Below are 264,998 nucleotides of genomic sequence, written 5' to 3'. Positions count from 1 at the left end.
TGGCCATGGTTGACTGGAAATGAGCTGTCTCCGCTTCTGGTGCAAGACTAACTGGGCTGGGGGAGTGAATCAAATATCATGTCCCTGCCCTAGAAACTCTGTTACTACTCTGAATTTGATCGCCTTGGGCTGAATGATTGTCTGCTTCTGAACATGACTTCTAAACTGCTGAGGTGACAGCCTGTGGACTGCCCAGCCTTCACCCTCTTGGAGAAGACTTATTAATCCTTTTCTGTCATTCTGAAGGACACTGTGGGCCATGCGAACAGTGTTGGCAAATACAGATGGAGAAGAAATGGGATTGCACTCAAACATCTATATTTGAGGTTGGACATGGCCACTTTTCCCTCTGGCACTCATGGTCATACCTGGAGAGATGAAGCTTGCTGTGATTTCTGAGGGGACTCTTTCTCCTTGTGGCTTTTGAAGAGCTCTCTGGAAGATGTGGGATGCTGCTTTTAGTTGTTGTAAAACTGAAGATTTGACTTGGAGTGACAAAAAGAGATTAAAGGTTTTGCAAGCAGCAGACCCTAGATTTACAGTGAACACAGAGGATTTTGCTTTCTCAGTACAAAAGCCCAGATGCAGCTCACATTAAAATCAATAATTGATTGATGTCCATTTACAGATACATCTACATTCATGTAGGCTGGGAAACCTTATCCCTGGGTGCATATTTTCCTTTTAAGCAGCTTGTACTAAGGCTGCCTGCAAATATATTTGTTCATCAAGTGGGCAACACACAGTCTCTTCTAGGAATGAGCTGGGGAATTTTTTTTTCTCCTGGCAGTCAAGAGTAGGACTGACAAGACAGAGGGAAGCTGCTTGTTACACAGCTTGTTAAAGAAGCGCAGAGCCCTTTAAAGCTGAGGCTGCAGCCAGGATTTACCTCTTGAGAAATGGCAGCAATCTCCAAAGTAAGTAGTTTGCACGGGCTACAAATTTGCCTCAAAATAATCAGCATGGTTGGAGGCTGAACTCAAAATAAAATCCTTTTTTTTTTTAGCTGAGATGCTATAATATGGGACAAGGCTGAGCAAACATATTGTGACTCTCCCATTTGGTGCTCTGTGTCCCAGATCACTGACTGTGCAGCCACACCAAGCTGTGGGTCACATGCTTTATTCCTTATGTAGATAAACATTCCTGCTATGTTAACGACAGATCTGGAGAAATTTCGTTTTTGCTTCAGCTGGTTAATGAACCAGCGTCTTTGGCTGGGTGCTTGCAGGGCACACATTGCAGAGGCTCTTCTGCTCCAGCACCTGGGCAGCCCAGGCACAGAGGATTTGGGGGATTTTTAGCTGCTAAATACTAGGCTTGTTAGGTGCACATGCTGCTGGGCCATTGTGGACTGATTTTTTTATTTTTTTCAAAGGAATCTTGGACAAGTTTCATGGCTGTGGCAGCAAAAGGCCCATTGGTAACAAGAGGCTGAGCTCACTGCTTTCTGCTAAAAAGGTTTTTTCTTCCAAAGCAAACGATCACAGCAGCAAAATTACTGTGCATCTTTTCAAGATACAACATAGCATGTTGTCTGGTGTGTTCTTAGAACCAGATGATCTTTTTAGCTGAAACTTTCTTAAAAATACCTGTCTGAGCCAGACATGTAAGGTAGAAAACATTATCCTGACAGTTGGAGTTTGGGGGGGTTGCAAGCAAGTAGAAACTAGATCTTACAACAGGAAGTACCAGGCAAGCTAATGATGGAGATTATCAGCTCTTCCCATCGCTCCTGATGACAGAAGGACAAAAGGTGCCCTTCTGCTTCCTAGGGAGGTTTCCAAACATAAAGAAAGAGTCTTTGTTTTTGGTCGAGGGGGTTTTGGCTGAGGAAGATTAGCAGGGAAGCAGACAAAGATAGGAAACCTGCAGCAGCTTGGCATTGTGTGTGAGGGTTGAAGCTGCCTGTTTGGTGCTAACAGTGTATCTCCAGGAGCTAGAAAGGGCAAGATGCTTTTGGTTTTGGCTTTACTTATAGCTGTTGTGTCCTCTCAACTTCCCCTGTTTTCAGCTTGCAGCCCTGAGATTAGTTAAAAATACAGTGTAAAGCTTCCCACCTTCCAGAAAATAAATGTTATGATCTCATGGTGGTCCTGTAAGAGAGGGAGAGTGAAGAAGTGGGAGACAAAAGAATCAAGGAAATACTGCATCGTACAGACATATGTCCATTAGGCTTAACATCTGTATCCTGGGATCAGATTTCTGCTGAGATTTTGCTTGAGGGCAGTTTGTCCTTCCTGTTGGGAAGAGACAGACGGTGAACCACAAGATGAGCGTGCCTGTGTTGGGAAAGTTGGAGGAAAAGTGATATATAGGAAAGGGGGCCCTGGATGGGCTCTGTTTCTTTGAGGTAACCCATGTCCCAGCAGCATTTCCACCTGGGGACAACCCCATCTGTAGTGCTCCTAAACCTGAAAGCACTGATGTATCTGTGCTTGTATCTGTGCCGAAACCAAACGAGCCCATAACATGAGTAGGATTTCAGGCAGACAAGAAGTCAAACCTCTGCCACAAGCTGAGAGAGCCCGGCGCCATGCACAACAAAGCAGTATGGATGGGTAGGCTGCAAAATTACAAGCTGCTTCTTGCCAACTATGTGGCTGGAATGAGCATGCCAAAGCAGACTAGGTTTCCCTCTCACCCTCGTCTGGCCTCCTGTCAGCCTGTGCCTCTGCGGGGTGTCTGGACAAAGTGCTAAAAAACTGGAAATAGAAATACAGATTTAAAAACTTGAATAAAATGTCCAGGCCCAAGGTCTGTGTTTGTGTGGTGGCTGAAAAAATAACGGGCATTTCACAATTAAAGCTGAGCAGTATCCATAGTGGATGATGGTACTTCCATGCCAGGATTTCCACCAATGAGCAAGACCAGATGTATATTGCACAACTGGTGTCAGCTGGAATAAGCCTATTTCTGGCCTAAAGGACTAATAAGTCCTTTTCTGGCCCATACATTTTCAAGTGTTTCCGGTCATCTTTACATAATCAAATTAATATCAATACTTTCTTGAAACACAGAACAGTCTTAACTGAGGACATTGGTAGCTGGCAAAACCTCTTCTCTCATAAAATGACCAAGGGTAGGATAGGATAGAATAGTTCAGTTGGAAGGGACCTACAGTGATCGTCTAGTCCCACTGCTGGGCTGGTAAAAGTTCCTTGCAGTTGTTAATTTGCTAAAGGTTTGCACTCCAGCCCACTTTGCTTTCCATTTACTCCTTCTGTTGGCCTGCAAAGCTTCTGAGGTGCTCACATGAACTTCCCAGTTCACTGCAGTATGGCTGTTTGCCAAGTGTTTACTTGACCTAAATTCTTTTGAAAACCATCATTTGTGACAACTTAGCACAGGCTTTACAGAACTGGGTAGCTGGTTAATAAATGCTGTGACCTGGACACACAGGCTCTGACATTTTGTTATCAACAATATAGGCATGCTTTTTCTATTTTATTTATTTTTTAATGTTACCACATTCTTAAACTATAATTTTTGCTAACTAGAAGATTGAGCTGTTGCATATATGTCCAAAATTGCTAGTTTACCTTTTGGTCCTCAGCATTACATCTCTTCAAAAAGGTATTTAATTCTGAAGGCAACTGTGATTCTCACTGAGTGGTTACATCAGACCTGGTAACTCACTGGATGCCAATTCTTTAAGTGCCAATTCTTACTGTGACATGATTAAAAGCAGCAAAAATATTTTACCTGGTGCAGCTGCTTACTACAATTTTTCTGTCTGGCATTTCAAATAAATTCCAGTTATATTTCATTTGTCCTTGGTCTGATTCCTTAAATAAGCAACTTTCACAGTCTTTCAGTTCCTCTTGCTGTAAGGAGAAATGTAGAAATTTTCTCATTCTTTTTCTGAAGATCATTAACACCTTTCTAATGTGGTATTTTATAATTTGAATAAAAAATCTTCTGTAGTAAAAGCCACTGAAATCCAACTGTCTAATTAACATGCATAGCTAATATAGGAAATTAGTGAACAGTAGACTCAGCACTAAACTTGCATTTATGAATACTAAATGTGAAATTGTGTGTGTAATTGTTGATAATACATCATTTGACTATTCTAAGGGCTTTAAATTCCCTTCCAGCTAAGATGAGAGGAAGAAGAAAATTAGGAACCACATGCCAAAAAAAAGTTTTGAAAAAATTATGAGTCAGTCAAAATATTTTTCATTGCTGTAAAATTTACATTAACTGTGGTGCTACCTGCTCGTACCTCCCATCAGTAAAATATTCTCCAGGTCCATCAATCAGTCCATGAAATGACGGGCTGTAAGGATGCTCCTGGTATGAATTCTTGACACACATGAATTCTTGAATTAGTGCCACCCTTGTGCTGGTGCATCCAGCCCATCTTCTCCAACAGGGATGGTGTCTCCTCCTGACCCTTGCAACTCTGAGAGCCCACTGGAAGCTGGGGGTCTCATCATTCAGAGGATACAGATCACAAAATGAAGGTGCAGCTTAATGCCTACCAAAATCCCCAGGTGGGCCTCCCACGCAGCGTGACCTGCCTCATGCTCATATCTGCCTTTTTACTTCATGCCAAATCCAGCAGCGTGGTTGTCTTCATTGGCCATGGGAAATGGAACACCAAACTGCGTGCAGTTAAGGGGTATTTAGTTACATCATGATGCTGATTTGAAAAAATAAACACAGACCTAAATTCATGTCTCTACTTGTTTTCTTCAGAGTGGTTGGAGAAGCAAAATTTTCTGTGAGAAGTTATATCTGGTTGTATTGGATCAGCTGAAAATAGCAAAACCCTGAAAAAATGGTTGGGACCCAGAATCTATCCATCAGCTGCGACAACCAGCCCAGCAATTGAGAGAGAAAAAAAGAAAGAAAAGTAAAAACCCATCCCAGCCACCAGAATATCTCTTTTCCTTACGTGCCAGAACCCATCTCTTTGTTCTTCTGGCCAAAGATGAGGGGTGTCAGCCCTTGAAAATTGGTGTGAAATAAGAAACTATCAGACATAATGCAACCACATATGACCGGCCACTCCTTACAAACCAAACTGAAGCAAGTAGGATTAAATCAAAGTAATACCTCGTGTGATTACAGCTCATTGTGTTCAAATAAAAGCTGACATTAACATGAGTGATTTGTTTGGTGGTGGGAGTGGAGAGGATAGGAGATGCTACAGCTTCTGCTCACAGTGATTGCTATTTATAATGCTGTAAAACCACAGTGAATGTGTTAAACGCACTGCCACGAGCGTGTGCCGCTTCAGCGTGATATTATGGCTATAATAATTCATTGCAACTCTTAGATGTCTTTGATACAGAACCATATAATGTATTACTAGTACAGTTATTTCAGGCATACAAAAGCTTTGTAGATGTGGAACCTGTGCTGATTAAACCATAATTTGTAACTCTGTAATCAATATGGGAACACTATAGTCACATCTACCTGCTGCTTTTACAGCCCCCTTCTAAACAATTTAAATAGAAACTGAAGAGTAAATGAGACCAGAATCCTTATCCTGCAAAACTGAGCAAAGAGAAGTATGTAATTGCTAATTACCTCCAGTGCCCTACTGGGCTGGCTCGCAGCAGCTCTGTGGGCTGTAGTACAGTTACTGCAGGTTCAGTAGTATTCCTGTTTAATTTGTTCAGAGTGCTGGGTAACTAACCTTCCAGCTGCAATCCAGTGCTAGTTAAATTATTTTCTCCAAAACTAGTCCCATTACCTGTAACACTTGGGTCTTTCTGTCTTCTTGTTTTGCCCTGGCTTCTCTGTGCTTTGCAACTGCATCTCTTTCTAACAAGGCTTAGGAAATCTGACTGGGGGAGTGAAGAGATCCTTAATGCAAAGAAGGCATCAGGAACTTGGCCTGCTTTACTTATTTATTTATTTTTTTTATTTTAATTATTATTTATTGTATTTTTTCCTAGTGTTAAGTGGATTTTGAACTATAAGCCTTATGAACTACTTAAACTATGCTGACACAAAATCTATTTCCATTCATTCTCTTTGTTTCCTCTCTACCCTACAATGTACTTTACTATTAACTTCTGATTATTCTGAATATTACTGCTTTCCTTGTAGCAGCACTCACTTACTCTGCACTAACACAAACCTATAGGTATCCTTGCTTTGGGTCTTTTTATAAGACTTTCAATTTGAAACTTGGTGTTGTTTGCCTGAATTGCTTTTTGACAAGCTGTGCCGAAGAGGGAGAGCTGCAGGGTGACCTTGCTCTTGCTTCTTTCAAGCCATAACTTCCAGGAACACTCCTGAGATCAGTCCAGCCTTATCTGTATTTCACATTTCATTGTCTGAATTTCTTAAAAGTCACACAGACCTAATTTTTTTGTTCAGGAGCACACAGGATGATGGTATATAGTAAGAGAAATTGAGATTTTTCTACACTGAAGTTCTTGGCTATGTTCCCAGACTAGGATGGTAGTGACAGAAGGATGGCTCTTTGTTTGATAGACATTAATTTTTTGGTCATGAGCTCTCTCCCAAGTTTCAACTCTGAAGTAACTGTGTGTGTAACTGGTACCCCTGCTCTCATTCCCTACAGAGAGTCCTGGAAGCACTGACCTGTTAAGCAGGGTGATCTCTTGCACACAACACAACCCCGCTGGCAATCCCGTGCAGGACAGCTTGCTCATCTCCTGCTGGGTATGTTCTGCAAATAACTGGGCTGCAACCTTTGTTTATAAACACCTGAATGCTGTTTAATGGGGGCACCACTGATTGTCACAAAAGCTAATGGGGGTTGCCTTGTCACAGTGCGAATGGCAGGAAGATATGTGAACTGTGGTATCACAGCAAGAGCAGACTTCATCTGTTCCCCTCCGAAACAAAGAAATCTGACCTTGCCTGCCCAAGGCTGAAGAAAACAGTCTGCTGGGAAAGAAGCACAAATCTGCTCCCCACGCTTATTCACTACTCTTGCAAAAGAAGTAGTGGCTTTACCTCTCTTATCAAGAGGCAGCTGGAGCCAGGTAATCCCCTGCAGAACTGGGAGAGCAGCAGTCCTTAATTCCTTCTGCACGTGAGCCACACCTTGGCTTGCCATGGAAACGTGTAACGCAGCAGAACTGCTGCTATCAGAGAGGGCAATACTTCTCCTACCCCTGGGGGACACGGTTGCCCAAGTGAGAAGGTTGTGTGTCCTGGCAACTTGATGTCCTCCTCCTCTGCTTGCTCACAACTTCTCATACATGCCTCATCGTAGCTTCTAGTTACTCCACTGAATCACAATTCTCTTTTCCTACCCCTTTTCAAAGACCTCTCCCACAAAAACTTGCTCCAGTATGAGGTCAGTCTTCTGGCCACAAAGGATACAGATCTGGTCCCTTCTTTGCTTAGGAAAGGGTTTTTTATTGCTGATATTTCTTAGCACAGAAGAACAACAGAGACTAGGAACTCATTACACTGACCAAAACTCAACAGATTTACTTGCTTGGGATGTTGTTTTTTGCTGTGGGAATACTGTTTGCTCAAGAACAGCACTGCTTTGCCTTTTGGCTTCCTCAATACTTATTTCCATGCCATAGCCTCAGGCTGTATCTTCGGCTGTGCAGTGGGCCAGGGCCACTAACACTGACTTGATGTCCTAAGCTCCCAAAGATTTTGTAAAGACCCTGATGGTAGTAGCTGTCCACCTCAGAGAAGGGGAAGAGGATCTTTATTCTTATATTGCATGTCAGCTGGTGAAGGCAGATCTCATAAATAAGTATTAGGCTCTCTTGCAATCACTCAGTCCCCTGGACTCGCCGGCACATACAAGAAGCATGCAAATAGTTTGACTCATTCTTCATTGAAGTACACAGACTTACCCAATAGTCAATCACCCTCCTGTTACTGTCTAGACTTGTCAAAGTGAGGCCTAGTTATGAGACACATGACAGCATCTGCAGAAGTGACACCTCATGTCAAACTTTGTGTCCGTGTCATGCAAGAAAGGCTCAAGCTGTTTACAAGCCTCCAAGATAGATCAGTGTGCGGGATCTGAAGCCCTCTCTGTCTCAAGGGCATGCTGGGCATTTCTCTCAAACAGCACAGAAGACGGTGGGACAGAGAGCATCATAAGGCATGAGATCCCTCCCACCAAGGCCACTGCTAGCGCTCTTGCCTGATGTCAGACTCAGCTGTGGGAAAATGCGAATGCTTCCGCTGAGCAGAAGATGTACAGGAGGTCCTGAGGCCCCACTCACATGTCTGTTTTTTAGAGCTGGACATCAGGAGTCAATATGTTCATCCTTCTGTTTGCCAATTAAGCAAGTCTCATTGTTCTCCAGCTTTGAATGCTTTGATGTCAACCCATCCCCATGATGTAGTCCTATATAGGGCTGCATGTCCTATTCATACCAGGGGCAGTCAGCTGCAGCTCTCCCTTGTTCATGTGCCCCACTGCACAGCTCCCCCATAGTCTCACTTCTTCAGAGGGTTCCCTAGGAATAAAGGCACAAAGGTCACTGAATTTAGGCAAAGCGATCTTGGTAGCAAATCTCGGTTGGTCTCAGAGGCTTTTGAACAGTTTGAGCCTCAAATTTGCCTCAATACTTGCTCAGTTGGTCTCTGCTTAGCCTCCATTTTCCCTGCATCTGGTTCAATACCTCCATTGACAGATCTTGGGGTGGAGCTGCCTCAGGAAGCTTGATTTTCTGAACCTGGCCCTTCTGCCTGCTGTCAGGGAGGACCAACCTCACCAACAGCTGGAAGAAGTGCATCTGCAGTGCCTGGCTGGTGCCTGGCTGGGACCCACTAAGTGTGATGGAGATGGTCTTCTTCATCTCCACCTCTAAGATCTACTGGGCAGCTTCCTGGATCCCTGACTTTGCCAAGCTCTGTGCCAATGCACAATATGTTAGTTTGATTTTCTCCTGTCTTGTAGTTATCTAACCTCCTGCATGGGGCTGGGAAGGCCTGAGGGTGCTGGTGCATGCCCACCCTGTTTCTGAGCACACATGAACACATTTATGAATGATTTTTTGTAATTACTGGATATATTGATGGAAGGAAGAAACTATTGGTTCTGATGGATTTTTAAAAGGTATTTATAAGAAAACAGTAATATTTTTAAAGTTTCCCATTTTGTGAGTCAGCAAAGAATAACAGTACACAAGCACCTAAAATGTCCTCTTTAAAACCAAAAAAAGGTAGATCACTCCAATTCCCACAGAAATTTAACAAGTGTAGCTTGCAAGATTTACCTGCTGATTTAAGAAGAACCCAACAATAAATACATTGCAACTTTGTAAGATTAAGTATTGTCAGTACCATGCAGGGATTGAAGAACAGAGATGATTACAATAAACTCCCTCTCTTTCCTATTCCTATATCTGCACCCAATAATAATTATGCAAGAAATTAGTAGTATTTCTAGAGCAACTCTGATGTTAACTGCCTGTTTTCAAAAGTATTTTGTGTCACTGTGTAGATTACAAAATTGCTATTATGCAACCAGAAAGACAAGATCCTTTGAGACTGTGTTTTGCCATAGGAGCTCAGGAGGACATCACCCCCCTCGCAGGGGTTTGGAGTAGGACTGCCGGAGTCCAGAGGCGACAGACACGGGCAGAGGGCTGCTGGAGTATTTGTCTTTACTAACCCTTCTGACCTTACAATCAGGCCTTTTGAAAGTGGATTTTAAAACAACTTATTTCAGAAAGCCTTGAGGATAGCAAATTGAGAAGAAAAACGTTATCCACGGCCAAAGTACCTAGAGAGCGTTCCATACATTTTGTTGTGTTACTTTCCAGACAGTGTTATGTTTTAACAATTGAGAAGGAACTGTGAGCGCGGTGCGCAAGCTCCCGCTCAGTGTTCGTGGGCACCTCAGGAAAAGTATCGGCATGTCCCAAAGTCGGTAAAATGAGCGTCCCAAACCGCTCCCCGGCACTCCCAGTCGTTGCGGACCGTGTGACACGGCCGGTCCCGCAGCAGACGCCGCGGCGATGGCAGAGCCCGGCCGCTGCAGGGAGCGCCCCGGGACCCCCGAGCCCCCGGGGCGTAGCGGCACCGTGCGGAGCCCCCCGCTGCCGGGCAGTGCTGTACGCTTCTAGCCGGGGAAGCTCCGTGCCGGAGCGTCTTTTTCCTTGGCAGAAAGTTGTGTGGGCGCTCGCCCCCGGGTGCCTGGGGCGAGGCGGCGCCGGGGCGGGAGCGGGGCGGTGTGCGAGCGGCGGGCCGGGTCCGGGCCCGGGGCGGGGCAGGGCGGCAGGGCCCGGCCCCGCTGATGTCAGCCGGGACGGGGGAGGAGGGGAGGGGGAGCGGGAGCGGCCGCCTGTGTTCCGGGTCAGGCGCGGGAATGCGCGGCGGCCGCCGGCAGCGCTACGCTCGGCGCCCCGCGATGCCCCTGCAGGGAGGGCAGCGGCCCGCCGACAGGTACTAGGGGGGTTCCCCCAGTCCCGCCCCGCTCCGGCTCCCGCCCATTGTTCTCCCGGGGTCGCCGCTCTCGCCCGGAGCCGCTTCCCGCCGCCGGCGGCGGCGCGCTGGATGCGGGTTGCGGCCGCGGGCTCGGCGGGACCCGCGCTGCGCGGCGGCGGAGCGGACGGCACCTCCCGCGGCCGGCGGCGAGGAGGGGGCGGCGGAGAGCGTCGGCGCCCGCCCCGCGGTCCCCGGCGGCGGGGCGATGTTCCACTGCATCCCCCTGTGGCGGTGCAACCGCCATGTGGAGTCCATCGACAAGCGCCACTGCTCGCTGGCCGCCGTGCCCGAGGAGATCTACCGCTACAGCCGCAGTCTGGAGGAGCTCCTGCTGGACGCCAACCAGCTCCGCGAGCTGCCCAAGGTGAGCGGGAACGGGAGCGGGGGGGCGGCCCTGGCCCCGCCGCCGCCCCGGGCGGGGTCCAGGTGAGCCGCCCCGGCAGGTGCCCGCCGGGCTCCCGGTGCAGCGCCCGCGAGAGGAGGCGGCGCCGCGCCCGCACCGGGGCTGCGGTGCGGGGTTCCCGGGGCCGTCGGTCTCTGGTGGCAGCCCTAGGAGTTAAAGGAAGAGCCGGAGTTTCGCACTAGCATTTTGTGTTTCCCTGCTTCCGTGGTAAACGAGCTTTCACGAGCAAAGCGTGAAGACCCGCGTCTTGCAGGAGGAAAGGTCCTGTTTGAGGGCAGGGGGTTAATGCCGGAGTCACAGGACATGAGTATATGTTGTGATTAACGTTCACGTCATCGGAATTACGAGACCTTGGAGGGTATTCAACCCTCCCCTTTTTCCCTTTTCGATAGATACTGTCTGCTCTGTACATGGGAAAACCAAAACCCTCCAACAAGTAACAGCGTTCCCGTTTCTGCCTTCTTCTGCCGGAAACGTCGTCATGCAAAACACGGGAGACATATAAACCTTTTCTGTGTCTCGGTGTAAGTCCCACACAGTTGTCAGTGTTTTGCTTCTCACTTGAAAGATGTAGCCTGATTTTTGTGCATACTGTTTTATTGGTAGTATTGTCAAAGGTGAATTCACTTTAAATTCAACACGGTTTTGAGACATCGAGGTGGTACCTTTTGCTGTGACTCTCCAGGTGGCATTTGCTGGTTTTGCTAGAGTGATTCCAGTGAGGCACTGTTCCACTGCACAGATGCAGTGGAGTGGAAGGCATGTTCTACTTCTGACTTGATGAACCATGGGCTTTTTTCCGTGTTTCCTCTTTAAACTTTGGACACCTCAGAACCCTTTGTGAGCTGTGGTTGGTAGAGTTTGACACTAGAGGGGAAGTGTTACCTGGCAGCTGCACGCTAAAAATGCGTGGACTCTTAATAACTTGGAATACAAGAAACTGAACTCACTAGTCAGAAAAATTTTCAAAAGCACCTTTGTTTCCACCTGAATCAAAGTTCCTCTGTTCATACGCAGACTTAAACAGTCTTACTTTTTCCTTTTTGAAATTCAGTGCACTAACTAAACTTTTTTTCACTCTATGTAGTAAGAGTAATCAGGGTAGCTAGGTTTTCCTGTAGGCAGTAGTAAAGATGTTCAGTTGAACTGACATATTAAATTTGGCTTTTTCTTTTGAAAAACCTAGGCACAAGTTTTCATCGTGTTGTGACTGAGCTCTTTATCCTTCTGAAGTAGAGCAAAACTGGTTTACATAGCCTGTGTGTGGGTGCTATTTTTACTTCCAGCAGTTTTTACTGGCTTTGTGCACAGACTAGACTCAGGAGTCTCTTTGTACTAGACTTTTCTTCTTAGTGTTGGCTTTCAGGCTTGTTGTCTTATTGCAGGGGTGTTGAATGTGCTTGTGACTGAAATCCAATTGAAACCTGTGGCTCTCTGAATTATTTTTTTTTAAGTAATAAATCCACCACCAACTGGTTACTGTGTACAAATGTAAATGATGATGTCTGTTCATTGTGTTATATGGTCTTAATTTCTGTAAATAGAGTGCAACGATCTGTTGTTTCTTCTCTCTTCCTTGAACTGTAATACATGCAATAGCCTTTTTTTTGTCCTGTGGTGGTTAAAAAGACCACTTCTTCCCATTAGTTACCTGTGACTGCATATTAAGTCCTGTACATGTAAGAAATAGCTGAGGGGGTTAAAAAAACCCAAACCCAACACAGGCTCCTTGGCACTGAGGTGGAATCAAGTAAAAAGTGAAGTTAGAAGTTTGGTTTATCTTTTTTTTTTTTTTTTTTGAATGTCCATAGATCATGTTACAGGAGTGCCTAAATATACTCTAGGAATATGTTTGTGGGTTTCTAGCTGGACTAGGAAGAACCCGATGAAATACAACTACAGAAACATACTTGTAGTATCTGCCTTAAGTACTTTGTGCCTTGTCAGCAATGCAGGGAGGCATTTTTATTATGCACGAACCTATGAACTTTCCTTGTCAGTTCCTTATTAATGATTTCTGATAAATGGAATATAGCACCATCATCTCAGGTAAGTGTTGATGCTGCAGAATGTTCAGATACAAAAATATGGCTACAAACCTGGATGTGAAACTAATCTGTTGAAAGTGGAAACTGATGGGAAAAGCCCTGTTCAACTTTTCTACCAGCAAATAGTTCTAAAAGTTCTGCTACAGGAATCTGGTTCAGGAGAATAGTGGAAGATCTCTCAGTGGAAGATAGCTACAAGGGTACACTGTTCATTCCCCTTATATTAAAAGGGTAGTGCCAATACAAAGTACAGATACAGAACTGGAAATAAGTGCAAAAAGCTGGGATAGACCATACCTGTGGTAGACAAAATACGAGAGAAATCAGTAGGGTGTGTAATTAACAAACTGTTAGATCAGCGTAGATCTTAGTGGTTGTTACACCCTTAATTTAGTGTAATTCATTATATTAGTCTGACCTTACCTCCATTAAGTTTCTTCCCTATGTGCATAAAGGCATTAACACAAAATCAAGCAGTGTTTGGGCTCAGTTGAGGCCTAAGCAAGTCAGGCCCTAAGCAAGTGTAACTCACTGGCTGGTTAGTTAGGTGTTTTCCTGTGCTTGAGGAAGTTCTGAAGTTCACAGTGATCTGTGCCGATTCCTGGTGAGTCATCTGCGGGCTGTGCTGATGCCATAATATAATCCCTTAAAACCGATAAGGTGTTCGTGTCACTGAGGTGGTTGTGATCCTCCTAAGGGAAATTGCTGCTGTAAAGCCTCACCTTGGAATAGTGAAGAGCCCTGTAGACTCTGTGACTTGCAGCAGAAGTTGCCACAGTTGGATGGAGGAGGAAACCCCCAACTCTGCTGCTCAGCTCTTCGTTCTGCACATGGGTAGTTCAGACCTCATTTTCCCAGTGTGGACAGTTGTGGTCTGAAAGGTCTATTACAGCAGGCAGGAGGTCTTGTAATGCTTCTCTGAAATCAAGCAGATATTGCTGAGTTCTTTTACCAGCTTTGCCATGGCTACAAGTTAGAGACAGTAATGATGGCTTTATCTCTAGACATCCGCTTTCCTTCCACTTACACTTTTTTTTTTCATCCCTTCAAATGTAAAGCTTTCTGAGGGAGATAAATATCAGCAAGTGGCATGGTGAAAGACATGGACTTGCTGCATTTCACTCAAGCTGATGAGGCATCTTGTGTTAGATGCACATGGTTCCCCTCTTTTCCCTGTTTCTCCCTGCTCCTGTTTCTATCAAGTAGCAATAAAAGGTGTTCTTTGGTTGGTTTAATCCAATACACCAGTAAAAGAATACACTTTAATACACCCTTAAATCTCCATTTTGAGGTACAGAAGTAGTCTTTGTTAGCATACTTTAAACCTCTCTTATTCAGAGGCCTTAAACAGAGCATGGCATATGTTAGGGTGTTACTGAAAAAAACCCAACAGAACAAACACACATAAAAATCCCCTCAAAAGACAAAACTTAGAGAATTGCTGTAGCATCTTTATGAGAAATGACCAGCAGAAAGACCCAGCACTGTTGTTGCACTGCACGTTATGAGAGTCGTTGGAAGTATCCTAAAGAGAAACAAGAAATACACTTGAATTATTTTGAAGGAATTACTTTGTTGGTTTTATTTTTGTTCTGTTGGCTGACCCAAATGTATAGTAGAATTCTTTACCTTTTTCTAAGGGGAGAGGGGTAGGAAGGGTCCATGTGGAAGACACCTGAAATGTTTGAGAAGCAGAGGGAGATCGATCTCTTTGCCCCCGTTGTTTCCACTCCTTCCCATGTTTGCTTCTTTGTACATTAATGCATATGTGGACCAGGAAAAGAATTCAGTTTCTGTGACCTCCTTTTTCTTACAAATACCTTTTTTATCTAAGCTATACCTGTCAGCTTTTTAGGAATACAAGGTAATAATTTATATTTGTACAGTAACTTACAAATTTTTTGTATCATTTTGCTACTGCAAAGGGATTCTTTTGGTTTCCCATGTCAATAAACTGATTCTTTTTTAAGGTCTCTTTAATGACTCTGTTGGATCCCTGGGTCCCTTGTTTGCTCCCGTTCCCAGTTATGTGATGGAAAACTTGTGCTTATGACAGCACAAGTTGCTGACAGCGACCTTTTACTGTTGTTACCACTGGTGTCTCAGACTCCTTGCCCTGCGTGTTCATACTTTCCCATCCTCTCCTGTCCTTGATGTTCCAGCATCTTCCTTACTTCCTCCAGCCTAAACAGCTCTGTCTGCCTTCTGTTTCTGACATTTTGCTTCCTCTCCTGTCCCTTCTGTGCTGGATTCTTGACTGCCCTTGCAAACATTTCTTTTTTAGTACCCTGGTCTTTCCCTTTCCCTTCTGCTGCCTCCCAGGTTCCCTTCTCTGCTCTTGCCCTTCCTGCAGGATAAGCCAGCCTGGTGGGATGTGCTGGAGGAGCAGGCTGTGTACTATTAAGCTGCTGGTGGTTTTCCACAATACTGAGGTCTCTCTCTAGCCTTTCTTGGCAGATGTGGCTGCTTTCCCACAGAACAGCAGTTTCTAGCTGTCAGCATGCTTCTCACCACTTCTGCTTTACAAGACAAATTAAAGAGCTGCACCCTTTGGTCTCAAAAGGATGGGCTATGTATGGAGTTGGTGGTAGAGTGTGGCTATTAACTTGCTTAAATAATTCCTTTTCCTGTATTGGATCCTAAGTGTCTTCTGTTGAATATTTAGTGTATCCGATTTCATTGGAAAAAAGCATAGTAAGTGGTCTCCAGAGTGCATAGAGCAACTTAAAAATGTAGTTTGTGGGGTTTTTTTTCTAAACTTGTAGCATTTTTATTTTCCTTAGGAGTGAAAACTTGAAGACTTTTTCAACTCAAGCTCTAATGTGTAGTATATAATTTGCTACATGTCAAAAACTATTCTTCACTGGAGAGTAGGCTTTCTGGCAAATTGCTTTGATAGAAGAAAATAACACATTCTGCATGATGCGTTTCAATAGCTTCTCTAATGAAAAGCATCAGATAAAAATAAGATGATTTCAGTTCTATAGATCAGTCTGTAGTTGATGAAAGTCTGTAGTTGTTTTCTGCTTGCGTACTTTGGAATTTAAGGGCAAATACATCCTGTCAACTTAATTTCTCTGTGCCTGGAATTTGCAGTACAATACTGAATCTCTGCGTATTTTTTTCCACTGATGAAAAGAAAAAAATATCTTATGAACCTTTGAATGCAGTATTATGTTTTGGCCTTTGTATTAAATCACTAGTATTCTTTGCATTGGTGGGTGGTAGAAATAGCTTATAGCTCTTGTTTTGCTCCTGTTATGTCTTGCTGCTGCTCAGTTGTTTAACTCAAAGGATAATGACCACTTTCCCATGAGACTTTTTGCAGATGCTGTTTCTGGAAAACTCCAGTGGCAAAAAAAAAAAAAAAAGTTTTGTATGCATGTAGTTTAGCTTAAGAGTCTACTGAACTCTTTTTTTAATTTGAGGAATGATTTTTATGTAGTGTTTGTAAACCTAATCTAATGCAGCTCTGAATCATTTAGTTTCTCTGTTTGAGCTTACAGAGTGTATCTTCCATCTGTAATTTCTCTTGTTGGTGCTACATTCTAAAGCTTCTCTGTAGAGTTATTTGATGTGATTGATGCGAGACCCCTTCCCTGACAAACCTGGTCAAATCCTGGCCTCTTCCTGTGCCCCACTTTCTTTCTGAGAGATGCCATGGTCTCCTGCTGCTTGGCATTCAGCACTGTCTGTATCTATTATGTGTGGTTTTGAAATCCAGGGTGCTGTTAACCTTACCAAAATAATGTGAAAGCTCCTTAAGAAGTCCCTTTATTCTTCCCATACCACCCCTCTTTCTCAGGAAAAAAATTTCCAAATTTTGGCATGAATTTCACTGTTCTACCATAGTTTCTCCCATTATGCAACCATAAGCCTGAAAGACACTTGTTTGGTCAGTGGCCAGGAATCTGCTATGGAAAGAGATGATGATTTACTATATCTCTCTTTAAATTTGTGCTTATGACTTCTCAAGTTGTAAATGTCTTTTTTCAAGTGTATATATCTCCTTGGGTTCGGAGAGACATGGTGGGATATCTCACGTGGCTGGAGTGCTGCAACAGATGAACTCAGGCTCTTTAAGAAGGACAGGCCAGGAAGGCAAGGATGGGGAGTTGCACTTCATATGAGAGAGCAGCAGGGATGTGTGAAGTTTTGCTTTGGGATGGGCCAACTGAGAGCAGGCTGGGATTAGTTGGTGACATTGTTTTGGATATCTGCTGTAGACTGGTTGATCAGGATGAAGTAGTAGATGATGCCTTCTTCACGTAACTGGAAGAAGCCTTATATTTGCAGGCCCAGGTCATCACATGTGTTTTGAACCACTGTGACAGCTGGAAGGGCAACACAACAGGACATAAGCAATTCAGGAGGTTTTTGGAGTGCATTGATGGCTTCCTAAACCAGGTACTCAAGGAATCAATGGACAGAGATGCTCTGTTAGGCTGTATACTTACAAACAAGAAAGGGCAGGTTGAAACGTGAAGGTCAGGGTTGCAGTAGCTGTGGTGACCTTGGTCACCTTGGCTGTAGTGACTGTGAGATGGTGGAGTTTAGAGTCCTGAGAGGAGGGAACAGGGCAATAAGCAGCATCACAACACTGGACTTCAGAAAACAAACTTTGTTATGTTTAGGATTCTGCTTGGAAGAGGTTGGTAAGAAAGATGTTTATGCTGCCACTCAGGGACATTTTTGTAAGGGAGGTACTGTTGTAGTAAACCAGTAGCATCCCCTTCTCTGTGTGGTGTACACAGATGAGACAAGGTTTGTGGGCAGAGATTATGTATCAGTAGCTCTAAAATAAATTTGATTTTCTAATTATATCAGTTGGTCTAAAAAAAGACACTACCTCCTGCCAACAATGTTGTATACTGGAAAAATGCATGCTAGAAATTCATTAGTGAGATTAAATGTGGGCTTTGGTTGTGTTCTTTTTTTTTTTTTTTCTCCAAATGGCAAATGCATTTGACTGAAATGAATCCATATTTTGTTGTAGCAGATGTTTTCTGACCTCTCTTAAAGGCAGAGGTAGTCCTTCCCACCACTGTACTGGAACAGCTATGACATTGAGTGCGCTTTAACCTTTGTTGCTTCTGCTTAATTGGCATAAAAGAGAAAGTAAGTCCTTGCCTGCCAGGAAACAGTATGAGGCAACCTGCTCGATGCATCGCTCAGTAGTGCAGCATTTTGAGTCAGTGCTGCAGTGTATTGGTTTTTGATGGCTAGTGGCTAGTCCCCTATTTGTTTTTTAAAATGGATGGTAACAACTGAGACTAGGACCTGCAATTGGCCTATCCTTTTCAGTAGTTCAGAAAATGGCAGGTGCTTTGAAAATAGGGTGCCAGAAACATAGCAAGTAGGTGTAGAATGCCAGCTTCAGTGAGGCATTGGTTATACTTCTTGCTCTATCTCTTCTAGATCTTTCCCCCATAGCCCTTCTTGCTTGACTGATGCTTTTTTGGGCTTTAAAGCATCCATTGGTGGGGAAGACAGCAGTCGCAGCATCTGGTTCTGTTTAGGATATGTGCCCATGGTCTTTCATTAATGCTTCCTCTTATTTTGAAATCTGGTAATTTTATTGATGTTTTGTATGGACTCCTGCTGGAATGTCCGCCTCCATTATGTTTTTCATTAATATTCATAATGACAAAGTTGGTATTAGGATGCTGCAAGACCAAAGTACAGCTTGAATATATTCTACAGACATGGCTGGGCAAATGAAACAGAATTTCACCATGCTATGTGTCTGTAGCAGTTCTGGGTTTGCCCATGATGTGTGTGAAGACAGAATTAGAGACCTCAGCTGTGTGGAGCAGTTGTCTATTTGCTAGCTTGCCACTGAGCAGGCGGGCAGAGGTCAGTGTGCTGTTGTCCATTACCAGCTGCTGCTGCATCTCCACATGGCTGGAGAGGAGATGCAGAGTCATCAGTTTGATGCAGAGTCATCAGTTTGATGCAGAGTCATCAGTTGGATGGTGACTCTGCTGTGCTGCACTGTGAGTTAGCCCCTGCCCTCAGAAATCATTTCAGTATCTCGTGTAGTACTTTATTTGAAAATTAAAGTATGTTTGGCCCAAAGGGTCATGTGGGATCTGTATTTGTGAAACCCTGTTGCCCTTGCCAGCTGTCCTTGCTCAGAGGTGAAGGCGGGTGGAGTGACTTGAGGGATCCTGGTGTTGCTAGCAGGCTTTGTGGGAGATGCCAAGCTGATAATGGCCATGCTAGGCTTCACTTGAGTCTGGTGAGAGCTCCTTTCACACTTCATGAATCCAAAGTAGGATTCGGCTTCTGCAGCATTGCACTGTGCAGCTGGTTTGAATGCGCTTCTAGAGGAAGGTGTCTGTTTTCTGTGCTCTTGCTGGGTTTCCTCAGTGCTCCCACCTGTGCTACTGGCAGGAGTCTCAGGGATGGTTTTTAAGACAATGATGTACAGGATTGCATCCTAAAAAGAGTTCTTTTGCTTACAAGTTAGTTGTGGATTTCAGCTGGGGGTGCCTTGAGGCTTGAGTGGAGTGCAGGGTGCATTGCAGCTTGCTGAGTGTGTAAGCGTGGCTGTGGCTCTTGTCAGCTCCAGACTGGTGTGTCCACTGGGTGACCAGAGTAGAAGTGATGTTTGAAATCCCACCAGTTGGTTAGTGTAGGGCATTGAGTGTCCTATCCTCTTGGAATCCTTAGCACTGAGTGACCCGTATTGATGGTCTTCCAAAGACCATTCTATCAATGACTTCTACAGAAATGGGGTGGGGAGGAATGAGGAAAAGCTCTCCCTTCCCTCTCTGCCTTTGCCCTTCAGACAAACAGGGAGAATGTGCATGTATGCTTGTGCCAGAGCCTGGTTATTAAACCCATCCCAAGGAAGCAGAATGCTTGAATTCAGTGCTGCTGCTTCATTACGTGATTTAGTCCTCATTCTCCTCATAGTGTCCTGACCACCAAGCAGCATGTTCGCCTAAAGAGAGGTTGGGCTTCCCCTGTTCTCACTGAAGCTGTGCAATGGTGCAGGCAAAACACTAACTTCTAGGGGCCCTTTGCAGAAGCAGCAATTTGATTATGTTAAGCAAAGCAGTGAAAAAGAGATAAAACATCAAATCCGTGAAATAACCTTGCAGCATGGTTGACAGTGCTCTCTACCTCCTCAGCCAAGTCTCCAGTCCCTTGCAAGGTTATTTCATGGATTTGATGCTTTTCGCGGATTTGATGCTTTATCTCTTGTTCACTGCTTTGCTTACCATAATCAAATTGCTGCTTCTGCTTGTGTTTGCCTGAAGAGGCAGTATAAAAAGAGTGGGGGAAGGATTGACTGTAATTTCCCTTATCCGATGATTGAAGGAGGACACCTGATGATTGGAAGTGAATAAAGTGAAGGGTGTCCGCATTAATTTTTGTTTACAATGTAGGAGAAGAAAATGGAGCCTGAAGTAAGATTTGAAACAGAAATGCAATTGGGAGTTAAACTATATTTAAATTACTGTGTCACTTCTTAATTCTAAAGCACAGATAACCTTTAGTTGGTCAGTTGTAAGTTTGGAAAATGGGTGAAATAAATATAGATATATTTAAGAATGAGAACCTAGTAATATACTGTGTCTTGATAGCTTACTTAATTCCTTTCTGAATATAATACTGTAATTGCCTGACGAAACCTCAAAAGCCGAGGCAACATGCATATGTGGAAAATCCATATTGGTTTCTAAGGCAAACTTGACATAAGAGCAACTGCTTACAAATTTTTAATCTAGTCAGCAACAGCTCAAGTACCTGCAAAAAAACCCCCTCATTCTATCCTGTGTGAATGTAACCATGAAACAAGTTCATTTGCAGTTTTCTTCCTCCTTTCCATCTTGTTCTGATTTCTGCTCTCATGCTGGCCCATCATGAAAATTAGGCAGTAGATTTCATAAGGGTTCTAATTTTAATTCTCTTTGCTGATAGTAGTAGCCTTTTTATGGAAATGTTTTGCTTAACACAGTAAACATTTAGTTATGCTACCTGTGCCTAATGAACTTGGAGTGTGACATGTTTGTAGCACTGGAAGGGCTCTAGCAGGGAGATACTGCTCCTCCCCTTAAACAGCGTTAGCTGCAAATAGGTCTTCGTGCCCTGTGTTTTACTTCAACTGCCTTTTGCCATCATCTATTTCCATTTATGATTTTTATTATTCCCATCTGGTAAGGTGCTGAAGCACTCAGGGAAGATTCTCAGGCATGAATGTTTTTTGTTGCAGGAGTGAATCATTGAAAGAAACAGAGAGATACATTGTTTTGGCCACTTTTACAGGAGAGAGTATTTATCAATCCTAGTTTGGCTTAATTCTCTTCACTTTTTTTTCTAGAATTGAGTGTCAGTTGTAGTATTCTTAAAAAAAAAGGTATAAAAAATGAGGACTGTGGGATCACACTGTCTGTTTATACTTCTCAGTGAGTCATGCACTTATCTCTTACTCTTTTTAATTCCGTTGGCTGACATCGACCCAATTTTGTCAGAATGAAGTTTTTTTAAAACTATGTGTCCGGGTGAGAGAGACTTGGTTAATTTTCCAGTGCAAGAAGGGATCTGTTCAAGATGTATGTTCTTAGAAAATCTATATAATGGAAAGCTCTATAAATTCTTTGATAGCAGGAAAAGCTTCAATTGAGGGTTGGAAATTGTCACTAAATAGCAAGTTGTAGGCTTCTTCAGTGCTTATGCTCATGGAATTATTTGTCTCATTGAAGCACTATTAATTAGGCTGTTTGATTGCAGACCCAACATCTCAACAAGTATCTCGGCATTAAAAGCGTTGCCGAGATACTTGTTGAGATGTTGGGTCTGCAATCAAAACCTGCTATTAGAGCATGCTGGGTGGATGTGCTGCTCTGGCCAATAACCCCATTGGACCTTGGATCGTGTTAGAGCTTTTCAGATAGAGGCAGAACTGTATCGGATACATTAAATTAGGAACGTGTTTCTGGGGAGCATATATTTAAGAAAGTGCAGATATTTATGCACACACACGTATCTATGTTTACCTCTGTTGAACTCTATTCAATAAACTTTTAATTCTCTTTGTTCTCTGTGGTCTTTTTGAAAGGTAGAACATATATGGCTGAAAGGAGGTGCTTGCTTCACCAGCAGTGCTTCAGAGCACTAATGATGTGCTTTAGATAAAGGAAGAGTAGTTACTGAAATGCAAGTAGGATGCACTAAACATGCAAGAGTGATTGAGTCCTGTAGTTTACAGGGAAAAAACAAAGGAGGAATTCAAAGAAATGCCATTCACGTAACTGCAGTTTCTGATTTTATCTAGGAAATGGTGTAATTCATTAGAAATTGTTATGCAAACTGGAAATTAAACTCCCAGTTAATTTTTCTTTTAAATAGTTAAACAGGAATGCCTTTTAAAATATTGTGTAATATTGCTTGTTGCAAATGTACTCTGCACATTTAATGAATATATACAGCATTGACACATGCTGTCAGGGCCCTCAAACCTTCCTGAGGATGTCTAGCTCTTAATAGGCTTTTGATGATGGTTCTGTCTTTTAACCATGTTCCTTCTGTTTTTACTCACTTGCCATTGAATATCTCTGGCAGGGACAACTGTTGCTTAGGAGAAGATTTGTAGTAGAACATCAATATTTATAACTGTCATATAGTTTAGCAACTACACACTGGATTGAGGAACACATTTTGGCAAGTATTTATTTTGGAGTGTTAGAACAGATTTGGATCTCTTCTGTGGGGTGTACTCCTGCTATGTTTTCACAAAAGTGTCTTTAAGTGCTTTTTTAAGCTTCTGATGGATTCTTGGTTTAGTCATATTGATAAATATTTATCAAAAGGGCTACATTTGTTTAAAGATAAGAATGGTAATGATATGAAAGTGCAGCTAGGGATCTTTTGAGGGCAATGAAGGATTAAAAAGCATTTGTGGCTATTTTAATTGGAATATATGTTGTTTTGGGAACTAAAAACATAGAATTGTAGACATTTTTTATATCTTCCTCTTACAGTTTCAACTGCGTTATCAAACACTTTTAATGGGGGGGGGTGGAGTGCCATTCTGACTCAAAAATGCCTTTGAAAGGTCATATTCAGGTCTGGTGCATCTTTCTTTGCTGAGTGTTTATAAACTTTCTAAAGCTCTGTCCTTTTTATCCCCTAAAAGGAAGCCATGTTTTTGAGGGGAAACACATTAGTTTCAGTTGTGTTTTATTTTTCTGTGACAGGGAACCACAGTGTATATTGAAAGATTGGTGCTGAAGTGCACTTAAAAACCTGATTTATGAACTTGATCACAAGACACTCAAACTAAGATTGAAAACCTGCATTATAATACCTTCATGCACTCTGCTTTTACCTTGTGTCCTAGTAAGGTGCCTGTCTTACTGCCCCTTTTTCTGTCAGTCTGAGTTACAACTGAGTGACATTTAGATCACACACTCCAGCACTTATATAAAATAAAAGCTAAAAAAAGGTGCTAATTTCCAAGAAGGGATTGTAGGTGATTAAATGCAAGCAGATAGCCCAAACTTACTAGTATCTTCCAGTTACCCTGCATGGCAAAATCTTTGGTTCACAGGCATGCACACATGCCACGAGTGGGTGAGATGCACGGGTTCTGACTGCTGGGTAAAAATCGCTGTGCACTCCAGGGGGCACAAAACTCACTCAAAATTTGAGGAGTCTGTTCAGTTTTGTTCAAGATGACATGTATGTAAAGCCATTTAATTCTTCACAAATCCTCACCCCTTGCAATCACTCCACTTCAAAGGCCTGTCTGGAAGAGAGGAAAGCTGAGATAAGAGCTCCACAACTTTCGTGGGGATGCCTAGATTCAATCACCAGCTGCTCCCAGTGCTTGGGGTTGACCTGACTTTCAGCTTGGCCAGTTTTCTTAGGGTGTTTTTTTGTCTTGGGAGCTTCCAGACCCTCTGAGCCCATAGCTGGGGGTCTGGGAAAGTTAGCATCCTGTCTGCATTTTGTCCCTGTGTCCTCACTGTAGAGACAGGGCTGAGCTGGGTTTTTCCTCAAGCAAGAAAGACCTGAAATTGTGTGTATCCTGCCCAACTTTCATTAGTCCTTCTGAAACTGGGCCATGGAGCAGGCGGTGTATATGAGGCTGGAAAGTCTTCCTGAGGGAGGCTGGCTCTGTAACCTAGTTGGTTTTGGCGCTCACCAGTGAAGAAGACCTTGTCAGCCACTCTTTGTCGGTTTTCTGGATTGTTCTTTAGAAGTGTCCCTCTGCATTAACTTCCTAATGAGCCACGGTGTATAATTAGGATGCTTTTAATTACTCTACTGGGTAACCTCACCCCATTAATGATTTTGAAGCAGGCACTCTGGATTTTGCTAGTGTCTGTCTGCAATGATCTTTAATGGCAAGCTTTACAGATTTTGTTTTTAACATAGATTTTCATTTTTGGTAAAACACAGGTTATAGTCTGTTTGCATGTAAAAATTAAAACAAAATGTTTATTCTGATACAGGTCTGAAAGGGATGTGCATAACTAGTGTCAAGCAATAACTTTAATTAGCTCACATTTTGAAAGCGGCTTCCAGTTATTCCTCATCATTTATGATGCTTATATCTGAGTTATATGAATATTTTCTGATGTGTAATTTTTCTTTCTTTCAGCCTTTCTTCCAGCTTGTGAAGTTACGGAAACTTGGACTTAGTGATAATGAAATCCAGCGGCTCCCTCCTGAAATAGCAAATTTCATGCAGCTGGTGGAACTTGATTTGTCTCGAAATGGTAAGCTCCAACGTTAATTTGTTTGATTCTATGCTGTCCTGTGGCATGGTCTAGGAAACTGAGTTGATAGGGTTTTTCTGACTCAGAAGTTGCTATCAGTGTCCTGCAGAACACTTTTTCATGTAGTTCGTGGATTTGCCACTGGTTCTAGATGGGGGGAGCGAAAGAGCAGAGGAGAGCTGATAGTGGAAATACAGTAATAAAATAACACTTAAATGTAGTTCTGCCTTTCTGAGAGCCTGCTTGATTCTCCAATTTAAAAAGTGCTTTACATCCTAGTTTTATATGTGTATGTGTCATAATGTTGATTTCTTTTCACAAGCTCTCTGAAATGCCTAGAAAAAAAAAGAAAAAAGAAAAAAAAGAGGTTGAAAAAAATGAAGCTGCTTTCTGTCCTAAAAAAAGGCTGCCTATGGGTTGGAAGTCCAGTTCCTTATCCTTATCTCCTTTTTACCTGGGATTAGCAAGAGGCAGAGTGCTAGTATTTCTAGTTGTACTTCTGGAAGAAGAATCAGTCCGTTTGTCATCTGCAGAGATAAATTCAGAAAAGAATGCTGGGAGAAACTGTCTTTTAAAACATGTTGTTGGAAACCACATGGGTTTATCATTTGCTTGTAATGTTTGCTGCTTATATTGTCCTGCATTGTGGTGGAGCGAAAACATTTTTTTTCCCTGTGGCCTGGTGAACTTACCAGTTCTGCAAGAAGTTCAGGGGCTGGTGGGTCACCTTTAAGCAGCCTTATGACCCACTGATCTAGAAACAGTGAATCTGTGTTACCAAATTAGAGCAACTGTCAGCTATTTTTGCCTCCTTACACGCAGTGGATATGTACAAAATGCTCTCTGAGCTGTGATGGAAGGGGTGGGAGCAATCATGGTTGCATAACCTTGTAAATAAATGAGGGATGTAATTGTATATTCAGGAAAATAAATACCGTAACGGGAGCCTTTTTTCCTTTACAGTTTAACTTCACATTGACCCTTTGTGACTGAAGAATATTCAGTGGCCTATAGCATGTTTCCTTTATTTGTTTGGTGCTTTTAATTCCATCTTTATCTGATAATATAATTGATGAAGCGTAATGAGTCTCCAGGCAATTGCTGAAAAATTTCTGTGAACCATATAATTTTATGCATACTTGCAAAACCTTTTAAGATAAGAAAACTGGGAAAAACCCCCACATCTGAGAGACAGAAGAAACAGATTAGTTATAACATTTTAGAAATACATGAGCATTAATTGATGCAGTATTTTGGCTACTGAGTTTGGCTGAGTTGGGTGCTGTCTGTGACAGACCTTATACAAAAAGAAACCCTCTGTTGGTTTAGTAGTTCTCATCACAAATGAATAACTAGCTGCAAAAGAGCTGGTGGATCAGAGCCATGTGAACTCTTGTCAGCCTGACTTGGAAGTTGGCTTGAGAACTCAACTGTAATGAGAACAGATGGTGTGAACATTTATGGTTGGGTAGATGCATGTGTGTCATTAGAAGTTACTGCACAGGGAAGTATTTTCTCCAGCGATGGGTTGGACTAAGGCAGGTGGCAGAGAGCAGTTGCTTTCCTATATCCAAGGTTCAGTGTTAATTGCCCATTTTATTGCATTGCTTTGTCTTCTCTGTCGTTCATTGCAGAAGGTGACTGATACTGCTTCCCTCTGCTTAATCATATCACAGTTATTGCATGACTTGACTCTTCAAATGGAAAATGCACCGTGTGATGTGGTGCTGGGGGGCTGTGGCAGAAGACAACTAATACTGCTTTTTGCTGTTTGGTCATTTCATGGTTTTCTCACAGTTCTCCAAATTAAAAGGCAAAACACACACCATCTGGGATGCTGTAGGGGAAATGTCACATAAGGTTTTTGGGATTTACAGTATTTTAATTTCTTAGCTTTGTATTTTGAACCCACCTTTCAGTATGTCAGATTCTTAGCCTGCCACAGGTTTGTCCTGTTTTCTAACTACCCAAGAGTACTTAGGAAAAAAAAATAGGAACTCTTTGTATTCCTTTCAGGCAGAGAAAAACAGCCCTACTTTTCAAAATGCAGTATGCTGCATGAATAGGAAAGTGTGATGGTGACATCTGAACTTGGGAAATAAGAGATCATTGTTCTGTGTTTTTTGTTGTTCTAGCTGTCTGGTTCAGTGCACTAATTGCTTTCAGTTCTGGCCATTCTGTTTCCTTAAGATCTTAAAAGCACAAATATAAATTCATTTAATGTTCTATGTACAGGAATAGCTTTTTCTATTTAACTTCTCATCAGGAGGAAGAAAAGGTTTTGAATAAAGAGAATACTTCCATTTCCCTCATAATAAAATGATAATATTTTCTTTTCTCCTACTTTCTAATCCTTTGGCCAGTGTATGATCTTTGAAGCCTCATGACATGGTGAGTGTATCTTATGGCTGGACTTGGATGTGCTTCCAGACTGCAGTGGCCAGCTATGTTTTGTGTGAGTGGTGAGGTGTTGCATCCAGAGGTGGGATAAATCCCTTCAGGCAGGATCCCTCCAACTCTTTGTAGGTAGTTTGGGTGCCTGTACCATGCAGTGTTATTCGCCACCTAAGTAGTCCTAGTTTGTAGGCACTCAGGAAGGGTCAACAAGGAAACTCTTAAATGTGTCTTTCTTAAATTCTCAGGTGTTTTAAAATGCCCAAGGTATGCTAGTGTATGTTAAAATGTGCTATATAATGAATTCCTTTAGCAGTTTTTTGGTTAATAAGTGAATCTAGAACTACAAAAATCCTTCTAAGAAATAAAACTAAAAAATCTTCAGCTGATGTAAACTTGATGCTCCCTGTGATCTTGGGTGACCGTGAGAGTAGTCTCTGGGGAGGGTAAGGATAGCCTCAGTGAAGCAGAAGGAAAAAGATTTTGGGCAGTCTAGGAGCCGTATAGTCTTAAATTTTCCTGGATTATTTGCATGTTGGTGCTGTTTTTTATTCCTCTGCAAGGCCACGTGTTCATGCAGATTTTCCTAGGAAGCATCCCCACCGTGCTTTTCTAGTCTGATCGAGGCTGTCATTTGAGCAAAGGTTGAATGGATGAATCAATGATTGGAATATGAGGACAGGGAAGCTGTGCTAAGGAAACAGCATAGTGATAGTGAACACTCTGAAGGTTATTTGACAATCTGGGTTATCTCTGCCTCTTGGTATTAAGTTGTTCAAAAAGCTGATGTACTAGTTCTAAGGCTAAAACAAACTGACTTGTAGGATTTCAATAGCAGATGCGTGAGCTTCTGAGTTGCTGGCAAAGCATGTCTAAGCCTCGGAGTATTCCCCGAGAAATCTTCTGAAATAGATGCTTTACTGCTGCATGTCAGAAACTCCTGCTGGTTCCCTCAGACTCCTCAAGCTCAGTAAAACTTTTCCTGGATTCTCATGTCACAGTGGAATTTTGTGAAGACACTGGGTCAATGAAGTATCCTTGCTTGATGTTCCTGCAAAGCATTTGTCCCCCTGAAGGGCGCCAGTGCTTTGCATTGAGCTTCAGTGCAAGCCTTTGCTCTCCATGATAGGGGGAAAGATTCTGCTTTAAGCAGAGTCAGAAGTGCCTGTGTGCTATTTTTTTCTCCACAACACTTGCACACTCTCTCGGTCAAGTCCTGAAAGACCCTGGGATTCAGAAGGTCCAATCTCCAAAGGTAGAAAGATGTCCTTGAATTTCTGCAGTTTTTCCTTCTTGCCTCAGCTGGCACTTCATTAAGCTTCCCTCTCTCCCAAAGTGCATGCAGTGTGTTTCAGATCCCTGTGAGTTGTAGCGGGCTGCTTCCCATGCTGCTCATCACCCAGAGGTTTTTTTCAGTGACTCCATCCTCCCTTTTCTTCTTCCACAACCCCTGGAGGCCAAATTCTTAAAGCTTAGGGCCTTGCCATCTGAGATTCATTAAAATGTTAATGGCTTTTCTTGTTCTGTAGCTTCTTCTAGACAGGAGGGGCGATGCATAAAGTTTCTATAGTTAATTTAATGCATGCTGATATTTGGGATTATGTATATGATGTATGTATGCTGTGTTCTTGCAGGGGTGGTGTGTTCCTTTTTAGTATCCCTCTTCTTCAAGAAGGGGGTTTTTGTTTGCCTTTGACAAATATTAAATCCTCCAGACTTCAATGATGTGGTTTTGTCATGGTATTGTATGCTCCTTAAAATGCCCTGAAGGTGTTAATTTAACTGTAGTATTCTTATTTGAAAGAAATTTCCATCTTACCCATGTTTTCCCTTAACAGGTGAGCTGTGGAAGCCTGGATTTTTGTTTTTAATGTCATATACCTTTCACAGGCATTGACAGATAGTCTGCAGCTTGTTTTATTCAGCTCTTTTAACATAGGAAGAAATCACTGTGAGCTTTTACACTGGGCAGTGAATGCACTGGGCAGTATTAGGCACTGTGGTGGCTTTCTTACCCTTCCCAACTGCAGGAGTGCCATTTTAAGTGTCCCGCTATCCAACCCCTTCTTGGATGCAGGCTTCTGTAGGAGATGAGCCTCTTGCACTTCTATGTCTACCTGTGAGTTGCTGTCTCTGTGATCGAAGTCTAGTAGGCTTTTCTGCTGCTACTCTTGCTTCCACTGAATGTGCCTACCAAGGACTTGGTTATGCAAGCCCATAGCATCGCTGTGGTTGCTCTGTGCTGGCAGATTTGCATTACCTATCTGTGGTGACTCTCCAGCTGCCAGCAGGTAAGGGGCAGTCCTCTGTAGCCTTACAGTTTGGTGTTGTGTCCAAGCCTTGAGTCTCAAAACTCTAAAAAAGGTGCAAGTGTGTGTGCAATGGGAGAATGAAATGGATTTTTGTAATCTTGGTAGATAGGTTGTGCTGGTTCTTTTTGCTGACTCAGATCTCAGCTTTACTTTGTGAACTGAGGAGTGATGGCTTTGCTATGGCATCTACTGAGGAAATCTGTGTGTGGGCAGATCTTGTTAAGCCATATTTGGCTCTGCAAGATGCTTGATAACAAAATCTCAACATGGTTCTTTACTGTGATACCCAATAGGACTAATACTGTTTGTTTAATGTGTATGGTTTATATTTCATACCTACTGTAGAGGTGGATTCTTGCTACATGATATGCTAGTTACTACCCGTTTCTGTAGCTTATGGTTAAACTGAGCTTTTGACTGTATTGATAGTGTGGTTGTTCTGGACACAAGTCTTGTGACATCAAGATATCCTCATTCCAAAATAGTCTCTCCACACAGTTGCCAAATTATGGCATATACGCTGTCATTTATATGAAAATAATTACAGAATTAAAAAAAAGATAAATATGCTAATTTAGGATTACCCTAACAGTAAAGATGGTTCCTCAGAAGCCTGTCAATAGTCACAACACTATGTAAGGAGAGAGCTGCTGCTATGCAAGGTCTGAGCAGGGTCCAAGATTTTAAAAGTCAGTCTTTAGAAGACCAGTGTCCCACGTACTCCATGAGCCTTATTTTTATGTTTTCCTTGCTTCCAAAATGGATCACAGTTGCAAATTTAGAAACTTGTGTTTTCTTTTGTCTTCAGTTATCAGGGTACTTTCAGAACTCCACAGCAAGGGTATTTAACTGTTCTACTTTCAGTAGCAGGTGGTTTGATATTACTGCTTTTTATTTGAAGTGTTTATTCTTTTTAGCTGCTTTACAACCTAATTAAAAGACTCTTTAGAGATGTTGGTCATCCTCAGGACGCCACATTAATTGTGTATTGTGTGATAGGTACATTTTATTCAAAAAGTTATTCGGAGCTTCTTTAGAGGCTTGGGTGAGCCGGCAGCAGCTTTCCTCCAGAGCATCCATCAGTCCATCCTGCTGAAGAGCAGTGTAGACTCTTTGCTCTGCCCTCTAAGACTTCAGCTCACTTGTTTGTATCCATGCATGCACACATATGCTTACCCTTTTTAATTCAGCTGTCTGCTCTCAAAGACATACCTGTTATCTGTACTGTAGGATTATCTCCCTTCTGCCATCAAAGTGTTCCCCTTTTCCTCTCCTGCACTGAAAGCGGGATAACCAGTGTTTTTTCAAACTAGAAATTCTGACCAAGAAAAGGCTTGAACACTTGTTTCAGTTCAGCCTGGTCTGGTGACCCAGCTATTTTACAGTGAGGATATGAACTAATTAGGGAGAAGCACTCTTAGGTCTTCTGATCTTGTCCTGCAGTCTCACATGGGATCTGCTCTCTTGCCTGGCAGCTGCTGCTGTTGCTCTGTGCTCTTGCCTGGGATCTGGCTGTCCGCCTGTGCTCCACTTCCACAGCATCTGAGCAGAGACCTCCTCCATGAAATCCTCTTCTTCTCTGCCTGCCACCAGCCGCCCGGGCATGAATGTGCTGGTACAGGTCTGGTGGCAAATGGCAAAACCCAGAGTGCTGAGAAATAAGTGGGAATAGATGCTTTCTTGCTCAGTGGATAAGAAAAAAACCCCAAGTCAGCAAGCTGTGCTGGCAGGTGGAATAGTTGACAAATGCATCTATTTAGTTAACGTATGCAACTGCTGAATGTTGCTTATTTGCCTTCTGGACTGATTTGTGTCCGGTGAGCGCTTACGGACAAACAAGAATTGTTCTCCTACTCCTGCATGGACATGTCTTATCTGGTAGAAGAAAGCATCCTGTGAATACACTCACTGCAACCTTGGGTGTGTACATCTGAAAGTCATTGCATATTCCACCAGAGACTATTGTGTTTTGTATGGTGGTGGAGTATCTTAAGCTTCAGTCTGAGTCTGGCCGGTGACTGGTTTTGGGGATGTTTTTTTTGTGCTAATGAAAGCAAAGCAGACTTGGAGATAACAGAATTTTTCACCCTTTTAGATGGTTGCTTGTTAATAGTTGTTCTGCATGTTTGGATTTTTATGCTTTGGTTTTTTTTGACAAATCTTATTTCTTGTGACATACATTTCCTTTGTATTATCTCCCATTCCTCCCTTGAGGTTACTTTAAAACTTGTACTTAAAAACATTATCGTTTTAACGTCTTACACATGAATTTTAGGGCTCAATGTACAAAGCAACATTCCAGGGAAGAAAGAAACACCTGCTGCAGATTGCTTTTGGATTCTGGGCCTCTGTAGAGTATCACAGATGTTTAGAAAGTCTTGCTCGCTTTGAAAAAGTGATGTAAAAGTTGGGACTTGTGCATTTAGGTTGCTAAAATGAATTTGATGTTGGTAGGTTGGAGGAAGAGGAGAGCTTTATATGCAGCAAGAGAAGTAAGGTGAGAGAGAAATCACTGGACCTCATCCCTGAGCAGGGCTTCTCATCAAGGAGGGGAAGGAAGAAGCAGCAAGTGCTGACTGTGATTGAGAAAGAAAAGTGAAATCTCATGATGGAATAATTTAATTAGAGAAGTTTAGAAGGTGTCATTTTTAAATGGATTACAGAAAACTGGATTTTTCCATCATGGTATATTCTGCCATGTTTAACTTACTTTCTAAGGAGACTTTGCTAACGTACTTCCATGCATAACAGTTGTCTTCATCCAAATTCAAGGGAAGGCTGTAGAAAGGAACAAGACAAGTTGGGGACAGAAATCTTGGGACTGCCTGAAGTATCAGCTAGAGTGTTAAATGTCCGATGATATGTATAGAAGTGACATAAAATAAAGCGTTAATTTTCTGGATAATCTAGAGTAGATATCATAAAATGGCAATCTGCAAACAGGCATTGTTAGTTCTTGTATTCACAGAATTTTTAGTTTTTATGTTTTTACCCACCTTGCTTCTTAGACTAAAAGTATTTAATTCCTCTTATCTTCAAGGTCTAAGATGGAAATCCTTATAAAAATGTCTTCAAGCCTTGTTTAACTCTCCATTGGCATGTATAAGTAAAAAGGTAGAAGACCTAAATTTGTTGCCAAACTTGGGCTCTTTCACTTAGTTCACCTGGAACTATTGTTTCCTCGTGATCTGATCTTTGAGCTCCCCCTCTTCCTCTCCCCCCTATTTTTCTTCCTCTTTCCAGTCTACAGCTTCTTATCCTCTGTTACTGCTGCTTCCTGCAGCTGAGAAGGACAGTCTGTTGAATTACCACATCCTATCTGTTCAAAAACCAGCTTGTCCATGCAGAGTTTTCCTTCAAGTAACGTGCCTAATATCTACGTATCCGCGAAATGCTGAGGATTTTTTTCCCTGCTGCTCTCATTGTTTGGGAAAGGGATATATCCAGAAGCAGTGAGGAGGAGAAATGAGACATGTCTCTTCAGTTTCTTGTTAATTATACAGTAAGGGACTTACTTGAGAAAACCCAACCTGAACCTGCTGGTGAATTTTCCTTAAAGCTTTAAAGACAGGTCTTAAAAGTGGTGTACATCTTGTATTTTTTATATTCTCAGCCTCAGAGCGTGAAGAGGAAAATGTTACAACCTGTTCGAGAGCCACTTAATCTCAATAGACTTCACAAGAACTGTGTGACTCCTGTCACAATGTGCCTAGAAATTGTAGCACTTGATCTAAAGAGGTTGGTTACTTCAGTCTTCAGAGATAGTAGCAAAGCCTTCTGGTTTTAGAAGAAAGGAAACCTGTCTGATCATTGTGTATGACTGGATCTCAACATGAAAATGGAGGGAGAGGATGAGTAACCTTCCACCATCCCTTCCCCCTGGAGTCAGACCCTCTTGGAGCTGCACTTGGCTGCTTTTTGGAGGGTAGAGAAATGTGGTGGTGGTGGTGGTGTCTGTGAGACAACAGCCTGCTCAGCTGGGCTTTCCAGCTGGAGAGCCCTTCACAAAGGCAAACAAATATTTGCAGCACAAATTCCTACTTGAAAGGTATTTGACTAAGTGGGCAGTTTCCTTCCTCTCATGTTTGGAAGGTGGAGCAGGTGGAGAGCAGGACTGGAAAGCAGAACTTTCACAAGGGCAGGCCTCTCAGAGAAGCCTAAGAAGGTGGGTGGCACAGAGGAACTTCCATGGAAGCGATGAGAGAACCTTTAGTCTCCTAAATCACTTGAGCATTGCAGTGCTTAATGCTTCAATGGACCTTCTCTGTGTGTGTGTGTGTGTGTGTAAATACTGTAGTTGATAATGTATATTATATATATGAGGAGGGGGAAAAATCATCTGTGTATTGAATTGGATGGATGAGATCTGTTTTGCTGCTGGATATCTCTCTTGAGGGATAATGCTGCATGGATTCACATTCTTGGAGTCTAGAATGGGCTTCCCTGGGTATAAATTTGGTGTAAACCAATCAACTGCCTAATTACTAGTCACTAAGCAGTTAAAGCTGCTTGGCTTGTGTTGTGTATACCTGTTGGTGGGCCTTGCACTATGACTGTGTAGATCAGGTCTATTCAGTTGACTTTTGCTGGAATGTATGCAGTGTGCCAGCTCCAGCTCTCCTAAAGCACAGTGCTTTGTGTCTCCTTCATAGCTGGAAAATATGACAGCATCCAGTAGTTACTTCCTAGACTCGAGCATTGTGAACTCTCCCTAAGGAATGTGGTGCATCTCTCATGTCTGAGACTTCAGCAAAATTCTCGCAAAAATACTTTTTATTTTGAGCTAGAGTCACTGTGTGAGTAGCTCTGGTCTGGTAGCCCTGTTGTATCATAGGACTTTCCCAGACATTTCTATCATGATATTGATTAGGTATTGGAAATTGTGTTTGCTATTGCAGAATGTGTAAAGCGTGCTGGTGTGTAGGCTTTGGGTAGATGAAATATTATCAGTTCTTGAAATTCAATATAAAATGCTGCAAAATTGTGCCATGCAAAAGGATTTATCAGTTTAAAAATAAGATTATCTTCTCCCCCTACCCCTCCAGCCACTAGAGGAAGAAAAGTAGGGGAAGTACAGAATTCCCTAATGTCAAACTTGCTTCTAAAGTGACTTATACAGAGCTTGCTAAATCATTAGCAAATTCTTGTGCAAACTATAACAATAAACATCCGAAGAGGTTGTATTGAATGGAGAGGAGTACGCATGCCCTCTTGTATACATGACTGCCAGGCTTGATTTTGATCCACTTCTGCTACCACAACTTTTCTGCTACCAGTGTATTTGTACTGTCACATGTCACAGGGCTTATGCTTGGTTTATGGCTTTATTATTAGCAACGCTGCACAGTTTGTATGCTAGAACATCTGGGACATCATGTAGATGCAGAGTGTTCGTCAGAGTGTAGCATTAGAAGAATCCTAGATATTTAAGTAGGATTTGAGCTGGTTATCCAGCAGTGGCAAGAAAAGTATTCGACCTTACTGTTGCTGATATTGGCAGAGACATATATGTTAATGTCTGTAACGAAATAGAGTACTCCGCACTAATGGTGAAAACTTCATAATCCATCAAGAGACAAAAGAACTTCTTTATATATTTTAATATCCTCTGCTGCATTCCAGTTGATTATGTCAATGCTATTGTTATGTGCCATTATCTTCTCTGCTATAATTATCACTCATTTTTTTTGTCATATACTAAAATGCTGCTCGCCTATTCTCTTCTGAATTCTACAATTCAGTGTTACACTAGTCTTCATATATAGTGATAAAGTATCTGCTCCTAACTTGGTTGTGTTTTACCTGAGAAATCTTTTTAAGATGCCTTGCAATTAAAATGAGTTATATTTCAATCTTGTATAAATATATAATGATCCTCACTTCAAACAGTTGCACTGAATTTTTGTCCATCCTTTGTCCATACAGGCAGAGGAGAAAAGTGAATAGTGAAGGTATCAAGGGGGGAAAGAAAATGCACTTTACAGAATCAGAGAATGAGGAAGGTTGAAAAGGACCACAGTGGGTCATCTGAGGCAATCTCCCTGCTCCCATTGCACAGAGTTGTGTCTAGATGGTTCTTGAATATCTCCAGTGAGGGAGACTCCACAACCTCTCTGAGCAGTCTACTCCAGTGCTTGGTTACCTGCACAGTAAAGAAGTTCTTCCTCATCTTTAGGTGGAACTTCCTGTGCATCAGTTTTTGCCCCTCTTGTCCTACTGCTTGGCACCACCGAGAAGAGCCTGGCTCCATCCTCTTGACACCCTCCCTTCAAATACTTCACAGAATATGACAAGTTGGAAGGGACCCACAAGGATTGTCAAATCCAACCCTTAGCCCTGCACGGGGCCATTCCCAAGAATCACACCACGTGCCTGAGAGCATTGTCCAAATGCTTCTTGAACTCTGTCAGCCTTGGGGCTGTGAACACTTCCCCAGGGAGCCTGTTCCAGCGCCCAACCACCCTCTCGGTGAAAAACCTTTTTCTAATATCCAACCTAAACCTCCCCTGACACAACTTCAGGCCATTCCCTTGGGTCCTGTCACCAGTCAGCACTGAGAAGAGATCAGTGCCTGCCCCTCCTCTTCCCCTTAAAAGGAAGTTGTAGACTGCAATGAGGTCTCCCCTCAGTCTCCTCTTCTCCAGGCTGAACAGACCAAGTGACTTCAGCTGCTCCTCATACAGCTTCCCCTCAAGGCCCTTCACCATCTTCATTGCCTTCCTTTGGGCACTCTCTAATGGCTTAATATCTTTCTTATATTGTGGTGCCCAAAACTGCAGACAATATTCAAGGGGAGGCCACCCTAGTGCAGAGCAGAGCGGGACAATCACCTCCCTCGACTGTCTGATGATGCTTTGCCTGATGCCCCCCCCGGACATGGTTGGCCCTCCTGGCTGCCAGGGCACTGCTGACTCACATTCAACTTGCCATCGACCAGGACCCCCAGGTCCCTTTCCATGGCACTGCTTTCCAGCCTCTCATTCCCCAGTCTGTACAAACATCCAGGTTTGCCCCATCCCTGGTGCAGAATCCGGCACTTCCCCTCGTTGAACCTCATGTGGTTGGCGATTGCCCAGTTCTCTTAATTTGTTGAGGTCTCTCTGCAGGGCCTCCCCGCCTTTGAGGGAGTCAGCGGCTCCTCCCAGTTTTGTATCATCTGCAAACTTGCTTAGTATCCTTTCCAGTCCTGACTCCAAGTAATTTATGAAGGTGTTCAAGAGCAGAGGGCCTAAGATGGAGCCCTGTGGAACCTCACTAGTGACAAGTCACCAGTCTGATGTTCCCCCATTTACTATTACCCTCTGTGCTTGACCTGTCAGCCAGTTGCTCACCCACCACAATGTGTTTATCTAGCTGTGTGCTGGACATTTTATTCAGTTTGGCTCTAAGGTTATCATGGATGACAGTGTCAAAAGCCCTGCTGAAGTCAAGGTAGAAAATATGCAGTGCTTTCCCCTCATCCACCCAGGTAGTTGTTTCATTGTAGAAGGCAATCAGTTGGTGAAGCAGGATTTACCTTTAGTGAATCCATGCTGACTACTCCTGATCACCTTGTTAGAGGGTTTGATGTGAGGCTGACTGGCTGGCAGTTCCTTGGGTCTTCCTTATTACCTTTTTTTGAAGACCAGGGTGACATTTGCTTTCTTCCAGTCCTTAGACACCTCTCCTGATCCCCATGACCTTTTGAAGATGATTGTGAGCAGACTAGCCATGGTTTCCACCAGCTCCCTCAGCACTAGTGGAAGCATCTTGACAGGGCCCATGGACTTCTGGATAACAAGTCTGCCTAGGTCTTCTCTAACCCAGTCCTCCTTGACCAAGGGCAAGTCTTCCTTCCAACATGCATTTACCCTGGTCTCCTGGGTCAGAGATTATGTGCAAAAAATCCCATAAAAATGGAATTTCCCTTCTTTTCCTGTGTCTCTTAACATTTCTTACTGAAGAGTTTTGCTCATGTAGTGACGTCATAGTCTGGAAAAGCACATTTTATTTTCAAAACAGATTTAGTAATTTGTGAATGCATTCAGACTGTAAACAGTGCCTATACTGCCTTATTTCAAGTAGTATCCTGTACTGGAGTAATTCTTACTTAGCTCAGATACATATTGGCTTTTACAGATAATACCCAAGACTTTTGTAAAAGAAAAAAACTTATCAAAATAGTTTTGCTGAGAAGGAATATTTTCTGGGTTTTGTAGTACATAATACAGAAGTAGAAGAGAGATTATTTGCAGTATGGCAATGACATTATACTTTGGTGGAGGAAATCAGTAACATGATTAGTTTCAGAAACTTTGCCATTGAGGATTTACCTTCTGCTTTATATGCTGCATTTTTATGTATTTGTATTTTTTTCCTCAAACAAACTAGGATAGTTATTTTTACTTCAGCTTTGCTTTTTTCTGGTTTGCGTGTTTCTTTGTTTTTAATCTGTGAGAATGAGTCACACAGAAAAGTGTGTATCTGTGTGAAAGGGTTGTGTGTGTACATGAATGCAAGGTGAAAGTTAAAACATCTATTTGAATTGGTTTAGATTAGGAAGAAATTATTCACTGTGAGGGTAGTGAGGCACTGGAACAGGTTGCCTGGAGAAGTTGCAGATACCACATCCCTGGAAGGGTTCAAGGATAGATTGGGTGGGGCTCTGAGCAACCTGATGTAGTGAAAGGTATCCCTGCCTATGGTAGGGGGATTGGAACTACATGATCCCTTCCAATCCAAGCCATTCTGTGATTGGGTTCTGAGCTGGGAATCATTCAAAGTGGATGCATTTGCTCAGATTACTTGGTAAGAGATAAACGTGATGAGAAGGTACTTTCTTCCCTCCTACACTTCTTTCTCCATCACACCTCTTTTGGGGAGAAAAATCAACAAAATACATAAGGAGTCAATTCTGAGTTACTTAGGTAGGAAGAGACCTAACTTCCAAATTTTTTCCGACATATTTAGATCACACATGGCTGCTGAGGTCAATGGTACCACTTGCATGAGGAAAATCTATGCAGGCATTTCCCAAACTATTATTTGTGATGGGAATAGCAAGACGAGGAGATGGAGTAGACACAATGCTCTGTAGTAAAAATGGAAATAGCAAAAAAACTTGGAAACAGAATTCTAAGTTTTGCCTCTTCTTTTTTGAATTATTTTCAAAATGGATCATAAATCTTTATTTTGAGATTCGAGGAAACGGAAAGTATTTGTTTCAGTTTTGCTAGATCTCAGTGATGGTAAACAAGGACTTAATTAGAAGACCCACAGTGTATTTGTAGAGATACAGTTTGCTGTAAGAGGGCAAGAAAACAGTTTTATTTTTAAGACTTACCTGACTTCAGTAGGTAAACCTGTTATATCGAAGTTATTTGAAAAAAAAGGTCTGTTTCAAGATATTTCTTTACTTTCTGGCAATCTGAAATAGTGTACTAGTGCTTATTTGCACCTTGTCAGTTTGAATAATATTTTCAAATTGTCTGGCTTTAGTGTGAGGGTAGCTGGTTCATGAGTGTATGTTGCAGGTGGAAAGACTTGCACATTCTCTTCTTCTTTCCCTTGTTTTCCCTCCACACGTACTTTTTTCCACTACAGAGTATGGGCATGTGTTGATCAAATCACAAGAGGTTCGGATTATAATCGGTTGTTTAGGACAGTCCTAGCACATAGGTTGTCTGGTTTTTTTGATGGGCAGATCCTGATAAAGATCAGTCCAAGGACAGGTGATTAGTAGGAAGATGAACATGGAGCAGGAGGGGAAAATGGGATGTGAAAAAGCACAAAATGGCTCTGCTTCAATAGTTATGTACTTGGACATGAAGCATGTTGAAATGTCTTGAAAGATACCAAGGTAGCTCCTTGCCAGTGGCAAGTTACTCAATGTAATGAAGCAATAATTTCAGTGTAAATAAAGTACAGCTGCTGACAATTTTTTTTTCCTTTTTTTTTCTTCTGCAGATATTCCTGAAATACCAGAAAGCATCTCATTCTGCAGAGCACTACAGGTAGCAGATTTCAGTGGGAATCCCCTGACTAGGTAACTTCCACCTTCTTCTTAGTACTTGACATACCAGAATTGCAATTTTACTGTAACAATTACAATTTTAAATAAGTCCTTAAAAATTGTGATCTGTGCTGTCTATGTAATCTTCCCAACACTGCTTGTCTCTGGCAAGGACCGCAGCAAAAGTTTAGATGTAAAAAGTGATATGCATCTTTCCTGGGAGGAGATGAAATTTGTTAGTCAACCAGGAAAAATGTAAATCTGATTGTCTATAAAGTAATTTTCATTCCTTTTCTTATGTGCATAGGAATACCATGCTCATACTTGGGAGAGATAAAGCAATGGTTAGTGCAAATGCATTGGCACAAACCCAGGTGTCTGACGATTTGGAATAGACTGTAGATCAGCTGCTGCAGATAATGGCTTTTACTAATGATTAAAACTTGGACTAGCATTTCATCACTCTCCCATCAATTGGAACACAGCGACATGCAGTAACATGAGGCAGAAATGACTGTGTGTGTCAGTGGCTACTGTGTCTGCTGCCAGGCTGTGTTCTGATGAGCTGAGGTTTGGAGGTTATGTGCACTTTTAGTACAGAAGAGTTTTGTTTCTCTGCTCAATTTGCTGCAGAATTTGGAATTTATCTAGTGAAGTGAGGGTGGAGATGGCAAGGAAGAGAGGATCTGCTAGTTAAAGCTTTTACATACTATTTGGAGAACTATTTCTTAAGCCAACCATTGCCACAGAACTCCTTTGTGATGCTGAGCAAGTCACATAAGCCAGAGCGTTCATAGTGGGTGCTCACTGACCTGCTTTGCTTTGCACTGAGATGGTTAGGAATACTTGCAGGGTTAGCTGGCTGGCTGGTCTGCCAGAGTGCTGAGAAGCAGGAGTGTGTGTGTAATAGCTTAAGCTGCTGCAGTGGTTTCGCAAGATGGCTTCTTCCACGTGTGCAGCTTAGATTCTTCAGAAGTGCGCTTTGAATATCACCCATAGTGCTTCCTAAGTTCTCTGGAAAGTCACATCTCTGGGCATTAAAGGGACACTTGTGATCTTAATCCCTGTGGCTCTGTAGCCTATTTATACAGTGAGGATAATAATACCACAAAAATCCGGCAAAGCAAACTGACGCTGAACTGATGTTTGGATATGCAAGTGGTGAGGGTCATTGAACAGCTTTTTTCCAGGCATCAGTGTGCAGCATATAAAGCTCAGAGCTGCATCTTGGGGTATTGAAATCAAAACTGTCAGTAGTAGCGTTCTAGTTATTTTTCTTCATTTTTTGTGCTCAGTAAGGCCTGAGGCCTAGGTAATGTGTTTCCTCAAATAGTACTTGTAATGCACAGCTATAGCTTCGTGGAATTCACAAAAGAGTTTTTCAATGGTGTTGAAATAGATCTCCTACCTCTTTGTAGACAATTTAAGGGAATTTTAAAAATTCATGATGAAGTGGCTCCAAAGTGTATGTGTGTCCTGGAAAACATCACTCCAAGTTGGAAAGCACAGATACCAGAAGCTGTTCATGTTCGGTTGCCGGGTATTTCTGTCATGAGATCCAGAATTTCAGTTTTACCTGTATAACAACAGCATGTAAGTTTGGCACTGATTTGCCCAGGCAGAGTGAGAAAGTCTAGTAGTTATTTCCTTTTCTGTGTAATATTCTGGAAATTTTTTAGCCATTAATTCTTGTCCTTATTTCCTCTAAGCTTAAAAGCCAGTCGGAGATCTTCCTGATCAATGTCCTACCACTATTGCAGTGTATGTTGCCTCATTGTCAAACTTAAATGATTGATGAAACTGGAGCATTAAAACTGGCTGGTGGACCATTTTCCCAGCTGTTTTCAGATGATTTCAGGTTTATATTGATTAAAAGCAGGTGCATTTATTACAGTTTAGACTGGAAGTCCACTGCATGCTACAGATAGAATATAACAGTTCTAATTGGAAGGGACCTATTGTGATCATTGAGTCCAGCTATCTGTCAACTTCAGGGCTCAGCAAAAGATAATCAAACCATTTAACTCCACTCTTAAACCTGCTAGAGTCTAAGTGATAGTGAATTGTTCCAGTGAAGCTCACATTTTGAAGATATTGAACACGTTCTGTTAATAAGGTTCAGATAATGATCAGCACTGTAGTACAGAGTTGAGCACATGAAAAGCCTTCCCCCCTCCCTCCCCAATTTAATTTGCCTTTTTCCTTCTCCCCATCCCATTGAGCACAGTTATATTTGCCTGTAGGTGTGTGTCTCCCTTTGGCTAGTTGCCTGCAGGTCATATCATGTGCCTTGAGCTGAGTGATGGGGAGAGCAGGAGCCAAACCAAATTCTACAGCTTGAGCTTAGGTGGCATGCTCTGGGAGTCAAGCACAAGTTGGGTGGCTGGGCCAGGGGCTTCTTCTCCTTTACCTCATTGGCCCTATTACCCCATCCTGTCTCCTGTGCAACTGCAAACTGAGCTGCTTGGTGCGACTGGGCTGCCAGCGAGTAGTACAGGAATCCATCAGTGTGAAGGGAAGGGGGAGCCAAGCCTTGCAGGAGACCGACTGAGTGATAGACCTAAAGGCTTTGGTAACTTTGGGAGTGTTTTGCATATGACTGCATTTTATAGTGTAAGAAGGGAGGGATTACATGCTGTTGTGTTGTGAACCAGTAAATGTGGAATGCTGTAACACAGAACATTGTCTTCATAGTGAACAGACTGTTTCTTCAAAAAGCAGCAATTGAAGAGCAGCTTAGTATCTAATATAGAATGACCATGCTATAAGCATGTATGTAACTGAAGCCTGAATAAAAATAAATTTTAATTATTTTACCATTTGGTGATACAAGAAAATAATAGTAAAAAAGTTTTGGTTTTTTAATGTTTGATTTTCTTTTTAATTTTTGTGAAAATGCTTAAAATGTTCACAGTGCGTAACTACAGCTTTTTGAAGTTCCAAATTGGGGACAGGGAAGAGGGGGGCTGGGAGACAAGTATATTACCTATTCTTTGACACAGAATAAACTTTAAAGTCAGTAAATCATAGGTTTTTTTCTTATTATGATCCTTAGAATTCTCTGAGAGTCATGCTGAAGTCTGGGAACGTCTCCCTCTGTGTGTATTTGCTAAATAAACTCTTGTTCACATGAATGAGAATACTTCTGCTGGAAGTCCTTGATTTGAATTAATATCTCCGTAGGTTGCCTGAAAGCTTTCCTGAATTGCAGAATCTAACGTGTCTTTCAGTAAACGACATCTCTCTGCAAGCACTACCTGAAAACATTGGAAAGTAAGTTTTTTATACTATATTACTCCCTTAATTTATTTTCTCATTATTGTTATGCTTATTGTATCAATGACTTGCATAATTGTATGTGACACTCCTATAAAATTATTTACAGGTCTGTTCTTATTTTTTCTATTCTTTCAAGTCTGAGGGATCTGGTTAAAGAAACCCCTCGGCATTTTCACTTGACATTAGCAGGCTAATGCAGAATCTTCAGCATGTATGTGTATGGTTCAACTACTTTCTCTGTGATTTAGAGTAACTTGGAATTTTAGGTGCAAAATTAATTAGGTGTTTTGTGATGTCAATCTGACCTTTTGCTTTCCTACGTTGCAGTAGATCATTGATCCATTATTGTGAGCGTGTCAGATGGTTTGCAGCTTAGCTCAAAACCAGGCAATTGTTGGCACAAGAACAGATGGGTAAAAGCTGGCAGGGATCAGGATGGAAATTAGAAGGTTCATAACTAACTATGGGAGCAGTCTGGTTCTGAAAAAAAACTCCAGTGGGAGCTGTGGAGATGAAAGGAACAACTCTTAAAGGTGAAATTTTATAAGCTTTTAAGATGTGTTTGTTAACTCTGGAAAGTAGAGCAGAGTTGCAACGACAGACTTCCAAAGTGGAGACATGTGGAAAGTGAACAGTGTTTATCTGTCTCCTTTTGTCTGAAATGAACATTCATACTTTCAGAAGGGAAATCTCTGTCCTGTTAGTGGGGAGAAGGGTATCTTTTCCAGTTTGAAGGAGAAGAGGTAATTCCATGTTGCCTCAGTTGAATACATGAGAATGACTCTGCTAGTTCATCTCAAAGGCTCATCTACCCCAACTTCCTTCTACAGTTACAGTAAGTAGATGCCTAGTGAGAATTAAAAAGAAAAGTGTGTATTTGATGATTTCTCTTTGCATCCTCTGACTGTTTCTGGTTCAGAGGACTTCCTGAGCTTAAGAGTTTTGGTTTATCTAATTGATAGCCCATAGTGAATCTCTCTTCAACGTACTTGTCCAGTTTCTCCTTGAGCATGCGTAGACATCTTTAGTATTCTCCCCTGGCAAATAGCTGCACAGGTCTATTACCCTTTGCATTGATTTGTTGTTGGTTCAGTCAATTCCAGCTGTTTCTAAACAGGAGTCTTCTTGAAAGGATTTTAATAATAAGAGCCCCTGCAATGTAGTCAAGTTCAGACGAGGATTACTTTAGCCACTTCTCATGGGTATGAAAGCTGTCAACTGGAACCATTCCAGCAGGAAGGGAAGCAGAAAATGTCCTTTGAAACCTTCTGCAAGCACTAACCCGTAGAGTTAATGTGCACCCAGTGACTAGGGGAAAGTCTTACCTAAAAATTGCATGGGCCAAGGCTTTTGTGACATTCTTCCTGTTCTGTAGAAGTCCACAAAACTTTTCATGCAGCTTTTCCAGCACTAGCAGCTAAAAACAGACCTGTTCAGACTTTGCAGTTACTGAAAACCAAGGTCAAAAATTTGGGATCCTGCCTGATTCTGAAAATAAATATAAGAAACATGACAAGCTGAAATGATTGCCAAAGCATGAGGTGGGCTGCTGCTTTGCAGACAGTAGCTAGAGGAAGGTTGCTGGCTTCCTTGAGAGCTCACTGGCTGTGGTGGCTGTGGCTTCTTGCTTGTCCTACCTGTCATTTGGTAGTGTGAGTGGTGAAAGACTCTGTTCTGGAGCAAATGACTGGAAACGACTTTGGTTAAAATGGGGATACCAGAGGTTTGTAGAGATGTCAGTATATGGAGCTGTGCAAGAAAAAAAAGTAAAAATTTGCCTCATACTGGTCCTAAGCAGTTCATGGAAATGCTGTCATACTATTTCCAGCCCTGTGTGAGCTGTTGCAGAACAGAGCAGTGTAAGCCCTCCTCCCTCAAGGTCAGTATTGATTCCCAGTATTGAAGCTAAAAATCTGGGGTTCTCACTTGCATCAGGAAGACCCATGTGCTCATCCTGGTGGTCTTGGAGATTTCTTCTGAGATATAGACATTTATTCAAGTCTGACAGGCCTGCTTTGATCTGGGAAGTGTTCCCACATTTGCTGTCTAGAATATGAATATTGTATTTTTCCAAAAACACTTTAATCTCATTAGTAGAGGTTTTTATTATCAAGTTTATGCTTAAAGAAGCAGAGACAAATGTGTGGGACTCTTGTTTTTTTTCTCATCAGGTATTCCCAGTAGGTGGGAATCTGGCAGTTGGAAAGTCAACAGTAAGCTTGTACTAAGGTTGGATGCTTTTGAACTCAGAAGAATGTTAATGTAGCATGAGGGAAACTCATGGGGTATCCACCCAAAATGTAACTGTTCCTGAAGTGTGTTGAGGAATGTCTTGGCAACAGATAGAGATCCTGTCTGGTTCCAACTGGAAATTATTGGGAAGTCATCTTTGTAGCGAACTAGCAACCTGAAGTCCTTATAGATTGCTTCTGAGAGGGAATTTTACTGGATTTTTAGCATTAGATACTTAGGTTAGAGATTTGTTTTTTTTCAGTCTGGCTACCAACAAGTGCAACTTTCCTTTTTTAGTTTACAAAATTTTCATCATTTATTGCAAGTATATTTGATGGTGCAGCCAACCAACCTGCGTTTGGTAAAAGTAATGAAATGCTCTGTGGCTTCTCCAAAGGTTGCATACTTGTACTCTTTGTCTCCTCCTTTGTTCTACTGGGACCCAAAAAGTGGTGGGAATTAGAAGGTAATGCTAATTGTGTTTTTCTGACTGAACAGACTAAGTAAAGCTCTTAAAAGTGTTTGGATATGTTTGCAAATGCCTTACTGGAGTTTCAGTGTCCTTTGGATAATAATGCATGGTGTTATTTTTTGGAATAGGCTGGACCTGTGTGCACTCTGTGTGAGATCTGTCAAATAGTGAGCAAACAAAAAAACCATACTGGTGTTTTATTCTACTCTAGTTGGGCATGTTTGGGGAAAAATTTGAAGTCCATGTGCTTTTTGCAGGTCTTCTAATGACTAGAGCATGCGGAAACTTGGGGAAATGCATCCTAATTTCTTAGGTTCTTCTTATGGTGCTTATGGTGCTTTCTAGAAAGCTGCCTAATACAGCCAGTGAAATCTCATTCATCTTCGTGTAGTACCGTGATCAGTGTATACTTAGGGTCTTTTTTTGTTTCTTTTTTTTAGCTACCTACTTAAAATCTTGTGGCAATGCAAATTTGCCTTACTGTCTTAATGGGGAAAGCAGCAAAAGCATTGGCAAATACTTTACAAACAGTAGTAATTTAAATGTTAGTAAGAAAGTTCTTCCTAATGGCAGATAATAGACTTGAATTGTCTTGCGGTGAGCCATTAGTGGAAGTGTGTCTTCCTTGTGAATTCGGATATTCAATCTGTTTTTCCCATGGTCTGATGTATAAGGTGAGTGACTGCCAGACTTCAACTTCACTGTCCCAGGCCAGTGGCTGAGCTTGTTCAAACCATTGATATGTAGAGTTCCATTAATATTTTTACTGTGCCATTAAGAATTCTTCTGCACAGACCTTTTATATTTTTCTTTTCCTTTGTGTTGCTAAAAGGAGTATTTTTAAGGGTCACAACTGGATGTTTGAAGAACATAGGCAGGGCCTTCTTTGAACATTTTGCCTCTCCTTGTGCTTATTCATAGCCATGCTCAGACTATGTCAGCTTTTCTTAGTCTGTGTGACCACTTCAATCGGCTTATCCAGTTCTGGTATATGTGCTGACAGTTTTTCCCTGCTGGATGTAGCCTTCCTCTTTTAAGCTCATGTATTGTTTCAGGGCTTGCTAAAAATATGTGTGATACACTACTCTAGGACTGGATAAAATATCTTAATGTTACCAGTGCTCCTTTTTGTGTTTCTCTGTGATTTGTGTTCTCCTAACTTGTAGTTTGGTTGCTCTCTGGAGTAAAACAGTGAGTGTTAATACATGTGAGATACTTAAGCTAATAATTAGGTGGGTGCAGCTTGGAGCAGTACTTGTCCTGTTGGGTAGTTGAACTATTTGGAGAAACAAGTTACGCCATTTAAGCTGTGAGTAGGAGTGTCTTTTACAGCATTTCTCAGTCTAATGAGAGCAAGTGTAATTTCCTTGCCTATTCTGCAGGACTCTGTGTGTCTGTAGAGCTGCCTAACAAGCAGGCATAACCTGTTCCTCCCAGCATTGGTAACATTTAGGAATTTCCACTTACTTCTAGGGTTTCTCTTCAATACTTACTTATTTGTGTAGCACCCAAAGCACAAGGCATGACTGAAATTCAAAAATCAGAGTATTTGTATGTAAGGGTATTTGAGTAAATCGAGGCTTCCTAGGGCATGCCTTACAGTAGTAGCATAAATAATCTAATGTCTGTCTGTCCCTAGCACCTTCTTTGTCCATATGTGTTCATTCTCTAATGTTGGCTTCAGCTCACTGTGACATTGGCTTTTTACCAGCAAAGATTTGTGATTTTAGAGAGCCATATAGTGCTGCTTTTCAGGTTATCTTACAGAGGGCACATTATTATTTATTTGTAGTTCTTAGGCTTGAATGAGATCCAGTTACCTTCTTTGGAAAGCCTTTTATGTATGTCTCTGATGTTTAATCTAGCTTTGGACTCTCAGGAGGGTGCTTCACGAGGAATTGTCCTTAGCTGAAAAACCAGTCCTTTCAGCATGAAATGCATGTTTGAAAAAGACAGTTATCTGTCAAATTCTGTGGGGACAACAAAATCAACAAGCTTCTTAAATGACTGAAGCAAAGGGCAGAGCTTCACTACTGTGCTTTAAATTACAATTTAAGAGCTGCTGTCCATCAGCACACCAGACATCTAACTGATACCCAGTTTTTAGCTTTCACAATTTTTTCAGCAGTCTTGTCTGTGCACGGAAAAGATAAAGATTGCCAGATTACTTTTAGTTTTTTTGGATGCTAAGCTTTAAATTATGAGATTATTCATGACTGGCAGGAAGGGTATTTTGAAAGTTCCCTACGTGGTAAATAAAAAAAGCTTTCCTCCGCCATACGCAGTCTTTATTCCTCCCCTGAATATGTACAGATGGTCTCTTACTTGAACATGATCTTGAAATCCTGAGAATTCAACAAAAGATCATAGAAATATAATGATTTGTAGTATCCCCATCATTCACAGCCTCCCCTTCCCCTTTTTTGTTTTTCTTCAAGAGGACTGCACAGTCTCTGATAAAAGAAAGTAGGATAGCCTTATTTTGGCTTTAGAAACTTTTAACGTGGGGAGGGTGAATTTCTTTAGATGGGAAGGATATTCTGATGCCTATGACTGATGAGTCTGGTTTACCCCCAAGCTGCAAGCAGGCTGAAAGGATCTGTGGACCTTACTACTGAAAGGGAATTACCAGGTAAGCAGAGAACTTTTCCTCTTAACGTTTGCAGCTAGCAGGTAGAATGCTGGAACAGGCATTTCATTGTGAAAGTGAAAATAATGAAAAGAATAGAACAAATGTTGCTGCAGTTAGCACTGTTTTGCAGAAAGATTTGTTATAGGCGTGCTTTTCAACAGTCATGGAACCATAGATATCCAGAGATTTCGCCTTAGTCACTGAACGTGGTGGTTTTGCATATATATGTTTAATTCTAGAGGTTTTGAAGTTTTCAGCAGTCTCTGAACCAGAGTCTCTAATGTTGATTGGAATATAGGAATAGCTGGAGAGAGTAAAAGGTCTTCAAAGGGCAGGGTGACATGCTCAATGCAGATGATCCAGAAGCAGATCAGAATGGCATGCTAATCCTGATAACGGATTCCTGGGCCAGTCCTTGCCTGTGTTTTTCTTAGTGTATGCTTGGATGTCTCAAGTGTAGATTACACATCTGGTAGCATCACACAGAATGGAAAATGTTCTTAAAATTGTGTGGAATAAGACAATGTAATTCTGTTTTCAGGTTTAGCATAGTAATGTCTGATTAACATATGGTCTTACATGATTCAGCAGAAGTGAGGGGGAGGGTTATCTTGCAAATACATAGGAGAAGAACTGGATGTAAGTGGTCTGGCCAGGCTGATATAAGTAGTATTAAAAAAAGTATTAAAAGCTCTTATTCTGGTTTATCTGAATTTAGCATGGCAAGTAATATTTACAGAGTCTGAGTTGCTAGAGCATTCAGTGATAATCACGGCTGTTTGGTAACTGCCAAAACTGGATGTAAAGGAACTCAGAAGTTTACTTCAGGAACCCTTTAGCAATGCAATAGTGAATGCAGTGCCATCTGACCTTTAAGTAAGAGATATTGCATCCTGTATGTTACACAAGAAAAAAAAATTAGCACATATTTAGCGGTATTTTTTTGAAATTAAATAATTCCATTTTTATTGAAGTTGTTGAAGATTGATGTTGCATGAGTGGAATGGAAGATATTTTGAAAATGAAATCATGTCGTAATAGTGAATTGGCTTAACCTTTGCAGTCTGTGTCAGTAATCTTGATAAGCAAATTAGACAATGTTTGGTTAAAGCATTCAAAAGTGAACAGGCTGAGCTGTAATTATGAATCTCTCTTTTCTTCTTGATTATGCCTTTTGAGGGGTTCCTGTCCATTCTTTTGGTCCATGCGTGTTGCTGTGCGTGAGGGAGAGAGAGCAGAGCTTGAAAGCCAAGCTTATGTAGAAAGCTAGTCTTAACTAGCATCTTAGACTACCTCCGTAACATATTTAGCGAATTCCTTGGCCATAAACTGTGGAACTTTACTCTGTTTTTAAAATTTGTATGTTACTTGTACTACTGGTGATCTGTTTAGGCTTTCCTCCAGAGAGTGGCTGAAAGATACTGGTTTTTTATCCTGTTTTTACTTGTGGAAGATCTGTAGATTTTTACAAGCCAATTAATCATATTGACAATTCAATTCAAGTAACTAACTATGCAATGCTCTTTCTCTGGCTTTCAATGCCTTTGCTGTTTAAGTCTAGGATGAAAAAATTATTAGCTTTACTTTTTTTGTGCCTGTTTAAAATTAGTCTTCCAAGGAAGGAGTATTTCCCTCCTGTAATTTGTGTCCACTTCTCCCAGCTCTGTAGAAAGTGGCAGGTATTAAGACCATAATCCTTAATTTCAGATTTTGTTATGAGAATTGTTCTTACTAAAATGCTGCTCTGCTTGTCAAACTCCAGAAATGAGCTGCTAAAGAAAACCATATGTACCTTTCCCCTGAATATGATACACTTAAATTTGAGAGGGAAGAAGAGTGTGTAATTTCGATACAAGTTACATCAAGTTACTCTGTCTCCAAAAAAGAGGAGGGGGAAAGCTCTTGAAGATGATTTCTGGATGAATGGTTTTTAATAATGCTAGTGAGACATAATAACAGTTTCATCAAACCAAATCTAGTTACCTTGCTTTCTAGTTGTTTTTTCAACTTCCCTTGTATTCTGAGGTAGAACTATAGGACTTCATGTGTGTGAAGATAGTTTGGTAGTGCCCTCATTTTGGAAATTCATACTTCCTGTAATTTCTGGCTCACATAAGATTTTGCGAGATTCATTACCTAAGAATTTGCAAAAATATCTTTCCCATATTGCATGGTGTGGACAGGTCTCTGTCTTTCAACTCTACCAGATTAATTTTATGAAGATTTATCAGTGCTCTTTATCATTCACACTGTAAAACAGGTTTCTGTAACCAAAGCATAACCAAGGCAGGACTATTGTATTATTTGTAGGTTATCGTATAATGGATATGAATTGTTAGGTTCTTTCATGGTAACTTTGTCTAATTGTATGTCAGCATTATGCAGTAGTTGGAAACAAATAAGCATGTAGTGTTGAACCTTGTAAGAAGAAGGGCAAAATCCATACCTTAAGCATATAGACCATGAACTACATGGTTATGTGTTCAGAGACTCTTAGGAAATTCACAAAGCATATATGGCATGTTCAGGAAGCATATATGGCTTCCCTAGATGGCTAATGTTGCTTTTGTTGCATTGAAAATATCATTACACCAAAAATCCACATGGAGCTGGTTGTTCAGACACTGAGGCAAGATATGTTGCTGGCAGGTAGAGTAGTTGTGGGTGAAATACAGCAGACTGAGGGAAGAACTGAAGTGGTAGTTAACTCTGCTACAGGAACTCTTGAAACCATCCAAGTTTAAGCATCTTGGTAGAATTTGGTAGAATGGGTTGGAAGGGAACTTCAGAGATCATCTAGTCCAACCTTCCTGTTATGGACAGAAACTTCTTTTGGTTGCTCAAAGCCCTTTACAACATGACCTTTGAATGCTTTTAGGGGTGGGGCATCTACAACTTCTCTGGGTACCCTGTAACGTGTCTCACAACGCTCACTGTAAAAAAATTTCTTCTCCAGACTGAACAATGCCAACTCTGAGCCTGTCTTCATAGGAGAGGTGCTCTAATCCTCTCACTGCTTTTGTGGCCCTGCTCTGGACCCATTCCAGCAGGTCTGTTCCTTTCCTGTGCTGGGGCCCCCAGGGCTGGATGCAGTGCTCCAGGTGGGATCTCACCAGAGCAGAGTAGAATCACTTCCCTCAACCTGCTGGCCACATTTTTTTTGATGCAGTCCAGGATATGGTTGATCTAGGGGCTGGAGTTTAGAGATTGGTCTTTTCAGGGTCTTTGTGCAGTTGGTGATACAGTCAATGAAGCGAGGAGAAGAGAAAGAGGCTTCTTTTTGGAGTGTCTTGGAACAGGAGCCTATCTTGAAGGTACGTACTGTACCTTTACATACGTGTCGTCTGAATAAGTGGTATTTTACAATGCTATTTTATGTGATAGCTTTCAGATTTTCACATTTTAAGTTGCACCTAGGTTTGCTGGGAGCCGTTTCTCTAACTGGTCAAAATTTAAGAATAATGAGTCACAAATTTCCTTTAATTTTCTGACCTCTCTGTCAGATGGATCCACCTTAAACATAACATTTCAGTCTAATGGTGCAGCTTTGCTGGTTTAAACTTAATAGACTTAGTCTGTATTTTACATTACTTGGTGGCTAGCTTCATGTTTCTTATTGGGGTCGACTTTCATTGGATTTGGACTTAAGACCTTGGAAGAAGTAGAAAGAATAGAGTAAAGAGTGTGGGGCAGTGTCTTTTTTTTGTTCCAGGGTAGAGTTAGGGTTGTGAGCATGCTGTGGGTGAGAATAGCTGTAGAATAAATGAAGCATTTATCCTTCAGAAAGCTGTGTCATTAGAGATGAAAACATAACCTGATAGGTAGTTTAATCCCGTAAGAAGAGAACTCACCTGGGACTGTGGTGGGCCACAGTCTCCAAAATGCATGGAATGTGTTTGAGTGCAGAGGTGGCTGTGTGTGGGTACTTGCAAGGACACAGCTACCCAGGGAGTCCCCACAGCACTGCAGTACAGCTGCCTTCCTTGCACCGTCTTGGCACTCATACTAACCCAGGTGTTTAAGGGGATTTATTCTGTGTTGGATTAGGGATCTGTGTTACTCTCCTTGCTGGGATATTTTTAAACAAGATCAATTTCCTGAGCTGATTCACTGGCCTGGCCCAGTTTAATGATACTATAAGGCTGGTTAAGATGGTGGTTCCCAAGTTCTTGCTGTTGAACATGGTTTTCCTAACAAAGATTTCTGTTTGGCCTCAGCCAAAGTGGTGTCTGAGATAAGAAAAGAAATTAAGAGATTGCACCATTTTACTCATTAACGCTTCAGTGTGACCAGGAGGGAGATAAGTAGATGGTGGGTGATGTGTAAACACAAGATTACAAAGCAGCTTGTCGGTGTGTGCATCCTTTTTGTATTCTCTTGATAAAAATGAGTCATAGGCCTCACCTAATATGAGTTTGAAGAGAAAGTGCAAAATTTAAAGGAAGATTGGACTAGGTTTCTAGAAAACCTGAAACAAAAATATAATGGCAGTCTGTGGGTGTCAATGTGAGTAAGATCAGACTCACATTCCTCTTGGATATAAATGGTTCTCCATCACCCCTTCCCTCTTTCCCTTCACTTGTTTGGTTTCTGTGAGGATGTCAAATACCATGTCCCATCTTGACTTGTGTTTTATAGTGTTAAAATTTTTACATGTGAGTTTTCTCTTGTGTTGTTGGAATGATGGCTACCTTATTACCTTCTTTCTGTCATTGATTTTGAGTGGCGGTAGCTGAGTTATTCTCACTTAACCTTTAATTGGATTTGTAATAGGCTTCTTCACCTATATGGGATATTTAAACTGTACTTTTTCTGAAGGAGTACAGAACCCACTGGATAAAATGTGTTTATTTTAAAAGCTGGAGAGGGCTGCTGAGACTGTAATCAAAACTCCTGAGATTTCATTCACTATTTTCTGAATGCACTACAAAATATGTGTTTGAAATAAGGATTTATTTTTCAGACACTATCCGGAGTCAATCCATGAAAAATTTTCATTTCTTTTTGATAAGTCATTATATCAGTTCTGTTGTTTTTCTCTGCTTAGATAGCTGTATTGGAGTTGCATGTGAAGATTTTTTTTTTTTGTTTTGGTTTTTTTGTTGTTGTTTTGTTTTGTTTGTTTTTTTTTGTTTTGGTTTGGTTTTTGGGTTTTTTTTTTTTTAGTTTTACTGAGCTGATTTTTTACTGGGGCTAACTAATGATCCTGTAGTTCAGTATGTTGGTACTGTGTGAGATGAAAAAAAATTAAATTTTTATGGTGTAAATGTAAGGGCTTCTTTTTTTTCCTAAGGTGTACACATTTAGACTTAATGTGTTTCAAAATTAGTGGAATTCTTGTTTCTAAACTAGATTTTATTTAAGACCTAACCACTGTCCCCCTTCTGTGCACACTGGGATGGAACATATTCTGTTGCAGAAAACTCCTTATTTGCAATCACCATATCTGATTTTTGTTTTTCCCTGTGATGGTGGAGGATTAGAGCAGATTATAGTGTTGGGATAATGTCTGACTCCTTGTGTTCCATTTAGTCATAAATAAACCCCTGAGAAATCTGAATGTTGCTATGGTGATGTTAGTAAAAGCCCGGGATATGGAGTAAGTGAGCCGCTTAGAAGCATAATGTCACTCACAGTAATGAGCAGGCGTCATTAGAACAGTGATGGGTTTACCTGGTGCTCTGTAACTTTGGTAGCCCGTGACAGATTCTGAAAGCAAGTAAGTGAATGCAATTCAAATGAGTATGCTCTGTTCAGTAAATTGCAGCTACAGACCTCTTAACAAATGGAAATTTGTGTTTTGTCTGTTTACTTTCTAGCTTTAATCTATTGCCTATCACAGAGAAACATGCAAGAACTTAGTCTTTGTATTCTGCCTTTCCCATCAGGGACTGGTTGAACTAAAACAACAAAAAACCACTTTACAGCAATTTTGTTTTAAACTGTGTAAACACACACTTCTGAAAAGTAAGATTGTATTAAAATGTGTTTGTTTGTTTTTTTTAGTCTTTATAACCTGGCTTCACTGGAACTGAGAGAAAACTTGCTGACGTATTTACCTGAGTAAGTGACATTTTGTGTGTTTGATTATATTAACAAAATGTTCTTATTCTTAAAATCTGCTAACATGTGAAACTGAATGACAGCTAGAAAAATATTCAGTGCCAATTGACGACATGTATGAGATACAACCTTCTTTTAGCCACATCTAGTTGCATCCATTATTCCTAGTTGTACTTGATTATTTACTGGAGCTTGCAGTTTGTGTGGATTGGCTTTGCTCTATAAAAAATATTCAGTATAGAACGCAGCAGCACCAAACACTTCTTGCACTCATTGAACAAGCGTGTCTGCAGTGGGAGTGGTGGTTTGGGTTGTTCTCATGCTGAAATTTCATAACCGCGAAAGTAGGGTAACAAGATCTTGGAGATTTCCACTCTAGACCTTTTAAATAAGTGTTTGCGTTTGGGGCTGAGTAACCAAAAGCTTCTAAAACCTGGAGGCTTCTAAAGCCTCAGTAGCAAACTAGGCCTACTGATGTCTGAAGTCTGACTCCACCTACTGTGATTTTTGGGGAAAAAAGTTATATAGGTGTCTCTGTGTTATCTGTGGCAGAGGACTTTGTGGTCTTTTTTAAGATTAATTTTGTATCTTATATTTTGGGAATCCTTTTTGTCTGCCTAGAAGAAGCCTTTTCTTTCTCTAATGAAGGAGCTTCCTTCCTTCACTGACTGGCTGCTTCTTGCAGGAGCTTTGGTGACTCCTATTTTGCTTGTTTAGATAATCTAATAGATACTGTAAAAGATTTAACCTATTTTAATCAGAATCTCATCCCTAGTTGCTTTGGGTTCCTTTTTTCCTGTCAGTCTACCCACTGCCTTGGCTGTGGCTGTTTATAGCTGTGAGCCACAAGGCACTTTAAATGTCCGTGATCAGAAGATAGGAATCGCTAGCTAAGTTTTGTCATGCAGTGTCAGAATGAAACTATCGCGAATATTGACAGTTTTATTGCTCCTGGAAATTTCTGACTGCAAGTAACATAGTTGAGAAGTCTTGCTGGCTTTCATGCTACTGTGACTTTGGGGAAGGTAAGCAACAGACTGTTTTTTGAAGGAGAAGGGTGGCTCTCTGTGTCTCTTTATGTTCAGAGAACTTCTTTTACATCCTTTTGGGCTTCCCTCTGTTTACAGTCTTGAATCCAACCTGAAATACTTCAGAAAAGGATGGATCATGCTGAGAAGATAAATAATGGATTTATTGAGTCTTGAGTCACATAGTTACACTATGGGGAATTTTTGTCCAGTTGTATAACTGTAAATTTCCCCTAAAAATAAATCTAACTAACTGTACTAGACTATGTGGCATTTTCCACCCCAAGGGACTTACGGTTAAAATAAAAAAAAAAAAAATGATCTGATTGCCTGTTCTAAGTTTTAAGTTTCAAAGAAATACAGTTAGACTGACAAACCAAATTATTTTTTCAGTAAGGTATTACTGCAAATAGTCTATGCCTGGTAAAATAGCTGTCTGCCTTCAGTACACTGTAATTTGAAATTCAAGTTTCAGTAAAATGAGCTCATTCAAATACATAGGGTTTCTGTTGGTTTAGTCTAATGTGGTTTTGCTTTGACTTATCTCACAGATCACTTGCCCAGCTGCAGCGACTAGAAGAACTTGATTTAGGAAACAATGAACTTTATCACTTGGTAAGAGAACATGCCACTGAAAGTGCACATTGGTCTTGTTTTATGCATCATTTAGATTAAATAGGTTATATGATGTCCAAAATTGAAGAAAGAAAAATGTGTGGAGGGAGAGTCTTTTTGTATGCACAGATGAATTCTGGCAGTGAGCTGGTGATTCCTGTATCTGCTTAGTCTTGTTCAGTACAATATCACTTTACTCAAAAAACTGCTGGTGATCTCTAGAAAATGAGATCACTGCACAGTTTTTCTTATGGAAGTAAAAAGGAGTGGAAGGGCACAAACTCTTGTCTGCGCTTGCAGTTACAATGAATACATGGGCTTCTGTCAGGAGCTGGATGAGCTGAGCACAGATGAAAGCTCACTTATTTTCAGGGTGAGAGTAGGAATCTTTGTAAAAGGGCTGAGGCAAACTGTTGAGGTTTGCAGGGTCCTACATTGTCGCAGATTGATCTACCAAAAAGATATCTTTCATATCCCATGAAGTCTGACTCAATTAAATGCTGGATTTGCAGTTGATCAAGAGTGTGCATGCAATTTGTTAGTTAATGCCAGGTAAAGAATGGTAATTTGTTAAGCTATAGCAATTAACTTGTATGTCCCAAAAGCTTACAGTCACCCTTGCTGCATTTAATCAAGGTACCTCTAACTAGTGCTTGCATAAGAATTGGTTTACTTATATTGTAATTGCAAGGTGGCCATTTGTTTTTTACTTAAAGCTGCTATGCTACTTAACTTTATGATGTTTTATGTTGTAGCCAGAAACAATTGGTGCACTTTTCAATCTTAAAGACCTCTGGTTGGATGGAAACCAGTTAGCCGAAATACCTCAGGTAAAGATGAGCTCTACTAATACTGTTTTGAAGATGCTTTTAAAAGAAAACCTTTTCATTCATACATAAAGGGAAGTGCTTTAAAATGGAATAGATTTCTCAGTTCACTTTGCCTGGGTTTGGCTTTGGGTGTGTAAGGGTCTTCTCTTAATAAATTAATAAGGGATTGGCCATGATACTATATATTGTCAGAAATTTTCTTTTAAGCATTTTGTCAAAGGAATTGTTTCCTAATAGCTGCACTGTTAAATTTTTAGGATGACACACCCACCGTTTACAGTTCTTGCCCAATGATGAGGGAGCCACTAGCCATCTGAGCTAACCCTCACCTGTTTATCTATCTAAATTGCAGTTTTAATAGTTCTGAGTATGATTCCTTGCTTTTTGCAGTCATCTTCATCCACTGAAGCACAGTGTTAGGGAGAAGTAACAGAACTGTTGCTGTAAATAGAAATTTTGATTTATTCAGGCAAATCCCCTATCTGATATCACTCACAGGATGAGGGCCTTAGCATTTAAAGCTTACAGCACTCCAAATTTCCTTTTTTTAAGAACTGTTGATAACATGGGGGATGGGTCCTTTTCCCTTTTTTCCTTTACAGACATGTCAAAACCTGATTTTTCTTCAGTTCCTCCTGCAGTTTGCTGTTATTTCATATATTGATCAAATTGTCAACTGTGTACCTGGGAAATCAGTTACAGTTTAGTGGGCTTAGTTGACTTTGTTTTTGTTGGCTTGGCCTAATAATTTTTTAAGTAGAAATAATCATTTATAAAAGGTCAAGTTTGACTTTAGATGCTGTTTTTATTGAAACTGGCCGTTATTGTGTATTTTGTCTAATGGCCAAAAGATGAACTTGTAGGATAAAGGGTATGTGTATGTGTTTAATGAAAGATCCTCTTGAGAGGCAGATGTTTCAAAAGTAAAGGAACTGATCCTGTGAGTTAGGATCATGGCTGTCACTGTATGAAAATTTCATATATGTAAAAGTAAAGGGCAGTTCTGCCCCAGCTGTTCTCTTCTCTGAAAGGTGAATGACTAAAGTAAGAACTATTCTCAAGCATGTATAGAGGTGTCTGTGTACATGGGAAATGGGAGGGTGCTCTGATAGCTAGTAGGGACAAAGGCATTTCTCTGTCTAATTGTTGGATTACCATTGTAAAAACCTTAAGTAGTCAATAATAATTGCAGATGATGGCAGCATAACTTGGCAGTTCAAATATGCTTGCTAGAGCAACACTCCTAATTCCTGTTTCTACATTTGTTGTAGTTGGGAGATGTGAAGATATGAAATCCCTAGATGTCATGGCACGTTGCTGTAGCAGCCAGGAGAGACTAATCCTAATTTGCCTAGGGTTAATTGGGAGGGGTAGATTTAATTATGTGCAGGTTGATAATCCGCCTTTCTGAAAAAACAACTGTGCAGTCTACTTGAGGGAAAACTCCAGGTTTGGCTGCTGTTTGCCTCAGTGAGCTCAGCATCCCTTGTCTGACTACTGAAGGCAGTCTTAATAGCTAGAATAAGAAACTGTGACTAAATCACTTGGTTGGTTTAGCATATGTAAAGTGTAATTATTTACTTTTTTTTTCTGCATGTAGAGGTCATGTAGAGAACGGCCAATTTAGAGGTCATACAGATAATTGTTTTACTTTGTGGAATTTCATTGCAATGGTACATTTTTCAAATTGCTTTCTTACGTGTTTGAGCATGACTTAAATTTTTTGTCTTGTATTGCAGGAAGTAGGAAACCTGAAAAACCTGCTTTGTTTGGACGTTTCTGAAAATAAATTGGAATGCCTTCCTGAAGAAATTAGTGGTCTGACTTCTTTAACAGACTTGCTTGTTTCTCAGAATTTACTTCAGGTCTTACCTGATGGCATTGGTAAGTACAAGGTGAATGCTTTCACACAGAACCATTTAATCCATCATAAACTGGAAGTCACTTGCTTTCAAGTCTTTTGAAGTCTTTTTGTGCAAAAGATGAGCTTGTCTCAGGTTTGTTTTTTTTTCCTTTTACTTAGTATGAAATGCATAATTCTATTAACTTTGCATTTTTATTCTCTACATGACTACCTCATAATCCTCTTTCAGTCTTCACTTGATTCCTACCAACCAAAATAAAAATTAATATGTCCTTTTGGTTTCCACTGTATCCATGTCACCATCATAAACTCCTTTAACACTGTAGAATTTTAACTTGTAATGTGCTGTGGGTCACTTGATAAGACTGACTGACAGTATCACCATAGAAATACAGAATTTTTAATGGGGGATGTGTATTTCTCTCCAGTTGGACAATGTGATTAATCCTATACTGAACCCAGTGGATGACTGGTTGCACTTCAGCCCATTACTCCTTGCCCTTGAATATTCAAACTACAATCTTTCTGTGTCTGACCCCTTAGAAATAGGTTCAGTAACTGAAGAATATTTTCTGAAGCACTACCAGTGCCTTTTTTAAGGTACATGTTTTTACCCATGCAGTAGTTGTCACAAGTAGTCAGTGAAGCATTTTTTCTCTGCTGCTCATGAGCTGTTTTTCTGGAAAGTGTCACATTACAAGAGTGTACGAGTGTACTTTCTTGAGAAGACTTTTTTTTTCTTTCAAAATAAAGCTGTAGGATAAAGAGGACTTGTGAATGTGGTTTAACTACATCTAACATGTGGAAAAGAATGGACAGACCTTCCCCCTTCCCCTGTATGCTATATGAGAAAAGAAATGTTTCTCTAGAAGTTCAGCTTGGGGAGGTGGGGTGAGTCGTGTGGGTCCTACAGCTGGCTAATGTGTGTTTGATAGAGAGTTATAGCAGCCCGCTGTGATGACCTGAGCTGGCCAGCACAGTTGTTGTACATCAGAAATGGAGCTGTACCTTCTTAAATGTAACAGCCCATGAAGTCTGCTAGATAGAGCTTGTTGGCAGAAGTGAACCTTGCTGGTCTAATGTGAAAGCTCCTGGGAGTTGCTCAGCTGATCACTGAATTGGTGGTTGGATTGGTGGATCTGTAGAGCCCTTGAAGCAGGGCTCTCGTCAGCACCAGTGGGTCATGCCATGTCTCACCAAACCTCTAAAGCCCTAATGGAGCTGGCTCCAGCACCCCGGGCATCACCTCCTATTGAGGAAGCTGCTTCTGATGTCCAGCTGGGATCTTCCATGCTTCAATTTACAGCCATTGCTGTCTTACCTGCCACTACAGGGAGGAGTTTTCCTCTGTCATCTCTGTAACTGCCCTTCAAGTAGCTACGGGATATGTAGTTCCTAGATATCTCCTCGGCTGCCTCTTGGTGGGAGTCAACAAAGCCAGCTCCCTCAGCCTCAGCTCACATGTGCCCTGGCCATCTTGATAGCTTTCTACTGGACCCTCATCATTTGAACACGGGAAAGCCAGGACATGACGTGAATCTGAGAATGATTTTACAGGTGTGGTTTCACTATTTGCAGGTAGATGGGATATAGCAACTTCTATTGATCTGCTGACTTTAATTCTCCTAATGTAGTCCAGCTAGTGTTTATTTCTGGTGAGAGCTCACTGCTAGTTATGTTCAGCCTGGTGCCCTCGATAGTCTCCAGGTCCCTTCCAGTAGAACTCTTGTACAGCCCTCATTTCCCAGGCGGTGCTGGTGCACAGGTTTATTCTGCCTGGTTGCAGAGCTCTGCACTTCTCTGTGCTAAACCTTGAGTTTCTCTTTAGGTTTTTATCTTTCTGCATATCAGATGTCTCTTCACGATTTAGCATCAGCAGTGAATTTGATATGCCAGCCTATTACAGCTGTTTTGGACTATGTAGGGATGGCAGGGAGGTGTCAGCAGCTAGTGATATCTCCTGAATTCTCTGTCTTGGGCTCTCCCCATTCTGTTGCAAAGAAGAACAAGGTGAGCTTTCTGTGCTGAAATGGTATTTTGTTCTTCATGGGAAGACCACGTTCAAAGAAGTTTGATTTCTAGTCTAAAGAATAAAATTGGGTTTCATGTCTGACTAACTGGGTTCTATATGAGGACAAGGAGACCTTAATCCAGTTTGGGTTTGGGCTGTCACTTCACTGCAAGCCATTCTCACTGTAGCTGAGTTAGGTGTAGGTGATCTTCTGCACACTTTTTTATTAATAGATGTTGTATAATGGCGGAAAAACCTGATAATTTTCACGTGTTTATAGGCCTTTGGGTAGACACATCCTTGATATTTACCTGGAATATGTTCAGATTGCAAATTTATTGCAATTTTCTTAGGCTTAAATGTTGGATATGAATATTTATATTGAATATGAACTCAGTGATGTTAAAACTTCCTAATATAGTGCAAGCACCAAGTGAAGCAGTGCTTGAGTTCTTTTTTTTTACCTGAAAAAATTCATTGTTTTAGAGGATTTCTAGAAGTTTTGCAGCAGTAAAATTTTATGTAATTAAAGCAGGTACTGGAGGATACTAAACTAAAAAACCGCATTTTTCTTTCTGTCCAGGAAAATTGCGAAGGCTCTCCATTTTAAAGGTTGATCAGAACAAACTGATTCAACTAACAGATTCAATTGGAGACTGTGAAAGCCTTACTGAACTAGTTCTCACAGAAAACCAGCTGCAGGTAAACATGGTCATGGCTGCTCAAATGGTGGGTGGTAATAAGACCTGCTCTTAGGTGCTGAATCACTTAGCTCATTAGATTACTCACCCTTGCTCCTGCTAACTAGCAAGTTTTCTTTAAATGCATCTTATTTCTTACCTGTTCAATGAATGCTGGAGATCAAGTTGTGTGTAGTAACAATATGCCCTTCAAATGCTTCAGCAATTACATATTCATTCTTGAATCTTTCATGACCAGTAAGGGAATTGGAGCATGTGGAGTGCAGGTATCACTTACTTTGTTGTGTTTTTAATGGGGGGTTTGTGCTGTATTGTGTTATTGCCAATTTTTCCTGTGCATTATCTGGATCAGACTTGCTGGAACTGAATAGGAGCCCCGAGCGCTGCAGAGCTTCTGTTGTATTGCTCCTTGCTCTGCTGCTGTACTCCAGCCAGATATTAAATACGATATGTGGTCAGTTAAAATAAATAAGAATTCCTTCTGTTAGGTGTTTCCTTCCATTATTTTGGAACTGTCTTCACATGACACTGACACTTGGAGAGTAGATGTCTCTATAAAGATCTAGGTTTGAGCATTTAAGTTCAGTTGGTATGATTGAGTTAGGGTCATAAGTCTGATGGAAAGATGCTTCTCCATAAGTCAGTTCATAGCACCTAAGTTAGGAGATTGCTTCTCCATTAATTTGGAAAACCTGAAGTTCGATGATATGGGCATTCTGCATACGTACATTCTGTACACAGCTCTTGTGTGACTATTGTCTTAGTGCAGAGATATTTCATGAGTGAATTTGTATTAGAAACTGACATTCCTAGATATTTGTTCTGCAATATAAACCTTTAGATCTTCTTTGGAAGGTCTGGCAGTAAATGAGGACTAAGACACTTCAATTTTGAAAGTGGATCAGAATATTACTTAATTTTTAAAGTGAGAGAAGTTTTGTTCTGACTGTGTATTTACGAATTCTGTTTGCATTTTATTTTGTTTGTGTTGGCACAGTCCTTGCCGAAGAGCATTGGAAAACTAAAGAAGCTGAACAATTTGAATGCTGATAGAAACAAATTAACATCCTTGCCCAAAGAGGTAAGTTTTGTGCAGATGTGATAGTACAAGCAGAAGACTCTTGGTTTCAAATACCTACAAGAAGTAGCAGGCAGCTTTGGTGCACTGGGGATTCTTTCCAAACTGATCATAACCAGGAACTTGTCCATTAGATCCGAACAGCAGCTCTGGTGATTTGGTGGCTTGGAAGTGCAAAATGTCTTTGCAGTTGAACAGGAAGGCTTGGATCTAATTAGCTTGTAACTGGCAATTCCCAGTGTGGGTGTCAGGTCCAGCACTATTTGAACACTTGGACTTCTGGTAGGTGAAATGCATTTAAACACCAATATGCCTCTTGTGCATGTAGTATAAAAGTACTGTCAGCCTCTTCCTCACCTCACTCTAGGGAGCAATAGCAAAGGGAAAGTTTCATATTCTGAAAAGTGACTCAGAGACTGTCTTGACAGTCTTATTGAAGATCTCTGGACCGCTTTTGCCCTTAACTGTGAGGACCTGATGTGACCAATATACCTCAAATCTTACAGCTATGATCACTGGGACTTCTTGTGTATTGTAACAGTGGGTGGAATGAAATTAGGCTAGAGTTTCTGTTGTGAAACTAAGTGTAACGAAAGCCTTAGAAGTTTAATTCAGTTGTAAATTGTGGAAAGAGGTCAGGGAAAGCAGCATCCTGTGATTGGAGCATGGGGCTGTGAGTTGGTTCGGTTTGCACTACTGTTTCTCCGTAATCTTTGTCCAAGTAATTCTCCCTCTTAATTTTCTTATCTATCTATAACATATAGCTCTGAGTTTGAAGCTTTTCTTCACCACTTTCAGTTACTTCAAGAGCAGGAGGGATGTGTACTCAGGTGGCAGCCAATGGACAGAAATTGAGAGGAGTATCAGCTCTGGCTCTCTTCCTTATGGAGCTTGGACAGCTCAAGGAGGTGGTATGAGAAGGAAACAAAGTGGCAGGCAACTCGCAGATGGGAGAGGGGGGTCAAGCAGGGACAGAGGATGCTGCTGTGGCACTGGCAGTAACAATTCCAGTGTCCTGGGTTTGAGCTGCCACAGGCCAGTCACCTAATGGGGAGGGAAGAGAAGATGTGAGTACTGCAGTTTCTCTAGCAGGACAGTGTCTTCTCTGCAGAGGTGCCGCTGGTTCTGAACAGAAAACTGCAGAGGGTGTACCCAGACAGGTTCCATGAATGCTGGCAAGAGGCAAGACCCTGGGAAAACTGTGTTTCTGGGTTGGTATGTGATGACAATTTTGATCTTATGCTCATTCAGCAGAAAACTTTCCATGTCTGTACAAAGAACTTTAAGTTAATACATTACACAGGTGTCCTAAAATATCTGAACTTGAGATTTGTACAATTTTATGTCTACTCTACCTTTAAGCAGAATTGCCCTGAGTTCGTTATAGCATGTAGATTTTACTGGTAGACTTTATTTCCAGATTATCCATTAATAGCTTATGTAATGTATAAGCACTTTTCTTAGTGAAGTACATGATATTGGAGACAGTGCATGAGGGCAAGCAGTGTGGCTTGGACGGAGCAGGGACAGGAGCAGATGAAAGGAGAAGGCTTGATTTCAGAAGCAGGTAAAGCAGGATGAATATGGAACAGGTCTACAGGGAATAATGGAGCTGAGAGCTCAGTGCAGAACAATAAAGGGATTAATGCTGAGCGAGATACTGGAGACATGGAACCAGCAATGAGTTTCAGAGGTGGAAAATGTTGCTCAGTTGGTGAAGGAGTTGGGGATATCCAAGGGTGAAGAATGAGAGTGTGTGAAGAGGACATTAGTGCACATGAGAGGGACAGAGGGGGACAACTGAACAGCAGTGGGAGGAAGTCAGGAATGAGCCTGTGTTTGGAGAAGGCGGATAATGAGGAAATGGAAGGTAGTATCTGGAATGAGGTGAGCTGGGGAGTTGATGGAGTCCAGGAAATTAAAATGGGAGAGGGTGGTTCCCAGGGAGCTTGGCAGAGAAACAGAGGAAGCAGAGTTCCTTGACTCCCTATCCACTTCTTTGAAATAGAATTTTTATTTTTCCTTTAAAGGTGCCCACACCAATATGTCTGATTCATTAGAGCAAATACTGAAATTAATGTAATGTAAGATTTTATATTTTGCTCTGTGGATTTTTAATTTTTAATTGTTTATTTTTAAAGGAAGTCAGTCCTTCTCTAACTGGAGGGTCATGTCCACCCTCTAGATCAGTGCATTGGAATTCCAAGCTGGTAATGTGACAAATAGAAAGCATAAACCACCGATGCAATAGGTTGTCTCAAAAATACTGTTAATGTGCATGTATTGCAGAACCTGCCGTCTAGCTAACGAGGCTTTTCAGTTTTTCAAGTTTCAGTTTGAATTCCTTGAGCTTAGGCTGTGCAGTAAAATGCTTTTCCCTCTTTAGATTGCCTTCTAACAATGCTGAAATGCTAGTTTCAAAAACAGAGGAATCTACTGCTCTCTGCTCATGTTTTCGTCTGTTCCCGGAACTGCATTTTCTTTGTATAGTGTTCTTCTTAACCAATAGCATTGTGCTTTAAACTAAACATGAACATTTCTGTAATGTAATTTTTCTGGTTAAAATTCAGAGGAATTCAGTGAAGAGATATGTTTCATAGCTCTAAAAGAAAAATGTTCTGTGTAAACTGAGTGCACAGGTATAACAAGTACTGTTTGTTGTTACGCAAAGCATCCACAGGAGCAGCTTCAGGTGTGCTGATAATGGCAGAGATCCCAATTCTCAGTTTCCCTTTGGATGGCAGGGAGGAACAATTTGGTGTCTTGGGTGAAGTGTTCGATTTCCATTTTCCTTCTCATCATTACTGACTTGGAAAAAAAAGTAATAGAAAATGCATTGGTAGAACACTTAAAGAAAACTGAAAAATGCGTCACCCTTTTTCTGTCTGTTGGAAGGCTCTGCTTGACAGTGAGAGAATCATACTATATTTTCCATTTATTTTCATCCTAAACCAACTAATTAATACTTAAAGCCAGGCACAAGCTTCTGACAGTAGTCATTTTCAATACCCATGCCTGCTGTGTGTTGCTTAAGATGTCTCCTGAGACAGTATGGTGAAGACTGAGGTCTTGGACTTTTGCACGTCAGTCAGTGTTAGTACTTGTACACTGGTTCCCCCTTCACAGAAGCAGAGCCAGATGCAGAAGTAGAGTGTGCACCACAGATATTTTTGTTAATTTATCTTCCCCTCTTTTCCTTTAGCTGTTTTCCTTACCTCTTTCATTCTTCCCCTGCCTTACAGAGTGCTAGAACACTGTGCATTTGTGGTCTTCATCCTTATAAGTAATGGGTGTATGACAGGCTATTACTGGTTTCTGTTGGAGAGGGACAAAGACACGGAGTCTGGTAACATGCATGTAAAAAAAAAAATTGGAAAAAATGGGAGAAGAGCACATGTAACCAATACAGTATCTGCTTGCTGGTATCTCTCCTTTCATTCAGAATTATTCCTGTAGCAAAGAGAACTTTTATACATAGGATGGCAGAAAGTATGTGCCTGCTCTAATGTGTCCTGGTGAGATAATCTCTGAGTTCTAGCTTTTCTGAGGCAGTGTAGGGTTTTTTTTTGTAGTTTTGGGGGAAGGGTGTCGGGGGGAATGTTGGTTTGATTTTGTTTTGTTAGCAGTTTAAGGGAATTGGCTTTTGGTTAAATCTGTTAAACCATTACATTGCCAGATTGTTTCAAGGCACGTTTGTAAAACCATTCTCTATCTTTTGGTGTAAGATTTCTGACTTGGGATTATTGAGGAGTTTTTATGCAAATACACCTTCAAAGTTTCCTGGTTCAGAGGTTCTTCTGTATTGTGTGCCAATAAAGGTAAAATGTGGAACAGCTGAATGCATGACCAAGACTTGAGTCACTGACAGATTTCATTTTCATTATCTCATCTTGTAGCTTGATCCCTCTCTTACTGAACCAAGTGGTGAAACAAACTTCAGCAAGAACTGAGAATGTCTAAACCTGTTCATAGTTAGAAATGTTTTTCCCCTTAAACTTGAAAGACCTGCTTGGTGACTCTCAGGCATTGAAATCTCACCCTGGCACAGGAGCGCTGGTGAAACTGGTGTGTTGATTTTGGCACTTGCATAAATAACCTCCTTGGAATGTTTTCCAGCTTTTGTTAATGAGTCTTTACAACCTGCAGAGATCTTGTAACGTGTCCTTCCTGGCTCTGAGGTATATTGTGAGAATTATTATTCCAGTAGGTAAAACTGCAGGTATTTTTGGCAGTAACCGTCTTTTAATTTTGTTTTTCAAATAAGTGGGACTGCTTTGTTGTTTCTGGTTTTAACTTCAGATGTCCTGTCCCTTCCCTCATTTGTGTAAAAGTATGTGTTTGTGCATCTCAGAGGGAAAAAAGGCACTGAGGAAAAATGCAGGAAAACTTGTCTTGAGACAGAGGGCGGAGCAGCTCCCTTGCTATGCTCCTCCTCCTCTACTATTCACCAGTGGTGCAGGGGGTGTTGAAATGAGTTTGCTGAAGATTTTCCTAGCCAATTTAAAGTTATTAATAACTGAATAATAGTTAATAATAGTGAATTGGCCGGTTTCTTCCACCTCTAAATGTATTCTATGCTTGCAGTTAAAGAAGTAGTATACTTTATGTAGAGCCAAGGAAAATTCTGACCTTGTTTACTTTGAAACCAAACAAAATTTTGGATGTGACACTCTGGAAAAGGTTTTATAACACAAGAGGAACTGTGTTTAAATTGCCAATATGTTTATCAGGCTTGTATAAACCTTGTGAGAGTTCTTGACGCTGACAGCTGTTTTGAGAGTTGAATAAAAGAGATGTGTCATTGGACTTTAACTAGTCACATGCTGAAGAATAATGATTATAGTATTTGTCATAATATCGTAATTTTTTTCATTGCTTATACCTGTGTGAAAGATGCTAACTGGTAAAGGACAGGATAATTGATTCATAGCTTTTGAGTAGTTAACAACTGCTGGTATATACTTAAGAGTCAACAGAAACAAAAGCAGAGAAGTGATGTGTTAAGACTTGCAGTTCTAGAGGACTGTCTAAGATGGACTAGTAGCAGGTATATGAATGTCAAAAAAGCAGGGGGCTGAAGTGCTGAATGCTTCCCATGATCAGAACATAGTGGGGAGCTTTAGTAGCCAAGATGACATACTGCCTATGTACGTCCAAACCTTACTGCTTCTCCAGAACAAGGAAGCTGTTAGAAAGATGAGCCTCAGACTGAGATAGAAGGAAAGATCAGAAAGGTCCTCCATAGGTATAGTTTTGTGTGGAACCCAGAGGGGTCCTAGTGATGCTCATCCTCTCAAGCAAGTCCATCTGAATTGCAAATATGCAGTTTTATTCTGACTTCATAGTATCAGTGATCTTGAAATTAGCACTTTGTAGTAATGACCATTTTCTACCTGACTGATGTGTGGGTTTTGGTTTTGGTTTTTATCTAGGCTTACTGTTGGACTTGGTGTGATGTGACAAGGGAATAACCCTTAAATTAAAGTTGCTAAAATGAACTAAATCTCAGGAGTATGACTTAGACATGCACAACTCGTTTGAGATCTTTTCCTGATGTCTTGCTCACTGCAGAAGAATGTGAGGACTTCTTTAAGCCTCCAGTCCTTGGAACAGTTACTCATGTGCCTAGAACTAAGCACATGCTTGTCCCCATTAATTGAAGTCTGTGCTTGAAATGAATTGTGTGCTTAAGTGTTACATGGGCTTGTGGCCTCAACTGTGTACTTGGTGCATATGCTGTGGTTTGGCAAAGTTTGTTGTAAGCATGTGATCAGACCCTTGGAAAGCATGGCTCCTCCCCAGTTAATGACTCTCAGCCAAACCAGCGACGTTCTGATACCGTATTACTTCACGGTGGTCACAGCAGTGTTTTCCTTTCAGCATGCCATGCAGTGTGTGCACTTTGCCTCAGTGGTACGACTTCATGTTCAGGTTTTCAAACGTTGGACCTGACATCTTTCTGTACTGCTGGATGGGTGCCATCTTTGTTTGAAATGACAAAGATTTTAGTTTATTTTGAACTGTCAGCTTGTCTTTTTTTTCTGTGATATCTCACCTGATACTGCTCGTTAGATGCTGTCTTCATTTTCTAAAACAGTTACTTAAAAAAAATTCAGTGTCTCTTTTTTTGTCTACCCCACTACCCTAGGAAAATTCACTACCTCTGAATGAAACAAAACCTTTGAACAACTGCCTGTTGAGTGATAGTGCAAAGTTAAATTAACAGAAGTTAAAATAATTTAGGAGTTGTAACCCTCTTTTTGGCAGTAAAAAAATGTGTGTTCTGTCTCCCATTTGTTGGCATGCTCTTGTCCATGTATCCAGTATGGATAAAGAAAAATAAATTGAACATCTTTTGTATTTTCTTAATTGTTAGCCGCTTGGAAAATTATGGGTCAGGTAAATTGATAACCCTGTAAGTATTATTCAGTCCACGGCTCTACTGTTACCTTTCATTAAACTGCTTTAAATGCATGATGACTCGGGCCGTCCGATTCCACTGCTGCATTTTTCCATTGTCAGAAGTATAGAAGTTTTGGTCTCATCAGGGCTGCATGGCTTTCCCTTGTTTGTTTGGCTAAACTGTTTGGATCTCCATGCTCCAAGACTGAATAACGCAAACTTCATTCATGAAAATCTAACACCTTGTGTACACTTAGGGCATCACTTACCAGCTCATCAACATTCACTAATTGTATTTCTTGCTTTTCACAGCTCCTCGTGTTAGAAACACCAATTAGACACTTAGTGTGTATATATATTTTTTTTTAAATGGCACTGTATTCTGTGAATATGTGAAGGCACATTATTTAAGAATCTATACACGCTTTAATATGAGTAGCAGAATTCTTGCATTAAGAAAGTTTGCTCACGATTTGAGCACTGGTTTCTAAGGGCTTTGATTCACAAGCTAAAATGGCTAACAAGGTTGATGCTTCTGTTGTACACACAGGACCAGGAAAGCTGGTAATCTTGTGAAATAGCTGCATTCTTTAAGAGTGCAGTGATTTAGGGGAAACATCACAGATTTTTTTTTGTCAAGAGAATGTTGCATTGTAACTTTTTGCTGTAAATAGCTTGTGAATCAGAAGCCTTGAGCAGCTGATTGCTGCTTTCTTCCATTAAAAAGCATTTATGATACAAAGGAAGGTGAATGGTGTATTTGTTTTATTTTGTAGTCGGAGTTGCATCCTTTTAAAAATGGCTTTTTCCTTGTAAATAGTGTAGGTTAAATCAACATTATTTTTACTTCACCAATTAAAAATCTTTCATGGTAGTTGTTTGTAATCTCAAACTTGGATTTGGACTGAATTGTGGATTTTGCAAAAACACAACTGACAGTTAACAAGAACGCATGAATAATTTCGGCTCAGATTTGGGGACTCCTGAGCACAGTGTAGCAACATGCTGGCTATATTTTGAGAGGAAACCCTTCTTAGATGTGTGTGACTATAGAAGTCCTCCAGTTTTTGAACTAAGCTCTTCCACTACGTTTGGTGTCTATAGCTAGATTCCAAGTCCACTTTACTTGAAAGGTTCCAAAGGCATTGGGATATTTTGCCTCTAATACTTGGAGTAAGAAAAGAAACGTCTTTTTTTCCTCTTCTTATGGTGGGTTTTGGAACACGCAAACAAACAGCAGTGCTTTTTGAAAACTCCGTATGATAAGCAAACAAAGGTAGGTTTTCTTTGTGAATAGGAACAAAGAGTTACTTGAAGCAGCTTTTGAGTTACTACAGCTAATAATCTTGATGTTTATAGGAGTAGCTCCTTCTGGAACATAAAACTGGAATATGGTTTTTTAAAATCAAATATAGAATGTTTATTTTTCTGAAGACATCTACTTCTGGTGGAAAATATAGGTATTTTAAGGGTAAAACGGAAAACTTACTATCTTTTGCACCCAGAAAACTAGCTTAAGAATGCAAATGCTTACATTTGGATAAATGGGTAGAGACAGAGGATATTAGATTACAATAGATTAAAGAAGACCAATTCATATGGGAATCATCTTGAAATGAGATACTTTTAACGACTCAGGGCATCAAAGATTTTACTCAGTCTTCTGCTTCTTGTGAACTCTTCATTACTCTTTGTGGCCTCAATAAATGTTGGGAGTTGGTTGGTGTGTTTAGCATTTTGCTTTGCCAAAAGCCCCATTGTTTGTACCTAAGTTACTGAGAGGAAAGAATGAATTAATATGTAAAATGCAGAGCTAGAAAAAGTTAAGGGTAGGGGGTTTTGTGAGTGTTGTCTACAGAGTAGCCTGTGTGTGATTACTGGTTTTTTCCTTGTGTAGAAGGCTCTGAAAGGTAGGTAGAATGCAACCTATTTGTAAAGATACAGAGATACAGATGTTCAAGACATGGCTCCAACAGACTTGCTTCAGGTCAGACTTCTTTTAAACTAACACTTGTTTGCAGTCTGTACCTCTGGGTGAAGTGTCTGGCAGGCATTGTAGCTTGAATGTGCTGTGGCATACTCTGTGACCAGTACTGCATGCCTTTGTTATACTGTCGTATGGCAACAAAACCAGACTTTTCCCCCCCCCTCTTCTCTGATATAGGTTGGGGGCTGCTGCAGTCTTAACGTATTTTCTATACGTGACAACAGATTATCTCGAATTCCTTCTGAAATTTCACAAGCCACTGAACTTCATGTCCTGGATGTTGCTGGAAACAGGCAAGAGATTTTTGTTTTTCATGTTCTTTTGCTGTATTTACTCAATTCTTTCTGATAGCAAAAGATACTACCTCTAAGAATGAAGTAATAAAAACCAGTTATGACATTTATGTTAGTGTTATGGTTGAAATTCTGAAAGTAGTCTTTCCCCTTGGCCAAAAGTAGCATAAATTGTGTGTTTTCATGAGTGTGATTTTTTTGATTACTTTGACTCTGAGGAAGAGATAGGATTTTAAAAAAAACCGTCTGGATTTGTATATTTCGGAGTTGAAACTGAGAATCTAGGCAACTGCTAGAGCTTCAGCTGAAACTACCAGCCATAACACTGAGTAACACTAATATCGAGTGTCTTATCTTTGCAATACAGTGAAGGTATCAAGGAAAGCCAGTTTGACCTTGTAGCTTCTCATCAGTCTTAGTGTGCTTCAGACATCAACATGCAAAAATGAGTGGATTAAAGCATAAACCAACAAATTAGTTTAGTTGCTTAGTAGGGAGTTAAATGAAAAAACAAAAAAAGGAGGAAAAGCAAATGTTATTTCTTCTATGCAAAGTAATTGTCTCAGAGGCACTTACATGTTACTGGTCTGACAGTTGTTTATGTGTAACGTTCCTGAGCAGAGGCAGCCGTCTGCCTTCCAGGGCATTTTACTGCAGTAGAGAAAGCTCAGCATAGTTTTACCTGTTACTCACAGCTACAGAGGATTATGGTATAAAGTTAAGCTGCAGATTTATTTTTTTTCTAAAGAACGGAATAGTTGGAATTGATGACTACTGCAATGCCTTTTATTAGAGGCAATAATTTCAATCCTATTTATTCTAACTCAATGATATATACTTAAGTCAACTTCATGAGTCTCTACTAAGTCTCCTAGAGATTGCCCTGACTTTTTTACTTTTTTTTTTTAAACTAGGCTGGCGTATCTTCCCCTCTCACTGACTACCTTAAAGCTGAAGGCTTTGTGGTTGTCTGATAACCAGTCCCAACCTCTACTGACATTTCAGACTGACACAGACCCTGAAACAGGAGAAAAGATTTTGACATGTGTATTACTTCCTCAAATGCCTTCTGAGCCTGTTTGCCAAGGTGAGTGTGTAGAGTCAGCTTTTCATTCTGTATAGAAATATTACTTCTTTGTTTACTTTGTTGTCTGTTCCATAAAGGTTTGTAAACGATTCATAAGCTCTAATGAGCAGAGTACCAAAGTTCTGGTTGAATTTTCACTATTAAACTTTTTTTTTTTCTGTAATCAGTCTTCAGAAGACTTGAAAACTTGGCAGTAAGTGTTACTGAAAATACAGTGACAACAATAAATACAATACATACAATAAATAAAATACAGATCTGAAAGAAAAAGACTTAGATCATTATTCTGAGGCTTGCCAGTGGGCCATGTAGTGGTGTCCATATTTGTGCACATTGATTATACATCTTAAATACATATATATGTTGTGAAAATTAGTGCCTTTCTGCTTTTTTTTAACCAGAAAAATGAATTGCATAGCGAGTAGTAAGCAGTAGACATTTTACTTTTTAGCAAGCTAATTTTCTTTCAAGCAAATATGCTGTACAATAACTTTATTATATTAATTAACAAGTGTAGAATTGCATTATAAGCTGCGTTTACCTTTTGTGTTGAAACTTGCCTCTGGGTCAGGTGGAACCATAAACTCTTTTTCACTGTTGGCTGGGTTGCTGCTCCAGTAACTTTTGAATGCTTTTTGTCCTCAAGTTTTAAAGCTGTGTGTGAACATTGGAGGGGATTCGTCTGAGCTAATATTTAAACTTCTGGTGTAATCACTGGAAAGTAATTTATCCCATGCAAGAATGGACTTTAAAAGAAAATCATGTAGATTCTTCTCCATTGAGTCCAAAAGGGGCCTGAGGAGAAAAGTTCAGCTGTAGATATCTGTATTGTAGGTACCCAGGCTTAATTCCAGTGTTTCAGTCCTGTGTGGCTGGAGCAAATAGAAACCATTGAAGCAGCAGGAGTGTAGAAGTATTTGTTTTATCTCAGCTTCTGGATTTTAAGAATACAAATTCCATGAAGAATTAAAATAAGTAAATGAATCAACCTGTTTAGATTTAGAGAAAATTAAGCTACTTCAAGAAGAGGAACTGAGGTAGACTGACTTTCTCTAAGGACCACACTACTAGAAATTAGATTTCCGCCTCTCCAGGTGAATTTCATAGCTTCAAGCAGAGAAGGCTTGGAATTAGGATTGTTGGATGTGTATGCTTGATAGTATTAAAAGGATGAAGTCAGTAAAAGCAATGATCCTGTGTTAGGAAATCCATTTAGTGAACTGGCTAATGTCAGGTGGCAGCCATGATCCAGAAGAAAAGCCACATATATTAAATTATATAATCAACACTCTAAAATCTGAAACAGTCCAAGTATAGAAATATCTCATTTATGCATAAACTATTTAGTGTGTGTCCTCAATAACAGAAAATAAATGCAAGTTCTTTTTTCTGCCAAAAAAAGTAGAAATAACCACTTGTAAATCTTGAATGAGTGATTAGTTGGTTATTGCAGTTATTGCCAATATAGCATGCTGATTGTGTGGGTTCACATGCATTTTGCTGTGAATCCTGAGCTGCATCTTCCTGTTCTAACAGATAACCTACCACGATGTGGTGCATTGGAGAGTTTGGTAAATGAAATGTCAGATGAAACATGGAATGAGCGGGCAGTGAATCGAGTCAGCGCAATTCGCTTCTTAGAAGATGAAAAAGATGAAGAGGATAATGAAATGGTATGTTTTCCCAGCCTTTGGATACCTGCAGACACTATGACTTTAATGCAAAAGTGTAAAAAGTATCTGAGCATTCTTGCTGTAAATATTTCAGCTGTGACTGCTGTTTTGTGTGTACATTTGTAGCAGAAACTCTTCATGTTGACTGCTGAAACTTTTTATATTGACTTTAAATGCCTTTTTTCTTTTCTGCTTTGAATATAGCTTTTATATTCTGATGCAGGGCAGTCTTTGTTTTGCTTTGTTTTCCTCTGTCTGCTCAGGATGTTTTCTTTGCAGAAAGAAGATAGGATCTTTCTCTGCATCTTTGAAGCTTTACTGCCTTAAAGTATTTAGGGTCTAATTTAACATTCCAGCACTCTGGCATGTGTCTCCATTAAGTTTGCCATCGTTTGTCTCTCTGATTTCTATTTCCTATCTTTCTTGCTCTCTTTCTTTCTTTTTTTTTTTTTTCTGAACTCCACCATTTGCCATGAAACAACCAGTGTGTCCATAAACAGAAAAAATGTTGCTCATTAGTTTCCCACTTAAACAAAGGATGTGGGAACATCTGTCACTGTACTTATAAGACCTCTCCATTAAGTTGGACTCTGCATGTCCTGAAGATCAAAATGCAACGTGATCTGTAGTTTTACTAACTTCTATTAACAATTATAACTCTTTGTAAAGAATAAGACTTCTTCAATCACGTTTCCAGTTTACTTCTCTGATGCTCTAAAAAGTTGCTGGTGATCCTCATTAGATCTCAGCTTGAGATACTTCAGGGCACTGTATGGATTGTTTTACTTTAAAAAGTGACTATAAAAACTTCTAGTTAGTAAGGTAAATGAACAAATAAGGTAGTTGCTTACTCCAAAGCAGCAGAAACTAGATGTCTCTTAACAAGCATCGTTCGTAGACTGACTAATAAGCGAGTTCAGAATAATGCTGCTTAAAAACTGTGCCAACCTGAGAATGTCCATACAGTAGCGAGGGCTCCTGTGTTAAAGTCAACTGCTTTCAGTCATGGTATTACAGCCTGATCTGAGGCAAGGACCTTTTTAGGGGAAAAAAGGGTTTATGATCATACTGGGGAGAAGGAAGGGCAGATTTCCAAAGCAGTCTTGACTAAAGCATCCATTTATGGGTCATCAGTTCATCCATAATGTGCACAGTTTACATGTATGCCACTAAAAAGTAACTGCATGTATACGTTTATTATACGTATTTTATATTTGTGGTGTTCTGTTGGTCTCCAACCTGGATGCTAACTGCAGTTTTTGTAAATTTTGTTTTCCTTGTAAAGGTTTCAGCACAATGATGTTAGACATTCTTGTGTCTTAAGAGGGGAGAGAAATACTCCCTCTTCATCCTCTCAGGACGCTTGTTCTCAATTGACAAGAGAACCAAACTGTGTGGTGGGGCTGGAAGACATACAAAACCTCACACAAACATGTATTTGATGCTCTTGTGGGATTCTTTCAAAATCAGATGAATGTTTTCTATTTGAAATGTGATCTTAAATCACTTACATGCTTTTGGGAGAAAAAAAAATCCCCAACTACATTTATGAAAGAATCTTCACTTCATAACTTGTAATTGTACTTCACTTGAGTGGCTTTCAGATTAGTAGGCCAAAAGAGGAAAAAATTTGCTTCTAGACAGTTCTTAAAACCTCTTTCACTATCTTCATAAACAAGCAGCTATGAAAGGCATATTCAGCACAGAACATCATAGTTTGAAAAGGAAAAGGGGGGATAAAAAAGAAAAAGAAAGATACCTAATATTTGGTATGTGAATGCTGAAGCCTTGAAAGTGTATGTTGTTTTTGCAAAGAGACGAAGGCAAAACCACTTATTGCACTGTTTATTTTTAGAGAACACTTCTAAGGCGAGCCACTCCACACCCTGGAGAATTAAAGAACATGAAAAAGACAGTGGAGAATTTACGGAATGATATGAATGCTGCTAAAGGACTGGACTCAAACAAAAACGAGGTCAATAATGCCATTGACAGAGTGACCACTTCCGTGTAGAGTTTCATCTCCAGGTTTTGCCTCCTGTGTCTTCCCCTGCTGTTGAAATGTTCCTGTCGTCTTCTGGGACCTCACTGAGCCCCTTTTTGTTTTTAACCAGAACCTGATTCATCGTCTCCATACACGTGAAAAATGCGGCCCACTGGAAGAAAGTGCCTTATTTCATCCAGGCAGTGAACCAATAATTTCCAAATCAATATTGTAATTTTAGTAGTCCTAGGCTTTTTAAAGTTTAATACACTACTGTATGCAAAATACAATATTTTTGTCTTAAACACAGGGGAAATAATGCTTTTCTTTTCCAGAGTGCTGGGATATCTTCTTCCCAGTGGCTGGATGTGCTGGTGAGAAATATAGTTTTGTGGGAAATTGATACACTTTTTTATTTTTTTGGCAGCTCAGATGGTGTAAATTTTAAATTTTTGTATAGGACTTTCATAACAAGATGATGTATTTCATTTTTAAGAGAAAATTTATCTTGAGCGGTACATATTTTAGTATTTGTGGAAGAGAACAAGTTTCATGGACAGCTGTATCATTTGTTTGTACCACCCATTGTGCCTTATTGTGTCTTGTATGTCATATTAGTCTTAAATATAACAATTTTTGAGGAAAGTGAGTAGATTTGGTCTCCTGCTTTAGATATGTCTTTCTTTTCAGACTTTGGGAATTTTACAGCAGAGAACTTTATGTTTATATTATGGAATCTTAGGTCATGAAGCACAAATGTTAGTTTTGTTGTAAAGAGAATTAAGATTTAAATGACCAAACTGCTATTGTTTATTACATAATGCACTCACACTTTAACTTAGTTGTAATGAAACATCTTGGTTTGGATCCCGTGTTGCATTGCAGTCACTAGAAGTTCATGCTTCCATTGTTTTTTTCAAATGTGCCATCTGTAAAATAACTTAAAAAACAGCACGATAGACTTTCAGAAGCACAGTATGAAACTAGTTTTATGTATTACACAAGAAAGCATGATTCTTTAAACTGCTTTGGTGGTTTTATAAAAATATATAAAACCATAATAAAAAAAATCTTTGAAAGCTTCAGTAGATTCATTGTATCATTAAAACAGCAATTAAAGTATCAATTAATACTGGAATTTACTATCATTGTTGCTGTGTTGCACTTCCAGTGGTCCAATGCTGATTTCAAGGTCTTATTAAATCTGTGGGTTCTGGTTTGTTTCTAAAGGTAAGTATTAACTGAATTCGGTAAATAACAGTTTTGCAAAAGGCTGATAAAGATTGTTGGGTCTCTGGGTTGTGTATGTGCCATGAGCTGACAAAGACCACTGACTGGTTCAGTGCAGGGACTTGAGTAGTCAGAGTTCACAGCAAAAATTTCACATATTTGGTGTGAGATGATACAATGAACCCATATTGAACAAAATGAAATATCTGGCACTTCATGAGTGGCTAACCACACCCCTTCTGCTGCTGAATGTTTCTTCCAGAAAGTGTGAATTGTATGAGGATTTTTGGGAGAAGATAGGAAAAGAAGAGATCAGGGAAGTCCTAATAACTTGTGTTTTCAAATTAATACCTGCAATATGTGATAACTTTTTGCTTTAACTTTTTAAATTTTGATTTGAAGCTTTTACAAAAGGCACTGCTTTCTTTTTGATATTGAACAGGTAGGTATTGCAAGCCATCTGCAAGTGTTTAAATCTAATCTGGCACAATACGTTAATTTTCATTTCTCATCCCAAAGATTCCTCATTTAAGCTTAAAAACATGGTTTCTTTGCGGGAGATGCTGCAGGTTTTTAGGTATTAGGTCAGTTCAGGGGTAGTGCAGTTTTATTCTTTCCAAGGCAGAGCTCTCCTGGTTGTTCTCGGTAAGCCTCTGTTAAAATAAAACCAAAAAGAAAATGAGCTTTTGGTACAGCTGACTCCAACCCTGGATAGAATTTTCTTTTTAAAGTACTTAATGGAATTGACACAACAAAAGTTTAAAAATGTACCCAGAGTGCAAGTAAACCTCAACAAACCCATTTGAGATGGAAAAGTTTTCCTAAAATAGACAGTTCCTAAAATAGCCAAAGGCAGCAAGACTCTGTGATGCCAATTTTTCATTTGGAAGCTGTGGTTTGTTTTGTTTTTAGTGTCTGCTCCATCAGCAAGATGAATGTGTAAAGCCTGGGTTTGGGCCTTGCCTGACATGCCACCAGATGAAAATAATTAACTGCCCCTGTGCACCTACTCCCTCCTGCTACAGGCAGAACAAGACGTAAATCTTGTTATAACTCTGTGATAGGTGCTTGGTTGCTCGGCAGTTGCTTTTTATACATTCCAGCAGGCTTGTGGAGACTGTGCTGCAGCCCACAAACCTACCAGAAGACAGGTTTGCTGCATCTGCTTTGGCATGAAGTAACTGGTCAGCAGTCAATTTTTTTTTATATGTTTATTTTGTTTGTTTGGGGGTTTTGTTGTGTTTTTCCTTTGGGTTTTTGTTTGTTTTGTTTTTGTTGTTAATAGTGAGAGGAATATTTGTTGTGCTTTCTCTGGCTGTAGAAAAATGGGTGAACCAGGCTTGTTGCCTTCATTTGGGACAGTTTCACACTCCTGCACCCAGGAGTGCTGGTATTGTCATCTCAGCCAAAGGTGGGTGGTATGAATTGCTTATTGAAAGTGTTTGCATCCATTCATTTGTAAAAGAAAATAAAAGGAGCTCAGACTAGAATCCAGTAATTGCCTAATGAGAGGTTATTGGAGCTGTAGTCCATCATCAGACCATCCAGCTGCAATCCCTGAAGGAGTGTTGGTGTTCCTTGCTTTTCACTGCCATCTGTCTTCACTTTGTGAATCTGTGCAATGGAAGTCTGGATTTTCATTGTTTTTTTTCAGTCAGTATCTGGGGAGAGTTAAAAGAGGAGAGGTGTATTTTTCAGTCTTCTACACTAACACTGTGTAGCACTGTATGTCGTTAATGTCTTTTTTTAATGTTTCTTGGGTGAGACAATTAAAGATTTTGCCCTGCTGCAGGTAGTTCAGCAGTGTATAAATGTAGTGCAGTGTTTGAGTCTAGCAATAAGTGTAATTTCCCGCCTAGTGAATCCTTGAGGTATGGCAACAGCTGCTGGTGTTGTGGGATAATAGCAGTTGAAGTGTCATTTGTGCTTCAGGGCTGAAAAGATGTTTGGAGACTTGCTGTGCAAACAGTGGCAAATGTCCACCCTCTCTCCCCCTAATGCTGGTTCAGAGTGACTTGCATGTCATTCTGCTTGATCAAACCTCCAGCAGCTGAGACCCCAGAAGTCCCTCTGATCTCTTGACTGGTCCATGTGTGTGCCATTTTATGAAGTGGTTTAGGTATGCTTCTCTTCCCAACAGTGTTGATAACGCTTCAGGCAGTTTTAATTGTGTTTTATAACCAGAAAAAACTGATGATATTCTGATGAAGCAGCATGTGTCATTGAAAGCATGAGCCCTCCCTAGTCTCTGTTTGGCTTTTTTCTTTTGCTGATGCTGTGAGGAGCTTGAGTAGTGAATATGATTTTGTAAGCATGACTGACTTTTTTCTCTATGAACTTTTTCCACTTCCCTTTGTAAGTCTTTTGGGAGGTGGATTTAATACAAGGAAAGGCAAAATTTGCATCCTGTTTTATTAGCTATAAACAGGTAACCAGGGAAAATCAACTGACCGTAGTGGTGGAGTAGATTTAATATTAACCTGTCATTTACTGCATGCAAGTTCTCTTTATTGAAAGTCACAATTCCATAGTCTTGAAAGAATAGGGGAGAAAAAAAAAGCACTCTTGTGCTACCATTGTTAGTGTAGCAATGGATTTTTCCATCCCCTCTGTGTTGCTCCAGGCTTTTCTCACAGCTTCCATATAATTTATGTGTTAAGATTATTTTTCTGGCTCAAATTCCATATTTTTTATAAATGGCATATTATAGGAAAGTGCATATTGGAAACTTGCATAATGCTCTCCTTTCCAGCAAGTAACTTTTTTGTATCCTGCTTAGCCTGCTTTTTGTCTAGCACTAGAAATTTACTGGTGCTGAGTGAACATTTTTTTTGATGATTAGCTACTGGCTGCTCATGATTTCAGCTTTTAAGAGGAGAGTAGTGACAGCAGGAATTTGATTTTTTTAAAAAGTGTATTTTTAGTATATCAGTTGATCCTACCCAGGTAAATGTAAATGTCTTTTGTTAATGGAGAATTCACTGCCATTCTTTGCCTTGACTCCAAAAATAAAATTACTTTTTCAATTGACTTGATATGAGTGTTTCCCCTCTTCAGTTTCCATCAAATGCATAAATATGTTTCAGCGCTTGGATTGCTATCAGAGAATATGACAAAAACCGACTGGTCTTGACTATAAGTAATAGTTTTGGGTGTTCCCTTCCTTCTGAACCAATTGTGAAATTTTCAAAGGGCCAGTGCCTTGCTCTTTCATGCTAAAGTCAGGAATATAATCAGTATTCCACCAGCTGAATGAAAAATGTGATTTTTTTTTCCACCCCAAAGTGGAAGAGCACATGCCTGGTTTGAGGATGCCTCTGTGGGCTGCTTTGCAGGAACTGTCTTATTTCCTTTTCTGGTGGATGTTGGAGACACTATTTGTTTTATTGCCACGTGCATGGTTCTTGTGGCAAACAATTGGTCAGTCATGGGCTCTGCCAGAGCAGAGGGCTTTGAGGAAGGACCTCAGTGACTGGAGCTGGACTGTGTACTAACTTCAGGAGCATGGGTTCATGGCAGTCTGTTTTTGAATTTATAAGTTGTTCAGGGTATTTTGCCTCTTAACACTGATGTTTTTAGTCTATTAACACCGAGATCTTAAGAAAGTAGTTTATCTTTGTACAGGAGAAGTCGTCTCTGAGAAGTACAGCATCAATATTGTCCGTGGGAAGAACTCTGTGGCTCCTCAGTGATGTTTCAGAGAAGAGTTTTAGCAAATCTCTCTTGGCATTAGTACCAGGAAGTGGACACCTGATGTCCAGTAACCTTTGACACTTTTTCTATAATGTGCTCATCTGTTGCTGGAGAATGTTGTCTTGACTGAAATCTCTGGAGGTGTGGTAACATCCAAACCCAAAATGTTAGCAACGAGTACTGACTGTGGTAACTTTCCCCAAAATCCACAGATGCACACATCTTCCAAATACCACTAAAACATCAGCAGGTTGGATTTCAGATTATATTCAGATTCAGTATAATGCAGGGACAGGACTTTGAAGAGTGAAGTTAGTTTTGTATTGGGCTAAAACTATCTTCTTTTGAAGCAAACTTGGGCAAGTTATGGAGATGTGCTCTTGTTGTAAGCAGTCTGATTCTATGATCATTCCCAATAACTTGCTAGTTTTACCCAAACCTAAAATAAATTGGCTGCTTTAAACCAGTCTGAAGTAGCTCATAGGAGACATGATTGTCCCGTATTTCTGGAAGATTGAACAGGACACTACATGACTACATGATTATAAACATGAATTTATTAATAGTTCATTGATGACATCATGGACTTCCACTAAGCAACTTAAACCAAAACAAAATCTAAACTAACTAACAAAAAGAATGTTTGTTTGAATATTACTGATGAATTTTTTTTTTCTTTCAGAAGGGGAGAAGACTACAAGTCTAAATAGAATTTGCATAGTGGATGTTTTTAGGACAATGTACAGCAATTTTTTTTAATGGTGTTTCCAGGAAATTAAAAAAATCTTATCTGGCTACTCAGTACTTGAACATCTAAGTTTGACATTGTCATGTATTTACGCTAGCAAGGTTTCCCCATATAAGGCTTGCTTCCATTATCTGTTCAGGCAGCTTTGTTGCCCCTCCTACAGCAAACACATATTCAAGGATGCCTTTGTTTCAGCAGCATTTTGTTTAGCTTTCATTCTTGTTTCATGCGAATTACACAAAGCTTTCTTAGAAATGGCCTTTTGTACTATAAAAAAGGAATGAATCTGAAATAATTTTGAATTAATAGAATGTGTTATGTGTAGTGTATTTAAAAGGAAGAGAGTGTTTATGTTCTTTGAAATGCATCTTTAAAGACATTTTCTTTGTCATAATTGAGCTATTTAAGCAGATCATCTTTTAAACAGAAAAATAGGTGAGAATGTGTGTTTGGGGCTTTGAGTTGAGTTGTAGTAGCAGGTGTATGACCATTGAAGTGTTCTGTAACTGAAAGCACTGGATTCTACTTGCCGATGGTGGCCATAAGCAGGGGGTTTCATTGTCATTGTGTGGTTTCAGTGTGGTACTTCAGAGATGTAGGTGGCTTTCATGTTTTGGCTTTTATTGTTAGTGTTGAGGATTCTTTTTCATTCATGAGAATGATTTAGGGTGATACATAGCATTTACATACCTTTGTTGCCTGGAGGAAATTAATTCTGTAGAAGATTTATTAGTGAGATCTTACCAGAATAGACACCTTGTACTTTATGAGAACGGACAGGGGTATGATACAAAGCAGTATTTACGTTTTAAAACATGAAAAACATGTTGAAAGAAGGCAAAAGGGAGCCCACCTGACTTGCTGCTGAAACATTGAAGCAAAATGATCTATTACCAATCAGTTAAGATTGTTAACCATGAAGGGAGAAGACAATGTGTTTCCATGGAACATAACTTCTAGACTGATAAATATTTTCTCTCTCCAAACACTTCTGCATTTACAAAAACATCAGTGTTACACAGCCTACATACCTATGAGAAGCTTAAAGTCATAAATACTGAATTTGCCTTTTTGTTTTGTTCCAGTTATTAAGAGAACGTAAATCTATGTGCATCTCACTCTGTGTTTGATACTAATGACTTAAAACAATGATGTTTTTCATCTTTTTGGGTCTTAGCTTCCCCACATATGAAACACAAGAAAGAACTTCCAAACTTACCTGGGCAGGAAGAAGACCAATAATCTGTAAATTTCTGCAAGGAGAGCTGATTTTTCTTTCTTCATATTAGGGTATTTGCCAGTAACCTCTTGTCTAAAAGCATGGTCCTATAGTATCTAATATAATGAGAATGAGCTAATAAATTACTGGAAGTTTTTTAAGATAGTTTTATTTTTGAAGTACAAATCTACTGTCTGTTAGCTGAACTACCTTGAAGGCTGATGGAAGCTTGTTGCCCATTTAAAGCAATTTTCTTTAATACATCAGAGTAGGGAGTTAGTTTTATTTTTGGGAGGGAAAACAAAATCCAGTAAAAAAAACAAATTGAGGGGTTACTTTGCCTTAAAGAACAGCAAACAGGGCTGTACCTTCCATCTCTTCCTTGAGGCAAACTACACACGACTAGCCTTGCTAAGACGTTGCAGCACTGCGTAGCACCTTGGCTACTCTTGGCTTTGTCCAAAAAGATGAAAAAGCTGGGCACCATAACACCCTGGCAGTGGCATTCCAGCATCTCTGGATTTCTCTGTTCCTTACCTTATATTGCTATTGAACGCTGGATTAAAAGTTCACTATCTTCCTATTTCTACCCCCTCACCCTTTTCTTTCATCAAAAAGTATCAAGTTGTAAAAAAGATTGAGGATTAAGATTTGTTTTCAAAGTAATGGTAGCCAGTGCTCCCAGCACCAGCATTCATTGGCATTGTTTCTCCATTTTATTTCATGAAAGTATAACTCTCATGTGGAAGCACAGGCTAAAAGACTTTCTGGTTGTCTTGTTCCATCTTTTGCCGTTGCTATAACCAAACTGTGAAACTACTCTCATAAAGATAAGGCCATGGTACTGTATAGACCTAGTGAAAAAGTGAAGAGTTCTTTCCTGGAATTGTCCTTTTGTTTCTATTTTACTTTGAAGTAGTAAAAATCTCTCAGGTTACAGAAGGTGTTGAACAGGTACTGAATTTTCCTTACAGCTTTATGTCAGCATGAGGAAAAGCATCCTGTGCCATAGGAGAAGACAGAGAGCAGGAGTGCCCTGTAACTCTATATTCCCAGCTGAGCTGCAAGGGACATAGGGATGTAAAATTTACTGATGCTCATCACCTTGCTCCTCATGCATACAGGAGGCTACCACTGCAGTTGAATGCATGCCTAAAATGATGAAGTGATTGACAGCATTTAGTTTAATTAAAAATCTCTGTCTGTCACTTTGAAAGAATAGCCTGGTCTTACAGAATTTGGCATGCTGGGTTTGAGAAGCTGTTGTTTAGAATTAGGGACCAGGGTCAAACAAAGATGAGATATTTCCTTGGAAGAAGTTAAATGCTTCACTGTACCCATATTTATTTTTAGGGTGAAATTGCTTTATGACTTCCTAATGAGCTTAAAAGTTGACAAGGATTTAAAGTGTCTCTGAAAGTACCCTGAACACTAGGAGGTGTCACATTAGCTATTCTGAAATAAAACAGACCAGACCACTAGCAAACAATTTCACCTAGTGTGCTGTTTACCTGTCTGATTAGAATTGCTATTCACCTAGTTAATATTCACAGAAAGCAAAGTTTCTGTTTCCTTATTCAAGACAAGTGTAAAGAAATACCAGGATCCTGCCTCGCATTTTGAATAGTCAGGAGAAATGCAATCTACTGCTGTGTCGTGATTGATTGTGCTGCTTTTGCATTGATCAACTAAATTGGCAATCAGGTCTAGTGTTCTGAGCAATGTGGTTTAGAATAACCAGAAATATGGGCTATTATTGGCAAATAGCAGTGTCACTGAGTGTCAGTGCAGTTCAAAATATGGTTTAACAGCAAATTTCCTGCAGAGGCCAATCATACCTTCCTTGTACAATCCAAATAATCCTTTGTTGAGGTTAACAAAGTCTTTTCAAGACTCACAGAAAGGTCTACAATGTTTTCCAGTGAGATACTGAGATATTGTCCTTGTGCATTCCTTAGTCTTTTCAGCCATGCTAAAACCAAAAGGAAATTAAGAATCCCAAGGGGAGCTCCTTTGGCACCTGAAGATGAATCAGTATGTCCAGCATAAGATGCCTTGTCCTGCCTCCCTGTCTTTATCAACCTTAGATCTTATACAGATTGTGACATCTGGGTTGCTGGTAGCAGTGAGAAATCTGTGTTTGTGTATGTGTGTGAACATAACCATTCTTCATTTAAAAAGGAAAATGGGAACTTAAAGAATTGTTAAATATGAATCAAATATCTGTTTAAACAATGTGAAGGTCACTGTGTGCTGCTGATAGCCCCACCATAAGCTTGTTGATAATTGTTTTTGTTAGTTTGTGTTCTCCATCTCTCTTTCTTGTTGGAGCACGTGCCTTAATGTGCCGTATATTTATATGACATGAGGCTGCTTTCTGCTACTGGATTTGTATCACTGTAAGAAAATGTAGAGGTGAGATTAAAAGAAAGCTTAAAAGAAAGATAAAGGTTAGTTTGAAAAATGGCTTCTGAAGTTCAATGAAATTAAGGTACATAGACAACCTTGGCACAACTTGTCATGTATGAACTTTTGTGTGTGAGTGAGAGAGGTGAAGTATTTTGGATGTAAATAAGTAATGGATGTTTGGGGATTACTGGACTACAATCACTTTGAAAATCAGCAATCTTGAAAGATCAATTCAGTGCTGTACTTTCTATTGGGACCATTAAAAAAATGAAACATTTTATTTAATGAATAATGAAGAGGGGAGTGACTTACTAGGTTTTTTTAACTTAGGTCATGAGACAAGATGGCCACTAAAGGTCTAAGTGCTCTTGTTTGTTTTCTTAATAGTACACTTTATTGAAGACTGTTGTTGATCATTAATTCTTCTTTACGATTCTGAAAGTAGGCTTGGTTCCATGCTCATGTAAGCCCCTAAAGGCTTCCATTATTTTCAGCAGCCTTTGCTTGCTCTTTGTATCACCAGCATTGCCCATTAACTGGCAAAGTGTCTCTCTGGGACTGAAGGTACCTCTCAAGGTAAAAACGGGAAATCCAATATTTACAAGATACAAAAATGCCTAGCAGAACTTGCCAGACAGTTTCTGCACTTACACACTTCAATCACTTTCTTAAAATCTATTCATTGCCTTTTTGTCTTTTTTTTTTTTTTGTCATCTTCCCCTCAGGACTCTATTAAGTGGCTTCCCAAGTCTCCTAAACTGTACAGTGGCCATAACTGGAGCTCTCAGGGCTCTCGCTGGGCCTCATTGAAAGGAAAGGAAAGTTTTCATGGTGGTAACCTGTACAAATTCAGCTCTGCTAATGGAAAATGGAGGGAAGGAAGGAGCAGTCCTGAGCAAGAAGCAGAGGAACTCGAGGATCCTGATGATGTAGGTAGTCTCCTTGAAATCAGGAGGGAAAATGTGTATCCATCAAGAGTCTTCAACTGCTTGCAGTGCTGTACAGCCGAGCACTTTGGGTTTGTGGGAGGCTGCATTGCTTATACTCTTACATCCTTGCTTGTGCAGGGGGTACAGTGCCGTGTTCAATGTTTTATTCCTTTACTTTGCCTACAATTCATCCATGCAACCCTCAGGAGTACAGTTTAACTTGCAGGTTACAATGAATAACCTGAATAAGGATGAGACAGATATGATTTTACTTTAATCCTACTTATATCCCCAGTTACCACCCTCCCTCCATCTCTTTCAGGTAAGTAGGAGATTAGCAGCACTCGAGTCTCAGTGTCTCCCTTGGACTGGATGGTAGAAAAGTGAGGTTGCAGTACTACTCCACTGCATGTTTAGTTTTGGGTGGTGCTCTTCTAGGATGGTGATATTTGGGAAACCCTGCGTGCTGTGGTTTCTCTAGCCTGTACCTGCCAGATGTCTGTCACCTATGTGGCAGCCTGGCTGTCTTCTTGGTTATAGCCTGGAAAAAGGAGGTTGTCAGTGCACTCTTGCAACCTTCTCCTGTCAGGGCATTGCTCACCAGTCTTTTCTTCTGAAATTTTCTGGGAAATGAGAGAGGAATTTGGGCTCCTGCTCTTCTTTCAGGACGTCTGCTTCCTTCCTAGCACCTGTGAGTGCTGCTGATGTGCCCTCTGCTCCAACCCCCAGTCCTGGCTCTTGCTCCTGACCTTTTTCCCTGGCACCCATGGCATTGTAGCACTGCTGATGGGTCTGGGTTAGTCAGCCTGGCAGCGTAAAGAGGAATCTCTCTCAAGAGAAGAAAGATAATGAATGTTTTATGTGAGTTAAAGCTAAACAAATTCCCTTTTAAGTGAAAATAGGAAGCAATCATGCCTTGTATGTTCTCCCTGGGGTTGGCAATGGTTTTTTCTACCCAACCAAAAAGAGATTGTGGGAAAGCACCAATATAGATTGAAAAATCAAGTGTCTACTGGGGTTTTTGCAAAGATGTTCAAGGTAATGCCACTGCTTTTTATTTCTGCTATTAAACTTCCAAGCTTAGGGAAGTTTATGGGGCTTATTTTCGGAGATGTTGATCTGTTTGCTACATCATTTTACTGCCAACTGAAGTTAGAAGGATTTGGGCAATAGGAAGGTCTGATTCGACCTTAACCCATCAAAGTAGGGAGCAAAAGTCAGCTAAACATAAACAAAGCGTTCATAAAATATGAACAGAATTTGGGCATTATGTCTGAATTTCATTTAACCCTTTGCCAAACATAACTGATGGCTGGGAAATGTCATTGTGTTCTGCTGTTAAACTTATCTGAAGCTTTAATTGTTTGGTGGATGTGTTTTAATTGGATGTGTTTTAGTTATTTCTCTTTTTAAGCCCTTGTGGTTTAGCTAAGCACAGGGTGACGTTTTCAGTTCCTCACTGCATCTCAGAGGTGCAGCCTAGAGCCAGGCTTCAAAGCAGCCTTTGGGATACCTCACCTTTGAGGTTCCATTTCCAGAGGAATTCCTAACTCACTTTAGTTTGCAGGTCTCCACTAACTGCCATTTGCAACTGAATAAAGTCAATCCACTTACTGAAACAAAGTCTAGAGTCATAGATGCAAGATATAGGCTTACCTTCCCTCTCACACCTATGGTCCCAAAAATGGAATGTGCACCTTGAGGTACTATGAGAAATGTTTTATTTTCTGTATGGAAAGGTCTTTGCCTCAAGTGTGTGATTCCTGGCCCTGGGACAGTAGATTCAGTGCTACAGAAATGCCAGAGGCTGGCCAAAACAGTGTTGTTCTCATGCTCTGTCCTTTTCATAGGGCATTGCAGGATTTAGTTGGGTATATGTGTGTTACATGTGCTTGTGCATGTGCTTGGGGATCTAGTGAAAGGCTATATGAATCACAGTGCTCTCCCTGTTCCCACAAGTTCAACCCTGATTTCAAGGGCAAAACATGCCCAGAGAAATAATGGTAAAAGAAATACTTGTACATTTGCTGTAAAGTTACAGTTTTGTCTTCAGTGAAACAAATGCTACCATACAGCAATGGGATAGTGAGGAACAAATCCAGGTTACCATGAGAAGGGTCTGTGTATCAGGTAGGTATTATCCTTGCCGTTGCTGTGTTTACCTTTTTCATCTTTAACCCCCAGGAACCTATTTCCAAGTTTTCCGGCAGTCTTTTTGATAGCAATGGTGGCATGAGAGATCAAAGAAATACCAGAACAACTCTTCAAGAAAAGCACAAGTTGGCAATGAAAGGGAAGAATCCTCCAGGGACTAACACTAAGGTGCAGCCAGCTGTCTCCTCAGCAGGCAGCTTCCCCAGTGAGAGCAGCCGGATCCCAGAGGAATTGAGGGTGATGGATGTGCCACAGACCCCACTGAAGGTATTGAACTGCTGCATGGGCTGGGCTTGCTGGTGGAGGGGCTCTGTGTTTCTGTGGGGAAGTCCATGCGTTGGGGGTGGGGGGTAAGTCCTCTTCTTGTGTGTGGCAGTTTATAAAATATGCATAGAAGGGGGACATTGCATGGTAGATTTCATGAGACTTAGAGAGGGTAAGCTGAAGGTCATCCTTGCTCCCCCTGGTTTATGTATAAAAAGAATTTTCCTTTGAAAAAAAACTGACAAAACTCACTTTCCTTGTAGCCATGCATCTCATTTTATATATCCAGCTTTGGTTTTGTGAGCTCAAGTCAAGAGTTTGTGCAGGTGGGCACTCAGCTAAGTCTTTATTTAGTCCACGGTTTTGGAGCAGTGGCATGGTCTTACCCTCATGGCATGAGAAAGCCTCCATCCTGTGAAAAGGAGTGGGAATGTTCAAGTGAAAATTTATCAGTGAGAACTGCAAGATTTTGGCTGAAAGTTATGAAAAAGCTATGGTCTGAATTCAATGGATATATCCCATCTTGGCATGCTTTGGAGGACATGAGGAGGAAACATACTTTATGGATTGTCTCTTGGGAGGGTACAAGGCACACCTCTGCTGACTGCCTGTGGGACAGGATGCAGCACCAGGAAAGGTAGCTTGCCCAAAAGTGGCACCGGTGCTGGGACCTGTCACCAAAGCACTGCTGGCAGTCACGGACTTGTGAAGTGTTGAGCATTCAGGTAATGCTAAGTGTAAGCCACATGTGGCAGAGTGGTTTTCATTTGGCTGATATGGTCTTTTCATATATTTTAGGAATTAGGAATTTCAGATGAGTATCTTCTATGTGCAAGAGTAACTGCATACATTTGTTAAATTTGCATAAATTTGTTAAAAGCAAAGATTTTTCATAAATTTATCAAATAATATTTACTCTTCACTTCTCCTGTGTACTGACTGGCATTGTTGCCATCGTGAATGCTTAGTGAATCTGTGGGTTTTGTGAAGCAACTGGTTGGTCAGTAGCCTTATAAACAACCTTATATGGTTTTGGCATGACTCTAACACCTGGAGAAATCATGCATTCTTGGTATTATTGAAGAGTAAAGACTAGTCTTGCATGTGCCAGTGTTGAAGCGTAGCACCATTCTTCTCTGGGCTGAGCTCTCTAGGGTCATGTCTGCTGGTGTTCAGAGTGAGAAGTAGATTTTCAATGCTAATGTTGGCAATGTTTTTGATTAATCAGACTACTCACCCATTGTAATTCTTTACAGGTAACCATTACTGTGTGCAGCCAAATGGGGAGCCTTGGTATTAGCATTGCTGGTGGAAAGGGCTCACCCTCGTGTAAAGACAGTGATGAGGTGCATTTCTTATTCAAAATTTATCTACTGATCATTAGAAATAGACCGATGAGTAGTTCTTTGAGCTATTGTGTTTTGTTGTTTTCTTTCTGAGGTTGTCCTTCATGTAACATTATTGTCTTTGTGATAAAGCTAGCAAGGGTAAACATGCGTAACTTATTTCCTAAAGTAGGAGCTGACACTAGCTTTTGATGGGGAAGCTTCTGGAGGGATGATTTTGGAGAGAAAACCCAAGGTAAACCAATGATTTTCCAGAGGCAACCTGATGGCTGAAACACTGTTGTCTAATTTCCATTTTCTGCTTCAATTTGAGGTCACTCCCTTGGCAATCCACATGCTCTCCCTCCCATTTGCTAATTCCCAGGAACTAACTAGACTTGAGAGAAGTATTTCTCACAACTTCTCACTGAATTATCATTTAAATAAATCTTTGTTTCCCAATCTGTCCCCCATGGCACAGTGTAAACAATTACTGACTTTTGTTCATTATTGTATGTGTCAGCCATGGAGACTTTTTTTTTTGGCCTTGCTAATGTGCTAAGGCATTTAGGTTTTAATTTTATAGGGGGCAACAGAACAACAAGTCTTGAAAATTAATTACTTCCCATTTGCTTTTTACATCTAAGAACAATAGAAGAAATTCTGTCAGGTCTAAAACCTGTCTTTTGTCTTACCAGGGGATCTTGATTGCACGGCTGCCGAAAGACAGCCCATCAGACTTGGCTGGAGTACAAGCAGGAGACAGAGTGGCTGAGGTAGATGTGTTCTTTGTCAATGCGGAGTGTATTCTCTTGTTGTTGTCTTTTAAATCAAATCACTCAGAGTTGGGGAATTTGAGATCCAGATTTAGGCTTGCCTTAGCTTTTTTAGATACTTATTATGAAGAAATTATAATAACATTAAATTGTCGTATTCCTTCTTAATATATTCTGGTTGTCAGATCTTTATGTTCAAAGTGCTTAACAAAATATTATTCACTTAAATGACTGATTCACATAGGAAAATAATGGTCTTAATAAGCAGTTATGTAAGAACAAATGCGGTTGTACCTGGTCCAAGAAGCTTTCCTATGTCATGGTTTAGAGTTACTAGATGAGTTCATTGCAGTTGTAACAAAGAAATATAAACTAGGTGAGCTTGTTTCCCCAAGGTAATTTTTGATGGGGAGAGAACAGCTCAAAACAACTCCCCTGATGGAGGCTTGCAGTGCCAAGTGCCCAAGGGATAGATGTGTCTCTCGGGCTGCTCCACCTCAAGCCTCATCTTTCTCAGCAGAAACCACTGTCTTGATCTTCAGTTTCCCAAGAGCACGTATACAGTTTTGTGATATATATTTTAGACGTACTGTTTGGTTTCTACCTACTGAAAATAGTGGAGTAGGAGGGGAACCTCTACAAAATTGCTTTGAGGTGAAACTGGTCCATGGCTTCTTTTCAGCTCCTTCTCTTAAACTGTCATTTATACTTGCTTAAATGAATACTCTTTACTGCAGCATACTCCATGTCGAATTAAGATGAGATAGAGCAAACAGCACTGTATGTCTGTTAAATTGTCAGGAATATGGATACAACCTCTGTCAGCCCAAGACTATTTAATCATAAATTAATCTACTAATTTTGTCAAACTATGCTATAGAATTATTAGCAGAGAATTGTGTTCTATAATCCATATACCGTGTTAGTTTAACAGTTTTTAAAAGGTTAATTATAGATAAAATTCTGTATAATTTTACAATTTTTCTTTTATGAAAGGTATTTTAACAGATGTGAGAGTTTAAATAATTCTTTACATATTTCACATTATCAGATCATCAGGGGAAAAAAAATCAGGATTTTTAGTTGCTGTACCTTTACCTTCTGAGCAGAGTTTCTAATAAACTCAGTATCTTAAAAATGAACCCCTTTTGTCAGGTTCCCCCACAAGGCTGTAATTAATTTCTTATTTTTGGGGCTATTTGGAATATAATAACTGCTAGTATCTGTTCACTTAATCAGTATTGAAACAAGTGAAAAATACAGGAAATTTCTTTTCCATATTGTTGTGCTCTGCTGTTGTTATCATACAAATAGTTAGGATTTCTCCATCTCCCACAAGATGGCAGAATCATTCATCTGTTTAAAGAATACAGAAAATGAATCTGGTTTTTGTGTGTGTGGTTGATGAAAAGGAATTAATGCAATCAGATGTACTATAGGAATCCTAATGTTTTGACCACAGGGATAATCTGGGTACAAATAATGAGCATTTTTCTCTTGAAACTGTGTGTTACAACTTCTTATTCTTGAACGGATAATTTCAACAGTTCAAATATACAATTCATCAAAAATGGGGAACAGCAAGAATTACAATTTTGATTGCTTTCATTGTGCAACCACATATAACAATAGGGCAAAGTATTTGTATACTAACCTAAGAGGGAGGGAATTGCTCTTCTGCATTCAGAATAAAAGTATGTGTTTCTGGTGTGTTTTTTTAAAGGCTACCTTCATTTCAGAACCTGCTGTCCTTGATGCTGGTCCTACTGAAGCTTCACCCAAGGGCAGCCACTTCCCAACAGTAAATCACATCATAACAGTAAGTAAGATGGCCCAGTAAATAACAAATAATTCTTACCTAAGTAATTTGTGTTGTCTGGCATTAATGCTAATTAAGACTGGCACAGATCTTATGAGTAGCAAGACACATACCAATGATCAGAGACCCTACCAGGCGTTTCCTTGGCTGTCACTGCAGCTGGAACATGGCTTCTGGAGGAGCTCAGCTCCTGGGTAGGCATCAGTGTAGCAGACCAGAGCTTTTGAAGCACTCTGGTTTGGGGACTTTGAGGGTGGTGTCCATTCCCTCCTGCTTAAGTGTTTATTATATTGTCTGGACTCTCTCTCTAGCTAATGGAAGGGGCAGCATTTCCAGGGTCCCTCTTTTAGGAGGGAGAGGTTGAACTGCTACCTGGAGGTGACAATTTTCATTTTTTGACTGGAGGGGGAACTTGTGCAACAGGCTAAGACATGCCCATATTTTAGGTGACCAGTGTCAGACGAGAGTAAGCCTATTGCTTACTAAGGGAAATGGCTGAGCCTGCAGGGTAGCTTTTAGAAATCTGAGTCACTTTTGTGAACTTCTCTAGCAAATAAAACTCTCTGAAGACTTACCCTAATCTTTTCATCTACCTGCACACATGAAACTATGGTTCTACTAGGAAGATACAATAAGATTAAGGTATCTGAAAAATTAAGGTCAAAAAGCATTCTACTTTTTTGAAACCTGAAGTACCAAGAAGGAAAAAGTGTTTCTCCTACAGCAAATGCCAGAGGAATGCTTTGTTTGATTCCTCTTCTTCCAGCCTTTTTTTATCCTTTTCCATGAATACCATTCAAAACCCAGCTAGTGGCAAAAAATGGAAATTCATATATTATATAAAAGACTATAATCAAAGACCATATTCACGTTTTAATAGCCACTCAGATTTTTTAAAATAATGTGATTTGTTAGTTGACTGCAAAAGTGAGCAAATTGACCATGCAAATCTGTTTTTCTCTGTTAATCACTGTTTGAGAAAGGTTGAGCTGCAGCATTTGTCCATAATATGGTCTAAGAAAAGTTTTCTATTCAGTTGCTTAAAGAAACTTATTTTGAGGCCTCTGGTCTTCAACATCATCTTGTGAAACATTTAGACCAGTTTTATTTTCCAGATGAAAACACTTCCTTCAATTTGGGGTTTTTTTTGTCCAGCTCTACTTGGTAGCTGTTTCTTATGGTTCTAACCAGCATTGCAGGAAGCGTGAGGCTTCCTGTTAGAGGAACCACTCTTGAAAGGGTTTATTCACACATTGCTAGTGTCCTGGATCTCTTGCAGGGGTATCTGACTTCTAGTGCTTTCATCCTGAAAGAGGAAATGACCATATTTTTATGTTGTATGCCTTTTGGAAAATAATGCCTCCCTTTAAAATTCTTCAGCTATAGAGGGAGGAGGAGGAAGATAAGGCCAAACCACTTAACTTAGGGCACCATACACAGAGGAAGTCAACTGGCTGAATATGTTCCAAGTGTCAAAAGTAGCCCATGTACAAGTTCTTTTGTGAAGAAACATTTGCATTTCTGGTTTTGTTTCTTTTTTGAAATCAAAATCTTTGTGCTGTAGCAAATAGTGTATGTTATCACCTGTAACCTAGAGCAGCATTCATCAATCTTAGGGATTATGGACTTGCTGGGAGTATCCTGCTGACTTTGGAACTCTCAGTATCTCATCTGCTCTTGCTTTGAAGTTTCTCTTATTCCTCAGTAACTGTCTTATCTGAAAGATAAGCCTGCCTTCTTATGGAGGACTTGCTTTGCATGTTCAGATAAGCAGGTGGCAGTAGGACCTTAATACAGAATCTTGTTCTGTGCTAGGAATATAGGAAGGTTTGCTTCCTTTGTATTTCTGATCAGGTTTCACAAGAAGATGAGTGCGTCTATATCTAGGGAGGGAAGGAGAGAAGCACGATGGCAGAAAAACCAAAGACTTCTATTATTCTTCCTGCAAAAACTGAATGTGTGCTGGATGGTGCCTGTCTTCCTTCTCCCTCTCTTCCATGTCATCACTCTGCCCACCAGCAGATACTTTCTTCATTTATTTATTTTTATTGCATTTTAATAAACATTCTCTTTGCATATGCTATCTGTGATAATATTTGTCTTGAACTTGTTAGCCATAGCCTTCTAGCCATCTCTTGCTATTGCCCATCCTGTCTCTGAGCCTGGTGCTCTGATATTACGAAGGGTAATGCTGCTGCCAGGTCCAGGTTTGCCTTGGGCTTGGTTGCTCTGACTGTTTTTAAAAGGCTCATTTGAACTGTTAACTCATCCAACCAAACTCAATTTCAAACCCTTTTTGCCAGCTTTAAGATTTCATGACAGTGTGAATGACCAGTAATTAATTGGACAAATGAAATGTTCTTTCACTCTGAGTCACAGTTTTGCAAAGGAAAAATGAGAATCTCGCTTGGTTTTAATTATGATTGAGTATTATACTGAAATGTAGAGGCACCAGAACTTTAATTACAATTAGATGCTTTTTTAAATACAATATTTTTTAGACTTGCCTCAGTTATGCTAATCACACCTCAAAAAAATGAAAACAGTTTATTTTACTTTGTTTAATATGTATATATCTAAAGAAAAATATTGTAAGTTAACTTAAACCAAGTCTTTGGATTTTAAAATGGTGATCTTAAAATAAGACTATGTAAAGATGTTCATCAAACTATAAGAGATTAAAATCACAGCTGATATGGCTGTCTACATGCAGACTGTGAGTAAAATACTGCATATCTAACTACAGGGGTGGAAAAATCAGGACTGCAAACACAGTGCCCCATGCTGACTATAACAGGAGGAATTTTAACTTGGATTCTGGAGTTTTCATTTCCAGTTTTCTGTTGTTTCCTATCCATGCTCTCAAACATAGAGCCAACTCTTCAAAATCTTTCTGTATCATAAATATTTTTATTCAAGCTCTGACTGAAATTCCTAATGGATTTTTGTCTGACTGAATGGTGAGTGTTGACAGATTTCAGCATCTCATATCACTTCATCATCATGTCGTCTTCTCTGATCCATTTTTGGCCCTATCAATATCTTAAGGATATTAAATACTTCATAATTAATCTCAAGTCTTAGATATTTCACTTCAATTCTTACCATATTATTTTATCTAATTTTATACCTTTGCCCTGGGAATTCCCTCAGTTAGATTTTTTTCATGTAGTTCACTGGGGGTACAAATGTCACTTATACTGAAGATTTTCAAGGAAGGTTAAAGTAAGAATTATCAATTAAAAGTGATTGTGTAAAAAAAAAAGCTTACAGTATTGGAAAAATCTGAAGAACTTCATCAAGCTAAAAAAACCAAATGTTTTGGATGTTTTGTTTAAAAATGCAGAGATTCCAAGTGTTCCTAACTACAGTGAGAAAACACACATCTTCAGTGAATGAGAACATGTATCAAAGTGAAATGCTCCCGTGCCTGCAGAAAGTGAATAAGCATATATACCATGCTTCCACAATACATAGGTTGCTGGTTTTCTGCTTCTGTCTCACATTGTTTGTATACAAGCTGTGAGAAACCTTAAATGGATGGGAATCCGAGCAGGTCTACCTTCTTCATTTCCAGCTGATACAGACTTTTCAGGAAAAAAACTTGATGCACATATACTAGTTAAAAAAATCTTCAAAAATCTAAATATCAAACCCTTTATTCATCAGAGCATGTTAGTTTTAAACATATCAGAAAACTGAAATCATACAACATAAACATAATAGAATTTCTTTCTTATTTCTTTAGTCATCATCTTACTTTGTTCAATTTTAAAAGCAAAGCCAATGGAGTACTCAAATCAGAAAAACAGTGTAAAAGAAGACAACTAAAGAGTGATTCAGTTCCTATCATCAACAAAGCCACGTTTCTTCTGAAGCTTGTTTTAAACAGTAAAGACCTTGCTCACATCACATACAGTGTTTGAGTGACCTGTTCCCATAGCACTATAAGACTTAATACTTCAAGTTTCTTATGAGGAACTGCTTTATCCCTTCTCCAAAACATTTTCACGACTCTGAATCGTGTCAGTTAAGGGCGTTGGTGTTTTTATGTTTGTTTTGTTTTCTATTCTGACAAACTAAGTTAGTTTTAGAAATCAGGAGTCTGACTCTTCACTGCCTTGCATCTTGTGCAGGTTTATGTATGTTTGCAAAGAAGCCTATGCACATGGCCTCATTGGTTTAGCTAACCTTGTAGTCATCGTGTGAGCTTCAGTGGAGTGTAAGCACCCATCTGCCATGTGATTGCCTTCTCCAGTTCATCTGCTAGTTTGGTTCTGCTTTTATCTGAGCAACAGATTATTTCTGAGTCAGGATGAAAGATGAAACATAAAGGTGTGTGGTGTAGACACTGTGTTTACCTCTATAGTGTAGTGGTTGGGGAACTTATTTTGTGAATTTGGAATTAAGTTCCTGCTCCCAACAAATGCTTCTGTTTGCACAGTGTAACTTTTTTCCTCTCTTCCTTTTAAGTAGTTTTCTCACAGGACTTGGTCAGAGCTGACTCACTTCAAACTTTAAATTCTTGGATTTTGCAGAGCTTGTAAGTAAAAAATGCTAAATATGAAAAACCTTTAAAAAAGACAAGTCATTAGCTGATCTTTTCAAGACACCACATTAAAATACCTCAAAGTTAGAGAAAAACAATCTACAAAATAAACCCATTATATGGTAGACAATATAAGCACTGCAGACAATATAAGCAAAAACACGTGCAACAGGCAAGAAGACTCAAGCAAGGCACCTGGAACTATGCTGTAGGACATAGCATACTATTGGAGAATAAAAAAGGATAAATATTCAAACAACCACACAGATTACCAGCAACATCTCCCCTTGTAAAAGATGCCCTCATGGACTCTGCAGGAGCTCAGCAGGAGAAGAGACTGTACTGAATTCCTGCAAGCATTCAGATACAGCCACTGCCTTCTGTAGGGGTGATGACCTTTCTTAAAAATCAAAGGATTGGTAACTTGGGCTGTGGGTAGCACTGCTTATGGGAGCAGTACCTTTTAAGTCTCCCAGTGTGATCAAAGCAATACATTTTCTTCAATATTTTTATAGCATCAGGCCATAAATGATTACACAGAAAGCACTTACATGAAAATCTCTCTATCGGGTTCCAGTGGCAGGGAAGTCACTATTCAGTGGTACATTAGTAGATGAAAGAAATGGAGCAAGGACAATTTTCATATGCAATTGAAATCATATAGAAGCCTTTTGTGTCTAATGGCAATGCAAATATGACATGATGGACATTGATCTTCCGTTGTTGTGGTGAGTTTGACGGAACTCCACCTTTCTTGCCTTGTGCATTGCCTTTGGAAGGCACTGAGCTGCTGGAGAGGAAAAACAAAAGTGGGCTTTACTTTAAATGTGACATGGCCAAATGTTATATATGCTACACACTAGAAGACAAATAAAACATGCCAGATGTTCTCTTGCTGTTCCAAGAAGTAGAGAAAATACCTGATTTTAAACCTGAGCTGTAAAATATATTGATATCTAGAAAATTCCCACAGAGGAAATTTTCATAAAATCATAGAGTGGTTAGGTTTGGAAGGGACCTTTAAAGGTCATCTTGTCCACCCCCTTGCAGTGAGTAGGGACATCTTCAACTAGAACAGGTTTCTCAGAGCCCCATCCAACCTGACCTTGAATATTTCCAGGAATGGGGCATCCACACCTCTCTGAGCAACCTGTTCCAGTGTTTTACCACCTGCCTGGTGCACTGAACTTCCAGGAAATCATGCTGAGCTGCATTAGATTTCGGAGAAAATCACCAGGCACATGTGGGAATAGCAACAAGGTCAGGGAATAAGGGTGGGCTGTTTGGGTAGACCTTGCTCAAGACTCTCACCAAGCTGCCGCACACAAAACCCAGGCAGCACTTTTAAAAGTGTGGTGCCAAAGCTTCTCTGGCTGTGCTTGAGAGTAGTGTGGCTGCTCCAAATGTAAGGATGAACTGAATTATGTGCTTCCCTCTCCCAACCCCAACTGACAAGAGGTGCTATCACGAGCCTATTGCTTCATGAGCGCAGAAGCACAGGTCACCTGCTTTCCTTGTGCAGAGGTCTTCTGCAGCCAAGTGTAATGAGGCACTTCAGCCATGCCTGACCGTAGATTTATCTTCCCCAGTGTGCAGAAGAGGATTATATCTCTCTCTCCACCTGACTTCACCATTTCTGGAGTTTTGCCACAGGCCTCCACAGCAGTAAAATATTTGCACTGTAAAGTGCCAGGGAAAGGGATGCAGCCAGGGGTTTCCAAGAGCAGGAAAGTTGAAAGTGCACCATGAAACACGTGCTGGTTAAAATGTTCCTGATACGCCGTAAGAGGGAAACTGTGTCGAATGCCTAGACGGGGTTTGCAAATTCATATGGTTTCATACAGGCAGCTCTGCATTAGGGGCTTTCTGTCACACCCACCTCGTCCTTGCCCCAGCCACTGTCCCCGCTGTGCCCTGGCTGCTGTGCCCGCTCCCGCCTGGCGGTGGCGGTGCTTGTGAGTAACGAACACACAAGAAATTAATTAGATCTCATTCTCCCTCTTCGACTTGTATTTACTTGTTTTCTTTTGGGGAGAAGGTTGCTTTTATCTGTTGTCTCTGACTCTGGGAGGAAAACATCTCATCGCTTCAGCTTTGAAAGCTGTCAGATGCCGGCTTGGTATGAACCATGCAGCAGTTGATCTGCCTGTTCTCTGCTGTTTTTGTTGGATGCATTTTGGCATCTTCTTTTTAAAACTTTTATTGAAAAATACAGCTGCGTTACATTTTTTAGGCATGATTAAGCCCTTCTTCAGTTTAAATTTGATTTAGACAGTTTCTGCTATGAATACAGTCATCAGCAAATATGACCTTTTCCACCTAGCAAAGGCACATTTTCACTGTTTAGTGAGAAGGCTGAATTTCCTGTTCAAGTTTAAAAATTTACTTCCATCACCAGTGATGACAAAAAAGGTAAGACTAAGTACGAAATCATGAAAACATTATTCATGAAGTATGTAAACCCCTGCAAATGTTCTCAACCAAGTAGATAATTTTGTTTTCCCCTTTCCACCAACTGATGGGTACCAACTTTAGCACTGGTGTCAGTGAAGATCAGCTGTTAAGTCAAATTTCAAAAATATGTACTATTTAGATATACAGAGCTGAGCTAGGCAGACATCCCTATTACAGGTATTTTCTAACTGGGGAATATTTTCTTTAGAAAGTTATCTATTTGAACTAGGGTTAAAAGTATGTCTGGTTTTCTTCCAAAAGGCCAATCTAAATTCTTTTTCCCTGCCCCTATTCCATCAAACTTTGGCTTTTCATGTGTCCTATCACCTTCTGATTTGTAGCCTTTGTCCCCAGTGGCTGACCTTGCTGCCAGCTGTGCTTTGCCCTGTAGCTGCTGTTTATGCCTTTGATGTGAAGCTTGGGTTTTAGCCATGACTGTTGCCTTGAGAGCTTTCTTCTGCTAAGAGTGGAGTATGGACCTGTGGTGGGGGGAGGTGAGAAGAAGGGAAAGGCTTATAGAAGAAAAAAAAATGATGGGTTTTTTTCTGTTCAGTTTTAGTTTTGAAAAAATTATAAGAAGACATAATGAGCTGTCCTGTATGGACTGTTCTGCAATATTTTGGACAAAACATTTTTATTAGAAGTAGACAAGGAAAGCATATGTGCACATCTGGAAGTTAAAAATGATTGGATGTCAACCTCTTGGCAGGATATCTTATCACTCTTTAAGAAGCTGCTTTCAACTGAAGCATCGTAGCTAGTTGTGAGTTTATTTCTATCCTATTTCAATATGAAAGAATTTTTACAGCCAACATTGCAGCTGAGTTGCCCGAGGTTATTTAGATGGCTTCATTTTACTGCTTGCTGCAGAGGACTAGGAGTGCACAGGCAGCCCCTCTCTGTGCTCCAGTTGAAGGACTCTAGCTTTCAGTAGAGGCTGTTAATTCCATTAAATGAGAGTGTCTGAAATAATTTGATTTTTAGTTATTTAGTTATGCTTGATTCAAACAAAAATTTTTTTTTTAGTGAATCTTTTTAGTGTACAAAGTCTTCACTTTTATGTTGAAAAAAGTGTAAGAAAGACACGAACAAGGTAGTGGAAGAAATATCCATAGTGAACCCACTGGTTCTAGTTACTGTACTGTACACTGGTGTAGTACCGGACATGTTGTTAGTGAAGCTTACTTTTTAGGCACTGAAAATAAAATTTCAGGGGAAAATGGAAAATTACTAATTATACATTTTTGTGAAAAAGTATTCTACATATTTTGGCGGATCGGGATTGAATGGTAGTTCAAATATTATTTAAATAATGAGTGCATGATGATGGAAAGTGAGTAGGAGGACTTTGCTATTTCAGTAGAAGTATTTTAAACAAGTTCAAACACTATTCAGTAATGAGTGGAGAAAACAATGGAATACTAGAGAATCTGGATAATTTGTCCTCCTACACCAGCATCAACTTTTTTTGAAGCGTTACATATAGAAGATGGAAATTTCACACCTTCCCACATGCCTTAGGCAAGCAACTTGAGATCAGGTGCCTGTACTGAAAAGGTTTTCCTTATTGCCATCCTAAATGTCTCTTTCTTGCCTTGTCTTTAATGGGCAGTGGATAGAGTTTGCTTCCTCTTTGCTGTGCCATTTTTTCACATAGGAAGTCTGTTCTCCTGTCTTCCCTTGGTCATGCTGCACAAGGAAATGTACATTCAAATATGAAGAGTAAAGAAAAGCTCCAAGAGCAAAGCTAGCCTATTTAATAGAGTAAAGCTGAGGTCAATGAAGATAAGAAGGAAAATCTGAAATCCCTCCTGGTGTTCTAGAAGGAGAAGCACTGAGTTTGAGAAAAGGATGTAACAAAATATAATGCAAGTTTCAAGTTGTTGAGTTTTATTGCTGTTACTTTGTTTTGTTTATGTGGGTTTTTTTTAAACAAAACTGAAAAACAAAAGGAATCTGATAAGGTTTATACTGTGATATTCCTGGAGCTAGGGTGAATGTGAAGGCAGTGATAGAGAGTGCTGGATTCCTAGGGGATGGTTAGGTGAAGATGGAAAGGCCACTGTGGTTAGAAATGTGATGCGTGTTTCTTACATTCATTTTGTGTTGGTTTTGGTTTATAGAGGAAATTAATTGATAACTTTTGATGCTTAGGAGAGGGAGAGTAGAGGCTTGAGATTCTTTTCATTGAATTAGACTTGTACAAATGCATACTCTGTTACTTAATTGGATTTGCAATTGCATAGTTGGCACAATCCACAACCAAGAGTTGTTTTGTCATTGGTACCTATGTTTCAGATTTGAGGATATCAGGGCTCCTCAGCATCCCATCAGGGAGAACGACACAGAGCAGGATAATTGACCACAGGGGAAGGAGCAGCGATGGGTAAAGGGAAAGCAGTGGTATGGGTTCACATGAAGCTTCAGAGGGAGGGTGGGCAGGGAGATGTGCAGAAAGCAGAGGGACAGAGAATACAGCTGCACTTGGACCAGAACATTTGATTTGTTACAAAAACTCAACACTATGTCTCCAAATCAGTGTGAGTCTGTATATATGTGAGCTTTCACCTGCCTGGAGAGGATATAGAGGGACTACTGTGGATCAGAGCTGAGCCTGCTTTTCTCTTGGGAGTCCAGTTTTCCGGCCTTTGCAGCAGTTCTGGGCTGAGACGCTGTTCAGCATCTGCTGTAGAAAACTGGTTGGTCATTTAGTGCTGGTTCCTCTTTATCTGCAGCAACATGAAAGATTCATTGTAAGACTTCCCCAACACCACGTACTTTGTGGAAGCAGTTAATACAATTACCGTAGAAATGTTGAACGAGTGACTTTCATGAATTAAATTCACTTTATGATTGCAAGACCTAGTCTCATCATAATATTTGAAAGATAGTATGAAAGAACTCATGAAATGTTTAAAGAAAAGCTTTTTTAGAAAATTGATTTTGATTCCTTGGAAGTGGAATCCCTGGGAAGTAGAAACCATGCTGATAAAGAGTATTTTAGAAAATGACATTCAAAATGGCTAAGGTTTATTCTTCAAAAGGAAGAATAGGTACTGATGACTCTTCATGGCTAATGGAATACATGTCTGGTTGTGGAGAGATGTGCATATGTCTATTTTTGAATAGCACAGTACACAAAGAAAGGTCTTCTGTGAGCTTTGAACAGACAGCTCAATGAAATGCCAAATCTGGTCCTGGATATGGCTATAGGTAACTTCAGGTAGGGCATAGACCTTCACACTAGTTTTTGAGGTGTCAGAATTTCATTATGTGACCCAGTAAATCACCTGTATGTGTAGGATGTGCATTTGCTGGAGTGCAAAGCAGCTGTCTGCTGGCTGTTGTTAAGCAAGAAGCATCTTTCAGCAATGAACAGAACCAAGAGAAACATCCAGTGCATAGAATGCTTATAAATGCTGTCACATGTGCATGACAGGAGTTGTTACCTTGGCCAGTACTTAGGATCTATATAGGTTATTTAAAGATTCCAGAAACTTCTGAGTTTAAGCAACAGAAAAGGAAGGAAAAAAAAAAGAAAGATATAATTGAGCACTCAGTACATCAAGGAATATAACTAAATTTATGCCTAGTTTTAAAATTAGTTTACAGTTCTCAGGGGTGAGATTCAGCTCCAAACTGACACCTCCATTTTGGTGTCTGTGTGTAGTATGCTGTGAGCCAGGGGGTTGCCAGGCCTCCCAACAGTCAGTGGAGTTGGAGCTAATGTCAGTGGAGCCTGGGGAATAATTCATTTTACTTCAATGCAGAAGCCTCCTGGCTGTCTAGCTCAACAGCCACGAAGCATCTATTTGCTCATGTAATTTCCTAAATCAAATAATGTACAGCAAGGAAATAATATAAAAACAATTGAATTTGTGGTGTCAACATGAAATGTTCTTATAAAATGCAAAGAAATGCAACAAAGCAGCTGATAAATAAGAAGTTCCTGAATAATTTTAGGCTACTTGTAAGGTGGCCATTTTATTTATTACACATTATTATATTAGCTATTTGTTAGATATATTGACGCACTCTTATATCTGTTTTCAATTACATGTTAAACATTTTTTTAAAATTAGTGAAAAGTAGGATGATTTTGTGCATCAGAGTAATTATTTGTAGTAATCCATTAATTGATACAAGCCATTACTGATACATTATTTGACTAAACACCAAGAGCCTGACATTATTTTTTCTCAGTTACAGAATTTAAATTAATTTTAAAACATTGTAATGTAATTCTCAAAAACACAAAGTTCTTGGCCAAAAAATTGACATGAATCAAATCCATGTATGCTTATTTTACTGACAAATTGAAACATTAATATTTTGTCTTAATGTTTCCTTTAAATATACTTTGTCAGGAAAGAAACCAGAACATGCAATTTTTCAAACATCAATAATTGATACGCTTTGTGGTACTTAATTAATCCCTTATTGCTTTCAGGTGCATGAATTAAATGAATAATGAAGTTTAATTAAAATAGATGTATATATTTAATATTTTCTTGTCTTTATTTTTGAAATATTTTTATCTTTTTTTTACCTATGGAAGGTTTTTTAAAAGATTAGCTAAGGAATGGAAAAGGTAGTTTACACCAATTTTGCTTTAATTATCAATGCAATTTTTGACATAGAACATCTAGTCTGTCAGGAAGCTGGAAACAAAAGAAGGGCTAAGAGGAATCTCCGTCCTTTGTTAAATGTGTGAGGAAACATAGGGACAAAGGATGAGGAAAATCCTGAGGTACTTAATGCCTTCTTTGCCTCAGTCTTTAATAGCAAGATCAGTTGTTCTCTGGGTATTAGTGCCCTGAGCTGGAAGACAGGAAGAGGGAGCAGAATGAAACTCCCATAATCAAAGGGGAAATGTTCAGCACCTGCCACAGCACTTAGACACATATGAGTCTATGGGGCCAGATGGAATTCACCCAAGGGTACTGAGGGAGCTGGGGAAGTACTCACTGAGCCACTTTTCATCATCTACTGGTGGTCCTGGCTAACTGGGAGGGTCCCAGGTGGCTGGAAGCTGGCAAATGTGATGCCCATCTAGAAGAGGGGCTGGAAGGAGGAGCCAGGGCACTAGAGATTGACTAACCTGATCTTCTATGATATACACTTTGTGAAAGAGGGAAAGACTGTAGATGCTGTCTACCCAGACTTTAGTAGAGCCTTTGACGCTGTTTCCCACAGCATCTTCCTGGAGAAACTGGCTGCTTATGGCTTGGATGGGGACACTGTTGCTGAGTCAAAAACTGGCTGAGTGGCTGGGCCCAGAGAGTTGTGATGAATGGTGCTACATCCAGAGGGCAAACAGTCACTAGTGCGGTTTGCCAGGGCTCAGTATTGGGATGAATCCTGTTTAATATCTCTATTGATGATCTGGAGGAGGGAACCAAGAGCACCCTCAGCCAGTTTGCAGAGACCCCAATTTGCATGGGAATGTTGATTTGCTTGAGGGCAGGAAGGCTTTGCAGAGGGATCTGGGCAGACTGGATTGATGGGCTGAGACCAATTGTGTGAAGTTCAACAAGACCAAGTGCTGGTTCCTGTGCTTGTGTCACAACAACCCCAGGCAGTGCTATAGGCTGGGGCAGAGTGGCTGGAAAACTGCCCAGTGGAAAAGGACATGGGGGTGCTGGTTGATAGCAGCTGAATATGAGCCAGCAGTGCGTCCTGGTGGCCAAATGGCCAATGGAATCCTGGCTTGTATCAGAAATAATGTGGCCAACAGGACCAGGGCAGAGATCATTCCTCTGGTGAGGCCACACCTCAAATTCTGTGTTTTCAGTTTTTCACTACAAGAAAGACACTGAGGTGCTGGGGCATGTCCAGAGAAGGGCAATGGAGCTGGTGAAGGAGGTGGAACACAAGTCATATAAGGAGTGGCTGAGGGAGCTGGGGTTGTTTAGCTTGGTAAAAAGGAGTCTCAGGGAAGACCTTATTGCTTTCTACAACTACCTGAAAGGAGGCTGTAGCAAGGTAGGGGTTGGTCTCTTCTCCCAGGTAACAAGTGACAGGACAAGAGGAAATGGCCTCAATTTGTGCCGGGGAAGGTTTATATCGAACATTAGGAAAAATATCTTCACAGAAAGGATTGTTAAGCATTGGAACACACTGCCCAGAGAAGTGGCTGAGTCACCATCCCTGATGATCTCTAAAAGACGTGTAGATGTGGTGTTTAGGGTCATGGTTTAGTAGTGGACTTGGCAGTGCTGGGTTAACAGTTGGACTTGATGATCTTAAAGATCTTTCCAACCTAAACAATTCTATGAATCTTTGAAGTTCTGTGGTGTTACACCTCTCACATGTTTTTCTCATCACCTCTTTTCCCTGTACCTCTAAAATACCCCCTTTAAGCATTTCCCTGCTCTTGATCTGACTCTTTTCTCTGAAATCTTTCACATTTTGCTGAAGATACCTCGGATAATCCTCACGCGCCCTTCCACTTCTGATGAAGATACCGACCAGTTGCCCCCAGACCCTGAAGACTTTGAGCCTGAGGAGCCTGGCGGCGCAGGAGGCCATGCCTATTCGGACTGTCTGAGCAGCGCTTTTTATCCTCCCTAATAAAGTACTTCTCTGGAAAGAGTTAATGGGTGATTTTCTCTCCCATTGTTTGATTACATTTAGTGTAGTACTTGAACCACTATGCCTTATTTATAGCGAAAACCATTAAATGGAGGAAGGATTTGAGCTGGGGGAGCAGAACCCTGTTTGTTTTTCTTTGCCTTGAACTTTCCTTTGGCCAGCACTTGAAACAAAATGCACTGGGTAAAGTTATGTGAATGTCACCATGTGTTTCAGTATCCACTTGTGAGTGTCCTACAGCACCTAAATACAATGATGAAAAAAGCAGGTGATTTTTATTCAGAAGGTACTTTACCCATTTGGAAACACAGTGAAAATAATTGTATAGTTGGTTGGTTTTTTTAAAATCTTGTGTCCATCCTTTTATCTGCCCCCATGTTCTTTTGAATTATCCCTTTTAATGTTGTTTTCTATGAGAATTAAAAAAAAAATTCTGTCTTTAATAGTGCTGGGGTTTTTTACCCACAGAGAAATGTTATTTGTGTTGGAATTCTGTATCTCATTCTAGTGTAATAAAGAATAGTTTCTCCAGGTATATCAGTAATGTGAATATATATCAGATTTGAACAAGACCTGTAAGTTGCATTTTATTAGATCGAAATGCAGGAGGCACCTTATGCAACTATGTACCTGAGAGTGAACTGAGAAGCAATTTCTTATGCTTGAGGAACTGTCTGAGACTCTTTTATTTCTCCTCCTGATTTGCATATAAGCAGAGCACCTTTAATTTGCCTTACTGCAGTATGCCAGTATTTCATGTATGTATGTGTGTGTGTATATATGAGGTAAGCATTTAAAAGAAAATGTTCCTGTACAAGTGTTCAATCCTTTAATTCTCTTCACTGCTATTCAGATTTCTAGTGCATTTTGAGATGTTTAATAAACATATGTAGAGTTCCAAAGTACTGCCTTAACTCAGAGGTGAGGTCTGGCCCTGCTAGACTGGAATGTCATTACTTCCTTTTCATGTACATGAAGTGTGCATTGATGGTTTTTATGATGTTTATACAGTTTCTTTTCCTGTAAATATAATATAGCACAACTCTGGCCTGGTAAATCCCATCTTTTATTCCCATTCTGAAAGATTTCTAAAGTGATCATTCATATATAACTTCAATGAATGCTGACATGTGGCTTTTCCAGAATTATGAAGTTCCCAGGAGAGTATGGCTGTCACAGAGTTAGAACAACATCTCCTACTGACAAAACAGATATTTTATTTTGAAAAGATAGGTTTGTAATAACACTATGATATCATGTCAACTGCATCCACTGTGGTTTTTTCATTATCTTGTACATCTGCATTTTAATTGAAGATAGCAGTAGGAATATTAAGCTAGTTTCTTTCATTTGCAAAATGAACATCTTAGAATCTGCTATGACTTTAATATTAAAGACTATATTATGTGCATAAGCATTATCTTAAATGATGTTGATAAATGAAATAATATTAAAATGTTTGCTTCCCATCCCTTTTCTTCCTCCAAAATAAACAGGGTTCTTCCACCATGACTTAATGTTTGATCAATGCATATTGCAAAAATATCAACCTCAGAACCCACAAACACTTTGGCAATCTAGCTAGTACTGTACAGTTTATTACTGTTTTTTTGTCTCTTACTACACTGCAGAAAAAAATAAACTCAGCTGTTATAAACCAACCCTTGGCTGCAGAATAAGTAGTAATTGAGAGTTAGTAAAATAAGAGTTCTGTTGAGAACTCTGTATTGTATTTTTTTTCCTTCTCATAGATAGGTGTGTCAAAACGTTTGCTATCAAAATTCCAATCTTTTAACCAAATGCTGTTGCCATTCAGGAAACTTTTAAACACTTAGATATTTATCTGTTCTTTTCAACTGAACTTTTTTTCAAGGCAAACTTCATATGGCAGTGTAGAGAATTTTGCTGTAGTTATAAACTTACAGTAGTAACCTCTCTATGGAAAAAAATTGAACACACATTGACAAATGAACCCAAATACTTATGTAAATGGACACACAGCTCTGCAAAATATATCAATCAAAGCCTATGCTTATTCAAGTTTTTATTATGAAAAAATCTCCGCAGTAGCAGGTGATTATGTTCCGCTTTTGTTCTGCAAAAGAGGGGCAGAGGTGCGGGTCAGATGCTGGTGTCCTTATCAGCGTTACTGAGTAATGTCTCTTTTGAGGTTTGGCTGTTCGATAAGAGTGGGCAGAGACAGAAGGTGGAGACGGTGGGATGGGAGTTGGTCTGTTAATGACAGCTCATATCCTGTGCTCTTGCTTCCTGGTGACCTGGGAAGTGACTCAAAAAAACCCACTGCCTGGCTATGGAGCAGCCACTCATTTTCTATACGGAACAGCTGCCACATCATTTAAAAGATAGCTACAAAGGTATTTAATACTTTCCTAATTAGTCACTTCTCATCATTTTCACATCCATCGTTGTGGAGGAAGGGATGGCAAACAGTACCAATAAATATGGGAGGGAAGATTTTTTTTGTGTGTGTGTAACTCATCTATTGAAATATATTTTACAGCCCAGGATAATTTGGTTTGCTGGGATATAGCAGTAATATTCAGGGACATCATGTATATATAGCTGAAACAATGGGTATTTGACAGAAAAGAGATCTGTTGTTCCACTCCCGTATGTACTCCTGGAGGACAGCAGATGTAGGATCTTGCCAGCACAAGGATAGTCCACTTCAGAACAATTGACTTAGAAGACCTGCAAAGAGAAGAAAGTGCTTACAGCTTACATGGACTTCCACGTCAGAAAAGGCTCAGAGCTCTTGGAATCAATTTGCTATAATGTTGAAATAACCTTCCTAGTTTTCATGCTCAAATGTATACAAACTTGTCCCTTTGGAGAAACTTTGTCAAGGAGCCTCTTGCTCCCTGTACGTGACACGTAGGATTCTGCTTCCTCACATGTAAAGCAGAGACTGGCAGTGCCTGTGATGTTTTCCTCCTTTTCCACGCCTGCCACCTCCTGCTCCCTGAGTGTTTGCAGAGCGATCGGGGTGGACCCGGGAGTGACAGCAGCAGCTGCCGGGTGCCATGGCAGGAATGTGGACCCACCTCTCTTAAGGATCAGCTTCCCACCCTTGGCTCCTGGCTGCCTGGAAGGTAAGCCTGCTTTGTATTACTGTCCAGTACTCTGCTGTGCTCTTAATTTCTGCAAGGATCATGCCATGAAATGCCAGCTAGAAACGCTGCTGGGGTCCTGTCATTTCCAGGCATGTGCATGTGACCCTGGGTTCATGTGACCTGGAGTAACATAGGGATTGCTTGCTGGTGTTGCACGATGGGACTGAGAGAAGGGTGAGCACCAGAAATAACTCGGAAAGCTCAACTTGTGGCATCTGCCAGACTGGCAGTTACAAGTAGTGAGGCAGCCTACTGAGTTTTGTGGTTGTTTTTTCTTTCAACTTTTTGATTTAAGTGTGGGACGGGAACTCTCTCCACATTAGACTTTTAAAAATCACTGTGGGTGTGATTTCTGTATTACTCTTAGGGTTTTTAGCTGATATATGTGACTTAAGTCACATAGGTTTCAACTGAGTATAATATAATTGACCACATCAGGGTCAGACTTAACACTTCTAACTGTTGAAAGCTTATGGTGTGTCTAATGCAGAGCAAATAAAAGCTATGGGCTTAAGAGCAGGAGTGCAGATGTGTGATGTGTGGTGCAGCCATTGGCTGGCAGCCCTGGGCTACCACTGAGCCAGGCTGGAAATGAAAATAGGCAAAGTAAAAGAATTATGGAAGCCACATGAGTGAAAACAGCTAAGAGTGACAGGCACACATCATGATAGTCACTGGCTTCATTCTCTAACAACAGCAGATCAAATGAGCACAGAAAATACATCTGCTTGAACGGCTTCTTTACACAATACTGCTATTTGGGATATTCAGCACTTGCCTCTTACAAAAGAACTCACAGCCTTCCCCCTCATCAACTTCATCTCTTGGCCTCTTGTTAGGTCCTGCTCTGAGAAGAAAAACAAGTGTCAAGAGAGGAGTGACTGTAATAAAAAGAATTAATCGAAAATAGCACAGTAATTTAGGCAATGTCTAGAACATGCTTTTACTCAGCACCTCTTTGCTATGTTTTCCCTAGCAAAGTAAAACAGGAAATATACAGTTACTGTCTCAGAAAGTCCCTGGAGTAGAATAACCATTATTTCTATGTAAGAAATAATATACTCTCATTATTATATAAAACCAAATTCTCATATGGTTAGGATCATGGTCTTTCCTCAGGTTTAGTGGTGAAATATCATACTGAGCAAGCTGTGGTAGATAATAAGGTGATGTCAACTTTTCTATGATCTCTCCAGCGTCCTTATATAATTCAGGCTACAGAAGAGCCCTGCATCCAGTATTTCCTGGGCTCCCTGATTTAAGCATGATGGCATGAAGTTTGGTGTCATACTCTCTTGCATTCACAGCTTTTTTTTTTCCTGTTCCCATCTCCAATGCAGTTTGCTTCAACTCCCTTGCAGTTGCACAGTGAGCAGCATGATGCATCCAGAATATAAATTTCCATTCATGAGAAGTGGAGCTTCTCAAGTGAATGCTATTAGGTGCTTTTACAAGAATGCTAAGGGAAAACCTACTTGTGAAACTACATACACTCATCACCATCTTACGTTAAAATTATTTAGTACAGTCACTCCAATAGTCGCTTCCTTGGGTCTTTCTGTAGTGATCATCTTTGACATGGGTGAGCTGACACATGGAAACAGTATAAGACCCTGAAAGTAGAGACAATAAACGTGATTGAAGATGAAGTTTTAGCGTAGTTAGGATGAGTGCTTAGTAACACATGGCACAAATGCCAGATAAAAATCTGCCATTGCTTGCTTATATATGTCTCGAGTCCTGTATTGCTGCTTCATTGCTCTACTGACAGCCTGTTCCTTTAGGACATGGATATCTGCTCCCCAGCCTGAGGAGGGAGTGACTCTCTGGGAGCTGACGTTTGGAAGCCTGCTGCCAACCAGGGTATCCCTACCACTAGTGGGACAGGGCTGGGAGCACACTAAGCAGAAGCAGTTGAATGTGACCACCTGAGATGCTCCAGTCCTTGTCTGTGATTGAAAACTATTGCAAATGGACAGGTTAATGGGAGTGGAGGTGCTTCAGGTTTTTTCACCTCCCATAGGAATGGTCAGTAACAGTAAGCAGCAGTGTAATGTAAGCTGCAGTTTGGATCCCACTGAAGACCTCCTTTGAGGTCAGTAAGTGGTGCAAAGACATTATGCAAATTTCTTGCCTCAGGGATAAGTTTCAACCTCACAGAAAAGATTTTGGAGATATGAACTTCTTATTACTGCTTGCCTTCTTGCTGAAGAGTAGAGAACTGCAGCTTTCCTCTGGGTATTATGTTGCTTACTTTAGTTCCTTTTATCCCAGCATTTCCAGGAGACACAGTGGGGTGTATTTTTACTTTCATGACATCAAGCTCACATTTATTCCCTCCGCTATGGCAGCCCTTGCAGATTTGACTGGTTCTTTGCTTTTGCTTTGCCACATTTACTCTTCTGCTGGCTGTCTTATTCTTCTGAAAAGAGAGGTAAAAGAAAAACTAAAGAAAAATAATTGTCACTGAAGTAACTTTTTCTTTGTTCTAAAGAATGTTTCAGAAAAGGTACAATCTAAGGTTTGAAGGGGGTGTTTGTCAACTTCTCATATGTAAACTGTATAGACTGTAGGGGGTCAACTGGTTGCCTTTTCTTCCTATCTAAGGCTCTAAAGATTCCGTGAGTATCACATCTATCAAGAAACATGCAGAAAGCAGTGTGCCTAGTTTGGACTGTTGAAAAATGATAGATAAACAAGAGTTTCATATTATTTATTTGCCCTATGTGTTGATTTATTTATTTTACAGAGTCTTCTTTTACCGATGTATTGAGAGGAAGAGGTGGAAAGGATGTGTGTTTACTAAGATTTAGTGAGGTGCTTAAAATGCCAGCTTTACAGTTTCGTAATGAACCACAGATTGACCAGAGAGCACATTCTCGTTTAACAGAAGCAAACATTTTCTGTGTTATTCTGTGTTGTCATGCTTCCCCTTCCCATGCTGGTGCATGCAGAACCAGCCTTGTGTGTGGATCGGTCCTTAGACAACATGAGCCCAGTTGATGTGGCAACAAAAGGGTGTGTTATATACCTTGGCATTCTTAGCAGGGACACTGAGAGGTTCCTCCAGTACTGCAACTTCTAATATTGGCCTCCTGACCTTTTCACTTTGAACCAGAGCCAATTTATTGTTCTACAGTCCACTAACAGATTCCACAACCAGGTTCTATATGGCTATTAGCTCCATTTTAGATGTTCACTGGTCATTTCTTCATGGTACCTGCTGAAAATTTTGCAATGCTTTCTGCATTTTGAAAGTGCAAGATGTCATGTTCTGATATTAGAAAAGGAGACTACACTCTGCATGAGGGAATATGGGAATAGCTCAGTTCCAAACACTCAACAGGGAAAGACCAACAGTCATGCTAAAGCACCGTTTTAAAGTATTTTCCTGTATGCTTTCATGTCTACATAACAACATGTGGTGCCAGTTAATTATATTCATCATTTTACTTGCTTAGTAATCTCTGTGAACACAAGTTAGTGCTACTCAGACATAGCTTTTAATTTTCATGGACTTTTCTGGTATGAGCTTTTGGGGTCGAGGGGGCAAAGAGGGAGTGAATGGGGCCAGTAACCAAAATCCCTCCTGAACAATTTGCTGTGATACCAAACCAATGTTTATTGTTATCAGAGGCAGCTGTCTGCCCTTTCTTCACGCTTCTATTTGTGGATTTTCGTTGGCTATAATTGGAAACATGCACTGACCAGAAATCACCACAGTGCTGCCTGATACTTTTCTCTCCTAACTCCAAAAGTACAGGCATATAGAACATGTGGTCAGGTTGAATCACTTCTGCTCAGGATATTGAGTGGTTTTTATTCCCCTGGGAAATGGAGTTAGGAAAACATGAAAGCAAAGTCTCAGGAAGAGCAGCTTCAGAGGAAAAGCAAACGGTAAGATAAACTGAGAAATGTTGATATTTTTATTTTTTTAAATTTAACTATTAGAAGAAAAAGGAAATAATCCATTGTACTTTACAGGAATATTTCCTGGCTTCCCTTAACCACTGACCTTAAAGATTGAAACTTCATGTATGCTAAATTAATTATGATGGTACATTTCTGTGGAAATCATGGAAATTTGTGAATGCGTATGGTGTGCATGTGAAATGCAAAAACTGAAATCTATTTAAATACTGATTTGCCATCGTAACCCAAACTGATAGCTAATAGTCTGTGGTTCTCTTGTATTTTTCTTGAAGAACTATTTAATATCTTTGCACATTATTTTCCATAACTTTAGATCAGTAAATGGCAGAAGAAATTGTTTGTGTTTGGAGTCAATCTGGAACTTATTGAAAAGAGATGTGACCAAAACAAATTATTAAGAGAAAGTGAAAACAGTCAAAACACAGTTTATTCCTAATTATTTTAGGCTTGCAATGCAATTTATAATTTGCTTAACATTAACATGGTTATTTTCTTGATATCACAAAAAGAGCAGTTTATTCTTGGCTTTGCAAAGGCTGTGAAGAAAGGTGGCCATCACTCTTGCTAAGAAACAAATTAGCGCTGAATTTTTTAGCACTTATCTTAAATACTAATGGCGTTGTGTAGATTTTGTTTCTTAGTGGGCCAACATTTACTCCTGTTTAATCATAATGTTTGCCTCATTTAGCCATAGTTAAGTGAGTCTTGGCAAGCTTGTGTGTTAGTTAACAATTTTAAGTACAATTTCACCAAGGCAAGGTGCACTGGGCAGGAAATAGGGAAAGTGCTGAAACTGAAAGTAATGACCTGCCCTTAAAGTACCTTTTCTTTTCTACAAAAAGAAGTACTTATCTAAAGAATAATATCTGACAGATCATTGCTAAAGCTGCAGCATGAAGTTCTAGGAATATTATTTATTATTTTACTTGTTCATTTTCTAATTAATGGATTAATTCTTTAGACAGTGACCTCATGTTTAACTTTTGGTTGATATATAAAATATAAAGAAAACTCATCAAAATTAAAACAAGTGTAAAATCCACTTAAACTTCAGAAAAGCTCTCAAAGGAAATCTGTGAAATTTTTTTCTAGCTTATGCATAGAGAAAATATATGGCAGTGTAATCAGCCAGTATGATTATCTAATTGCAGATTCATGCACAAGGAATTGAGCAGGGAACCTTAAGTAAGGCTTTTCCAAAATGCAGAGTGCTTCATTTGGAACCCTAATGATCTGCTGATGACTTTCTCTTTGTGCATCATTTACTAATTTTAAGAATAGCAAAGTGGAGCAGAGACCCCACTATTGGGAGCCACACTAACACCCATGTCAGGTCACACACTGTTCAGTAGTTTCAAAACTAAATCCTCCCAACGTGTTGAGCTGAGAGAGTCCCTGTTAGCAGTGACAGGTCACATTCCTGCGGGTGCTCAGTGAGGGGGATGGAAGAGGCCCTGGCTCAGTGGGTTTCACAGCACTGTTGACTGGGGGAATGCTTTGGCCCTGTGCCAGTCCTCCTGCGCCTTTCCCTCTCCCCTTCCAGCTGAGCCCTAGTCTCTTCTCTGTTCCACCTCTCTCTTTCTTTGCCTGTTTAGTCTTAATGCCTTTCTTTCTGTTTGCTAGATTGATTTCCCTGTGCCTCTACATTTTTTCCCTAGTTTTGTATCTCCTGGGCTTTTATTGATTCTTCCCCTTGTTACATGTGATCAGGTCAACTGACTGCATGAAGCAATGTCAATTGTGATACAGATGCTATTTGTACATGTTATTGTTGATATCTGTTCACATATTTAACTTCAGTAGAGCAAATACATGAAATATTTCATATTCCTGCTTCCACATCCTGTGCTGCCTTTTTGCATTTCAGCTCAGTTACAAACTCACTGTTTAGCCACACTGGTGTCCTGATAAGTCTGCTTGTACTCCTGAATCATGGACTGTCTTGCATGATTAAGAGGTTGCTTTCAAGGATGTGATGGCTTTCCCAAGCTCCTTGTGTTCTCAAGCTGCCTTCCATGGTATCCCACTTACCAGCTCCTGGATAAGCTGAAGTCAGCTTTCCTAAAGCTCAGGCTGTGTGTTTGTCTTCCTCAGTCCCCCATAAGATCTTAGGCCTTGCTATTTTGCAGTCACTACAACCAAGCCTGCCACTGAGTGTTAACATCCCCAGCCACTTCTTACTTGTTTCTGAATAACAGATCCAGCTGTGCATGACATTGGTTGGCCCATCCAGTGCCTGAATCAAGAAGTGTTCCTGACAACCTGCAGAAATTGTCTGGATTGCTTGTTCCCTACCGTTTTGTTCTCTACAAGTGTCACAGAAGCTAAAGTCTCATGTAAAAAAAACCCCAGGTGTGCAATCCAGATACTTCCTTGAGTTGTTTAAAGAAGTTGTTGTGAGGAGCACTGCTCACTTCCTCACCACATCCGTGCTGTTTGTAGCCCAGCTCCACCATGATGTCACCCTTGCTGACCTCTCCGCTGATCCTGACCCACAAGTCCTCCCCCAGCCCTGTTGTTCAACCTGTACAAAAGTTCTCCACATTTAAGCTGCTGCTTCACGCGGAGATTGTGTCTTACTTATTTTCCCCGTCTTTCTGAAGAGCCTGTGTCCCTTGTAGCACTATAGCCATGTGAGCTATCCCACAGCATCTCAGTTATTTCTACAATGTCATAGTTCTGTGACCTATATATATTTGTGTGTGTAAGACAAATCTTGGATTTGTCCGCCTTGTAACAAGTATTTCTAGCTATTTTTGAAAGAACAAAGTCTATGTCATCCTGAAAGTATTCCGACTGTATTGTGTCAATTAAATAGAGTCCAGTTCATGCTCAAAGTTTAACATCCACAGAAGACAACCTCATAGACAATTTAATGAAGTGGTATTGTACCTTTACATTCACTGCTTACTGTGGATGAGATAAATAATATAAAATTCTCTGCCACTTCAGGCTATTTCACCATATTTATGACATTTATTGTTAAAGAATTCTTATCCTTGCTTCCTGGAGGAAAACTCCTCGGTGGCCAGAATCCTGAATAATCTTTGTGTGGAGCTGACTGTGGAAATAGAAGATAATGGAGGTCCCATTTTGTAATGGGAAAATAGAATGACTTACTATAAAATAGATTGGACTAAGCAGATGGACTCACTTTTCCTTTTCATAGTTTTGATAGCTCAGAAGGACAGAGTAATTCTAGAGTTTCCCTTTTGAAATGACGGCTCAGCTCAAAATAATCTGTTTTAATTCTCAAGTCCTCCTCCCTTAGTGCATATTGCCTCTGTTATTTGAATTAATTTTAATTATATTTCACACTTGTCTATTTCCTATTTGATCTACTTTCTCCCCACAAAAAAAGCACATAAATTATTGCGTTTAAAATAACGTTTACATTGACATGTTTAGCAGGGAACTTTCAATCTTTGTACTTTAGTTTGTAATATGAGGGGTTTTTTACTTTCTTCATGCACTGAGTAGCAATAAATAACAGTCCTATACAGAATATAAATTCAATCGAATATATTAATCAAAAAGAATGCCACGTACTCCTTGAAATGGCATTAAGGTTAGGTTTTGGATAAGAGGGCTGCAGGACTTCAAGAAATTAACTTTTGCTTTTCACAAACAAAGTGCGAATGCGGCTCATACAGAGCAAGGCAGTTCGGATCAAGCCCACCCAAGTGAAACAATGATTAATCTTTGTACACTGGTAGCAACATAAAGAGTCCTATCATTATAAGGTCTTCTCCGTGGGAAATGTGGGAGGTAGAGACTCCTCGAAGAAGGCAGCCTGTTTCCTGAAGTTTGCCACCTAAGGGAGCCCAGACAGAATGGAGGATGGTGACTAATGAGGTGACAACTGTTGACTCCCTGGAAGGCAGGAGAGACCTCAACAAATCAGAGGATTGGGCAATCAGCAACCATATGAGGTTCAACAAGGGGAAGTGCCGGATTTTGCATGTGGGAAGGGGCAATCCTGAATGCATGTACAGACTGGGGAATGAGAGGCTGGAAAGCAGTGCCACGGAAAGGGACCTGGTAGTCTTGGTCAATGGCAAGTTGAATATGAGTCAGCAGTGCCCTGGCAGCCAGGAGGGCCAACTGTGTCCTGGGGTGCATCAGGCAAAGCATCACCACCAGTCGAGGGAGGGGATTGTCCTGCTCTGCTGTGCACTGGGGTGGCCTCGCCCTGAATATTGTGTTGCAGTTTTGGGCACCACAATATCAGAAAGATTAAGCTCTTAGTGAGTGTGCAAAGGAGGGCAATGAAGATGGTGAGGGGCCTTGAGGGGAAGCCCTCTGAGGAGCAACTGAGGGCACTTGGTCTGTTCAGCCTGAAGAAGAGGAGACTGAGGGGAGACCTCATTGCAGTCTGTAACTTCCTTTTGAGGGGAAGAGGAGGGGCACGTGCTGATCTGTTCTCTGTGTTGGCTAGTGACAGGACCCAAGAGAATGGCCTGAAGTTGTGTCACGGGAGGTTTAGATTGAATATTGGAAAAAGGTTCTTCACCCAGAGGGTGTTGGGGCACTGGAACAGGCTCCCCAGAGAAGTGGTTATAGCACCAAGGCTGACAGAGTTCAAGAAGCATTTGGACAATGCTCTCAGGCACATGGTGTGACTCTTGGGAATGGTCCTGTGCAGGGCCAGGAGTTGGACTCGATGATCCTTATGGGTCCCTTCCACTCATCATATTCTGTGATTCTGTGACTGGTCCTGCTTGCAGGTTTTGTTGTTGATTTAATGACATGTAAACCAGGTGAGAAGTGAGTATGAGATGGGAAGGGTTGTTTGAAGAGCAGAAGATAAGAGGAGAGCTGGGTGGAGGCTAGTGAGAGTGGACATGGCAGGAAGCGCTGGGTACAGTCATGCCCCTGCAGAGACCCCTTCTATCAGATCATACTCGCTCATGTGCTGGTGAGGACTGGTGTCAGAGAGGTAGAGATGGCAGCACACCCTCTGGACTCAGGCTGTCCCTTCTTTCCCAGAAGCAGAACGCCGTGGCCAGTGCTTTGTGACACTGTCTCTGGGCTTGCACCAGGCTCTCAGAGCAGCTACTTCCTGATGGCACTGTGGTGCTCAGCTTGGGCAGCCGCATGATCAGTGGTGGCTGGAGCACCGGCCAGAGAGACACAGTAAAACCTCTGTGCAACAGAACAGGGAAGGGAGAGGAGCCAAGGGAAAAGCGAGTGTGTGTTTGTGCAGATACAGGGAGTCTACACTTGGACAACAGGATCATCCTTGGCAACAGCAGATATTTCTGTGGTTGAATAACAACAGAATAGCTGCCTCTGCCCATGGCTTTGGAGAGGAACTGTGCTTATGCCTATGTGACACGCCAGTCTGTTAGCCTCTCCTCCTAGTGTCCACAAGTAAGCGCCCTTCCAGATCACTCCAGTGGGTGGGGGGAGTGAGCCTGGAAAAGTTGAGGTGGGAGGGATGGGATTGCTTCTCCAGGGAACAGTTTGGATTGGAGTCTGTGAGAGAGGCAGATCTGTAGTTCCTTGAGCATCAGGTATCTGGCGTCCATGCAGGGCTCAGGGTCTGCGTGCTCGTATGTGTCTGGCCAGGACAGCGGTGAGGTCACCCGGTCGTCTCTTTCTTTGGAGAGAGGAGGGCATAATCGCTGCGTGAGAGGATGGCAGGGATTCAGAGATACAGCCCAGAGTGCGGAACATACAGGTGCTTCTGCGGGTTACGCACTGTGAGAAAACTGGAGGACTGCCCAATACAAACTATTCCTCTCTGCCTGTTCTCTCACCTAGCAAAAGACAGGCTGGTGGCCGCTAAGCTGCCGATTTACATTCAGTTGAGAGGGTAAAGGTGAAAAGTGAAGTGAGATTTGTTGTTATTGTTATTGTTGTTGTTGTTGAAGTCCCCTTTCTACACTGGTTTATTTTGTACTTTGACTTTTCTACTTCTCCCTCCCGTGAGAACACACCTACCCCCAAAAGAAGCTCCTGAAGATAAGTTACCTGCCTGAATCCTTTCTTCACTTTGATAATTCAGTGCTGAAGTGTATCATATTCATCTCATGGCTCGGGAAACTAAATAACTGCAAATACTTTACTATAGAGTCAGAGAAGGTTTTATGTGAGTAGACATTTAAATGATTCTTATTTATCTTAGAGGAAAACTTTAGTTCTTGTTCTGGAAGTTGCATGTGACCTCCTCAGGGAGCTTTTGTCATGCTGCTAAGTTCAACTGAGTTGACACACTTAAGGCATTTTGTGCTACTTTGTACCAAATTACATCAACCTTGGCTAAAAGGGTTGCTCATGAGAGACACTTTCAAATGTCCCCGAGCTTTGAAGATCGGGACTGAGGCTTTGCATTAGCTACAGCAAGAAACTGGTAAGATCCTTGCTGCACATGGCTGAGACAGCCAGGAGATCAGCATTTCCTCTTGCATACCTAGAGTTGCATTCCTGCCTAGCTGTGTGGAGGCATGGATTACTTCAGCATGTGGTCACTGAGGAGGAAGGAATTAACTTGGAGGCTGCATGTAGCAGCATATTTTTGACACTGTTGATGTGAAATTAAACAGGACCAGATCAAGTGGGAAGCACTGAATTCTGGTCTGCCCTTCTTTCTAATCCTGTCATGTAATTAATGCAAGTGCAATAAGGCAAGAGCTACCTTTTCTTTAATCTAAAGGTAATCTTACAGAGGCACTGCTGGAACACTTGAGTTAGGCTTTGGTTGATCAGAGGGAAAAGAGCTATCTTGGAGATGTGATACCAGTGTACTTTTGAATGGAGGTTTTGTGAAATACTACCATGCAATCTCATGCAGGAATTCAGAAGAGGAGGGCAGCAGATCCCTGCAAGGAATGTTATGGTAAAAGAGGCTTTTCATGAACAAGTAGTAATTGCATGTTTCAACATTTTGGTGTGAGGAAGTATAAGAGCTCCTATAACAGCTGGATCAGTTACTACCACAGAGTCATGCAGGGCAATTCAAGTCACTGAATTCTGGGGGAGTCAGCAAGGAAAAGAGTATTAGCATGGAGAGACAGCCCCTGCTGATGAATTAAAACAGTTTTGAGAAATATTTCTAAGCAGTGGAACTCTCTTAAATTCAGTTAAATGGAAAGATCGTTCTGTGGTATGGTATTGGTTTGATACTTGTGTATCTTGAGAGTTAGAATGAGTGAGAGACCATTTCCAGAAATAAGTTTGGCTACAGAGACCATTATTGAGAAAAATCTTATTTCTTTCAAAAGATATTCCTCAGGAGTGTGTGAGTTATCAGTGATACTTGTGAAGATTTTCACTGTCCATTGCTGCTGCTAACACTGAAATTTGGGATTAACACAAGGAAAAAATCCTTCATTAGAAGTGTAGGGCAGCACTGGAACAACCAGGAAGTTTGTGGACTATCCACTCTGGGAAATTTTCAGGACTTAACTGTATGAAGCTATGGCTGATTTGACCTTGCTTTGGCAGTAGTCTTACTTGGATCCATATGCTGGAGTGGATGACCTCTAGAGGTTCCATCCAAACAACATTTCTTTCATTTAATTTTGAAGCTGCAGTGCAGCATTTGTCATGAAACATGGTAATAGCTTTTTCCATCTGCGAATTTCTTTTAACACATTTAATATGTATACACAATAAGACTGCGCTTATCATTGACACCTCATACCAACATTTTAAACCTAATGCTTTCAATTCACTGTTCTTTGAATTCTGAAAACACTCAATAATACAGCGGTGGCATTAAATCTGTTGCTTTTATATGAATTCCTGGAAACAGACCTTGTTGTTGTTTAGCCCCAGACAGCAACTAAATAACACACAGTCACAACCTCACCATCTCCTTCCCTGTCCTCTGCTGGGCAGGGGAATTAGAAAAAAAAAAAGAAAACTTTTGGGTTGATATAGGAACAGTTTAATAATTGAAACAAAATAAAATCATAATAGTAATTATAATTATAAAAATAAGATTAATAATAATGAAAAGGAGAAAGAGAGAGGAATAAAACCTAACAAAGACACAATACAATCGCTCACCACCTGCTGACCAATGCCCAGCCTGTCCCTGAACAGCGATCAGCTCCTCCCAACCAACTCTTCCCAGTTTATATACTGAGCACGATGTTCTGCAATATGGAATATCCTTTTGGCCAGTTCAGGTCAGCTCTCCTGGCCATTCTCCCTCCCAGCTTCTTGTGTACCTGCTCACTGGCAGAGCATGGGACACTGAAAACTCCTTGATTTGGTAAGCACTGCTTAGGAAAAACTAAAACATCAGTGCTACTAGGAAGAACCATGTCCCAGCTGAAACCAGGACAAGCTACTTGACAATGAACAGAATAAAAAGAGAGAGGTGATTAATGAAAGAGATAAAGAAGGTGGATGTTAACTGAGCTGGACTTGGAGGACAACATGCATGTGGTGTCCCACCCTTAAGGGGAGGGGAGCACCCAAGGTTGAGAGATGCCTGTGGTGAAAAAGGAAAGACAAAAGTTAGGGTCCACAATAACTTACAGTTTTATTAGTAAATTATACACACAGCATGGAAACTGGTATGTTAGTCCCTTATAGCATTAACACACTGCAGTGGATTTTGAATAAGGAGTAGGGTGAAAGAAGAGAGAGAAATTAAAGAGAGAGAAATTAAGGAGAGGGACAGAGGAAGAAAAGAGAAAGATCAGCAGTCCTGACTCCAGCATCAATCCAGCTCATGGGATGTCCAGGGTCCTGGGATGCATGCGCACTTGGACTTTGTGGGGGTACCTTTTTATAGATAATTTTTCCCCATCCTGGGTCTAAGCTTCTCCCTTTCTATGCAAATTAGTTATCATATGCAGTTCATTCTTCTCAACTTTCTGAAAATGTGTTGGAGGGCTTTAGGGTTCTTCAGTAGTTGTGGTCCCCCTCTACTGGGTTGGCCTTTGGTCAGCAGTCCATGCCTGCTTTTAGACCTCATTGCTGCACTTGTGCTCTACTATCTTGTGCTTATCTCCAGAAGCCAGAACAAGGATGTTTATCCCAGAAAAGTGCTGCCCTACCTCTGTATGGCCCCCTTCTCCAGTCACATCCTGTTATTTCTCACAGCATGTTCTTACCAACAGTCCTTAGGTGTCTCCATTGCTATCAGTGACTATCTGATGTTGCTGTTTGAGACTTACACATCAGCCCCTTACCCTCTGGGTTTCTACAGTGTTACCACATTAGCTTTGCGTGGACTATGAAACGCATAACATTTCAGTTTGTTTTGCCCTTTCCTAGGTACACAATTAGATTTTTTTTTTTAAAGGCTGGTAATGATTGCTTCTCAAAATAAATTTCCTAAATGCATTTTAGACATTGAGTGTGAACACCTTAAGCACTAACTTACCCAGAAAAAAACAAGTCTTTCAAATAAAATGGTTGAGGTATCAGGGTGTCTGTTTTTCTGCTTGTTGGTTTTTCATTCTCTTTTTATAAAAAATATGGTCATATAATGTACTGTTGATTATAAAAGGAACTCCAAATAATGCAGCAAGTCTCTCTCAAGTGGTGTTTGGTTATTTTCAGCTCTTCTTGAGGAGAAGATTCCGTTGGATGAGAAGTGGGAGTAGGATAGCTTATATTTCACTTTTTAAAATATATAGTCTGCTGCACTGATGTTAGCAAAGACGGGTTTAAAAAACTACCTATGTGTGGAATGGGTTTGTGCTGCAGACAAACAATGAGGCACTGGTGAGTACCTACCACTTCCTAACAGGATGTAAAATGGGGCTGGTGGTCCTTAATTTCTAGGACCATGCAAAACATTTGCTTTCTGTTGCTTCTCCTTTAGAGGTGAACTCTACCTTAACCATCAGTTCTGTGTATCAAGGTGACAGAGCTGCAGCTCTTAATCAAATATGATGGTCATGCAGGAAACCTTTCTGCATTTAGTACTTCATTTTTGAGAATTAACTGGTAGCTTTTTCCAAAGGACTGATGGTGACTTGTAGTACATACTGCAAAATACTTTCTGATAGCATTTTTACTATATTAATACCTTCCTGATAATGAAGATCCCTTCTTGAAGAAAAGGGACAAAACCAGATTTGCTGAACGTAGGTGAAAATTTAATTTTGCTCAACAGCTTTTAGTTTGCTCAGGATTCTGAAAAATGGAGAGTAACAGGTTGAAGCTTTTTATATCTTGAATTGTATGCGAATTAATGTATTCATACACCAGAACTGACATATATACAGAAATCCCCCAAAAAATTTCACGTATCTCTATGAGACTGAAATTGAATCACTGCCATTCTGTCCTTGCTGTTTCATGTTTCCTATCTTGATCTTGAAGAACATTTGGAAATCAAACATGGGAAAATTATAGTATTTTTTAAATGTTATGTTTTTAACTTATGTGAAATGGAATCAATTGAATTCACTTTAACAGTTTAAAATTGAAGTTTCAGGGAAGAGCCATCAAATTTTTTTCCCCTGTTGAATAACTTTAAAATTGTTTTCATCAAAATTCCATGCATCTCTTAAAAAATTACTGACAGCACGTTTATCACCATTTTACTGCTTCTTACAAATACAGCTGTTACTGATGATTTTATATAACAAGCATGTTAAAAAAATCTTTAGATTTTTCAGCCTCAGGCAAGAACTAAGTAGTTTAATATCTTCTTTAGTAAATGCACCTTGAAATATATCCAGATCAAAAACCAAATATCAACTGAGCTGTGATAATCAGAGAGAGTAGTTCTAAGCAAAGCTCCTAAGCCAAAACTCAGCTTTCAGTCTGAGACAACAAAAGTGAAATGCAAAGAATTTGTATTTCAAATTCTGGCAGAGAAAAGGATGTGATTTGTCTTTCTCTGTTTTTCTTTAGCAGCTGTTTCCTCTAATGTGATGGAATGGATCTCAGTTGAAAGTACAGCAGCTTTCCTTATAGCAATGTTATTTACAATCTATTAGGCAAACTGCCACTGTTATTTACATATTAAAAAGAAATCCCAAGAAACTGTCAGTGGTTTATTTGTCAGGAGAGAAGTAGCTCAATCTAACAGGAAAGATTTTTTAAAAATTTTATTTTGTTTTTAATAGTAATGTATCCTAGTTTATAGTGTCTTTTTCTGAGAAAGAAAGTGTACGTGCTGAAGGAATACAGTAATAAATGACTATGCAACAAAGTCAACCTTCAGTTCCTCCACATTTTCTAAGGAGTAGAAGTCAGGTCTGAGGGGTTCCAACCTTCCAATGACTTGTGGTGACACAGTGCTGCACTGTGTGATGGATTGCCTGGGGTTTTCAGGGGCTCCGGTGCACTTTAAAGTTTGGAAAATAGGATTACCAGAGCACATTTAATTTTCACTTTGTTTTATTTGCTTAGTTTTATTTGTAAGGGTTATGATATAACTGTTATTAACAGGATTACAGGCTATTTCTTTCTTCTTAAATGGTGATTTTTCTTAGGAATCACCATGACCAATCAGGACAAGGTGTGATCAGAATAAAAGAGTAGTTACCCTTACTGTATTATAAGTAAAATATGGTAAAATAAAACCTACTTTTTACCCCTCTGTTTCCAATTGAATATATTTGCATTTTTTCAGAATATGTGCTTCCTGACATATGCAGAAAATCTAAGTCAAATGGTTGAGATGTACAAAGAAGAGGAAAGTTGGCATTTTCACCCTTCCACACAATGCCAGTCAAAGAGACGAGTCCAGAAAATGATTCTGCATACTGCAAAGTGCTCTCAGAAATTACTCACTGGCAGAAAGGGGCGTGGGTGGCCCTCTCAAAATTACTAGGGACCAGTTAAAGCAGTTTCTTAAAACCAGCTACATTTGTGGATATTAGTAATTTTAAGAAGTAGAAATGATTAGACCTCTTGACTTCCTAGGAACACTGTATCACTGCCTCTCTGAAGTGCTCGAGTACAGCAGATATGAGCGTCATGTAAAAGTATGGAAAAAATTTTCGTGATGCTCTGTGCAGTGTAGGTTTTGGGAGGGGTGTGAGACTGGGCATTGCAGTATTAGGATGTTCTTTGACACAGGCTAATGTGGATTTTCAGAATATACTATGGTGTAACAATACTACATACTCCTTATAATTCAGAATTTATTTGAAATGTTGCCCCAGTATTCTGGAAGCACCTCTTTTCTGGTTTTATGCTTGACTTTCTCGGTAGGAAATGCTATTAAGAACAGAACTATTTATATGCTCTTATTTTTTTGTGTATTGTGGATATCTTGTAAAACATTATTTGTCCATTAAAATGTGAATTAGAATATTCCAATTAATGTTCCTGAGTTCTGTTTTTGTTATTGTTTCTCATACAAAATCTTACAGATTTAGATTTTTGTTCATTAATGATGAAGGAGAAAGTTAAAACATTGCCTTCTTTCAGACTCCTTAAACAAGAACAGTTTGTGCCAATAAAGGAAATAGTGGCTTCTGCATAAAACATAAACCAGTAGTTATCTCACTGAGCTATCTCAGGGTAGCAATGACCCTGAGTTCAGTTGAATGGAGCATGACCCACACCAAGGTTGTGGGTTCTATCCCTGTACTACAGAGGTAGTCTTATATTGTAGCTACCTTATTTTTATATCTGTGAGAGGGTACAATTTCTAAATAGATATCCAGCAGCTTACGTGGGTAGTCCAAGAATTTATCAAATATTCATTTCATGTAAATGATTTAGAGGGCTAGTCACTGACATAAAATATACTTAAGTCCCTTCAGAAGCAGATAGCCAGTTTCAATCAATGTCTGAGTGAGCAGATGATGATTTTCTAGTAAATCTCTAGTTACTTACATGTGTATGACTTCTTGCATATAGACTATATTGTGTAAAGTAATGATTTGTGTGGTATGTCTGAAACACTACCCTATAGTAGAACAGATGCCAAAGCATGAAGAACAGTATTTTTTATTTGCAGGTGTGGGACATGCAGGTATAGGACAAATTTGCAGCATAAAGTGTGAAGGAAGCTGATAAGCTGTTTTGTGAACCAGCTTACTTTTGAAGCAGAATGCAAAGGTATTTAAAGCATTATTGGATGTTTCTGAGTTTAGTGAACCAGGTTTCGCTCCCAAAAGAAGAGACCAGAACTTTTTCAGAGTGTCACTGTGCTTGCTTCTGAAAGAATTGGGATGTTCTGGGAATTGTCATAGCCACATATTCTTTTTTTTCATCTGAGTGGTGGAAGAAATTGGGAGAGTCATTATAGTGCTCCAGCTTATTGAATGTAAGATGAGGCAGATAATATTCAGATTCAAAATGCTTGTTTTTGAAATGAGTGGAGATTCTAAATCATCACATAAGTATTAATAATATTTGCATCATCTTTAGCATTACTAATATTGTAATTTTGTATGATGTATGTTGCAAATTCACCCACAAATTATCTGCATCAGATCCTCTTAGCTCAAGGTTAGGAGCAAACATGTAACCAATGACTGCTCCTCTGCAGAACACAACACACATGCTATTGTGTTCTAAATTCTCCATATAAATTCTGTGTAAATGTCTTTCAAGTCAAGTTCAATTGTTTATTTCAAACTGCTGTTTAATATACGGAAAAGCATGAATTCATGTGATCTTGAAACAATCTTCAGAAGACTGTAAACAGCTCATCTTTTCGTATCTAATTTATGACTAAACATCACAATGTTTTTTATATTTTTGAATTCAATAAATAGTTCTGTAATTAAATGTGTGTAATTTAAAAAATGTAAATTTCATGAACAAAGTTATTGCCATAAATTACAATTTATGTTTGTTTTTGTGCTGGAAAATTAGGCATGCTTTAAAGCAGTTTTAATGAAGTTTTAAAACTGTAATTATATCGTAAGTTTTTCTTTGTTTTCTTTGCTGTTGCTTTCATTTTAAAGGAATGAACATATGTGACATAAAAAGTGTCAGAAAGTACATTTATATCTGTTAGTTGTGTGTTGAAATCAGTTATTTAGAAAATTATTTAAATGACTTGCTAGGTGTGTGGAATAGCAAGTATTCAGAGTATTTGGAACTGCTAGTCCATGAAGAAATCAAAAAGTACTTTATAACATTTAAATATAGATATGGAACAACAAATTATTTCTCAGTGAAGTTCATTTGCATCAGCCTGTTACAGGTGTTCATTATGTTATCACCTCTTAAGTTCATATTTTTGATCCATTAATGTGATGTTTCATCCCTCTCTGTCCTCCTCCTCCTGCTGAATAGCAACACTCTGCTGTCGGAAACGCCTCTGGCACCTGGTTTTGTAATGCAGCGTCTCTGTTTTTCCTGAGCACCGCGTCTTGCCTGTCAGGAGATGTAGGTCTGTGATACCTGAATGGTATATCTCAGTCTGGCTTTAGGTGTGAGATGAGCACTTTGATGTTGAGCTGAGCCAAGGCAGTAACACCTTTGGATAACAATAGTGGTAGCATAGGTACCTAAGGGCATTTTAGTCCCCAGATTTAGGCATGTGTAGGTTTACAGATGCTGAAAAGGGTTGGACATCTAAAAGAGGAGGAATAGGTGTTGAAAAGCTGAACCTAGGAGCACTTTTGAGGCACAAGTGCTGTTTTGAATTGCTAAATTGGTTTTGGTGGAGAGCTTCAGCACTTCATTGTTTCCTGAAGTAATGGGAGGTAACTAAATCATTTTACTCTTTGCTGCATAGGTCAGTAAAATCAGTGCTGCAGGGAAAAATACTGGTGAAGTAAAAAGTGGGGTGAATCCTGCGGGGTCTTTGCACTCAGCGATGCTGTGGCAAAATGTGAAAATTGCAGTGTTAGTAGCTCAATTAATCTGGTTGAAGTCCCAAGCATGTGGTGTGCACCACAAACATTTTTAGTACTGCTCTGCAGATCACAGACATAATTGTAATGCACACATCAGATAAGACTTGAGAAGAAAGCTGATACTAAGACAGGAGAGGCAGGGAGTCCTAAAAATCATTATAAGAAAGTGGAGAGAAAGTAATAGGAGTCAGAAATGGGACAAATGAAAGAAAAGGAAAAAAAGATAATTACTTTTGAAAAATGAAGTGAAAGACTACAAGATGGTGGGAGTGAGAATTAAGTAAGTGTGAATTAAAAAGTTCAAGAAAGATGGGAATAGAGACAGAGAACAGAAAATAGGGGATGTGTTGGACTGAATATTCAGCGACCTTATCCTTTTAATAATTGATTTGTGAATAGCTGCATTTTATTGATCAATCTAGTATTTCCATCATTTGCACCTTATATTAAGTTTTCTCACACTTCTGGTAAATACTTTTGTAGAATTCACAGATTACTTGTGAGAACACCTGGAGGTAGCTTGTAAACATGTAGCAGAAACTCCTTCTGCTAATGTCTTTATAACAAACTTTCACATTGATGAAGTGATTCTCCCAAAATCTGTTAATTCCCTATTAGATATTTATAAGCCTCTTCCACAAGAAAGTTTAGTTGTGCTTTTTCACAAATTGCAGGATAAGGGATTTTGGTAAGGAGACCAAAACCTTCCTGCTGTTGCATTTTGCTTGCTTTGTCAGCACAGCTTTCCACGTGGTTTGATACTATGGAAAACTCTTTTCCTTCTGTACAAACAAGTTTTGCCATTGGTTTCCATACCTGAGCCTAGCTGAACTGTAAACAAGATATCCCTCCTTTCCCTCCGGCACTTCATATAAAGCACTTGACTGCACTTGTAACTCAGTCTTAACCAAAGGTTTTTGTGTTGATTTATAGAAATTGATAGAGATAGATATAAAGAAGACTTTTATATCAAAGGACTGCCATATAACTAGAAGGTATATTTCTACTCAGAAAGCTGGGAGTGATACTTTGCATTGTATCTTCAAGTGAGAATGCTTTAGCTCTTTGCTTGATTTGTTTTGCTGTTATTATTTCCATGGTTAATATCTCTCCAGCACCTGCAGACAATCCTGCTTTGTTGCTGTTATTTCAGTGACAAGGTTGCCTTCTCACTCGACAGCACTAGGCAATATGTCACATTTTTGGCTGACCTCTTGTTCTCCTGTGTTTACAGGATTGTGTGGCACTCTTGTTTGCTGCACTCTGGGCACATGAGGCAGCTGCTGTGCTCCAGCCTGGCAGGAGCTTTGGGCATGATAACAGCTTTGCAGAGGTATTCAGTCTCATGGTTGGTTCTCTATTTAAGTCTAGAGATAACCTCAGATTTTTTCAGCATTAGGAAGCCTGAAGTAATGTCAGATAACATAAATTAGGTTGTGCGGTTGCCCTGGGTTGTTTGTGGGATCTTACAAGGTTATATTTTGGTTCCTTTGTTTTCATTTCTGTTGTCTTCTGTCACTTACAGGAACAACAGACTGACTGCTATTAGTCTTTAATTTCTGACATATTATTTACTTTTTTGGCATCTGGTTACCAGCCTATTCCTATCTGATAAATATTTATTGGGGCTGCGACTTTGTGTGGATCTATGCACTCACTTCATTAGTAGCACTCTGCTGGTTTTGTTTGGATTGCTTCTGTTTGGATTTAATATCCGTAGGGATCGGAGTTTCCAGCTGAAAAATTTGATAACTCCATGACTATGATTGTTGTAAGCACTGTGTGACTGGCTGCTAGTACTGAGAAGAATGTAAGCACAGACAATATTTCTCACTAGGAAAAGCACTCACTGTTATTTGCTCGTGCTCGGCTTCACGTGGCTCCTTTTCTACAAATGCAGCCAGTTTTGATTATACACTATTCTGTTTTGATTAAAAAAAAAAACCAGCAACAAGACCCAAATCCCTGCAACTTCAAATATTTTTCTAAAGCTTACCACCACTGAACACAGGTTTGCTGGCCAGCTGGCTTGCATACCAGAATAGTCCCTGTTCCTATCTATTCTTGTGGCCTTTCTATATAGGCTTGGCTGCAATAAACACAGGCAAAATTTGAGGGACCCCCCCCCCCAACTTTGGCTATGGTTTGGGGTTTTTTTAAAGTATTTTCTTATAAACTCTTGTAACTATTTCTGAGTTTTAGCAGCATTTGAACATTCCTGTGTGAGGTCTGTGTCTATTTCTACCCAGTTTTAAAATAACATTATACTGGAAGATAACAGCAATTCATTGCTCTCTGGATTAGTATGGCATGAAAGGAATGGTAGTTAGTGCAAAATATTTTTAGGACTCTTGTGCTTATTTGGATTTTTTACTTTTTTTTTTTTTTTCTGTAAACTTGGTTTAAAAGTATTTAAAAGAGATTGTCTTAGCCTAATATGACAATTTTTCTTCCCTAACATACATTCCACAGTCATCTGGGAGAAGTATTTAATATGAAAAACATGCATCTATTTCAGCTTGTCATAAGAGTTCAGATTTGGTTATGCATAACAGTCACTGCTGAAATACAGTAGTTAATCTGATGGCTAATTTTAAAGGAAAGGAAGAGAGGGTGTTGGGAGGGGGAGCCAAAAAACCAAAAAAGAGTATGTCATATGTGAAATATTTTTTATCAGAAACAGGCCAGAGCCTATTTTGTTTTGCAATGTTAGCTCACCACTGAGCTCCAGGTTATTATTGGGAAATCCCCATGTGTCTGATTATTGGAAAATAGTTGCAGGTGTTTAAGAAGAGGGTTTTGAGCAATGTTTGGTGTTTCACTGCCTTGAAACAAAGGGACAGGGACAATGTAGTAGAAAGAAGTTTTATAAAAAGCAGACTTATCTCTTACTGGTTTTACTCTCCCCTAACAGGATGGAGGTAAAAATTCAATTAGCAGCATTAGTCACAGTCTTAAGATTTGAGTTCCCCAGAAAAACACTCTGCAGTTAAGTTCTGCTGCTATTCTTAGCAATTTTTCAACCTTGCCCAAAAGGATGGAAGATGAGACCACTGCTGATGAGTAACATTGATGACAAACAGAATAGATAATGTCAAGTAGGTGTTCCGCTCTAATGCTAGCAGTCATCACCAGTAGTACTGAAATAATGTATCAGGAATAGAGGACTGAACCAAGCAGAAGTGTTTTAAAGTAATATTGTTAAAGCAGGCAAGGTGATAACTTGCTTTTTATCTTTGTTTTTTGGGTGTTTTCTGGTGTAAAACTGAGGCTTAACCTGCATTTGTTAATCCTGGAAAAAAATGTATGCATGAGGTGGGGTTATAATATTCCTTACTTTGCTCACCGCTGTAAGAAAAGTTTTGGCAATATTAGGTCAGAAATAAGAATGGATGTACTGACTGAATTGGAGGTCCATCTAACTCAATGTCCTGTCCCTGACTGTTACCTGCAGTTCATGTTTATTGAAAAAAAAGATATAGTGAAAAGGATAGATATTCCTGTGCCTTCCTGTTCCTCCTGGCCTTAGTGTAAATGAGTGGACTGTTCACCATGGATGTATTTTCTTAGGTTTTGATCTGTTTTTCTTTTTGCCATCTGGAATTTCCTGAGGCAGTTTCATAATAATTATGTGTTATGTGAAACCCTACCACTTCTTGGGTTTGTATGATAAATTCATGTGATGCCTCACAGCAATTTTGATCTTATACTAAGAATCCATGACATAGTTACCTTTATAAATATCTGCCTTTTTATACAATATTACAGTAGGTATGGTCTTGCCCAAGATACCACTGGCTCATGTTTACAGGGAATCTTGTGCATGAATGGTTCAATCAGTGATGCTTAGATAGGATTCACACCCCCTCTTTGAGATGCCTATAATGTATATGTGAGTAAGAACTAATCTGAGTTTCTTTTACAGTCAATTAAAAAAAAACAAACAAGAACAGAAATTGTAGGGTATGATTAATCTGATCCATATTAAACATTTACCTTTGAGTAGGATGAACTACATCCTAGAAGTGCTGATTTCTCTCTATTGCATATAAAGAAAACATAACTTAGATGTAGATTTCTATTCTGGACACCTTTGCATTTGGTCAGATGAATATTGCTCTTGGTGAGGTCATTCACTAGGGAAGAAGAAATATAGGTAATACTGGGAAACAGCTGTGCTTTAGGAAATCGTTCACCAGATAATAGGCTAGTAAAGTGTATTTTACTTGCTGTCCTCCCTCAGACACCTATTGGGCAGGTGGTGTCTAGAGTCTTTGGGCAGTAGATAAGGTACTTTTACAGTAGAGAAAGAAATGGCAAGGTAATTTTATCCAATTAATACTCTTAAAACCTTTTATTTTTTCTTAGTGCCTGACATCATGGTGTGCCCACACTTTTTTTTCCTCGTGAAATTGTCTGTAACCTCAAGAGAGCCCATCCCTTGGATGATGTGTTTCATTTGGACTGTAAAAAGAGTTCCCAGCACAGTGTGTCTTAAAAGGTCACCCACAACATTTTGATTCATGCTATCTCTTTTCTGTTTGGCAGCTAGCAAAAGGGAGGGAAAGAGAACACACAAAAAAGCGCAAGGCAAGGTGAAAAAACCACTTTGCTCCTTTAACTAAATAAGGTGGCAGGTAAATGTTATCCTCACAAGCACAGGGTGCACAGTGGGTTGAAGAATAAGAGATGATCCCAGGGCCAAGGGAAGAGGACAGTTGGTTTCTGCACCTGGGAGATAGTGATCCTCAGCTTCCAAGTGCCTTGGCAGTGTGCCTTTAGCTTGCCATCTTAAATCCATTCCAAAAATTTGATCTGCCCTATGGCTGATGAATCTGTTGCTACCATGCTGCACATTGGCACAAACATACTGCCTTGCGATTGATGTTGCCTTTTTGATGTCAAGTCTTTCCTGATCCTGGTGCCAAATTCATAGCATTTGATTCCACTAGGCAATTGGAAATTATACTTTAATTTTAACCATTTTCCAATAGGAAAATATGAGAGAAAAATTTATTCAAAGACGTAAACCATTTTAGACTGAACCAATAAATAAGCATTCAAGAACCTCTAGCATTTGACTTTCCCTGGTTTTGCAGTTTCTGTAACTAACAGCAAATGGCATTTAATTCCTGGTTGTGCTTTCTGGCATTTTAGTGTTATGCGTTCTTCAAAACAAGCAAGGAGGACATTCAGACCCATTTCTTGATTATTCTGGCATTTCAGCATTCCTTCCCACAGAAATCTCAGGTGCCAGCATGAGATTTCAATACAGAAATTGTAAAGAAACTATCAGAGTACCATTTTAAGTTTATTTAATACCTATGCTATGAATTTTGAATATGGAAGGCAAGCTATAGGTGAGACCTACAGGAGTTTTCAATACTTTACTTGCAAGTCTTCAGGAATAACTGAAGAGAAGAGCATGGGGAGACCCCAAGTTATAGTCGTTTTTCTCCTGCTGATTTAGAGTCTGATCTTGCTCCAATTACCTGATTTTCAGTCCCTAAAATCAGAAATTTAGGAATTCTTATTTTAGATAACAGGACTAATCAATAGGCTGTGATTCACCTCTCCTGAATTTAGACAGCTGCATTTACATCCGAAGAGGTTATCTAGACTCTGTTGCAGTCACTAGGTGGAAACTGGGATTTCTCAGGCATTATTCTCTGATGCAGTTCAGATGCCTATCTTATGGTGAAATATATCAGTGAAATGTATCATTCTCTAAGTGCCTATTCTCACTCCTTTGACCATAATGGAGCCTTGAACAAGCTTAAATGTAGATTTAGTAAATACTTACATTTTCTTAATTATCTGTACAGGAAATGTCAATTTAAGTCTGCAGAAACTTAGATTTTTCATAATATTGTAATGCCATTTTATTGTCTTTCAAATTATTTAATTCATTGCTCAGAGTCATCTTTGGTGTGGAACAGAGGTATCAGCAGACACATGAAAATTTTAGATGTGAAGTTCAAGATATACAAAAGCGAAAATGCAGAGAAAATGTTGACTCAAAACTGGGCAAAGTCCCAAGAAACAGCCATTGACATTCCTACTCCCTTGGAAAGTGTTAGGCTATTTTAAGAGCCACTTTTTAATTGACAACATAGGGGATTCCAGTCTGAAAGAGTACTTTCAGCATGTTAAGTATGTCAGGCATTTATCGTCTTATACATTCTTGTCTTTCTTTCATGTTTTCTGAAGCCATTCTTTCACACAACATGTTTTAATATTCTACTATGTCCTAAATACTCTTTCTGGTACAATTGGCAAGCTAATAAGGCTCTGTTCGTGTTTCTCACTTGAATAATAAAGGATTGAATTATTAGGAAAACATTCAATTTGTACTGTTAATTATGTGGATTTAAGTACATCAGTTTCCGCGTTTAATAACCATAACCCCTTTCTGTTAGGGAATGTTGCCATTTAGACATCACTACTGTAGTGGGATTGACCCACACAGCTTGTAGGTTCCTTTATTGAATTATCAAAGAGAATAATCCTAGAAGGTTACTCTTCTTGCTGTGTTTGTGAATTCAGGATAGTCTTTGTCATTTAGTAGTTACTAGTCAGGGAAAAAAAACTGTGAAAGGACATCACATGTCCTAAGGAGAGGGCAATCACCCCATCAAGAGAAAAATTGACTGTGGATAAAACTAGCTATCTGTATTCTTGGAAACTCTATTGTGTTTTGGGAACATAGAATTAAGAAATGTGGAGAAAAAAATCTTTATACTCATGGGATAATTTACATATACTCAATAGGTGCTTTTCGCCCAGTATTAATTTGTCAGAAGGAAATTCAAGGTATTTAACTAGTATGTATTCACTGATCAAACCAGTCAATGCATTTGCCTTCAAATAATCAAGGAAAGCTTCACTTGAACTCCAGAGAACTTTTCTACACCTTTGTCGCGAAAGTGCAGACAGAAATATGTGGAAATGTCCCACTTCCATTGCTTGAATTTTGCTTAACTTCATAGTGTATATACCCTGTTGAGTATGAATGGAAATAATAAAATTATGTGGGAACTCTGCAAAATTTCTTACAAGAATTTACTGGAATTACAGCAGTAGAGGAGCCAGTTGATTGTTCTCATTTGGTTTTCATTGCTCTTAGAAAATCATAATGCAGAAAAATTCAGTTCTGGAAAAAAAATACCTCGCCGTATTAAATCTATACAGAAAGAACAGCTTTTCTTATTTAAGCAAGAGTAACTTTACAAAGGACACTCTGTCTACAAATAAAGAAGGACATTTATTTGTAAGAAGGGAGAGGATTGTATCTCACTTGATAAATCTTACTAATACACATAGTCATGTTGTGCTGCATCACCAAGTGTGACGTACTCAGCAACTAAAAAAATCAAATGTGTTATATGCAAGGATAAGCTAAAGTGTGACAAGGCTATGGACACATAGTGACACAGACAGAAATGAAATCCATGATATTTATCAAAGATATCGACCATGGTACCCATAGCAGGTGAACCCAATTAGTACCTGTATAACTGAATCAGATACTCTGCCTTGTTGCACCTGGCCTTGGATTAATCTAATGTCCTTCATGTTTGTACTATTTGTGTTTGTACTATTCTACTTTACCTAACAAAAAGCAAAAATCCGGACAATTTCATTAAGGAGACAGAGCACATCACCTCTAGACAAGGAGTCAGGCTGGAGAAGACATGGGAAGGGAGCTACTGTTTCTCTCAGTCACACTGCTCATTGGATTACAGCCTCTGCCAATCAAACTGGCTCAGCTGAGCACTTATAATAAAATAAAAAATATCCACACTTATTTAATTCACAGATCCAAAAGAATGTCTTGGAAGGACATCTTAATTTTTGTCTGCCTTCCCATCCTGATCCTTGTGAACAAAATGGTTTAACACGATGCATGCTACTGGTGAAAAGTAGGGATAGCTGGGACAAAGGTCCCTAACCTTTTCTGATGTCGATGGAAAGCAGCCATGTGCTCTGCAGGGTAGTGGTATTGGTGGTGTACATGACTTCCCAGAGTGCTGAAAGCCTTCCCAGCATGGTCTTTCCCAAGCAGAGCCCATGCATTTAAATCCTTGCCTTCAGTGATGATTGATTCAACATTACAGGAGTGGAGATAATATCCATGTAAGGAGGAAAAACACATCAGTCAGTCCACAGCCATATCAGTTTTGATAGTTAAAGCCAAGCTGTAAGTAAATAAGCATTCGCACGGCAGCTGCACATACGGTCCCTGGTGGCTGTGTTTGCAAATTAATTCTGTAGACAGACATATAGGTTAATGAACTTGGCCATCGTGTTTTTAAAGGAGATTCATAAGCATGTAAAATCTCCTGACAATGCTTTCAGAGATAGGGAAGATGAAAATGGCACCAAGTGCTACAGAATAGCCAAGGCTGTGTGAACAGCTTTCTGCTACTCAGTACCACAGCCCTTCCTCTGCACAGTGCATAAAGAACAGCTGGGTCAGGTAGGGATGTACAAGCATTTATCTCAAGTTTTCTCAGTGACAAGAGGTACTGAACATGTCCACTATCTGTTGTTTGCCAGCAGGCAGAAGCATTTGGTGCTGTCATATCAGAGCATCATATGTTCATTGACTGGCTTACTGTAGGGTTGGGTTGCTCTTCTCCCCACCTTGAATGGGTATTATAAATTCTATTTAGAATTCTATCCTAAAGATCCTGTAAACCTTAAGATAAAAGGTAACATATCAGTAGTGAGACTGAGCAATACTTGCAATATTATGTCATGTAGATTATTTTCAGTCTGTTTATTCTAAACCAAATATGGTCTCTTCCTATTTATTTTCCAGATTTATTCCACAATTCTTGAACTAGAGATGACAGAAGACAAAAAAATTAAATGGCTCTTACTGACCATAGTTGCAAGCTAGCTTACTGCAGTGCAAGGCAAGGAAGAAGTCTCCTTTTCTTGGACCTGAGATGAAAAGCTTTTCACATCCAGAGTAAGATTCAGATGTAATCCAAATATGTCAGTCAAAATTCTGGAAAAGCCCATTTTTAGTTCCCTTCAAATCATGGGCAACTACCAACATTCAAGGCATTCAAGGCTTTTTCATATTGAAATTTCGCAAGCACATCTTTTTCAGATTCAGTGACTTCATTTTACAATATACGCTGAGTATTTTGTTGCCTGTCTGAAACCACAGCCCCATCACAAATGCAGAATGTAGGAGTTATTTTGACAAGTCCTCTGATCCTATGGGTTTGATCTGAGCTCCCTTCACAGAACAGAGATCCACGGGGTGGTCATTTCTATTCAACACCAAGAGGAAGGAAAAGCCATTTCCCCCTTCTAGATGACATCCTACTGGTATGGGGTTGGGGGGACGTGGATGCCTTCTGCATCCTGGAAACCCAGTCACTGGATAATTTGTTTAAACCAACCTTAAAATTCATCCCAATCCCCTAATCTCACCCTCTATTGAGAATGTCCCCTGACAGTGGGAAAAAAGCAGTAATAAATGCTGAATATTTTCTGAATATAAAGCAGCTGTAATAGAAGAGGGAACGAACATTACCTCTTCCAAGAATGGCCTCTTCCCTGGTGGTTGGTGAATGCATGGGTTTAAGTTTCTTCTGGCAGACTTTATTCAGAAACCTTGCTTGAAAAAGAAAAACAACTGCCTTTATTATACACCTGCCTTAATGTTTAGTACTGTAACCATCTCAATATTGCCAGCCTCATCCTTAGCATAATAGAAGGAATACTTAAGCATTGCAAATACTTGTTGAATCAAACAAGTTATAAATAGCTTATGGAGGATACTAATTGGATGCTAAATAATATTTAGGAAGGTATTTAGAAATGGGTTATATACTTATGAAAAACACTGTTAGAAATAAATAATAGTCCTTACTATAGATTTGTGAATATTTTAGATAAGAAACACTTTTTTGAGCCTTACCCACTTTCCTGTATTACTAAAAACCTGATTGCTGAAGTTTGGCACAGCATGTGCATTACTGTCCTGAGGGGTTATTTCAGAATGCTAGATGGCACTGATACCCAGCTGAAATATTTTCCTGCTCTGTTTTTTTTTTTTCCCTAGTGGTTCTGTGGTGTTGACTAGTGAAGCCACAGGGAGACATAGGGAGTGGTGGCAGTTCACATCAGCTGAACCCACAGTTCCTTAATCCTTCCTCAGATGAGTGATACCTTTTTCATGAATTCGTTCTCATATACTTCAGATTTTTATGCTTTCTTGAAGCCATAGGATTTGTTCTTTACTACTCTACAATTGTAGTTCTTTATAAACTTTGCTCCATCATTATTTTAATGCTTTTTCCTACGAAAAGTGATGTTAGATTTTTTTTCTTTTTTGCTTACTATTGCCAACATATCTAGACAGCTTTTAAGAAAAAAGAAGGGTCTTGTAATGTTTGATGTGATACTGAAGCGCTGTTCTGCAGCAGAATATTCTACAGGAATGGTGCAATATGGTATGTAGTTTTTATATGGGTCTGTGTATTAACAGAGTATAGATGATAAGGCTGAAATTGACCACTAGGTGGTCACTAGTTTAAGCCAGACCTGTGCTAATGAACAGAGGTTTTTTTTCTTATGAGATTCTCCATCCCAAATTAACTAATATTATGGTGATTTTGTGGTTAGAAAGCCATTTGCTACTTTCTTTGTCATGTTTGATGTATAGTTGAGGATTTGCCTACAAGTCATGGGGACTGTATCAACAGTACAGTATCATTAGCATTCCCTTTTCTCAGAGTCATGTATTTTGTCAATTTTGAGGCTATTTAGTTTAATTTATATTTTTTTTTTATTGTGGTACTTACTGCATGGTTCAAGTATGTTTTCTGGGAATGCTTTTAGAGAATTAAGGTTCAACAAGGTGCAGTAATATTTATACATATTTATGTATATTTAAGAGTGAAATTAATTCTTTTTGGAGATAAGGGATAGATAGATCCCTGTGGCTATTGCCTTTATACCATTGGTTTTCTATATCACTAGAAATGAACTTGGCTGGCTGTCATAAAAAAGCTTCACTTCCATAACAGGCAGAGAAATGTAATTGCTTTTGCAGAATTGCATACTGTAAGCTCAAGGGCTCTCAATGTATTTTATTACAGTTGCAGTTGACTGATGGAAATTAACCTTATGCTAATCACTGTAAATGTGAAACCTGGCCTCAGGTGGTACTTAGTGCAAAGGCTACTGATGTAATTTATTCATACAAAAAAGTAAGGTGTTTCTTTTTCAGTGGTTTAGCAAGTATTTTAAAATCTGACAAACTAATACATTACTTCTGACATCCGTAATATTTATGGTGCAATTCCGGTCACACAAGATATACTGTTCCTGAATTTGGACAGTGCAGAGGAAATATCTTGCAAGTTTACAACGTTTAAACTCTTTAAAGCATCAACTTGAAGTAATAACATTGTTAACACTTTTATAAGTGATTCTTCAAATCTTTTAGTACCTGTCATGTGACTTGCTTAATGAGATGCCAAAAATAATAATAATAATAATAGTGATAATAAAAGAATTGTTCTTCTGGAGACTCATATAAAGAGTAAGCTATAATGTATATTTTACATTTAATTCTGAGTGTAGCACAGTAATAATGTCTAGCCTTGTTAATGGCATAGTCTTCTGTCTCATGTTCTGGGAGGATCTAGCCCAGGATTAGAATAGGTTTCCATGACCGAATATAACCCAAGTCCACCTTGTGCTTTCTTTTCTCATTAGAGGAAGCAAGAGCAACAGGTTTCACCTCACATAAACATTTTCATTAAAGTACTTCAGACAGAATTTGGGGACATTTCTTCACTGAAATCAATAGTGAAAATCTCAGAGGCACTTCTGGCCCCAGCATTTCTATCCCACCTCTCCCAGCTCAGAACTTATTCACTGGTTTGGGCAGATACAACAGTACATTGACACCTTCCTGTCTGAGTGACACACAGACACGCTGGTTAGTGACTATGATGTGAGCATCCTCTACCACCACTGTAGACAACATTCACCAGAGCTCATTTAAGTGGGAATGAGATACAAAGGACTAGTTCCAAGCTGTTAGAGTTTTAAGGATTAGTCTTTCCTGAAGATGATACTTTGGCACAGAAAAGCTGCTGTCACTCATATGAGTTTTTTTAAGGGCTATTTTTATTTTATGAAGGCTATCACAGCTGGAAAACAGTACTTAGGCTAAAATGATGGTGCAAAAGGGGTTTTTTTGTTTCCTGTATTGACAGTGGAAAATGCAATGTCTCTTGCTGACTTCTGCTAGGGATCTTTAATAAAATCTTCACTGGGATTAAATCTGTAAAATGATTTCAAGGTCTTCTGTAGGTAATCAGATATTTCTATTATACTACCATTATTGTATTAATAAATGCTATATGTGGTACTAAAAAAATCAGGTATTTTCATAATATAAAATCTATTTGAATATCATTCAATTCAGTCATTGTCAATCTTTTATAATATCTACATTTGGTGGAACTTCAGTTTGCTTGTAAAGCTTGAGGGATTATTATTTATTCATCGGCACCTTAAGTTAGATAGCCTTGATATCTCAGCTGTCTAGTAGAGCATATTGATTAGTGTTTTCTAGAAAGATTTGATATAAGTTAGGTTGATGCTGGCAGAGGGAGGTGGGTAGCATATGTAGTGCATTATCACTATACATTTTAGGTGTTGACAGTAACAGAGGCAAGCTGACATAACACATCTTGATAAATAATACTGTTATTACGAGTGTCACTTTTATCATCAGCTATGCAAAACATTGACCTAGGACTCTGATTTGATGTTATAATAAATTTGGCATGTATTGACATACATATCATATTGACTTTGTCATGACAGTCCTTGACAGGAGTAAGATTATTGTGTATTGCTTTAGTTCACTTGTTAGCATTGCCCTTAACATCTCCTTCAGAAGGCAATATTTATTTTTGTGCCTTGTTCTTTTCTCTTTCTTTCTTTTTCTTTCTTTCTTTCTTTCTTTCCTTTTCTTTCTTTCTTTCCTTCTTTCTTTCCTTCTTTCTTTCTTTCTTTCTTTCTCTAGTGACAAAGATATCATTAATTGGTTTGGATATGAAATGCTTATAGGTAACATTTTCTTATGAGAGGCTGTCAGACAATTAATTTCATTACCAGCAGTTCAAGATATGAACAGATTCAATGTCATTCAAGGATTTTTCCTTTTTCAGAATACAAATCCATTTTTTATGTTTCCTTCAAAATTAGATGTCTGGAAAAACATACTTTTTCTGTTGGCAATGGAATTGTAGTATTACTAATGTAATGACTGATGTATTTTTAAAATGTGCCAATCATTTGATTGCAATTTAAAATTTATTAGAAGTTGCTAACTTCTGAATGTGAATGACTGGTATGAAACTACTAGGCTGATCTAGCAGAGGTATTCTAGAAAAAAATGCACTACAAATTGCATAACCCTCCAAAGTACAGGAATTTGAGGGGAATATAACTGGCATGGACTCTGAATGAATGAATGGTGGGAACTTGAGTGGTGATGCATTTACTTACACAAGTTCCTGATGTCTCACCACCCTAGATCTCACTGGAGTTGATTTGGCCCTAGACTTTTGTTTTCACCATATGGGTACTATGGAAGGAGCATGGGGGTTTCTCTAAAACATAAACAATTCAGCAGTGCAGGAAATTTGAACAGAAAAGATCTCTTGTGAGAACTGAGAGGTGCTTGCTGGGACCTGTGAGTCATTTGGGATGGGACCACAGTGACTCTTTGTTCAGCATTGCCTTTGCAGCACTAATCTTCAGGTGCTTTGGGAACTTTTGCAACCCCTGGGCAGTGCTACATGCACACTATCTCTGAAGCTTGGAGGGCCAGGTTTAAAGGAAAGAAGGCTAGTGCCTCCCATCACGCTGTGCACCATCTGGATGGGAGCCACTTCAGTGTGGAGGATGAGTCATTTGGTTAGCACAGAGCTCTGCTGTGCTTATTAAATTAGGTGACGTGTTATACAATTATGTTTATTTGCATGGCTGCTGACCCAGAGTGGCTCAGGTCTCCCAAGCTCAGGAGCTTAAGAAGGGGTCATTTGGATCTATCTGCAGTAATCACCCAGGAAAGTTATCACCCCAGAGCTGTGATCAGGAGCTGCCTCAGGGTTGCGTCAGGATAAGCCAACTGCAGAAAAGAGCCTAAACCCCAGCCCCTGAAAACGGTAAGCATCTGAAGTGGGGCCACAGGGGAGCAGCTCGCCTTGCTCAGCATTCTCAGCTGTGACTCGTTCCAAATGTAGGCCTCTAAACTAGATATCAGTTTCTTACAAGAATGAGACTATAAAAACTGCCACACTGGATCAACCAGAGTCTCAGCTGGTCCAGTGTCCTGTCTCAGGCTGTGTCAGAGAGCTGACACCTAGAGAACACTGTGAGAAAGGGGCCAACATTATGAATTGAACTCAGATCTCTTCATTTGCAGGAGAATTACAGTACCTCATCATTAGGCACAGAGTATATCAGTGAGTTTCTCCTAATGAAAGTCTTTCCTTTTGTTTAACTAATTGAATATTCACTGGGCCAGAGTGGGGGATCTAAATTGTCCTTTTCATTCCCATGTACTGATCAGCAGCTAGTCCTCAGCTGCTTCTGCATTGCCCTAAATATTAATTGTTTACATGGATGTTTTTGTAGTTTTTCTGTCTATTTTTAAATGAATCCCTCTGTGTTCCTTCATACTAACCTAGTTTTTATTGGTATTTTAACTTTTTTTCCCCTAAATGTTCTTGTTCGTTAGGGGGCTTTCCCCCCCTAATGTTCAGTTTTCCTTAGAAAGTTTCAAAAAGCTTTTAATGGTTCTCTGCATTCTTAACAGAATTTAATTGAGTGTTTGAAAATCTTTTACATTTGATGTCAAGATCTAACAGCTAACTAACATCTGGTGGCTTTTTGTGCACCTTCTTTTGCTGCTACATGAGTAAATTACATTATTTGCATATTTTTCAAAGATATTGTGCCTTTATTTTATTTTAGATTTCATTTTTCGGTAATTATATTGTAATTTTGTAATTAAAAAAGAAAGAAGTTTGTGCATTGGACTATCACTCATTAGGCTCCCAGAAGCTGTGTGTTTTATAACTCGGTTAGTAGATTTTTGTGGGTGCTGGAAAGGTGCAAACTCAATCTGAACAGAAACGAAATATGAATTCTTACTAGAGGGTTTATTTTACCAATCAGTTATAATGAGGGATTCAGTGTATAAAAATTCTTACCCAGAATATACTTTCTAACTGTGTATTTGTATACTAGCTGTTTCAAAATGGTGACAAACAGCAAAAAAAAGCTAACTATGTTAGAAATGATGCAGAATTGCAATGCTGCTGACTAAGAAATCCTGCAAAAGAGTTTTTTGTGAAGTTTTAGGCTTGTTTTACCAGGTATCAGAATGCAACTGCTTGATTAACATTTTAAATGATTTATCCCCTATTAGTGGAGACAAATTCTCGTGCTGTCCAGGGAAGAAGTAGTGGAAGGCTATTTAAGTAAACCCATTTTCTTCATGGTCATTTTATTTTATTTTGCAGTTGCAGATATCTAGTAGCTCACAGATGGTTGGTTCACTATCTGCAACTCCACTGATAGATAATAACGTTTTAAAATAAACTCACAATCGGGTGCACACACTCCATGAGAGATAAACCAAATTTGTATGAGGAAAACAACTTCTGAAGTGTGCCACTTGGGTAATTATAAGGGCTGAAACAAGCTGATCACTTAGAATTTGGTCTTTTGATATGATACAGCATGATTCTTATGGAACTGTGCCTTTCATTAGTCTTCATGGCATGAAGTGTAGTTTTAAGTTGGAAGGTGCAAATATATTTTTATTTTTATGCAATCTCAGAAAATTCACAACATCTTGCTCAAATCAAAATTTTTCCCAGGTAACCATTAAAAACTGGAGTTTCATGTGAGCAAGGCCTAGTTTATTGTAATATGACAAGTGTATAGTCTGCTGACCTAGCTATTTGCAAAAGCAAATCCCAAATTCTTTACATTTCACCTCTACACACATAACACTCTCCAGTCTTTCATTTGACAAATACATACACACACAGACACAGAGTTTCTACAGAAAGCATACCAAAGCCTCCTAATCCTGAATGTTCTAATGGATGTTTGAGGTTCTAGTAGAATGCAGTGAAAGTGTAATGACTAAGAAATAATTTGTGTCCTGGGTAGCAGCCAGGGAGTTCTTAAGAAGACCTGATTTTTTTTTTTTTTTTTGGTAGCACAAATCCTCTTTATAAGCCCTTTTTGCTGTTGAATTCTGCCAAGAACAGCTATGGGCCACTGCAGCCTTAAATCTTGTGTTTATTTATTGTTAGCGAGAAGCCAAGCAAAAATGCCTGCCGATCTATCTGTGAGCACATGTGTTTCTCAGATGCGTTGTTTCGGAAGAAGAATGAAGGCTAATGAAAGACTCTTCACCTGCAGCCTTCTGGCTTGTTTGTGACCATCAGGTGCTGCAGTGGGTCTTGGCTGCTTGCAGGAGAAAGGCAGGTTCCAGTGAGTACTGCAGAACAAAACTTGTCATCTCAAAGTTACCTAAAGCTCCTTGCTCGCTCCTCAAATCCTTCATCCAAGACTTTTGCATCAGGATTTCTGTGCCAAATGCTTCTCTGACCCTGGAAAGTTGTGTCAGCATTATAACGTTCAGTGACTGGGTGTGACATTTCTGACTAGGAAAAAACTTTATCTGAAGGAAGGTTTAAACCTTTGGCAATTTGCTTTTTGATGCTTATGGAGGAAGACACCTTTTGAAGCTTATGCTGAGAAACACATTTGAGAAAGAGACATCTGAAAAAAGTCTGGAAGCTGGGGCATTCATCAGCACTGTAGGAAACTTGGGATAAGTTTCCATCTTGTCTTTCAAAGAGAAGCATATTTAAAAGCAGTTCTATGTCTCTGTTCTGGTGTTTCTGCTAATCATTCCATCCTGGATTCAAGGAACCTTCCAGAAAAAAAGTGAATGTAACCAAATATGTTCTGTTAAAAGGTTTTGTTCAAGCAAACTGACTTGTTTTAATGTGGAAGAAAATACTTAAATGAAAAAATTCTTGGTCCAATTCAGAACTGAAAAGGAGAAGAGGTTTTCTATGCACAATGGCAACACAGTCAGATGAGGCATTAGTACATGCAGCACACCTCAGTGTCTGCATTCTTCTAATGAAATTAAAGGCAACATTTTAAATTAGTGAAATTTTAACAGCTACTAATATATTTGGTAATTTTCAATAAGAAACTTTTCTGGACAGCAGAGAAAAAATAAGTTCTTGGTACAACAGTGCTTTTGAGTTATTTCCAAAGATAACTAGGTTAATTTTCTTAATTTTCAAACTCTTTTCCCCATGCCAATTCCTGGCTAGTTAACAAACAAGACCCAATAGGCAGGGCAGATGCAAAATCAGAGGCTGGAACTGTAAGACATATACTGCATGAAGGAACTACTTTTTGGTAAGATACATGTCATTAATTACACTTCTTTAAGAGTCAGAGAATTAGTATTTCAGGAAAGAGGATTGGTCCTGTGGGCACATCTGCCTTGTCCTTTTCTTGAGTGCCTGAGCCCTCCCGTGGACCTGTAGTCTCTGCTGTAATCAAAACCTCAGGTGGATAGCATTGACAAGACTGAGTTTCTAATCACTTTTTTCCCCTGAAGAAACAACCATAGTCAGTGGGAACATGAAGTCTAATTCTATGAAAAATAGTTTGACATAAATAATACAGCAATGCCTTTTTTTCAAAAATTGAGATTATTCTGAATGTCACGAAGCTTTAGTGCAGAGTGTAAATAATCAAAATTACATTGGATTGCCAATACATTGCTGCTAGAATGTTCTTAATACGTGACTTACAGTTTTAGGTTTTTTTAAAATTTATTTCTTGTAATTTGAGACTAAATATGATTCTGTGTTATGTAAAGTGATGAAGCTGTTCAGAAAACATTGATTATGAAACTTTCAGATTGCATGATGCCTTGTGCAGACAGATAGGAGAGCTTAATTAAAAATGCTTGTGATTTCTTAATATTGTTCACAGGACATATAATCTCTGGGATAAAGAATACTAACAAAAGTCATTTGCTGACGCATAAGAATGACTTTTACTAAGTTCAAGTCTGTTTATTATCTGTAAATCTTCTGACTTGCCAAAACATTGGGTGAAAAAGTAACACATAAGTTATAGGTTCTTTCCTGTTGAATTTAAATGAAAGGTATATACTTGAGATCTGCTTTAGTTATCCCAGATCTTGGAAATTAAAACTATGACTGATATCTTAAACTAAAAAACTGATAACTGAACTGCTTGCGTTTTTTTAACTTTATATTAGTCTCCTAATTTATATAATTTGAATTGCAATCTTCATTTCTACCTGAAATACGTTTTTCAGGAGATGAATGAAAAATTAAAAACCTTCTCTGCTGGTAGCAAATTATGCATTTATAATATTATTTTCCAGAGTTTTGAAGTTGACTCTAACTCAGAGTTGAGTCTTTTTGAAATCATGTACGTTGTTATAATTGGGAGTATGATGATAAATGGTACTGCACTTCTGTTAGTAAGGACAGAAATAAGGTTTAATTGACATCCAAGATATATTTCTTCCCTTTTGAAAGCTACGACCAAGTTCAGAAACTCAGAATCACATTTTCACTCAGATCTTGGGTAAAATTTGACATATTTCAAGTAACTTTCAGAAAAAAAAAGATCCAAAGTGATAAAAAAATAATTTAATTTCTCCTGAAGTCTTGCAGGATTTTCCTCAATCCAGGCATTTTTGGAGCATTGCAGTAAGCAACCAGCTTTATCCCTGAATCTGGCAGCTCTGCTCTCAGGAGGTTGCAGTCATCTGCCACCAAGACAAACAGAGCAAAGGTCCCTTTAAATGGCTACAGAATATTGGAATCTAAAACCTATAGTTTGAAGAAGAGGGCATGTGTCCTTAGCTAATAGAAAAAACAGCACAAGAGAACCTTGACTTATGAACACTCATAATATCATCAAAATGCTAAACCTGTGGACAGGAGGAGAGAAAGAATACACCCCATGTGGTTTATGTTAGTAATGTCATGTAGTGCACAACCTGAGAGTAAAGAGTTCTCCCTGGTGATGAGGGTGGTTTAAGAATCTACATGGAATATACTGGAATTACTGTCAGGGTAGACCTTGATTGTAATAAGTTTATTTTGTGGTATTATAGGAAATACAGACTTTGAAATATTTTAAGGTGACAAAAATGTTTATAAAATCTCTGATATTTTAGTTCTGGTAGTAAATTAACTCAAGTGCTTCTTTAATCTAAAGCTACAATTATTACATCCATGCCTTCTTTCAAGTGCTTAGAATGAAGATGCAACATGAAAGTACAAATATATAAGAATCAAGTACTGAATCTGTATTCTTTCTTACGACATCCAAAAGTGTTTTCCATTGCATTGTCATCTGAATTCTTATACTGGGAACTTTGGAAGAAAATCTTGATAGGAAGTAAATGACAGTGTATGGATTTTTGTTCATTGAAATTACGTCCACTGCCTTTTTTTATAATACTGTGATCCTTTTGGTTATTTCATTGCATCTATAGAGATAGTGTTAATTGCACATTTTCAACGGAAAGCCTAAAGTATTCTTTACAAAACTGATGGGGTTTTGCTTAAATCTGGAAGACTCTTCTTTAGAAGCTTGACATTAGTAGCATATTTGGTCATGAAGTGTTATCTCACTTTTCCAGAAGTCCAGATGTTGTCAACTCTGCCATAACTTAAAGTTAGATTGCAAACTGGAAATGGAAAGAAGAGTGACCAAGAGAAATCTAAGTGATAAGAATGAATAAATTATAGCAAATTTATAAAAAGAGGAAGGAAAGAATCTCTGGTCAGTAGATGTGTTAATTGGCACTGAAATATAAGAGCATAAGGCTAGAAAGAAGGAAACCCTGATTTTGAAAGCGAACAATGTAGTTTATATCACTCTTCTGGTGGGAATATGAGTTGTAGGGCAAAAAACAGAGCATGACATAGGTAAAGATGGCCATAGGAATGGAATAGTCCCAGTCAGGAAGAGCTGCTTGGCTGGACTCACATGGGAGCTTTGATAGATGCCTTGTCATCCCTAGGTACAGAAACTGGAGAGATGGGAGTTGTCCTAAGTTAAGGCTGGCATGTACTGACTATGTGTGTTACCTTCACCAAAACTAGTCAAATAATGTCATGTGGATGTAGAGTGTCTGGGACTATATGGTGAAGAAATTACAGTTACCCATGGACTGTCAGAATATTTAAGTATAGGCAAGGTTACTTAGGTTACTCAGAACTGCACAGGAGGCCTGAGGCAAAGTATAGATTTCAGTTTCAGGGCTTCCCAGATTTGTTGGCTACAGAAATTATGCTTGTTCTTGGTGCAAAATGTACAGTCTGCTGTTCTCCTACAGTTCTTCTATTCTTTCTCCTACATTCTAAAATATCCGAAGAATGGTACATGACTGTATTTAGCTGGATGATTATGCCAAAATGGAGAGCTAAGAATCTTTGTTTTTTGATGATACAAAGTCAAGTTTGTAAAATGACAATTTTCACACAAATGCTTTGATTGGAAAAATAAAAATAAAATAATTTAACTGAAACAAGTATAGCTATTCTTCCCAACAAATAAAGTCATATGAAAATGACCCTGTTAAACTTGCAGTATTCTTGATATCTGGAAAAGCTCAAGTTAAATGTTTAAAGGAAGCTTCTTTTTAATGATTAGCACAGAGAAGAAAACAAGATTCTAAGTTTATTATCCTACCCTCCTGTGAACGTGCAGAAGAAGCCAACAACCATTCAGCTTTACCTTATTGTTTGTTAGTAGTTGAGTGCCAGAATAATTACTCTTTGTAGCCAGCATTCTTCTGGGCCCACACAGACCTACTCAGAAAACAGCTCATTAAAAGGACCTCTGAAAATCCTTGCTGAGAAGGGGAAAATAGGACCTCTTCTTCAGTTCTATCACAGACATTTACTTGCTGATTTCTTAATGTTCATTTTTTATTTAACTTCCGACTGTGCTTTACGTACTACAGACAACAGTCTGGAGAAAGAGTCATCTGAATTATCAGCCCACTGAGTTTTATTAGCAGAGGACAGGTAAGAATGCTTGTAGACGGGCTTGTATTGATTATTCATTAAATCACTTGCACAGATGACTGTAAAGGGTGGTACAGCTTCTGATGGGAAGCCTATTGCTGATAATATGGGATGAAATAATCCATTTCTTAGTGATTAAAATACTAATTGCCTTCTCTTACATATGCTTTGTTCAAAAGCTTAAAATTTAGCATCTGATATTTCTAAAATACTCTGTGTATCCCTAATTACCATCAATGAGAACTCCATTCTCTTCTTTATGGAAAAGAGCTGAATAACATAGGTTAGCTGGTATCATAAGACTTGCACTGCTATCTACTGGGATGGCAGAGAAAAAATGACAGCAGATTAACTAGAAGTCCTCAGTTTGGTCATATACGAGTGGATAAAGACTAAGGTTTTAATTTGCCTGTCCTGAAATCTGTGGCAGCATAGCTTTTCTTTTTTCAAAATACCTTTTTCTAGTTGATAGAAAAACCTGACAAATCCAGAGGCCAGATGGCTTTTTGAGTCCTGAAAATCATATTTGAGAGTATGTCAGGATCACTTAGGGAAATAAGTCCAAAATGTGAAAGATATGTTATTATCTGTCATTGGTATGAGGGTGGCAGCTGTATGGCCTTTGAAAATTTAAGCTGTACAGCTCTACGTGTTTCTTTATATCCTTTGGATCCCTGCTCCAAAGATATAGTTCCGTAGCAAGACAAGTGCTCAGACAAAAGATATAGCAATTCGTGAAAGAAGGTATCTATTGAAAATGTAATTCTTCAGAGATTTAAATTAAGTAAAACTTTTTAGGGTAATAATAATAGAAAGGTCGAAACACAGGAGAGTAATTGATAGAATCTGTGCTGCCAAAAGCAAATCACATCAACCTTTCCTTTCACCTTGCCAGATCAATTATTTCTATATGAAAAGTTACTTTACTATTAAACCAAACTTGTCCAAAACATTCTAACTCTCAAAACCCCTTACTTTTTACATTTTTCCAAATAAAAATATTTGTAATAAACTAAACTGAAAAAGCTATAAAAAAGTTAAATGTACTTTTAACATTGTTTAGCTAAGCATATACAGAAGTAATAAAAAAGGAAAATAAGAGGAAAAGGAAACTTTTAGGGAAGAACAAACAGTCAAAATGAGGACACAGCTGTCAGTGGAGACATATAGTACCTGCAGGACATGGGTGAGCATCTCCCTGTGTTTTGGTGTTTGGATGAGAGCAGGTGGAGCTGGTTGGTTTTATCAGGGGCAGGAGGTAAAATGACAGGAGCTGTTAATCTAGGGCATGGGAATGCGCATATTCAAGTTACACAGAGGTAGCTGAAGTCTCTCGGTGGGGAGTGTTTGAAACTATCTTGTATCCTCACCTGGAAAGAGTCAGTTTTCTTTGCTGAAAGTGCTGGCAGTGAGAGTGAATTTGAGACTGTACCTGTGGTCCTCTGGGTTTGAGGAGAATTTTTTTTAAAGTGCTACAATACCAGGTGACCCTGGTACAAAGGGCTATGGTTGTTCATTTCTTGCTGTCAGATTTGGACGACAGGGGTGTTCACACTCTGTGTTCAATTGTTTTGGATAGAGTTACACCTGGGGAAATACAGAGAAAATGTTGTTGTGAAAAAAATGCTGTTGTGTTTACCAAAACTGTGCTAAAGTGCTCTTGCTAACAGCAGGTGAAACACTGAGAGTCCTGATATGCAGCATATCCTCATGAGAATCCATGAGGGATTTCATACGCAGCTGTTAATCTGGAAATGTTTAAAATGCCTAATTGCTGAGGTGAGGCAGTACCAGTCTACCTGCAGTTGTGTCTAAACAAAGCAGCAAGGCGTTCTTCAAAAATGAGCAGAAATATTGCACAGGTGGGAAATGCTCAGTCTCATCTGCATCCAGATCACTACCAAGCCTCAAGGGTGTGGTGGAAGACAAAATACCTTGTGCAACTCATTTATGCTTGAGAAACACACACAGAGATACAAAAATTTGTAGTTACTTTAATTGAAATATTAGCGGTCTAATCACAGAGTTATAAGGTTTTTAATTCCCTTTTCCCTGACAGGGGGACAGGTCAGAGGAGGCACTCATCACAACAAACATTTGTCAGTACACTTTTTACTTGCCAAGATATTTTCATTAACAGAATGAGGCTGTTCTTATTAACAGCAGATAATTATTCGCAGGGTGCGTTTGGTTACTCAAGCAGGTTTCATGTACGCTCATGCACTAACTCACAGCTACGCTGCTGGAGCCACAGCTGGCAGGGCAGCCCTTTGTATAGAAGCAGAATGTTCTATTAATATGCCTTTGGCTTCTAGGTGAGTGGTCTGTATATGTAATCCTGCAGTCTTTTTCTGTCTATAGCAGATACAGCCTTCTTGGACGAGGTTCAAATTGTTTGTTGCAGATTCCAGTGTTGTCCTGGTGGTCTTGGGGAGATCGAGCTGACTCTTGGTATTCTGAATTTATAATTTCTCGTGTATTCAACTGGACCACTAATCTACTGAGTTTGCACATTTGGAAAAGATTTTCATGTACTACTTCTCATACTTACCCTTTCTTCAATTCGTTTTGTCTTAGCACCGTCTCATTGTACTGGTCACACAAATGCACACAAACTCTCATATATATGGGGCTTGTATGATGATGCAGTGCAGCTACAGTGATATTCAAAGTCTAAATACTCCTATTATTACAGCTTATTCTCCATGAACATACAGTTAAAACCAACCTAGACAGACTTTCTCATTTCTACCACTTCTTTTATTTTCTGCGCATTGTTATGGACACTGCCAGCATCTCCAGTTGTTTGCGGGGAGGTGCATGATGTTGATGGTGGGGCTTACTGTGCACTTTGAGCCCACTTGAAGTTACTTTTCTATCTTTGCTTACAGTTTACTTGTTCCTTCTTTACTGGCCAGCAAATTCTATATCCGAATTCTATGATCTTTGAAATGTTTTACATATGCTGGATACTGGTTCTTTGCTTCCTCTGTTGTCCTTAATACCAGGACACAGGTTTGCGTTCCTGTAATGAGTAATAACTGATTATTAATGATTTGTACTTGTAGCCATAGGACGCCTATCCCATACTTGCACTTTCAAGGCTTCTGCTATTATCTTGTGCTTGTACTTCTGGAAGCATCTTTTAAAATCCCCTGTTTTTCTTCAACAGCCTTCAAGCTACGCTAACATGACATGTTTTATTTATTATTTATTTCCTTTCTCTGGAGTCAATAGTTAGTTCATTGTATAAAATGAATGGTCTGTTAGAAGACACATGCAGGGATATATATAGGCACAGATGTGATTCTGGGCACCATCTGCTTCTGAAATATATTGCTTGCAACAGCATTACTGGTGCGTTAACAAACTTGTTCTGCAACACATTTGTTTAAAGGGAAACTGCTGAGGTGCTCGTCTGTGTTGGCAGCGCCACGTGGGCTTGATTCTCCTGTGGTGGTGAGGGCAGGACTGCCAGTGCTCAGTGGTGTGGTGGCGGAACCTCACCACGTGTGAGCCTCAGCTCTGGTGGTCTGGCCGAAATCCCTCTGGTTCTCAACTCAGATATCTCAGGACACCAAAAGGCTAATGGCTGATACTGTAAAACTGAAATTCCTTGCTAGCATCATCCCACAAGACTGATCTCTCAGCTCTGACAGATGGAAGTAGGGATTTATTTCTACTCCCAGTGCTTGATTTGAAAACTGCACCTATTTATTTATAGGTGCAGCATTTGGGAAAAGACAGTGAAGGGAATTGATGAGAATATGCTTCAAGACTTCCATGAAGATGACAGCAGCATTCTAGGACTCTCTTGCAGGGCTGAAACTGCAAGAAACTCTTACAGGAAAAAGAAAAAATTCTAACTTTCAATTTCTCGCTGAATAATTGAGATGAAGTTGTTAAAAAATGGACTGGAAAACTGAGATCTGTTGTGCCTTGCTGCTCTTACACTAATGTGACTAAGCAGTCTGCAGGCTTTTTGTTGGGCAGAAGTATCATGACATTGTATAAGCATATATTATGTATATCAGAGTTTGTAAATGTATTTGTGCATGTGCTAGTATGGATGTTCACATATGAACTCATAGGTCCTATGACCTTGTAAGGACCCCCATTTAGGTGCAGATATTTTTATGTATCTACAGGCACTGGACTGATCTAAAGTCTCCCACTTCTGACCACTAATGTGTTTGATAAGCAGTCGGTGTGCATGTTAGACAGCACCACTTCTGGGTTTTTTTTATTTTCTTCTGCAATCAGCTTTCAAACTTCTTCAGTCTACTTTTGTCAGTCCTTGACTGCCTTCTATGCAAGACCAGATGGCAAACTTGGCCACACTACTGCAAAATCAGCATGATTTCTGGTTGATCCACAGGATCAATACAGGACAGACAGAAGGAAGTGGTGATTACCTGCTGAGGGAGAAGCTGGAGGCAGTCTGGGTGTGGGGCTGCCTAGGTGAGGGTTTGTGCATAGATGATAGACTATAGCAGCTTGGGATGTTACAACAGAGGTGTTTTAGCTTAGAAGATGTTGTTTCTTAGGAGGTTTAGAAGACTGGATCAAATAAGGTTGTTAGTGATCCTGAAACAGGATTTAAAGACCTAAGTCACTTTAGGGGCTGTTTTATGGCCATTTACTCAAACTGCATTCATTTAAATCAGTTAAGCATAAGAGGCAAAGTATTTTACTTGGCCTTTGCAAAAGGAGGAAATTAAAGATTACCTTTACTTACTTTTCATCAAACTTAGCTGCATATGTGTAGAGAGGTATGAAAGGGCTATTACAGTTGTATAGAGTCTGCTGGGCTGAAGAGCTAATTAAAATCATGTTTGAAAAGAAACACTTCATCTGAACGAGCTCTTGCATTTTGAATAAGAGATTACAATTTTATGCTATTATTCATTTGCTCTTTCTAGTGCTTTACACACATTAATTTTCAAAAGATATTTGTCTGCATTTTAGTGTGTGCTGCTGTATTGAAAGAAGAAAAAACTGTTTTACTGAAGGTAATACAATGGGCACATTGCAGGGCTTGGGGAAGCTCCGACCACAGCTGTTATTTGGAACTTTGGCACAAACTTCCGCTTGACTGTAATTTCATCCTGGACTTTCAGAGTGGATTTAGCTTTTTCCCCCGAAGTTTCACAGATAGAAAGCTGGTGTTCAGATGATCATCTGCTTCTGTTTGTAAAAGGTTTTAGATGAGCCAGAGCTCATATTAGACAATAAACAGCTAATCCATGTTAGGTTACTGTGATAGCTATAATAAGTCAGGATATGAAGACAGGCTGAAAATTCTTACGTCTCATTAGCTGATAATTCCATCTGCAGTAGACTAGACTTTTTCTCTGTATAAGGAGGAGACAATATCTTTGTGGTTTGACTTTAGTCTGAACACAGAAAAGGTGTTTAAGGAGAGGTTACAAAACCCAGGCTGTGTTTTTGATGGTCTCTCTCCCTGGCTGGGTGAATGGCATTAGCTGTGCTCTCTCTCAGTGTTAGAGCTATATTTATCACTCAGGGATTGTAGGCATGTGAATCTGGGCTCTGAGCATAACAGTGCTTCAGTCAACATGCCTCTATGTCATGATATACACTTACTATTTTGCAATTATTTATGGATATATTTCCTTTTCTGGCCTTTAAACAAATAAATATCTTCAAAAGGAAATACTTGTTGATCAAGAGTGAGGTTTTCTCAGGGTGTTGTTTTATTTTTGAAATTACTTACATGAGCAAATAAGTGGAAGAAGTGGTAATGTGAACCGGCATATTCTTTTACTTTAGCCATCTGTATTCCAGAAGGAAATCCTAAAAAGCAATGGGACCTCAATTTAAATTATAAAATAGGCAGTATGCTGAATGCATATAGAGCATATGATAGATTAAATGGAAGCCTTGGTTTGTGTTCATAAGGTAACCAAGACATTAAAAATGTGCTCTACAAGTAAGGACTGCAGAAGTTGTGGTAATGAAAACAATAATTAATATAATTTAAGTTGCTATCCCTAGGGCAATTGCAAATTGATGGTATAAATTATGCAACAAACTCGTTTGTAAACTGATGACATAGGAACTCACAGAAGTCATCTAGAATAAATTTTTTCTTTTGAAGCTATTTGGCAATGCATTATGCAGCAGCCAATAGCCTCTGATGGATATTCAATGGTTATTTATATTAAACTTTATAATTTATGTTCTTCAAAGAACTAAATAACATGAATACTACAATTAGAAACAATCAATTATTTCATTGTGCATAAAGTTGATTATGTAATATAAAACAGAATTCCTTGGTATTGACTTCAATAGATTGAAGCCAATTCCTTCAATTGACTTCGGCATTTGGTATTTTTCTGTCCCTGTAATTGCATTGATTCAAGTGAATTCCAGCAGCAGAGAATGTATGGCATTGAATTCCTTTTGCTGTTACTACTGATTTTGGAGGAAAGACGATATGAAGTTTCGTATATGATTATATATATTTGAATTTTAAGCTTGTCTCTCTCTTGTTTACTTCTACATGTCAGAGCGCTATTAATAGATGTAATTAAATGCTGGAATTCCAACCTGTTCATTTCCTTCAGTTCTTCAAGGATAGAAACATCAGCCGGAGAGAGAGAGAATAAATGAGATGAGCATATGAAAAAAGGTGCAAAAATCCTTTTTGTACCTTAAAAAAAAAGTAATATGTAACAGTTCCTTCTGCTTCACATTGTTCAATTAAAATTTAAAATTTCAAAGTATTTCTTCTTATTTTTTTAAATCTATAAAATGAAAATAACTACTTAAAAATATTTTTAAGTGAGAATTATTTCTCTTTTCTTTCCCCCAGTGGAAATGTTTGTATTTTCTGGCTACTCTTGTGATATTTGATTGTTGGCTAGGTTTCTGTGATGCAGCCTAGATTGCATGACCAGTTTTACCTGCTGGAAGTTTCTGTTTCTCGCTTGCTATGAGTGAAGCTAAGAGGAGCGCATTCCTGTCACTGCCTCACACAGTATCTGGCAACTTAAATCTTTCTGAAATGCAGTAATTCTATTTGCTCATATATGCTGTCTAAACTCTAGGAAAATAATATACACTAGGAGAATATAAATAATGCTATGCTTTCATGGCATCTTCCAACTGAAAAAATTCTTGCTTGCCTGTCTTTTTGTTTTCCTATCTTAGTTTTAGCTTGTGAGTAATTTTTGTGATTATTTCCATAGTGTCTTTAGGCCAAACACAGCAAGGTTTTCTTTGTGTGTTCTTTGATTTTTATACCAAAGCAATAAAAGTAGAAGTGCAGGGTAAGACACAGTACGGAATTAGGTGCTAGCAAGATCTCCCTGTTACTATGCAACAGCCTGGAGCCTATAGCTTGACTTTTTGTTTGTGTTTCCTCATTACAAATATGCACATGAAATACTGTGAGTTTAACACTGTAGCATAAAGATTGTAATTTTCTATAAATCTGTTTGTGTTTGGGCTTGCTATTTGCACTCTTCCTTTTTGTTTTATAAGGAATATTCTGCACTCTGACACAAGAATACCCACTGATACAGAACAGCTGCTGTTGAGTGTCAAAACAAGAGCATGACAAGATGGTGAGGTAGAGGGGAAAAGTATTTGTAAAGGCAACTGAGGTACCAGAGTCACCAGCTGCATTTCCTAATTAAAGACAGAAGATGAAAGCACAGCTACAGAAATGTAGGAAAGCAAAGACCATCTCTGGTTGGTTTTAATGTAGACCCAGGTACTGTGTAAGAGTGTGAATCAGATTAGCTGTGCAGAAATCGCTAGTGCTAATGTGATGAGTGCTTCTGCCTGTGTGCAGGTAATCCTGCTTGAAGACACCTTTAGGTACAGCAGGTGCTTGCATCCCTGGCTGTATTGTGGCGACTGGCAGCTGATTGCTAGTGAGCACACTCTCAATTACTGATGTTACTCTGACTTTTATCAGGAGAAAGGACTAAGTGCTTAATGTGCTGGCTAATAATATTTAAAATTTGTGTTGCTGTTTTATCAAAAGCCATGATCAGATTCAGGTACCTTGGCTGCTGAGAGAATGACAGACCTACATTTCTCCTTCACATAAAATGACACCCTGAGCTTCTGCCATGTTGGAGCATTTAGCAGTCACTTTTTTGCTACTGATTCAGGCCATGCATCATATACGCCAGTGCTTAGTCATTTGTGTGAAATGGAGGGGCAGAGAAAAACAGGAGACCACCTGCACACCTGGATGTGTCTGAGAGAGCAGAGTTGTAGAGAAAAGAACACTTGATAGCATTTCTACAAATAACATGACTCTGTTTTGCTCGAGCACTCCAGGAGGCGATTGTGGAAGTAACTTATATTCACTTATAGTTTTTTAAAACTGGAAATCTGTGTCTATCATTTTTCATGTTCCAGCCATGAGAAGATCAAGTATTGTAAACCATAATTCCACTCTGTTCCATAACTGCTACTTACTTAGAGATGCAAATTACAAAGAAGCATAATGAAAGTCATAGCTCTCCAATTTATTTCACTTTAAACAAGCAAGCAAAAAAAAAAAAGAACCAAAGCAATAATCTTGTTTTCCTGTATCATTCAATACAATTTGAACCTCTGCATACCGGAGTTTATTGAAAAGACGATTAACTGCCATAACTTTTAAATCAGATGATAAAGCAAAGGAAAATCAATATACTCCATAGTTTGGAATCAGAAAGAAGGATTTTTTACAAGTACTGGGAAAGTCAGCATGTCAGGTTCAATGGTTTGGGATGTGCTTCCCTCCTTTTAACTGGATGAGGCATTTACAGTTCCTCTTCTTTATATCTGGCAAAGCAACTGAGAGTTGTAACATCGTATGGACTTTGTTTCCCTGTCTTGTATCTCCTGTGAAGAAGATGGGAGGGATGAGACAGCACTGTGATAAAACTGAACGTTTAGGTGAAATTGCCTTCTCTTAGTCTCTCTTGTCTTTGGTGCTTTCAGGCCCTATGTACTTGGACCTAGAGAGAAGGCAACATGGGGAGGGAGGAATAAGCAGCCAGACGCAAAGTTAGTTGGTATATGTGGTTGAATGGCCCATAGAAAATGGGAGAAGATACATGAATTAGAATTCATCCCAGATATTGTTCAGAATTAGCTGCATTTGCATTAGAAAATGTGAACATGTTTTGCTTTCTTTATGCAGAGCAAAGGTTTTCCCAATTTGCTTTAAGTTGTAAAGCAAATATACTGCCCAGCTACGCTGGTATAATTAGTTCTACTGAAGTGGAGTTAAATAAAGATAAAACCAATCTTGAAATGAATTGAATATGGTTTTTGATTCTTTTATGGAAAATTGAAAGAATAACAAATTATTGAACAAATGTTCTCCTGTCTGCTGTGCCACACCACTAGAATATATAGGATGTTGATGGGTATAATCAAGGCAGTATTTTGTCTGTTAAAGAAGAACTGAATAAACAATGACCCAAAAAACCCAAACCAAAACCAAACAATGACCAGTATAGTTAATAATAAGCATGTAGGTTATACAGACTATTAATTTCATGTTATTCATGTTATTTCAATTCTGACAAAAATCATATTTATTTGGATAAGAAGGTTGAGCTAATTATGTGTTTTGTAGGTCATTTCTCAAGAACCTGGAACCAAACCATTGACCTTCACATTTGTGCCATCCATTGGACGACTTCCAACTCATTTTGAGGTTGTGGATATCTCTGAGTTCCTTGTGACAATTCCAGAGGAAGTAACAGATCTGAGCAATCAAGAAATTTTAAATAAGGTAGATTTTTGTTTTTAATAATTTTTCCACTCTTTCAAAAGATAGAGAAAAATTTATTTTAAGCATCACTGAACTGAAGCTCTTTCCCTTGAATGGTTTCTTGGCTTGTGCTTGATTTTAATTACCAAGATGTAGAATCATTGTGCAAGAGAAGGCCGATGTCTGCTCAATAGCTTGTTTTGCCTTTGGCAGAGTTTTTATTGGAAGGAAAACTTTGCCCATCTCAATATTGTCCTCTGTCAGTCATGCAAGACTATATTCTTGGCAGATGAGGGGGAATTCCTTCCTGATCTTCAAGGCAGCACGGGTGGTGTGAGAAGGCTGTTACTACACAGGAACTGACCAAGAGTTGCTCACTGGATCCTGGTTTTAGCAGGTGCCAGTGCTGTGGCTTCCAGCAGAGGTACCAATCCCTTTCATAGCTGCATTGTAATGCATCAAAGTGAAAGTGAGATTTTTATTTGAAAACTTGTCCCTGTGATTTCCTGCGATGGTGAAGCCAGCGGCACAACATTCCTGGTTCTCCTTCCTTTAGTCAACCCACAGTGTTTGTTATTCCTTTCCTGCCTCACACCACTTAATGGCCTCTTATTTTATTCCATGCTGCTTGAAAGGCTACTGTAACCTTCAGATTAATATTAACTCTTAGAGCAATTTTGCCCTTGAGTAACAGCTCCTTCCCTGGGACATTGCTGGGGCTGCCAGTTCTGGGTGCTCTTCCATGTAATGAACTTTTCACAGGAGTTCACAGCTCTCTGACCTGAACATGCTCCAGGATTTTCAGTGTCCTATCTGTCTAAAATGGGATTAGATCTGAGCAAAGGGTGGATGTATTTGAAGAGACACTCACTGGATTATTATCCTCAGGATGTTTAACTCATTAGTTACATTTCCAGCCATTCTGTATTGGTTTTTCTGCAAGTAATGCCCTGGGTAAAGCAGAATCAGGTCTTCCTGTCATCCATGCCCCTGTGTTTCTCAGTAGGCAGAGAATACTTTTCTGGCAGTTGATGCAGTACTGAGGCCTTCATAGCATAGATTAGCACCTTTTCTAAAATGTCTAGAACCTGAACAATATTTTAAGAAATTAACCAACACCAGATAATCAAAATAACACTGTCAAACTCATACTGGTGGTATCCCTCTTTGTGGTCCAATGTCTTTTCAAAGAACTGAGCTCCAGGGACTGTTGGAGCTGCAAGTGAAGTGGAAATTTGTAATTACCGTATTCCTCAAGCAATATTCAAATATGAGCCCCATCTGGAGGCTTTCTCTTGCAATACACAGCATGCCTATTCATTTGCCTTATTCCTTCTCCAAGGGAAATATGATTTACAATAATTTCAATACAAATGATTTGATGATGTGCATGTTGTATGTGCAGTTTGCACTATTCCTTCTCTCATCCAAAGCATGCTTGAGAAGTGACATTCTGGATGTGGAAATTGCAGAAAATCTGAAGAACAATTGTGGTCTGTGCTGAGAAGCTTGAACATACAGTAAAGCTCTCTGACCTCTGAGTCTTTGTCTGCTCTCTTTGGAGAATGCCCTCTCTTAAGGGCCTTTGTTTCTTCATTAATATGTATAGGTTTTGTCCCAGATTTGTCTGTCAGACTCCTCTGAGGAGCATTGTCTGCTTCTGTGGATCCAGCAGTCGGGATGCCTTCCCATCATGTCTGGTGTAGTCTGGTCTGACAGCTCATTCGGCTTGACTGCACCCTTCTTCTTAGTTCCCGGGGCAGCCCCGGTCTTAGGCCATTGCTGTGCTTTCTAAAAAGAGTCCCCTGTTGCTCTGTGAGTTTCTGGGAAGGCAGCACCTGCAGCATGGGCTGGGGGGCTGGAAGCAGGGGCCTCCCTGGGGTGGTGGTTTCTGCTGGGCGCTCATGCCCAAATTTTTCATTTGCCCTCTGCACTTTTGGTAGCACAGAGCCAGCCACCCTGAAAGCCTAACTTACTTCACATTTTGGGGAACACAAATAAAATACAGTTAATTGGGATCTTTCTCCTTGTGTCTTTTGCAGTCTAACACAGTCTCCCATGAGCTGGCCTTAAAGAGTGGGGCCAGACAAGCCTGTGTGTCCACTGTCTGTGCAGACAACACGCAAACGGCTTTCCAGTCCCTGGGGTGTAATTCAAGCAAAGGAGAAATGCAGGAGAATGACCTTTTTAAGGCTGAGTTCATCCTGATTACGGACTCCGGTGATGAAGATGAAGTAACTGCTGCCTCGAACAATGTTCATCGGCCTTCCAATGGCTATGGTCCCATCAGTGCTCAGCTGCTGACCACATCCCACGTTTCCTCTGGCACCGGGGCAGGGAAACCTCCTGGCGATGGGCACCTTCCTGGTGCTGCGCTTTCCCACAGTACTACTGATCCACAAAAACATCAGGTAACCTGTTCTTTAGACTCTAGAGATAACCTTTACTTTCTAAAGCTTTCAGGACATGGATACTGAGCCAGCTTGTAAAGCAGCTTGGTCAATTTATTCTTTAATTAACATTTTTGTTGGCCATTTCTGTAACACTTGGACTTTAAGGAGTTGGCCCGGCACTTCTGACTTGCTTCCTCTCCATATGATTCTGTGTGTGTGTGGAGCAGTAATGAAGAGCTATTCTTTCCTTTCAGAGCACCTTATCATGACAGCAAGTTAATCAGAAGGTGTTGGATTCCTAGCTAGTCTAAATTGGCTAAGGTCATTGAAATCAATGGAGCCTTGAGATCATATGAATTATTAGCATTAGACTTTCCAGACCCAGATTTTTTTTCTCAGAGATCACTGCAGCCCTTTTTACAAGAGAAAGAGGCTGTAAAAAATCCTATTATTCTGATTGTTAGTTAACACTGACTTTGCACAGGTGTAAAGAACTAATGAAGATAAAAGTTCCGTTTTACGTTGATCTTTATAGGTTGCATTTAATGATTTATTAAATTTTAAGTTCTCCCTGGGACATTTCAAAAAAGACTCTTTGAAACATTGCATTTACAAAATTCATCAATTCAATCTACCACGTGAAAAGTTAATATCTCCCATCTTGGAAAAAGCACTGATAGTATTGAGGGGTGTATATACATTGTAAAATTCCACCTTTAGCAAAATAGCAACATCCTTCTCACATGGAATAAATTCAGACATTTCCTTTGACCCCAACAGGGCTTCCATGAGTTGAAAATGCAATTCTTCATCGATCATTTAAAAACAAAAGTTAAGCATGGCTACTTTGTTTATGAAAATAAATAATATTTCCTATCTTGTGTTGAAATGTTTTTGCCATTCATTTTTTCATCAAATTCAGTGTCAATTTTTGATTGAAGAAATTGTGACTAAGAAGTCCCCTCTGGGATTTTTTGCTGTTTTGGGATTCACAGCATTAAGAAATGTTCATTTCTTCCTAGAAACTCCCAGTGAAATCAGTGAGAATTTTACCTGAGGTAGGTATAAAGGCATACATAGAGTAAGCAGCCTGTAAAAGAATACTTGTCCTGGAGACATACAATTTTACTTCAGCAATGTTCAGTATGCAGATTCTGTCAGGCTTACTTGAGTGATTTTTTGAAAAGCTATTACAGAAATTGGGTGGATTTTGGAATACTCTACAGAAAAATTCATATGCTGTATCTTTCTTATGCTTGATGACTTGACAAGTAAACAGGGATTTGGCTGGTTATGTAAAAAAATATGCAGATGTGCACAGAACAAGAAATTAAGCCTGACATTGCTAACTGTTCACCTGAGCATGAAGAGAGGTAGTATGTAATATGGGTAATTGCACATCTCATCACTGTTCTTAAGTCACAAGTTTTCAAGACTAAGTACTTCCTCAGTCTTCATTATCTAAGTATCTCTAACCATCTCTATGGCTTCATAAGAAAAAGATGTTTTTACTAGACTACCTTTCATTGTTGTTCTGTTTCTAAGGTGTTTCCTTAGGCATCACTCTTTCTAGTTTGATATTGCATGAAATATCATTAGTTCTGAAATTCAGGACAAATATGAAAAGATTAAATGGGTGCATTGTTTCTCTGTTAGTACATTTCCTTTCTACAGAGGATTCCATATATGGGCTACCTTGTCAGTTATTGGATTATATGGGCAGTATCATGTCCCACTTAAGAGTTATTGCATGTAACATCATGTTAATTTAAAAGCATGATTAGTCTATGAGTTTCCTGTCAGATATGAAAAAAGCAAGGACCACTTTTGGGGACCATTGTGTTGCAGAAGAGATCACTCTAACTGAACCAGAGGGCTCCTACAGCTTCATTCATTTCTGACTTTGTTTAAATGAAAGAAAAAAAGAAAAACACTGACAAAATTGGAAGCTACTATTGTTCTTTGAGACATAAATGTTCTGACTGATATTGGAAACTGCCACACTATATGCAAAGTCTGAAAGCGCAATCCATTCTTCTGGTCATATTTGGAATTTTTTGGTGATAGTTTACTGTTTGTATGTTGTGTTGGAGTTTTTTTGCCTTTTCTTTTTTATGTTAAAGAATGTTTAGCCATGCAAGACAGAGGCAGACTGACTCCTGCCCTTAGAATTTTACCCTTTGAGTTGGGCAGGATGTCTGCCTCCCTGAATGCCAGGGCACAAGTCCAGCTATGAGAAATTTCTTGACTCACTGTGGAGATCAATAACCAGTAGGATTTTTAGCTAGTAAAAGTCACTTGGCATTCCTCTGTCCAGTGAGTGCCATCTGGTTTGGCTTTTCCAGAAAAATAAGTCAAGAGTCCCTACAAACTCCTGCCATCACCGGGACAGTGAACCTTCCATGTTGGGAGAAACTGGACTGTTCTAAATGGCATCTTAATTGGGTCTCAGTTCACAGTCTGTTTTACTGTGTTGTCTCCAGAGAGTTTGTCAAGTTTTCTACAATGTCCAGTGCTTCCTAATGACTTTCTGGTTTTCAGATTGCAGGCTTTGTAGGTAATTTACTTTTATTGTTTCCTATCTATAATCAAATTCTACTGAGATCAAAGCATGGTTAACTCACCCAGGACCAGGTTTACATCAAAGCCATATCTTCTCTCGTACGTGACTTTTGCCTTTGGGGCTCTCAGTGTGCCTCACTCTTTCCTTTTTTGCTATTTGACCAGCACATCTTTCACAGTTTTGCTGGTATAAGTAACCACATCTTTAGTGTCCTTCCAAAACAATGTGATCTCACCAAACAGACCACCAGAAAGCTCAGTTCTACCATTTCAAATGTGCTGAAGGTCTCGTGGGCAAGGCTCAGTACTAATATTATGACCACTTTGATAATTCTGGAATTACTGCCTATGAGGCATCAAGATCCTTTTCAAGTGCCTTGGTCCCTTTCAACTACGGTAACCTTGGCACTTATTTCAACTTTCCTCCTATACTTTTGGGAAATGTATATCTGAGGTGTTACTGAGAGGACAAAAAGGTTTGCAGTTGAGTCACAGATCAAAGCAACACAAATCTAGTTTTGTCACTGACTTCCTCTGCACTAATCCAATACAATTAGAGGAGGGTTTTAAACCAGTAGAGAAACTGAACAGAAAAACAAAGGGAAAAAAATTCCAGTGATTGAGGGAAGTTATTATATCTCACCAACTAGCACTGGTGAGGCTGCAACTGTAAAATAATACTCAGCTTGGTGACCAGCAACCCCCAAATTCAAGAGAGATATGAGGAAGGGAATGGGGTCCAGCACCAAGCTGTAAATGTGTCTGGTGCATATGTGAGCTGAGGCTGAGGGAATTGGCTTTGTTGACTCCCACCAAGAGGCAGCCAAGGAGATATCTAGAAACCACCCACAGCTACTTGAAGGACAGTTATGGAGAAAACAGAGCCAAACTATTCTCTGCAGGTGCAGGTGAGACATCGGTGGTTGCAAATTGAAGCATGTGAGGTCCTTGATGGACATCACAAGCAACTTCCTCACTGGGAGGTAGTGCAGCACTGACACAGGCTGCCTGGGGGTGCTGGAGCCAGCTCTATTAGGGCTTTAGAGGCTTGGTGAGACTCAGCCACAGCTGCCCTGACCCACTGGTGCTGGTGAGGGCCCTGCTTTGAATAGAAGGCTGGACTAGGTGACCTCTAGAAGTTACTTCCAATCTACTTTGATTTATGATTCTTTGGTCCTGTAAATAAGAGGTTGATCATTTATAGATGTGGTTAATACTGTGTTACAATAGAAATTTTTTTTTCTGAAGACTTGATTAATGGCTCAGTTAGCTCAGCATGTAAATGTTCAGTGGTGTTTAAACTGGAAGACTACTGCAAAATGGCTTTATTACACTTGCAGGAGCATATTTATCATCTGCTACCATGAACATTTTCCTAGCTGCTTATAAATTTTTCTTATTAAATTTTACTATTTAGAAGTCATTGCACATCCTGCTCTTTTATTATGAAGTTTCATATTTGTTGCCCATTTTCTTTTAATCTGTTGTCTTTGTAGGGGAAATTAATCTATCCTATTTTGAAATATAGAGATTTTATACCCGAGTTCTGTTTTGATAGTTGATCAACTTCCAGAAATCATTATTAAATTCAGGAGGCTGCTCCAAATTATCAGATTTATTACCACACTGCTTTTTAAGTTGTTAAATAATTTTGTGTTTCATGACATATTTAATAATAATCTTTCATAATACTTAAGCATTGGTAAATTATCCTCAATTTCCAGTATTTTTACTTCTTAATTAGCAGCTTTTTCAGCAAGAGTCATAATTTCTTAATCAAATGGAATACATGGTGCAATGATATAATGGATATAAATGTTTATATTCTAATATTCGCCCTGTATACATCCCTTGACTTTCCTTGAAATGGGACACCTTAGCACATGTATAAAACAAGGGGAAGTTAGTGGGATTTTAAAGGCATTCTGATGTTTTGTGTTTATTCCTATAAATCAAAGCATTGACTTGGGTTTTTTGAAGTTACCTTATACAGAAAGTGTCCTTGGTTTACAAAGCTTGCTATTTATATGGTCTCATTTAGCAGGAAGAGCTTACTCATTTTAAGTTATAAGGGCTAATAGGGTTTTGAAGTGGTGTTTATCCATATTTAGTGGTTTAGGCATAGTTTAGCCCTTGGAAGCCTCTAAGTCTTGGTTTTTTTGTCGGAGCTTCTTCTGGTATGTGCTCTCATTTGAAAATGATTTCATTAGTTCTTTGTGATAAATCAATACTATATTACATAATAACAATAACAATAATAGTAATTCCTCTCTATTATGGGTGAGACATTTGTATTAAAAACTATAATTCATGCCTGAGCCACAGCCATGCACAGGTTGTGTGTGGAAACTGAATAGTATAATTGTCTTTTATAGAGCTGCATAATCTTCTCAGGGTATCAAACAGTAGTTAAATAGGTGTTCTTATATTTATATCAAGTTTGATGAAATTAGAGCCAATTTCCCTACTTTCAAATTGCTCTGTCAAACGTTAGGTGACAGTTTGTAGCCTTTTGGCTTTACAGTTGACTTAACTCACTATTTCATATTGATATGTTTTATTCTATTTTGTATACATCAGGTTTTAATTTCAGCATTATAAAAACTTGGAAGATTTTAAAAGAATTTCTTTCTTTAGAAGCATGAAACTGTATGAAAGGTTGATAATATACTTGTATGCTCTAATTAGTTTTGACAAATCCTAATTAGAATAGACTCAAGAAAAAAGGCACTCATGAAAGAGCTTGTTACTGCTTTATTAGTGTATCGAAAGACTGTGGAGAAGGGGATAAGGACTCCTACATGGCTGCAAACTGTCAAATGCACTGCTCTGTGAATGACAGGAAAAGGGAAAACCAAACTGGATGCCTGATTTAAGTAGTTCCGAACAAATTTCTCATTCTGATATCACAGTGCTGCAGAAAGGGTTGTTTACTGAATTAGAAAATAAGCAATTTACTTGAATCCCATTTTCAGAAAGGCTGCTTTCTACTGAACTGGTAAAGTGAGATGGGACACTGTTGCAATTTTCTCACTTTCTGTTGTGTTTGTACAATGGGAATGACATCACATGATTCTGGACACTCATGGCACAACTCTATTGGGTTTTACCTAAAATGAAAAATACTGTAGCCTTGAACCTTGCTTATGTCAACAAAACTGAGGTCTCATAAAACCAAACTAGCATATAACTTGTCTGCCTCAGTCACCTCCCCTAGAGAGCCTTATCCATCAGGCTATATGTCCAAATTTAAGATAGCCCTGTGCTTTTAATCCACACAGCAGTACTAATGGAAAGCCTATATGCATGACCACAGGACTGAAATGTGGGGTATTTAACAGTTCCACAGGTTCCACCTACATTAACATTTCTGTTTTTCTTTTTTCTCCAGTTAATTTCTACTCTTTCCACCTCTGATCATCTTTCCTCTAAACCACCTGCTGTCCACTTAATTTCTCCAATTAATCAGAAAGTAGCATGTGGTGCCATGGTTAACATGAATCAAGCCTCTTCGCTGGAAGATTCCTGTAACAACTGGCAGTCAGCAACTGGGTTTTCTAAGCAAGACTCATCTCTCTACTTTCAGTCTGCTTCCCATAGTTCACATCCCTCCATGTCTAAAATATCCTCTTCTGCATCAAAGAGTTGGTACTCCACTCCTCAATTGTCTGATAACCTACAAACACCAAGTCTCTATACTCCTGGCTGTGTTTGCAAAATGGGAGACTTCACCACATCCTCTGTTCCAGCAAAGAGCTCAAGTCTTTTCCCCAGTCCTCCATGTTCAGCTGAAATACAAGGATCCTCAGCTCAGACTTCATCCCCCAGTTCTTCCAAAAGATTAAATGCTTTATCTCCTCTCCCAGTACATATAATAACACATTCATTATCTCCTACTCCTAAACCTTTGTCTCCACCCTCTCTTTATGGCTCCTCTTCAACAATATGTAGTATAAATGAGCCTTGTGCACAAATGTCATCTAGAGGAAATTTAGCAAAGTCAGGAGTCAAATCCCCTCTGCCAACCAGACTGACTCTCTTAACTGCTATTTTGAGATCAGGCTCCTCTCAGCGGAGACCACTTTCTCCTGCTTCTTGTCCCACATTTTCTCGTAGCTCCCTTGGTTCGTCAACACTTGCAATAGATCAAAAGTCCAAAACAACTCCCCCAACTCCCAAGAAATCTGTTTCAAGCCCTCCTATATGGCCAGATTCTCCCAACAGAGATGATTGCTGGCTTTCAGGATGGGCTCAGCATCTGCCTTTTCCCTCCAAGTCTCATCCCACCCCTCGAGCGAGGTCCCTTTCTCCTAAAAAGCACCTTCCACTTCAAACACTTTCTCCAGACTCCCAGAGTTCTCTGTCATCCCTCACCTCCTATCATAGAAGATCAGTTGTCTCTCCAGATTTGCAATCTACACTGCTTCCTCCTTGTGCCCCAGCTCCCTCTTCCTTAGCTCCTTCTCCAGAAGGGCTGCGGTATGCTGCCTCCGGATCCCAGGCACCTCAGAAGTCTCAGAGAGTACACACTTACTCACCCATCTTTACCTGCCGGTCATATCCTTTGCTTTCTTCTACCAATCTTAGTGGTGTATTCTCCCCCACCCTAGAAAAACACTCATCTCCTACCCCAAGTCTTTCGCACTCATCTTCTAGATCTAAATCAGATTCATCCCAAATGTCTGTTCAGGACATGAGTGCCTCCTCTCCTACCCCTTCCAGTGTCTCAAAGAGGTGGTCCCTCCCACAGCCTCACTCTACCCCACCAGTTCCACAAACTGGTAATATTAATTCCCACCCACTGCAGTTTAATTCTTCATTGGTGCATGCAAGTTATAGGTCTAATTCCTCCTCTCCAAGACCTGAGCAATCTGCCACCTCACCGGTGCTAAAGTGCAGATCTCCCATCTCAGAAAAGTCACCAGGTATACTGCCATCAAGACCCAGAGAGCTGACTTCACCACAGTCTTTTTCCCTGCCTCCTGACCATGAAAACATCAAACCCAAGGTACTCTTGATGCATGCTTATTTTCTAATAGTTCCTTGTCCCTGTAGGAAAAAAATCACATCCATGTTACAGAATGCTAGTAAAATAAATGGGCTGTGGAGAAAATATCGAAAAGGAACTGGTTTTTTATTGATAGTGAAGGTAGTAAAGATTGAATCCTATCATATCAAATTGCTAGCAATGTGTTCTGTATTGTGGAGAAGATGCTGTAGGAATCCTTTAGCATAAAAAAGAGAATACTTTATTCATGAGTGGGAGGAGATACTACTAAAGATGGATTTGTGTCCGATGGCTCTGATATACACATGCCATACTTATTTTTGTAGCTCACTTAAAACCATAGTGTGTCAACAATAAACTGTGAAACATGTTCTATTCACCCTATGCTAATGACAACCCACATGTGTTCCCACTGAAAGTAATAGAAGCATGGTGATCTTAGGTTCAAGGCTGAACTAGAAGCAGCTTAATCTAATTTATGTGAACTGGCTGTCTCAGTGATAACTAGTTCACAAGCACCTCATCCCATCTGTCCTCCTCGCTTCCCAGGATGTTTTACTCAGCCCAGCTGCCCCGGGACCAGCTCAGAGGTACAACGGAGCTCAGCCTGAGCAGGGACTTTGGGGCTAAGAGCCAACAAGGGAAGACAAAGACAGTCTCCTGCTTCTTTGCTTTCTTCTGTACTCCTCTGATCTTGTTGTGCTAGACAGAGGATGAGGGGGAAAGAAAAGACAAGCTTCCCAAAACGTGAACTGCTGCAAGTACAAAAGTTTCACAAACAGCTCCTGCTCTATGTCATCCACCCAAAGGTGGGAGGGCCATCACGGAGTGAGAATAAGCAACTATGGCAATTGCTACAGGAGGGCTTGGGAACCAGTTGCACTTTAAATCTAAAGGTATATCTCGAGAAGGGGAAGGAAAGGAAAGTTGATCCAAAAACATGCAGCAGGTAGGTAAAAACAAGAAAAACTGCTGTGTAGAAAGGAAGAGCTAGTTGCAGAAGGCATCAGAGTTGCAGAAGGCTTTCTGACCTCTTTTATCTTATCTTTGCCCTCTGTGCTTCCCTTGTGCCTCCTGTAACTCATATTTGAGCTTGCACATCATAGAAAGTCTATCATAGTTTATTGATTTATTTGCTCACAGCACAAAATTATAGCCTGGTCTGCCAGATCAAGTTGTGTCAGATGTGTTCTTAACAGCTTGGCTATGGCAGTGGTGTTTTGAACTGCTTTGAAAATGTTATTTGGAAATGAGAGGTTAAAATCAGCACAAAGTAGCAATTGTCATGACTGGTTCTTTTAAAAACCAAGCAAACCCAAATGAACCATTGTGCCAGGCACAGCTGTACAGTGTTGCTACACCCTGTCAGTATTACTTAGTGAAACAAAAAGAGATATGAAATTGTAGAAATTCCAAGACAAAAAGCCCCTGAAACAAAACTGGAAGGCATGACTGAGCCTGCAGATTGCAAAACAGTTGCTCTTCCCGCTAGTTGGTGCAATGAGCACTGAGATTCTCTGGCAGTAAGAAAATCCTCTGCTAGTGACACAGAGCTATTACCTGGGTTGCAGGCAATATTGCAGAGGTTATTATACCCTTTCTGACTTCCCTGTTGTCCCCGTTCCTGCTAATTCTCCTTTATCATGTGATATGGTGGCACTTTTGAAACTGTCTCACCATGCCATGGAATTTGGGAAAGTGTCTGCCAGTACAACAGACTTGGACCACTAGTCTGGTGTAATTTTTAATCATATAGACAAAGCTGGCTCTGCTGGAGATGTGGAAGACAAGAAACCTTTAAATTAAATGCAGCTGGGTGGTCAGTGCAAGAAAGGTCTCTTGTGGCTTTAAAATGTGAGTCTAAGACTTCATCTACAGTTAATGATACTGTGCATTAACTTTCCCTTTCCTCCTGCTCTCACTTATTTCCATCCCTAGTTTATGGCATAACTCAATGAATTTTGCTGACATGTTAATGGTAGCAGGCTGTCTAATAATACTCCAGCCTCAAATCTCAGTATATTTTCAGAGAAGAAAGGAAAATTTTGAGGAGAGACAACTTTAACGTCCTAAGCAGCATTTAGGTCTCTTTAGTACTAATCAGCTCAGCTTTAGAATTAGACAAAAAGCAGATTGCTCCATGTGATGACTGTTAATGCATGACAAAATTTTTGCATGTATGAATGTGCTAAGTGAACATTAAGGGAAAAACAGCTTCTAGAAGTGCTTGACTTTGGCATGTGTAGTATTTCAACCTTAATGTTTCTTCAACAGTTGTTGCAGCAATGTTAAGACAAGTATTAAACTAACGCTTATTAAACCAGAATTCTGACATTAGGTGTACTTTTCAATATTCACATTAAACTGTTTCATTAGCATGATGTCAAGGCAATTATGCAAAAAGGATTCTTTATTGGAGAGCTTTTTTATGTCTATGCCTATGCATGCAGCAATTAATGTAAATTGAAGGATGACCTGTTAATTTGTTTAACTGTTTGTATTTATATATATAAACATATGCTTTCCCATGGTTTATATTTGCTAATGATTTTAAAATACACATATTACACTTTGATAATGTCCTCATGGACCTAATATAGCAAAGTGGACAATATAGTAAGATGGAGTAGGGACAGATAAATTTCTGATTCTGGAGGAACAGTTTAGAATAACAATCTCTGACTGATGTTTGAAAACTCTTTGCAATGGTTTCATTGGGCATCATTCCTACATATTCTTTGATTTTTCCTGTTTGAATGCAGCACAGGAATGCATGTAGATCTACCCAAAACAGCTGGAGAACAAACTAACTTTAGTTACTTGGAGCTCAGCACAGCTGCAAAACCTACCACAAAGCAGGAAAGGTTACTCATGACACCATGCTACTATGGTTAGTCACTGTTTTTAAGCCTCTGTAGGCATGTGTCCAACACACTTTGCAGTGCCCTGTGGGCATCTTAGGTGAACATCGGAAAAAAAAAAGTAGGACATTTTCCCCCAAACTCTCCAGGGTGATATTTGCCCAAGCTCTGATATTGGAGTTGGTTTGGTTTTGACTGGACCATGGTGCAGGCCAGGAGACCTAACTGTCCATGGCTGTTTAAAATTACTGCTAGATTCCTGTGAAGCAGATTATTAAATGTATTTAGACATTGAAAAGTAATTTTAGGTAATGTGAAATAATGTGTAAGGAACATATTCATAGAGATCAGAAATTGAATTAAAGACTTTTCAGTCATCTCAGACATTGTGAAAATGGCACGATACAGGTTCTACAGTATCTGGAAGTGATAAAGCATATGAAAGCAGTATAGAAACTTTTATATTTTAACAGTCTGATATGTCTGTTTAGTTCATATAACAGTACAAATAACTTCAAAATGATCGTACTGTTCTTATCATATAGGATGCCCATCTCATCAGATGTAAAAGCCTATGGGCTAGTGAAGACATTGCGTTTCATTTACATGTTCAATTACACAATTTTCTTAGTTGAATTTCTGTTATAATCAAACAAGGATGCATTTTATGTGTATGCCTAATATTTGGAATTAATATTTAATATCTGGTATTTTGGTCTTCCATCTTACTTTAATGAACAGTATTTTATATCTTATTTGTATATAGATTTTGTATATACACAAATATATGTATGTGTGTTTATGCACACATATGCAGTGTTGTTGTCTAAATGTTCAAAAGGCAGGATTAAACTCATGCAACTTTTGACATTTGAATGTTAGATATCCAAGCACAACTTGGACAATTCTATTACAGCTAATGGAGAGAATATGGAATATTTACAGGATGATTTTATTTTACCTTTCTAGTTGCCTATTTTGGGATGAGATTAATCCTGTAGAAATGCCTGTAATTATAAAAGGCATTAGTTTTTGACTGAGGCATCTAAATGGTAGACATCCAAGTTAAAATCACTAAATCTCATATAAATTACTGTCCTGCCCTCCAATGCCCCTCCCACCAAAAATTAGAAAAACCCCTTAATTTTCAGCATTTGCATTCTTGTCCTTTGTTAATGTGTACATTCAATATGAATGATTGACTTCTTAAATGACTGTCATTCTCCAGCTTCTGACTGAGTAAAGTCAAAAGCAAACATAATATTATGTATAGAAAGAATTAAAAGGTTGTGTCCTACCATATTTCAAGATAGATGTGAGAAGGATATAAGTTTCTTATCTGAGATAAAATTTTGCCCCCTCTGCTGTCATTGAGACTTTTACTAATTATGAAGAAAAGAAAAATATATCAAAAGAATGACCCAAAGTACAACATGCTGATCCAAACTGTTATCTCATAATCACCGGTATTTACTACTGCAGGTGATGGTACATTAAAAAACCTGACCTGATTAACAAATAACTTTATTTCTGGCTGACTATCACAAAAATAATTAATTACTAACTCGAAAGTCTATTCTTGTGTGAATTTATGATTTTTTTATTAGATTGTTAGCTAAAAGGGAACAATGTAGCAAATCCCTATTTTTTTAAATAAATTACAGCAGTCGTGATTAAGAATCCTACTCTTGAAATCATACAAGTATAGAAGAATCTCATCAATCTTTTAAAAATTACTGAATTCAACCTCTATAATTACAAAGAAAATGTAAAAAAGATGGTTTCTAAAGATTTTAAAATAACTGGGAAACTAATATAGTCTAAAATAGAAATTGTTTGAAAAGAATAATTTTTAAGGCTTATCTTAGAATTTTTAATACCCAAACCCATATATTTTGTATGGTTTAGATTGTCAGTTCTGTAAACTTTGTTAGAGTGTGAAAGCTCCTATACCTAATTTGAATTATTTTTTTTGGGTGGTAGAGTTACTTATTCAAGAGATGAAAAGCTGCATGAAGATTTAAATGATCTATCCACTCACAAAAGTAATTTAGCGTTTAAGGATCCTAATCAGTCTCATTAAAGCCAATTACAGAAATCCCTCTCACCTAGTGGTCCAGGATCACACCACTCAACAGCAGTTGTTGAGGTGGATGTACTGGCAGAAGTAGCTGTGCATTTTCATATCAAATCACAAAAAAACTTCAAAAAAACCTCACAGCCTCTCCTGACATTCATTTAAGGATAATAATCAGCAGAAAGTGATTAAACTTCCTTTGGAAGCTATAAGCTATCCTACTTCATTCCTAAGAGCAAAATATGTATGTTACAGGCTTTTAAAATCTTAACAAAAACACTATTTTTTTAAGAAATAGCTTTCCTAGGAAATATGTAAGCATTGTTTTGTTGCAATGTGTTTGCAAGACAATTGGAATGGTCTTTCATTCTGTCATACCTTTCCTTTCTTTCTTTCTTACTCTTCTATCCTGTTTTACTTCTCTTCCTACTTTCTGGTTTACCCTTTTAGCAGTACAAGATCAAGACAAGCTACAAGGCATTTGCAGCAATCCCTACAAACACATTGCTTATGGAACAGAAGGTTAGTGTTTGCTCAAAGACATGGGCATTGTGTATTTGAGACCATTCAACTTTATGTACACATTCTGACATTTCTGCTGGGGGATACTGCAGAATGTAAATTCTGGGAACTAACTGCTCAGGGTTATTATTCCAGACATTTCTCAGGGTCAACCGCTTTCCACTGAAGATCAAAGACTTCGCTAATCTGAATTTCTGCAAATCAATTTACTATAAAAAGGGGAAAAAAGCAGTATCTTAAAAGAATTGCCTTTTATGGCAACATCTCAAAGTCTGTTTTGTTTATTGGAAAGCAACTGGAGCACTGCTGTTCTGGGGCCTGACAATGGGTAGGTCTTGGTCAGTTAATGATTATTCAACAGCTTTGCTTATACCAGTAAATTTAACATTCAAAGATGTGCAATTTTGATCAGCTGTACTGTTAAACTTTGATAACCGTCCTGGCCATTGTTCTGACCTCTGTTAACTACCATTCTTCCTGAACACTTTACCAGCTAGAATGGGCCGGGATATGTAGGTTGAGATAACCATCCTTTTCTGTAGGATAGGCGGGTAGATCCAAAGAACAGACTTTAGTGCATTGATTTACTGCTAAAGTCACAACCAACAAAGGTTGGGCAGTATAGTCCTTATTTAGATAATGCCACTTAGAAAGGCAATTGAAAATTTAAATTTTGCATGAAGGGTTCAAAATACCCATGGATGTTTATTTTTAAAATATTTTTCCCAAATTAATTTTGCTCAAAATAATTGCTCACTAAGTTTAACAAATATTTTCTCTGATGAGCAATGAGCTACATGTTTAACATGTTTAAAGACATCCTTAACTGTGCTAACATCCAGTTTGTAGCTTTATCAGAAAAAGCTTTCTGTTCAGAACCTTGTTCAGGAACTTAGCTTCTGATAAGTTTCTTTGAGATTAAGCATTTCTGACTACACTTTTAAGTATTTATTCCAATACATAACTCAGTTGATTTCACTAGAAGTTTGCAGAGCCTGAAGACATTGGAGAGAGGAACTTAACTGTGTACAAATTTTGAAGATTATAATTTTATCCTTGAAATATTACTGATTGTGATCTAGTAATGGAGTTAACTGCTATAAGTAAGATTTTTTTTCAAAATAAAGAGTCATTCCTTTATTTTCCAATGTTCTTTTAATCTTGAATGATTTTTTAAATCATTTGCATAAAACCTGATCCTTTCTTTACTTAAATCTTGAATGCACTAGTGAAGGTTGTTTGCTTTAGCATGCAATGTGATGAAAAAAAATGGCTCTATAGAGGAAAATAGCTAATGCAGGAGATCCTACATCCCTACTGAATGTATTTTGGGAGGATTTTGTTTGAGCAGAGAGCCTGTTAGTGGGTGGAAGAATGTGGTGAACTCCTGAAGTGCCACTTCATGGCTGACTTCACCTGAAAGCATCTAGTTGATGTACCCTGAGACCACACCTCTCTGCAGACTGTAAGAAGCGCAGTATATTCTCCTTGTGGAAGGAAAAAAGAAAAGGCATCTTCCTCCACATGCAGAAGGAAAAGGAGGGGGTGTTGGAGGTTTTTTTGTTTTGTTTTTAATAAAAAGAAAGACATGCAGCTGAGGAAATATGGCAGCGTTCTGCTACAGAGAAGACACAGCTTTAAGTTCTTGCCTTGAGGAAACTCTTACTTATTATCAAAAATCCATTGCTATAGGAATTTATCATGGCAAATGCAGATTCGAGTCACTCCTTAAAATCATACAGCAGGAACCTGGAAGCAAACTTAGATGATTGACCTAACTGCTGGACAAATGGGTATTATCAAGCATGTCAGCACGTTTCTGGAAAGCATTTCTGACAAGACTTTGTTAAGAATATTTTGATAAAAATAGATTTTAATTTTCCCAAAATACTTCTAGTGTGCACTTACTAGGTACATTTCATGCACCCAGGTTGTGTTCACATCAAAATTCTTCTCAAGGCTAGAGAAAAATACTTCATGGTAAGAAAGAAAGAAAGCCAATAATTTGTGTGGTTGTAGGACTAAGTAAAAGACCCAGTGCACCTGTAATAATAACCAAATGTGCCAATTTAGGAGCAGCCTATGAGCTCCCTCTTTCCTGCATGAGCCTTACAGCTTTCAGTATTAATTATTTTATAAGAGGAAAAATAGTCAAGTCTATTCAGTATCATCTCCCAGGATCTTCAAGAAGTTAAAGGAATTAATGCTTTGTGAATCCCTTTGCAGAGGGATCTGGATAGACTTGAGAGATGGGCTGATTCCAATGGGATGAAGTTCAATAAAGCCAAGTGCCGGGTCCTGCACTTTGGCCACAACAACCCCCTGCAACGCTACAGGCTGGGCACAGAGTGGCTGGAGAGCAACCAGGCAGAAAGGGACCTGGGGGTACTAATTGACAGGAAGCTCAACATGAGCCAACAGTGTGCCCAGGTGGCCAAGAAGGCCAATGGGATCTTGTCCTGTATCAAAAATAGCGTGGCCAGCAGGAGCAGGGGAGTGATCCTTCCCCTGTACTCTGCGTTGGTGAGGCCACACCTTGAGTATTGTGTTCAGTTCTGGGCCCCTCAGTTCAGGAAGGATATTGAGGTGCTGGAGCGGGTCCAGAGAAGAGCAACAAGGCCGGTGAAGGGACTGGAGCATAAGTCCTATGGGGAGAGGCTGAGGGAGCTGGGGTTGTTTAGCCTGGAGAAGAGGAGGCTCAGAGGTGACCTCATCACCGTCGATAACTACCTGAAGGGAAGTTCTAGCCAGGTGGGGGTTGGTCTCTTCTCTCAGGCACTCAGCAATAGGACAAGGGGGCACGGGCTTAAGCTCCGCCAGGGGAAATTTAAGTTGGATATCAGGAGAAAATTCTTTACAGAAAGAGTAATCAGGCATTGGAATGGGCTGCCCAGAGAGGTGGTGGATTCACCATCCCTGGAGATTTTTAAACGCAGATTGGACGTGGCACTGAGTGCCATGATGTAGTAAATGGACTGGATTTGGACCAAGGGTTGGACTCGATGATCTCGGAGGTCTTTTCCAACCCAATCGATTCTATGATTCTATGATTCTAAGTTCCATTATACAATAGACTTTTTTTTGCATGTTCTGAAAGCTCAGGAAAAGATAGTGATAGGGAAAATATGCTCAGTCCAGGGTTTTCACGATACAGTAAGATGGAAGCTGTGTTAGATCCGGGTCACAATATTCACCGTTTCTCCTACTATTGATGTGGTCCACTGGTGGACGAAATAATGTTCTGTATTTCCTATATGTTGTCAAGATCTTTCATTCTTCTAAAAAAATACTGGAGACTGTGTTTGGATCTTTTACTAGTATCCTTTCAGCTCTGATACGGCTTTAGCAAGCAAAAGAGAGAAAAGAAGAGGGAAGGGTTGTACTCATCGCTGATGTCAATGGCATATATGTGTCACACCCTCAAAGTTGCCCTTTTCAAGGAAAAAATTAGTGCTTCAGCAACTCCTTATTTCATCTGAACATTGAAATTCTGTCACAAAAGCATTTTCATTATCTAAATGGCTTAAACTATGGTCTCACTGTTTTTTCATATAAAATCAAAAATTTGAATGCCTAAATAAGAATGTTCAAATTTTAATATTGTTAGATCATCAACATAGCAAGTGAATCCTGAATACAGTTGATAGTGTTAATCAACAGCATGTAGATAGCACTAACACTTTAAATTAATCATAACATTGTTGCACGATAACACTGATAATTTTGGAAAAAACTAGTTGTAATTTTTATATCTCACATTTTTCTCTATGTGGAAATGTTGAAAAAAAAAAGAAGGCAATGCTGGAAAAAAAATTTGAGATGTAGTTTGAAAAGCCCACAACAGCTTAAACAGAACCTTTTATCTTTGTGGAGGTGATGGGGATGGCAAAAATACAGTTTCCTGTTTCTTCTCTTTCTTTGGAGGACTCAGCTGTTCAAATAAGTAAAAAAAGAAAAATAGGAAAAAGAGAAAGAAGAAAAAGGCAAAAGAAAAAAAAGATGAAACAGTCAAAGAAATTAGGCTGATCAGTTTGCAGGTTAAAATTTTCCTTCCCCAAAAGTCCAAAAAGAGAGAACACTGCAGCTTTTTCTAACATGACTCCTGCGTGATGGTTGTATCTCAGAAAGACAGTGGAGCACACAGACCATGGTGCTTCACTCACCCAAGTTCTTTAGTCACTGAAGGCTCCAAAATAGAAAGATATTTGGGTACCCAATTTCTACTGAAACTGATGGATGTTTGGTATTTAAATTAGCCAGAGCCTTGGTTCTGAACAGAGACTTTAGGATGTGGCTGTAATTCCTCTAGAAAGATTCCCCTGAATCTTAGGGGTAGTTGCTCCTTACCCTTGTGTTCGCCCACTACTTTGGTGCAGTGACTATGAAACAGAAACATGTGGTTTTCTCTTAACAATTCCTTGACTATGTTTATTGTCCTACTGGCTTCTTGGGGGTTTTGAGAAGCTTAGCAATTCCCCCATTCCAAACCCATAATTGATTAAAACTTTTCATTTTTCCTAAGTCTTATTCAGACTCATCATCTCTATAACAGCCCGCTTTGTCAATCCTGACCCTAATAGATATTGAAATGACTCTTCTACTTAATTTTATCACTTACTTTTATGTTTACCAGGAGGATGTAATCTTGACTGAAGTTGAACTAGGGACATAGTACTTGAGTGCAGTGCTGAGCCCACCTTAGCTCAGCCCTCCTGTTCAATGGGACTGTGTTGATCTGAAACTTCAACTGGCTAAGTGTGATGAGACAGCAGAGATGAGAGACTGAGAGACTATTTATCTTTTCATGGTTTGTCTTGGGATAAGATTACATTAATTTCTGTTTATCAAAATGCGTTATTCTTTTACTTTTTCCTTTTAAACTGCAACTACTCTAAGGCCAACACATTTGTCTAGAGATGGAGAGGAAGGAAGAAATGTTTGGAAAGCAACTACCCTTCATCTTAGTAGAAGACATGGTGTTCCATAAATGTACTTCTGTGCAAGAACATTTGTGGATGGTATGAGAATAATATTAAAAGTAAATTGTCATTAATTTTTTGCTTAGGCATACACAGATGTATGCTGCCAGTAGCTGGACAAAGAAAGAAAAAAAATGTACTCAGCAAAATTAAACTCAGAAATAAATATGCTTATTTTCTTTTTTTTAAGATTCTGACATTTTCCTCACAGCTCTATGTATGTCTTCTGTATCTGGCAGCCCTCATACCCACCTCACTGGGATCAGTCTATTCCTGCAGAATCCCACATCCATGGGATTTTTTTTTTTTACTAACTAGCAAAATGAAATCTCACAAAAACATGTGTTAAACAAACAAACAAGAAAAATCTACCCTGCACTTCCCTCCCCTTTAGTCCAGCTTCACACATCAGCAAGCTTCCAGAGTAATTTTTGGTCTCAGCAGGTGTCTATTTGAAAATCACTTCAAAGAAAAAATGGGTGATGGCAGGGAGAATGTGCTTTGCAGATGCTGGATAAAGATGAAAAGGGAACTGAGCAGTGGTTTTTGGCTTTTGAGAGTGTTTTGTGAGTTTCTATATGAAATGAAGGGATCAGCAAACTGATTCCTGCTGTTCTCAAACCTGCTCCAAGTATGGATACAGGAAAGTGGTAGGTATTTTCAAGCACAAGAGGCTTGTGTTTTGTTCTGGAGAGATTGTATACATGCTTAGTGTGAGATTACAAATGTATAGAACATATTTTACTTTATATTTTTCTGATTTCTGGCTAAAACCCAAGAATGTCAAGCACTGTATTTGTTGCAAGGTGAAATCACCATCCTCTTTAAACAGGAGATGCTTTTTACAGAAAACATCTACTGGAGGAAAATAAAGGGCTCCTGTGTGCTTGGGTCCCTGCCTTGTCCACCTGCATACCCGTCCATCTGGTGGCTCTCCTGTGGTGGTAGCCACCCGACACCTCCGTGGCACACAGTAGACACAGTGTCATGTTTACTTGGAAGGAGGGGGCATTGTTGAAGAAGACAATTTAAACTGCTAGTTTCTGATTTCTAAAAGTAGAGACAATTCACCCTGCTTGAATACTCTCTCTTTCTCTGTAAACCCCTATCTCATTCAGAATCAGATGCTGGTAACCAGAAGAATATTACTAGGCCTGTAGTTTCTTTATTTCCCCATCTTTTTATGGTGAAATAGAAAACACCACCTTTTTTAAACAGACTATTTCAAAAAAGTGTATGTTTGTTTGGTTTTTAAAATTTTGAACTCCATATCACACCAATAGCTCTTGAATTGCAGGCATTAGAAGAGCCAACGAAGCCTGTGAGTGTGACTGAAGGCACTGCTTTGGACACTCATTCAGAGGTAGTGATGTTATTTATCTTTCACATCTGTATTTGAAAACAAAAAGCCAAGATTAATTGAGTGATCCATCCTCCTTTTTCAGATGTGCTCCCCTGTCCAGCTAAGACAACAAACAGAAGAGCTGTGTGCTGTCATTGATCAAGTCCTGCAGGACCCGTTGACTATGGTAACCCATTAGTATGTGGAATTGACTTCTTCTCTTTCTTTTCTTTTGTCTCTTGTCATTAACAAGTCTTTTGAAAATAATTTTACAGCGCCGGTGTGAGTCTTCTCCAAGTTTTCTGCAGATGAGCACGGAGTCAGATGTTGGCAAGGTAGGTGAATAAGCCCACCCACATACCAAGGGCACTTTTCAAGTACATATCAGGGCAAGCAAAATCACAATATAACCTACTGCAACAGTAAAACTGATGGCAACACAAAGCTGCAGCTGAGAGATGCAACATCAGAAGTTTCTGGTGATTTAAAAGACATGCAAGGACAGAACTGTAGCCCTGAAGTCAGTGCAGTGTTTGTTGCAGGACACTTTCCTGAAGTCAGAGGGAGAAATATTATAGAAAAGAAACTGTGTATTAAGGCTTCAGAAGCTAGCATCCACAAGGAAGAAATCCTTCATACCTTGCCTGCCATATCACAGGGTCTCTGGCCATCTTCCGGATTTTGTCCCATCTATGGGACGAGCAACTCTACTACAGAGCAACCAGTGTAATGTTCTAGCTTCCTTGACTGGAAGCATCTTTCAGAACATTGGGTTTTTTTCATGTTCATTATCGATACTCGAATAATGGGATAATTAAATTAATAAGCAGACTTGCTCTAAAGTTCTGATTTCATTTTTACTGTGGCCCCTCCCAGAAGGACGATGTCTACAATATTGATTTATCCTGGATAACTAAGAAACAGGTAGTGAGAGGCAGGGTTAATTTTATATTTCTAAACTTCTGGTTTCATTAAGTTGCACTGATGTGCCCTTTGGGTTCAGAAGAATGACTAACCAGTGGAAGAAAGTCCTGTATTCTGTTCACTCCAGGTAAATTTAAGTTGGTCCTGGTAGCTGTAGGAAAGTGAAAATTGCAGAAATCCAACTGGAAATGGGAGGAAAGGAATTTTTGGCAGATGAACACATCAAAAAGTTAATGCATTCAAAATATCCTGCAGAATGTCCAGTTCACCATGCAAAAATAGGGCACGGATCCAACATTTCTGAGTGGCTATATTCAGTATGCACTTCAAAGTTAGTTTTCATTTTTGAAATTACTTCTGTCACTCAGCATGCAGTGGTGAATTGAATTTCGAGAGTCTGAAAGACAGAAACATGATCACAGCTGAAGAAGCAGACAGATGCTGTTATTGAGAGTATGTTTTCCAATGCCTGAAGAAACTGAGGTGGTTAAAATGGTGTTACTAAGTTGAGCTGTAGCATCCAAAACCTACTTCCTGGGGCAATTGAGAATGGAAGGCATCTGTTAGCAGTCATAAAACCAAAATAAAGTGGGCAAAAGGCGAGTTTAACAGGATGCAGGATAGGGACCAAGCTAAAGATTGTGAGGATCTCAGAACAAGATAAAAAAAGTGCTTAACAGAGGGTAAAAGAAGGTCATAGACAAGAAAAAAAATAAGAGTGTACAAGTAAATGCTTTTAATCACATGAAAGCAAGTTCTTATAAATGAGAGCATGGAAAGGTAACATTTCAGGTTATTTTCTGAGCAAATGTAACTTAAATTTCATGGGGCAACCACACTTATATCTAATAATAAGCATTTTGTTACAAGAATTCTCAGAGATAAATTAAATGTCATCCTCAGTAGAGGGGGATCAATGTTTTTGAGCAGTAAAATTAAGTAGTATTTTCTACCAAGCAAAACATAAACATACCTTATTCTTACGTATTGTGTGATTATTTCTGGAAAACTTAAGTTTTCCTGAATTTGAGCAATTAATAACTTCTCACAATGTTGAAAATCTCTTGGAGTTATTCTTCAGAGTAACTAAATATATATATTATATATATATTTTTTTTACAAGATGTCAGCAACACTTCAGAAAGCAGCTGGGCGTGAAACCAAATATGTAAGTACTTTTATAATTACTCTGTATTTTATATGCAGAAATGTTTACTTCGTCTCCTGTTAAACAATACTGGGTAACTGCACAGACCTCTACTTTTGACATCAGGCGTTGACTAACACAGTGAAGTGAATATATTACAGTGCTGGCAATTGAGACTTGAGATGTCTTCTCACTGTTGTAAATCCATCATGTCTGGAGTCTCTTCAGTGTTGTGTCTGTTGATAATTTTACCTGTATGAATATGATGTTGAAATTAATTTCCTCACAAACTTGTTTGTTATTGTTTCCTTCAAGTACGGGGCAAAAGCTCAGCTATTTGGCAAACAGACTGTTATGGGTGCTGAAGGATGCATTTGTTTGGACTCAGCCTGCACTGTACAGGACTTGCTTTGGTAGAAGTCCTTTAGTTCTTGATTATCCATCAGAATTTGGGGTTGACCCAAACTTTTCAAGGTATAGAGCTGGCTGAAACCCCACAGTTTAGATGAATTGAAGCTTTTTTGTCACATACTCACACTTTTCAACATATGATGAAAATATCTATATTGAGTAATTTGTTCAATTATTGAAACATTAGTCCCAGTTAACATTTTAATTCTCACTAGCACACACAGTTACTGCATTTTACTTGCAATTCGTCTAGTCATGTGGTGAGAAATCTTCATTCAGCACTTCTATTGAACCTCAAATCAAAGCAGTGCTGGCAAAGCAATAAAGGTCTCACAGTTTTATAACCGCACAATGCTTGACTGATTAATTCAGTTTTGCTTCTTGAATGTGCATATTTTATTGCATACTGTCATTTTTACTTGACAGATTGTACTGTCTCATACTAATTAGGAAGAATATTGGAAGAGAGATTTTTAATGAAATAAAGGAGTGTACTTCAAAGGTAGTCCTTGAAAACAGAGTGTATTTAATACCACTCCAGTGCAGATCTCTAGCTCTCAAAACTGTGGCTGACATATACCATAAATTCAGGCATCCAGCTTATATGCCTAGGGATACAGTTAGTTTCTCTTTGCTGGCATGGAAAATCACCCTTACAAACACTTTTATTTCTAATCTCCACTGGAACTTTCTAGATCAATGAAACAAATCAATATTTAAAAGCATGTCTGGGAGTAACACAGAGGATTATTGATAAGCTAACCTTTCCTATAAACTCTGCAAGCATGTTTAATTTTCTGTGTGTCAAAAAAGAGACCAGGGTCTCCAGGCTGTGCTGTGATGCCTGAACTTGGTGGATCCAGGCTCTCTTGGACTCTACCATTGCTGTACTTTGCAGCAGAGTCTTCTGAGGGATGTTTCAGGTGTCCCAAATAGCATCCATACATCACAGCTCTTTCCCTTTCTCTCACTCTGCTTCCTTGGTAGGACATACAAACGCTCTTTCTGTTGCAGCTAATAAACCAGGTGGTGGTTTGTCCTCTGGCCCTTAGGGCAAGGGCACACTGAGGTGGTTTTCCACAGAGTTGTCTTCTCTTCCCCTCCCACTTCCCTCCCTCAAAGTGAGGCCCCCAGCCCAGCATGAGACCCAGGGTGGCTTTATCCCTTCAGCTCAACAAGAGCAACATGCTCCATATTACTGTACAGGCCATGATGGAAAACTGTCTGGAATAACAGCAGTTGTGGATCAAAGCATGCAAGGAAGTGTGCTACCCATTAACTGGAAAGGACCTGTTCCTGAGTGAGCCTCTCTGTGTGCTGACTTTTGTTTGCTAGAGGAGGTATAGTTCAGGGGGCAACATTTCTTCATAGTAGGTACAACATGTTTGTTTTGAAACAAGGGGCCTACTTGGAGTCAATCTAACAGTGTCTCCAGTATAAATCAGGAACTGAGTATTGTACGGACACGTACCACAACATCAAATTGTGAGTAATGCCAGGAGGTCTGGAGTGACTCTTTGAGCTGTCTTGGAGTAATAATTTTTACCCATCTTTTTTTTCTTTCTTTTTCCAAATCTTTTTTTTTTGCCTTTGGTAGGAGGCTTTTAGTTTATGCAACTGAATTAATTTTACTAGAAAGAATAAAAATATTAGTTTAGCAGTATAATTTTCTTAATCCTTTTATACTTATGTTGTCTAATATTGAGATGCTTGTCAAAATGTTGTTTTGAGGGCATTTTTTGTTAAAACAGAAGCTTTAATTTGTTCATGAGTAACACTGAAGTATTATTTATAACCACACACATATAAAGATATACGTATGCACACATTATTGTATTGCTAATTACTTCAATAGGTTATATGGAGTAGTAGATATACAAATATGTTGAAATAGCCTTCCATTTATTAATTAAATGTCATAGATTTGCCTTGGCTTCAACTACTTTTTATTTTTTCACATACATCAGAACCTTTTAGGGATGTAAATAACTGTGCAAGTAGCAAGGGAGTGTATAAAAAGTATGAAAGCATCACTGACTTCAGTGAAATTACAGCAGTTTGTACCAGCTAACAAAGTACTATAGTTGTAATTTAATAACTTTTAAAACTGTGTGGTCTTTGATATGATCCCCTTCACCATTTTATAATAGTACATATCTGTCGGCTGTAGGGATGATACCACTGATTTGGAATAATAATTCTCTAAATGAGAATTTCTCATGATTAATTAAAAAAATTAATGTCCATATTATTGATATTTTTGCAGGCCAGCCTTTACAAATCGGTGCCTATGGTAACAGAGAGTCAGATGGTATGTATGACACAACTCTGATACACTGTTTTTCAAAATTTGCACAAGCACTAAAGAATATTCATTATTAAACGCTTTCTTAGTCCTTTGGAAAAAACTACAGTCTATATCTTCCTACAAAGCTGCACTGCATCTACAGAGCTGCATTCTTTTTTTCTGTACTGAATACACAGCTGTTTTAAGTAACTGTGAATCCTAACACTACATGTAAACCCATGGAACAAATTACAAACTAGAGTCTTGCTGAATCTTGACGTGTGTAACAGCAATAGAGTCTGTTGCTTGTTCTAGAACTCTCTCAATATTCCACTTCTACAATTTTGTTTATATGCAACAAGATTATAGCATCTATTTTCTTCTTATACACTGTTTTACATTAAAGCTGACTTAACTAGTGAAAAGCAAGGGTAAGATTAAAAAAGAAAGAGTGGTTATGCATCAGATGTTCATTTTAGCTCTCATCATAATTTAGTCTTGGAGCCAAACTTTCTGAAGAAGAGTCAGAAGAGAAGTCAAGGAGGCTGTCCAAGTGACAGTCACTGCTGCTGAATGCTTAGGGAAAAAAAGGAGATGTGGATGAGAATCTTTCCCGTTGTATTTCAGCTAATGGAATCTTAGGGACTTCCTGAGTTGATTTCTTCTGCCTAGTAATCTTTGACTACATCTCCTTTCATGATTTTTTCCAGTTACTTTTTGAATTTTATTATGTTTTGATATCTGTAACATTCTGTAGCAATAGGTTTTACTTTTTAATTGCTCATTGTGTAAAATAGTACTTTAATTCTTTGTTTTAAACATATTGCTTGACCTCAGTTCTTGTGCTGAAACAGCAAATAAGTTTCTTTCTTCACTTTCTAAATAATATTAATGATGTTCTAGGTATTAACAATAATACATTACCAGTCATCTCTGTTTCATGCAGAAAATTAAAAATTGCTTAGTCACTTGAGTAGTATAGATACTGTCCCATATCATTGATGATCCTTGTTGGCCCTTTCTATATTTTTTCAGGTTTTTGTTTTTGAGATTGGGAGACTAAAGCCATAAACTGCTCTTGTATAGCTCTGAAACAGTGCTTCCTATTTACATGATGATGTGATAAGGTCCTTTTTTGCTTTTTCTATTCCTTTCTTAACAATTTATAGTACTTTATTTAGTTCTTACTTGTATTGAGCAGTAAGCCAATGTATGCATAGAACTGTATACAATAAAGCTAAGATATATTTCCTGAGTAGCAAGATAGAGTTTCTGAGTTAGTTAGTCAGTGCAAGTGCAAATTTAGCATATAGTTAAGCAAAATGTATCAATGCTGAATTCAGTTATGTTTTACCTGTCTTATATCATTCATTCACTCAGTATTGCAAGATCTGTGCAACTCTTTGCACTGATACTTTGTTTTTACTCCCCTAGTCAGTATTACCAGCAAATTTTGTCACCTTCCCAGCCACTCTTTTCTAGCTGATCTAGAAAATATCCATATTTCGAAGCCTAGATTCCAGAGCAGATCTCTGAGGGACTCTGTGACTTACTTCCACTGTGAAATTCAAACATTTATTCCAGCTTTTTCCTTCCTACCTTTTAGTTGGTCCACAGGACATATTCTCTTTTACTCCATAGCGATTTAATTTTTTTCACAGACCTTGCTGAAAGACCTTCACCAAAGCCTGTTCCAGACAGCATGGATGCACATCCAATAAACTTTATAATCTGTGATGCAGCCTCATTTTGTTATCCCTGGTCATGTGTTTAGGGACCCAGCAGAAAAAAAACCCCAAACACTGAGCCTCACATGGGATGGTCTGTTGCAATTGACCTCCTGTATTGTGTGTTCCTAGATAATGAAAGTTTTTTATACTGCTAATTTAAACATAACATACATCTGCTCTAACAGCCAGCTTTCTTAGATCAATAACTCTTCAAAATAACTGTAAGACTTGTCTGACATGAGTGCCCTTTCAAAACCCATTCCCTATTATTTGTTCAAATGTATACTAATTCTGCTCTTTAGTGTAATTTGTTCCTACTACTTTGCACAGCTTGAAATGTCACATGTATGGATTTGTGTGATTCCTGGTCCGCTTCATGGTTTCACACTGGAATTGCTTTACAACTTTATTTATTCCTTGAGCTTTAGTTGCTCATTTTATTTATTTGTTCTCAAATCTGTGTTATTGACACTGTACTTGAGACAGTTCCTCCAAAATATTTTTTTGACAGTGTGAGAACCTTCCTAAGTATTCCTGTGGGGAAAGCTGAAGTGAGGAATTAATTTTCAGCCGTGATCTTCTTCATGCATGTTTTTTATGCCTCAGTTATATCTAGTGGCCCCAGACATTTAGTTGTGAGGAAATTTAGCAAGTTTTTTTTCAAAGTCTTTTTTGGCCTAATGCATGACATTTTTATATTAAAGGCTAGATTTTTTTTCTTAGGTTCTCAACTTCCTGTCTTCAGAGCCTTTTCCTCCTTATTCTTTTTTTCATTTCTTTGCACTGCTCTTTGAACATTCCAGTATTTATTGGTCTCTTCAAGTCTCTTTATAAGGTGATGCACAGCTTCTCTAAATGTTACTGTCTTAAGTGGCATTCCAGTCACTTATAACCATTTCATCCTTTTGGCAGTTCCTTTTTTCTTACTTTTTTTTTTTTTTATTTCACTGGTTTTAAATTGCTATCACTATACTGGAATTCTTGTGCATGTTTTTTGTTCAGGCTGCAATGCTGTCTCTCAACACAGTGTGATTTCCATGAATGATTCTTCAGTAGTTACATTTCGACTTAGAAATTGTGCAGGATTTATTATTCAACTAATTACTTCTCCTTTTGTGGATTCTCTGACTCACTATAATAGAAGGGTTTGAACCATAATGATCAGCTAGTTTCAATGCCCCTGCTATGGGCAGAGACGGGATTGCAACTGGGACCTGACCCACCAGTTTCAGCAAGATCTCAGGGGCAACCAGTGTCATAATAACAGGAGAAAAAATCAGAGGTGAACGTGGCCATACACCTGCCAATGAGAAATTCAGTCTTCTGACTTTTCATGCAAGTATCATGCCAGGCTCATTTTCATACAAAATACCTTCTGTTCCTGAAGGAGGGTGACTACATCCATACTGCCTGTAGAGAGGCACCCTGGCCCAGCCTATAGCTTATTTCTGATTATGCACTTGCTGACCTGGGCCAAAACCATGCCAGGGAGCACCGTGGCACTAAATCAGTACCACTTATTATGGGTCAGCTCTGGAACCTGTGTCTCTGCCCTGTGTAATTTGTCGAAAGGGCTGTAAACATACCATGGCAGCCCAGTGTTACCATAACAGCCTTTACCATTTTTTAATGTCATTGTAGGAAGACCAACATTTTCCTTGGCAAAACTAAGTTTTAGCTTGTTTCTTAGCAGTGTCAGCTGATACAACTGCCATCAAGGAAAGAGTTCAAGTTTTTAGTTTTGGATCAAAGATTTTATGTAGCTTCTCAGAAACCAATAAAGTATTTAGAATTCTGGTTGATATCTGTCACTCTGTTAGCAGAGTCAGACATAAACATATGACTCAGTCAGCACTTGAGTGCATGATTGTTGTTTGGAAAATGCTGCCTTAAAAGCATTTCTACCTCATGCTTTTGGAAGAGGTTTCTTACATAAGGAGAGTAGCTTATCCTTGATGATTTCAGGTACCTCAATGGGCTTTTAATTGCATGGTTGCATGGTGTGGAGGAGTGCTAGAAGGCCACAGGTCCTTTGTCTGCATAATGATGACTTGATAACAAGTGTACCTTTCTTTTTAGTTTTATATTTACCTTTCTGTTGAAAGCCAGACATTTTTATGAATGCTTTTCAGAAATGTTGATAGGAAAATAAGTATTTTATGGTGAGTCCTACAAAGATAAGTCATGAACTATGGATCATAAATTCATTAAATGAGCACTGCATCTTTCACTAAGTTGACCTTTGTAATGAAAAAGTTTTTGATGCAGCTTGGCAGTTATTACTCTTTAAAAACAATATCACTGCATGGTTGATTTTTTTGCTTTCAGTTGCATAATTTTCTTATTTAGGAGGAAAATGGAAGTGCCCCAACCTGTTGAAAGGATGGAGGGGATAAAACGCAAAGCTGAGGGAACATATTTTTGTTCCTGGACCTTGCTCTTACCAAGTGCATTGCGCTTCTCCCTGCCTCTGCCATCTTCACCCTGGGCGCTGCTCTGTCCTTTCCCAGGGCAGAAGCAGAGCACAAAACATGAGGACATTTTCTGCCTTCTGTACCCCTCCCCTTCAATGGACATCCCTCTTGCCTTATATGAGATTCAACAAAGCCAACACCGGGGCCTGCCCTTGGGTCAGGACAACCCCATGGAACACTACAGGTTTGGGCAGAGTGGCTGGAAAGCTGTGGCACTTAGGGATATAGTTTAGTGTTGGACTTGGCAGTGCTAGGTCAATGATTTGACTCGATGATCTTAGAGGCCTTTTTCAACTTAAATTACTCTATGGTTCTATGACTCTATAAAATCCAGCATGCAATCAGTAGTATTATTCCCCAGAAAGACTTTCCCCTAACCTGGGTGTAAGTTAAATTACAGCATCACATGTTGTCCTTCCTTGTTTCACAGTTAGTGTTTTGAGCAGCCCAGCGTGAAAGCAGATGTGTGGTTGTGCATAAAGTGTGACTTGAACTTATCAAGATGCAGCTGAACAGCCAGCAAAAAACCAGACAGCAAAACCCACAAACCATACTGAGCTACTGACGCTCAGTAGCTATGAGGTTCTGTGCCTAAAAACTGCTCTTGCCATTTTGGTCTAAAATCTACATTAAAAGAAATCCAAGCAGCATGACACCTGAATAATTTTGGTGGTGAAATACGTCATTAATAAAACTTCTAAAAATCTAGTCAGTACAGTCCCACTGGAATTGACTTGTCTAAAAAATAATCTGTAAATCGTAAAGTATTTTATGTTATTTTTCTTCCATCTCTTCTCTCCTGGGTGTTCTATGGGTCAAGACAAAACCCGGTGTCATTCGTCCTGTGCTGGTGAAAGGAAAGAGTGCACAGCAAAAGGAGGAGCCCTATCAACCTAATCCTTTTAAAAAGTACCTTGAAGAAATCAGTGATCAAGGTATTGAGCAGGTGAGTAGCTTTCACTCTGAAGGATTTTATAGCTTCAGCTAATTTCCTTAAAGAAGAAGGAATAAACATAGATCCTTGTTTTGTCCTGGTCTCTTCTTTTATTTTGCAAAGTTAGATGATTCCCCAAGGGGCACCTGGCTTCTTAAGGGAAGTCTTCAAGCTGGGGGTGGGCAGCTGGGCTTTCTACAGGGACTTTTTTTTCTGGTGATGTAAAAACCTGTATGTTGAGGAGAGGACCTCTTTATGATGTCTGTAGGAAACACTGTAATAAAAGTAAGTTGAAATCTTGTGCTTCCCTGTCAAGCGGGTGCCTAGATCAGATCTATTAGAAAGTTCTTCTTTCATTTGGGGCCCAGGCCTGAATCTTCTCTAAAGAGAAGTGACAGAAAGAACTGGGCAAGGTTCACTCTTCCCTCTCCAAGGAAGACTGAAGAGGAGCCCCAGTGTGTTTCCAATGTCACTCCCCAGTGCATAGTCACTCCCCACACGCATGAACCCCAAGGTTCATATCCATGTTCCTCCACAGCTTGAGGGTACAGTTCATCTGCCACATGTGAGGAGCATTAATAGGCAGCCTGTGGGGCAGTAAAGATACTCTCTTCTCCCACAGCCCTCTGCATGAAGCCATAGGATCACTTTGCAAAAACACGTCTTGAACTTTGCTGACCTGTATGAGTTCTTATCTTGGAGAAATCCCAGATAAATGGCTCTGACAGCCTTTTCTCATACATTTATGTTTGTGTGCATTATTGCCAAATAAACCTTAAATGTGATACATAATCTGAATGTCCCTGCTATTAAGCTATCCAATATGTTCCAAATTTTCCATCTGGATGGAAGCAAAATGAAACCAATAGTCCTGTTGTCAGACACAGTGTGAATAAAATACCATAATAATTGAATTTCTCTTACTCCTATGCCTCTCTAATCACACTGGAAATTTTAGCAATGGCAGCCCTCTGCAAGAGAATTTAATTAAGATTTTAATTTTAGTTCTTTCCTCCCCATAGCTCTAACTTGCTGTAGAAAAATCCGAGTTTCTCAATGGTATTGCAGCAGTACAAATAGAGAATTAATTGTAGTATGAGTAGATTCCAAGAACACATATGAGTGGCATCAGAAGGTTTCTATAGAATGTAGACTTTACATGAAATATAAGAAATATAAGAAAAAAATTGAATTAAAATAGTGATTTACAATTTGACTCTGAACTTTTGAGGTTGACTGTGAAGATTTGAGTTCAGAGACCACAGGTGAGTTGATAGTGCATTATTCATGCTCTAACTTACTGAAACCTTTCTGATGCCAAGGTACAGTGCTGACATTTGCCTGGAATGAAAGAGCAGGAGAGTTGACCTGGAGCTGTTGCTAGAGAGCTTCTTCCCTAGGCCACCTCAGTGGAGCCTTCCTGCAAAGGCAGGGGCAACTCATACCTCTGGGCACTGATTCTGCTGGCTAAAGTTTTGCTGATGAAAGAGTGATGTAATCACCAAACTTCTTCTTTTCAGGCAAATACAAACCTGGAGTTATTGCCATAGCTTGAAGCATTTTGACATTTGAAGCTAATTGAAGAAACCAATCAACTTACACTTTATAAATTACTTGTGGTACATATTATTGAAGTACTGAAGTACTGAAGTCCATTAATCAGTGTGGTTGATACCAAAAAAGCCAAAATAATTTCATATAAAAGTTACATATTAAAATGAATGAAAAAAATCATGCACTGACTTTAATAGACAGAAAAGGTAATTTTACAATTAATATGTTCAATTTTTCTTCCTTTATTTAAAAGAACATTGTTGTGTGCTTTATATTATTGATAAATTGATATTTTTATCCTAACCTGAGTAATATTACAATTTGCTGTAAAGTACTTTAGAAGATCTCTATTAAGACATCTTTGTTCTGAAAAAAAAAGTAGTGTGACTTGTATTCAGATGGATTCACTTACTTAACAGAAACTGGTTTTGTTTGTATGTGATTCTAGTGGTGGTCTAGCAGGACAATTAATAATACAATCATATCCAGATCTAGGGAAAACACTAAAGTGCTGAAGAAGACAGCATATGCTTTTAATTTCTGCTCTTGCCCCTCGGAGTAGGTTTATGGTGCTAATATAAGTCCCTTGTGGGTGGAGGAGACTCGGGTGCCCACATGAGAATGTTCACAATCTTACAGCACCTGTGAAACTCTGCTGGGGGGTTTTAGTGTCTGTAAGAGTGCTGCAGCACTGACTGTGGGACTGGGCTCGGTGCCCAGACAACAGCTTGAAAATTGCTGTGACTGTCACTAACCACTGGGTTTTTAGGCTTTAAAGACACTCATTCTCCCTCTTCACTTGCTCTCAGTAAGTATTTTTGGCTGCACAGTGGATGACTTCCAGAGAGGGGGAGGTGTTCCTACCAATGTTGCCCCCAAATCAGGTAAATTTATTGCTTTCATGGGATATACAAGCTGGGAATTAAAACTAGGAGACTAGGAGCTACAGTCAATGCTTGCTAAACTCTTATTTGAGGACAAGTGGATTAGCACCACCACTTCTACAGAGAGCAGAATGCTTAGCTCCTAGTCTCCTAGATCTTGTCACAAGTTTTCTGGTTCTTTAGATCAAAAGGCATAGCACAGGGAAGTTTCTGGTCTAAACTCAGCCAACCAAGTCAGTGAGAACTCAGGATGTATTGTGTCAACAACCTTGACAAAAGCCCAAGTGTGAGATGTGTGCCAAAATCTTTTTTTTTAAAAGTATTTTATCCTTTAGGTGCAAAAAGAATGTACATATTGGGGTTTTTTTTTGGCCAGAAACACTATTAACTACTGAGAACTTAGAGCAGTGAAGTATATTGTGTATGCACCTTCACTGGTTTAACTCTTAAATGTCTGAAAAGGCTTGTTAGAGTCTTATTGAAAAGCCTGGAGTGCTCCTGCTAGTTCACAGATAAGGCAGAGTTTCTGTTGTACCTCTCAGACACTGTTTTCATATTGGTTTTGGTCCCAGTCCACCCTCTCATAAAATGTCCCACATGTGGCTGTTTTATCCTAGCACAAGATCCTTCAGGGTTTTACTTTTCTGTCACTTGAGCAGCAGTTGAGCAGCAGGAGGGAGATGCACTGGACCCCAGTCAAAGTATAACTGGTTCAATGGGACACCTACAGCAGGTTTTTGTGTGTGCACTTTCATGCCAAGTATTGGCTTGAAAGCTGAGTACCTTTTCTGGTGAATCATCAAGACCTATGAAATGTAAAAAAGGTACACTTTACTTTCTGCCCAAACTAACTTCTTTTTTGCACCCATTAATCTGTTTCTGTTTACTTTTGGTTTTTGGTTGGTTGGTTTTTTGTTTTCTTTTTCACTGAAGCCTGCTTTCCTACACCCTCTGTATCCAACTAAACTGATTCCTCCAATTAAGTCCCCTTTGCATCCTCCATCCATCTCCCTCACTGACTGTCTAAACTCTGGACCTTTTAGCCACTTGTCTTCCATCACATGTCATGTTCACAACAATTCTTGTAGCCCTTACAGACACAGCTCTTTGTACAATAAGGTGAGCATCAAGTGTGGTGTGATTCAAGAGGTTTGTCAGACTTTTATCATTTTAATTCTAGGCAGAATTGAGCTGAGTCATTAAGATTCAGTATTGGCAGGTCCTCTGGGAGATGCATCTCAAACAAGCCTGTGTCTCCAGGGATTTCCTGGAAATATTACAGCTTCTCCTTTCCCTGGCACAGTTTATGTGAGATCTTTCCTCCTCCAGACCAGCTAGGACAGAGCTCCCTTGACTCTTCATTCAAACTATTTCTTCTCCAAAGGAGGAATAATCTATTTCATCCCTCACGCTCAGTTTCCTTTTAACATTTACCCACATTAAAGTGATGGGGTATTTCTTTTTTTCTTGGGGAGTGAGCAAAGGGAGCATAACCTGAGAGAAATACGGGCTTTTCCAGTGGCTCTATCTGTCATCCTGACAAGCAGTTGTCTCTTACCAGTACAAAGGGCATCACCTATGATTCTATGATTCTATGTTATTGCTGACGTTCTTCTCTTCTTTGAAACACCAGTGGAGAATTTAGACAAAAAACTCTGTAATCCAAGGTGTGTGGGTAACAGGGCTGGCTAATGAGCTCTGTAAGGTGAACACTGTGCCCTATGTCTTAACTGAAGTCTTTTTGAAGAGCAGCTGGTACAAGGTAACTCAAGAGGGCCCCTGTCTGGTGTTAGAAAAGCGTCAGTTGTGGAAGTCCATAGAAGATGTTGTTTGGAACCTCTCAGACACATCCCTTCCATGTCCTCTTTTTCTAACACAGTCTGCAAATGATCAGGCCTTGGTGCCAGGAGAGATTATCCCAGTTTGAGATTTACAGCGTGTTTTGAGATGCTAGAGGTTAAAACCAGTCATTAGGTACTGTTTCTTTAGGCAACGTCATGGTTTCCTCACCAGATAGTATTTGATAGACTGGGTTTGGTTCAGTTTAAATTTTTACTAAACTGGGCTGATATGTTTACTTAGGCAGCAATGATTTTATGATCAAGTGTTTTTTGACAAGTTTCCTGGTTCATTGAAGGGCATTCACATGAACAAGCAAATAGTTCCTATGACCACTAAAGCCATTTTTTTATAATCAAAATGGGTGTTTGCTGTTGCTAATGAAAACAATGCTAGAAACTCGGAAATTTGAATAGAAAAGGGAATAAGTCAGGGAAAAGTTGTCTGAAGAAAATTAAGATAGTATAATTTTTTGGTATATCATGTTAGCTGTTCTTTTTGGAAACAGGGTAACCAGATGTCAATACTGGGCTAGCTTAATACAAACAGAGGTTTATTTACCCCAGAAGTAAATATTCCTCAGTTGTAATTTTTTAATGTTTTTGTTTGGGTCTGTAATATTAATATTCTTCAATAACAAAAGGATGATTAATTTTGATTTTTTTCACATGATCAATATTTAACATTTGAGTCAATATATGTTGATAAAAATCCTGACAATATTTGCCTATTATTTCCTGCACCACCCAACTACATTCTGAGCTATTAATGTTTTTAAAAAGAAATTATTTAATTTATTGTCATAAATAATTGAAGTGGCAGAAAACACAGTACAGCAAACACAGTATCAGATGTTGAGATTTCAAACAATTAGACCCTTTGTGTAAACAACATCCTGACAGCATGCGAATTTTTTTCCATTCTCAACTATACCTGCACCGTTATCTCTGTAAATTCCCCGAAGTTCTCCCTCTCCACTCCACGTCTCTTAGGATAAGGGATGATACGCAGTGTGACTTGCTGTATCTCCAGGCATCCACTAAACACGTGGTCAGTGTCCACATGGTCACTCTATACCTGTTACCCTTCTAATTATGTGTTGTGTTTTGCTTCATGTTCCACTAGAGGGCAAAACCTGCTGGCATAAATTCTTATAACCATTCTAAATATGTTATAAGTACAGTATTGAGAAGGGACAGGAGGTCCCAGTGGATGAAGTTGTCATTCTTCACCTGCACTTTTGTTAAAAAATTACCTATAACAAGTGTTCCCTCAGAAATGGGAAAAACCAGAATGACCACCTGTGTCTTACATTAGTGAGACTAGATACGGTGCGGTCCTAAACCTAGGATCATTTCATTTGTTGGCTTAGGGTGTAAGAAAATGACAGCTATTTCTGTCTGAAATGCTTTATTGGAAGGGCACTGTGGTGGTGTTTAGGCAGCCTTGACTCCATGCCAGATTGTTTTTGTTTGAAGCTCTACCAAGTACCTGAATCTCCCTAGATGATGAAATTACACAGATGAAGCTGAAAGATAGACTTTGCAGGTTTTGTAGATTATAACTGTTCAAACTGATGAAATCCATAACTTGTGTCCCAAATCACTTCAGAATGTGGTTTTAGCTTTGATGGGAGGAGACGAGGTATTGTGGCTCTCTCCTTGTACCTGTGAATAGGCTGTTTCTGAAATAAAAATGTTTCCCATTTAAGTGAGCTGATTCTGTTCCTACTTGCCTTGTTATCTCTCCTTCCCCACTCTCTCCTTCCCCCCAGCCAGAGGTGCTGCTGCTCTTATTTAAATTCCTTGATTCTGAATAATTATGAGTTAAACTTCATATAGTTAAAAAACTCCCTTTCCTTTTGATTGCAACAAAACAGCTTAGGAAGATGAACTTGAATACAGCTATTGCAGTGATTGAGAGCCTGAGGTAACATTTAGCTCTGTGGTTAACTCCAAAGCATGCTTCTGATGGGAATCCCTCCAACCTCTGACAGAAGACTGTGTAAAGTGGAAGAGCAAAACCCTCCACCTGGAATACTGTGTCCAGTTTTGATCTCCACAATTCAAAAAATATGCAGACAGACTGGTGAGAGTCTACAAATGGGCCACAAAGATGATCAAAGGGCTGTAGAACCTGACCTATGAGGAAAGATTGAAGGAGTGAAGTCTTTTCCCCCTGGAGATGAGAAGGCTCAGGGAGGACCTCATCATAGTATCCCAGTACTTAAAAAGTAGTTACAAAGGGGACAGAGGCTTTCTCTTCACAGGGAGCCACATGGAGAAGACAAGGGACATTGGGTACAGCTTGCAGTAGGAGAGGTTTCATGTTGTTATACAAAAATATTTTTTTTACAGTAAGAGGAACTAATCACTGGAAAAACCTCTTTAGGGATGCAGTGGAGTCCCCATCACTGGAGGTTTTCAAGGTGTGTTTGGACAGAGTGCTAGGTAACCTCTCCTAGGCTCTCTTTTCCACAAAAAATTGGATCCTTCCAACCCGTGCTGATTTATGATTCTATGATTCATATGGAGACACAATCGATGTAAGTATATGTCAGGGCAGAGACCACTAGATTGTAGGAAACCTACCATCATTTTGAAGAATGACCTGCCCTAGTGAAGAGTCAAGGAATGAGTGGGTGTAACTCCCTCAGCTGGGGACAGCCTCTAGGTCTCTACAGACTTTCAAAAGTGCCTTTTCTTTCTGACATCAAGGGCTGAATACATGATTTATGTACACTCATGTGAAAATCTCCCTGTCAGTTAAATATTTACAAACACAGCCTTTGAAAATGGATTGGAGGGAACTGGCTTTTTTGCATAAAGTGTGAGAAATATTAAAAAAATACCATTTCTATCTCATCAGGCGTCACTTATAACAGTAGCAGAGAACAAGTTCTCTTTAATGTCCAACTTTGGGATTAAGCTGATCCAGTCTTTTTCCTAAATGGAGTTTTCTTGAAATCACTAAATGTAGTTGTGCTGAAAGTGTCAACCTTCCATAATCACTTGCAGGTCTCCAGGCTCATAGGTAAGCAGAATATTTAAAGGGAATCTTTATTATTTTTTAAATAAATCAGTGGTGTTTACCTCATCATCCAATCTCCTACTCATTGGAGTTTATATTTGATTAATGGCAGCATAGTGGGAATTAACATTCTGTGAATACAGCAGCCTTTCAAGGTTGCCATGGAAAAGCACTTTTCTCCCAGACATCATCCCAGCTACTTTTATTTCTAGAAGACCGTTTCTTTCTCTCTTTTGAACTTTGATATTTAGATGTTGTACTTGTGTAGGTGTATTGTGGTTGATCAATCTTCTTCTGTGTTCCAGAACAATTGCTTTTGTGTAGAGGTAAACAAGTCAGCTCTTTAGTGCTGTGCTACAAATTGGACCTCCTCGTTGGGAATTTACTAATACTTAATATTTCTGTGTCTCCTTTGTATATTCTTTTATGGCATTTCTTGGGCTTAGTGAGTTATTTTAATGATATCATACTTAGGTGACATTTCTATCTCTTTTAACTTGGTTTGATAATGCCTTCAGAAAATGCATCTAGAGTTCCTGCTCAGTTGATCTTTAAAGAAAGGCATTTCTTGTGAAGCTCTTTAGAAAGATCATAACTTGGTAATCAATTATTTTCTTCAAAAGCATTGAATTAGCTGCAGAACTTGAAGGTGTCTTAGGTTCAACAGGAGACCCAGCAACATGCACTTAACATGGAGGTGCCCTAACTCTGGCACTGCCTGGAATGAACTCTGTCACCCACTTCTCTGGAGACAGCTCTTCCAAAGGAAAAAAAAGGAATTGATTATTGTGTCACTCCTTTTGGTCTGTGTAGTTAGGAAAGTTTGAGAACCTTCCTATCCCATTTCCACTAGGAGAAGCTGTTGATAGTAGGACCCTAGTATTTCTTTGGTGTATTTGTGTTAATTTAAAAAAACATGTACACAAAAAGTAGTTTTTTCTTGAATGCAGTAGGATCAAGCCCCAGCAGGCACTTTCTATGCTTAGAAATGGAAATATGCTTCCTAGTGAATGCCTAGAAGTGTCCAAGTTTGCTCTTGGAACATAGTTACAGCCACTTATGTTTCTTTTCGTCTTTTCATTTATATAGGCTGTCTCTGCTGGGACAGATTAAACCAGTCTTAAGCCCCAAAAAGTGCTTTAAAATGCGTTGTCTTCATTCTTAGAAGTCTCTGCATAATATAAAATTTGAGTTCATCCTTATCCCTGGCTTTCAAGGGTGATTGCATCTAGTTTCTGCATAGTGCATTTCAGTCAGACATTTTTTGTGCAATAAGCATTATCAAATGTAATAGAAATTCTGACCCTAGTTAGCAACTAATTTCTGAGTCTTACCTTAGCCTTCTATATCTTCAGGGGAACACATTTTAGGAGAACAACCAAAGGAAACACAGCAGTCCAAACGCTACAACGCTTCTAATGTTTGCTTTTAATGTCTATGTTTGTTTGTGAAGGGGATTCTATGGCAGATCCCATGGTGATGGGGGCAAGCTTGTTTTAGCTTGGAGTCTGCCTCTGATGCTAGAATCCTGATTCATGACTGGATTTGGATTAGATACAAGTCCATTTCTGTACGAATTCTTTAACAGTAGAAAATGGAATGTTAAAAAATGTCTATTAATGATTCGGCATATGGGAACTGCAACCTGGGGACACAACCTTTGCTCATAATATAGTAAAAAGACAGAAGACAAGATTACAAAGAACAGAAGCAACTGAGAGGTAAAGGTTGTTATTAACAGCAATAGCAGAAATGTATAATTGAGTAAAAAATATCGAACGAGATTTGGAGCATGTGTAACCTGTATGAGAAACAAAAATAATACTTGTACACCTCTTACTGAAGACAGGGAGAAAGCAAAACTTGAAGAAAAATCATATTTAATGAAAATTATGCCCAAACACTCAGAGCTATGAGAACTTTGTATCTTAGACCTCACTGAACACAAATGTTTCTATGCAACATCTCGCTGCTTTTTTAGATTGTAAAAAACACTATTCAGGTATCGAGATATACTGCAAGTATTGATATAACGTATACTCTGAAATATGATCTTAATTCACTGCACTTTCAGATAAAAGTATAAAATATAACTAGTTCTGTTGAAATTCCAAGTATGTACTTAGAGCTTGAATTAAAGAAGCCAGTATTTATGGATTTACAGAGATGTTATGAAGTAGCTTTCTCTTTTTCTCAGTTAAACACTGGCTATAATATTAGTAGTTATATTATAGGCAGAATACGATCTTAATACAAATTTTAATATAGTAGGCAACTGTTACACATGTACACTCTTGAAGATTCAGTCAAAGTTTGTCTTTTGCATTTAAAGTAACTAAGGTCAAAGGTCTCTTGCATCAGAAGCTTACTCAGAAAATAGAGCTTATTCTATTTTGCAGCTAATCTGGTAAGAAAATATGTGGGGGAAAGCCAGCTCTGAAAATTAAATCAATTCATTTCACACTCTCACCTGTAAAGCAGTTAAAGTTCCTTGGCTGTTATCATTCAATGAACAATGAGCCCCTTCCTTGGGCCAGGAAGCATCATCAGTTCTAAGAAATGACTCAGTTTCTGTGAGTTTCATAAATAGTTCACAGCCAATATTCTGAGGGAAATTTCAAATACTTTTGTTGTCAGAAATTCTGACATTTTCTTTCTAATACACATAAAAATTTGAAAGCATTTAAATACTCCAGAAACCAATGTATACAATTTGGGTTATATGAGCTAACTCAAAGCAGGTAGTTCTAATCCATGTAGTTAGAAGATGTTTGTCTTCTCTGCTGCCTTACCCTATGGATGTGTATGTTGCGGTTCTCATGCTTATGGTCTTCATTATGGGCCTGGAACCCTTGCTGGCCACCAGCTCCCATAATCACCTATAGTGAAATTAGCCCTGCAAGGAACTGTAGTCTTCATTAGTCCACAGTAGAAATCAGAGGCTCTTACCATGATTGCCACAAAGTGGCAATACATTTTAATATTTTATGGAAGTGTTCCAAAGTGAAACATCCAGGACAGAAAACACAGTGTTCTAGTTACAGATGAGTTTTCTTACCATTAAATACTTAATTTTAATTTTCTAAATTACTAGTGAGAATTTGCAAGGCAAATCAAAATATTTTGCAGAAAGCTTCATTTTTCTGTTGCTAGTATTTTTCATTGAAAAATCATTTTGACAGAAAATCTCCAGTCAAATACATCACAGACTGGCCCTGCATGTGAAGTCTAACTTTGTCTGGAAAAAGGCAGCCCGAGGAAAATTGATGCACTTCTTATGTGCATTTCCCTCCCACTCTCCTTATAGATAAGGAATCCCTACTGTAGCTCCTCCAGCCTCTGGTATTCTCCAGTATTAGGTTGCCTAGAGCAGTTGTGGATGACCCACCTCTGGAAGTGCTCAAGGCCAGGCTGGATGGGACTTTGAGCAACCTGGTCTAGTGGAAGGTGTCCCTGTCCATGACAGGGCAGTTGGAACCAGATGATCTTTCCACCCAAACCTTTCTATGATTCTTTCAGTCTCAGCACACTCTGGTGTCCTCCAGGCCTGTTCCTGGTGAGAACCTATCGGGAAACTATGTTTGTGTGGTTCCAGTGCCTTGAAACAGTTTTGAGATCTTCAAAACAAAAATTCATGGCTACAGTAGTGTATAATAACAATTTGCATGGCTTTCAGGATGTTCTATTGTATAAGTGTCTCAAGGCACATTATAAATCTATATTGTGATCGCCGTTTCTACTTTTCCTTTTATAGAGAAGTGAAAGATGCAAAAGAATTGGTGCTTAACCGATGGAATCTTTGAAATAAATTTTATACTGCGTCGTTTTAGAGACTAAAGACTTCATAATCATAAATTACCCCTTTATATTATATTATTTTCTTTCCCCTTAGCTCAAGGTAGTCCTTGCTCTGCTGCTGTGGGTGTTTTACCTTTTATTGATACATGAGATTTCATCTTCTTGTACTCAGACAAAGTGGATATCCATAAAACAGTTTTATAAAAATATTTGCTTGTTATGCATGTCTAAATAAATATTTTCAACCTTTGAGAAATTAGTAATTTTGCCTATTGTAAACGAATGTATCTGTGCTTAATAAGAGTCTAGAGTACCTAATTTATTTTCAAAGGGGATTCAAGACTTAACAGAGTAGTTTGAAAGAGTAGGGTAAATGTGAATGTTCTCTGGTTACTATAGTTGAAATATTCTAATTTCTTATGTGTGTTATCTCTCACTGGTTCCAGTTTTAAACCTGTGCCTCAATTAGCAAAGGTTGCAGACCCTCTAGAGAGTGACTTAGATTAATGAAAAAGGTCTTAAATTGAGAACACTTTAGAAAGCTTTATATTAGTTCAGAGGCAGCTGTGATTCATAGCACAGTAAAGGTAAACTGACCTTTTAAAGGCAAATATGTCTTGCTGATTACAGAACTAAACGAACAAAGGTCTAACGAAGATGTTATATAATCACCTCTTTTCTAAGCCTTGACTGAGTCTGTAAGAGGTTATTTTGGCCAGGTACGTAGTTTCCCTTTGAACTTACATGCCACAAATACTTATGTATTGTAAAGATATTCTGCTCTCCTCAGTACAATTCTGCAGCTAGAAATGCAGATTTAGTTTGCTCTTTCATTGTTCTTAGAAATAATAAAGAAAATGTCACATTACCAGAAAACTGAGTAATATCTAGAAAAGTTAAGTATTATTGATTAACCTTGTAATAGTAATGCAGAGTTTTGTAACTGTCAAAGGAAACAAGAATAAAAACTAAAAAAGAAATATTCATCTCCCACCACCAACAGACACAATCCTTTCACATTTGCAGATGGAAGTAGGTTTTCTTGCCAGCTGCTTTGACCTGAAGATGAAAAACTGCCAGGGACAGAATTTGATGAGGTTTCACTACACAACACACCCATAAAAAGTACATGGTCCAAGTTGCATTCAGATCTTGTGGACATAGCCATATTCCTATACGACTTTGAGGGATGATAGTCACACAATGTTTAGTAAGAAAGGGTTAATCCCACCTCATTCTACCTGCTTCATGTTCTGGTAGTTTTAAGTTGACTATGTGGTGTGCATTCAAGAAAACAAAAAATCTTATTTTTAAGGAAAAATCAGGAAGGAAGGAATAAGATTCTGTAGCCTCTTGATTAAAGGGCATGAGAGGGAATAGGCATGAGAGCCTACAGCAGGGCTGACACGTTTCAGGTTATATTGACATGATATAAATAACACATATAACCGTTTTTTTAGGATGAGGTTACTCAGGCCAAGGTACTCAACTCCTTCACAGGTGGGAGAGGCAGAGCTGTATGATTCCAGGGCAAAACCCAACACCCTCCTTTCAGGGACTTGCAAGACTAAATGTTATTTCAGCAGCGCAACACTTGGCTTATGTCATCCGTATTCACTAAAGTACTACATAAAGTTCTTTATAAATGAGCCATATGTGACTTCATTAAGACTAGACACATCTGACTGTAGAACGTATATACTCTTTCATGACAACTTCAAGGGTTTTATGTCAGAGAAGCCTTTTGAAAACAGAGAGAACTGTACACTGTTAGTTTTTTTCCAAGTCTTAAGCATGTACTAACTTTTTTCTTCATTTCTAATCAGTGAATTCCTTGTCTTGTTTCAGTTAATCTTCTCCAAAGTAATCAATGTTAATGGTGTCTGTCCAGAAAATATAGATTATTTTTCCTCTCTGTGGAGACTGTCATTCATATTGGCTCTTTAGTGTGAAAAGAGGATGCTATCAAAATAAAGGAAGCAAATGTATTTGTTGGACAAAAATTACTTTTCCCAGGTCTAAGAAGGGACTTGAGACCTTATACTCAAGGAGCATGGTAAGGCAGAATCATGACTGTGAGGGGCATTTCAGGTTAATGGGGTAGGCAATGAATACCAGCAAGAAAGGCCAGGATGAGATAACACAATAGAAATGCATTTTTCATTGTTTGGCTGTCTGCAATTTGAGAAAAAGAGCTGCTGCAGTCTCAGATCACTACCTGACTGCGGAACTTTTCTTTCTTGCAAGCAGTGGACCATTCTTCTCAGAAGGCTTAGCTGCACATCAGAACAGGATATGATTGATACTTTTCTTCTTGTCTTTTTGGTTGACCCTTCTTGCTTTTCCTGGAATACAGAGATGCCATATTCTGATGAGGCAAAGGGTAACTCAACTCTTGGGTTTATTCCAATGAAATACACTTGCCAAGATACTGCAGGTGTTGCTAGAACTTTGTATCTCTGTGTCATCAAGGACTGCCCACCCTTGGTAGTCACAGGGTGCTGGATTTGGAAATGGGACTGCTGTCTCCCATGAAGACCATCAAACACTTCCTGTGTGTGCTGCAGCACTCGGGTGGTGTGAGATCTGGGGAATGCTTTGGTGGCTGCCTGGCTGACGCTGGAAGCCAGGTGAGCAGCAGAGGGAGGGATGTTGCCACTGAGAGGGTCTAGGCTCCTTACCCATTCCTTACACTTTTGCCTAAAATTATTTTTTTGTAGAAATTTATTGAATAAATAAATAAAATTGTTGCCTAAAGTTATTCACTTGTCTTTTTGTTTTGGGAAATAATAATAATAACAATAACAACAACAACAACAATAAAAGTTAAGTGGTTCAAAGGTGCTGTTGTTGCTAGAATTGATTCTTTCTTCCCTGAAAAGGAATCAGGGCAAATTCACAAAGGGAGAGAGCAATACATAGCAGATCCTTAATGTAATTTTAGAAAATTAGAGTACATTCCACTTCAGTATCTTTCTTTGTGTGCTGGGCCAGCTTAACAGATCCGTTTTGCTTCTCCAAAAGCACAGTGTCAAAATCAATTTTCTTAGAAGAGCAATATTTTTAAGCAACATGTTTGTTGATTTACTATTTGATCTAAATGCCAAAACAAATTAATGCCTTTTGTAATTTGAAAATAGCAGGCTTCTTCCTGTCTTGTTTTTGTAGAATTCTAAAATACTCAAATCCCAACACTTTCAACAATCTTTGCTTTAAAGAGAATGTCTCTGTATCACTGTATAGGAAAATGTCACAAGCTTGTGATCTTGACATTGCCTTATAAGCTCCAGATAATCTATTTACCTGCATTCTCATTAAAATCTCCTTGAAATTGGTATGGTTCTTCACTTGAGTCACATCCATCAAACTTCATTAGTCATAGCAAGACATATAATGTTCAAAACACTGGAAAGTTACTGAGATCTAAGACTCCTTTCTGCACATACTAATTACTGTTACACAGCATTTTTTAGTTAAACATTTTTATGATTTACGTCTGTGAAATTTTGAATTAAGGAAAGATCTCTTGGAGGAGATTTAAGAAGATATTCGAAGTGACAGAAATATGGTTGCAGTTTTCAATAACTTTATGTGCATTATCTCGTACTAAATGTATCATAACACAGGTGCCCATGCTGTGATTTTTACTCAAAATGCCTCCTTGAAATTAAAAAGGGATTTATCCCTTCCCCACTCTTTTAATTATGAGAATATAATATTAAAAAAAGGGCCATACTTTTAAATAGATTTTCATACAGACAAGGAGTAACAACAGAGAGTATGCTGAACACAAATGAGATCTCTTTGCCTTGCTATCCTCCACATGTCTGAGGGTTTGGGCTTTAATTATTAAATTTTAGCGATATTTTATATAGAAATTAAACTGACTGTGGGTTTCTTTTTCCTTTTTTTAACCTTATACTCTTTCCAACTTGTGACATCTTTTCTCAGAAGCCCAATCATCCCATGATGCCTATTCCAGAAAATGAGACACTCAGCTCTAAGGAGGTAATCAGTTGACATTTAATGTGTTTAAGCATTTGCATGCTAGTTTTATCATTTACGGATGTAGCTTGTATGGAGTTGATCAGCAAAAATGTGCTGAGCTTTCAAACCTGCTTTTTTCCAGTGCAGGGACTAGATAAACATTAATTGTTCTTAATGATTAACGAAAAAAAGAAGCAGAGTTATTTTGCAGCCTGTGTTAAGTATGTGAATTTCGGATAACACTAACATTTACACTTGAGGTTCCTGATATGTGCTGTTGGGAAGTAAGCAAGTGGGAGTTGTTAAATTATGCAATTAGTCCTACTTAAATAACACTTTCCACAATTTTCAATCATTGATATAACTTCTGTTTTAAATACCAGATACTACAACAGCTACCAGAAGCACTTATAATTAATTAGCTATTGAGAATTACATAAAAGACAGTCAAGAAAACATAAAATGTAATTCAAGTTTGCCCAGTATCAAAATTCAATGTCAGTTTTATTTGACTTTGAAGAAGGACACAAATTTTCTTGAAGTCTAAGTTCAGGGGCCAATTCCCTACTACTTTTACATATCTTAACTCTAGGTCCATAGCGGTTACCACCCTAGATAATTAATTCAGTGAGAGCAGACACAATTTACTAGTCATTATCAATTTTCTCTTGAGACAGAGTATATAAAAATTAAAAAGGTTCTGCTGGCACAGGCAAGTCCTTTTTACCAGCAAGGTCATGAACACGAAGCTGATTTATAGCCTCAGTGTTGAAATAAACATGATGTAATTAACTATCATACTCTTTACTCTGGCTTTGGAATGTAATAGAACATCTTTAATTAAAGGACATTTTCAATATTATTTTTGAAATTCACATTTGAAGGCATAACTTACTACCCATAATAGAGTACGTTTATGGCAAAGGATGAATTTTTTACTGCTGAGACCTCTTTTACAAGGCGCATGTTCACAATTATTTCACTAGTTTTTTGATGAGTTTAACAATACAGATAGGAATGATAATTAAATCTTTCTAACTCAGTTTATTTGTAATTTATTATTTTAGAATTTGATTCTAGTTTTGTTAAAAGCACAAACACGATAATTTAAATAAATGAAATGGATGTTTGCCAATAATTTCTGTCAAATTATTGACTTTCTTGTTATTTTGAAAAATATTGGGAGAGTTTTGGGGTCAAGGCCTTCACATGTTGGAAAGAGAGGATTTTCCTGAATTCTGAGTTTGTTGACAACATATCAATATATTCACACAGTTTATCTCAGTTTCCACTGGAAAAAAAAATGGTAAAAAAAGAGTAAAAGAAAAAACGTTGATATTTCACTTGTTGGGTGGATCTGCACCAGGAATATATAAGCATGAATGTAGCCTCTTATTCTCATGTGCATCCCTGGCCTCTCTGTGCAGGGTGTCAGAGGCTTAGAGCTATTTCATATCTCTTTTTGTTTGAATCTTCATCACAGCCTTCTAACCTCCTCCTTTTTTCCTTGCCTTTGACATTTCTGCTTGTTTCTACATCATCAATCCCGTTTCCTCTGCGTCCCAGGAGCCACTTCTTGATTCAAAAGCAGTGTCTGCTGTGGAATTATTCAAAAAAAGACCCAAAGTGCCCTCACAAAGTGAAGTTAGACCACAAATACCTTGCAGATCTTCTCAGATATGTTATTTTTTTCCATCTCATCTGCAAAGTTTCTGAAATATTATTGAAGTTAAGGTATTTCATTAGAGAGTGGTGAGAGAGACTGTATAGTTCTGAGGATAAATTTGTTGTTGAGATTAAGTAGATTTACACCACATCAGGAACTCCAAAATCTATGTGTATATATACACATATATGTATATATGTGTATTTGTATAAATGTGTATGTGTATGTATGCATGTGTGTATATGTATATTTGCAGCCTCTGATGATGCAGATGATTTTCTTGTATTTGAAAATAAGATTTGGAAGGGAAACAAGCAGCTGAATTCTTGTCTCTCATCCTTCTTTACAATTTACACATCAAGGGAGAATTTTGCAGATCTAATGGGAAGATGGATCCTTTCAAAAAGCATTCTTTAAGGGACAAGACACATAATTTAGCTGAGGCATTATTAAGATCAGTCCAGTAAGTGAAGCATCTCACACTTACGTTATAAAGTCAGACTACCGTGAGTGAGATATTCTCGAAAAGAGTTTGTGGTATGTTCTGATTTAGCAGTGAGAACAAAAGTGCTAAATTCCATTGATTAGAGGCCAACTTGGTCTGTTCCAAGACAGGTAAAATACATAGTACTGTCTTCTAAAAAATCCCTTATATTTAAACAAACACTTGGAACAGAAGTTTAATTTATTAAAAAGCTTAAATTTATTACAACCATTGCAGCATTTGTGCCTTGACGTCTAGAATAAAGATATCTGATAAAATTGTGGTTGCATTTATAAGGACCAAAGAAAATCAACTGGAAAGAAGATTTATAAGTGCTGCTATCAGTACGCTTTGTATTTCCTTTGATTAACGTCTTATTGGATGACAGTCATTCACCGCTTAATGTTAGCTGGAGGCAAATAATTAGTTTTAAAGTTGAAAAAAAAGTGTAAGATACCATTTTGTACAGCTGAGCAAGATGAGTATTTATTGTGGTTCCCTGGGGCCTGTCACTAATGTGTATTTTGTAACTATGACTATGCAGATGAATTCCAGTCCATGTAGATACATCAGGTAGAATTGTGGCAGACTCACCACAAGCTGTTCAGGAAGTAACATCAAGCGATGACACATTTAATGTTTTCTCTATTACAAGTCAAAGAAAATATTCTCCAATGAACTATTCAAAGTACTTGTACAGGGCATGAGATCTAATTTTTTCCCCCAATTTTTAATCTCATTTTTATCAGAGGAGGTGACCAGGGCACACCATGCTGGCCATGTGGTTGTTGAGCAATGTCTTTGTATGTTTAGTGGGTGGCAGAGAAGACACAAATGCATCTAGAGATGATGCCCTTTTCTCATTCTCAGTTAAGAAGGACTGAACAAAGGCATCTGTTCCCCTCGAGATCTATTGCTGGAAACAGAAGTATGCAGCACTGATACTCAGAAAGAGATCCACATTTATATTATCTTGGAGACAGACAGGAGAGCAACACAGAACCAGGATCAGCTCAAGATATTTGGGGCAGTCTTCTTAGCTGTCCTGAAGGTGGTGACTTCTTGGAGATATGTTGTTATTGAACTGTCTTTGAAGAACAAACAATTTTCACCCTTTTCTGTTTTATGTGGTTGTGTCTTCAGAATTGGATGTTATGATGCTTTCCCTTTCTAGTGCATTAAAAAAAGGCAAGGTACGTCTTGGTTGATGATATTTAAAATCACAACACCTTTCAGGTACCTGCATTGTTCCTTTCTATTTAGGAACCTATCTTGACTCTAGGAACAGTTTATACTGAATTTACACTTCAAGAGTTTACATAACCCAGAAGTCTCCACCTAATTTAAAATGTGTTTTTTATCAGTGAATCTTTTTTGGATGATGAACTGATTAGGAAAAATCCTGTCAAGTTATAAGTCAAATATTACTCTTACTTCTATAATAAGAACCTTAGATCACTGTCATATAGTCTTTGCCCTCTTCATCTATAATTACATATAGGCTTATACTTCTGTAATGTTCCTCCCTCAGAGTGAAAAAGTCAGTGTGATTTCTGCAATTCCAAAAAACAAATGGATGGGCAGATGCTCTGTGAAACATAATCGCCTCCTTGACCTTTAGGAAGGAGTGAGGGAGGGAAAGAAGAGAAGGTGGTCCTAATTTCTATGTAGTAATTTGTATTGTTTTCCTCAAAGAAAAGTATTCACTGAAAATTAAAAAAAAAAAGTTGTATTCAGAAGAATAGCATTCTATTCTTCATGTAATTTTAACCTCATTCTGTAAGAGCATGTACCAAGTAAGATCTATCACTTCTCTGTGAAAGCAGGAAAATAAATAAGGGATATTCTCCTTGTGAAATCCTCCTCTACAACCAGTTGATTTTAAATGGAGGAGATTTGAAGGATACTCCTTGGAAACCTAATCAAGAGATATGCCACTAATTTTTGATACCTACTGTTTTCCTTTCAAGTAAAGCTGGTGTTTACATAGGTTATGATGTGTGAATGATGTTATAATCATTCCCAGAATTGTACTGAGTCAGAATCTCTAGAGAGAACATGGGGCATATGTACATGTATAGTCTCAAAAAGGCATTGCATGCGGGCACTAAAAGTATGTCCTCATTACCCTTATTCCTCTATGACTTGCAAAATCCCAAGTCTATGACACAATTACTTTAGGTCCATGTAATCTTTTCCTGAAGTTGTTACCCTGTTTTATCTGTTTGTTATGCATGAAGGATCTGTAATATTTACTTGAGATCTTAATAACATCTGTAAGGCCAACATTCATAAAACGACCACCTGAGAAAAAGATGATTTCATTGACTTCAGTGGTGACAGGGTTTCACTGACTGTCTTTTGTGCAAAGTAGCAAAAGTTCTTGAAATTTGAAGTTCTGTAAAAATGTCAATAAGGTCCAAAGTTCTAAGTTGCTCTTAATCTTTATTTACTTAAGGAGTGTTCCTAGTCTGAAGTCAACAATAGTATTAATCATTGATAGATTCTACATATAAGAGGAAAATGCACCCACTTTTTGAAAATGTCCTTGTACTAAAGAATTTATGTAAGGGGTTTTGCTTTACATTAAACAGAAGTTCCAACCCCAATGACATTATCACAGCAGACTGATGTTCTTCCAGTTGAAAAAATCTCATTGTATCCTGGATTAGTCTGTAATGATCCAGCTCTTGCATACCATTCAATACCTTCTCAACTTGTAAAGAAGATTCTCTGTCAAAGAAAGAACAGGGATGTGGCAGATACCTAATGAAAGTAGAGGGAACTGTACTGGAAGCACTCCCACTCAAATGTCAACTTTGTTCAAGCCCCTCCTTTTTCCATTTGGTGCTGAGAGATGTCCTTCCCAGCATGCAGACTTATTGGGGCAAAAGTCTGCCTTGCTCCTTGGGCTTTCCTTGGAGCATGTCCACCTGTCACATTGTGGATGTACTGTTCACTTTTTGCTTTCAGTCTTGCCTAAGTCTGCAGCCTTGTTCCCCAAACAGTGGAGAGCTGGTATACACTAGTATGGCAGAGTATTACTGCCAACCTCTTCTTTGGAGTGATGGTTTCACTATCCTTAGTTTATTTTGACCAAGCCAAGGACTGCAAACTTAGGCTCTCTCCATTATAACTGTTCATTTGGCTAAAAATTTAATGACCCTGCAAATGAGCATTAAAAGTAGGAATAATTACTTTTACTAAAGGAATAAGGTGTCAGGTGTCAGCTGTAACAAATTCTTTAACCTCCAAAATGGATGGGCCACTGAAAGGGAACAGTAAGCTGTAGCCTTCTGATATTTATAAATAGAAAGGTAGGTCCAAACAATGCACATTTCTAAATTCTCAAATAAAACCTTTAAATATCAGCAGACATACTTTCTATTTACTTTATAATTTAACAATGCTTTAACCTTTATTTTTTAATACTTTTTATGTACAGCAGGAAGTTTATACTTGCAACAGGTAGTTGGGCAATACTTTTGGCCTCCTTCAATGATATCTTCTTGTTTTAAATAAAAACTTTCAGTTATAGGCTACTAACATGAAAGGGCATTAGATCACTGTGCATTAACAATGAAAAAGCATTTTATGCATTTATAGGATTTTATTTCCAACGTGATGACTATAAAAAGAATTACTGTAAATATATTACTTTTATGGTAAGTTTACATTAAAAAATCTGAAAGAGTAGTAATATAAGAGTGATAAAGAGAAAGTTTGAAATGTCAGTATGTTGTTTAAACTACTATTTTAATATAATTCTACTTGGCTTTAAGAAACAGCTGTTGTATTTGGTCCCCTTCAAATAGTGGCAGGAGTACTGTATAATAGTTTTAGAGGGAAAGAGCTTGCCCTGAATAGGTAGTCACAGTTGTATGTTGAAGGAGGCTTTTTTAATATTCAATACCTAAGTAATGCATAGGTAATGAGAATCACAGACTCAGACAAAAATTAGTTATAGTGCTTGACCATTCTTACTCTGAAAAATATTTTTCCTTATGGCTAGTTAAAATTTCCCCCCTTGTTGCCTCGTTTTCTTTCACTGTGCAAATCTGAGCCACCTATAAACCCTGCTTAAATAGCTGGAGAGGGAAAATGGATACCCTTTAGCCTGTTCGTTAGATTAAACAAGCGCTGTTGCCACCCCTCATCTGTCACGTCTTTCCCAGAAATCAAGGAACACTTGCAACCATCCTGATAGTCCTCCATTTGATTTCCTCTGCTTGCTTGACAACTCTTTTTTATTGGGAAGGCTCAAAAATGGAAACTATGTTCCAGACACAGCCTCACTAGTGCCCAGCAGAGGGGAATAACTTCTCTCAACCTGCTGGCTGTGCTCTAATTAATGCAACTGTGTATGAAGTTATCCTTCACCACAAGCGTGAACTGAAACACATTCAGTTTGGTGTTGACTAGACCTCATGTCCTTCTTAGCAGAGCTGCTACTTAGCCAGTCACTGACCTATAACATTGCATGGGTTATTCACTTCCTCCATCCCTCCTTGTCCCCGTATCCTTGTCCCCTGCCAGATGCAGGATTTTGTGTTTGCCTTTGTTCACAAATCTCCTGCTAGCTTGTTCCTCCAGTCTGTAAAAGTCCTTCAGAATGCAAATCATACCTTTGGCATATCAGTCTCTCCCGCCCATCCAAGTTAGGAACATTCACAGACTTCCTGGACATATAGGATCTTCAGGACCTTGATGGAGATGTCACCCTGGCATCTTCTGAAACACCACCTGGAACAGAGATTTTGAACCACTATCTTTTTAGACCAGTGTCCCAACCAGTTATTCGTCCGCTCTGTAATGTACCCTGCTCCTCAGTTTGAGATTCTAGGTGCCTGTGGCAAAATCCTTACAAAGTTGGAGAAAAATAACTCCTAAGTGATGTGAATGCAAGGGTGGCCACATACTCTGTCCTCCCAGCATGAGGTTTAAAAAAGCATGAGTCTGAAATGTCCTCTGATGTGCATTTAGTCAAGGTGATGCTTGTCTGTTGAAATCTTCTGTGTGCAGTAGACTTCCTCAAACACGTCAATGCATGAAACATCATTCCCTGGTTCAGTAAGCACAGTTGTAAATTAACAGTGCAGCAAACCAATGCTTTAAAAAAAGAGAAAGTACTTACTGTATGAAGTTGTCTGCTGGTTTTTACAACTGTGCCTGCTTAACATACTGCAGTTTTTATTCTCCTCTCCACTTTGTTTTCACCTTTTATTTTCATTTTCTATAGGTTTCCAAAGAAAGAGGTTCTGTTTAGCTCTGATAGTGAGTATGACTTTTTTTTTCTAACTTGATTACAGTCACAATTTGAATATGTAACTACTTTGGTGTCACTTTAACAAATTTTTATGGCTTTGATTAAAAAGATGGTAGGCTGCTTTAGCTACACAATTTAGTGTTTGGATAATAAGATGGCTATGTTTGATGAAGGATTTTCCAGGAATAATTACCAATGCAGAATAATTCCAATTCTTAGCATGACAGAATAAAGTCGTAATTGGATTAATTTTAAGTGGTATACAATCAAAAAGTTAGAAGAGATTGAGGTATAGTCTGGAATTGGATAGTAAAGTGATGTCAGGGAAATAAGATGGGGTTTTTTTTTAATATTTGAGCACATAATCACATAGTGCCATTAAAATGAATGGTTTGCTAGAGTTAAACAATACCATATTACAAATAATGTACTATGCTTGAAAGCAGATATAATATAGTACTTAACAAGGGAGGTCATCAAACAGGTGATACTGGAAAGGCTGAAAGGTTCAATGCCTTTTTTTTTTTGTTTTTTTTTTTTTTACTTGTTTCAGTCTTCAGAAAAAAAAAAAGAGTAATTATAACTAAAAGTTTATTTCAATTACTATTAAGAATTTGAGAGTAGGATCATGGAGAGAAATGGAAAATAACACCTGAAGGAATGCTGGGGTGAATTGCATTATTCAGGATGGTACAGCCTAATGAAACTTACCCTTAAAATACTTAATCAAAGCAATTTCTCAAACACTAGTGATTAGCAGGATGAGTAAGTTCCCAGAAAACTGGAGAAAGGCAAACACCATGTCCTATCTAAACAAAAGAGGAAAGAAAAATCTTAAGAATTACAGAAAAATCAGTTCTAACAGCATTTCCAAGACACTGGAACAAAGTATTAAACAACACATTTGTAGGCATCTAGAGAGTGGTAAGAAGATAAGATTACTTGTACCCGGACATGTCAGAAACAAATCCTATCAAGTTGATCTCATTTCCTTCTGTGACAGCAAAACAGATACAGGGATGTGTTTTATACACAGTCCCACACAACATTCATAAGCAAGCAAAGCAGATATGGGCTAAATTAAATTCACATAAAGTAGATACATAACTGATTGGAAAGCTGGACTCTGAGAATTACTGCCAAAGAGGGAGAACATCTCACAGCTTTCCAGAATGCTGTCTTCTATATAAAACTATATGTCTTCACTTTAAAACTTTGTCATTAGTTACTTGCTCAATCACATGGACAGTAGGATTACCCAATTTGCAGCTAATGCCCATTTGGGAGGACTTGCAAGCAGCTTGGAAGGCAGGATTTTAATTAAAAAAATGTCTTACAAGAAGGGCTTGAAATAAATATGGTAAAATTCATTAAAGACAAATACAAAAAAGTATGAAGAGTGCAGACAGAAAAGGCATGATGATGTTACTGCAGGTGAGAACCTGAGGATTATAGGGCAGGACAAACTAAATATAGTGGAAGAGGTGATGGTCTTACAAAAAATGCCATTCCAGGGAGATATTGAAGAGAGTGCTTATAATATGATAGAGGCAATTACCCATGTCTGTTCAGTATTAGTGAAAAATCAGTTACATGGGATGTATCATGTCCTCGCACAGATGAATAGAAATAAGGACAGAGTAGAGGCACAGCAGTTTGTGTCTCTTCATAATGGACTATTATAAGGGGATATTAGTCACTTCTCCATCTTTCCTGAGAGTAGGAGAAAGAGAAATGTGCCTAAATTTCAGGGAGAGAGATTTAGTTTGGATTTGAACAGTTGCAGCTCTGTGAAATTTTAAGTCTTAAAAGCAGTTTGCCTCTGGCTGCTGCAAAGACAGGCAAGCATCTCACAAGGCAGATCTGGTCTGCAGCTCTCATCTGCTCCCACAGCTATAGCACAAATGAGGTGGCTGAATATATCTTTACGGTTTGGGTTTTTTTTCTGTGAAACTATGAGTTCCTCTTGTTAGCTAGATCATCAGGTTGTATAAATGAGAAAAACTAGGTGACCTCAATGCGTGTTACACATCTTACTAATCTTTATGTTTGACCTTTTGGATTCATGCAAAAACTCTTCTTTTGCAGCCCCAAATTAGGATCAAGAGCTGAAACTGCATTTTGAGGCCTGTTTCTGTACTGAGAAGGAATCCACACCACAAATGTTATTTAAAGCACCATTAAAAAAAATTGCTTCCAGTATGATAATTGTAAAGCAGTAATAACAATCAAATATTCTTTCAAGCGATAATCTTATATAATAGCATAATTAACCCCAGAGCTACACACTTGAATATGCCATTTCTTGAAATGCTTGTTGTTTTAAGAGATGCCCAATATAACACAGCATATTTTATTTAGGAATAATATAAATGTTGAAATTAAATAAAGCTGTATTTTTGTTGCAAAGTGTTTTTTGTGATTCTTGTTATTACTCCTGTAAATTTAACTCCATGTGTTTCAAATAGCTGAGAACAAATGCCAGCATTGCCTGGGAAGGAATGCTCCTGCTTGCTTAACCTTGGTCACATTTTGACACCGCACAGGCACTAGGGTTTTGTGAAGTAGTCCAGGGACTATTCACGTTTGTGCCAGCATTCACAGCAGTCAGCATGCGCAGCGATTTTTCCCTGCCATGCATATTGATAGCCCTTCTGGCCAGCAGGGTCTGTGCCAGTTGCTGAGTGCAGGCAGAATTACTGCAGCATGAGGAAGAAACATCACTTTCCTCTCCACTTTACGCTCCTATGTTTTTGATTCTGTGCTGCTTCCACACAATGTTGTCCAAGCCTGGATCTTAAACAGTTTGCTTCCCAAATGCACTATAAAAGTCTAAGGAACTGATTGTCTATGCTTGCATGAGTTAATTGCCTTCTCCCCAGTCTCTTGGTCCTTTGAACCACAAATCACCCTCAGGTATGTATACGCTCAGGACCCTTGCATTGCAGCCCTCTCCTTTGCAGGAGCATTTTACCTCCTGATACATTCTGGTTAAGACTAATATTTTAATGAGAATTGCTGCTGCTTTCATTAAAATTAATGTGATTAACTATTTATGAAATACTACTATCAGTTAAAACATTAAATTTAAAACCAGCTTAGGCTATTCAGCCTCTTGCACTGTTGGACCTGGTGTAACTTCAATCCTGCTTTTTTAGCTGTTGGATTCTGGAACTGTGAAAAGAGAAGAAAAGGTCAGCAACCAGTAAGTCTCTCTCTATGGGCAATATATTCGTTTTTTCCCTTGATACAGGAGCATGTGCGTCCTTCATAATATTGTGAACAGATTGATACAAATATAAGGGTAGGGTTTTTGTTTAGTTTCTTTTCTCAGTGGAAAAATAATAGAAGTTAAGTGTCTACACATTGTGAATAGCATACCTATTAACCAGATGGTGGGAAAAAAATTGAGAAAAGCTCATCAGTGAATTCAAGAGGGAGTTCGTGGGACAGAAATCAACACATACAAATACAACAAAAAGTATTGAAAACTTAAAAAAATAGATATAAATTCATACATATAAATGCATCTATAACTATAAATGTGTTAAAAGTACTGTAATAGGTCTGCCCACCAAGGACCTAATAGTATTTCTTGGTTTCAGTAAATCACTGAAGTGGGTAAAATTCATATTTAGAGACGATGTGTGTGTGAGTCTCAAAAGTCTTAGTATGCTTTTCTGCCCATTTTTTTTCATGGCATTTGCTTTGTTCTGAATTTGTTTCCAAACTCAAATTTATTTTCCTTTTGAATTTCATTTTTGTAGAGCCCAAATCCATTCTAGCGTGTCTAACCAAGAGAATTATTCACATGGTATGGTTTAGGTTTAGGTTTTAATTTACCTAGGTGATCAACTGAAGTCCATAGGTGAAAGGAACACAAGCAAGAGAAAGAACTGCTAGGATTAGAGAAAGGACTAAGGAGGAATCCGTTTTTTGACCTCTGGATTTTTGAGTTTGTTCAATTCTGCATACTTTAAAAACAAGTTTCACTCTCTGTTCAAACAGCTTTCATCTATGAATGAAAAATAAGATTATATTGGCAGTTACAGTCTAGGAACTCTAGCCTGTAAAAACAAAGGAAAAAGTACAAGGAAAAAAATTCTATATGAGAGATTATAAAGAGCAAAACAACATGAAAGTGATCGCTTTTTCAGTAAAACTAGAAAATTAATGGATGCTGCTTATTCAATAGTGTAATATATTTAGTCCACGTTCTGCTGCCTTTACCCTGCTTTTATTCATTATTTTATGGTAAAATACACATTCCTGTCAGGATAACAATGACTGCTTATGTTTGGTGAGGGCTTTTTGCCTCATCTGCTCTTGCAGTCTGATACACTCTGTTCACCCCATCGTGTGCATGCTTGTGGTGATTCTGTTGTTGCTATGTGCTACAACTTAAGCTAGTGAAAAAATGATTTATTAGAGTTGTCCCAAGTGGTCAGAAGAGGAATGTGTTTAGCACGAGGCATGTATTTGGACAGTGGTATAGAATGTGACATGGGAAGGAGAAGCAGAATTCATTACTTGAGAAAATTTGGTTGTTGCATCAGAATAAGGACAGCCATTGGCCCCAGCGTTCAGCTGGCTGCCATCCAAAGCCTGGTTTAGTGCGGCACAGCTCTGTGGTCTTGACTCGGTTTTAATGAGAAAATTGCTTAAATATCAGGAAGTTCAGAAGCTAATGCTGTGCAAAATAAGAAAAGTGAAAGCACAGAGAGAGGGATTTTGTTAAAAGGGTAACAATAGGAACTCTGGGATGCAAAGGGAAAAAAAATCTGTTCCCTAAGGTATTAAAAAAATTGGTAAAAGCAGGGAGTCAGAAAGTGGCAACTCAGCAACACTGAGGATCAACCTGTTATGAGGATTAAGATATAGACTTATGAGGAGTGGCTGAGGGAGCTGGGGTTGTTTAGCCTGGAGAAAAGGAGGCTCAGGGGGGACCTTATTGCTTTCTTCAACTACTTGAAAGGAGGTTGGAGTGAGGTGGGGGTTGGTCTCTTCTCAGAGGTAACAAGAGACAGGAGAGGAAATGATCTCAAGTTGCATCAGGGGACGTTTAGATTGGATATTAGGAAAAAATTCTTCACTGAAAGGATGGGAAGGCATTGAAATAGGCTGCTAAGGAAGGTGATGGAATCACCATCCCTGGAAGTGTTCAGGAGGTGTGTGGATGTAGTACCTGGGGACATGGTTTAGTGGTGTTATATTTGAATTCCTGCCAAATGTTTGGTGTTTTTTGAAACTCAAGGTTAAACATCAAGGAGTGCTGAAACAGGTACAAGACAGATATTTTTGCACTTAACTCTGCTGACTAGAACTAGGACTAGGACCTGAACTCATAAGCTTAGGAGAGCTGTTATGCTTGGAATATATTAATCTTCAATGGAGAAAAAGCATCATGTTCAGCTTTTTCTAAATAGTCACAGTTAAGTCAGGAGACTTAACATGCTTTCAGACAGTGGAGACAGAGCTATTTTTGCTTACAGAGGAACCAGAGTAGAATAGTTCTGTGGGATTTTTTAAAGGTTTTAACATATGCCAACAACTGTGAAAAATGGATTTTATCAAGGTTCAGCACAATCTCATGTCCCAAAACAAAGCTGCTTAGAAGCATAAGTTACATTTTTGTGTCCCTTTAAAAGAAATCTTACTCCTGTGTAAATGAGCTCATGAAATTTCCAAATTCCTTGCCTCTGGTTTATCATCAGCAAATCTTCAAAGTTGAAAACACAGATATGCCTGTTAATTTATTCTGACTGGTGGACAACTTTAACCACATGTTAGCTTTTTTTCTTTCTTATGCTTCCAGAGCAATGAGATAACTCTTTAAAAACGTTTCTGAAGATTTGTAATACAAAGGAGATTTGCCTTTTGCTAATGTTGGTGCAAATCAGAAGTCATTCTCTTGGAGCTGATGGAGCTGCATAGACATAAGGAAAAGAACTGAATTATAATTTCCAGTGAGCATTTCACTGTTTCCATGAATGTGTTCTTTCTCATTTTTCTCACATTATATTTGTTAAATTATAGTAGTCAGTGACAGAATTAACATTGTCCAGATTTTTCTGTCATAAATAAAACTTAATAAAAAAAATGCAGAGCAAATTTGAAGGCTAAGACTTAGGTCCTATTAATGTGATGTAGGGTGATTGCTTTCTTCTGACCTTGGCCTTTCTATTAACTTTCACAGCAAAGGTTGCTTGCAACAGAGCGAAATAAAAAATTATGTGATTGGATGTAATTTTCCCTCATCTGCAGTTCCTTGGTTGTGATGGGAGGCAGGTCCAATAAAAGCACTGCTGACAAGAAATTGTATCAAAGTCTTGAACATTTGAATTACAAGTCCATATATATAAACACACACACACACACACACACACACACTTCCTCTTAATGTCTCTGCCATTCATGGCAAGGCATCCACACCAGCTGTGCTTTCGAAAGGAGGGGCCCTTTGATGTCTTCCTGAGCAGTCCAGCTGAAGTCATAAAGGGAAAAATCCCCTTTGTTCCCTAGAAAAGAGCCTGCCATCAACATCTCTGTGTTCCTCTCACTTATTAAAAAATGGAGACAGAAGGATGAGTAGTTTTTACCTCTGCTTGTTCAGCTTTGGAGACTTAAATTGTCTTGTAACATTTCAGATTTGAAACTATGTTGGTTTTTCTTGTTTGGTTGGTTGGTTGGTTTTGGGTTTTGTTTTTTTGTTTGTTTGGTTGGTTGGTTTTTTTTTTTCAATTTAGCCTTATGTGATACCTTTACTTGGAACTTCAAAGTTCTTTGCTACTTTTTTCTGACTCTTTTAAGTTTTGGCAACAGTACCATGTATATTTCTTCAGGCCACTGTTCAAAAACCTGGAGATCGCAGATCAAATAGTCAAGGCTATTAGACTTATCCTTGATATCTGCTCTGGTTTTCTTTGCAGTTTTATTAATACAAACATTTCCTTTTTAAATAAGAATGAGCACTCCTTGGTGGGTATTTATTACATTATTTATAATGATTGCCAGTTCATTTTGACTAAAGAAATGCAAATCTTAAAAGAATACATTTAGGTAATAGTTTATACTGAATATCACCTGATTTTTTCTTAATTTGCCCATAGTAAAACAATGCAAAGTGAAGCATATAAGGCTAAGCTAGATCACTGGAAATAAGACTGAGATGGGGGATGCAGGATAAGTTTACTGCAGTGATGTAACCCTGCTTATCAGAAAGGAAAATGTAGATAAAATGCAATCGAAGTATTAAAGAGTTTTTAGTCATATGGAGAATATGTTGGTTATAGGTATATGAAAAGAAAGAGAGCTTCCTTTGACACCATATACTCATTCCTCACACTGTTTTGATTTTAGGAGTTTAAAGTATAGAACCAAAATATTGGATCATGTATATTTTGCATATTCTGAAACTACTATAAACTTACTCACTTGCAAGAGAATGCACCCAACGTTTCATAATGACATATACATAATTATGGCTCTGTTTCCAGTATCTCTGTATGTTGGCCAAATAAATCAGTTTACAACATATCTGACTAATAATTAACACGTGGAATCTTCCTAGAAAACCATAGTCTGCAGCTTTCTGTTCAGATTTTTTTCTGATTGGTAACTGAAGGTACTACACTACAGTGAATGAACATTTGATTATAAAGTGAAGGACAACAAGCCTCAAAAAAGACTGCTAGAAGCACAAGAATGTGGCTCAAAATTCAGATATTGCTCTTATATTGCATTGCAAGTGAAGTTTGTATGGCAAAGCAGCTTGATTCTAAAAGAAATTTTCCCGGAGGACTTTACTCTGTAGAAGACGGCGGTTTTGCAAAGCGGAACAGGACTAAAAGGAATCTGTATCAGGGAAGGTCCTGCATGGTACGAGGCTGTTGCACAGGAAGAGATGATGACTGCAGCTTTAATATCGTCTCTAAAGCAGCTATATGTTACTGTGACCAGTACTGTACCTCAGGTTCACCTGGCCCTGTAGACTGTTGTGCTGACTATTGGGATGTTTGTGACCACCCTGTTGAGCCCACCAGGTCAGATGAGCCTTGGCCACCTCCAGCATCAGGTAGGTAGAAAAAAAATACTCAGTTGGCTTTAGTGCATCACAATGAAAATATACATGAAAGAATTACTGATAAATCTTTAGATTGTATATATCCTGAAATTGTGACTAAAGACATAGTGGACAAAGATGCTGAAGTATGAAACTGGACTAAGAATTGTGCTTGCTGTTACTTCTTTGTCTCTAGGGACATATTTTTAGCATTGGTTTCATTATATTTCTCTTGGACAGAACCTCTGCTGTACTTGAAACTTCTCAGAGAATAACCTCATGGGGTCAAAATTCGTGTAATCTCAACAACTTCAATAGAGCTTCACAGATTAAAATGAGATTAACAGCAAGCTCTAAATATTTGTATCCATCAGTACAAATAAATTGTCAAGAAAACTGAAGGTTATCCTGTATGATAGTGCTCTGAGGTTTTCTGCAATGGTTTTGATCCAGCGTAGCTTTCCTGTAGGACACTATTTTTCCTGCAACAGCTCAGGTGAAGGAATAATTGAAGGGATGTGGTTAGAACAAGAATTTCTGACATATTTTAGTTCCTTACTAGTTAGTTTGCATTGTGAGTTCCTCTGGCACGACTCTGAATCTAATTTTTTTTAGAACTAGAGATTGCAAAAAAATGATCTGCAGACAACTGGTCCTTCCTTGGCTCCTGCATAGGCCAAATCTCTGCTGGTGAGCAAAATCTGGTATTGTGGATTTTAAGACTATGTAGCTTCTTACTGTCAGTATCAAATCTGGCTGAAAACATACCAAAGCTTCAGAAGTCTAAAATCAACAAAAATACTACCATGACATTTTAAAATTAACTGTTTCTTTGCAATAATTTTGCTGCTTGCATTCCAGCATTCTTCAAGAGGCTGTGCTCTTAGCCAGGCATAAATCTGCAGCCAAAATGTGATAAGTGGGAGCGACAAAAATGCTGTAAAACAAATTTGATTTTCCAAAGTGTTTCTAACCATCTAAAAGAATGTTCTGTGATTCTATGTAAATTAAGACATTTGTTTCATATTTATTTGATGCAGTTGTGTATATTATTTCCAACAGATCATGGGGTTGTTGTTGTAAGCTCTACATAAATATGTAGCTGCATTTCTGCTCCAGAGTTGACAGCCTGCCAGTCTCCTTTGGCAAACTGTCTCATGGAATTGAATCACTATACAACCTGCAGCAGTTTGCCATTTGGGCACTGCCTTAAGTCTACCTCTCAAAGGTAGAAATGTAACAGAAGGTTTAGATAAGGCAGTAGGTGAGGGGTAATATTTTTACTGCTTTCTTAATCCAATTTTTTGCATTTGCGTTCACTGTTTTGTAACTCCTGGGCTGTACATACCTACCAGAGGTAACAATTATATTTACTCTATTCAATCACCTTTATTTGTCCTATAGATGATGTTATATCACTATTTTATATGTCATCTCAAAAAAAATCCTATTTTTCTGATGTGTAAAACGATAGAAAGTCTGTGTTTTTTAAAATCTGTCTATTGGATATTTATTATATACATAATTTAGAGGGTAAAAGGAGAATAATAAATCCAAAATACAGCAAGAAAAAAGCAACAGACAAAACCAAGTCTAAAGGAATTTTCTTGAACAGGAATGTCTGAGAAACTGGAAAAAAAAAGGAGAAACAAAAAGGACTGAATGCCTGAAGACTAAGCAAATTAGGAAACTTATTTAGAAATTACATAAGTATATTAGCTGACTTTTAGCAACTGACACTACACATCTGCCTTAGGCTAAGAATTATTTAAGTGCCTGAAGACCATACATGCCAAAGTACTTTTTATCTGGAAGATTCTGATCTTTTGGTTGCCTGTGGTTTTGCTTTCAGAACTTCCTGAGTAATATTTCTTTAAATAAAACAATAAACTAAAGTGTTTTACATGGGCTGGAATGTACAGCAATAAAATTGCTCAATGCTTTATTTCTGGATCCCCACATATTCACTAACTTGGTGTACAGTAGAAACAAGCTATGCTGTGACTTCTTCCATGCACCATGCTGAGGTCATGCACTATGCTGAGGGCTAGTCTTGATTTAATTATGTAGAACTGCTCTGACTTTGCCTTTACAAGTCCACTGTTCAGTATATTTCAATGGTTTTTGTGTGTAGTTTCAGAAGAAAATGCACATTCCTGCCTTAGGTACCAAATAGAAGTTCGAGATTGTTTTATTAGTAGTATTTTATTGTTTGCTGTTAGAACAACTGTTTGAGTTTTATCTCTGGACTGTATTTATTAGTTATTTTGTCTTTTTGTTTCAATTATTCTGATGGTACAAAAAGCCCTATCAGAATCCACACACTGAGACTCACTCTGTCAATGATGTAAAAGTGACATCCAGAGAGTTTGCTAATCACTTTAATGTGAAAGTCAGGATCTGGCCTTTGAGGGAGTAAACCTGAAGACATTTCCCTGACAGAAATGCTCACATCAATATCAGAGGCAACTGTAGTAAGAGCCGTAATGCTATCAGAATGCTGGACTGGGAAGGAAGTCACCATTAATCAAATACTCTTCTTTTCAATCATGATTTTCACATCATAAAATCCTATTTACAAAGTCATTAAGCTATATTCAAATTAATTAATTTCTCACTTAATATATTAATGTTCGAAAATAAAATAAAATATTCAGGGCCATTCGTGTTCTCATGTGTCTTTTAGCTTAGATATCTCTGCTCTCTGCCACTGCTGCTGCAGGCAGCACTCCTGGCCTTCTAAATATTAATTTGACTAGGCTAAAGAAACTTCATGGTGTTAATCTTTAATTCCCTAAGCATACATCATTAGAAAGCTGCTTCTGTACTAGTCTAGGTTTGCATCTTGGGCCAGCAGAGCTCTAGTGAGGCTCTGTCTTGTCACTCAGATGCTGCATCAATGTTTCTTTCCCTCTGTATTTTGGAAATATCTTGCTTGAGGCCTCCTTCCAGCTACTATCTGATGCTGACTTTGTGGCAGACTGTGACAAACTGAAACTTTGGTAACTTGCTTTGACTATTCTCTGAAAAATACCTCAGATCTTAGCTGAAGTTGAATTAGAGCAGACACTTTGGGCCTCAGACTGCTTAGGTGGGATTTATTTCACCTATATCTGTGCTAGCTACCAGTCTGCCGAATGACCAACAGGGAAGGAAAGACACTTAGAGTTAATTCATCAACTCTAGTCTACTTCTGCACATTGTTATAAAATTTAATGGGGCTTAGAGTGCTTATTTGTCTCCTGCCAGTGAAGCAAACATATGTGTATGTCTGGGCAGACAAATTCCAGCCCTTACCATGAGAAGGGGATGGCCTTCCTTACATTTGTGGTGGGAAAAAAAGTGTGATATCATACAAATTTGCAAGTCAACAGTATGTTACAGTTTAAACTTCTTAAAAATGGAGAAGAAAGGAGTACTTGGGGATTCTGATTCCAATCCCTCCCAGTGGGGGAGGGAACATGATCTCTGTAGGCTCACATGTCAGAACAGGCTGGAAAGCAAAGACCCATGAGATAAATGTATAATGTTTGTTATTGACTCAATCTAAAGCCCTTTGCAGGCATTCTGAATCTTTCTTTTACTGGAACTTGACAATCAAATGCACTGATGAAACAGTTTATGTGGAAGACCTTAAAACACACACAAAAACTTTTCTCAGTGAAGTGTTATCAAAGAAAAGAAGTAGAAGGGACATATTTGTTTGGAAAAAAAATTACTCAGTTTAGGATTTATACTGGGTTTTGGAGAGTGTGTGAAACATACATTTGCCTCGAAATAGAATTGATCTCTCTGTTTTTCAAAGAGGAGTTATCCTGGCAAGGAAAAAAATATAATAGGTTTGGAATATTCACTAGGTTTTTAAATTCTATACTGGAAAAACTTATTTCTACTCCAGTTGCCAAATAAGACATAATTTTTATTAGAAATATTTTCTTTTTGTTACTGGAAAATAACTTTATGTGAAGAATTATTTTTTTTATTTACATGTAAGATAGTATATTTTTCAGTGAGTGTTTTGAATCTGATGCTGATTTTATTTATTATGAATGATAATGTATTTGGTAAAAAATTCAAATACATTAAACTGTCTTCATTACTTGGAAGAAACTGGAAATAGATATTGCCAACTTTCAACTCAAGCATATTTCATATAACAAATTAATTCAATAGTAGCAAGGTTTTTGAGTAATTCACTTCAAATATTATTTTTATGTCATTTTTACTCATCTATATGTTATTTTGGCAGGTTGTTATAAAGACGGCCGATATTACAGAGAAGGAACATTAATTAAAGACAACTGCAATTCCTGGTAATGTTTCAGAGAACAGCAAATTGAATTTTATCTAGCATATGTCATGAAACAGGAATTAAGGTAGAGAGCATCCTTAAATTCACATTAAAGATGTAATCAAATCAAAATGGCTGGAAGAGCAGTGCTAAATATTAAGGTTTTGTAAAAGTAAATTACAGCCAACTTAGAAGAATGGCAAGAGGGAAACCAGGCTTTCTAATCAAGATATGAATATTAGACTATTGAAATCTCCTCCTCACTAGCCTAATTCTGTTCCTGCTCAGTCAAACCTGAGTCAAAATGGTTTCAGGCTAACTGGTTTCTGGCACTAACCCAAATGCACACAAGACAAGAATCATTAAAGTTTGTGGGATTATTCCTCCAGTGCTTTGCTTTTTTTTTTTTTTCATGAGTAATGAGACCTTACATTATTTCATAAGGGAAGGATATATAGATGTATATTTATGTAGGAAAGGGTTGAACTTTCCTACATCCCTTTCTTTGCCTTGGGACAGGAGCAGACAGTGCAGACAGGGGAGCTCAGCTGCCAGCTGTGGCAGTCAGTTGCCTGAGCTGCCTCCCTGCTTTGCCTCTTCAAAAACCAGCCCTGCACCTCTAGTCCCAGGGCATCCCAAGGGGCTCCACCAGCACCCAAACAGGGTCCTTGGAGCAAGGTGTCTATGGCCACATGGCTCCTTTCTGGGTTTCCAGAGTGAAACTTCCTCATAATATCTCAATTTTGAGGAATTCAACATCAACAATACAGGATGTTGCCTTTTTCCCCCGGTTTTGTCTCACAAAGAAGGAAGCAATATTTTTCAAATATGACCTTTCCACAAGCTGTAAACTTTCCCACCTTGTTCCAATTAGGATTCATTAGGTAATGAAACAGGAAGAAGTGGCATTATGTTTTCATAAATACTATGTGACAATTATATTGCTTGCACTTTTTTTTATCTATCTCCCTTCTGCTGCTAAAGTGCACATTTCTCTTTTGACAATTCATTTTTTGCTCAATGATATTCTTGTCCTTTCAGCAAATGTTTCAACAGTCTCTGGAAATGTTCAGCAGATGTATGCCTTGTTCGCCAAGACTTAATTCAGGGCATCAATTCTGGCGATTATGGGTGAGAACCCTTTTATTTTAAGGTTTTGTTATAAATCACTGTATTACTTGCTGTATGTATGTGCAAATCACAAGTTATGCAATCCTCCCTGCCCCTTCCTTCTCCAGTAACATTACAGCAATTTGACAGTAAGTGCACATTTCTGAAACTTTCCTAAATAGCTGGCAGATTATAGAGTTTTAAATGGAAAGATACTGAAAGTCTCGTGCTGGTAAGAATTATTGTAAACATCTATCTAAACATTCTCCAGACTTAGAACATTTTTTTTCTCTCAAAACGCAATTTACATCATCTTCCCTTCTTCTTCACTTTACTTATTACTTGGGATAGATATATAAAGTCGTTTTTTCTCCTCCCTTAAGAGCATTATTCTACATAACAGGACTCTAGGTAGTGTTGGAAGAGGAGAAAATGGGCCCAAAGAGGACCAAGAAATCAGAACTTTGTGGGGCTTGTTTTTCTTGCTAAAAGTCTCATTTCCCCTAGCTAGTGCACAGGGATTAGGGACACTCCAGTATTGGATCTGTGCCTTGGGAGTCTGCTGACTGTTTACAGACAGAGATACAGGGATTGCCTCCCTATGATCTGAGGTGCTAAATTCAACAATGAAGCCTGCCCAGATTTCAAGCTGTGATGAGTGCTGAAACAGTTTGTACTTCATGGGAGACATTCAAACCAACTGGATTAGGATAAATACCTAAATAAGGCACCTGGTGCCCTTAATCTCTTTTTTGTTAGTGGTGAGCAGTGAGGTTTGCCATAGGGTGGTTAAGCCTACCTGAGATATGACTCAACTTCTCCAGGTGCTTGCGTTTTCAGTGACTACAGGGAGACCAAGAACAATGAGACTTCTCCTTTGGTCAAGATGAATCCCATCTCCTTCATACACAAGCATGATAGAAGAGAATGCTCTCCCCTGTAACTCAGTTCTTATCCAATAAAAAATTTCATAGTGTTCCAAATGGATGTTTTTGCTAGTTGTACTATTATAAAGGAGCAATGTATTAATTTGAATGATATCTCTAATGTGGGATTTATTTGTTTGTTTTTTGTCTGTGAGGAAGATGGAAAGCTGAGAACTACAGTCAGTTCTGGGGAATGACATTGGAAGAAGGTTTCAGAAAGCGCCTGGGTACCTTTCCTCCATCTCATTCTTTGCTGAATATGAGAGAAGCTCCAGTAAGTGTCATGTATACTTTTTTAATAACTTTATCACAATGGAAAATAAATGTGGACGATTATAAGAGTATGATTCAGGGTTTTGATATGAAATGCTCCCATGTTGTAGTTCCCAGAATAGTTCTACAAGTCATAGAGTGTCTGGCCCTATTGATGAAAATTGAAAAAGGAGGAGCAAAAGCAAATATTAACAACTATGAAGCTCTGCACCAATATTAGTTTATCATTATAGTTTACTTTAAGATGGCTCCATACTATCCTCTCCATTTGCTAATAGTTGAACACTTAGCTGTAACCATAAAAAAGTTCATTAAGGCTAACAGCTAAGACTAAACATAAATATTTGACAGAAGCTGTGAAAAGTTTTTTTGGGTTTTGAACAAATGAAAAGAAAAATTATGGGAATCGTGACAAAATGAAGTGATTTTCTGCTACCAACTTTTTAAATCTTTTTGCCATGGCCATTTTCATGACACCTAAATTAAATTTTGTATCATTTATTTATGCTCAAATTAGTTCTGAAGCAAAGCAAATATACTTTAAGTTATGTAGGTAGGTTAAGCATTTTAAGATGCTTTGGACCAGTTAGTTTCTTTTTTGAAAGACACAATTTCTGGAAATCATAGACCATAAAAAGAAAAACTAACTAGCTCACCACAGTGAAATTAGAAAAATTGCAAGTATAAACAGGTGTTTATCTTTGGCTTCTATATGGTTCAGACAAGTAATGCCATTTAATTATCTATTAAAAGTCAATTGTTGATCCTTGTATATATGTTGTGGCAGAAGGGTTTCACATCATGGAAGGCCATGTGAGGACAGCAGTGCAGAGCTACTAATTGGCAGGAAAGTTGGGAAAGAAGGGTATGGCCTCTGCAATAGTTTTAGCAATTTTAACCTTTTTTCTTGATGCAGACTCATTCTTTGTCACACAAATATAAAAATACAATTTTCTTCACTTATAGACAGCTCCATATCTACTGTCATTGCACAATCCAACAGTTTCGTAGCATGGATTGAGCTTACCAGGTGTACATCAATAGATTCTTCCAACTGGCAAAACAGCAGCAGCCATAGAGTTCATTTCCAGGCATTTTTTAAGACAAGTATTTTAACAGATTTTCAAAGACTCTTGACCCTTCTTCTCCTTCCATGAATAACTTTTTGTCACTGATATTTTGCGAAGCATACTATCACAAAGTCCTAAGTGATAAAAAACTATGAATTTGGGTGAAAATGTTTCTATTAAGCTTTGCCTGTCACCAGGTGACAATGCAGAACGGAGTAAAAGAGATATGAATAATGAAATTCAGAAATAATGACTTTTTAATATTTTTCAGGGACACTTTCCAAGCCTTAATGGCTTGACCTTTAAGTGACTTTGTTGAGTACTGATTCATCTGCAGGCCAAAGTACTAGTTACTTACTGTAGATAAACTGGTACTAATTAAATGTTTGTGCATTCTCTGGGATTATTACTGCCTTTCCTATTTTGCAAGTGAGAAAACTGGAAGTCATTTGCCCAAAATCACATATTTAGTTGATAAAAATGTTACAATTAGTGTTCGGGAGTCTGGGGCTTTTTTTCCCCCTTTAAATAAAATCCATTTCTTCAGCATGCTGCTGATCTACTATTTAAGGAAAATAAGATGGCTTCTGGTACGTAGAGGCCTGTTGTTCTGATTATTTCCTACTGTTTTTGGGGTAGCACTGGAAAAAGCATTTTTGTGTAGAAGGGGTTCCTTACTCAATTGCATGGAAAAAAAATATTCAAGAATGTTCAGCCTTTGTGTCTTAACAACTTCACGTCTACAGCCCAATCTTAATTCTCAGCAGTGTTGAAAAGTTTGGATGTGGAATAGAGACTTTTTAGTTGTTTCTTTGACTGCCATATCAAACTGCAAATACAACTTCATAACATTAATTCAAATTAAACAGTGTGACAGAGCTACATTTCATCTTAGAGAAAACACGAGCTTCTTGAAGTTGCTCATAGAGCTTTTAAAAGCTCTGCTATCAACAAAAGACTAAAGCTGCTCAATAAGGTGATGCTTATGGCAGGGAGGGAAGTTTAATATGGTGGCACTTTAGAATACCTAAAAAACTATATAGAGCAAGAACTTAATCTGAACTGAGGACTCTCTGTTGCAGAGTACGGTTAGACCTGAACATAGATCAACAGCTAAATGCACCACTAAAACTCTGATTCCTGACAAAGCTGAAGCTCCTCAATCTGAGAAGGCATTTTCACTGCAAAAGACAGTGTTACCATTCTTGAAGTTCAGTGTAGCACAAGAATAACCACCACACCTTTAAAACACACTGTGACACGTGTTTCATGGTATTCTGTCAGTACATGTCCTGGCAAGAATTGCAATGGTCGGGTCTGCACCCCCCAGCCACACCTAAGTGCCATCTTAGAAGAAAATGAAATACATAATTCAACAATAAGGTTGAATTTTTCATTAAGTATCAAAGAACTCGTAAAGGCAATGTGAAAGTAGAAAAATATACTAGCTGTTCCACTGATATATGTCTTTTCTTAGTAAAAGACCTCAGCAGTGGTATTTCTCTTGCAAACTGAAGGTCATGTATTCCCATTTTGTCTTCACAAAGCAAGTGATATCTGGAATCTTTTTCCTACCTTAAGAAAAAAAATAAAATTCTTTCCCTCAGAAAAACTATTTCCACATTTGCAAATTCAGTTATCTTTGGCCTTTTTTCTCTGATAGGTCATCCAACCTTTCTGAAGAAGTCATAGTTGAAGTTCGAGTGCTCTTTTATGTCCACTTACCTTCCTGCTTTGGCCAGGCTGCTAGGCTTCACTGCAGAGAGTACATATGAATGTTTAAAAATAGTTCACCAGTCATTTTGCTGATTGCCTTGTGCTGGCTGATGCTTGTCCATGGAGCATACCTTGAGAAACAGTGGCCTAGACTTAATATTTGTCACAGAGCAGCAGCGCTTCTCAATATCAGGGTAACAATTTTTCAGACAAAAAGGCAATGTTTCTGGCTACAGGTCAGTCCTGGATTTATAAATGACAAGGCTGAGGGTTAATGAGGGATTTGTTCAGGGATTTACAACATGAGGCTAATAAATACATTGGCAGTAGTTCAGGAATATATAAAGTAACACATTATCACACACTGAAGATCTGTTTAGAATTTTGCTTTTCTCAACTGCCTCATTTGTAGCATTTTAAGCAGCCATTGCCCACATAAGTATGCTAAACAACATTTACCAAATTTTGCTTGTTTACTGGTTGGTAGTGAATAGTCTTATCATGTAAATGAGATTCTGTTTGTCTGGGATTTCTCCTACGTGTTTAATCTTCAAAGTAAATCTTGAGCTTGCGTCTGCTCACTAAAAATGAACATAATGATAATTTACCAAGTTATTCTTTAAGATAGACTAGACAGCTTGCAGTATACTTTAGTGGATTCAGCACTCACAGCCTGCATCTAACCTAGTGAACCTGGAAGCACTGGGTCTAGGCATACACACAGGCTTATCAATCTGCTTGTTGGGGCTGTATCCCAATCTAATGTCAGATTGATTGTACCTGAGGTACAAGCTTCTTTTTCCTTACCCACTTCTCAGCTCTGGGTTTTCTATGGCAAATCCAGGTGTACAAGCTGTATGGAGGCACTGCCGTTACACAGTGAGTGCAACAAAGTGATCTTGGTACAGGCAAAGTGGTAACATTTGGTTCCCCAAAGAGTTCTGAAATAATTTGAAAGAGCTGGCCTCAAATGTTTCAATCATCTTAGTAAAAGGTATGTAGTTTTATAAATCACATAAGCAATTTAGAAAAATGGTGCACCAAGGATACCCAGAATTAGAAGATAAGTAAATTGAAGTAAAATAATAAAGGAATTTGAACAGGATAGAAGCTATTGTGCTTCAGGGTTTCAGCCTGCTTATGAGAAAGAATCATCAGTGAGCGTTTTGCTTAGGAACAGATTATCATGTTTTGTGCATTTTATTTCCCTCTGGAGTTGATGCTCTCAACAATTTTTTGAGACAAACTGTTTGAATGGACTAATAATGCAATTCTCTTTGGCCATTCCTATTTCCCTTCGCAGCAAAATCAATCATTCCATAAATTTCATCAGGTGAAAAAATGGGTCAATGGCTCTGATACATTGAACACAGAACAGACTATTAGCGGTTGTACCAGATGGTTCTTGCATATGCAAATATTTATTCAAAGCTTGGAGGACTTTGGAGGTAGACATAAATTAAGGCTGAGAGATGAAGGTGCCAAAAATGGCTGGCCAAATGGCTTTAGTGAGCAGACTATGAATTCTCATCAGTTTAGAAATCTTTACAAAGTTTTAATCTCCATCAGATTGCAAAACAGAAGGAAAATCACTGATTTTTGTTCTGTAGCGAGAATAAGTGCCGAAGATTGAAAAACCTCTGTGCAAAAGACAATCCAATGATACACTGTACCAATGCCTCTCCCATAGTGATTAAAATTCCCTACCTATAGCCACATGTCAAGGAGAAGAGGGTAATTGAACTTCACAGCTATTCGTAGCAGAAGGTTTTTCTTTCCAAAAATTCCAGCTGGGTCATACTTTGCATATTTCATAGAGAATTGTTGTTTGAGATAAAAATCCGAGAGGAACTGGACAGGTTATTCAGGTTGGCAGTCATGGAGCTCAGCTTTCCAGCTCAGCTAGTGGAGGGCCAGAACTCCACTATCTCTCATAGGGGTTTAGCATCCAGCCATGGGGTAATCACCTCAGAGTTGCTCAGGAAGCCACAGGTGTCAAGGCTTTAGGGTTCCTCAATTCAAAAATTTAGAATTTTATAAACAAAATTACTGTAAAATTTAATATAAAAATATGAATTGAAGCATATACAGATCTTCTACATTTTGCTTTAGGGAAAGTCACTTCCAGAAGAAAAGTTTCCTGCCATTTTTTCAGCCACTTATGAGTGGCCTGAGTGGATTCACGATCCTTTGGATCAGCGAAACTGTGGAGCATCCTGGGCTTTTTCAACCGCAAGTAATATGAATATTTTCTCCCTTTAAAAGTATCACTGATGTTAGATGTGTAAAGTGAATAGTAATTAAACAATTTCAGCTTGCTTTTCACTCTTTATTAACAAGTAGAAATATTTGAAATTGCTGCAACTTTCCCTGTATGTTGTCTCAAATTCTTAAGAAGTCAATCTAAACTGCAGCTCTTTGTTTGATTTTCATAAGATTGCGTAACATAGGGAGAATTTTTTTGTGACAGAAAGTAGAAAATTAATTGAGTGATGCACTTTATTGTAACTAGTAGAGTAGCTTTTTTAACATAAAAATTCTGCATCCCTTGTCTGTGCAACTACATGCTTTCCTTGAAATCTTAAAACAGGTAGGCTTCAATTTCTTTAAATGTATTTATATATTTCTGCATTTAACAGTTTTCAACCCTTGCTTCTCAAATAAATTTGGTATAATATTTTCAAATTTTATGAGAAGAAAGGCCCTGAAACTGCTCAGATATTTGTGGAAAAAACAATCTTTCAAATTCTGTGAGCAATGTCAGTAATGCAATTCAACCTCATGTGCTACAACCTCTGTTTTTATGAAAAGTGGACACAATTGTCACTTTCACCAAAGAAGTTAAAAAATCAGCTAGGTACATTTTTCTTGCAATAAATCTCAGTGTGTATTGGGATATATAAAGCTAGAGAAAAAAATTATGCAATCAATCTTTATGACTTAATTTGGCCAGTGGGTCCTCATTGGTGCAGGTTGCTGCAACTGCTTCTTTAAATCACAACAGTAAGAGAAGGAAAGGAGCATTTAGGCCAGCTAACCCCAGCTCTCTATAAAAGTCAGACCAAAAACACTTTTTTCCCTGTCCTGTCCACTGCAGACCAAGAGAGCTTTTAACAGCTCTACTGACAGATTACTGCGGAGATCACTGAGGGAAAGACTTCCCAGATATTATGTCTAAATTTTCCCTTTCATAAGTAAATCTTTTAATTTTAATTCATTGTTATTTTCAAAGCTAAATATTATAAGATGCCTTCCCATGTTGATTAGCTGCATCTAACAATTTTCAATTTTTCTTCGCAAGATTAATTGTTGTTCAATGAATAGAAAACCACTACTGTATAATTTTTCTTATCATGAGTAATTTCTGTAACTATTCCAAAACTATTTACTAAAAGACTCTTATACCTATGAAAATAAATTCATCATCATGTGACAGCTCACAAAAGCACAAAACACAATTGTCACCTGCCATGAGCAGATTCACTTTTCTGAAGTCTTGCCCAAAATTCACCAAAGTTAGTGTTGATTTTGATGGAGCCTTAGATTTCAAGATATTTTTAAAAATTTATTTTCAGGTTCAAAATGAGGGGCTAAAAGTAACAAAAATATAATTTAATCACAGGTAATGACTGGGATTGGGGCTTAATGGTTGTTTCATCATCATTCGATAAAGAAAGTAGAAGTAGGTTAGTTTCAACCACAACTTAGTTAACCTAGGCTGCCTTTAAATCAGTGCATAAATATATAAGTACTAAGAATTATGACTATCTGATTGAATTCAGACATCTAAGATGTTTATCTCAGAAGAAGAATTTTGCGGGATAAGGGAAGAAAGTACAGAGAATACTACATTTACACTTTAATATGAACATGTCCAAATATTCTTTCTAATGAAACCAATAGATGTCTCCAGTCTTGAATTTTCTTCTTCAAAAGACTGTTCATTTTTGCTTCCCCCCCCCCTCAAATAAAGAAAAGAAGGGTGGAAAAGAAAGTGAAGAGATTTGGAGACTCAGCTGCAGAGAGGTGGGGAAGTATTCACATCTTCTGCTGAAGAAAACTGGATATGACTGTGCATTTGCAAACATCATAGAGACTATCAGACTAAATTATGTAAATATCTCATTTGATTTTAGATATGTGGGACTTTACAATAACCAGTAAATCTAGAGATTTGTAATATTACAGCAAAGTTGCTCATGATGCTTTGCAGTTTCACAATCTTCTCTCTTGAAAGTCTCTACGGATTATATTGGTATTGTTTAGTGAAGATATCTGCACAGGCAGAAGATATTGGGATTGTATTTCAGTCCTTTTCCACAATGACGAATGTGAAGTTGTGAGTAATTATTTGTTTTTTATAAAAGAATATTTATTTCAAAACAGGTGTTGCAGCAGATAGAATAACAATTCATTCCAAGGGTCAGATCACAGACAACCTTTCTGTTCAGAATTTGATCTCTTGTGATACCAATCAACATGGATGTAATGGTGGAAGTATTGATGGTGCTTGGAGATATCTGAAAACACATGGGTAAATATTTTATCTAGCTGTTTGGATTATTTTAACTTGAAACAGTTGCTTAAGTTACAATAAGACAATACTGTAAGTGGACTCAAAACGTCTGTGGTTCTTGGGATACAGGATCTTCATGTTAAACAACCTTGAGTAAGCAGCCACCTGCATGAGACCACATTGTGAGTATTCAAAAGAATCAAACATTTTTTCTCTATGAAGCAAATTGTAATAATCTCATCCCAAGGTTTATTCCAGAATGCAACACTCTATCAAGAACTATACCTAGATCCTTCTTCCTTCAGGTCAGACTAAGCAAAGTTAACAGCTGTCAAAGGCCACACGGAGAACTAGAGACTTTTTAAAAATGGCATAAAATCATTTATAGACTCACAGAATGATTTAGGTTGGAACTTTTGAAGGTCGCCTGGTCCAATGTTCTGCTCAAAGCATGACTATGAAATTAGAACAGACTGTTCAGGTCATGTCCCTGAACACATTTGGAGTATCTTCAAGGATGGAGTATCCACAGCCTTTTCTGCAGCAGGTCACTTTGTTTGACCACTCATGGTCAAATACTTTTTTCTTACATCAGTATTTTCTTTGGTACAACTTGTGACTGGTACCTTTCTGCTTTTCACTGTGCATCTCCAAGAGTTTTGCTCTGTCTCATCAATAGCTCTCTTTATGTAGTTGATGACAGGAATTAGATCCTCTTTTAGCTTTCTCTTCTCTGGGCTGAACAAGTCCAGCTGTCTCAGCTGTTTTAGTTCCAGTCCCCTAAGTGCCTTCCACTGGACTTACTCCGTTTATCAGTGTCTTTCCTGGGGATTACATAAGTGAACATATTACTTTATCTGTGGAGTAGTAATTTGAGGGGAATAATAATTTTTCACAATGTCTTGGCTATGTTCTTGATAATACAGCCTAGTACTGGTTGTCCACGTTTGTGAGAGGGCTCACTGCTGAGCTACATTCAGCTCTCTGTTTCTCAGGACCTCATGTCCTTCTCTGTAAAACAGCTTTCTACACAGGCAGTGCCCTGCCAGTACCTGGGCAGTTCTGGCTCAGAGGTGGGATTTGCCATCTGTTTTTGTTGAACTTTTTGATATTTCCGTCAGCTCATTTCTCCAGCCTATTAACACAGCTATGAATGGCAGTTGTGCGTACTAATCACTCATCACCAGTTTTGCATTCTCCACAAACTGGCTAAGGGTGCCTTACATCCCACTATCAAGATTGTTAATAGAGATGCAAAACTGTTGCTTTTGTGTTAACTCCTGAGGAATGCCACTAGGAAACAGACACCAGCCATTTTGATCTGTCGACCTTTCAGCATACCAATTCACAACTGTACTTGTAAGCAACTTATCTAAGCCAATAAACTAGAGGAACACCACGGGAAACTATGCTGAAAATGTTGCTAAAGGCAAGGTAAATGATATCTACTGCTTTTCTTATTCTCCACGGAACCAGTCATTTCATCATGGTCAGATCATCTCATCATCTCATCACTACCTGTCATGGTAAATCTGCATTGCCTTTTCTTATTCAACTCCTTAAAATTTGTATGCCTGGAAATGGCTTCTAGGAGAATTTCAATAACCACATTTTATATACCATATAATTAAATTCTGCTGGTTTTCACATTACCAGAATATTTTTGTCCTTTCTGTTCTATACCAAAATCAATTTCCTCTCTTGTTTTCATGCAATCTTATCCCTTACTCTGTCTTTAATATATCTGAAACTGGCAGACAGAGAGATCTCAGGTGTGCTCTCTGTCACCTTTTAATTTAAGTAAAAAACAAACAAACAAACAAACCATGGCAAGAGCAAAAGAATGTCAGATGTGATGCATCTTACTTGACAAGGTGGCCTAGGGATCCAGATGAAGACCTGTCATTCACGTAGACACAGTATACAAGCGATCATTCTGCTTTCTGCAGGTGTAGCAAACTATTTCTGATCTGACAAAGATTTCATATTGTTATGGGGAGAGTTTATGTCAAGCACTGCTTGATCTTTCTCTCAGGGTTTAAACCCTAAACTAGTTTTGATCTAGGTTTTGAGTGGGAGACCCTTTAGGTGAGTGATTCTATCCAGCAAAGGCCACTCAGCACCTCATGGGGGTAAAGGCAAAGGCCTTATTTATGAGAAATGAAAGTTCTAACTTGACATTTTAACTGTAAACACTTTTTAACTGCAATAATTTTCTGTAACTAGAAGAACAGTCTCCTTTTAATCAGTAGCTCATGCCCTTAGGAGAGTAATTACAACTCTCTCTCACTGGTCTGTTTGCTTGCCTGTTAAGGACAGGAGCTCAAGAATTGACAGTGTAGATAAAAGAAGAGGTGAAGTTAGAGCAAGTTATTTTTAGAGGAAAAGCTGTAAAGAATGCAGCAATAGGACAATCTCCTAGTCTTCTATTCCCTCTGACTGTTATTGCTCTATGGGCATAACCACCATGAGGCCATAATAATAAGATTCTTTCTATACCAGCAAATAGTAGTATTTTTACCTTAAGCACTGTAGGTAATGACACAGCCTGTTCTGCAGAGGCAGTTTAAGTATAAAAGACTTAGCTTATTTTTATAAGGAAAGCAAGGCAGGCTGCGGCTATATGAGCCACTTCATTATCCACCTAGCTGTACCCATGCAGGAGCTTGTCCTGGTGTAAATACAGTAGCAAGAAGATTGACCTGACTAAGCAGCAGTGTAACATTCCTGGGCAGAGCAGGCTTTGTGACTGATATAAGCCTGGAATCACACAGCCACAGCACCTCAGCTCACCATAGCACACCTGTGAACTGCCTTTTCACCTCCACAGTCCCAAGTACTTCCTTGTGGCTCAGCCTCATGGTATTCACCAGCCTCTTTGCAGGTGACTGTCTGAGTAAAGAATCTGAAGGGGAGTTTTGAGGTTCGTTATGAATTTTTTTGGAAACTATCTAGATCTCCAATAAATCTCAACAATACAAGATTGTTTTCTTAGTAATTCGTTAAGCTTTTTTTTCCCATGGAGCTAGCTCTAACATGTACAACATCACTGTGCTATGACAGACCTTTACCTGCTACCCATTCTTATCCCCGATCATTGATTTGCCATCAAAGTGCCACATGAGAAAGTATTTCTACTTATGTATTTTTATAAACGTTTCTATATCCTAATTTTCTTTCCTCAAGTTCAAATGATATTTCAGATTCTGTTCCAACAGTTCCAGACACAAATTAACATCTCAAGTGAAACGTCCAAATATCTTTGAGAACAGATAGTGGAAGAACACAAGAACAGCTATGCTGGGTCTGAGCAAGGGTCCATCTAGCCTGATATTTTGTCTCTGACAATGGAGAAGAGCAAGTAAGATCAACAACAACAACAAAACTTTTTGATTCACTGGACTGATAATTGAACAATTTTTGTAGCTAAACTCCCCAATGCATAAGTCTTTACCTCTGACAATTAAAAAAATGAAAATTTATGGCATGAAGTGTCTTTTGAATGAGCCCAGTTAAATAGTACTTGCTTCCTCACACTTTCAGGTAACTTTTATTTTTATGGACCATTATATTGCAATCATTTTTTGTTATCTCCATACCCTGCAACAGGGAGAAAACCCATTGATTTTCTGTGGGGGCTTGTAAATTTCCACAGCAGGCTTTCGATGCTGTTTTAAAGTTTCTAGTGTTCTGATTTCTGAAGTGTGCTTGTCTCAGGTTTTTGACAGATGTTCAGAAAAATTGAGTGCTGGCCTAAACTATCCCCAGTGAAATCAGCAGAAGACTTCCATAAAGCTCAATGTGCTTAAGCTAGTGCTGAGACCTGACTTTTCAGAATCACTGAGTACCTGATTAACAGCAAAATCTGCTATAAGTGGAGCTGAAACAATGTTTAACTCTCACTCTTTCTCTCTATCCTCCTTCATTAAAGAATAAATATGTATTCTATTTCTAATTATTACTGATTTTACGTATTTTAGTTACAAGCCATAATTTTTGTGAAATCAATGTTCTTTGAAAGCATCTATTTTAACTATTAAGGGAAATTAAAAGGTTATATTTTTCAAGAATGAGAAAGAAATGTTTCATTTTCAGGTAGTATAGAGGTTATACACTTGGATGCAAACACTGCTTCTAATCAGACTTTAACCTGATTTATACCTTGTACTTTTAGCAGTTGCAGGGTATGAGAAAGATATTGCTGTTGTTTTTTTTGGCCAACTTACTAATAGCACAGTCTCATGTTTTGGATTTCTTTTTTATCCCACAATTCAAATATAAAAATACAATAAAAACACAAAACCTTTCATGAGATTGAACACATAAACATGACTTCAGATGAATTCTGCTAAGAATGTATGAATGTAACACAGAATTTTCCTGCTTCTCCTTGGATCCTGGTTGTTTCTAATATTATTTTCATATATGTGCATCTATATTTGTGCACATAAACGTATCTACATCTATTTCTGTTTCGATTCTATGAGTCTTCCAGCAAGGTCTTCTCTTTGAAGTATTTTTATTGTTTACTGTTGTGCTGGTGCTTCAGCACATACAAACTCATGTTTCATCAAAAAGCTGTTAAATTATGTTACTCACAACTGCAGAATTTATGGTTGGTGCAAAGGTGACTATTAGTTCAGAATGAGTAATCATGTCTGGATTTCCACACAGCTCCAGTGTGCTACTGTATTTTTTGGTGCTTCACTTCTGTTGACATAGAAATAAGACTCATCCTTGCAGAACCTGTGAAAAGTCCATCAGGACAATCCAACTGAAAGAAGAGGGTAAAAAATCCCTACTCCAGGAATTAATTTCTCCTCTGTTGTCTCCCTTTGAGGTGTCTCTAAGTATACTCGAGTAATAGGTGTCATACCTTTGTTTTTACTGGACTACCATCACCTACTCCTGCCCTACCTATGCTAGACTGTGCTCTGAGGACTGTATTTGCTCGTCTTACCTGCCTTACAGGCCTGATTGCACTCAGTAGTAATCCTGTATTTCTTTTGGAAATCTATCATCAGTGCTGAATAGAATAATTACATATAGAGATAAATAGATTTTATAAATATGTATAGATGTGTACTTATATAAACCAAAGATTTACTTCTACCCGGCAGTAGAAACACAGCATAATAAAAGTTAAAACTGAGTGATAAAAACCTCTGTGTGTTTGGCCTAAATACTTTCCATTCTTCATTGAAAATCTGTGAATCCAGAACACTTTCAGATATTCGGAAGGGATTAAAAGGGTTTGTCAGTGAGCAGATTGAAGACCTAAGCAATAACAGCCTAGCAACCTTACAACCTTAGGTGGATAATCCCTTTTCATCTAAGCTGAATTATTTTTGAAGCTTGTGGATGTATGTGATCTAGTTTGGGTAGAAAGGATTTGGTAAGAAAAAGACATTTTCCTCAGGATCAGTTTTTCTACCACCAAATGCTAATGGGAAAATGCTATGTCTTATTCAAAATAGCTGAAACATATATGGGCTACTGACAACTAAGTATATGTAGGCAAACATAATTATACTCCATATTGTGTAGGAATAATTTTCTTTTCCTCAGATTCAGAAAGTTTAGTATAATTGATGAGATACTTAAATACATACGCTTCTTATAGGACTGCCTATTTTAAAATATTCTGCTTCACTGAACTATTTAATTATGCTCTTTAAAAAACGCTACTTATAAGCTTCCATGGCATTAACGCAGAAATGTTTTGGAAATACCTAGCAGTATTCCATGCCCATTTCACAAGCCATTTTTGCCAAATGAGTCCCATTGACAACACTGGTAATTTCTTGATCTTATTCCATGTGAACTTTCATGCATCACTAATGAGATGAATGTACCAGGTGACAAGTGCTAAGCCACTTTTTCTGCCCTATGTCTCTTCAAAGAAGGGTTGGGAGAGGACTACTCTAACTGAAACTTAATCATAAATATCATGTATGTGAACTGAAGGAAATGCCAGCCAGTCGAAGATATGAGTCATTCACACTTTTGAAGACTATTACTTGAAATATGACAGTTGCAGAATAGTTCAAAGCTTGACATAAAATGGCAAAAATGTTTAAGCAAGTTTTTTTTTTTTTTTTTTACTATCTGGACAGGGTTGTATCCTATGCTTGTTATCCATCATTTTGGAACAGTCACCTGGGGCCATCAGCTGAAAATCACTGTTATGTGTCAAGTGAATATGGAAAAAACTATACAGATGGGCCATGTCCCAATGCTTTAGAAGAATCCAATCGGTTATACCGGTGTGCCTCTCACTACAGGGTCTCCTCAAAAGTAAGTTCATGGTGTGGTGTTCACCTACTGTCTCACTTCTTTTACTCCTTTGGGGATTCAATATTATCTAGCATATTAAAATATGTCCACTTTACTTCAAGACTAGAGCTGTGAATTTTCCTTTATGTTGTCTTTGTATTTTCATAAGAGTTTAAATTCTTTACAGTTTCTCACTTGTACATCATCTCTTTAAAGCTGATGCTTTGTGGTCCTATAGAAACTGGAGATAGAAAAGAAAGTTTGCAGTCATCATGGTGCATTAGTGCTTCTTAAACATGTTTCTGAAGCTTTTGTTCATTTGGTAAACCAAATATTTTCTAGCTGAAATACAAGTAAAATACTATATATAAGTACACTTTGATCAACATAACTGGTCTACTCTGGCCTCCAATCAGGAGATCTGGAGACACACCATCTATAACGCTGCTGATGCCTTTGAGAAAGCAGACAGGATCACTCTCAAGGAGAAAAGACAATGCAGAAAGAATCGTGCCTTGCAGAATATACCACCTAAGGAGTCTTTCTGCTGTGCCTTTTGCAACCAGATGTGCCTGTCTCGTATTGGCCTTTTTAGCCACCAGTGCACTTGTAACAAACGTGGGTAGAGCCCTTCCCAAATCTTCATTCGTGAAGCCTAGCCATGATAAGTACACTATTTAATAAATGTATTATCTTCCCTTGCCCTTTCTTCTGCTGCTCTCACCTCCTCTCAGGAAACTGATATAATGAAAGAAATCATGGACAAAGGACCAGTGCAAGGTATGGTAAGTTTGGAAGATGATAATGTTATTGAAGTAATTAGACCATGGAATGACCTTTTATCAAAATATTAGAAAACACAAATTACATGCCACAGCGAAGAAACCAGTCATATGCACTGTAGTTCATCCAGGGACACTTGGTGTGCAAGTAGTAGCCCTAAAGGCAGTACTACTGCACCAGAGTCTGTAAAGAGTGAAATGACCTTAAGCTGGATTTGTCGAAACTTTGTGCAAAATCTATGTGCAGGAAATGTGGTTTTTTTCAATGACAGTTCATCAGTCACCAATGAAATAGCAATTTGTGGCTGTGCAGAAGGAATTAAATGTTAGTCAAGCTCTGCTGTCTAGGTCTGAGGTTGATTTCCCCACAAGGAAAGGCCAACCCACCAGGCCTGCTCTCCTCTGATAGTAATGTTACAGGATATGGGCCCTCTAGCAAGTCATTCAGTACTGAAATATCCCCAGGATTTCCTATTTCAGAGCCCAAATGTTGACTGTAGAGGTTTATGAGTTTTAATTTTTTTTCTGCTGAACTCTGCAATGAAGATCCCTGATCTCTTAGAGGTCAGAAATAAAGAGACATCAGCAGTGAGTGAGGAACTGCAAAAAACCTGTTTACCCTGGATACTGTCCATTTGTGGCAGTGGATGGTGCTGGAGGCAGGTGAAAATGCAGGTTCCTGCTCACACCTCAGGCCCGTGTAACTAGAGAGGTTGAGGGATGTGGGGCTCGGGATGATGGAGAAAGGTCATAGTGCAGGATGTCTGCCTACACTGGGTGGACCAAAGCATTTTATTCAGGGGATTTCTGCATATCTACTGCCTTTGATTATAAAAGGTTTTATCATAATCTCCAATTTATAATTCAAATGGTTTTGATTATTAGATAGAATTCATTTTCGTGCATGGAGTGGAAATGGCTTCTTTAAGTTCTTTATGTGTGCGGCTGCAATTAATCTGAAGCTCAGACTTACCAAGAACAACATCATCAGTCATTTTTTTGTTCTGTCCAAGTTTGTTTGCCCAAGGAATATATTCTTTCCCACACTGCGTTTGATCTAGATGCAAGGACAGTAATTTCTGCTATGTTTAAGAAAATGAAAAAATTAAGATCCTCGAGATAGAATTTCAGACATCTCTTGAATATCGCATTCATAATCTGCGTATACACAGTTTGCTGGATTAATCTCTTAGTGCTAAGTCTTCTACATAAAATAATCAATATTCAGCCTTCTGTTAGGATTTAACCACTCAACACTTCATATAATTTTTGAAATGTCAATGCTTTTCATTTATTGGGTTAAGGTAATGCTGTATGTAGAAAAATCAAGATCTAAATAAGAACATATAACTCAGAGTATGAGAGTATGCATCACTGAGTCAAATTACTTTCCTTTTTTTTTTTTTTTTTGGCTATAATGTGATTTTTAAATGAGTCACAGTTGCTACCCAATAGTTTGTCACTAAATTCTCTCTTCTATCATCCCATATTACAAATGCAACCAGGGTATAAATCTAATTGTAAAACCATATGATACTTTTTTTTCCAAAACGTCCTGCAAATGATCTTTAAATACTGAAGGAGATTTTCCATTATTCATTCACTTGTCATTCTTCAAGAACTTACAAATTGCTTAGGGCCAATCTTATCTAATGTACTAGGTAATGTTTAATAGCTGGAAAGATCCAGCTAAATCCTTTAAAGATCATGATGTCAGTCATACTGTTTAATGATTAATGGACTTTGATTTTTGGCTATATTCAAAGTTAAGAAAAAATATTTTTTTAATAATTTTGAAGCAGGAGGTGTAGAAATGTAATTGAAGATTTTATATTATACAGCTTTCAAGTCAGAATGACAATTTCTCTCAACATATGTTATTGTCTTATATGGCAGAGGAACTATGCAATTAGCATTTTCAGATGCAAATGATGAAATGCTAGTTATTTTAAGAAATCCATTTTCCAATAAACAAAGTGAAATTTTATCAATACTTTGAAAACATTCAAATTTAATATTGTCCATTCATCTTTTTTTTTTTTTTAATGAACTTTAGGAAATAGTTTAATAGTTATAGTGCTGATGTAGGAAAATTATCCTCTCTGACACAGTAGTCAGTCTCAATCAAACGAAAAGCTTATTGCTTGCACATTGTTGCAACACATCAGCGTTTGGACCCCACAAAACTTATTATTTCAGCTATCATGATCTTGGGAAAAAAAGAGGACTGTTTAATTTGCTGACATAGAAAACGATCTGCAGAAGCACTCAGCTACATTAATGTATAATGCTAAACTTTGTGTCCTTTTGTAGCGACTAGTTTTAGTATCTTGTATCTTTGCATGTCTAAGAGATAAATCCTTATTGAAGAATTTTATGCTGTATCTATATGTATAGATCTGACAAGCTCAGCATGACTGAAGTAGGCCATGTATGAACTACAGTCGACCTTATAAAAATTGCTACCTTTTCTGATTCATTAATAACCAATCCATTCATTTTGGAAAATGCAAAATCTCTTCTTTATGAGAGGAAAAAAGTTAGCTGGTGGACTGTGATCATCTCATCCTGTCCAAGTCACAGTCTGTATCAGGACAAATCCACTGAATAAATAAAAAATATCTCAGTGCTAGATCTAGACTTGTCACCTGTCCGTCCACCCTACGCTTCATGCACTCAGACCACTCTAACTCCAGAAACTGTACTATTATTTAGCTCCTTATTGCAAGGTATATAGATATACATATACGAGTATATACATTCACACATAAACAAATGGCTGTATACATACACATGCAATGTATATATAAATATGGATGAAATTCTCTCACATAGACTACTTACTGTGGAAACAGGCTTCAAATATTTCTACTTCACTTCAGTGGAAATAATTTATGCATGATATTTCTCCACAGACAAGAACATGTCTTTTGATTTGGGGCACAGGTAACATTCTCCCCTATGCTTCCAGTTGAAGGCAGCAACATAGGAAGAATCAGATGGGCTGAGTCTATTAATACAGGGCTACATGGCTGGTGTCACTGCCAAAATGTTGGCTTTTTTTGACAATGGAATCGGCCTCAGCACTAGGCATGCTGGTATCAGACAGGACTCATCTTTCCCAGAGAGGGAGGAGAGTTTTTGCTTGGGAACTAGCAGGGCTCATTGGCAAAGCCTTAAGCTAGATGTGACTGAGGAGGAGAGACAATATCAGGCTTGTCCCTGGCAAGGTGTGGGGTGAGATACAAACCTGAGGGGCAGGATACTAGTGAGGGTCCTCTGCTGGTGACTCTGAAATGTGCTGGCCACACTGGAGCACACTTGCAGTCATATAGAGATGAGCCAGTGACTCCTGAGGGAACAGAAGCCAACAGGGAAACACCATCCCATTCCTGGAAGTGTTCAAAGCCAGACTGGATGGGACTCTGAGAAACCAGGTCTAATGGGAGCAGATGTCCCTGCTCATGGCAGGAGTTTGGAACTAGGTGATCTTTAATGTCCCTTTCAATCCAAGCCATTCTATGATTATACAATTTAGAGTTGCTAATAAAGAATAGATTGTTTTCTGAAACTGAACATATGGACGCTGATTTCAAGAACAATGTGATTAAGAAATGAAACATCTTCTCCCGTCTCATCCTGATGAGTCCTCCCATGGGAGAAGTGAATTCCGTAGTATTTGCATTCAACCCCTCCCTTTGGCCAAGGTATAAAAACAAGATCCAGGGACGCCTCGACAGTAATTTTTTGAATGACATTTCCTTCACTGCCCCTGTGATACTTTCACCTGGCCTAAGGCCAGCAGGAGTCTTCACCCTTTCTGTTCCTTTGTATCACTTTCAAGATCTCCCTCTGCAAGCTCCTCTGCAGCTCAGAAACCTGTACAGGTGGCATCATACACAGTGGGACAGGGACATCCACAGGAATTAAACTTCTAGCTCTGTACATTGGTGAACCCAGGGACAGAGGGAGGAGGGGAACCTTTACAGAGATCTCTAATGGAGTCCTGAGCTTGCATCTAGAAACTAAGAATAAAGTTTGTGCTATTTTCCAGTTGGTCTGTGACTGTCAGAGAGTGAGCTCTGGTTTGGCAGGCAGCTCAGCAGAAGCTGTAACATTACTAATTTGAAGTATTTAACTTTTTTTCTAATTTAACTGATACAACTGTCCCTCTGACTTGCCACCTAGGTAGCATCATGGCTGTTTATTCCCTGAGTCTTGTTATCAGAATACAGTTTTTTATGTGAATGACCTCATTAGCAAGGTACATTTTTATCTAGGCAAATGGCATCATTTCACCATGTTTTGAGAAGTTGTCTTTCATCCCCTAAAATTTGAGACTGTCTTCTGTTTTAAGCTAAGTATGATAGAGGCCAAGATATTGCAAAGATACTTAATTTCCTTCAAGTTTATGAAAATATTCATGTAGGAAAAGGAAATTTGAAAGTGGGCCGGAAAGAAAAAACTGTGGCATGAGCTCACCTTACTGGATACTGCAGATCTATACCAGACACACATGTTATAAATGCTCCAACCACATAAAAAATGGTCAGTGAAACTTGTGCTTTATGGCACTCCCAAGGTGCAAGATTTTAGGAAATGGGATTTCACTAATTTTCATGTCCAAGCTGTGTGGCAGATAAAATCATAAGCTAAAAAATAAGTTAAGTTCATATTTAATGCTTCTGATTCACTGGAATCTAAAGGTAATGTAGACATGAAAAATATTTTCATTTCTCTGGATCTAGCAGCCCACCATAAAGCAAATGGTAGTAAAGTGGCAGAATAAATGTGGAAAAGAAACCCAGAACTGTTTTTTTTAATTAAAAAGGGAATGATACTCCTATGAAATAATGAATAGACATGAAATGAGAGTTGTAATAGTTGTAATCTTCATTCATTTGCACAAAATTTCCAGTTCATCAGCTCTTTCACCTTATATTTTTATAGACAAAAAGTGGTGTTTTTTCCACATGTTTAGTTGAACATTAGGATTTATATATATATAGACAATCTAGTTTTCTTTAAGGAGATTGCCGTGTACTTAATGAACTCTGAGTTTCAGAAAAAGGCATGCGTGTCACTCCACCATATTTCACAGGATATACATTGTCTGTTAGATTCTCTTCTTGAATATGCAGATGCTAGTCAGAACTGAGTAGTTTATACATGAACTTTAAAGAGATTAATTTTGTTGAATTGGATTACAAAATTTATGTAAGCCTCAAGAGGCAATGTTTCTTCTTACTGTATTGGAAGAAGCCTGTGATAAGGGGCTTCCATGACAAAGAAAGCCAACCAACTTGATAAAAGACCTTCGAGAAAGCTCTGTTCAAGTATTTCTGTTGGCTCACTCACAGCAGGGGAATTCTGGGAAATTAATGGGTTTAATATAATTATAAACACACAGTGAAGCCCAACACACAACAAAAATTTCACTGGAAAAATGCAAGGAGTGAATAAGAATGGAAGTAATATTTGCTGACTCTGATGATTTTTCCTATTGTTTTTCAGCTATAATGAGAGTGTATGAAGATTTTTTCCTTTACAAAGAGGGAATATATCGACACACCCAGAAAGCAGGATCTAAATGGAAAACTCATTCAGTCAAACTTCTTGGGTGAGTAAAGCACATTCTCTTACCCTTTTTCTCTGCCAGTCATTAATGTAGTAAAATGTCAATGCTCAGTTCAGAACACAAAAATTTCACTTTTACTCAAAGAATTCAAAGTTGGGACACTACTAGCTCAGAACATAAGACTGTTGTTGTTTCACTTTTGCCTTATCTGAAAATTTTAGAGAGTACTGGAAAGAGGTGTAGACCCATCGTCTTTTAATCTACTCTAACATTTGCTCTAAAATTTCAAATATAATGGTTTATAGAATAAGATAGTTTGCTGAGTATTCACAAATATTCCAAGTACACATCAAGCTGTGAACAAAGCTGATACAATCTTCTACAAACATGCCACCAAGCAGAATGGAAATAAAAACATGAAAATTGACAGTGGCCTCACAATTAACCAACATAGCTTACTCGCACAGCAATCTGGGTTCTCTATGTCCTGAACAGAATCAGCAGCTGCTGGGATGCTGATGATTTTATTTGGGAAACTGCTGCAGAAACATGTATGTAGTACCCTAGTGGATTTTCCCTCAAATGTCGAGCAGTGCCACTTATTAAGAAGACAAGTATGTGTCATGGTTCGAGAGCCCCAAAATCCAATTCTCGGGTCCTAGCCCCCCTCCCACATCTCAACCCAGTGTGAGATGGGTTTTCCAGACACCACATGAGACTCAAAATGGGGGGAAGGGATTATATATTACAATGAGTGTACAAAATAAATATTACAATACATCACACAATCTTAACTATCTCTACCATGACAAAACAGTATTTACAATGGATCAAATCTCTTCTCCCTTCCAAATAAAAGTCCAGGAGGGAAGAAGGAAGAGATCCTTTCTACTTTCAGAGCAGCAGTCTCTAGGGCAGCAGGCTCTCTTCTCTCATGCAGCAGCTGTAGCTGGATCTCTGCCAGTACACACGAGGGGCGTATCCAAACCCTCTCAGCCCTTCATCTCCAAGCGAGGGTCTTCTCTTCCATGGGCTGTGTTCGCCTGGACAAAGGTCACTTCACCACGGTCATATCAACGAAGTACAGGAGCCTTCGTGACGGTCCGTATCTTCAGGAGATTCAAGCCCCCTTTGCAGAGCTTCCGTGCTCTGACTCAAAACTGCCAGCTTGGCAGTAGCAGTGGGGGGGCCAAGGTCACCCCCTCTGCATTCCTTCTGGTCGTCCCGGTCCAGCTCCAGGACATCTCCGAGCTTCTTAGCTCCTCTCTCTGGTGCTGCAGCACTCTAGGACTCTTCTCAAGTAAGAGTCTATCATCCTCCTCTCTCTAGGAGGGGTCTCCAAGGAGTTTGGAGGGTTTTGGTTCAGTTCTTAACCAAACTCAGTCTCTGTAGAGCTTAGTCCTGCTCTGTAGCCGGCTCTCTTTCGGCTCTCTCAGACAACTCTGTGTCTTCCCGCTCGGCTGCATGTTTGTTTGCTGCTTCTTCAGTTCTTATCTCGTTCTGGCTCTCTGCCACACTTTCTCCATCCACTGCTGCTCTGCCACCACTCTGTCTGCCCACTCACATTGGAGAAAACTCCTTCAGCTTTCTAGCTACAGGTACTTAGCCCAGTTTAACACTGTTCCAAGTTCCTGCAGCCCCCCAGCCAGGGGCTGGGGGGGCCCAGCCCCCAGTGGGGCTCCTGCTGCTTCTCCTCATGGCTCTACGACATGGCTACTTCTCCAACTACAACTACAACTACTACTTTCTTTTCCGGTCTGCTTGTGATATGTTTATATTTTGCAAAAGCACTCACTGGTTCAAACCTCAAGGGTCACCACCCCCTGGGGGTTTACCATTTTATAACTTCAGGGGGAAAACTGTTTTCCCCCACCACAGTATGTAATAATGCATACACCTGAATTACAGAACACACTATGGGACTTTATTCTTTGACATGGAGGGAATATGCAAGGATGAATTTATTAAGTCACCAAGTGATTACACAGAAAAAGGACTGTAGAATCTCAAACAAATATTTTAGTGGTGGTCTAGAATATGAAATAAATAATGATTCAGGCCTGTGCTAGGAAGATTACTAAGAGTATCTTCAACATGTAGTTCAAGCAAATAAAGTCACAAAATAAGGTGCATTTTGCATTTGTAATCTTGGTGAAGATATCTTTGTGAAGGACATGGAAATGCTTATGGTTGTGGAAACTGCTGGTTATGAATTACAAGAGCATATCTGGTAGTGGCAGAGCAGCAGAGAGAAGCAGCAGGCTTATGGAAGATGGTCCTTGATTCTTTACTGCTGCAAAAAGTATTGACTCAGACTAGTAGAGGAAAAACTCCTGAATTATAATTAAAGAGAAAGTTGTGAAGCAATGAAAAAGAGAAACCGGAATTTCTCATAGAAAAAAGGAGGACTGAATTAGGAAAATATGTTATGAAGGACAGTCAGTATGTACTGCTTTATGTGTGTGTATTTAAGGTATATCTGAACAGCCACGAGAAGCCAATAAAGTTAGAGAGTAAAGTTTGAGTGCACTTTGAATACAGCGATGAGCTGCTGTGAGGCTGTGGTTTTGGGTGTTGGGAGGGCTATGAAGCATGCTTGGTGCAAGCGTGAAGTGATGACAGCTGTTCCCTAAGACATGCTGCCCCACAGATGTGCTAAATAACCTACTTGGGTGAGTGATTAACCAAGAAGGGCATGTGGGGACAAAGTGATGGCTGAGGAGGGAGAGAGGAGAAGATAACTAATGTGCTGAAGTGGATGCTGATTTAAATGGGAACTGATAGTCTCTGCAAAAAGACAGCAGCCCTTGGGCAAGGAACCACTCATGAACAAAATCTGAGTGCCTTGACTGAGAGAGGCAGCTCCTTGCAAAGGATTGTATCGAGTGGTCACTGCAAAACATGGAGTAGAGAAAAACTGAGTGGTCTGATATACTTAAGAAGGACATGAGAAGTGAAGGAAAAAGACAAAAACCGAAGGTGATATTTAGGAAACCTCAGACTGGTTCAAAGTTTAATATGTGGGGAATGCATTTACTTTCATTGAACATTGTTGAAGTATCCAATGGATCCAACAATACAAAGAAGTATCCATCCTTTCATTGTCTAACGCATAAATGCTCTGTCTTCCAAGATTATGCCATATTTGCAGAGATGTTTAGCTGTAAAAATTAAACTAGAGTTTGACAAGTTGGAGGCTGTTGGACCAAAGTCTAGGTATTTCTAGCAATGATAAATCCAGTCATAAGATGTGGTTCTGCATCATGAAGTCTAAACCACTCCTTTGCATAGATTTTAATGTTGTCAGGATTAAGCTATCACTTTTTCATATCATTCATTAGTTTCAATTAATTTGAATGCAAAATATGTGGCCTGGGTATAAGTTCTTTGTCACTCATATACAGCTTCGGTGATTTTTTCTTGAGCAAAGGATAATTCAGAGTCCTTGACCTAAATAACAAACTCATGGAAATTTCACAAAGTTGTACTTTAAATAAAGATGTTGATGTTTATTTGCATTCTGCTTAGCTGTGATGGTTCCTAGAGAGAAAAGAAGCAGCAGAGACCTGCTGATACATATGGTAAAAAATGCAGTTTTGTGTGGGTTGATGCTTATTGTAGTCTCATTTTTTATTTATACTATTTGTAATATTTCAGAAACATTTTTGAGAATGCCTTAAATTGCTCATGAATTGTACAACCTATAAGGTCATGGACTGATAAAGTGCAAGTACATTTTAGTGAAGCTTGCAAGAGCTATTTGTACAAAACCAGAAATGCACATATAAACTGCCTAATTGACCTTTGGATCATACGGACTGTAAAGGTATTGATTGGCTTCCCTTGTTATGCAACTTGAAATCGTTAATTATTTTCTATCATTCAAAGGCTTATTTGTACAATCAGCTGCGACAGGACTGTAAGTCTGTCTCCATTGAGGTAATGTGTGACCTCAAGCTCAGGGAGAGAATGTGAAAAGACAGAATAGCATTGAAGGAGGAGAGGAAAATGTGGAACAGCCAGGCAGAGGGTGCTGCCTGTGATCATTTGGGTTTGATCACAGTCTATAGGGACAGTGAAATGTGGCTTTCAGCAATCTGAAGGCAGGATGGACTGATCCCAGTGACATTTAGAGAGAGCAGGATCTCTCAAGCAGATTTTGTGTCAGTATTTCAGAGACAGGGAGGTAAGCAGAAAAAGTGAGTAGTGGAGACTGGGATAAATAACAGCTATGTTTTGATGAAGAAAAGTTAAATTCTTATGTCTCTGTTAAGCAGACATGTTCCTCTGTATCTTCCATAGCTATTCATCTACATTAGCTTAAGTATTTATCTTAAGGTGAGCTGAATTGCTTTGTTGGATGTGATTACACTTTGTGGACTATAAAAGAATCTGTGGGATAATATCAGACTTATACAGCTAAAATGAAAATGTCTAGATTAGGTTAGAGAAATCCTACATGTAATGGTATCCTAAAGTAGATTAAAACCCAAATTACTGGTACACAGTATTCATAGGAGGACAGTATTTTTGGAATGTCTTGCATGTATGTTTGTGTGTAGGTACATATATGCATTCATATGTATATACACATATAAGTACAGCTCTTGATGACACTAGTATGAAAACAAGTTAAAGCGGCACAATGAAACTTCCATATTACATAAGAAACTGTCACCTTTATCTCAACATCTCTTAATAAAACTAGACTAAAATCACATCAAAGGTTAACTTGTTGGTAGGTTTCTGTCAGATTTGTACATTTAAGCTATAATATCTGAACAAACCTGTAGTATCTATTCAATAGCAGATAGTGCCCATAAGAAAAGAAAACATAAGGCAGATTTGTTGGCCGTGTAAAGGTGCCATCTTTAAAGGTGACACTTCCTCTATTCAGTATAAACGAAGTACATGGGATGAAGTGGCCGTGGTTCTAGTTAAAACAAATCTCTTTTTAAAGTTAGTGAAGTAAAGTATCCATCTTTAATGTTTTTAGCAGACAAATCTTCTCTCAGACTTTTTCCTCTGCATCACTTCATTACCAGTGCCAAGCTACATTACATGATCCATACCTTCACCAAAAAACTGGATCTGACACTGAAAAATCCAGGAAGGTCTCAAAGCCCATGCCTTTGGCTACAATTAAATCTATGGACTGTCATCTTAAGGCTTGGAGGGGGCAAGAATAGTATTATTAAAAGCCTTTATAGTCTTTCATGAACAAGATACGTTTTCAGGTCCTTGGAAGGTGCTAGAAGGACAAAGGACTTCAATAAGAGGACACCGACATGTACATTAACTGGGAACACATTTCTCCTCTATTTTAATCAATGATTCACTGGGCGATTTAAATGCAATTGTACAGCAAATTAAATGGCTTAGCCAACTACTAGACTGAAACATCTGTGCACTGAAAAAACATTGGCTGAATGTTTAACACAAAAAGCCATACTAATGGAGATAAAATTGATATGTGAGGCAAAAAAACTTGTGGTTTAGTGTTGAGGGGACAGAGCAACAGAATTCTAAGATTTAATACAAAATTAAATGACTCTACTGTGCAAAGTCCAAAGTCTTAAAAAAGATACCAGTGTCTACTGTTAGTGACATCTGGTATTTTGCCTTCAAAGACAATCTTTTTCTCTACATTTTCCTTTTGTTCTCTCTTAAACTTACACTCAGAATAGCAACAAACATCATCATCATGGCTAGGCTTCGCGAACGAAGATTTGAGAAGGCTCTATCCACATTTGCTACAGGTACGCTGGTGGCTTATGAGGCCAATACGTGACAGACAAATCCGATTGCAAGCAACAAACAAGTAATATCTTAAACCACCAAAAATTGTAACCCAAATTATTTTCTTCCTGAATAAAGAAACCTTGCCTTGAGTTCCCTTTTTCTTTCATGGGGAAAAAATAATGTACTTTATTATTGTCAGACAACCAACATCAAGTATTGTAGTTACAACTTAACAGCAACACTCAAACATATTTTACAGCAAAGAGAAATATGTTAGAAGGTCATGGGAAAAAGACACACAGTGTCTGATGATTCATGCAGTTAAATCCATGAGAGTGTCTTCCATATAATTCATTACAGTAGATCTGTGGGAATGATTTAACTGTTGACTCACTGGTAATTTGACTCATCTCCCATTCTGAAAAGTCTAGGCAAAACTGTAGTTTCAAATTCCAGCAACCATTTTCTAAGAAGCTTTTTCTTGTCGTAAACATTAGTCGGTGACCCTAACCTTCTTATTATTAATGAAAGATTAAGAACTAAACTTTTGTCTAAGTAAGTAGATAAAATTCCTAGTTTTTGAAAGACACTAGGTTTTTGTGATATGCACTAAGAATAGGACATTCTCTGCAATAGCTAGCCCTTTTTTCTCTCATAGCATTATGACAGTTATACAATCAAGTGCAGGGAAGAAAGTGAGATGAGAAGTTTTAGACCACATGTATTTCTGTCCAGTCAACAATTTATGCAAAGCATTGACTTCCACTAATATCAATAGATCTGCAGGAATTATTAGCTTGAGGTCTGAGACCTGTCATTATTCTCTACTTTTAAGGCTTTCTTTGACAGCTTTAGTCTTAAGGAGTCAGTTTGTGTAATATTATATAGCACACTCTTCAAAAGTCTTTGCTGTACTAGATTTTAACAACATTTTACCTACAAAGTTGAATGTAAGCACACTAAAATCTGGCAAAATGCCTTGGTTTTAAAGACATTGCTGATAGCCCTTTTTGTTGTGTTAGGTTATATTTCTAGGTTTTTTATTTTTTTTCAATGATATTATCAGCTATTATGTAAAGTCCACCTTCTCATGTAAAGTCCACCTTCACTGCAGCGATAAAGTTTATTGGAAAAGAAACTAGGGAATGTTCAAAAAAACCCCAATTTCCATTCTGTGTAACAATACTGAAAGAGTCTCCGTATTCTAGTTTTTTAACTGCCAGGCAGAGTTGTGTATTCAGGGATTGCTCCTACAGAGTTAATATGAAGAGAAAATTATAACTGAAAAGGACAGCTAAGGTGCCTCTACTATATAAAATCAGACACAGAATTATGGAAATCATTTTATACAAGATTGCAAGTACTCAGCCTTTTACCTCAAAGAGCACCAGGATGGTTTTTACAGAGTCAGCTGAAGAGGGCTTCCTTTGTGTATGTGGAAATACACTGCTTACTTTTACTCCTTGAAGGGACTGAATGCAGTTCAGTGAAATTAATTCTTTTTGTTCAAGGTTATTTTTGATTGATGATCGTGATGGTTTCTTTTGGAAAAGCTTAGTGGAGTATTTCTTCCAGTATGTTTTTGTCAGACAGTAGAAAAACTCCCGTTTAAAAGTAATTTTCAGTAATTGACAGAGACACCTTCCCTTAGTGATTGCTTAAAATATCTTCTTTTTCTTCTTAATAAAATGGAAACTTTGAATGGGGTAAGGCTTTTCCTAAAAATACTAAAGATGGGGACATTAGTTATCTAAAGCCTTGCAAAATACCCTAATAAAATCCCTCTCTCTCCAAGTAATGAGGTCCAGCATCTGTTTGCTTTTGAAATGTCACTCATTTGGAATAAATATCAAGCCGAAATAATCACAAAAGCAAAGAAAAGAGTGCTATTAGATTATTTTGGTCATCTTCCAGAAAATGTAATATTTATTGTTCTCTAATGGATATTGTCCAAAAATGTGTCCAAGAACGTATCAACTCACTTTTAAGTCTCTGTCAATTCTGCTTGGGAACTAACCACACCAGAAGTTAAATTCCTTAATTGTTGGGGTGCTTTTTCTTGATGTTTCCTTTCCTGGACTTCTTTCCATTATTGTATCTATAGATTATTATATGACTTTAAGTTTTCTCTTTCTGCTTGGAGTTTGAGTCCTACACACATCCAGGCTAGTAGTTTCTATATTTTGGCTTACTCTTGTCTCAATTTGTCACACCAATACCTGTTACTGTTGCTCTTTTCACTCCTAGCAGTGACTTATCACACTTAAGTGTATTGCTCCAGCCATATGCTGTGTAATTCTTTACTCAAAACATGTATGATCTTGCCTACTTTTAATCCCAGCTTCTTAGGTTTTCTTACTGATATTGTTGACATTTCTAAAGCAGACTCCATGTCTAATTTGGAGCTCACTATCAGATCGATTAGTTTCAATGCTTTCTCTTCCCTAGAGACACTGGAGATCTCTGTTTACCTTCAACTAGTTTGGAATGTCATTAATTAGGATAATGTGATTTAGATAGGTCCACTTTAGGAAAAAATGGTCACGATTACATTGACTACATGAACTATAGGATCCCAGGAGGAAAAACTGTCAGAGAAAGAAAAGGAGAAGATATAATATTGACTGTATTAATGAAATTGTGCCCGTTAATAACTCTGAAAGTGTCATAATTTTTTATGAAGCAGTGACAATAATTTATAAATTCTTATTGATTTTGACTTATAGTCAAAATAGTGATACGTCTCAGATTCATGAGTAGATTCCCATTTATTTTCTTTAAAGATTAGTTTCTGAAAGCAGATAATGGCAATAGTATTTGTTCTTCTACTAATCCTTTTCACTTATAATGCCCAGCACAAAGGGGTTCTGTTCTATGATTGAGAATACAGGGCTATCATCTAAAGCATAATTTTTCCTTCCAGTCTGTTGATCCATGAACCAACTCTTGCTCCGAGCCACGAAGGAACATAAAATGCACCCCAGATCAGTCTGACAACCTTTTTTGCACAATACATTTCTGCTTTAATTTTGTTCAACCAAATGTAACATCTACAATTTCATGCTATGTTGTGAAAAACTGATAGATATCAGAACTGCAATGCCCATGTTGTTTGATGTTAATTCTACCCTCTTCTCTTAATTCTTTCATTTTATCCTGGATGGTTTAAGATGGACAGAATCCAAGTCCTTTAGTCTGTAATGTCTTAATTCTCCTCATGATATATTCTGAAATCATGTGCTACAGTTGTGTAGTTCTGGAAACTCCTACATTCTTATTGTCTGCTGATGCCCATTCTACCACTTCATTTACTGTATATTTCCTAGTAATTTACAGTCTTCTTATCTCACTTCAGTAGGCAATTAAATATTCAATTTTTAGTGTTAGTTATTTATGGTTAGTTATAAACTATTGTTAGTCAGGATTCAATTTGAGATTCAGGCAGGTGTGATATGCTAGATATCCAAACTCTCATCATAGAGATGGTGATATATTCAACAAAGTCAGTGGAGACAGGAGGGCAACTCAGCTACAACTGCTTGTAGATCCATTAGTTTCCCCTACAGAGGTGCTACTGGCTGTGGGAAGAGCTGTGTCTCCAAAAAGATGGGAATGTCTCATGTCTGCTGTCATGTCTGCTGTAATGTCTGCCAGAAACATGTGGATGTCTCAGGCACCCTTAAGGCACCTCAAACAGCCCCAGGCACCTGCATTTAAGCAAGTGAATGTATCCCAATATACTCTGTTAGCTACTGTGGGACACATACATTTAGATATCTTAATCTTGAACTAAATCCCACAGTTTTTACTACCAAGAAAAAGACAAATTCTTATTCGAGTTCTGACATTAACATTTACATAAAGGATAATAATGTCAACGTGCTTCTTGAATCTCAGAAGAGAACAGTGTTGTGGTTTAGGAATGGTATTCCCCAATTTAGTGTTCCCGCTGAAACACTCCAAACCACGTGCTGTTCCATCAGTCCCACTCCCCCTCTCCCTCCCCATCATCCCCAGCATCAGGCTGGAGAGGAGGATTGAAGGCACAGAAGGTAAAAATGATGGGCTGAGATAAGAACAATTTACAGGAAACAGCAATGAGATAACAGACTGAATAGTCACAGCAACAATAATAATGACAAGGGCTACAAGAAAGAGGCAAACTATTCACATGAAACCCCTCCAACAACTCCCTCCACCACACTACTTGACTTGGAAGAGAGCTCTTCCCCCATTCCTGAAAAATGGTGTGAGGTGGTATAGAATAACCTCTGGGTCCTGGCCAAGCCCCCTCCTGGCTACTGCAAAAACTAATCCTGTCCTGGACAACCGGTAAACCAGTAGCACACTGTATTAGCTATGTTTTGGAAAACGTTGTAAAGAAACTATTATATATTCTATTTTTCCACAGTACACACAAAGCAAAAATTTGCATTGATTAATATTATCCTTTTACTACTGTTACGTTTTATAATCTGTGCAGATCTTTCAGTGCGTGGCAGTGGTATGGGTTTCAGTTTTAAACCACAATGCCTTATTTAACTCCTTCAGGATCACACTTTTTTTTTTTTTTTAATTTTGGTTTTGAAGATTTTGAGGGACCAATCAACACTTTCTCTGGGCTGCTACTCTGCAGGGAAAATGATCTGGAATGCTATCATTTTTCACAGTTGCTATCATTAATACGCCAGGTTACTTTTTACTCTCATAGTGTCTTCCATGAGGTCTCCTTTTTAATTTATTAATGAATAAACTTTTGCAACTAATGTCTATTTTAAATATAGCATAAATAAAGAGGTAAAATCTCAAAGATCACTCAGATTCAGGAAAAGATATTTGTACAGAGTTACATGTATGTAGGAAAACATATAGGATGTGAACTACATTGAAACAGTCTCATTTTCTGTATTATTGAAATAAGATACTATCCAGTTTCCATTCAGTCTAGTAGATGGGTAAGAGTTTTAGGATGTTAACATTTCATCTGGATTTATTTTCCGATTGTTAAATATTATCTGACCATTTCCCTCCATCTTTGCTCATATTTCAAGGAGTAGTATTTATAACAGCAAGTAATATGGCAGTTAAAATTCAAACTGAATTTAATATTATTCATTTAGACTATTTATTTCTTTATAATTCAAAAAACTCACCCTCAGATGCCCAGCTCAGCAATAGAAAGGATATTTAGAGACTGATTCACAAGGTTCAAAAAGGACCCCCTCGCTTTCTAAATTCCTTCTTGGAGAGGAGCCTTGGTGAGGCTGGATCCACTCCTAGTCCCAGACCTGGCAAATGGTCTGAAGGATTATATACACACCATCAGTCCTTCATACCACTTAGCTAAGATTTCAAAATTTTACACGCTATGAATCCCTTACTGAGAATCTGTTGTGTTAAGGAATCTCTCAACTTTCAGGAGTAACCCTGGGAGGCATCCCTACTCAAGAGTAGATACTGGTGTGCAGCTTCACAGAATGACAGAATCACAAAATATGCTAAGTGTATTTTAATTTAATATATTTTAATTTAGAGTATTTGAGGAGTGCCCATAGGCATTGATTACTGAGTAAGCAGCTCTTCTTTCTAAACTATAAATAAAACACATATGCCAAGTAACTAGGTATCAGACTCTGATGGAACAAAACCTAGGAAATTAAATTCATGGATATGTTATAGTCAAGATAATAAAAGGATCTTTTTCCATTTTGGTTTCTAAGTTTTCTTCCATTTAGAAACATTTCTGAAAATAGATAAATTCCAATCAGTGTATGAAACTAGATACTGACTCTTTTAGAACATAACAGGTGTTATAAAAACATTTAATCACAGAAATATGCATCTGAGAGAACTGGTCATCATTCTACTCAAGTGGGAGAAATAAAGCATACTACAGAATGCAGGAATACATGAATATAAATTCAAGACAATTTTACTTTGTCTTTAAGGCTGAAATATTGGACTTTCACACTACAGCTGATGTAAATTTCTTTAGTAAAATGGTCATGAGGAAAAAAGTAAATCTGAATCTGACATGAAATCTGATAGACTATGATATATCTGTTTTTTAAATTTGTGATCGTGACAGACTGTATCTAAAATATATTTGTCAAAGAAATATCAAAGATTATTAATAATTCTTGAACTTTCACTTGGTGATTAAAACAAAAAGCATCATAAGGCCCTTTAAAAAACAACAATTACATTCCATGGTCATTATGACCAACATTGTTTTTATGATTCCTTATGTTTAATGAGCAGTAGCTACAATTTGTGCTTGCAGCTGTAACTCACACTTTGCCTCGGTTCTAGTCACCCATTTGTCTTTTCTTTTTCTCTTTGGCTGAAAGTGCAGGTATTCCATGTAAATGAGAGTTCACTGTTAAGCAAGGAGAGTTGATGCCACTGTGGCTGTTCAAATACAAATATGATGGAAAAATCTTCCCATTCCTGGTGTGGGATTTTTCAACATATTTTTGTTGCTTTTCTTTCAAAGTGAACAGTGCACTGCAAATACAGCTCTCATGTGGTGTTGGTGGGATATACACTGATAAACACCCTGCTAATGGCATTGGATATATCCTAGGATTAACTTTACACTGTGGGAAAATGTGCAAATTTCACATCTTTGTTTGTCTGTTTATTTGTGCCCTTTTATAGGCACCCAAGCATCATGAACTGTGAATAATAACTAGACAAGCATTCGTTGTATAAATTCAAAACAACACAGAGCTCTTTAAGCATCCAGTAAACATACCATAGCTACCAAGGTGTGCAATGCAACTTTTGCTTGTTGAAATACATCCGGATGATAAGGTTGGAACTTTTTCTGCCCTATATATAAAGTGAGGCCTAGAAATCAGAATACTAGGTGGTTCAACTACAATGACACAACTATGAAAGTTCTCTCACCTCGCAGGTGGGGACAATCTCTCATGTGGTTTCAAGGATATTCCCACCAAATTTAGCATGTCCTCAAAATGTCAAAAGCAGCAAGTAAGTTTAGAGGTCACCCCCCCACACACACTGTGGAATAAAACAGATTAGGCTGTCAGCAATTCAATTTGAGCTAAGAAAAACTGGGAACATTTTCAGTCCCCACTCACCAGCTATTTCTGTAAAAGTGTTGGATGAGATCCTTAAAAAAATGTTCATAGGGATCTTCAGCTAAGTTGAAGAAATGTGTTCACATTAATTTCAATACTCCTGCAGAGTTCAATTCAGCTGGAAAGCCCCCCAGAGGAGAGATTTCGTCAATGAAAACAGGTTTTTGGAAGGACAAATTAAAACTACACTCGCATTAAGTTTTTGTAATCCCTAATGGCAATTTGACTTGTGGTTAGCAGGGTACTTATCTTCATTTTCATCATCATCAGAGTTAGTCATGCCTTGTTCTGATACTGATAATTAGGACAACTAACTAAGACAAGCTCTTCTCCCCCTGATTATTTGTTGCATCAAAGCACCATTCTTTTCTAACAGGTGGGGGTCATTACCTGACAAAAAAGGACAGAAACAGAAGTTTTGGGTAAGTGAATCCTTAGGACTGTGTTTTGAGGTAGAAAAAAAGATCTTTACAACACAGATCATCTAAAAGCTAATTCTTTACTTTCATTCACTCTCTCTGCATCTATTTTTTTTCCTTCACCTGAAAGTGTCCTGCATAATTCTATTCCCTCTATGGCAACTTCTATCATGCTGACCCTTGGACTATAGTATCATCTATCTCTATTTCAAAGCCTGTTTCATCCCACCTATATCTGTTTTTTCCTGCACTGTCTTTTCTGTTTCAATGCTATTAAATTTTTCCATGAAGAGTCTGTTCTTTTTGATGTCTGCAAATGAGACTGAATAAAAGTAATCAACAATATTTGTTAAAACATTTACAAAAAGACAAATTGTCTATTTAAACAATGTTAGTAATTGCTGTCCAGCTATCAGGAAAAAAACCCAAACCCAAAACCAACCAACCAAAGAACATTTCCTTTAAGCCATTTAGAGTAAGTCAAATTTAATCACTTGGATTAACAGCTCATCTCATTATTCCTGTGTTCATCAAAAGTAATTTGGAGTTTACATAGCTGATGGCAGAGCTTATGGTAGTAGTTTCACTGGCAAAAAATACTGAGAACTTCTGGCTTCATCAGAAACTAAATTTCTCAATATGTCAATAGCTACCTCAATGAAACTTTATTAAGATATCTTTTTTTTTTTCGTATCTTTGGTTTCTCTTTAAGAGATTAGTTGTAATTGGTATTGTGACTATTATTGTTTCAATGTCCTCTTTCAGCAGCCAATAGTCAAATTTTTGTCTCATATTTTCTGCTTCAATTTATCAAACTTTCTCATAGAAATAATATTCTCTTTTTATTAACCCTGATTTCAGAACAGAAACTTTGATCACAGCAAAATGGAACAAATTACAAGATATCAGAAAAAGATGCATGCTGATTTTCAGAGCACCAAATCTGAGAAACTCGGTTTCTTAAAAAGGAAACTAACACAAAAATTGATTTTGTATTTTACACTTTGCATTTTTAAATACTACTTTAAAATGAAAGCTGATAAGTTTTTTTTTCTGCTTTGTTTACTTTTAGATCGCTGCAAATTCCTGGGGAAAATCTTGGGGAGAAAATGGTTATTTTAGGATTCTACGTGGACAAAATGAGTGCGATATTGAGAAGCTGATTTTAGCTACTTTGGGAGAGCCATAGTCTATCTGTACCAAACACTGATGTATCTATTCTTTCCATTGTTGCATGTTGAGTCTTCCTAGAGAAATAAAATGTCTTCTCCTTAAGTTACCTTTCTATTAGCCCTCATTAGGTCTTCCTGACATGAACACACTGCAGACACCACATCATGCTGTTGCTAATCCTGATTTGCTTGCAAGATCTTCCTAAAATCTGGGCTCTAATGTTAAGTTTCTTCAGTGAGGAAAAAGTGCAAAACTACTCTCCTAGATTTCTTTCTGATCAAATGATCATCTTGGCTTAAACAAAACACCCCATGCAAGTGAAACAAATCCCATCATATCAAAGCAATTGAATGGTTTGAAAAGTGATGTTGCTCTACCCACCCTCTCGGATTAACCTTCTGTGACTGTACCTTTAGGTTGTTATGTATATGGGATATGCCATTTTTTTATTATTCCAAGTGTATAAAAATGAGCATCTGGCATACTGATGGTGTGCCAGTTTTGTGGATTCATCACCTGTGAAGATATGAAATAAACAAATCATGTTTATTGACCTTGACTCTGTGTTGGATCAGCTTCTTGCCCAGAGGTTGAAAGAACCCATATTTGGGACAATACTCTGACTGATGTATATGCTCAATGCCCTTTCCATACTCTCTCAGTATCATAAAGCTGCCATTTGTAGATATGCAACAGTACCTGGAATTTAACAAATCTCTATCTGGAAGACAATTTGCTCTTTAAAAACAACCTTGATTCTGTGGCAGCTATTAGGATACTATTCAGAGCACAAGCGAAGAGTCTTCTGCCAGTGCAGGTCTTCTCACAGTGTTGAAGAGACACTGGGGCCTTGGAGCCACCAGTGGCTCTGCCTCACACAGACTACCTGAAGACAGATTTTTAAATATCAGAAGGGCTTTGATTTTTTCTAGTTCACTATTTGGTTGGAGTGTGAGGAAACTTGTTCTTCATTAAGATGCCACCTCTCTCATTTCTCTTCTTTTTTTTTTTTGATCTCTCCATCACTAATACTCAGCTATGCCTGCTAGCATGGACTAAAAGTGTCATCTAGCCTAGAGATTTTTCCTGAATGAATATAAAGGAATAATATGTGGCTCAGGTTAATTCAATAGACAGCTCATCAGCTTTAAAAAACTAATATTACTGATGGTCCGTGGGAAATGCAGAAAGGAAGGGAAATTCCAGGAAAGGAAGGCAGTGCAGGAATAACCTTTGTGTTTGTGACACAGAGGAAATGTCTTTTTCCATAAAATCAGGAAGGTAACATTTTTATAGCAAGCAAAAAAAATAAATCTCCACTCGGATTACACATACATCGTGTTAAAAACATGCTATATGAAGTTTTGAATAGCTGTCGGTTTAATGGAGAAATGTTAAATCTGGGTCTATCTAGAGGAATGTATGTTCTGCAACCTGGGACCTGATGGTACGCTACCTAATGTAAAACTTTCTGTCTTAATTCCTATATATTGAGAAACAGTTTCAGACAGAACTCTGAATAGAAATAGATAAGAACTTGGAGAGAGTTTGAATCTTCCCAATATTAACTGAGCAGAACAGGCGTCTTTTGCAGTTTGTATTGATCAACCAGGGCTTTCCTACAATCAGATCCTAAATGTTACTGATAGTATCTAATAGATGACAACTGTTAAAACCATTTGAAATGGCTTTAAGTGAAATTAATTTTAAAATTGAAATAGCTAACTAGCCAATAAAGGAACCCAGTTATTTTCACACTATTTTTATATTTTTGCTATCCTATTATTATAGAAACATTGTCTATTTGTTAAATGATAGTAAATCTCACTTCAAAGATTTCCACAGAAAGCACTATCAATACCCATTAATATTCTGAGTGAGTAGTTTTGTTTAGATAGGGGTGCATGGTAATCGCTGAATTTCTGAAGGCAATTGATCTGCTGAGAGGACTGAATCACCGGCAACTGCCTCTACACCTGGCCCCAGTAAGAGATTTTGAGAGCGCTGAAAGGCACAGAAAACTCCTCTCCACCTTACTAGCAATCACTGCACACAACTTGGCAAGACCAGCTTTCTCCAGCTGAATGATGTTTGCTTATCACCATTAGGAAGTCTGAAAAATTGGTGACACTTGCCAAATAGGGATTTTAATTTCATTTTGCTATTTCAGAATCAATAATTTTACACTGGAATCCTCAGTGATTTAGAGTTCTTGGAGTACTTGAAGCCATGGACTGCCTCAGGCTCTATATGAAACATATTAGGATTAGCTGGAGGTTTCACTCAGCAGGATAATTTTCTGCTCCAGCTGGTAAATGAGCCTAACAGACATGAGGCTCCGCTAGACCTGCTGTTCACAAACAGAGAGGGGCTGGTGGGAGATGTGGTGGTCAGAGGCTGTCTGGGGCACAGTGACCATGAAATAATAGTTTTCAATGCTCAGGGATGCAAAGAGGGCCATCAATAAAACGTCTACCCTGGACTTCCACAGGGCAGATTTCGGCCGATCCAACCAAAAGACTGGTTCAGAGAATACCTTGGGAAACAGCCCTTGAAAACAAAGGGGTCCAGGAGGGATAGACATGCTTCAAGAAGGAAGTCTTGAATGCACAGGAGCAGGCTGTCCCGGTCTGCCGAAAGGCAAGTCGGCAGAGAGGACAGACAGCCTGGCTGAATAGGGAGATTTTCAAGGAAATTAGGGGAAAAAAGAGAGCCTACTGATTATGGTAAAAAGGGCTGACTACTCATGAAGAGTTTAGGAAGATAGTTGGGTCATGTAGAAAGAAAATTAGAGAGACAAAGGCACACTTTGAACTCAATCTAGCCACTTCTGTTAGGGATAACAAGAAGTGCTTCTACAAATACATTAATAACAAAAGGAGGGGCAAGGAAAACCTCCATTCTTTGTTGGACATGGGGGGGAACATAATCACCAAAGATAAGGAAAAGGCTGAGGTACTTAACACCTTCTTTTCTTCAGTTTTCAACAGTAAGACAGGTTGTCCTCAGGACAATTGGCCTCCAGAGCTGGTAGACAGAGACAGGAAGCTGAAAAGCTTGCCCATAATCCAGGAGGAAAGAGTTAACGACCTGCTGAGCCACTTGGATCCTCATAAGTCTATGGGACCAGATGGGATCCATCCTAGGGTGATGAGGGAGCTGGCGGAAGAGCTCACCAAGCCCCTCCATCATTTACGAACAGTTCTGGCTCACTAGGGAGGTCCCAGATGACTGGAAGTTGGTGAATGTCACACCAATCCACAAAAAGGGCTGCAAGGAGGACCTGGGAAACTACAGGTCTGTCAGCCTGACCTCAGTGCCTGGCAAATTTATGGAGCAGATCATCCTAAGTGCAATCACGCAGCACC

The 264,998-nt window shown here is 38.8% G+C and overlaps 4 protein-coding genes across 7 annotated transcripts; all 4 read left to right on the top strand.

Moving 5' to 3' along the window:
* Positions 1-10,286: 10,286 nt before the first annotated feature.
* On the top strand, positions 10,287-76,603 carry LRRC1 (leucine rich repeat containing 1). Of its 2 annotated transcripts, XM_027724701.2 has the most exons (14): positions 10,287-10,768; positions 24,473-24,590; positions 39,242-39,320; positions 42,471-42,560; positions 53,909-53,965; positions 55,545-55,608; positions 56,364-56,438; positions 58,178-58,322; positions 60,897-61,015; positions 62,012-62,095; positions 70,659-70,774; positions 71,689-71,861; positions 73,398-73,534; positions 75,390-76,603. In XM_027724701.2, the coding sequence occupies exons 1-14, from the start codon at positions 10,610-10,612 to the stop codon at positions 75,546-75,548; spliced, it is 1,575 nt and encodes a 524-aa protein (XP_027580502.1). In that variant the 5' UTR covers positions 10,287-10,609; the 3' UTR covers positions 75,549-76,603. The 2 variants fall into 2 exon arrangements, with proteins under 2 accessions (XP_027580502.1, XP_039236712.1); XM_039380778.1 differs by lacking the exons at positions 10,287-10,768; positions 24,473-24,590 and adding an exon at positions 39,082-39,134.
* Positions 76,604-85,160: 8,557 nt separating this feature from the next.
* Positions 85,161-106,145, top strand: LOC113989858 (protein scribble homolog). The gene is made up of 7 exons (XM_039380779.1): positions 85,161-85,187; positions 85,543-85,746; positions 87,931-88,167; positions 89,421-89,510; positions 90,188-90,265; positions 91,989-92,084; positions 105,508-106,145. Exons 1-7 carry the CDS (start codon positions 85,161-85,163, stop codon positions 105,658-105,660), a joined length of 885 nt encoding a protein of 294 aa, XP_039236713.1. The 3' UTR covers positions 105,661-106,145.
* Positions 106,146-137,890: 31,745 nt separating this feature from the next.
* LOC113989678 (muscular LMNA interacting protein) lies at positions 137,891-214,953 on the top strand. Its single transcript, XM_039380777.1, has 15 exons — positions 137,891-137,970; positions 158,294-158,452; positions 160,474-160,842; positions 166,778-168,394; positions 173,783-173,854; positions 180,131-180,196; positions 180,279-180,362; positions 180,451-180,510; positions 182,223-182,267; positions 184,924-184,968; positions 189,969-190,094; positions 193,454-193,639; positions 205,142-205,195; positions 212,564-212,598; positions 214,679-214,953. The coding sequence occupies exons 1-14, from the start codon at positions 137,968-137,970 to the stop codon at positions 212,588-212,590; spliced, it is 2,913 nt and encodes a 970-aa protein (XP_039236711.1). The 5' UTR covers positions 137,891-137,967; the 3' UTR covers positions 212,591-212,598; positions 214,679-214,953.
* A 355-nt stretch (positions 214,954-215,308) lies between these two features.
* Positions 215,309-262,142, top strand: TINAG (tubulointerstitial nephritis antigen). 3 transcript variants are annotated; one of them, XM_039380783.1, is made up of 13 exons: positions 215,309-215,506; positions 215,749-215,795; positions 220,215-220,664; positions 224,902-224,965; positions 225,985-226,074; positions 227,139-227,253; positions 232,151-232,274; positions 234,425-234,572; positions 240,671-240,851; positions 241,565-241,610; positions 247,127-247,232; positions 260,415-260,460; positions 261,530-262,142. In XM_039380783.1, exons 3-13 carry the CDS (start codon positions 220,295-220,297, stop codon positions 261,644-261,646), a joined length of 1,407 nt encoding a protein of 468 aa, XP_039236717.1. In that variant the 5' UTR covers positions 215,309-215,506; positions 215,749-215,795; positions 220,215-220,294; the 3' UTR covers positions 261,647-262,142. The 3 variants fall into 3 exon arrangements, with proteins under 3 accessions (XP_039236717.1, XP_039236716.1, XP_027580118.1); XM_039380782.1 differs by having other exon boundaries at positions 220,087-220,664; XM_027724317.2 differs by lacking the exon at positions 215,749-215,795 and having other exon boundaries at positions 220,087-220,664.
* The last annotated feature ends 2,856 nt before the right edge of the window (positions 262,143-264,998 follow it).

Source organism: Pipra filicauda, unplaced genomic scaffold (assembly GCF_003945595.2).
Source record: "Pipra filicauda isolate LSUMZ 115617 unplaced genomic scaffold, ASM394559v2 scaffold200_size1382263_pilon, whole genome shotgun sequence".
NCBI lineage: Eukaryota > Metazoa > Chordata > Aves > Passeriformes > Pipridae > Pipra > Pipra filicauda.
Note: the sequence above shows the minus strand (reverse complement) of the source record. Positions and strands in the feature narration are given on the sequence as shown.

Excerpts from the sequence above, each read along its gene's own strand:
- LRRC1 (XM_027724701.2), top strand. The coding sequence starts at position 10,610 with ATGTTCCACTGCATCCCCCTGTGGCGGTGCAACCGCCATGTGGAGTCC. Across the intron at positions 10,769-24,472 it reads AGCTCCGCGAGCTGCCCAAG|CCTTTCTTCCAGCTTGTGAA; the intron begins GTGAGCGGGAAC and ends TCTTTCTTTCAG. Across the intron at positions 56,439-58,177 it reads AGTTAGCCGAAATACCTCAG|GAAGTAGGAAACCTGAAAAA; the intron begins GTAAAGATGAGC and ends CTTGTATTGCAG.
- LOC113989858 (XM_039380779.1), top strand. The coding sequence starts at position 85,161 with ATGGCCACTAAAGGTCTAAGTGCTCTT. Across the intron at positions 85,747-87,930 it reads AACTCGAGGATCCTGATGAT|GAACCTATTTCCAAGTTTTC; the intron begins GTAGGTAGTCTC and ends TTTAACCCCCAG. Across the intron at positions 90,266-91,988 it reads CAGGAGACAGAGTGGCTGAG|GCTACCTTCATTTCAGAACC; the intron begins GTAGATGTGTTC and ends GTTTTTTTAAAG.
- LOC113989678 (XM_039380777.1), top strand. Across the intron at positions 168,395-173,782 it reads ATGAAAACATCAAACCCAAG|CAGTACAAGATCAAGACAAG; the intron begins GTACTCTTGATG and ends TTACCCTTTTAG. Across the intron at positions 180,197-180,278 it reads CTTTGGACACTCATTCAGAG|ATGTGCTCCCCTGTCCAGCT; the intron begins GTAGTGATGTTA and ends CTCCTTTTTCAG.
- TINAG (XM_027724317.2), top strand. The coding sequence starts at position 220,295 with ATGTGGCTCAAAATTCAGATATTGCTCTTATATTGCATTGCAAGTGAA. Across the intron at positions 226,075-227,138 it reads ATCAATTCTGGCGATTATGG|ATGGAAAGCTGAGAACTACA; the intron begins GTGAGAACCCTT and ends TCTGTGAGGAAG. Across the intron at positions 234,573-240,670 it reads AGATATCTGAAAACACATGG|GGTTGTATCCTATGCTTGTT; the intron begins GTAAATATTTTA and ends CTATCTGGACAG.